The sequence below is a fragment of the Lotus japonicus genome, chromosome 5 (genome assembly GCF_012489685.1).
Source record: "Lotus japonicus ecotype B-129 chromosome 5, LjGifu_v1.2".
In the NCBI taxonomy this organism is placed as follows: Eukaryota; Viridiplantae; Streptophyta; class Magnoliopsida; order Fabales; family Fabaceae; genus Lotus; species Lotus japonicus.
In genome coordinates, this window is record NC_080045.1 from 62,724,532 (window position 1) to 62,991,792 (window position 267,261).

Here is a 267,261-nt window from a genome sequence, read left to right on the forward strand (position 1 = left end):
ATTCAGGCACTGAATCTAATCGCCCTCAAAAGAAAAAGAAAAGGAATGAAACTCCGGAACCAACCAAAGGAAAGGACGCATCTCAACCTTCAATGGAGAAATTTATGATGAAGAATAACCCTCAACATTTGGCGCATCAAAGTGGGTCTTCAAGCGCTCCGCCCCCGACATGGAAAAGCGTGCTGAAGGAATTCGAAGAACTTACTTCTGAAGAGGTAACTTCACTATGGGATTCAAAGATTGACTTCAACGCATTGGTGGAAACCAATTTGGTGTTCAAGGCGGATCAGGAAAAGATCAAAAGGATTGGGCTAAAGGAAGCTTGTCAAGCCATCATGACAAAAGGACTGGAAATTGCGGCTATTTCAAAAATGGTCGACCTGGAGACCGCTGGTTTTGACGGGATTAATTCCGCCAAACAACTTGAAGAAAAAGAAAGAGAGATCCTAAAGATGAAGGCTACGATGAAATTATTGGATTCCTCCAATAAAGTAAGTGAGAAGAAGGCCGCAGATTTGGCCCTGGAAAATGAGCGCTTGAAGAAACATGCTGAAGCTTTGAGCGCCACCCAGAAAGTTAAGGAAGAAGAACTTGTGAAATCCCAAGCAGAAATCACTGAACTCAATTCTGCCAACTCTGAATTGAAGAATGAAAACTCTAAGTTACATTCTGAAATTTCTGAACTAAAAAACTCCATCCTTGATCAGTTGGAAGCTGGATTTTCAAAAGCCAAAGAGCAAATTCTTTTCTTAAATCCTCAAGTTTCTATCAACCTTGCCGGTTCCAATCCTTATGCCAGGATTGTCGATGGCAAGTTGATCAACCCTGACACTGGCGATGAGGAAGAAGAAGAAGAATATGAAGGAGATAAAAATGAAGAAGATGGGAACGCCAACAACAAAGAAGGCGAAGGAGAAAATCATTAGTTCCACCCCTGTTCAAGCATATGTACTACATGAATTATCCTTTAGTCTTCTTTTTTTTATTTTCTAAGTTAGTTAAATCTGCTATGTTTTATCTTTATCTCTGTAAGTGTTGAGCAATTAGCTCCACGGTTTATCCTAAGATAATTATGTAATGTTTATCAAGCACTATTAATATGATGTGTTTTCTATATATCAACTCTCAAATTGCATAATTCTAATGGTTCTGCCTCCCGTCTAAATTACTTCAACACTTAATAACATGTTTCCAACACTTAATATGTTTTTGTTCCTATTCCTATTCTATGAAGACATCACATCTTAACTTAACATAGAAACCATTAAGTTATTCTTTCGATCTCAATAACATAATTCATCCAACAACAACTAGATCAATTAGACAAATTAATATAATTAATAATACCGCGCTTTACTAACCTTTCAATCAGTAATCTCAAAGTATAACTTAACATGAATAATTTTTACTAACCTTTCACCAAATTTGATCCGCCTTCGTCGTTTAGTTGAATACGTTATTCCCACATTTTGCCGTACATAATGAAATATGCTAAAGTTTAAACTTAATCAACTACTTTGGAATCATAAGGCCTTTGTGTACATAACTTAGTCAAATTTTTCATTTTTGACATAGTTACTCATGGAAATCAAAGTCAACATATTTGATTTCATTAGTATGCTCGCGTGGAGACTTGTGCTTAGTTTGGACAAGCTTAAATCCAATTTAAGACTGTGCTTATGAATTCGTGGCCGAATGCTCTTATTTTAAGAGACTTACTTTTTTCTCAATTGTCTGACGTCGCCCAATTGATAGACCTTAGTTGATAAGTTTCCGCTATGGGTAAAAGAAATAAGTAAAATGATAAGCCCTTGATCATTTTAAAAAGGTTATGCCTCGTTAAAAACTCTCCCGCCTGGGGTAGAGAAAAGAGTGCACACCTGTTATTCATTAATAATTGATGCCTCGTTAAAAACTCTCCCGCCTGGGGTAGAGAAAAGAGTGCATCAAATCTAGTCTTACACAACAAACATAGTTTTAAACGATACAACCAACAAACGTAGACTTCAACACACACAAACTGAAACAACGAAACACAGTCTTGGACAAACATACACTGAAACAAACTGTACAACACAAAACAAACCGAACGAACCACCCTGCACTTCAACTGTAATAATAACGGAGATGATGTGCATTCCAAGCCCTTGGGACTCTTCGCCCCGATAACTCCTCCAAATGATACGCCCCTTGACCAAGCTCTCGCAGAATCCTGTAAGGTCCTTCCCAATTAGGTGATAACTTCGAATCATCAGACCCCTTTGCCTTCCTACGCAGAACCAAATCACCAACTCTCATTTGCCTCGGAACCACTCTAGAATTGTATCGCCTTTCCGACCTCTGTTTTACCATTGCCTGCCTCAAACGAACCTCTGCTTGCGTTTCCTCTGCAAAATTGAGATCAACCACTCTATTCATGTCGTTCTGCTCTTCATTATAAGTTGCCACCCTGAAAGTTACATCTTGTAATTCTGCTGGTATCATTGCATCTACCCCGTAAGTCAACTTAAAAGGTGATTCGCCAGTAGTTGATTGAGGAGTAGTATTGTACGCCCAAATGACCGTGATTAACTCTTCAGCCCATAATCCCTTAGCTTCGCCTAGACGCTTTCTAATTCCATTAAGAATGACTTTATTCGCTGACTCCACTTGTCCATTTGTCTGAGGGTGCTCAACTGAGGCGAAACGCATCTCAATTCCCATTCCTGCACAAAAATCCTTCACACTCCTGCTTGTAAACTGTGTTCCATTGTCTGAGACGATAGTTGCTGGAACGCCAAATCTGCAAACCAATTTTCTCCAATAAAACTTTTTGACTTTTTCTGCTGTTATTTTCGCCATTGATTCCGCCTCAATCCACTTAGTAAAATAGTCCACCGCCACCAAAATAAATCTGATTTGAGAACCTGCTGGAGTGAACGGTCCCAGAATATCTACTCCCCACATTGCAAATGGCCACGATGAACTCATTGAGCTAAGAGTCTCAGGCGGCGCCTTATGTAAATCTGCATAAATTTGACATTTACCACACTTCTTCACATATTCCATACAATCCCCTCGTAAAGTTGGCCAATAGAACCTTGCCCTGAGCACTTTCGCCGCCAAAGATCTTCCCCTTACATGACTTGCACACACACCTTCGTGAACTTCAAACATGATTCTTTCCGCCTCATCCTTAGAGACACATCTCAATAAAGGAACTCCAATCCCTCTTCTGTACAATTGATCGCCCAACAATGTGTAACGACTTGCCTCGCGAATTTGATCCTTAGAGAATGTCAACACATTAGAGCCTTCTGCCTCCAAACACTGTTTGATACGCCCCATCCAATCTGAATTCGCTAAAGTTAACACCATCATTGTCTCATCTTCTTCGATACTTGGGCTACTTAAAACTTCCTGGATAACTGACTTATTGTTTCCCGGCTTCTTGGTGCTTGCTAACTTTGATAGAATATCCGCCCTTGTATTCTCCTCCCGCGGAACATAATTGACCTGCACTGTGCCTATCTGCTTTATCAATCCCTGAGCTTTCAATAAATACTTAGCCAGCTGTGCGTCCCTCGCCTGATATTCACCCTGAATTTGCCTGGAAACTATCTGAGAATCTGTTTTAATCATTATGCTCTTGACCCCCATCTCGATCGCCAACTTCAAACCTGCAATTATAGTTTCATACTCTGCCTGATTATTGCTTGCTTTAAAGTCAAACTTGAGTGACTGCTCAACTGTCACGCCACCTGGCCCTTCTAAGATTATTCCAGCTCCACTTCCCTTGACATTAGACGAACCATCTACAGACAAACTCCATTCGCCAACTTCCATATTTTTCTCACTAGAAGACATTTCATTAACAAAATCCACCAATACCTGTGCTTTAACCAGACCTTTCCTGTCAAAAGTGATTTCAAATTCTGACAATTCAACAGCCCAGGAAACCATTCGTCCAGCCAGATCAGGCTTTTGCAAAACTTGGCGAAGTGGCAAATCTGTTTTTACCACAATTGGAAAGCCTTGGAAATAAGGTCTTAATTTCCTGGCGGATATGATTAGAGCTAATGCAGCCTTTTCAATTTTTTGGTATCTAATTTCAGCTCCTTGAAGAGCATGACTCACAAAATATATGATCCTCATATCATCCTTATTTTCTTGCAACAAAACTGAACTAACTGCATTATCAGAGATGGAAATAAACATTGATAATGAAATACCTGGAACTGGTTTGGCTAAAATTGGTGGCTTGGATAAATGATCCTTCAAACTTTGGAATGCCCTCTCACATTCTTCAGTCCACTGAAAAGTTTTGTTCTTCCTTAAGCATTGAAAAAATGGTGCTGATTTTTCCCCAGAACACGGAAGAAACCTGGATAAAGCTGCTATTCTTCCTGTTAACTTCTGCACATCTTTAACTGAGGTTGGACTCTGCATATCGAGTATCGCCTTACACTTATCAGGGTTCGCCTCAATTCCTCTCCTCGTGATCATGAAACCCAAAAACTTTCCGCTTTGAATTCCAAACGAACACTTTTCCGGATTAAGTCTCATGTTATGCTTTCTTAGTTCGCCAAAAGCTTCTTCGAGATCAGAACAATGCGCCACCATTTCCTCTGACTTGACCACCATGTCGTCTACATAAATCTCCATGTTCCGCCCCACCTGCTTGTCAAACACCTTATCCATCAACCTTTGGTATGTTGCTCCCGCATTCTTCAGCCCAAACGGCATAGTCTGATAGCAATAGTTCGCCTGATTTGTCATGAAAGCTGTTTTCTCCTCGTCAGGCTGATACATTCTTATTTGATGATATCCTGAGTATGCATCCATGAGGCTAAGCATTCCGAATCCAGATGCCCTATCCACAAGCTTATCAATATTCGGTAAAGGATAAGAATCCTTAGGACAGTGCTTGTTCAAATCTGTATAATCTGTGCACATTCGCCACTTACCATTAGCCTTCTTCACCATAACAACATTCGCCAACCAAGTTGGATACTTTACTTCCCTAATGATTCCAGCTTCCAGTAACTTATTTGTTTCCACCTTTACAGCCTCTGCCTTTTCTTCGCCCATCTTTCTTTTAAACTGAACAATAGGTTTCACCCCGGGATTTAAAGCCAATTTGTGACATATAAATTCCGGATCGATTCCTGGTAAATCTCTTGCACTCCATGCAAACAAATCCATATTCTCAGATAATAATTTTACCAACCTGTTTTCCTGACTTGTAGTTAAATTGACACCAACTTTCAAGTTTCGCTCACCAATTTGGATCGCCTTAGTTTCCTCTTCTGATTTCATCTTGTACTCACTGAATCCTTCTCGATGATCCAAAATAATTTCTGACTGTTCTAAATCCACCTCATAGACTCGATGCCCCTCTTTCACTGCTTTCTTACCCATGTGCCCATACTGCTTAAAACTTTCTGAATAACACTTTCGAGCAACCATTTGATCAGCCTTTAAAATTCCAACTCCTCCTTTGCTCAATGGATACTTCGCCGTTAAATGTCTTGTAGAAATGATCGCCCCCAATCTGTTTAGTGATGGCCTCCCAATGAGTACATTGTACGGTGAAGTACATTTTACTACCAAAAACTTAATAGCAAATGCCTCCGCATTCTTCCCTTCTCCAAAGACAGTTTTCAATTCCACATATCCTCGAACAAATACTTTTTCTCCAGAAAAACCCACTAAAGAACCATCATAAGGCAACAAATCAGATTCATTTAGCCCCAACTTTTCAAAAGCGTCACCATAAATCAAATCCGTCGAGCTTCCTTGATCCAAAAGTACCCTCTCAATTTCATAATCAGCAATCCTCAGCATTACAACAATTGGATCGTCTTCGTGAGGCTGTACTCCCTCAAAATCTCGCACAGTAAACGTTATATCGGGTTGATTGGTTGCCCAACTTCCCCAATCGTTAGAGTAAACAGCATTAATGGAGTGAACGTACCTCTTACGAGCTGAATTAGTCATTCCTCCGCCACGAAATCCACCAAAAATAGAATGAATTCGCCCCTTTGCTTTTCCATCTGATTGCCTATCTTGACCACCACCCTCAATCTCTTTTCCATCTTCGGTTCGTCTTGTTGAAGTTCCTGCTTCATCTGAATTGCTTCGCCCCTCAAGCTGCTTCATATACCCAGCCTTTATCAATTTATCAATCTCCTTCTTCAAAGTAAAACAGTCATCAGTATTATGCCCTGAAATCCTATGATACTCGCACCACTTCTTCTTGTCCACGTAACCCGTTGACGGCTTTGGCTGCCGTGGAAAACGAATAACATTCGCCTCCAAACACGTGTGCAAAGCTTCAGTCAAATTAACCGCCAAAGGTACTGCACGGTCATTTTGGTTCCGAGTCCACGTCATCGAATGTCCTGGCCCACGCACTCCATACGGTTGAGCACGATTTTTGAAATTAGAACGGTTATCAAATCGGCCGTCATAACGGTTACGATTATTATACCCTGCATTGCCACGTTCGGTCCATCCCTTCGAATATTGATCTGTAACCGCTCCTTTTCTCGCCTCGAACTGCTGTTTCTGCCCAGTTACCACCGCATTCGGGCGGTTATTCTTGATCTGATCACTTTGCTCCTCCCTAATGTATCCTTGAACCCTTTCGCGTAGGTGCACCATTGTTTCCACCGGTTTCCTGCTTAAATTACTGTTTAGACCGCCCGGCCTCAAACCCAATTCAAAGGCTGCAATGCAAATTTCTGGCATCTTATCCTCCAAATGAACAGATAGTTGATTGAAACGTCCCATATAAGATTGCAAAGTCTCATTTACTCCCTGCCGAATGTTGAATAATGTCGCCGGAGTCACTTTTTGTGCACGACTGGTAGAAAACTGAGACAAGAATTTTGTAGATAATTCTGTGAAATTGACGATTGACCTTGACGGTAGAGTTGTAAACCAAATCATCGCCGATTTCTTAAAAGTTGACGGTAACATTTTGCACTTCAACGCATCTGATGCGCCTACAATGACCATTTTCGTGTTGAAATACACTAAATGGTCCTTTGGATCTGAATCGCCATAGTAAGAATCAAGCTTCAACGTCTTCAAATTGTCTGGGACGGCAGTGTTCGCTATTTCCTCTGTGAAAGGTTGAAAGTCCACCACCGTCTCAGCCATTCTTCGATCGCCCTCTCGTAAACCCTGAGTCTGATTAAGATCAGTAAGTTGATTTTGCAACTGCTGATTATGTTGACGAAGTTCATTGAGATCATCCATGATCCGCTGAAGAACATCGGGAGGAACATCATTTTGTTGAACATGATTCCTCTCTCCGTTCGCCCCGGATCGAGTCACCATCGCGATGAGAAACGAAGCCTAGGAAAGTATCCAAGGCCCCACGGTGGGCGCCAATGTTCCGGTATGGAACCGCAGACTAAGGCTAACCAATATCGAGAGCAAGCGAGAGTAAACAAAGTGAGTAAAATGCGTGAAATGATAGGATCCCCACCGCTTGGGCGGTCCTTTTTTATTTATAGCTTGGGTTTTGGCCCGGCTGGACCATGGGTTGCCCGGCCCATTTGTTACACGATAATGATAAGCCCAAAGTAAAATGATTCGGTCCGCCCATATCAATCCAAGATGAAAGAAAGGAAGAGAGTTACCTGAAGAAGAGAAAAATGCAGAATTGTGATGAGTGTGGAAGGGGGAGAGTGGGGAAATGATTCTTACTCAATTGAGAAATTACTTGGAATTGAGTATTTAATCCATTGATTAAGTTATATGTAGAGCATATATAAGAGATTAACTTTAGTAAAGATGATCAACAGGTTCTCTTATCCTAAGAGATAAGTAAGTGAGATATTTAGGCTTAACATCTTCGCTAATCAAAAGTAAATCATGTATGATTGAACTAAGTAGAAATATATGATCTGGTCAATGAATTAGAACTCTAAGTACGATTTTCTCATATTTAACACATAGTTTAATTTTAGGGTCAACAAAGTTCATTTTCAAGTGATTGACTAAAATTAAAGTGTTCCTCTAAACACAGAAGTTTCCTTTCAAATTGACTCTGATTAAAGGATAAAAATCAAATCATGTTAGAACATAGTTTAAATATATTAAAGCTGGGCACAACACTGTAGCAATTATTATCCCAACTACAGGTGCAAGTGGAAAGGTGAGGAGTAGAAACAACAAACCACACACATCATGAATGTAATTACAGGCGTGCATTCACAAACACACGCCCAATGTAATTAAACTAATGACCATTTTCAATTCTACATACAAACTCAGAAGAAAATTATCTTTAATTAATCTTTGAGTAATGATATATACACACTTTATTTTTTAAACACTTCATTTCCACCTCTTTTTGTTTCTATCTCTCTCATCTTATCATCTATCACATCTTATACTTTCTCTCTCTTACCTTTTCTTTTCTTCCTATCTCTCTCTTCATTGTACCTCTTCCACCTCAAATGAGAGGTGTGTAAGTAACATTATTCTGCTTCATCATATGGGGAGGATTTCATTCTATCGATGTTTTATATTCCTTTAACCATATCACTTTCCAACTTCACACTTGTATCTTTTCAATTTGTGCATGCAACCTGAGGCATATATATACTACACATACTATAATGGATTTTCACCCTTCAAAAGCAACCCCATATTATGTGGATAATGATAGTTAATGTCAAAAGGAGACTAATTCCGTTCAAACAATCAGGATAGTTTTTGTTGCATCTGTCCCAACAAATAAATATATAAAATAGACCAATAAGGGTTAGTTACTTTTAATTGTGTGTTGACCCGACCAATCAAATAACCCTTTTTTTTTTTTGGTCAAATAATCAAATAACCCTTAAGCAAGGGCTCCACTCTCATTGGCAGGTCAATATGAACTTCATTCAAACGAGTTGAAAGTGGGCCGGGATCCAACGATTTGGCCCATCTAACCTATATGTAGGATTTAAATTTGCACAAATGAAATCCTTTCATTATTGATAAAAAAATCGTAATCGAAAATAATATCACTCTATAATCGTGAAAAGCAATCCCCCTTTTCAACCTCTAAACCACTCTCTTATAATTATAAAAAGTCGGTAAAAAACTTAAATGTTAATTAGAGGGTTATTTAATTTAGTTTGCGAGATGTATAAAACTCTAAAAGATCTAACAACAATACTACTCATTTCATAATGAAATTCTCTAGAATCAATTAGTATGATTAAAAGTTAGAAGTTTTATGAGTAAATATATATAAATCATGAAACTAAACATGATATATGCCATGGTTGGTGTCTCTTCTTCTTTCTATCATTTGGCACTTAAAAGAAGTGGGGCTCATATTTGCTTTTATTTTTGGGCCATATATCATATTTGGTTTAGACTTTATTCATTGAAAGGACTAGATCACATGCCTTGTCTTAATGCATTTTTTCCAGTTTATCTTTTTCATATGGATATCAATGGCATTATGGAATAAAAGTGTCCATATCTAAATGATGTCTTTTACTTGCTAGTCACCTTTTAGCATAGCAACGTTCACTTGAGGAGTAAATGAGTAGCTGGGAAGTGCTTTGCCAGGAAGAGTAATGTGCTCATAACTTCATGTGCCTTACACATGATGAGAAAAATGGTTAAAAGTTAATAGTTGATCTAGCTAGATTCATTGATTATATGAAAGTTCATACTAGCTTTCTCGGAGAATCAGAGTATTCTAAATTGTAAACTCTCTTGAATTTTCTCAAATTAAAATGTTGATATGTGTATGTGTATATTAGATATATGAACTCTTTAAATATTAATAAAAAAAAGTGAAGACAGTGACAACCATACTAACCATTCTCTAAGAATGAAAAGCAAATAATGGGTAAATGGTTACATTGGTCTCTAAATGTTCCCACGACTTCAAAGTCGTCCCTGGAAGAATTTTATTAGGCTCGCGGTCCCCAGATGTGGCAAATATCAGTCATATTAGTCCCTGACATTAAAAACCTCTAACGGACATTAACCCAATTAATAAAAGTCAACATTATCTTTCTAATTTTCTTTCACTTTGGTCCCTTTCTTCTTTCTTCCACCATCTTCACCCCCTCCTTCCATCACTTTCATAAAAAACTCTTCCCCTTCTTCATCAACCCATGCATCTGGGTTCAAAGTTTATGAGGGAGGAAGAAAACGGGAATAGGGGTTGAGATCCACAAAAAGATTGAAGTTTGAACTTGAAATCGCTTTCCACTGTCCCCAATTCATCAACGGGTCGATATTTTCAATTTTTTACAGAGAACAGGACCAAGGTGCATATTTTCCGCTTTCTTGATCTCTTCCTCTTCATGTTCGCACCGATCTGGTTTGGGATTGTTTGGATTTGTGGTTTTGGGTTTTGCAACTGAGTTGGAAAGATTCAATTTCAGAAGCAATAGTGAAGATCACGCACAAGCAGAAAGCATGCAAAAGTAGGATTTTTGAGTTGTTTGGGATGCTCCATTATCAGATCTGTAATGATCACACACATAGTAGGATTTCTATGTCATGCTCCATTATCACATATGTAATTGGGATATCTGAGATGTTTGGGATTGGATGGCGTTAAATTGAGGCACTTTCAAACACAGGGGTTTATGTGTAAAGCTAAATGGAAAATAAATTAAAGGTATCTAGAACTTTACTTGATTTTCCAAAAAAAAAGGAAGAGGTTTGGGGTTTGAGAGGAAGAAGTAGTTCTGCCCAGAGAGTTAGGGATGAGTTTGGAGTATGGAGATGATAGAAGGTTCTGGATTTTTAATTTTATTTGATTTTTTATTATTTTTGTTTCATAAAACGTTAATTTTTTTTTTGGTTGATCTAGTTGATGAATGGGTTGATGAAGAAGGGAAGGAGTTTTTGGTGAAGATGATGGAAGAAGGGGGATGAAGATGATGAAAGAAAGAAGAAAGGACCAAAATGAAAGAAAATTAGAAAGATAATGTTGATTTTTATTAATTGGGTTAACGTCCGTTAGAGGTTTTTAACGTCAGAGACTAATATGACGGACGTTTGCCACATCTGGGGACCGCGAGCACAATAAAATTTATTTAGGGACGACTTTAAAGTCGGTGGACACATTTAGGAACCAATGTGACCATTTACCCGCAAAATAACCCAACCAACACACAACATTGAAATGAGTGGCATAAGTTGCAATGTAAGAGCATCACGAATGGAGTCGTTATTTTGGGATCTTAAAATAAGATCTGGATCTTATTATATCCTACCATTGGAGCTATCCTATATGGCATGAGATCTTAGCAAAAGCTAAGATCCGTGCCTTAGCTCAGGTACTCTCAAATGTGGGATCTTAAATAAAATAATATTTTTTTCTCTCTCCTTCAATACCATAACCAAAGTAAAAATTAGGGAGAAAAATAAATAATATAAATATATTAGGTACCGTGGGTCCAGTCAAAAGTAAAATAAGATTTCAACCACTAGAGTGAAATGTGCATGAAGACCTTATGAGTGTCTTAAATCCTATGTGGCAATTTGGGCCCACAAAAATTGAGTTAAGTCCCAAAATAAGTTCCTACCATTGGAGATGCTCTAAGCAGTGCAAGTGTGGGACATTGGGATGTGTATGTCTGTGGAAAATAGGACCCACCACAAGCACTTCCCCTTCTTGGGAACTCCCACCCCACCACTACCAAGTATCATCAATCTCAAACATGCCCTTTCCTTGTCCACGAGACCACGACCACATCCCATGTTCTTGGCTTCCACTTTGTGTTGGCTTCGAACTGGTGTTTGAGTATTTTCTTAATCAAAAAATCATGCAGTACTCAAGAAACTGGCCACATTGGATGCTATTTGGATTTTTCTAAGTTACACCATTTATATATTTTCATCTAAAATGAGATTTTTTATTCACACATTTGGAATTGCCACATAACTAAAATTCATCATGTTATTTTATTTTAATTCATAGTGACAAAAACAAATCCCAAAGCCCCAAAAAAGAAACTAGTCTTGCCCATGATATCTTTGTCCTTAATCCACTACACCTTTTATGTGATGAATTGCATTACCAAATGTCTACGTGCCCGAACAAAACAAGCCCATGCCTCCTAACAAAAACAAATCTCAGTGGCTCAATCTCCCTCTTTTTCTTAATGACTTAGTGCATTCAATGTGTCATGGATCCTTGTGTGTATATGCAACAGAACCAAAACCATCTAAAAAGACCCTGGTTATAATATTGGATATTGTATATTGCTACTACTAATGGTCCTCACAAACTACTATACAATATTCTGATCAAATTCTCTCAGTTAGTCTCTGTTTGCTCCAATTTCTCACCCCTCAGGCGGAGTATATATGTGAGTGGTCCCGCACTTTTGTTTTGTGTTGGGTGGCCTCAAGCAACCAACCATGAACCATGTATAGACATGCTCGGGATCAAAGATGCAATCTCTTTGACATTCAAACTTATTTCGACACTTGAATGGGATAAATAAATAGAAATAAAAAAGAGAGGAGTAACTAGTAAGTGAAAATATGAGTTTTATGATAGAGTTTAATATATATGCACAGGATGATTAAGTAGTTCCATTTGTTTTTAATTTTAATTAAAACAAAATAAATTTCATGGTTTGGCGGAAATCAATTAAGTTTTGTATTAAAAATTTATACTGACAATGCACATCTCTTTAATTCTTTATGATAAGAAAAAAAGAATGAAAGATAAATTTTTTTTGATAAGAATGAGATGAAAGAAAAAATAAGTGTAATTAAATATTGTCTTATGCATAGACCTCTGCAATGTAGGACATTTGTTTAGATATACAAATTTAGTAGTGGTTTTAGACCACCGCTAAACAAAAAGAGATAAATTGAAAAATATTGCAGTTTGTTTTTAAAATATAAGCAATATATGCAGAAAATTAGGAGATGGCTATTATTTTTCAAACAAAAAACAAATTTTGATATAATTATTTATTATTACTAGAATTATTCATTAGCTACAGACGGAAATAGAATAAAGTACTTTATTCTACAAAATAAAACAATTCAAATATTTACTAACTTCCCTATTTTGGAAATATTTACTACATTTCCTAGTTTGCTTATTAAAGTATCTCTTGGGATATTGTGGTCAAAAGGTCATGATGTACAGACCAATTTTCCAATGGGCAACCAGCAACCCTCCAAATTACAATCGAGTGGGCTTGGATGAACCTATTTCATTGTCATGAGAGAAATGATGGTTTTTATTTTTTGGTTTACATAGAGAAATGATGATATGGAGATATGATGAAATTCTTGACTCAAAAAATAAAATAAGAGAGATATGATGAAATTATGACAATAAAAAAGAAAGACATGATGAAACCTTCCAAGTTATAATAAGCTCCTCTCCAATTCCACAAAACATCATCAATATCATCATACACATTCACACCTCCTCTCATGTTGACACGTACAACCCAATCCTTTCCATAATCCAATCATTAGCTTTAGCTACAGCCACGTACAGAGTACAACCTCACCTAACAAAGCCAAGTACTATTCCATTCCCACCCACTCTTTGGTCACGAATCTCATGATTAGGAATCCATGAATCAATTCAACAGTGTAGATCCATTGGGTCCATAGTCCACAAAGAAATGTGGTAGAGTGCAATGTAGTGAATCAGATTTTAGTCCCACATACAAAATATGTAACAGCAACAAATTAAAGTGGGCCCGGATATGCCCAAAGCAAAGCAAAGCAAAGCCAAGCCATTGAATGGGACCGTTACAAAGCTTACCAAAGCACCAAGCAGTGACCAGTGAGAGAGTGGCTAGCTTGATTGGAGTGAGTTTTGGGACAACTACATGGGAACCAGAGCAATTTCACAGTAAAATTTGTGAGACAAAGCGTAGGTTTATGTTTCTATTAAGGCTATGTTTGACATGTCATTTCAGCTAGCTTATAGCTTATTTGACTAGATTAAAAGCTCTATAAAAATGTTTGGTAAATGAGCTTATTTCAGTAGCTTAAAGCTTTAAGCTATAAGCTATCTCAGGTAGCTTAAAGCTTATAGCTTATTGAATATATTCTCATTTTTATCCTTATTATTTTATCAAAATTTCACCTTTAGCCTTATATGTTTTTTACTAAACCTATTTACCTACTCATTTTCCAATGTACCAAGAAAAAAACTTATTTATTTATCAGTTATCACACTTGTCTCATATGTACATCGTTCCCGCACAGAAATAATTACTACTTCAGAATAAAATAAATAATTTTATATTACAAATTATTTATTTTATTCTATTTCATTTAATAAAAATATAGAAAATTAAATAAGTAAAAATTAATATTATATTTTTAAGATGATAAATAATTTGAGTGAAATTAAATATTTATAATAATTTTAATATTAATATCATATAGGTATTAATGTGAAAATAAAGTAATGTTAAATATAAAAAAATTATACAAGTATGTCTTTTTATGTCATTTTACAATTTCAGCTTGTTCAACGACTAGTTTTACCAAACACTTTTGTTCAAATTACGTAATTTTTCAGCTATCAGCTATCAGCTTTCAGCTAGCTTATCAGCTTTCAGCTAGCTTTTCAGCTATCAGCTAACATTTCAGCTTTCAGCTAGCTTATCAGCTAAACATGCCAAACATAGCCTAACTCATTGTGGATTTATGTTTTAATTAATGTGTCAAAATCTTATTTATCAATAAATAAATGTGTGTGTTTTGCACACTAAATGTCTGAGTTAATGTGTTAAAAACATTCTTTTCTCGATTAATGTGATGAAATATGTGTTTCTTACAAACCAAAACCAATGAGACACTTACAACAAAAAAGGAAAAGGAAGAAAAAGAAATGACATAGAAATATAGAATAATAATATAATACTACTAAGAAGCCAAAGCCCTGCAAGAGAAGAAAAAGCACTGCAAGTTCAAATTATTCTTCTTCCTAACATGATTGCATTTATATAATCCTCAGTAACTCTTTTGGACTCATTGCTCACCATCATGCCCTCTCTCTCTACCTCTCACTTTATTTTGTTTTTTTAGGTGTTCTATAGCTATAGTTGATAGTTATGAGACTAACTTCTTCGAAAATGATATTAAGTGAGTAGACTTCTTCGAACAAATTATTCTCCATATACACGCAGAAATCGAATTTCAAACTAAATGCTTAAGAAATTCAACTATCTACTGACTATACTAGTAAACATTATCCTTCTCTATCTCTTTCTTTGTGTGCTGTGTGTATATTATTATTATTCAATTTTCATACTTTTTGCTTTTTGGTTTGCATATATCAATTTATGGGCATGGTACATCCCCGAGGCTGCGCAAAGCAGAGAGAGGAGGCAACTTTAAAAGCAAAGAGGCAGGGAAAGCCTTTTACACGTGATAAAGAAAGAACCAAAAGTGCTTTGCATGCGTGTGTAAGATCATCATCATCATCACTCTTTCCTTCACTTTCCTTTCTTCTTCCTTCAACGATTCTGAATCTTCCACCACCCTCTCTACTATTTCTACCCCCTCACTCACTCCTTCAAGCTCCTTCCTTTGTTAAACAAGTCAAACAAGGTGAGTTCAACTTCAGTTTTTTGCTTTGTTTCTTCATTTTCATGGTCATGATCATTGCTTAATGGTTTCTTTTTTTCAGTTTTTGTTTTGGCTTCCTTTAACTTCAAGACAAATAATTTATTAGACAACATTTTGTTCTGCAGTGCTGCATTCTTTCTTATTACTGAAAATCTTTCACATAATGATTTTGCTTCCTTCCTTGGTTTTTGTTTTCTTCTGCTTGTTTTTTTTCATCAATTTCATGGCAGTGCTGTATAATGCAGGCTTCAAATTTGTCTTCACAATCCATTACATTGTTCTATTGTTTTTCCCAAGTGTTCTCTCATGTGTCTGTATCTACTCGTCGTCTTTGTAACTTTCAGTTTTTTGGTTGGGGACAAGCCTACTAGGAAATGGTCTTGTCTTCTGGGTATTTCAATTTTCTGGGGTTCCACAAGTCTCATCATATTTTATTTTCTGGCTTGCTCACTGAACAATCCATTTCTTCTTTTTTGCTTTTTTGTCTCTTGCACTGAGATTTCATTGTCTTGTGGCCTTTTTAAATTTAACCACAGCAATGTTGTTGTACAAATTCACTGTTTCTTGCCTTATTTTGATATATGGTTTTCTATACTTTTTTACTTTCATTACCATTTTTGAATTTTGTTTGCTTGCTGAAACAACTGTGAAAAGTCTGGATTTTCAGTTTTGCACCAGAATGGTAATGCTTGTATTATTAAACAATTGCCAGTTTTCAGTTTCATCCATGCTATTTTTCCCTCAAACTTGATACATCAAATCATTGTGTGTTCTCATCAATGTACAGTAGTTACTAACTCAATTACGTTTTCTGTATTTTGCAGCTGAAGCAATTGGTACTGTTTGGAAGGTGTTTGAAGCAAAAGCTAAAAGAGAAATTGGTGCTTTTTTGCATTTTACATTGATTCCAGTTTAAGTACTCATCAATAAAAGCTAACAACATGCCATTGAGGCAGATGAAAGAAGGGTCTGAGCAACACCTAGTGATCAAACCCCATTTGCAGAACCAGAACCCCATGTGTACTCCAGCTAAGAAGGTACCGAAAGCTACTACCCAAAATGGCCAAGGTCCATCACCACCTCAAGAAAACCATAGCCAAACTTCACCTCACCCAAGGAACAAGGGAAGGAGAAGGGGCAGAGGAGGCAGAAAATGTGATCAAGGTGATGTTTTGATGAGGCCTAGTTGCAGGCCTTGCACTGCAACAAGTTCTTCTGCAAATGGAAATGTTCAAAATGGCTACACCTCTGGGAATGTAGATATGGGTTTTCCTACTTCAAGCAAGTCTTTAAGCTTTGCTCGTAGACCTGGATTTGGACAAGTTGGGACAAAATGCATTGTGAAGGCTAACCACTTCTTTGCAGAGTTACCAGACAAGGACTTGAACCAATATGATGTAAGATCCTTTTCATTGGTATTTAGTATTTACCATTCTACTGAAAGAGCTATTAAGTTAGATTTTTCTAAGTGGCATAACGATTGGGCCCTCTTTGGCAGCATGCATTTAATTCATCCTGTGATTTTTCCTATTATAGGGGTTCTGCTTTTGCAGTCCTTTTCTTCTAGTGTCATTAATTGAGGCCTGAGGCTTTTGTTCCTATTGTTGCTTTTGCTTTAATTTAATTAATGCCTTTCTGTTATGTGTTGGTTTTACTTTGAAGGTTACTATTACCCCGGAAGTGTCTTCAAGAGCAGTAAATAGGTCCATTATAGCTGAACTTGTGAGGCTGTATAAAGAGTCTGACTTAGGGATGAGACTTCCTGCATATGATGGCAGGAAAAGTCTGTACACTGCAGGGCAGCTTCCATTTGCTTGGAGAGAATTTAAGATTAAGCTTGTAGATGAACAAGATAGAGTAAATGTCCCCAAGTAAGGATTTATTGTTCATAATCATTCAAACATTTTCCCTTTTTTCTCAGTACATGTTTGGACAAACTTCTATAGTTGATTCTAAAGCCTAAATCAAGTCTGAGGAGGAGCTTGTGCCAGTAGCTTCTAAGTCTCATAATTGATTCTTATAAAAGAGAAAGGTGATCCAGATCAATTCATGAAGAAATAAATAACACAAGATAAAATCATAATAATTTTGACTTATTTGAATTAGTTCAATTTCAATTGACACTTTGGCCATCTTTCAGAAGGGAAAGAGAGTACAATGTGGTGATAAAGTTTGTTGCTCGGGCAAACTTGCATCACTTAGGTCAGTTTCTAGCTGGTAAGCGTGCTGATGCACCGCAGGAGGCACTTCAAATTCTTGACATTGTTCTGAGAGAGCTGTCGAATAAGAGGTAGTGATAGTGATGAGAATCTGAAATTTTAAAATTAACAAGAAATGATAAATTGAATGAGAATATGAAGCTTAAGTTCTTGTTTATCTTACGAAAACTGCATTTTCTAAAGGTATTGTCCCATTGGGAGGTCCTTCTTTTCACCTGATATTAGAACACCACAACGGCTTGGAGAGGGATTGGAGTCATGGTGTGGATTTTACCAGAGCATAAGGCCTACTCAGATGGGCCTTTCCCTCAATATTGGTATATTAGTTACTACATTAATTATATAGTATAAATAGTCTAATGAAACTACAATTCAACTTTTTCATTTCTCTTCACTTCTTGCATTTTGCAGATATGGCATCTGCTGCATTCATTGAACCTCTTCCAGTAGTAGAGTTTGTTGGCCAACTATTAGCAAAAGATGTGTTGTCAAGGCCGTTGTCAGATGCTGATCGCATTAAGGTACTTAGTTATATGGACATAGCTTACGGATTTCTTCTTCTATGTTGTCAATATTAGTCAATTTATAGCGCTACTTTTTTTTTATGTCTAACAGATTAAGAAAGCCCTTAGAGGAGTTAAAGTTGAAGTAACACACAGAGGAAGTGTGAGAAGAAAATATCGTGTTTCTGGGTTGACTTCTCAACCAACAAGAGAACTTGTGTAAGTTGTTTTTCTAATTGTTCTCTTCCCACTAAAAATCAAAACAGTTATAATGATTTTCATTTAATCACTGTTTTTCTTTAGGTTTCCTGTTGATGAGAACTCAACTATGAAGTCAGTTGTTGAATACTTCCAAGAGATGTATGGTTTCACTATTCAATATGCTCACCTTCCTTGCCTTCAAGTAGGAAACCAAAAGAAGGCTAACTATTTACCTATGGAGGTAGGGAAAGTTCCTGGTAGTTGAAGAACCATTCAATGTCATAATGTTTTTGTCTTATTCCCATGTGCTTTTGGTTTCCAGGCCTGCAAAATTGTTGAGGGGCAACGCTATACAAAGAGATTGAATGAGAAGCAAATTACTTCTCTGTTGAAAGTTACTTGCCAGAGACCTCGTGATCGGGAAAATGACATTTTACAGGTATTCAATTTCACACTTTCACAATAAAGATTGTACTGACCTCTAATAGCAGAAAAATTAGGAAATGAAGGGTCATTAAGCTAGCATTCTTTTCCAGGATTTATTCTGGAAGTACTTAGCAAATTTATCTTCTAGTCATCATGTGTATAACAATGTAGTAATTGGAATGTTTAGATAATGGTTCAAAACTTGTGAAGATCTTGTGGGGCTAATGTAATCTTAAATTACACTACTATGATTTTGTGATACTTGCTTGTGTGGGGGAGGGGTTATTAAGTTAGCTACATGCTGTTAATGTTGTGCATTCATATTGATTATTCATGTATTTATTTATTTTATTTTGTGTGGTGGTCATGGGGGTTATACAAGCAGACCGTTCAACATAATGCTTATGACCAAGATCCTTATGCAAAGGAATTTGGATTGAATATCAGTGAAAAGCTAGCTTCTGTCGAAGCACGGATTCTTCCTGCCCCATGGGTATTGTGCTTTTCCTTATTAAGATCTGGTTTGTCATATATCGAAAATGTTTATCTTTTTCCAACTGTTCACTGATTTAAGAGGCACTTCTAACTGCAGCTTAAATATCATGAAAGTGGGAAAGAGAAGAACTGTTTACCCCAAGTTGGTCAGTGGAATATGATGAACAAGGTATCGTTTGTTGGCATTATATTTTTCTGTTCTATAGTAATTGTCAAATGGAACTGTTAGTGCCCGAGTGTCTAGTTTAATATAACTTTGGCTGTAAAATTTTCTCATATTTCATCTATTCTTTTGCTACTAGTCATATGCTAAACAACAGAAAAAAGAAAGTAAAATGATGTTATTATAAATGAATCCCTTTATAAGGTATCTGCTAGCCTTGTTATTTTCTGTGATAGCTTGTATTACTGATATCTTTTTCTCCTATTTCTTGAATGGCGCAGAAAATGATTAATGGAATGACTGTTAACCGGTGGGCATGCATAAATTTTTCACGGAGCGTGCAAGATAGTGTTGCTCGCACTTTCTGTAATGAGCTTGCTCAAATGTGTCAAGTATCTGGCATGGTAGTTATTACATTTTTTTAGGTGTTTGAAGTGCATAAAGAAATTTCTGGTACTCAATAACATGACTTTTTTCTTGTAGGAATTTAACCCAGAGCCTGTTATTCCCATCTACAATGCCAAGCCTGAGCAGGTGGTGAAAGCTTTGAAGCATGTTTACCATGTTTCGTCAAACAAAACTAAAGGAAAGGAATTGGAGCTGTTGTTAGCAATATTACCAGACAATAATGGGTCTCTCTATGGTAAGCAAACATAGGTTGATAATCAAGTCTGCAAGATTGTGCTATGTTATTAATCATTGATTGCTATTTGCTGGCTTGACAGAACGACGAAGATATATTCCAGCTTAAAATGCAGAATTTTCATTGAAATGACTTGTGTTTTCAGGTGATCTCAAGCGTATATGTGAAACTGACCTGGGTTTAATTTCACAATGCTGTCTGACAAAGCATGTCTTTAAAATCACTAAACAGTACTTGGCTAATGTGTCTCTGAAGATCAACGTTAAGGTTTGTTTGCTCTCAATCACAGGAAATTGCATATTCCTGTGTAAGACATGGTTAAAAGTTTAGTATGAATTTCAGTTACTTGTTAGACAATTCCCCTCCCTTTTTTTCTCTGTTATTGCATGAATAATCTAATTTTTTTTAACAAATTCATGGCCACTATTTACCAAGTTTTGGCAAAATCAAATTCATGATGTACTCATGTAATCTTATTTTTCATTAGTCAACTTTAGGCTTCCCTACTGTTTGAATATTCATGTTAAAATTGCTCACTTGTCATAAATGCTTCCAATAAGTAAATAGTGGTCTCCTTGTTGCAGATGGGAGGTAGAAACACTGTTCTTCTTGATGCTTTGAGCTGCAGGATACCATTGGTTAGTGACATACCAACCATAATTTTTGGAGCAGATGTCACCCACCCTGAAAATGGAGAAGACTCTAGCCCCTCAATTGCAGCTGTACTTATCTAATCTATTTATCTTATTATCATTAATTTTTTAAAGCATTGCGTTAGTTAATTAGAGTTTCAGAAACTGATGTGTTATTCAATCTATAGGTTGTAGCATCCCAGGACTGGCCTGAAGTGACGAAATATGCTGGTTTAGTGTGTGCTCAAGCTCATAGACAAGAACTTATACAAGATTTGTACAAAACTTGGCAGGACCCTGTTCGCGGCACAGTTAGTGGTGGCATGATAAGGTAAAAATACTACGTACTTTAATTTTCTAATTCTGAATGTTGTTCTTGGTTGTGTGATGGGATCTCTTTGCAGTTTGTTTCAGTATTTCATTTTCGCACGTTCTTTTTGTGCAGAGACTTACTGGTTTCCTTTAGAAAGGCGACAGGACAAAAGCCACTACGAATTATATTTTACAGGTCCTTATGTTTAATTTATGATGCTAGATCATCAGTGTATGTTTAATTTGAAGTCACCAGCGTGTTAACCGTAAAATTTTGAACAGGGATGGTGTAAGCGAGGGGCAATTTTACCAAGTATTACTTTATGAGTTGGACGCAATCCGGAAGGTCAGAGTCATTTACTTTCTGTTATGGAGTTATCATAAGTTTGTATTCTTTAAAATATGTTCTGATAAGAAATATCTATGCAGGCATGTGCGTCCTTGGAGCCAAACTATCAGCCTCCGGTAACTTTCATAGTTGTACAAAAAAGACACCATACTCGGTTATTCCCAAACAACCACAAGGACAGGAGCAGTACAGATAAGAGTGGGAACATAATGCCTGGTATGTTGAACATTCCTTAATGCTTATGTACACAAATGTGTTTTTAATAATGATTGTCAAATAAAATTAAAGTCTTGTTATATATTGCCTTTCAGGGACTGTTGTTGATTCTAAAATCTGCCATCCAACGGAATTTGATTTTTATCTCTGCAGTCATGCTGGCATCCAGGTAGAAAATAGTTTTTAGTATGGTTCTGATCTGGGGACCAAAAGTGCAATTAATTCTATTTGATTTTAGCATGGATGTTAAACATGAATCCAAAGTAAAACTTCCGTCTAAACCTTTGATTTTCTTAACTGTGAATACTGTGTTTCCATTACCGTGCAGGGTACTAGTCGACCTGCTCATTATCATGTTCTATGGGACGAAAACAACTTCACAGCAGATGGAATTCAGTCTTTGACCAACAATCTTTGTTATACATATGCGAGGTGTACACGCTCCGTGTCCGTTGGTAAGCCTATGTTTCAACTAGTATGCAGTTTTTCAGTTATTGCTCACAGTAATGAATCTTGAAGCCTTGCCTTACCCTTTATGACTAGTTCAAGAAGCTATGATGTTTCTAGTATTTACATCATGAGTGAGCTTTAACCTGATTATATTTATCTTTGTTGGAGTTTCAACTTGTTTCGGACAATTTAAAACTCAATTGGCTGAAAATCTAATCTTTTTGTGCAGTTCCTCCAGCATATTATGCACATTTAGCAGCTTTTCGAGCCCGTTTCTATATGGAACCAGATATGCAAGAGAATGGCTCTTCAGGTGACGGTAACACTAGTAACAGCTCCAAGGGGACACGAGTAGCTGGAGAGTGTGGTGTTAAGCCATTGCCAGCCTTGAAAGAAAATGTGAAGAGAGTGATGTTTTACTGTTAGACTTGGAATTGGTAGATGATAGAGCATCAAATAGTAGAAAACTGGAACAATCATTGAATGCAGTGCTCACTTCAGATTAGCATGTACATTAGTCGCGGTTCATGCATAGCGGTCAGGTTTCCTGTGATAGATTCACGTAGGTTTGGTTTCATGGTGAAATGTTGAAGAATCACTTATAGTTGGAAATTAAAAATTACAAGACTTAGCTTTTGAAGAACCTTGGAAACCAATCACCAACTTAGTTTAGAGTTCCTAGAAGTATTAGGTTTTATAGATATTGTAAAAGTTGGCATTGTAAAGAATGTTCTATCAGTCTTCATTGTAGAAAATTTTGCCTGAAGATCTTTCTAACATAGAAATTTCCCACTTCATTTTTCAATGAGGGGAAGTTTCATCTCATTAGTTTTGCAATATAATTAGCCAACATTCACGTTTACTCTGATACATAACAACAGCAAAATATTACTAGAAGAAAAAAACATGTTTTTATTTGTTTTGCCAAGAAGGCTTTGTGCACAAATTAATTGGCAAACCATACATGGCTCTAACTTTATTCTGTTCATTGTTTTATATTTATCCTATTTGTTCAAGAGTATACTGCATGATATTGCATTTTAAAGTTTAAACCTACAAATCATGCAATTGTAAGAAAGAAACTCCATAGTAATGGACAGAGTTAAACTAAACTTTTGGTAGAATGTAGATTTACAAGTTGTGGGCACTAGTTTCACTAGACATGTGAATATAAAGGCTCCATTCTATCTGTTTCCTAATCACGCCAACAAATTTTCTTTCATTCATCTTCAGGCTAATCAGAATACCACTCTTTGTAAAATTGATAGAATCCAATTTAATCGTGGTAGCACAAACAAATTCCAACCAAACCACCTATGAAACCAATTAGTTGGGATTTTTTATTTTTTTTACCGATTTGAAAATGTATCAAGTACATTGATCCGAATACATTTATTCCATGGATCATCTGCAGCTATGTTCTCTGTGACTCTGCTGCAAATTCTTGATCTTGATTTTTATAATAATTGGTTCAGCTTATTCATAAACAGTTACATTCGCCAAAAAAATTACGTAGTTATTATTTTGTTGCTCCAGCATGGGCACCAAAAGATATGAATTCTTACCTATTTTACTGGCCTGCCTTGTACTATCCCTTTTTTTATTGTAATTAATAAACTATCCATCTTATATATCTTGAACAATTTTGTTTTTTGCGATATTTGGATGACTTTGAGAAGCTATTAAAAAATTATAATAGCTTTCGATTCAAATTGGGATCTAACTATTTAATTGGAATCAAGTGCCTATGCCTATAAAAAAATAATTAAACTGCAATTCGGACTTCCTATTGCTTTGTAACTCCTGGTTCTTGATGGTTGGTACTTGGTACAAATCAAAGTTTCGAACGCATGTAATGGAAATTTAATATAAACAAAACTTCAAAAAGCAGGGCACCTTTTTTATGGATCTGACCTTCACATATTATCCTTTAGATTGGGCCCATTGGGCCATAGGCATAAGCTTCCTTCTATATTAATAAGTATTAATGGGGTAATAAATTGTCTAATTATTTCATTAAAAATTACTTTAACTTTTCTGTTTACACACACACTCACTCACATATACACCCCTATGATCCATAGCATATAAGTATGGTGGTATGTTACCTAACAACTTTTCAATATCAACACCGCACTACACATATTCCATTTCCATGATCTTTTGAGTTTTTTCATATATGTTTTTCATAACCATGACAATCAATAAAACTTTTAATTTAGGGCATCTTAGAAACTATATAGTCTTCATATCATCACCTAACACTAACAAGTATGTCATGCATTACATGGTTATTTTTTTAAAATGTCAAAGAACTAATTAAACCCCTTTTAAAGAGATAAAATTAATTAATAAAATATGTTTTAGAGATAAAAAAAATGCTGCAGCAGTTTGAACCGTCGCAAATTACTCACAAAAACACCACAAAATAATTTTTTTCTTGTACTGTGTAAATTAACAATTAACGCACTTATCAATTGTGCTCGAATCCAATCTACATAATTATTGTATAAGGTGATTCTCAAACTCATATAATTGCTTTTTGGTCCCTCAAATGTGGTTGATGTGTGATTTTGGGGATTCAGTCCTTTGATTTTTTTTAAATTATTGCAATTAAGTCCCTTCATCACTTTCTATTTAAATCTCTCTAATTCTTTTTTTTCTAAGCAAATTTTTCACAAATTGAATCATGGTGTAGAACTTCTAGCCATCAAAACTTACTAAGAAAAATATTAAATTTCAACAAAAAAAATCATAAATATTTGCCTCTTTAAATCCTAATCCCACACAATCCTTTAAAATTTATCAAAATTTCACTAAATTTATCTTGACCTTTTAAAATTATTCCATATCTCAAATAAACATTTATGTACACAACTAAAAGGAAATGTTTTTGTGTAAAGCCTATAAAAAGTGCATATATGTGTTTAGTCATATATATCAAGCGCTGTATAAAGCCTAATTAGGAGTCAAATTAAATGTTTACAAATACAATAGGAAAGGGGTATATATGCATTCTTAAGTAAAGGAGTATGTAAATACACACACAAGCCTTTTGTTTGCATGTAGGTTTTCATAGTGTGTAGATTTCATAAGGCACTTCAGTTTATCTTTAAATATCCAAATACAATTATAGCATGTTTCAATCAACTTCTTTTTCCTCATAACTGAAGCAATTCATAGAATTTTCTTCTCAAAATTTAGTCTAACATTATAATAAAATGTAAAAGGATTTGCAAAAAGATGCACTTAGACATCCATCCTAGACATTATTGTAAATTCCAATCAATGTGGTAAGTCATCCATCATTCAATTTGGACCTCCGTTTTCCTTTACCTATTTTCTCTGGTAAGGGACATTGTACATATGACTAGCAATGAGAGAAAGAGTTGCATTAGTTAAATAATGATGATATGCTAGGATGGCCGTTCTAGCTCAGTGTGGAGTTCCAGATGAATGCCTAGCTAGCTATGCCAATCAGATCTAGAGCTTCTTATGATCAAGAAAAGCTCTGAAGTGACCAGCATATTTGGGATCTGTGACAAGAACCTTCCTATTAATTATACTTGCAAACAGTTATCTATGTTTTTTATTTGAGAAAGGAAATGTTTTTGTATAAGAACTTTAAGATTAGTCATACATATCAAGCACTTTAGGGGTCACATGATCATGATTTAAATCCAACTTGTCTCAACAGCTATTTTGAAATCAACAGCTGAAAGTTAGTTCACAGCTAAAATATATGCAACTGTTCAACATTAAGATACAAACTACGAAGTATGGACTATATATTTTGTTGAATCAGAAGGTTGTGAATTTCATCATCCAATCTCCTTCTATGTGATAATTAATTAATAGCATATATCTGGGTTAAGAGTAATTAAAATACTCTAAAATCACTCTCTATTGATTAGAACCTGCTTGTCTAATATAGCTTCTTAGTAAACGTGTGTCTCTAATTCTCTGCAAATCATGAAAACAAACACTCATTACTGTGTGATGCAAGTTTCTTCCCTCAAAACCAAAGTAGCCAGATAACTGCATGTCTAAGTTAAGGATAGGTTTCATTTCTGATGTCACACAGAATATGCTTGCCTAACATCATTGCATGATATCATGATTTCTAGCTAGCACCAGTTATTGGGAGAATCAAAACAAACTGACCAATATATATCTTTTAGGTACTCATAGCAGACTGAAAGCTATATGGAATCTTACCCAAATGAATAAAGAAGAGAGGGAAAGAAACAGATACATGCAAACATTTACAACCACAACCACCAGATCAGAAATTATATTGTTGAGATATGGTGGTTCATGTGTTATAGTATTTGTTGTCAGAAACCTGTAGATAATAGTGATATTGATGACACCAATTGATTATCGATGTGAGATTCTTCCAAGGAAGATCAATTTCAATGCAACAGATTATAAACAGTACAACTAATTGCTTTCTTCTTGATGCACTACATTTCAATCTTGTTTTTTTTTTTTCAAGGTACAAGGCACATGATTGTCTCATCATTTAGGAATGATCCAAATTCAAAAACCCAAGCCAAAAAGGCTGTAGTGTTCAGATCCTAGTATAAGATGAGGAAAGTACACTGAGATATTGAGAATCTACCATGACTTCAGCAATATAATGGAATAGTTATTTTGTCTCATTTGAACTAGCATCTTCCTCAGATCAACCAATGTTGGCTCACTTGTCCTGTGTATGAGAGTCCTATATTAATTATGAATTTAATTGCAGAAATCCACATGCACAAAATAGATAGAAAACAAGATTAAGATACTAACAAACAGAGAAAATCATAATCCCAAAATGTCATAGGTATGAAACTAGAGAAGTTCAAGATATGTATCAATATCTTCTAAATCTCATAATCCCAAAATATCAAGTTACTCTCTCAATTGCAGCTTGCTGCTGCAAATTCGTGGTCTTTGATTTTTACATTAAATGATTCAAATTTATTAGAAAAAAGTTGAATTAGTTAAAAGTTTTAAACACTCGTTATTTTGCTGCTCCAGAGGTTAAAGAGGCAGCAGAGAATCTGAATTCTACTCTCTTTATCTCTCTAAACTACTATTTTGAAAAGAAAATAAACAAAATAAAAAGGATAAAAAGAAAACTTAGGTGGTAAAAAGAGTACTCAGAGTATCTTAGAAAATCAAGAAAACACAACCATCATCATGTGGAACCCTAAATACTTAATTTCACAACCACCATCACCACCAAGAAAAGAAAAAGACTGACAATTCCAATGCCATGGGGGCTCAGTCACCAAAGCAAGAATCGGATCTTGAAATCATGAACGCATGTTACACCGAGCCTCACAAAATAATTACTGTCTTCCAAAACCCTAACAACCATACAATTAGGATTTCACCCCTAAATCTTATCCAATTTCATGCAGTATATAGCAGAATAAAAAAACAACCATAAATATCTTATATCTTTGTTTCACCCAAGAAACAAGAAAGAACCAAGAGAAAAGAAGAAAAAAAAACTAAGAGCTAGTAGTAGTTATTCAGGCACAGAGATAAGAATCCATGGCTACATCTTTCTTCTGGTATTTTACAAACAGGCAAAGAAATTGAAATTCTATTATTGGGCAAATACTAATTGAACACAATATAGAGCAGAAATGAAAAGTAGGGTTCATGCAACCAACAACAAGGTGAAACTGCCACATGATCTGATCTTTCCCCACCATGGAGGGAAGTTAAGATCATGCTGGCAGCTTCAACTGGTAGTGGTGCATGATGGATGATGAGAAAGAAGAACAAGTGCCGAAAGGTGGTTGTGATGAGATTGGGAATTGGAGAGAGGTTTAACTGCCATGAGTGGTGCTTGGTTTTTCTAGCTAGGGTTTAGATGAAGAAGAGAGTTGGAAGAGACACAATTATATATAGAGCAGGGCTCAGGGGGAAGAAAGAACTAATCCTCTCTGTGAAAATAAGAGGTTCATTTTCCCCGTAGTGTTTTAACTTTTAATATTTATTATCTATATCTAATGGAATATTATTTAGTAGATTCTTCTTTCTAACTAATATCATTCATAAAAACAATACTGTTTAAGTTCAGAACATCTACATTTTAATGTGAGTAGGAACAAGTTTTATTCATACACTAAACTCAAACTCAACTTTATTTAAGGAGAATTAAACATGTACCAATTAAACTAAACAAAGCTTTTTGGTTGGAATATTAGTAGACTGTAAAGCCATTGGAAATATTATTAAAAATTAAAACAAAATTAAGAGAGGTAAAAAGTGGTCCCTAGTGATGCAAATTGAATATTGTCACGCCAGCACCACCACCATGCAGTTTTTAGCTGACAGGATAGCGAGTGTTTTCTCATATTACAAGAGCATTAATAACTTTTGGGTTTAGCTTAAGAAAGTGGGAACCCCTTACACTTTCTTCCCTTTCTCAGTTGATGTTGTATATATACAATGAAAAATTATGATGAACCAAAATTACGATAAATAAAAGTAACTTATCTTAGCTTTTGAGGTTGCTTACATGACTTTGATTTCATTATGATTAATTATCTACAATGTATCCAAACATACCCTCTTTCTCTCATTGTGAGAAGGAAAGCAGTGAACATAAGCCAAATGAAGAAAACGGTGTGTGTGTGCGTGAGGGGACCATTTGCATGGCTACATAGACATTGCATTACTATACTTCACACATCATGCATCAAGAAGAAGGAAAAGCATCTCACACCAACAAAAATATAAGAGTATCTTTCATTTCTTTTTTGCAAATTTTGCCATTTGTTGAATACCTGTGTTCTGGTGTATCTGGTAGGTGCCAGCTGCACATATACCACATACGGGAAATTTTTGATTCTGGTGATTAGGAAAATGACTCATTAGTTAGAAAATTTTAATGCTATCTGGAACCCCCTTTTCCTTGTTATAGATAGAGCTAGTGACATGATAGATCTAAAGTATAAATGTCATTATCTATTTTATGGCTTATGAGTTTTAAATGTTTTAGTGGGTAAGGGTTGGAGAAGGAAGATGCATGATGCATGTTATTCCGTACTTCAGTCATTTTCCTTCTGTTATGTATGGTTTAAGTGCATTGTAAAAGATACAACTTTGATGCTCACAAATTGGTGTAAATAAATTGAGTGACGCATTGATCTCTTTTCCTGCAGTCTTTCCAAGTTTAATTCTGATATAATATAACATTTTTTTCAAGGTATCCCACGGTACAGCCGACAGATATGAGACTGACCCATCGATACTCAAAAATTACATTAAATGGTTAGATTTCTCCTGACAAATGTTTCCACTATGTTAAATTTGATTATGTAAATACCCATATAAAATGTCAATATATTAAATTATGTAAGTATACACATAGAATGATTTATTTACCTACCCACTTAATATGATCTTAGAGACTCGAGTGAATTAGACTCATAATTATCGGCTATAGTGAACCATAGTACACTCATTAACTATATTTTTACTTGTGATATAAAATAATGTCTAATATATGTCATTAACTATATCATGTTCCTTTTCATTAAAACTCATTTAATTTATGAATCATTTTTTTCTTAGTCTTATGTAGTAGTTAAAGATTCTTGAAATCGGGCTTAGCTCCTCCCTCCAACAAAAAAAAATCTCGGAATCCAGAAGGTTTTACTAAGTTTGAAATGACTATTATTCATTTAATTTATAGGTTGTCTAAATAGTTCATGAGAAAGTTTGGGTTAAATAACATATCGTTAAATCACATTGAAGATAAATGAGTTAGAAATTTCATATTTTATTTATTAATTATTTATAAAAATCATATTGATTCATTAAGTTGTTGGTTAGAAACCCACATGAGTCTTTAAAAAATCCCTTAATTTGCACTAGATTTCCTCAATATGAATGCGAATCAAGATCGATCTTATCAAGTGTAAAAAAAAATTAACCATATCAAGTTCCACCACTAATCCAATTTTCTTTATTTCTTCAATTATTAAACATACAAAATTAATTAATTTTAAAATTGTGAAACTTGATATTTATTTTTTATTTTTTTTACAATTCAGAGGATTCTAGTCTGGCCATTATTATATGCATAGACATCCAAATAAAACATATCACAAAAATGTACTCTATTTTTGTTTTTTATCTCTCACTCCTTATCACGTCCTAACATTATTTTGGTTATATATCATATCCTAACATATATCACATTTTATTATTTTTTTTGAATGAAAGTTCATTATATTATATTAATAAGTAAAAGCAGAGTCTGCTAATAATGTTTCAGCAATACAAGAAGGGGGAGAGTCCCACCAAACCCAATCTGGAGAAACTATAGCATCAGAGGCTAGCATATAAGCAGCCTCATTAGCCTTCCTAAGTACATGAGAGAAAGAAATAACAAGAAAGCTAGTGGCTAATCTCTTGCAATCATCAATGATCACATCTATCTGTGGAGAGCATGTCTTCGTACTTGTCATTGCAGTTATAATGTTTGCTGAATCAGACTCAATGATAAGACATTCCAGCTGCCATTCATGTGCTAACTCCAAGCTCCAGCGCAATGCGAGTCCCTCAGCCACCAGAGGATCCTGACGAGTGTTCACCACACTAGTTGCCGCAGCCATGAAAGCAGAGGTATGCGATCTCACCACCATTCCAAGACCTGTCGAATCACTCCCAGTCCACCCGGCATCAATGTTCACTTTCAGGTATCCCTCTGGCGGTGGCTGCCATCGACCCCGGCGCTCCCTTTCTTCCGTATCATTCACACGGTCCCTCCTCTGCTGAGCCTCCTTCCAATCTGTTAAAGAAGTAAAAGCTGCTTTCATAGCTACCTCTGGCGGCAGTACCACGTTTTGAAATATAGCTTCATTACGTGCTTTCCACATTCCATACATGCCTTGCAGCAATAATCCCACCGTCTCTACGTCATGGCTTCGAATGAACTCAGCAATCCATGAAGAAGAAGCCTCTTGTACCCCATCATCTTGGAGCCCCAACGGGTGAGAAAACCACGCCACCCGAGCCCATTCACACGCGAAGAACAGGTGGTGCATAGTTTCGAGGACTTGCTGATGACAGAGAGGGCAACAGTCATCAACTTCAACCCCCTTTCTAACCAGATTTGCTCTACAAGGAAGGGTGTTGGTAAGAGCCCTGTAGGCAAAATGCTTTACCTTGGTAGCAACGGTAGCTGCCCACAACTTCTTCCAGGGGACTACGATAGCAGTAGAAGAAGTAGCTTCCCTCATAGTTTTGTTCTCTTGAATCTGATTGTAGCAGGACCTGACTGAGAAAACGCCATCATTACTAAATCTCCAGAATAGCTTATCAGCTTTTGGTACCCTTCCCAAAGGAATCCGTTTAATTGCAAGGGCATCAACTGGGTTAAAGAGCTGATCAACTAACCTCTCATTCCATCTCCTACTGTCATTATCAATTAACTCATCAACTCTCTCAATGGCCACATGTGCAGGCCTACTCGAACGTACCAAACCATCTCCACTCCCAGATAACCATGCATCCCTCCAAATATTAATGCTTGAACCACAACCTACCCGCCACTTCAGTCCTTCCCTGACAGTACCAATTGTTTCCCAAACGCTTCTCCATGCATAACTCGGTTGGTGACCCAGGTCCGCATCAAGCAGCTCCTTCCGTGGAAAATACTTTGCTTTCCACACTCGGAATAGTAGAGAATTTCTGAATTGTAACAGTCGCCAAACCTGTTTGGAGAGGAGAGCATGATTAAAATCTTTCAAGTCACGGAATCCAAGACCTCCCTTGCCTTTGGGTGTACAAAGTTTCCTCCAACTCATCCAATGGATCTTCCGTTCGTTGTCCTTTTGCCCCCACCAAAAATTGGCCATTGCACTCTCAATCTTGTCACTCACATTAGCTGGTATTTTAAAGCAACTCATGATGTAATTAGGAATGGCTTGAGCCACAGATTTTAACAATATCTCCTTTCCTGCCTTAGATAAAAACTTCCCCTTCCAATCTTTGAGTTTCCTCCAAACTCTTTCATGAACTATGCTGAAGATTGCTTTCTTTGATCTCCCAATAACCGTAGGCAAACCCAGGTACTTGTCATGGACCTCTACAGCCTTTACACCCATCCTATCTCGGATCATCTCCCTACTGGTATGTGGAACATTTCGGCTGAAAGAAATTTCGGATTTATCCATATTGACTAATAGTCCTGAAGCTTGCTCATACCTTCTGATTACCTGCAATAGACAATCAACTTCCTCCTTTGTTGCCCGTGTAAAAATTAAACTATCATCAGCAAAGAACAAGTGAGATATTTGTGGAGCCCCTCTAGCGACTTGAATTCCATGGAGGGCTTTCCTGTGGACTTGATCTAACAGTAAACCGGAAAAAGCTTCCACACATAAAATAAAAAGATATGGTGAAAGCGGGTCACCTTGGCGCAAGCCTCGCGTGGGTGAAAAGAAGGCCGTAGGCTCACCGTTTACCAAAGGGGCATAAGATACTGTAGAAACGCACCGGAGCACCAAATCAGAAAACTGTTGAGTGAACCCCATGGATGACAGGACATGAGAGAGAAAATCCCACTCAATCTTATCATACGCCTTCGCCATGTCTAATTTAACCGCCATATATCCTTTCTTCCCTCTCGTTTTTTTTTTATGTAGTGGAACACCTCAAAACCTGTAAGTGCATTATCAGTAATGAGACGTCCCGGGACAAAAGCACTTTGGTTTCCCCCCATTATATCTCCCAAAAACACTTTGTTCCTGTTAGCAATACATTTTGTAACCAACTTCATAACTCTTTATTTCTCATTCAGAGTATCACTTATTTCTTATTTACTTAAAATTTTCCTAAACAAAATAAAATGAACAATAAGTCTATGTAAATATTTTTCCCTATTTTTTTATTAATTGTGACATGTATATTTTGAATAGTATAAATAATATTGCCCCAAAACGTAGTGCAAATATTATATATCTAAAGTTTATTAATACTGTAGTTAGGTATGTTTTCCTTTTTTTTTCTCCATCGGAATACTTTTAGGTATGTTTTTCTAATGTAAATATAATAATATAACTAAGTTTTCGAATGCTTAAAAAATAATTATATAAACACATTCCTCTTTTATTAAATGTAATCTTCTATTAGATCTGGCTTGATTGATATCGGCGAAGGAACGGACAGCACGTGGAACTCTATGTGTCGAGAATATATAGCTTAGCTTTGTAACTCTAATGAAGGTTCCTTGTTATATACCGAATAAGTGTTCTTTATTTATCTTTTAACACAATTCCATTGGAGTGTAAAAAAAGTGTTATGTATTTTATATAGGTGCTTTAAATTGTGGGGGTGGCGGCTATAATTTTGTGAAATCAGTGTGTGCAATGTGGACTAAAGTAGGGAAGTATAGTGTTAACAAGAGAATATCTATAAATAAAGAGAGAATCACATTTACACATGGACATAGTAACTCTTTTAGTATTTGTTATTGTTCTGCTAGGGTTTAATTTGATTAAAAATTACAAAGATTTCTAGGGTATGGCGGATTGTTCAAGGCATGATAGAATTTTAACAATGCAGTCGATAAATTATTCAAAACAGAGAAATGAATGCTTAATCAAAGTAATAAATAAAAGCAGCTAAAAATGGAATAAAATGAAATGGAATTTTCATACTCAATGCATTTAAATAACTTTTGCCTATTGTGAGAAATGCGTGTACTAGTATTTATAGAAAAAAATTGTCTATTTTTTATCATGTGATTTATAAAAAGAATATACAAATATAAATCATGTGATATCATTTTGATTTGGTTTTGAAAAAAAAGGGGACCATCAATTTCTCCAAGTAAATTATGAAGGCACATATTAGATTCTTGTGCCAAAAATTGTAATTGTTGCCTATAATAGAAAAATTACGGTTAGCCCTCAACATCAGGGTCCGTCATGAAAATGTCCTACACTTGCCAACAAAACAGGCTGGCTCAGACCGTGGCCCACTTTTGAAGAGAGCATGCTCGGTTTGTTTATTAATGGGGTCTCAATCTCTAGTTATACCGTTGTAGCAAAAACTGCCAAGTGAGTCGGGAGGTAGAAAAATAGAGACAAGTGAAGGAAAAGGAATAGGTACCATCACCACCCCATGTAAAGCAAGCATTGCAGGCATCTAAAGCCAAAAAGATATTTCCATTCTTCTCTTTCAGGATTTTCTTTCACATGTTGCAGGTCTATTTAATACTCATGTCCCAAAAATTCCCATAAAGTTGCATATTTTATAACTTTTCTACAGGCAAAATTACTTCTGATGAGAAGTTTTTACAAGTGTATTTGGTTCCATGCATTGAGAGCTTCATAATCAATTCTTACTGTGCTCAGTACAATGCATGTTTGAAAATTCAATTCATTCAAAAGTTACGGTGAAATTAAAATCATGATAGACAGATGCGGCTACCCTAAACTTTTGCTTTTAGATCATGATTTTGGCTTTTCGCCTCAAACAATTTTTCAAACATGCACATAGATGTTTGACAATCGACTTAGATAATTGATTTTAGTCCCTAAATCATTTTGCGAGAAGCTAGAGTTAGTAGCTTCTACTAGACATAATCAATTCGAGTATTTTATAACTGAATATGTTTCTCATAAACATAGACAACTATAAATCTTTTTACCAAAGTCAATTTTATCCAACGGGATAATTATACCTTCACACCTCAAAAATGAGGTGTGGAGAGGTGGAGGAAGAGAGAGATAGGAAGAAAGGAGAGAGAAAGTAAAGATGTGATAGATAATTTGATTGATAGAGAAAAGAGAAATAGATAGTAATGAATGTGGAAAATGAGTGGAGATGTGTGTATATATCATAACTCCTATCCAACGTCAATTTTAACAGCACAACATTGATCCAAAAACGCAATAAATAACTTTTAGATTTCTTAATCAATTCTGATGAATTAGAAATTTAAGTTTTTCATTATTTGATGTTGTGTCATGAAAACACCCGTGATTGTGGACTAGTATCTTAATTACTACTTTATTGTTAACTAGTTCACAGGCAACTTTCAAAATGGGGTTGGGTGCTCATTGCTGCATGTTGAGGACCTTCCTAGAAAGCACTTCTGCTTGTGTTGCTTTGTCCAAACTCCAGAGTCCAGAGGCAAAAGAAAAAGAAGTGTTCTGGCCTCTGGGATTGCGTTCCCTAAGAACCCTATATACATATAGGTACGTGATTCTTTTGATGAGCAGCAGTAATTATGATCCTTATTAAGGATATGGCAGATATTGGAAAGAGATAGATAAGTAGGAGTGTCCTGTGAGTAGAGTGGTCCAAAGTTGTTGTTGCTACTTGCTACCCTCTGCATGCACTCTTGTCTAAGGATGCATAAGACCACTCACTCAGCTTCTTTGTCCCAATATCAGCTTTTAGGGGATGAAGCATCAGCTCTCAAAACCCCATTAAACAAATTTAGCTAATTAGAATACCAGCTGTCCAAAGGTTGGTCTAATTTTTTTCTTATGTAATCACATATATACTCTACTAAGACAATCATTTTTGGAACTTATATGAGCGGCAATGCTCTCCTTACCAAGTATTTAACGTAATTGTATTTGTAAGACTCGAACTCAAATCATTTAATTTGTTTGAACTAAAACACTTTGTGTGAGTTGATCTACATGTTTTATGTCAAGATTAGTGTAATTCTGCAATGGTGTCCAGGAGGTCAGTGTCCAGTCTCTCTCTCTAATTAATTGCTAATGGTTTGATGAAAAGGACGTTAACTGTTTTCTTTACATATTGAAGAAGCGTTATTATGGGGGCAAATGCTGCATGTGAAACCAGTCAAAAAAACAAGACAGGTTGGAATGCAGGGCTTGAGAGGGAGTAATAATTATTGGTTACCGTGACTTAATAACGACTACTTGGATTAGAACAGATCTGTCAACTGCACATTTGTACTAATTATATAACCTTTTATTCTATAATAGCATCTCTAACTATAGGTGCCCAATTTGTATGAAGACCTTTAAAATGTGACCACTGATGGACCCTTTGAGATTGGTTGTCGAATTTTAACAAAAAGAAAAAGGAAATGTTGAAGTTTGTTATGAGAGTAATACAACATGTGCAATAGGTACTTGTTCATTTCGTGTGCACTCACTAGCTTATCCAAATAATGAAATGATAATTTTAACTCCACCATTAGATATTTAATATTATTCAAGTGTGTTTGAATGATTGTGAATTTGTAAAACAGAGTTTGGATTAAAGTGAGTTGCAATGTAATTTATATTTGGATACTTTTATTTCAAAACCGGGTTTGACTTTGATCCCAAACCAAAATAATTGCAACTCACTTATTATTTTATTCCATTACACTTGTTATTCCATTCTATAATCCTCCACCGATCCAATCATAGATTTATTATGTTACTTTAATTTTTAAAATAATAAGTATTCCTAAAATTAGAACTTTCTTTATAATTCACCATTTTATCTATAGGCTTTTTTTTGTATTTACAACAATAGAGTTACCATATCATATCAATCTAAAATTGCTACATAGCAAAACCAGGATTGATCTAGTTGCTACTTCTCATCCCATCTCATAATATCTTCGACCAAATTCAAGAGCCCAAAATACATCATTAAACATCTTCACAAATCTGGATGGCTTTCAATTACATAAAAACAAAATATGATGTGTTAAAAATTCCAATTTAATACAGGATAAACAGCAGAAACTGTCTATTGAATTCTTGTTTATTTCACAATTGATATGATAAAATCACATATGCAACTTTCTGTTACTCTCTAGTCTCTATTCTAACTTTAATGTAGTCCAAACAAATAAAACTTAAAATTTCTATCCTATTCTAACATATCTACTAAACACTTCATAGTCATTCATAAGACTGAAAAATGACTGATTCTTTTGAATAACAAAATTCATGAGAAAGCAATCATGCATCTATTATTATTAATGAAAATTGTTTCAAGATAGCACCCTTTTAGTAGTAACAAATTCAAACAAAAATTGTATGTATTTCACCTGTTAATCAAAATTATTCCAAAAAAAAAATTTACCACCATCGGCAAGAAACCCACACAACTTACTTGGTAGTTGGTACTGCCGAAAATGAATAAAGATGATATGCTTCTATGCAACATACAACACAAAGCATCGATAAACTAATCAGTCCCGCTTACAGAGAGTTCGAATTACATGAACGCCTCAAATGTTTACAACCCTAAAAGAGAGACGTATAAATAATTAAATAAATATCTCAAACAGATTATATTAGAGCCGCATGGATCTAACCTAGTAAAAAAAAATATTGGATAAGTCCAGCGTTTTTTTAAGAAAAAGAATGAATATAAGTTATTTTGAAAATACATTTTACCAGGAGAGGATCACCTCCATATCCTGCCTAAATCTTCCCAAGGCAGCTAGTGTGTCCAACCAGCATTTCATGGATTTCTTCAGCTGTAGGTCGCTCATTTGGGTTTTCTTTCATACAACTATGAAACAAATCAACAAGGAACTTCAACGTGTCAATCTCAACTTCTGATTTTTCCAGCTCTTCACCAGATTGAATCATTGTGGGTTCATTCATTGAACTCAAAGCCTCCAGCTCATCAGTTAATTGTGGTCGCTTACCCATCTGTATTGATCATGTTAGAAGATCAATGAAAATTTAGTGTTCACATAAACTACAAAAAGTGACATCGAACAAATGACAACCTTACCTGCAAACTATCATGCATGAGTGAATCATGTACTCCATAATATGGAATTTGCAGGGTCAGCATCTCCAGAAGTAAACATCCAAATGACCAAATATCAACTTTCTGTCACAACACAGAGAAAAATTAAAACCCAAGAAAATACTATCTCTGGTGAAGAGTAAATTAAATTATTTTAACTACACCTGTTCTTAATTAAAAACAAGAAACATAAGGCGGGGGGGGCGGGTTTTGCTCTCCCCACCACTGCCCCAGCCAGAATAAAAAAAATGATACCCCATCAAATCTCTAGCGAGGTCAGGAAAAATCACAAGGAGTCTACCTTTGTTTTTTATATTTTCCTTCATCTTATTCACACACACATATATAATAGTATATTTAATTAAACCATGTGAATTTAAAAAAAAAAATTTAAACCATGTGACGAAAACATTGCAATTCAAACAATCTATAAAATAGACATTAAGAATTTCAAAAATATATTAGGTTAACTTTATTATTTAACTACTGTTAAAATTTAAATTAAGTATTACATCAGAGGGGGTTAAGGGTGGCCATTTGCACCATCGAATCCATCCTTTTCCTATCGGATTTGGTTTCCTAAATCCAGTCAAAGCAGGTTTCCCACAACGAAGTTAGGTTGAGTTCGGGCAGGTGCACAAAAGTTTGGGTTTGATTGTCATGCCTAGTCAAGTTGTTTCATAAAAAAAAATCCTGATATTATTCATATTTCAAACCCAAAAATCAAAAGGACATGGTTAATCAGTTGGGGGATCTTACCAATCCATAAGTGCTTTTCTTATACATAGTCCGCACAACCTCAGGAGCCATCCACCGAGGTGTTCCAACACACACTGAAGGAGGAGGTGTTCCCACATGAGCAATACAGCATGCATGTAAAGGTGATCTTAGTGGCACTGCACTATCAAAATCACAAAGCTTCACAGTGGGAGTTCCATCATCTCTCTTCCTATCAATATCAAACAGAATGTTTTCACTTTTTATGTCGCGATGAATTATGTGCTTCGAGTGCAGCTCCGACAAAGCACATGAGACATCTTTGGCAATATATAAAGCCAACTCCACGGGAACATGCTTTTCACCAGCTTTTGCCAGCTTCTCCAGATAGTTCTGTGAGTAAATGGAAGTGTGAATTTAATAAAACAACCAAAAATACGCTAATAGTAAAGAAATGATATAATTATATAAAAAAACCTTACTTTTAAGGAGCCTGCTTCCACATACTCCATAAAAATTGCAGATCTCAATACACGATGTTCAGGATTGCCATCCGCTGGGATAGTCCATTTGCATGTTATTTGGTGTCCATACATCTCCACTATGCAGGGGTGTTTTAAAGAATCAAGAATTCTAATTTCTCCCAAACAATTATATTCAAATTTTTTAACCTTCTCTGCTGAACTCTCCTGCACTTCCAAAGTACGCACCTACAACACCATACAATATAAAATGCATCCAATTATGAAATCTTCAGAACAACAAATTACATATCAAGGGAAGTGAAACCCCTTTTAACCATTCATGGAATATTAAAATACCTTTGCTGCCGCCTCAACTGATCCAAATTTGCACCGAACTAAAGTAGTCAAATGTTTATTCTCAAGTTCATTACAAGTCGGGAGAGATGGAAAGGAATGATCAGGAACAGGACCACCAGATGAAAGAGGGACTTTGCTTCGACTAAGAGGTATATACCTGAAACATCAAGTCAATAAGGCCTTGAGTAACACCATATAAGTTCACAAAAGTCATAGAATTTAAACAAGCTCTTGGACAGATGAAAAAGAGAAGTGAAAGGAAAATATTATTTTCCCTTGTTTTATTGAGAGAAAATAAAGATGGGAGAAGTGGTGAGACCAAGCAAAGCATTAGTGTTAATTAAGAAATTTCACTTAAAACTAAGAATTTTTCATAATTATGTTTGAAACACCTAATCCAAATATGCACTGAAAGTTGGGAGAAAATAATATAATTTTTAAAGTCACAAACATTTGGACTAAAATTTGAGCATAAGCAAAATTCTTTAAATGCTACAAAATGATGAGACCCGAAATTTAAAAAAGAAGCCAAGCTCTAAAGTGCAGCATGATTGATCACTATTTAAAATATGCTGAATTTATAGCAGGAAAAGGACAAACCAATAGCTATATTTCAAGCAGAATAACTAAATTTCAGCAGCATATAAAATTAAATATAACGGATTCAAGTGAAAGCAATGTGCAAATGACAGCATATTAGATATTACACAAAACCAAGCTGCTTTCTTTTTTACAAGAACAAAAAGAGTTGCACATCTATCTTTGAACTTAGAGGATGTATATACCTGCAAAAGTACTCAGGATCTTTCTCTTCTCTTATATCATGAGGTCGGCAAGCATCAACAAGCATTCGAACCCATGTAGCACCCCTCTTTATCAGAATGATATTCCAGGCATGTGGTGAAAAATCAAGGTAACCTCTGACAAGCTCACAAGGTACAGGTGGCTCCATGTGATCACATAAATACTACAAAACAAATAACTTGCATTAGATCATCACAACAAAAGAGGCGGAAACTAAAAATTTACAGCACAATATAAAGTACACATAACAAAAGTACAGTATAAATATATAGCAACAATTATCACCTTAAAAAGCAGAGCTCTATGTCTACATACACCATACTGCACACAGCCAATAGGAACTATGATTGAATTTCGCCTTTTTTTTATATAATCAAGAGATTTTCCAGAGATCTCGGAAAGAGCAATATCTTCCATGGTGTTTACAACTGGTCCAGGGGAAGCACTTATACTGGTGCTGCTTCCAGTTGAGCACGTACAGACAAAAGGCTTATTATAATTTGAACCAGATACAGATTTCCGCATCCTTTCTATAATAGCACGTCTATCACTTCCACCAAAGTGATCAGATACAAATAGGGCAAGCAGTGACGCTGTTTGCAAGTTATCAACCACAGCCAGGCTCCCAGGAAAGTTTATACTACTTAACTGCTTCAAATTATAGACCAAAGTCCGAGCAGAGAGCATAACAGCATCCAACTCTTCATCCCTTCTTCTGAGATACAAAGAACAACCAATCAAATTTTATAGAAAGTGTACCCATGTAACCCACCCACTACCCCCAATATGACAAGCTGACATATATTAACTACAGATATACTCTCCCAAAAAATTACAAAAATACACTAGCAGTAAGAACAAACCTGTCTAAAAGTATGACTTCACGAGATGCAAGGCACGGATTTTGCTCATAACTCTCAAGAGGCATAAATGGCCGATCACGTCCTGCATCATAAAAGCCATCTGACAGATGGTCTTCAATGCCACAAAATGATATCTTGCTGTACTTGCAAGAAACTAATGAGCTATCGCCAATTGGTTTTCTAGACTTGCATGGTTTAGGATTATCAATATCCTGAACTGAATGCCTCTTTGATTTAGAAATACACTTCAAAGAATCTAAACATGCTTCATTCTGTTCACTTTGCCCATTCTCTAAGGAGCATATGGATGCATCTTTTTCATCTCTGCTTTCAGAAGTGCAGAAATCATCTTGTGAAAACTGCTTTTCAATAATTACTTCATCAGTGTTGACATTATCAATCAAATTGTCATTCACTTCTTCAGAGAATGATCTTCTATTACTGCCATCCAAGCTCCCATTGTCTGATACAGTTTCTGCGCAGTTTTCAGAGGCAAGACTATTCATATTTTCTGGTTCAGAAGTTTTGTGAATCTTCTTGCTAGGCAACCGGTCAAGATCTACACCTTTCCACTTCCTGCTGCTATTTAAGCGTTCTAGACGAGCTTTCTGCTGCAAATAGTGTCGCCGCTTCCACCGTTTACCTGACTTACGAGTTGCAAAACATCTACTGCTAGATGAGGAGCTTGTTAATATACTTGATGAGGTGTTATGAGGACCTGCAAAATATTTATAGAAAAGGGTAAGTTCTGCTCTAAGTACATGAACTTAATCATTCACAATTCAAAAGGGAAGAAAATACACAAACAAGAGGGAAAAAACAAAATATTTAAAGCCATTACAAGCCTCACCATGAGAAAGGGTTTCTTTATTTTCCAGTACTTCGCTTTCATAGACATCCATTTCAACAGAACAACTGCTACAATCATCTTTGCATCTACCTCTGTCATTTCCTTCCATATTACAGCATATCCATGAAGGAATGTGAAAAATGCTGGGCAGCTTGTTGTACTTGATCAATTGATACACAAAAAATATGTTAAAGGCTATTTAAACATATGAAAATCAATACCTTGGATGCATATGCACGCATGAATATGCACAGAAGTGATGTTAAACATAGATGTATATGCACGCATGAATGGACCCAGCATGATTACAGTTTTTTTACAAGCAAGCTACGGCTACTAAATCAATACCTTGGATGCACAGAGGCACCTTCAATGCGGTCTCTCCATGTAAAACACTGTCAGATGCCACCAAATTAAATGCATATTAAACATAAATTTAGGCAAAGGAAACAGGACATAGGTTCCATATCAGACACTAGCACACACAAACAGCCATATCGAAAATGTATTCTTAGTAATTTATTACAGATAGGCCAATTTTTAGACCAAAAGGCTGATCACGGGCCATGAAAATTTTCTACAAATCATGGCAAGTTTATACTTGTGGACCTTCAAAATCATTTATAATTATAACCACGGTAATAGCCACTGAAAATTTTCATGCAGTGCATAAATGAGAGCAAAATAATGTTTTTTTTCCATCTATTACTTGACAGGTCAGAACAAATATATAAAGCTATATCTAAGTACATAATTAAAAAAAGCACAGAAATCAGGCTGAGCACATTAAAGAACTACGCAAAGTAAAAAGCACTACACGCGAAGAACGTAAATGCTATGAATAACATTATTGGAAAACCGGCCGGATTTAACAAATCGTATCTAGGTACCTGAAGATTTAAGTTCTGAAGCCTGTGCATTGACGCGAGTTCAAGGGATCCTAGTGAAGTCAATCTATTATTTGACAGGTCCAAACACTCCAACCTTGACAGAGAGGTCATAGCTGATGGTAGCTCCACCAACTTATTGTTTGCAACTTTCATGGATATTAAGCCAATCAAATAAGTAATCTCTGTGGGCAATGTCTTGATTTTATTGAATGAAAGATCAAGATACTCCAGACTCTTTAAGCAACCAATTTCCGGAGGAAGGTATCTAGAGTAATCAAAAAATGGATTGTAACAAGATTTCAGAAATCAATACAGTTGAAACAAGTAAAATAATAACAATAGCATAACAAGAAGATTAACCTTATGGAGAAGTGACAAATGGAAAGCTTGGTCAAGCATTTGAGAGCAGCAATCTCAGTCAAAATAGGAAAAGCTGAAGGTCTTGGAGGCCCTTTAGAAAGCTCAAGCTCCTTCAAACCCTTGAGCTTATGCAAGGGCAACCCACCAATCCCAGGTGAAGAAATCTTCATCTGCAACCGCTCCAGCGCCGTCATGTTCCCAAACTCCGGCGCGAACAAGTTAATCTCGTTCCCGAAGAATTTCAGCGTTCTCAAACGCACAAGAGCGCCGACGGACTTGGGAATCAAGCTGTAAACGTTCCTGTACATGTACAGGCTCTCGACGGAGTCTTCTTTGGCATTCTCCGGCACCGGAAACTCCAAGCTCCTCCCTGATACATCGAGGGAAACGGGTTCATCGATTCCGGAGTCTGAAGAATCGCCGGAGGTCGAGTTCTTCTTGTTGTCTTCGGGATTTTCGGGAAAGTCGCCTCCGGCGGTGGGCGCTTCATCGGAGTAAAGAATTTGCATTGGCTCCGAGTAGCGAATTGGTGGTGGTTGCAACGGTGGGGTTCGGAGGAGATGAGGCAGTGAAGAATGTTGAGGGAGGAGCAAGAAAATTGAGGAGAAAGGGGAAAAGAGAAACCCTAAAATCTAGAGGTAGCAGTGTTGCAGTGAAATTGAATACTTGGATACGTTTGCACTAGTCGCGAATCGAGACGTTGGTTGGGAAACGCATGTGGAAAGACGAGAATAGCCCTGGCTTTGGCAATTAATTACTAGGTTTTGGTGGGCTCCGTCAAGAGAGGATGTAGGGTTTGTATTAGAGGGTGATTTGGGGACTTCACTGACTTGGTGTGCACCGGCCGAATAATATATAAAATTGTTGCCCATAAACTGAAACTTGCGTGTACCGTGTGCACGTGCTCCGTGCCTGAAGGAGCACTTCTTTTTATTACATGAAGTTAATATTGTATGAATTTTTTTTTTAAACTCTAATATTGTATGAAATTGTAGCATGGTATGTAATCTTTTCATCCACAATATATTCAACCTTTAGATTTTAACACTATTGCTTTTAAATTTACTATTGTTTTTTTTTTCACGTGCGTTGCATGAGAATATGTCTATTGTATTTGATATATCAATTAATCATGAATGTGATTATGCGTGTTTGTTTAAATCTTAGATAATTAGGGCAAATCTTTTCAAATTCGGTCTCAAGATCTGTTTTGAAATTATGAAACACGTGTCAACAAAAGATAAGTTATCTAATTCTTTTCTAATATATATATATATATATATATATAGAGGAGAAGATGACTGATGCAGTATCTTAGATAATTAGGAAAAATCTTTTAAATAGATTATAATCTCATTTTTTTTATTGTGGATCATGAGAAAGAATAAAATGAGAAATCACGGGATTCCTGTAAATATGTAGTAAATTAAGCTTGAGACTTTTCATAATTTAAAGAGATAATAAAAACGGTTTCAAGATTTGTTTTGGAAATAAATTTAGTAATGAGTAATCTAGGTAAATCTTAAATAATTAGGGCAAATCTTTTAAAATTCGGTTTCAAGATAAAATAACACAACATAAGAGAATCTATCAAATGAAATGACACGTGTAATTTTTTTTATGAGGATTAACCTGAGAATTACACGTGAGATTTTTTTTAGAGTATTAATTAATTTAAGATAAAAATAAACAACATAAATCCTAATTAATTTATACTCTAAAAATAACTCTAAGATAAAATAAAATATTTCCTAAAATTAACATTAAATAAATAATAAGATAAATTAAGATAAAATCAAGAAATAAACAACCTAAATCCTAATCAAATCTAAAATTTAAAAAGGTAATAAATAAAGATAGATAAAAGCTACAAAAATCTAGCAAATCACAATAAAAACTCATAAAATCCTGAATTAATTAAGAATCCGAAAATTCAATAAAAATACCATAAAAATTAATTAATACTCTAAAAATAAATAATAAGATAAATTAAGATAAAATCATGAAATAAACAACAAAAATCATAATCAAATCTAAAATTTAAAAAGGTACTACATAAATATAGAAAAAAACTATCAAAATCTAGCAAATCACAATAAAAACTCATAAAATCCTGAATTAATTAAAAATCCGAAAATTCAATAAAAATACCATAAAAAGTAATTAAAACTCTAAAAATAAATTATGATAAAATCAAAAAATAAACAACCTAAATCCTAATCAAATCTAAAATTTAAAAATGTATTTTTTTATGATCATTAACCTGAGAATGACACGTTGAATTTTTTTTATGAGAATTAACGTGAGAATGACACGTCACTAAATCAGTCTGATAGAAGTTATTCTTTTCTAATATATATTGATATTGATATTGATATGGATATTGATATTGATTTAGATTTAGATTAAGTGTTAAAAATGTGTCCATTTACAAGACAGGAGGGGCATTGAAGGTTTATATGAGATTCTAACAACTTCATGGCATGATAAGAGAGAGGTGTGGATTTTTTGTATGTTGTATGCCTACCTTTTAAAAGAAAGAACAAAGTGATTTTGTTAAGTTATTTATATTGAGAGAAAAATAAGAGAGTACGATGAACTCTAAATTCCAGAGATTCCAACCTTCATGAAGTTGGAATCTCATAATGAAGGTTGGAATCTCATACTAATTTTTTTTCTTTAATGGCGTCATAAATTAGGGGTCTTCACGTTTTTCTTTACTCTCATGGCCAATAAGAATAACTACAACCTCGAACATTATAATCAATCCAACTCTCTTTGAGGAAGGAGTTTGTAATATCAAGGGTTTGGTTATTTTATTTAGGCCCCATGGATTAAAATATGTAGGAGCAGACTCTGTAAACCTAAGCTGTAAAAGTCTTTGGAGCCGATGTCTAGAAAAAAGGGAAAAGGAAACTGAAAATGTTTACTTTAGGAAATTGTTCAAACATTGCTCTTGTAAATCCAAACAGTTTTCGTTTACAAATCTTCTATTTGAAGAAAATCTATCTCGATTCAAAAATATGACTAGAGAAGCCTCGACTAAATTTTCTATCATCTTCTCCCTACCTCCCAATATGAGCGAATAACAACGAAGATAAGTCTAAGATGTAGGGGAAAGCATACCTAGAGAACCTTATGAACAAAGTGAAGAAAAAACGAGTGCTTGCATCCTCCTAAGTTTGAATTTGTGAAGTAATTCAGATAGTTGGTTGTTCTGAAATTCTATGATGCAATCGTTAGGAGATGGAAGTACGACAAATCTTATGAAATCCTCTTTTTCTCCAAATTTTAAAATGCAAAAAAATATATTCAAAGAATGCGGGCAGTTGCAAAACCTAAAGTGAAGCACAAAATTTAAGAAAGAGTAAAATACACTCACCCCCCTTAAGGTTTGTCAGAATGACACTCCACCCCATTCTTTTTTTAAATCTACACTCCACCCCATTTTTTATAAAGGCAAAATTTAGTGACGAAAACAAATTCGTCACTAATAAAAAATAATTACTAATTAGTTAAAATTTAAATAAGTTTAATGCATATACACTATCATACATTAATTTATGAAAATAATTTTACTGAATTAAATTTAAAAAAAACAATCCACTCTGTCTGTTAAGTCCACGTCCCATCTGTCTCCAAATCATATTTCTCACCACAAACGGTCACCACCAAGCCTTTGCTCCCTTTAACACGACGGCCACTGTCCCAGAATGTGAAACCCCATGGCACCATCATGCATCAAAGTTTTGTTGCGACCTGAACCACAGAACATGAATCGCACATTCCCAAAGCTACCTGTTCAACTACTTCTTGTGAACTTCACCCCCTTTAAGTTGCAAGCGAACGCTCTGTTGGTTTAAGATGTCGTTGGATTTTGTTAAAAACGGTGCTCCACCGCATCGTTGGGTTCTAATAACCTCTGATCCACTTCATATTTCTTAATTTTGTTTCTCTATTTTCTTCACCCATTTGTCTTGCTTTTTGGGTCTACAATCCAATTTTCAAAATTTGAGGTATAAAGAGATTATTTTGATTAAAATTGAATTATTACCAAATATGAAAACACAAGCATGTTTCCCTATGTTCGAGATATGGTTTGTAAACCGGTCGGGTGTGCTATTGCAGAATTTGCATTGTGAATTTATGGAGGAAGACCGCGATTGAGAGAATGAGGAGGACTGTGATGTTTTCATTTTTAAATTTATTGGATTATATTGAAAATATTTTTTGAAATAATTGATTAACAATTTAAATAATAACTAATTATTAATGAATAATATTTTTCGTCACTAAATTTGCATCTATATAAAATGGGGTGGGGTGTAGATTTTAGACAAGAATTGGGTGGAGTGTAATTCTAACAAACCTTGAGAGGGGTGAGTGTACTTTACTCTTTAAGAAAAAGTAGCTAGATTGAAAGGTGTGACTTCATGACACCTTCATGATTGAAGTTGTAACTCCATCGTGTGCATTTTCATTGATCAAGATGTTCTAAATTCAATATAGTCAAGCAAAATAAGAAAAAAAATCTCATAATTGAGGTTTTGAGTGAAAGACTAGTGATGCGTGATCAATTGAAGAGTAAAAGACGTATGAAATTCATCTTTGATTAATATTTCCCGAAGTAATGAAGATTTAGTATAATTTGACGTTGTATTGCATTTCATGCCAAGTTGAGAAGTTCATGTTTTGGCCGACTCAAATTGCCAAAGACCCAATATTCTCTTAGTCGAGTCAAATGTCTTGCAACTATACCATGATGGCGAACAAAATGACTTAACTAAATAACATATCATCTAAGTGTAAGCCGAGCAAATCGGTCTGACTAATTTAATGAAACATTGCATGATTATCCACATCTCAATAGACCTTTGTCAAGTCAAGACTTCCAAAACACTCCTAATTCACTAAGAAGTAACAATAAATGAGTTCAAAAAAAAAAAAGTAACAATAAACATCGAACCTATAAATACAAGTTTTCTTGTTTATTTATGGCTTAATTCCAGTTTGGGTCCCTGATGTTTCACAAATGTGCGGTTTGCATCCCTTGTGTTTAAAATGTGCGGTCAAACTCACTCATGTTTCTAAAACGGTCCAGTGAAGCCCTTCCGTCTATCTCTGTCAGTTGACCAAACGGAAATGCTGACTTGTCACTAGTTTAATTCATAAAATATAGGCTACTACTTAGTAACGGAAATAATTCGTCACAAAACCCTTCAGCCAAAACCCTTCTTCACATTGTTCCTTTTTCTCCTCTTCTTCCTTTCTTCTTCCTCCTTTCTGCGAATAAACAAACATGTGCCACCACACCAAAATTTCTTCCACAAACTTAATCTTCCTCCTCTTTCAAGCTTGCGCCCCTCTAATCCTCAAGCTCGAGAAGGTCGCCAAAACCCTTCTCCATGAACCCTTCTTTATGACACTGAGTGGGACCTGATCATGATCAATGCGCCGAGGGGGTATTTTGAGGAGGCGCCGGGGCGGATGGCGGCGATCTTCTCGGCGGCGGTGATGGGGAGGAATCGGAAGGGATCCGGTGTGACGCACCTGTTTCTGCACGATGTGGATCGGAAGGTGGAGAAGGTTTTTGTGGAGGAGTTTCTGTGTAGGAAGAATCTGGTGAAAGGTGTTGGTAGACTCTGGCATTTCGAGATTGCATCTCAGATTCATGGTGGTGATGATGATGGTGGTCGATTCTGCTAGATGAATTTTCAATTTTAATTTTAATTTTTTTTTATCTTGACGAGTTGTGTTGCGATGATAGAAACTTGAAACACCATTGTTAGTGAATTGATAGTGATGATGATAGTAAAATATGTTACAGCCTTATTTTATTTTCTTGTTCCATTTTATCTGTTTCGTTCTTTGATTCCAATTTTGGTTTTTGATATTTGTGAGTTTTTGGGGTATGTGGAAACTGGAGAATGGCATGTCGGTGCAGTGGGTTCTGCACTACAGGTGGATGGTTGTACTGTACTATGTTGCTTTTCTGACAGCAGCTGGTTGCAGATGGATAATCTTTACTTTCAAATTTGGTTTGTTGTGTTGAGGGAATTAGAAAATTGCAATTCACAAATTCAAAGAGGAGGAAGATGAAGTTTGTGGAAATTTTTTGGTGTGGTGGCACATGTTTGTTAATTCGCAGAAAGGAGGAAGAAGAAAGGAAGAAGAGGAGAAAAAGGAAATGTGAGGGAGAAGGGTTTTGGCTGAATGGTTTTGTTTTGTGACGGATTACTTCTGTCACGAATTAGTAGCCTATATTTTATGAATTAAATTAGTAACACGTCAGCATTTCCGTTTGGTCAACTGACAGAGATGGACGGAAGGGTTTCACTCGACCGTTTTAGAAATATGAGGGAGTTTGACCGCACATTTTAAACACAAGGGATGCAAACCGCACATTTGTGAAACATCAGGGGCCCAAACTGGAATTAAGCCTTTATTTATTTAAACACTATACAATTATTTAAAAGTTTTTTTTTAAATAAACCTGTAAAAAAAAAGGGTCCCCGTTGTTTGAATCGACCTTGGAAAAAACTGGCATCTCGTTCAGCCTGCATAAACCTCCCCCAAGCTACTACTACTCCCCGAAATCTCCAGCGTTTTCCGGCACCGTTAGACCATATCCGCCGCCACTCGCCGTCGTTCTCCAGCATTTCACTAAATTTTTTTCGTTGATCTACAAAAGCTGAAGTTTTCAGTTGCAAAAAAAGAGGTGGAGTTTGTTAATGTTTGAAATTTGAAAATGTCAATGGGAAGCGAGTCTAGTTGGGTTGGGAAGAAACCTGTGAAACGCATTGGGGGAATGTCCGATGCTCTGTCAATTGCTTCAGATCTCGGTTTCTCCGTGTCATCTCTCCCAACCCATCAGGTATCAGACATTCTCTCTTCGATCATCAAACTCGCATCAATTTTCTGACAATTTGGAATTCACTAACTGTCTCTCCCTATAGGAAGCACTTCAGAATCCCTCAACCGCTACTGGTGAGAAGGGTGAGGATTTGATCAAGGTTTTAAGAGAACTTACCACAGTCCAAAGGAAAATTGCAGATTTGCAAGTCGAACTTCAAGGTCGAAAGGTATGCCAGCCCTAATAACCATTTCGGTTTGATAAATATGGATTTGGGTCATTTGATTTTGTTCAACTTTAAACAAATTGTCAACATTTTACTAGTTAGTTAAGAATTTGAATAACCTGTGTTGTGCTGTGTCTTCACTTTTCACTCATTTTGAGACTTGTGAAACTTTTAGGATGATAAAAATGTAGCGCATTTGACGCATGTAAGTGAAATGGAGAAGAAGATTGAGACGTTGGAATGGATTACTACTATCCTCAAAGATGTTATTCAGAATAAGGTAACCGAAACCGACCTCATCTGTTCATTATTCTTCTCATCTGTCGTTGTTATTGATCGGTTCATCAGCTCAAATTGTACTTTTACATTATTTTATTTGCTAAATTTGGTAGGACCGCATAATAGCTCGCCTGCAGCAACCGTATTCCCTGGATTGCATTCCTGTTGAAGCAGAATATCAGGTTGGTGTACACAAATGATGATTGAGTTAAGTTACTTGCTCTAAGAAGTCCTTGATTTGATAACCAGTTGGCCATCAAGTGGCATGTGCACACAATTGTGTGTGTATGTGTGGTTTTGATATAGTGTTAGTAGCATTACTTATTTGTACACATTTTGATGTTTTGTATTTAGTTCCTGATTTTGCTAGGTGTTGTCTATGTGTGACAATTTTGTTACTTTGTTTGTTTGAATAGTGCATGTTAAGTGTTAACTATTAATGCAGCATTACAGATTAAACATGATATAGTGACTTCAATTGGAGCTGTTAGAAATAAGTTCAAAGTTTCTGGTATTCATGAAAAATTATACACAGTGAGACTTGACCTAATGATTCACCATCTGTTATATATTGAAATTAGGAATATAGTTAACCACTTTCTAGGTCAACCAAGTTTTATTTGGCATCTGCAATACAGTGTGTAAAAGGCTTATTTATGCACTGCTGGATCTAAATGAGTTCATTCAATCTTAAACCAAATGAAACCCTAAACCAAATCTCTCATGTCTAACCTTGCTCCACCTCATCCCTACTCCCTCGTCCCTCTTTGCATTCGGAGGTTTGAACTTTGAAGGTTGTCATGAGTGTGCGAGGTTGAAGGTCGTTCTCCCTACCTTCACGCGCTGCTCCGTGTTGGAGTTCTTGGTCTGCGACTCTGTGGTCTGCCTTTGCAATTCTGGTTCTTCCTCCACGAACTCCAATTCTGGCTTCTCATTCTGCCTTTGCGATTCTGACTTGGTTCTGTAGTGCAATTTTATTTGAGACTTTGTGTTCTGGTATGTGTCTTGCTAGTGTGGTGGTTATATTAGACTTAAGTTCTTTTGGGTTTCTAAGCATTAGTTTTTAATTTAAACACCAACTTATATTTCTTATGGCTGTAAAAAAACTTCTTGTGAATGCATTATATTATGACTTAATGTGATTTTGTGCTTATGATTTTTCAATTTAAATTATTTTAATTGTATGAATCAGAGGTTATTTTACTTTTCTATATGATTTTCTATGTATATGTATGTTATAGCGTCTAATTTTGCATTCTTATGATCTTGCACTCCCTTCCCGATTCTGTAGGATCCCTATCTTAACAACATAGTCACACTCAACATTAGTTGAAAATTGATGTAAATGTTGAACTATTATTGATATAAATTTTCAATCAATGTAAGACTGATTTTATAATGCTTGATTAATATATTTTTCTAATTCGTGCAGAAACAATTCTCTGAGTTACTGATGAAGGCAGCTAGTGATTATGGTGCCTTGACAGCATCCGTGGCAGATTTTCAGTGGAGTCAGAACTTCAAGGAACCTCCTTCAGTTTGGGGGGTATGCTTCTAAAATCATTTTTATTATGTTAAGATAGTCTTGATATTAGGACTTTCTGTTTCCATTATGTTATACTATTAAACCATTTTGCATCCCTGGACCCTAGTTTTCACCTACTATCTTGCATTACTTGCCTTTAATGTTACTTCAGTTGCTTGGAAGCTTCAAGAAGATGACTAAGTGATAGTGGATTTAACTTTTACTGTTATTTTATAACTTAAAAAGTTAAGATTAATTTCAAGTCTATTTAAGTTCATTGTGACACACTAAAATTTCTCCCAGTCGATAACCTGCATATACTATAAACGAATTTTAAAATAGTCATGAATCATGATGAAAGCTTTGACAGCTTAAAGTTGATCCTGTAAAGTTTTTAATTCTTAACATGAGTTTTAGAAATTAATCTCGGTGCTTTTAAACACATTCCACTAAGTGTTTTCAAAGGCAACTAAGTGCATATACGGGCACTACTTTGAAGACAGCCTTGTGTGGAATAATGTTCATAACTTTTGTGCTTGCTACTTGCTTCTCAAATGAAATTCTTTTTTTTTTCCAGGAAATGCTTCGACCCATTCCTGTAGCTTTGGCATCTTGCACTCGGTTCTTTGAAGCCATGTCTGCCACAAGAGAGTCATTTGCAACACTTCAAAAACTAAGAGTGGGTCATGTTGATTCCCCTGTGCCTAGGACACCAACCAGTGATCCTTCCCAAAGACTACCAGGAGTTTCTGATTCTCTAACTTTACCTCCATCAGAGTAATTGTACAACCCGAACAATCTTGTCTTACTCTCACTCAGTTAAAAAAGAGTGTTGCATAGTTATCCAACATCCACGTATCTTTTGTGTGATATCATTTCTTCATTTGTCTGTGCAGATTAATTCTTCATCATTGCTTTAAAATTATGTATTTGTGAGTTACAGGAACTTGTGATAATGTGTGAATTACTCTCATAGTTTCAGTGGCCTGGTATGCTATATTATTAGGGGTTACTGACTTACTGTGCAATATAAACTTCGTAGGTTGTTTCTTACAACATTTGTTGTGTTGATAACCTTTTTTTTCTCACTATGGTTAGTTGACTTATTCTTTCTTTTTGAACGTTAGTTGACTTAATTCGTTACTAATATTTTGTAATATACTAATATTGAGTCGCAAAGTTACTACTAACAAATATAGAGATATCAAAAAAAAAAATATAGAGATATCAAAAAAAAAATATAGAGATATCAAAAAGGGTGTGAAGGTATACAAATAGCATGTCTTGATTAGTGGACATCCCCGTCAATTTGCAAAGTTATCATTATTTTTTCTCCTTTTTATATTTTCTCACTCATGCATCTTTTTTGTATTGTCATTTTCATTTCACACCAAGCTAAAGTATGTCTAGTCAAATTATTTTTTTAAAAATATAAATACTTTCATATTAGTTTCCGAATAAGAAAAATATGCTAAAATTCCTGGATGATATTTTATCCATAAAATCATCTTCAAATATGGTTTCAATATGGGTCACTAAAGTGCCTGACTTGAGAGGACAAATTTAACCATATTTAAGAACTTATTTGACCGAAAAACCATAGGTTTATTTTATAGTTTTTAAGTAGTAACTCATGTTTTTTTTTACATGAGGGGACTCACATTAAGCACAAGGCTAAAACAACCAAGAGGATATAACCTCACCCGCATCTATCCTAAGAAGGCGATGGCAATCACTAAACGAAGAAGCAAAAACATAGGTTCCAAAAGGAAACTGTAAAGCGGCACTAGCAAGGCAATCGACCACACACTTAATCTGGTAGCACCCTTTCTGATGGGCTCACTACTCCAGCTCTATCTAGGCCCAAGAGAACGGTAACAAGGCCCAAGTGGTGGAACCATTACATAGTTCCAGAATAATAGATTTAAAAGAGAGCCTAGGATTATGACAAGTGTAAGGCCAGTAGTAGCCATAGTAAACACTCATATATGAGCTGTAATAGAGATTCCAAAAAATCAATGAATATTCTCAAATTTATCTTCTTTCTTGCTTCACATTTATTTCTCTGCTAGGGTTTTAGTAGAATAGAACAGTAAATTGTAGAATTAGCACACCATAATCTTCTTAGACACAAAAGAAAAAGTGATGCCTCCATGAAAGGAGACATGTTCAATAACGTCCGCATATGGGTGAACCTAATCACAAGTTGCAAATGCAAGCTGAATCTCCTCTAAACAATCGGTCTCGACTATCACTTGCGGGAAGTTATGATCCAGAACAATTTGAACTGCTGAACGCTTAATACAAAGCTTGGCGAGGAGGAAATTTGAAGTGCCCAAAGTTACTACAAAAACCCAAAATTAAGCTCCGCTTTGTATGCATGAGAACTCGACTACAACCACCGGTTTATCCACTCTAAACAGTAACTCATATGATAGAAACAGTACCTTTTGGAAATAAATTTGTTTTATTATGTGACCCATAAAGTATAGCTTAAAAATTCAATCATTATATAATTTCATATGTTAAATAATATTTTTTTCTTCTATTCAAGAAATTAAACCAATGTTACCATAAACTTCATTTAAAAAAAAAAGCACAAAGAGGACTTTATTTTTAAAAATTTACAAGTCTATCTGCAACATTATATGGAAGGATAAATAGCGACAAGTATTAAAATAATTTGTGAAGGATAGCCTTTTTTTTAAATCGAACATTTTTACTTTTATGATTTTTATCTTTTCTTTCTTCTACACGTTCTCTTTATTTCATTTCCCCCCCTTTTTCTCTGAGGCCATTTTTCTTTTTCTTTTTTTGCTCTGAATTATGAAAATTTGAATAACTCATGTTCACGCCATAATGGTTGAACTGTTGAAGAGAGTGAAAAACGAGGGAACACGCAACGTTTGCCATAGGGGAGTACTCACAGCTATAACGAACTCTTCTCCCACGCATTTCCCGCCCTATATAAATTCCCTCCTTCGCTTCTTCAACACTCATTCACAATTCAAATTTCCCTCTCTTTCTCTCATCTCTTTCTTCAGTCGAATTCAAATTTTCTCTCCATCGCCACCATGCTTGCGACGCTGAAGTAAGCCACAGCTTCTTCATCCACTCTCTTCTCCGTCTCGCAGTTTCAATTCTACCTCAGTTTCTGATCGGCGATGAATGACTTTTGTGTAACCTTGCTCTCTTTTTCAGATCTGAAGACTCCAGCGGCCAGTTGCAGCTCGTTGAACGTGAAGACATCGACGATGAAGATGACCTCTTCGAAGCCATCGACAAACGTAACTTCTTCTCTCAGCTTCGTTTTCTTCCGTTGCTTTTCTAGATCTATTTACCAGAAACCGATCTCTGTAATTCGATCGTAAATTCTTCGTTCTGAACTGTTTTTGTCTTCATTTTCAATTTCCCTGCTATGCGCTAAGAGATTTCGTCAGATGCACTATTTCACTGAGAAAATCACTTGCAATTACGAAATCTTCATCCTCACCTGTACTTGTTTACATTCTCTCTGGTTTTTGTTGAAATTTTGACTATACACTCTGTTTCATCGAATACCGAGTTAGTTTGCAAAGCACAATTATGTCATCGTTTGATTATTTGAAAACGGAAATTGTATTGTCATTGATTGATTCACGAGAATTTGCTTCTTCACAGTGATTTCTCAAGGCATTAATGCCGGAGATGTGAAGAAGCTTCAGGACGCAGGAATATACACCTGCAATGGCTTGATGATGCACACAAAGAAGGTTTAGTTTTAAACACAGATCTGCTTGACTTAGAATTTCTCTGCAGTTCTATGACTATCTAACTTAATTTTGCTGCATGTTCGTAGAACTTGACTGGAATCAAAGGTCTATCTGAGGCCAAGGTTGATAAGATCTGTGAAGCTGCTGAGAAGATTGTGGTTAGTGATCGTAATATCTGGTTTCTAAGTTGCTTCAGAATACTGTTTCAGTTCCTTGTTTATAATTCGATCTTCGTTTCTATTTTCTCCTTTTGCGATGCAGAGTTTTGGTTATATGACCGGAAGTGATGCATTGCTGAAAGTATGTCGTTTATTTTGCTTGGAAATTTTGAAATATGGACTAGATCTGCATATCTCTAACATTTTGGTGGTTTTGTTAAGCGTAAGAGCATTTGTGATCCGAATTAATTGTAATCTGTTAATGCAGAGAAAATCTGTGATCCGAATTACCACTGGAAGCCAAGCTCTTGATGAATTGCTTGGAGGTTGATTTACGCTGAGATTTTTCTTTTCTTATGTAGACTTGTGTTTTACTGATCGTATGACTCGTTCATTTTGACTGTGTTATGCTCCTCTTTGAATTGCTCTTTCTGATATTTGAAATAGGTGGGATCGAGACAACTTCGATTACTGAAGCGTTTGGAGAATTCCGGTGAGAACATAGCACATATCTGGTTTCAGAATTCAGATAAATTCAATTCATACTCAGTTTCTGAAAAAGTTCATCCTAATGATATGATTTTTTTGTTGCAGATCTGGGAAAACACAGCTTGCTCACACTCTCTGTGTTTCCACTCAGGTTTACTTCTATTAGGTGTTGTTAATTAGTATTTGTTAATTGTCATTGAACCTGTTCTCTCAAGCTATCTACTGTATTAGAGTGGGTGAACAGAATGTTGAACTTAGATGAAATGCTAGTGTTTTTCTGAAGCGCCTTGTATCTCTTGTATTGTATCATTGTATGCATTCATAGCTTCTCAGGCACTGAATTTTGTTTATGCGTTTGTCCTGGCCGCATTTTCTCGCCCATTGATATATTTGGTGCATACTACTAACCTCTGATGACCCCTGCAGCTGCCAATTAATATGCGGGGAGGCCATGGAAAAGTTGCATACATTGACACAGAAGGAACTTTGTATGCCTTTTTCCCTTAGCATTATGTAACTTCTAAGAACTTTTGGTTGTGATTGTGCTTTTACTTACTAGTGTTTTGTCTTCATTCTCAAATACCTGTAGCCGACCTGACCGTATTGTCCCCATAGCTGAGAGATTCGGCATGGATCCTGGGGCTGTTCTGGATAATGTAAGTATTTCCTGGATCATTCAGTTGGGTACTGAAGGGAAATAACTTTGTGCTGAGTTGCTGACTTCTTACCATTGTCTATTTGTGACTGCAAGATTATCTATGCTCGTGCTTACACTTATGAGCATCAGTACAACCTCCTCCTTGGTTTGGCTGCTAAAATGTCTGAAGAACCATTCAGACTTCTGGTGAGATGTTACTAAAAGAGAACAGAGTTATCTTCCATTGCAATACTATGAGATATGGAGAGTTAACAGAATTGATATATGGCAGATTGTAGATTCAGTGATTGCTTTGTTTAGGGTGGACTTCTCAGGAAGAGGAGAGCTCGCTGAGCGCCAGGTATATGAATCTGTCATTTAAATGCACTTTACAACAGCTTTTTTCCTTTTCTATATCAATTTTTGCTGATATGAACAATAACCATTGCAGCAAAAACTGGCACAAATGCTTTCTCGATTGATAAAGATAGCTGAGGAATTCAATGTTGCAGTTTACATGACAAATCAAGGTATAAATTCTGCACTTGTGTATGAAACTTCCCCTGTGAACTCTTCCCTCTCAAGTCCTAGTTGATTTTCTAAATGGTTTTGTTTAGAACAATAAGCAGAGGTATTTGATTTTTAGTTATGGCTTTTATAAGACTAATGCTTATCTACAAATTTTTGTTGTTGTTTTGGTTGCAGTCATCTCTGATCCAGGAGGTGGAGTATTTGTGACTGATCCAAAGAAACCAGCAGGAGGGCATGTGCTAGCCCATGCGGCCACAATAAGGCTGATGTTTAGGAAAGGGAAAGGGGAGCAGCGCATTTGCAAAGTGTTTGATGCCCCAAATCTGCCAGAGGCTGAAGCAATATCCTTTATCAGACTTTGCCCCTTTAAAATAATCTGCTAGTTGATCAAAAAGACTTTAGTTCACTGAAAGTTTGTGGTTTATAATCTGCCTCAGATCAGTAGTTATGAAATTATGGCTGTTAAAACAACTTGAAATTAACTTTTACTTAACACTGTAACAACAACAAAAACTTTTACTTAACACTAAATAACCAGCCACAAGTGATTTTTTATGGCTAAATTACCATGAAGGCCATTGAAACCAATTACACTGTCTTTGAGAATGAGGAAACCATTATCTGTATTATCTGCATGTTTTTTTTCCTTGACAATAGCTACGTGTTCCAGATAACAGCAGGAGGCATTGCAGATGCGAAGGACTGAAAGGTCGTTACCTCCAACTTCTGAGGTCATTCCACGATGGCGACTAATATTCATAGTAACTTTAATCTTCCTTATATTTGCTTATATTTGTATTAAGACTTAAGAGTACTGTTGCTTGAAGGTGTTACTACATTCCAGAGATATTACGTGAATATCTCATATCTTATTATATACATTTCCTTCGTTTTTAGTAGTTCGTATTTTGCAAATACAACGTAGCTAAGCATTTCAAAATCTTTGATGTCACTGATTTTCTGGGGTGATCCCACTTTGAATAACAGTTAAAGTAGGGCACATAATAAACCTAAATAAATAAGATCAAACTAAAGCAGCAAATAGTCTTTATTTAGGATGAATCAGAACGCAAGTCAATATTATTACATGATAGGTGCCAATAGAGTATGAGCCTCACTATTTGCTTGCAAACAACTTTGTCTAGCTTAATGAAATCATATCACGGTTCAGCAAGTAAACTAATATGATAAGCTATCCCTTGCTAGAGCCTCTCAACATTAATCATATGATGGGAATAGATGACTTGAATTTGAAAATACATAATAAAACCCGTACTTCAAATAGAGGAGTTGCAATTAGATATTATTAGACCAGTTAGCAGCACTCCCAACCCTTGGCATGCCAGTTGTTTCCTTCTTAGCATCAGCATCCACCTTGAAAGTGGCACCACACATCTCTCCGGAACTGTCAACCCTAGGTACAGCCTTCATCTCATTTAGTGGATGCTCAAAACTGCTCAAACCTCCAGATGTTGAAAAGAAACATCCTGAAATGTGATAAGATACATATGTTACCTCTCGCATGAAACCATTGTATGTACCAAATATATAAAAGCTAGACAATCTACAGTCAATTACAGGAGAAGAGGAACTTGAAACGAAATCGATGAATTGCTACGTAAACAATAATAAGCCAAACAATGTCAATGTCTACATTTCCCATTTCCAAGCCATTCATTGAACTCCTTATTCCTTTCTTTCTCTCGATTCACTCTTCATATATTTTTAAAAGTGAGGTACACTGGGGATTTATATTGTCAAACTACCTTTTAACAGCAAATCATAGTATTATTACCTTTAGGAAACGGTGCAGAGGATTTCCCACAGCTTTTAGCTACAATCTCAGTCTCATCTGAAAGAACAAGGTTTCCATCCGCATCAGTTCCCCAGAAGAAGGGAACACTCCCATCAGCATCCTATAAAGGACCACAATATGCATAGCAGGTTAGAGAAGCAAACGAGTGGCAAATGTCAGCAGAAAAGACTGAGCAAGGATAACTCACCGAAGAAATGAATGCGGTTTTAGAACCACTGTCAAACAGAACAAATGTAAATTTGCCTTGGAAATCTCTCACAACCTGAGCAGCAGGATAGGGACCGCGATCTCTTAGAGTCCTGTATGCCTCTATGACAATGATCACTTCATTTGCTGTTTTATTCAATCCATACTGTTGCTTAAGATGAGCAACATTCTGAATGTGGCCTTGAAACAAGCAGAAGATGTCATCCACAACCGCAAACAGCCTACAAAGGTAAGAACGAGGGGAAAATTCATATAAGGAATCACATGAATGCTAATAAAGTAAGAAAAGATAAAATCCACTCTCATCATAACATTAGACCATTCCTAAATTTGCCCAAATTAAGCTCTAATAAGATTAAGAATGACTTTGAAGTGAAGATCATATGTTCATGAAAAACAAGTATAGCTTAAAAATCACTATAAGCCATAAGATCTTCCATTACAAGTATGGGGTTTAAATTGATAACACAAACTTATATGAACAGGTTAAATTTATCAGTATAGTAATGTAATAATCAAGAAACCCTCAAGAAAATCAAAGGGGTTTTATCAAACAAGTTTCATCCTTTTCAATCTAATCTCTCTCCTACTCAAAATGTCTAAGAAGATCATCCCTGAGGGAAAAAAAACAAAGTAACCTAGATCAAGACATCAACATAGAGTTAAACATAAGACACATAGAATAGAATCATGGATTATCATTTTCTTTTTCATCTAATCCAAAATGACTCAAAATATTCAAGAAAAATAAAACGGGGTAGTGCACCTTGGAAGGAGAGGGTTCTGTTTGTGAAGAGAATAGGCCAAGGTACCAGAAGTGCCAAGGTTGACGATGACGGAACCAGGGTAAACAGAGGAGAAGTGCTGCGCCAAAAACCCATCTTTCAGCGCTGACACGGAGTTTGACTGAGGGCTTTGCAGTGCCTCAGGACCCTTTGCCACCGATTTGTCGAAAACCGCCAGCATTTTTCGTGGATCGTTGAAATAGAAAGCGAAGATGAAAGGAACGAAATATGGTTTTGCAGTAGTGGAAGAAGATGCTCAAGATTGTACTGTGTAGAGAGAGGGTTACATATAAAACCTGTGCGATGGAAACTGAATTACCCATCATACCCCTGCTTTGTTTGGATAATTTTCACAAATTGCCTTTTTTCTATGGTCAGATGCGGTTCTAACTTCCATTTTCTACTAACGACCATTTTGTTGTCTCCTAGTCTAGGTTTTTTTTCTTCCTTTTTTCGGGTATATATTTGGATTGTTTGGATTTTTATTCTTCAATTTTATGTAGTCACTAATTTTTTATATAAGGTCATATCATAGTTTTTATAAGAAAATCATGTATTTTATTCGTCTAATGGCATGTGTCATGAGTTCCTATATTAAATAAAATGATTTGATATACACATATTGTCATTGATATACGATCGTGACATGTGTCTTGTAGAGATTTCAGGAATTTCGTCATGGTCCAATAATATTGATTGATCACTCCACAATAGGAATGAGACATGACTTTAGGAAGTAATTGAGGACAGCAAAACGGGAATGATTTGATACTTTTTTATGAAATTAAAGCTTAATGCTATTGTATGATTTTTTTAATAAGTAAATTAGTCTTTTCTTATGGTTCGAATCCAGGACGCTATACCTTTTAGTCTTTTACCTTTCATCTCACTCAATATTTATATTTCATAGCTCTTACCATTTGGTTAACCTTTGGGGACAGATGTATTAATTGTATGGTAGGCTGGTAGCAGAATAAACCATGTCCACTTTTTTTATTCTAGAGGTGAATCTGATTTGTTTTGGTTCTAATGTTCTATACATTACGTGATCATTGGATGTCCATTTCATAGGATGAGCTCTGACCCAGTTACAATATTCTTCCAATTACCAACTTTGTTATACGTGGTAATGTTAGAACTTAGAAGTTAGAACACAATTCCACCATGCCCATTTTCCAACGCTTGTAAGAGTAAGCAGGAGACACCACACCACATTAACTAATTAATTAACTAAATACAAACTCATCTTTGACTAGAGATTTGACTTTTGAGGCATTTGTATTGTACAATTTTGTTGTTTTCCGAATAAAATATTTTTTTTTTCTTTGGAGGACGGTTCCCACTTCTCAAGATTAAAATTTAAACGTTTTATTTATTTATTTTACATTGAAAAGATAAATTACACACGTCAATAATCGATCTCTGGACCTCGTCGTACCCAACTCATATGTCCCTAAGCTCTCAACACTTGAGCTATCATACGTTTTAAAAAAAATAAAAAGGGATTTCTTTTGATCATGAAAAAGACGGAACTTAGAATAGAAATCAATTCGTGGTCGAAGCTCCATATGTAAATGAATAAAAACTCATCATGTTCAATGTTGAAACCTTCATTTTCGAAAAAAAAAAAAGTCCAAACCTCATCTACTAAAAGGTGCCCACTAGGGTGGGCAAGTTATAAACTGGTCCACCGATAGACCAGAGGGTAACTTTGTCTTTTCCCCTTCCTTTACCCTTTTCCTCTTCCCTTACATTTCTCTTAGTAAACTCCAGCAGAGGTTGCGCTGTCAGAAACCCTAAACACCAGTTGCAGAATCAGGGCACAAATCGTCAATTGCCACACTCCAACCATGTCTTCATCGAGAGAAGCAGACTCGAGCTCATCTTGCCACAATCGAAAAGCTCCAACCCAGACCCAGTGGAGAAGCAGAATCGGAATCGGATGATTGCGTGGCGCCGCGGCCGGACTGGGCGATCAAGGCGACGATGATGGCGTTGGAGAGGGCGAAGACGAAGAGAGGGCTCTAGAGGCAGCCGACGGAGAATCGGAGAGCGGAAGGGAGGTGAGTGAGGATCCATGAGAGAGCGAGGCAGATCTGGTTGTTCATAGATGCTTCAAGTTCATAGCTTTTTAGTTGTTCATCTCCTTTCCATCCCCTTTAGATCTAGTTATTTTAAGTTTTATGGAATTTATTTTGTGTTTTCTGTTGTTTCTAGAATTGATTTCTGGAATTAGTTTTTGGGTTGATTGCGTAGCGCGGCTGCCACCAGATTGAGCCATGTATGGATTTATTTTGAGGGCGGGAGACCCTTGTGCATGCTGTTATAAGACCACCTCGCTGTGTCACTTGCTTTTCAACAGATTTTTAAAACCATTGGTACTGTAGGTAGATTTTGAGACCTTATTTTTGCTGGAATTGAAGGTAGTGGATTGCTCTTGTTGTTTCGTGAATATTGGTCTTGGATGAACCATGATTTGTGTACTGTGTGGATCTGAATTAGGTGGGTTAGTGAGTATTTAATATTCATTGTAATACTCTTAGGTTGTGTTTGGATGGGGGAATATTTGAGGGGAATGTAATTTTAGAGGGTATTTCAAATCCCTTCAATTAAAATACCTTGTTTGGATATCTAATGTGAAGAATTCTCAAATTACTAGTAATTAAATGAGGTATTTTACTCAATAGGATTTAAGGTAATTGAAATCACCTCAAAATAGGAGGAATTTCAAATTCTTCATCTCTCCCGTAACCCTATCTAAATTCAGTAAAAAAAATTAATCTCGGCTAAAAACCATAAAATCGGCCATAAACTCGAAAGTCAACCAAAAACTCAAAATCGGCCCAAAACCCTAAAAATTGGCCCGACATTCAAAAATCGGCAGAAAACAGAAAGATGGTCCAAAACCCTAAGAATCGATCCGACTCTCAAAAATCGGCTGAAAACTCGAAAGTCAGCACAAAACCCTAAGAATCGGCCGAAAACGTGAGAGTCGGCATGAAACTCAAAAATCGACCCAAAACCCTAAACTCGGCTAAAAACTCAAAAATCGGCCGAAAACTAAAAATTCGGCCGAAAACTCTAAAATCGGCCCAAAACCCTAAAAATCAGCAAAAAACTCAAAAATCAGCACAAAACCCTAAAAATCGGCCTGACACACAAAAATTGACCGAAAACCCAAAATCGGCCCATAACCCTAAAAATTGGCCGATAACCCTAAGAATCGGCCGAAAACGTGAAAGTTTGGCCGAAACTCAAAAATTAACCCAAAACCCTAAAATCGGCCGAAAACTCAAAAATCGAAACAAAACCCTAAATATCGGCTGAAAACCTGAAAGTTGGCCCAAAACCCTAAAAATGGGCTCGATTCTCAAAAATCGGCTGAAAACTCGAAATTCGGCACAAAACCCTAAAAATCAGTCGATTTCGGTCAATTTTTGAGTGTCGGGCTGATTTTTAGGGTTTTGTGGCGACTTTTGAGTTTTCAGACGAGTTTTTAGAGTCGGGCAATTTTTAGGGTTTTCGGCCGATTTTTGAGTTTCCAGCCGATTTTTGGGTTTTGGGGATTTTTGAGTTTCGGGCCGAATTTCACGTTTTCGGCCGATTCTTAGGGTTATCGGCCAATTTTTAGGATTATGGGCCGATTTTGGGTTTTCGGTCAATTTTTTAGGGTCGGGGCGATTTTTAGGGTTTTGTGCCGAATTTTGAGTTTTCGGCCGATTTTTTCGAGTCGGGCCGATTTTTAGGGTTTTCGGCCGATATTTGAGAGTCAGGTCGATTTTTAGGGTTATGGGCCGATTTTTGAGTTTCGAGTCGACTTTCACGTTTTCGCCCTATTTTTAGGGATTTCTTGTCGTTTTATGGTTTTGGGCCGCTTTTTAGGGTTTTGTGTCGACTTTTGAGTTTTCGGCTGATTATTAAGAGTCGGGCCGATTTTTAGGGTTTTCGACTGATTTTTAGGTTTTCGGCCGACTTTCGGTTTTTCAGCCACTTTTTAGGCTTTTATGTCGACTTTTAAGGTTTCGGTCTATTTTTGAGAGTCGGGCTAATTTTTAGGGTTTTCGGCCGATTATATTAAGATAAAAACAATTAAATGAAGGAAATTCATTTATATTACCCAAACGAAGAATTTTACAATTGAGCGAATTTCAACATTTTATCCAAACAATAAAATTTGAAATTCAAGGGAATTCAATTGAATCATTTGAATTCCATAGCATTTAAAATCCCTTGAATTTCTACAATCCCCCATCCAAACACAACCTTAGCGTTTTTGTTGGAAGGGGTGGAGGGATGGACAAGAATTTTGTATCAGGCTGCATTCTGTAGCAGTTTAGTTTGCTCTTTTGCCTGTTCTGTTATGGTTCTCTTTTCACCATTTCTTGTTAATATTTCTCACACTTGTAAATGGTTAAAGTACTTCTCCTTCATTCTTTTGCTTACCTAAAAAAAAAGAATTTATTTTGAGTTTTCTGGAATCAGTTTATGGAGATCGATGGTTGAATCTTGAATGAGGTTTCGCAGGTAAGGAAGTGGGAGGGAGAGAAGGGTTTGTCACTTTACATTTTTACCCTTTTAGGTCTCAGTAAATCCTAACCATTGATCTAAAGAATATTCCAAGATTCTCTAATCCAATGGTGTTTAGGGATGGTCCACCGGTGGACCAGTTTATAACTTGCCCACCCTAGTGGGCACCTCTAATAAATAATAAATAAGTTCAATTACATTTTGGTCCCTATAATTTAAGAATATGTAATTTTATTTTCTATTGTTTTAATTGCTCGCAACAAAGTCTCAATACTTTCAAAATTGAACAATTTGATTAAAATGTTAATTTGTCATTTCACAACTACCAAAAGAATTGGCATATATCATAATTTTTTGTGTAAACTGAAATCGTTTTAACAATGCCATTATGTAAAAGAATATGACCTACGTCGACTTTTCTTATTAATTATTAGATGACAAGTTAAGATCAAGACCAAATTCGTTCAATTTTAAAAGTAGAAGAACTTAATTGAAGTTATTAAAAATACAGAGACCCAAAGTGTGATTATTAGCTGATAAGTTAAGGTCATAACTAAATTCATACAGGTTTGTATAAAATTTAATATTGAGATTGATTCACATTGTTTTATCCTGCATCATGAACTTAAAACCATAAATGAAAATAAAAAAATTGTCTCATGCAAATTATAGGTTAATAAGTCTCGTTATTACATCTTAATATGGGTATTTACTTGTATCAACATTTCGAAAGTCGGCACTTCATCTAATCAATCACATTCCCGCAGTGAAAAACATGCTATAAATATCAATTAAACGAACATCAAATCATGCTACAAGTAGGACTTGTAATAATATCTCAACTTTTATTTTTAGTTGTATGAGCTTTACTTTTCTTTACGGCAGTATACGCATTATTAAATTCATACATGACCCAAAATTAGAGGAGTTCCTCTACATTTAACCCTAACAATATATAACTACTTCACCTGCTGGGTGGATACAATTTACAGGTAAGTGATCACACAACGAAACAAACTTGAGGGCACATTCCTACGAAACCTTCCAATTTTCATTAGATTATATTTTTTCAGAGCATCACACGGAACCATGTCAAAATAACTGCACACTTGAATTTCAGGGAGGAGAGTCAACAAAAATCCCTTTTGTTTCATGAAATGACAGCACCTGGCAAAAGATAATGTTATAGCCTCACAAAATCCTTCCTACTCGTCATCGTCGTCTTCTTCAGGCGCCTCTTTTAGCCACTACAAACAAGAATCAATAAATGGCTTATATAAGAAAGTAATACATCTCATAGGATAGTTGGAAAAAAATGCAAGTATAACCTAATTTTACAAGTGTGTAAAAATAGATAAGAATACTCACTTGAATTAATTTTTGGGCCTGCTTAACAAAAACTTTATCATATTCATCTGCGTCTTTCTTCTCATCTTCCCAACTCAAAATAGCATCTTCGTCTACAATATCTTCTTCATACATGAAGTGCAATATCTGAAAGCAATTAAGAAGTTAGGAGGGGGAAAAGAAAATCAAATTTAGTGTTAGAATGTGAAACTATTCACTCCAATTATGTTACAAGGAATGAAGTAGTATAGGTAGGTATAGCAGCAGGAAAAGGTGACGGTTAAAAATTGTCCAATCTCAATATCACTAAAGAAGTGGTCGCTGCCGACAAAGTTAGATAAAGAAGAATGAAAGCACGAGAACAGAAGGGAAGTTTTATTGTGTGAAAGTCCATTTCATAACTTGAAAACGCACCAGCTTTAGACATAAAAATATCTTCAATAAATAATGGAAGATATAGACAGCTAAGTTTATAGCTCAATGCATCTTTCTGACATACATCCTTACAGAACGAAGACAAATCAACAACTCTAACTTGTTAAAAATAAGCATACCTTTGTGAACAATGGAGCATACTCCTTCGCAGATTCCAGACACATTTCTTCAAGTTTTAGTATTACTTCAATCTGGAGTGAAAAAATTGAAACCACGGAGAGAGGGCAGATGATTAAGTAATAGGAATCAAATAGGGGCATCAAGTAAATGGTTACTATATTCGAAACATTAATATTACTGACAACATTTCAATTAAAAAATACCATGCCAATGTTATGTAACAACTCGAGAGTTCATTAAATGAAAAAAATTGCCTTCATGTTTCACACAATCAAAGATCTTTTGCTTTTCTTTCTCAGATGCGTGAAACCACCGCAATGTCACAATCAGATCAAACATTGACCAAGCTAAAAGAATGCTCGGCACTGCATATGTATACAGCAAAACACAGCACTGCATATGTATGCAGCAAAAACACAGCACTGCGCATTTAATTTTGTGAAATTGTCTTTTCATTAAGCCTTAAAAATGGACATCAGATGATAATTAAACCATTGAAAAAAAAATGTAGGATAGATTCTCCAAAAAACTACAGGAATGAACGTGAATAATTTCAACACGTAAGAAAGAATTGACAGCCGCACCTGCTCATCCATATCACTCAGATAGGGTGCAAGAACATTTTTCCATTGTTTAAGTACATCCTGAACATTCTTCATCAAGCTATCTGAAAAATCATCCCAGACATCATAAAAAGCATTAAGCAAGCATAAGAAATACCAAAAAAGAAAAAGAATAACATATCTACAAACTGATAAAAAATAAAATCAGATGAATCAGAACTACCTAACATTACCCCAGTAGAAGGAGTCAGACACGTGGATCAACCAACACCATTAGAATCAATCAAAAACCAAATTTTCAGTAAAACCATCTAGAGCAAATTCTTTTCAATTATTCTAATGTTTTATTAAGTCTTCCTCTACCCCTTTTAATTGCACTGCCTTCCACTTGACTTGTCACTTTTCTCACTAGAGCCTCCAACTGACTCATTTATCTCATTCTGCATATTTAATTGTTTGGTATCTCTGACAAGTTTTTCGGGACACCAAGTTTTCCAAATAGGTTTCTAGTTCTAAACTAAGTTATGGAAGAATCTTTTATCAAATAATAAGAAAGGAATGGCTAATAAAAAAGGCATGGAAAATAATAATAAGATCAGGTAGCCATAGAGAGAAGGAATAAGCTTACCAGCTGAACTATGGGGCATGTCTATAGCATGTTTCATCATTGCATAAAATACAGCTCCAGCGCAATCAGCAGTTACCTTATTGTATGACAACCTAACACATAAATAAAGGCCATGTTTCTATTAATACAGCCCAGTAAACACATTAAAAAGTGTGATCATATAAAAATAATAAAAACATATGTTGAGAACACCAATGTCGATAAATTGCAGTAAGAATACTTCTAAACACATCCTATGAAGATACCATAGCTTCTAGACATAATGGAATGCAGATTCTTTACATTTTTTATTAAGAGCAGTTGTAAGTTTGGATGATCTAGAAAAAGCAGAATTCCCGATCTCATTTCAAGGATATCCTATAATTTGATTGCTATCCTCAGCTTTTTAGACAACTCAAGAAACTCTGTTACACCAATAATTGTCTGCCTCCTTCATTTCCAATTTGTTAATAAACATCAGCATCAAAACAACTGAATGCATGCTTGAATATGGGAGGGCATGTCAAATTAACGGCTTATAGAGTGGATTTACTAATGGAACACAATATAGGTAGATGTAAGAGAACAGACGAAAAAGGTAAAAAAGGAAGTTGAACATGAAAACTGAAGGTAACTCAAATGCTCTGCTCTATAATTAGTATGAGATGCCACCATTAGAAATGTGAAACAACATCTATGCACACGTTCACCACATCCAAAAGTAGATCTGAGATCCAATATACAGACCGACACCAGAACTCTCTCTCCCTCTCTCTCTCTCTCTGTGTGTGCGCGGTTGTAATTTGATGCTTGAAAATCGCAAGAAACGGAATAGGCCTCCTACAGTCTACATACAACTTCAAACAATCCACATAAATAAATTACATACTTCAAGGAGTTGACTTCTAAGATCAAATGGTTATCTTGTATGTTTTCATCCACACCCCTGAGAAAAGTTGCTTCAACCTGCAAATGATAGGATATTTAAAAATCTGATATCCACAAAGTGTAAGTGACATAAGTTTTACAGGTTAAAATTCACACCTCTTTATCAAAATCATCTCTAGAATCGTCATTATCATCATCATCTGAATCACTAGAATCAGGTTTCAGCTCCCCAGAAGGTGGGAGAATGGTGTCATCATGTGTTAACTCCAAATCATCTTCAATAGCTTTCAGTGCTTCCAAAATTTTATCTGCAGTAATAGGCGCTACTGAATGCCTCCACTCTTCTTCATGGCCTCCTTCACATTTTGGCCAAACATAACCAGCCCCACCCATACCTAGCTGATCAATGAAACAAATTGAAATGAGAAACATTAAATTCATTATAGAATGAAATTTTTATCAACCAAATCTTAGCTTCACAGATTAAGAATCTCAAATTCCTAATTAGGTTAAATGTCTATAATTATTTTGGTACAAGATGAGACTGGAGCCAAAAAAGAAAGCTAGATTAGTGTTAGTGTTCTGTACTAGACGATTAGGATGTACAAGCTTATAGAAGTTTGTAGTGTATGGAGTTCAGACATGTGTTAAAACTGGCATATGTATCCATTCTATTCTAGCTGTAAGCCTGTGACCAATTCTGTTGTAAAATAAATGGACAACTCATTGTTAGATTAGACAATTTATGTTATTGGGCTGGTTTCTGTTAGTTGAGGGAGTTCAAGGGATTGTCAGTAATTAAATCTCTAACAAAATGGGAGGATAGGAAATAGAAAAGAAAGAAGATAAGGCATCATTCTGGATAGTTGGAGATTTGTCTGCGTGGGAGATCTCACGCTTTAGAAATCCTGAGATAAACCATAACCAAATTCGGATAGCTTGTATTCATCCTTTCTAATGTTCAAGGGCTAGGGAAGGTTTCATCAACCAAATTCTATCTTTTCTTTCATTTTCCCCCTAATATCTGAACAACAACCAATCAACTAATTACAAACAATCCCTAGAACTCCCTCAACTTGCATAAACTAGCCCAATAACAAAAATGAGCCCATCGGGCTTACCGAACACCCAACGACAAAGCAGCTAAATCTAACTAATCAATAACTTGCAATATATATACTCTACCACACATGTAATCATTGTAACTTTTCTATCAGAGTTAAGAATGAACAGTATAGCTATTCTCAGAGATTCTCCTATTAACTTTCTCACACCTTGTATCTCCAATGCCCAACCATTCTGCAGTAACAGACCTAACTGACCTTTCTTTTCCGGGTTCCTAACACAATTTCATTAAAAATCACTTGCATCTAAACTTAATCTTCATGATCTGCCTACAAATAAGTTGAGACATACTCAACACAATGGTGAAAATTATAAAGTGAAAAGTTCTGCAAAACAAACCTCTGAAGGAGGGCTAAAATGTGTATCCAATTCCTGGTAAGCAATTTCTACATCTGACTTATCCACTGTACTGGTGATAGCTGCAAACATTAAAATGGTAATTGGAAGGTATAATATATGCATTTGACCTATCAATACATAGCATAAAGAAAAAGGAATTTGCTTATAACTTAATATAGAAGCTCCAGTAAGAATAATTGACCAAATGGAGAATAACCCAATAATTCAGTGAAGTATTCTTTAAGGACCTAAAATTTGTATTATAAATCAATTACAGAATCAAACTTTTACTGTTACCAACTAATGGCTTCAAGATTACTAAAACATATTTTATTGAAAAATGGAAGACAAAAATATCCCACATGACAAACAAAAATAACTTATAATATAGACAGAATACACGGCATAGGCATTTGAGCCTTTCACTAATTATTTATAAATAAATACTTTTCAAAAAGTTTAGTTCTTCTACAGCAAAGAAGACTAAGAAAAACTTAATTAAACCACTCAAAAGGATTTAAATCTTTACAATCCCTCCAAAGAATAAGATTTTGATAAAGTATAATAACATTGATTGATCCATGTAGCTGGCACACAAAAAGTAATTTATATACAAGATTACTGGAATTACATAAATCAAGCCACTCCTAACTAAAACAGCTAATCGAGCTCAAAATACTCATTTTAAGAATTAGACACACTCACTCAAGAAAATTGAATTCTATGGAAATAAATTATCAGTGGCGTCAGTGTTGCTTTTGGGTCGAAACAACTGTCTCACTGGTTTTGTTAGTTATGAGAAATATTTTATACTCTAGCATTAGTAAATTAAATAATAGGAGAATAAAAGATGAGGGTATGTATCTCCAGGGCACAGTTGAAAGTTAAATGAAAATTCAGCAATACCACTAGCACTATCAGCATATTCGAGCTCCTCATCACTATCTTCCTCAATTGGCTGCTGTAATAGAGATACTTTTGAATAAGGAGGAACAACAAACCCCTGCCCAACTACAACCTAGAAGCAAAAAAATTATGATTGCATCAAAAGCTGTATACATCATGAATAATGGGCAAATTCCATCTAGCAATGAATAACTAAAAAAGTCTCTGTATTCCAATCTTTGCAATGGAAAGAGTAACTGAAATAAACAGGAAGTCAACTGAACTTAACCCAGTTCTTTTCTTAGATTCATGCATGGTCATAAAAAGTGTAAATAAAGAAACAGCATAAGAAAAAACATTATAGAAAATAATAGTTAATGTTATAATACTATAATAGAGAATAAAAAAAAAAACTGCTTCAATTATTCTTGAGTATCAACTAAAGCCTTTAGTTTAAAAGATCTTAATACTTAAAGAAGTCCAAACATATGAGAAACCATAAGAATGAAAGTATGGCTCCTGAAATGGAATGGTATAAGGACACGAACCTTGAAAGACAAAACAACACCAGGTTCCAGAACAGCTCCCGACTTCATAGTCGCTCCATCACATACAATTGCATGCCAAAGTTTGCAGCCATCTTCTATGGTGACGTTATCCCATATATAGCATCCCTCTATGAGTACATCTGACCCAATTTTACATCCTTCTCCAATAATAGAATTTGAAATTTTAGTGTTATACCCAATTTTGGTGCCAGATCCTATAGCTGTGGACGGGCCAATAACAGCAGATTGTGACTGAGATATTTCTGAAAGAACAAAAGAATTTATTAAAACAGAATATATTAATAAATGAAAATTAAGAAAATCAGTAAAAAATAGTTTGGACTTTGGACTCGAGAATCTAAAAGCAAGGGTCATAATAGGATAATTACTTATTCAGAAAGTTTAATCTCATAGGAGATGAATAACCAAGTACATTACACGAAGAAACAAACATAGTCATTGCTTGAAACTAAACCAATATATGAGTATTGAGTACACCATATTATCATCCAAGGTTTAAAACTCTTCACCAGCACACCATTCAACACTAAACTTTACATCCATACCTGAAGCACGATACATTCCTTGTCGTTCAAGTTTAGTAGCTGTCTTGCCAAAATTCATAACATCTGGTACAAATGGATATGTCCATCTATGAATTATATCCTTGCTGACAGTGTCGTAACTTCGGAAATTATCAATCCTTGCAGCATAGTCTGAGTGGATTTCATGAACAAAGATTTTGTACCCCATTATCTGAAAGAAATATATGGTAATGTTAAAGAGGTGTATACAGAATGCTAAAATCAAGAGAATCTGACCCATAGAAGAATCTTTTTTTTTTGAAATACCCATAGAAGAATCTATTAGCAACCTAAATGGTGAGGTAGTATCCTAAAATAACTTGAAGGCTTGTGCAAGAAATGCACAATACTTTCTCATAGTTCCAATGCATCATGACAAGAAACTTTTGGAAAAGTGACCCAATACTGAAGTAGTTTACTATTATAGTTTCAACACATGCAAACATGTGATGTGATCAATACAAAATAGCACCTATGGTTATATGTGTAACGTGTTCCTCAAATAAGGCACTACTGAAGGAATGTTGAAGGTCTGTATGAGATTAAAGTTAGCTCTTTTGTTGCAGTAAAGGAACAATTCATGAGGATGAGCTATTTCCTTCCGTTACAAACTTGAGGAATAATTCCCAAAAGAATAGCATACACTAGAGTACTGAAACAACAATGTATGTCAATTTAGCATGTGGAAGAGAAATTACATCATCAACAAGCAATCCCTTGACAAAATGACGCCGTAGATGTTGGTAGTCAAAATTGTCCGTAAATAGGCTAAGGACTTCCGGCGAGCATATGTCAATGTAACAATCCTGCAGAAAGGAAATTATCGACCTAATGAACTCCGAAAGTATAATAAGGTTGCATAGGCCACAAGGATATGACCTAACAAAGTAGTAATGAATAACAAAGAAACAATAAGAACAGTAAATAGTTCACAAAACAACTAATGATAAAATTAGATTGGTAACACATCATTGATTGAGCGTCTCTTGGCACACAGACCAATCATGAGGTAAGCATCACTGACTAGGAAATATATTAAGTTAAAGATTCTACCTGCTTGTCATGGTGCAGAGAGAGGGAAGGATTATCAACAAGCAATGACTTATCAAGATGTAAAGTGCTTTTTGAATAGTCTGCCTTATCCTCATAATACAAAAGCTGCTTGGTATCAGGATCAATGGCCATAAAAATTTCATCAGTACCAAGTCGAGACTGATGGATAGCTTGATTAGGTTTTGACCGTTTGATGACCATGGTCATTACAGCGTTACTATCTTTCTTCTTCCTTTCTTTATGTTCTAGAAGTGCCTGAGTAAGTGACATGTTGCTTACAGTATCTCCACTGATCAGGACAAAGTCTCCATGTATCTTGAAAACAACATTATCATAAAGTGTTACTACTACACATACAAAACCTGGTCCCAATAAATTACTCAAAGTGTGAAAGAAGACTATGTTAACAAAATCACCACTCAGACAGTAATAACAAGATCATCATGTGTGATGTGTGAAGTACTACACATTTTTTAATAATCCACTACAGAGAAATGCTACCAACATATTTTGAACACACTCTTCAACACATTCACTACGATTGGCTCATTTTTTACAAAGTCAACATGTTTCTTTATAAGTTATCAGTTTACCAGACAAATTGTGTAACATTACAAAAAAATAGACAAATCATAGAGACATGTTCAAAAGAGTGCATTGCCGGCAATCTCGGTATCAAATCACAAAACACAATTACAATGGACTGGCAGTGGCAGTGGCAATTCCTAAAAAGAAGCTATAAAAACAGAGCATGCAGAACTTGTCATCATAGATAGAGCCATGTTAGAAGACAAACCACATTGCGCTCATAGATCACGCGGAGCGCGTCTCCAGCGCTCACAGAATTCTGTGACTCGATAGTGGTCACGGTGAAATTCGGTTGCGATAACCACTCGGATTTGTCCAAATATTGAATCACTTGCTTGGCATGAGCACAGCAGAAAACGAAAACCTCTTCAACACCAGCGGATTCGAGCCAGGTCAAGGTGTAATTGATCATCGGAACATTCACGAGTGGCAATAACACCTACAATAGCAGGAAAAACAAAACTGCGTTACATTGCGTGATTCAACAGCAAATGCATTGAATCCAAAGAGGGAGAGGGAGAAAAAGTACCTTGGGGCGTTCAAGCGTGATAGGTCTGAACTTGGTGGTGAAGCTATCAGCCAAGAGAATGGCCTGCCATGGAACCCTAACCAAATCGTCAGGGTCCTCTGAAACCCTAGCGGAGCTTTTCTTTGGTGCACCCATTTTGTTCGTTACACGAAGCACGCACGATTAACTGCTATCCGCAACGATCAGAAGCGATGCTACTCTGACTACTTAGTTTGATTTTCGCCTTCTCTTCCGTCGCAGACAGGTAACTGCGGAGGAGGAAGAAGACGCATGGTGTTTTGTATTAATGATTCCGAACAATAGAAAAATTAGGTAGAGAACGGTGCGTTGTGACGGCACAGGCGAAAAACGGAAGAGAAACGCACCTGTGTGACGGCGGGTGGCGGTGGTTGCGGCGGAGGGGCGAGGGTACCGGCGGTGTGAACTGTGAAGCTGCTTACGCTGAAACAAAGCTAGGGAGCTAGTGCTTGAGCTTGAGACAATGAAGCTTTTTTCCTTTTTCTTTTTTTTCTTTATGAAAATGAAATCTTATAAAACCATATCAATTTTCCAATGTTTAATATTTATAGTAATAAATTAGTCTTATATTAGAATAATTAAGGCTATTTAAATTATCGGTTATATTTTTTGGCCCTCGTATGATAGCTCAAGTGGTAGGAGCTAGGGGGACATATGAGTTGGGATCCAGGGATCGATTCCTGCACGAGTGTAATTTATCTTTCCGATGTACCCACTAGACCTCTCTCACCCAATCCACATGTCTCATATCTTAAGGGTATTGTTTAGTTTTGTTATCTAATAAGAAATTATCATGAGTCTAGTTATTACTATAAATTTGAATAAGTATTTTATCTTTTAATCAATTGATTGTTCGGAATTCTTTCAATTTCAACACAAACAACAAAACTTGAAGAGGTTTTAGGTGACCAGAATGAGGAGCAAGAGAAAAAAGGGGCGTTTCGGTCAAGCTTGTGTTAGCACAGTTTTTTTTTTTCTAAAAAGAAACACTAGTCAACCAACACCATTTTGTTCGGTTTTCGCGTGTGTTCCGTTACAACATTGGTCCACGTGGGACTAATGATTTCCAAGACTGGTTCAATGGATGAAACTCACTTGAAGAATTGGTTGAACATGGGTTTACGTTGGTGCATCAGCTTCAATCAGGCATTAGTGAGTCCTAATGGTGTTGGTGCAACAATTTTAAAGTGACTTAAATAGGTTAAGTCGAAATGAGTTGTAAGGTCATTAATCTCAAGTCATCCTTCCACACATAGCACATTAGCAAAGTTATTTGACAAATTAAAGTTACAGATTTAAAACGTTATTTTTATGCGGAGTGACTAAAATCAAGCTCGCTTACAAAATTAGAGACTAATTTAATCATTAACCAGTTCAAATCTGATTATGACAAATTGATTAATTTTAATTGGATGGTTGTGTAAAATAATTCACACTAATTAATTAACTCAACCCTTTAAAAAAATAATTAACTCAACACTTAGGTATGTAATAACCAAAATAAATATGAATGTGCATATATAATAACTAATACTCACGCATATTTGCACCAATTATTGATTAATTTACTAAATAAAATTTATTAGGGCATAATGATATTTAATTATCCATATGACACATGATATTCAAAATCAAGGGTCTTAATATACGCAACGGAATTCACAATCACAACTTCGTCCTCATCTTGAGCACGTCGTCTCCTTTCTCCCACGCACCAACATTCACGCCTCCATTGAACTCTCTGTCACGATAGGTTCAACCTCTGCAAGTTCGACCAAAACGATAACGAGTCTAGGCTGAGCATGTTGGAGAGATCAACGACAAATCCAATATGAACATACACAGGGCCGCCGTGTAGGGGGCTAGGAAAAGTAGGCAATTGCCTAAGGCCCCCTAGAATATATAAGGCCTCAAAAATATTTTGTATGTATATACTATATAAGATATAGGCTTAAAAGCATTTGTTGCCCCTGATGTTTCATGTTTGTGCAAAAGACACCCCTCATCTATTTTTGTCAATGTTTGTACCCTCGATAGTTCTAAAAAGTGTAACGAGTACCATTCCGTCAGTTTGACGTTAGAAAACTAACAGAGGGGCTGACGTGGATTTTTTTTATTCTCCTAATTGCCACATGTATTATAATAATAATTAAAAAGAAAAAAAAGTCAGCGTTTCCGTAAAAAATCAGCATCTTCTTCTTGTTTAGAAAAAAAATCAGTGTTCCATAAAAAAAATCAGGGTTTTCTTAAAAAATCAGTACATAATCATATAAAGAAGGCTTAATACATAAGAATGCCCCTGAAATTGTAAAGGGAATCAGTTCCAGGGCCTGTAAAATTTTCGCATCAAATTGGGTCCCTAAGAAATTTTTTTTAATTCAATTAAGGCCAAATCTCAATTTTGTCCTAGTCATCAATTACACCTGGCTTTTATAAATTTTTTTTTAATGAAAAAATGATAAAAAAATAATTTTTAATTACAAGTCAACAAAATAATCAGAAAAAAAAAACTTAATAAAAACCTAATCTAATAATCCCTTAACTAAACAATCTAATAATCTAAATAAACTAATCTAATAATATAAAAACTCAGAAACACATAATCAATTTCCAGCACCAACTTGAAGAAACCCAGCAACACTAGATATCATAAACCCAGATCAGAATAATCCCTCCACCACGTTAAAGATCTGAGTTGAGTAGAGAAAGAGAACCTCAATTCTTGGATCTTTAACCAATAATCTCTGCAAATTTTGTGCCTCGCTCACCACCATTTCACCACGTTTCCAGATCTGAGTACCCACTTCCCAGCAACAAAAACCCAGAAACACATAATCCCTCCACCACGTTCCTCGCTCTCCGCCATTTCACCTCCACTGACGAAACCGACGCCGAGTTGGTCTCGAAGATCCTCCTCCAACACCACAACCCCTTCGACGCCATGGAATCCTCCATCCAACTCCACGGCATCACCCTCACGACCTCACACCAAACCTCCTCACCCAAACCCTCCTCCACCTGCAACAAGATCTGTGAGCCCCACCCCCACCTGCAACCAGATCAGTGAACCCCAACCCCACCCCCACCCCCATCTGCAACCAAATCTGAGGACCCACTTCCAAGAACGTGTTGTTGGTTCTGATCTGGCTAAATGTGAAGCTCCTTCTCCGCATCCCTGTGCTTCTCTCTCTCAGGAACCCACGAGGAGAAACCGATAGCATGAAGCTTCTACTCCTCCTTCTTTCTTCTCAGATTCTTCGTTTTCGGTGAAGTTAGCCTGCAACCTCACCCTCAAAAACCCCAAATCTGTGAAACGAAAATCAGAAAAGGATTTGGGTGGGTATGGTGGCGGTGGGGTTGAGGTTGAGGTTGGGGTTAGGGGTCGGGTTGAGGTTGCGGGTGGGGAGGTGAGGTGAGGTTGCAGGTGGGGTGGGGTTGAGGTTGAGGTTGGGTTGCGGGTGAGGATGCAGGGTAAGGATGCAGGGTTGTGGTGGGGAATTGGATGATGATGATGAGTTTTTTTTCCCTGTTAATAGGGTTTTTTTTGAAAGTGTTAATAGGGTTAATTAAAGAGGATGAGGAAATGTATCAGAGATTGGATGATGATGATAAAGATTTTTTATTAAGTTTTTAAATTTTTTTTCTGATTAAATTATTGAGTTGGAATGAAAAATAATTTTTTTTAATTTTTTTAATTAAAAAATAATAATAAAAGCCACGTGGTATTGATGACTGGGACAAAATTGAGGGCTGGCACACTTTGGCCTTAATTGAATTAAAAAAAAATTCTTAGGGACTCAATTTGATGCGAAATTTTTTCAGGCCCTGGATTTGATTCCCTTTACAATTACAGGGGCCTTCTGATGTATTAAGCCTATAAAGAATACATCCCCAAATTTAAAAAAAAAAACCCAAATCCCAAAATTCTTAAATCCCTAAATCAGAAAATACATCCAGATTCATCTTCTTCTTCTTTGAACACATCCAGTTCCACAGCTTCTTCTTCCTTTGGGTCATGTCCCTTTAATGAAATTGGTGCCACAACATGAAAATCTCTTCATCATCCCTTCCAAAACGAAACCCCTCATCTTCGTCTTCTTTCTCTTCACCTCAGGATAAGGATGCGGTGAAAGAAACACTTCATATCAGAGGAGAAGGATTGGAGTAGTAGAGTTTTGGTTGAAACACTTCATATGTGTGTGAAGAAATAAACAGATCTAGGTGAGATCGAGATCGAGAACGGGAAAACGGGAAGAGATCAAGAGAACTGGAAGAGATTGAGACCACAGGGATGAGTTTCAGTCATGGCCTTTGTTCATGGATGAGTTTCAGGCATGGCCTTTGTTTAGGGATGGGTTTCATCTTTCTTCTCCTCTTCTGTCTCAGGAAGAAGAAGAGAGGGTGCTGCAAGAACCAAACCATGTTTATCATCATTCAGTTTCTTCTTCCCATTCTTCTCTCGTCCTCTTCTTCTTATGACCGAAATTTTTCTTGGTCCCTGAGAGAAGGCAAGATCGATGCTTTGCCTTTTGGGTTTTCTGATTCTCTCTTGATGGGTTTTCAGAGGTTGGGTTTGGGGTTGGGAAGCGTGAGGGAGGGAGGTTGGGGTTGGGTTTTCTGTTTCTCTTTCTTGCTGGGTTTGCTCTGTTTCTTTTTCTTGCTGGGTTTTTTCATGTGTTTAAAAGATGAATATGAATGGTTGAGAATGAGTTTTTCTGGGTTAATGTTATGATTTTTGGTTGAATATGAAGATGTTAATTTTTTTGGTCTAACTTATGCTCTTTTCCTTTGTTGTTCCCGTCTGAGAAGAGTTATTGATGATGGCAATTAAGAGTATGAAGATGAAAGATTAGAGTTAACAAATTGATTAAGGGTTTTTTAAAAGATTTAATTAAAAAAATTACTTATTTCATGTTGGGTTGATTATTTTACTGATATTTAAATTCCCCTCTTTTTTCTTTCTTTTTTCTTTTTTAGCTACTATAATACATGTGGCAATTAGGAGAATAAAAAAATCCACGTCAGTCCTTTCGTTAGTTTTCTAACGTCAAACTGACAGAAGGGTACCCGTTACACTTTTTATAATCATCAAGGGTACAAATATAGACAAAAATAAATAGGGGGTGTCTTTTACACAAACATGAAATATCAGGGGCAACAAATGCTTTTAAGCCTAAGATATATTATTGAGACTTGATAGAGTAATGAAACAATAAAAAATTATGCAACATTAATCGTAACATGGATAATGTAATGTAAGAACTTAAAAGTTCAACGTAGAATGTGCAACTTTGGTATTATTAGTAGTATTATTTTGTATTGGCAAATTTATATTTTTCCGAAAAATTAATAAATAAAATAGTTGTTGTTTATACATTTCGAAAACTAAAAATATTAAATTGTGTCACTCATAACATTTAGATTTTTAATCACTTATATATATATAATATAGTATTATATAAGTTTGCTCTAGCTTCACTCGTTATTTCTTCTCTAAAAAATGATTTTTTTTTCATCACTTTAACATTTTCGCCTTAGGCCCCAAAATCTCTCTACACGGCCCTGAACATACATTATGATGCCACTAAGATAAGATTTCACCATTGTTAGATCTCATTGTCATAGCCCACCCTTAGCTGGGGCAGAGCCGGGCAATAATGAAGACAAAGCGGATAGTGTGGCAGTGATCAACAACGATGAGGGTGAGAGGTGAATCTCACTATGAAATTAACACATTAATTAATGATTAATTTGATTGTCATTATTAAAAAAAATCAAAGGTCAATATTGTGTATAGCAAAGCATGGAGTTTCTTAAATCTCAACCCCAAATTTTCAATCAAATGACTATTACTCCTTACCTTTTTTTTTTTTTGATAAGCACTCCTTACCTTACTCTCCAAGGTGAATCTCACTATGGTGACTAGTATGTCATGGCTGTTTACACAAGACATAATGATTTACAAATGAATTCCCCACTGCAGATGCCAAGATAATGATGAAAACAACGAAGCATGTTTAACAACAAATTCTCAAATAACCATCTTCTGTTCCAACCAGAAACAATCGAGAGAATGGTAGTATACTAATGCTTGATAATGCTGACAAGCTTCTCATTCCATTATCAGAAACGTAGAGTTTCTGGGGGATAATGTGATGCTGCCCATCCTGTGTCATGGAACCACATAATCATTATAAAATCATCTATATGAACAAACAAAGGGGGAAAATCACATCAAGCAACAACGATATAACTAAAGCAAGAATGAATGGAGTTATTTTGACAACTAAATTAGGTGCTAGACAAGCTAAATCAACAGACCCTTCCTAATTCCTATCATCATCATGCAAATATGAGCCTTAGAGAAAGAGAAGCGTACTGTTTCACTGGCACATTTAGACAAGGAAAGAAGCCCGATCCTATTTCGAGAAATTGAAATAACATCTTGGCCCCAAATGCAGAAATTGGATATGCCATCAGAATGACCTCTGAAAATAATGGGCTGCAATGGCAAATTCCTGCAAGGATAATAAAAATAATGTTGTTAAACAAAGCTTATCACTTTCATTAGGTTTTTTTTTCAGGAATATACTTTCAAATAAACAAATGCATTACACCAAGCAGACTGTGTATGAAACGTATAACCACAGAAACAAGGCAAGGGAAGTCCAAAACTGACATGAGAATGAATAAAGAACAATTTAATGTTAGTCAAATAAGATCTTTTGCTAATTTTGGTCATCATAAAATTCTTTATTTCCTGGAGTGAAATTATATACACATTTTTATAATGGAGTTTGGTAATAACTAGTAGGTGCATATGCCATAAGGGGTGTCATCCTTCAAACTTCAATTGACCATTTGCTTTACCTACTAACAACTTTCATGTGTCCAAATATACAAATTTTGATCTCTAATAGAAGAAGCTTAAAAGAGACAGCTCACAGCTTAGAATGGTCCAAAACACCTAAGGAATTTAAGATTCATGGGGTCATAGCTCTTACATTCTTAAGTCCCAGACTCTTAAAGTTCTGTCCAGAGAGCTGGAAATGAGCAGATGCTCGTCATGTGATGCCAACTGTAAACAATGACATTGTTGAAACCGTGGGTAAAATCAAATTGGGTAGTCCCAAATATTTTGAATATAACTCACATACCTTTGTTACATATCCATCATGAGCTCGCCAAGAGGCAATGACATTTCCACTCTTAGCATCAAATAATTTACAGTGACCAGAACTTAGTCCAGTTGCAATCAAAGATGACAAAGTGGGAATACCACCTGCTTGGATTTTGTTAGAACCCGAGGAACAAATGGCAGAAATAAGTGAAGGAAAACTAGAATCATTAGATTCCCCCCTCCAAATATGAAGCTTTTGACCTCGAGCAACATCAATAAACCTGCACAGTACAGAAAAAAATCATGAGTTGGAAGGCGTCAACGTATTTCCTAACGTGCATCGAATTGATATAGTAGCTAAAACAGAGAGTCAATTTCACCTGAGAGAACCATTTCCAGTGCCGACTACAAGAGTTTCAGCAGAGTCTAATAGATGCATACAAGTATAAAGGCTTGAGTCAAAAGCACTAGACAATATTCCACTTGATAGTGTATTCAAATTAAGGACATTTGCCTGGTCACTGTTAATTTTTGGCACAGAGGGTTGATGGTTTGTAGGATAGCCAGATTCTGTTTGGGACTCGGCAAAAACTGATATTTGCTTCCCTGTTTGACTATTCCAAATATGAATTGTTCCATCACAAGATGCCACTCTTCCACTAGAAGATAAGATGCAAATATCGTTTACCACCTAAAATTTGCATGAGTAATGAGTGATTTGTAGCAAATGCTGTTACAGTAGAAAAATAATATCTAAAAGCCCAAAGAAGCTAAAAAAATTTCAAACACACCTTAACTCATGAATAACTGTTACAATTTGTATACTAATAAATATGTTGTTGCACTAAACATCCATTCACATCACATCCCCTTTTGTTTTAAATCATCATCCATTATGCATATGGATCACCTAGCAGTGCTAGGTGATGCTTAATGGATGATGACTAGCAGTTTGCTGATTGATGCCATAGTTGAAACTTCATAGTACTTAGTAGTTCTTTACTATAGGAATATATAAATACTACATGGATTTACATCAAGCAAACAATGGTCGAAGAGTGTCATTTTAACTGAATGTAAAAGCAAACCTCCTCATGGCCATAATAGCCTGACAGACAGTTAGTTCGGCTTAATTCCCACTTCTGAACAGTGCCTTTATATCCTTGGCCAATTCCTGCAGTAAAAACTATACATTCATCCTGATCAACAGCCAGAGACCTCACTGCTCCATGATGTGCCCGTATAGAGTGAAGTACAGATGCTCTAATCTTCCATGGAAGGTCTTCTTTCTGAACCCCAACCCGCCCAAGAAATTCAGGCCCATCCCAGATGGTGGATGGACTAGGGAACCAAAACCAGGGTTCAAGGTTCACTTGGCATGACATTCCTTCATGCATTACTACTGGGCTCTGCTGAACTTTGAATGACCGTCTCTGAGGATTCAAATTTTTGGCACTTTTACTACCTTGGGATTGTGGAATTGACCATCCAACACCATTAAGCAACAGCTTTGCTGGATTGTATTCAGATGTGAATCCCCGGGAAATCGCATGTCTTCTGGCAATAAAATTTTCTGAGCCATTTTTTGATGATTCTCCTGCATATTCCCACTGAACCACAACAGGCTTAGAAATGAGCAAACGAGGCCATGTGACAGAAATTATTGCACCAACAAAAACACAATTTTCCACTTACATGAGGGGGGGCAAGAAGGAAACAAAGGTAAACGTAGCATACCTTCCAATTATGATGGCGTAGAAGAAATTGTTCAAGAAGCAACCATGTAGTACAACATTGACGAAGTTTCTCTATCCCAAGAAGAGATGCAAAGGAAGGATAGAGAAGCAACCTGCATATGACCAGAAAATTTTATTTATACTGTGAATAATAAAGGAAGAATGTAAGACAATAAAGCAGACACAATATAAAATACAACAAACTTGAAAGTGAGCCACAACCATTTACAGCACCTAACATAATGTACCCAAAAAAACTAACTCTCACGGTTTCAGGTGAATGTGCATACTTTTTGGGTTAAAAGAAGACCAGACACATGAAATGTCATGGGTTTGGGTTTCCTATTCTGAGCTCAAATCATAATTGGAGAAGATCATTGATCTTTCAAATTTTTCTATCAATAAATCAAGTGTTTCAAATATGCTTCTCAAATTATGAAAGTTGAGCATTCCTAAATCCCTCTATCCCTATATGTCTAACAATTAGAGGTGCAATATTGTCTATGTCTATTTGTTCTAGCATTTTTTGTGGGGCAAATCTACATATCATATGTGTGATTACATGCCTTTCACTATAAAAAGGTATAGTACAACTATTTTCAGATTTAACATCAACCACTCCTAAGAATAAAAAGAAATTCATTTCTGCTTATCCTTGCATGATTTCATTTTTATCCACTTCTCTTACTTACTACTCTCCACTCTCCTTACCTAGAGCTTTTCTAGTCTTGCATTAAATACCCATGAGAGGAGTTTCTCCCTGCATAAACCTAGTCTAGAAAGCAGATTTGTCACTCACACTAGGTCCATACGACTTTCAATTTGCAAGTCCCCTCCAAATTTTAATTTGGTAACCTTCAAGTTTCTGCCAACAGTAGTCGAACCTTTAGAAATTTCCTGGGAGAAAGCAAGTTCATCAAATAATTCTTTAAGCTTTGGAAGAATATGCAATGCTGTCAAATCTGCCCCAATCCGCTGACAAATTCCAAAGAGAGTAGTAGCAGCAACCTGACAAAGAGAAGGCGACTGCCATTATTTAACAATTTAAGTGACTATGGCAAGATGCATTGTGGCAAAGAAATGGATCAGACATCTCCAGAGTATCAGGATACTAGCCAAAAGGAAACTTTGATCTATAAAGTTTGAAATATAACTTCTAACTTTGAAGGATTGCATACAAACAATTTGGAAGAAGTGCCAGAGTGTGTCAATCTGTTTTAGGTACAAATACAATGCTTGGTTTCAAAAACCCACGAGTCAAGGCACAGACCTTGATCTTCATTTCACCATAACTCTTCATTTGACATTCTAATTTAAGAAGGCATAAAAATATTCATGTAAAACTGTATATTCCTTTGCGACTTGTGATTAAAAAGTAAAAAGTCCTCCCTAAAGAGTAAAGCTGAGATGCCAATTAGAGCCAATGAAACCAAGGAATGGACGATGGAGCCAAAACAAACCAATGAATAATTTGAAGAACCTGAAGCACTGCAATTTCCATATGTTTCTGCATGAGAATCCCAATATGTATGCAACTTACGTCCTGTATATTTACAACACATTAAAAAATTAATTGTAATACAATACTTACTGGCAATTAAAGCATTTTGAAGCCAAAAAAGAATAAGAACATACTGCTAGCAGCTCTTTTACAATGACCTCTTCTGTCAAGAAAGCTGCAAGGCCATCCAAAGTGATCATACAATCAATAAGTGCTAAAGCACTCCAACTCTGAACAGGATCAGGCTTATTCATGCATGACACATCAGTGAAGGAACGAACAACATTTTTCAGCAATGGTAGCATCTGTTTAACAATAAAGGATTCCCCAAATATACCACCTGAAAAGTCAAAAGAGGAAAGGGGATTAAAACTGAAGGCCTCAAACGCGAAACATGGAAAAATACAAAAGTCAATAAAACAAGAATACCAATTCTGACTAGCACATCAAGGCCATCTGAACACAGTCCTTTCCCAAAGCAGTGAACAAGGGGCAAGATGGTCTGGTTCAAGAAGAAAAAGGTCAGTAAAACAATAATGGTTGAACCTAAGTGGGAGTGCATGCATGTGGAAAAAGGAAAACATAGTGCTGAGGTTGTTGCAAAACTTGAAAACCTGATGAATGGTAATCGGAACACCAATCTCTTCACTAGAACCGATTAGAAGCACTGAAGCAGAGGCAGCTGAACTTTTATCTGGATAAATATACAAATTTGACAAGACCAACGGGTGAACAGTTGCCAGGTATGCCTGTTTACCAACTCGATTCCATATTTCCCGTACAAATGAATCTTGTAAAAGGGAAACCTTTAAATGCAAACAACCTGCTGTCTGTAAAAAGATGTCTCAATAAGAAGTCAAAGAATTAAAAAATATGTAAAAAGAAAAAGAAAGAAAAGATCTTTACAGACTAAATAAATTCACACAATGAAGTTCACAACTAGCCTGTAAAATTTTCTGTACGGTTGGCAATATTAATGTTTTTACTGCTTGTGCTGTTAAGCATTTCATTAGTTCCTCCAGTAGTATATATGCCCATTCAGCTTCGGTATCATTAACAGCGGTCACTATAAGTGGTAAGCAATAAGTAGCACACATTTCAGTTGCAAATGCACCCATTTCTCTGAGAGCCCCCTGCTTTGCAAGATTTGCAGCATAACGGAGCCGAGTTTCATCTTTAGATACAAGCTGAAGTGGGGCAAGAAACAAGTAGGAGGACTTGACTGTCTTTGGGAAATAAGGGGATTCAAGAAGAATTTTGGCTGATGGCCTCCTATATAGCAAAAATTAATACTTCAACAATATGATAGAAGAAACAACCCACAAATCATAACTAACAAGGACGGTAGACACATGCATTCAGTTGCACATAGGCACGCACACACTGATACCTCGTCCAATCCTTTTGGATGCATGCTTCAACAAGTAATCTAACATGAGGAGGCAGTTCCTGTAGAAATCCTGGTAAGGCTCCATCCTCCAAGTACATTGCCAATGAAATTGAATCGAAGAGGGGCCTGCAAAGATGAAGCTCAGCTAAGAGACAACCAACAGAAAATATGTCCCTAGCAACATCTTCAGAGTCAAGTCTTGAAGAAGATAATTTCTGCCTCCAAAGCAGAAAGTCTGGATATCCTGAGGAGCCTTCATCTTCCTCTTTCATGTGTTGAAGAAAGGAGATCAGATTCATTTTATATGGAACCCAATAATTTCTGTTTACCAAAGATAGTTCACTTATGTTTTTACTAAATGTCTCTGGTGCTGGATCTCCCAAAGATGAGATGTTCTTCCCTTTAATATGATTTAGTGGATAACGATAACAAGCATTCAAATGCCTAGCATGTTCTGAAAATGCAGATGCTTGCTCTAGTTCTTGTAGATAAGCAGTTTCAGATAGAAGAGATGTCTCTCGCTGCATTTCATGTGCTTCACTCCAAACTTTGGCATATTTGTTGGAACCATGACGTGTTATTCTAGAAGTAGCGTGACGAATGGGGTGCGGTTGTGTAAAGAGCTGACGACGTCCAGTAGATCTTGGCATTGTGGGTTCCGATAAAGGAAGCATAACATTCTTAGCAATAACTGCTGCGTGGCCAGACATTTTGTACCCAAAGATTATATCTATCCAATGGTGTAGTTGAAATGACACCCTATCACTTTCTAATGCGTCACGGTGCAATTTAATGAAATCCTCGGGACTCTCTGCCCAAGAAGGTACAGCCAAATCAGCCATACCATCATGTATTGACCTAAAAATTAGGGCATCACAGTAAAACTCCGGAATGCATTCATCAGGGGTCCATTGATAAAGCCTTTGCATTGTGGAAGGATATTCATTAGGTTCATACACTGAACGAACAGCCATTCGAAGAACGCTCAAAGGCAGCCTTCTTGCTTTATAACTGCAGACAGCCAATTCAGACAGACATTCATCTGATACATGATGAGGGATTTCAGATGTTGAATAGGTGAAATCCAACTGTTCATCACCTTTTGCCAGGCGCCATTTGCTCTTGTTTAAGTCCCGCCATCCTGCATCACAATTATCATCAGGCTTGGAGCTAAAATCAATTACCCAAGGCATTACAGGATGAAATGTATGGTCACCCCACCTTCTTCCTGCTAGTCTGTTTAAGATAAGTAAATACTCGAAATTACTTAGTTCCCCTCTCCACCACTGATGAAAGCTACAATTCCAATCTATCGATGGAGAAAGCTTCAGATCAGCATAAAGATCATTAGAATGACAGCCACCATTACAGCAACCGGTTTTTGCAGGTTTAGAATCAACCCTTTCACTCTTTTGCGAAGTTAAACTTGATTCCAACACAGGTTCATTCCACAATCTCAGCCAAGACCACAACGAGTCCGTCAACAAGATATTGGAAGGGCATATATTACCATGCGAAACCCCTAGACCGTGCAAGTACAATAAGGCTGAGAGTAGCTGATATATAAGAAATCTTCTATTCCAATCAGATTTCAACGCACCGGGGTTAAAATGAAGAATACTTTCCAAGTTGTATGGAGTCTTTGGAAGCACCATGTTAATGTAATCAGATGTTTTCAAAATTCCAAGAACAGGAGCTATGTTTGGATGCCTCAAAGAGCCTGGAAAAGTATCTTTCTCAAATGAAGGCAGCCCAAGTAACCTAAGAAAATTTACACAGTCCCGTCCAGACGCTTTCCCTGCAATGAAGAGATCAAGCGACTCTAACACATGATCTTCGCTTAAACCGGACAAGAAATCAGCGGCAACCTCTTGAAACGTAGAATACGAAGACATTCCGACCCGAGCAATGGGGGCAAGTGAGGTGATTGTCCTGGAGCAAGAAAACCTTCCAGAATGATTACACGACGTGTTTCCGGAAGTAGCATTTCCAGTTTCAGAAGCAACAGATATAGCAATTCCACCATTAATCTCATCATTATATTGATTGCCTCCAATATCATGATCATTACTCCTAGTGCTTTCACTACTACTATCCAAAATATATTCATTTCTGCAAACCCACCAATAACTAAATCATCAATCATTTTGTTACAAGAATGCATACAACATCAAAACATTTCATATAACAATCCACAAAAACATCATTAAATTGAATCTTACACATAATTGACAAAACAATTCTTGTCGTGACCGGGCATGTACTGCAAGATGAATTGACTGCCCGATGCTTCAGTACCAGAAACCTGTTTTGGAAGAAACAGAAAAAGCAAGTTAGAAAATGGATTAAGATAACAAAAAATGATCAGAAAATTCAAAGAGAGGATGAGAGATTGACATGAACGATAGCTGAGGAGCCGAAAGGAAAAGCAGAAGTGGAGATGGCATAGTTGAAGACGAGTTGGTCAGAGAAATCCGAGTTGATTCGACGTTGGAGGCAGTCGAAGCAGTGATTCTGTTCCTCCATGGAATCGCTCGCTCTGCTGAGTCGAGTCAACTCAGCGATTCCTCATGCTTTGCTGCCTGTGCTTCTTCTCCAACTGCAACAGTTGCTTAAACGCAGCGTTTTGTTGTTAATCGTGGAACTCTGTTGTTATATTTGTTGATTGAATTTGAGATTAGGAGTATGATTTTAATCACGGATCTAACTGAAAGCTTCTTACTTACCCCTTTCCCCAAGACCCCAACCCAAGACTGGTAGGTGGTGTGCACTGGTGCTTAGATTAGCTAGATGGAAGTGGTTCTATTTGAAACGAAAAATAAACAAAATGTTTTGCTTCGTCTCAGGGTAGAATCTTAATTGTCACTCCAATATTCTCATTTAAATACAACTTATTTCATTTGCTTCGATACACAACGCTACGGTTGGACATCCCACTATTAGACATTTCATTATTGTGGTGGTATTTTACCGCCAATCCATGACGGTAAAAACCTGTCACAAAAGTGGATTCATTGTCACAAAAGTGAATCATCTACAACAATAATCGATATTTTATTGCAGTATATACGACGAAGTGAGATATATTGGACTAGTGTAGTGACATCCATATTATGCGGAGTGATTTTTTATATTCTTGACATGATTAAAATTGTGTGAATAATATACTTTGGTAACGGTTCGTCAAGGTCGATCCAGTCTAAGCCAAATGTATTTTGGTTCGGTGTATACACTTAGGCATTCCAACGACCTAAGTTATTCTTCAACATGCCAATTAGCGAGGTTGAAACTAGGTTGAGCAGAAGTGCATGTTTGGAGTTCATTTTTAGGTTGTTCTTATACTTTGCTGATTAAAATTGAGCTGATCAGGAGTTAGAACATGCTAATAATAGTGTTGCTGCGACATGGTTTAATTTAATTTCTGTCATAGTACACTGAACTTCAAACTAAGGAAATTAAAAATCCTGTTGGGTATAAAAACATGAGTAATGTGTCCGTTGAAAAGAAAAGGAATATATTGTTGCACATCTGTTGCTAAAGAAAGAAAGCATAACGTTAATCATCAGGAGACTCTAAGTCTCAAACACGGTTGTAGGCCACTGACTTGCTGAAAAGGCGCCTAATGTATATGACTTGCAGTGTGCTAACAGCAGCCAACAAAAGGTACTCTCCGACAGTGTAGAATATGACTCGCGAGCGTGTGCTCTCATTTGCTACAAACAAAAAAGGGAGTTTGAGTCAGTACAAGGTGGATAATGAAAGAAGAAGGAATGCAGACGAGGATAATATATCTTTCATTCTTGATTCAGGAAAATACTATCATGAGGATATTAAGAAACAGATCTAAAATGCTGTACATAATGACCAGATATCATGAGACTGACAGTTCCTAGATGCAGAAACTAGGAACATTCTTAGCCAACAACAAGCGGTACAAACAAACTAGTTCTTATATGTCTAAAAAGTTAATGGATGGATGATGGATCTCTGCTACACTAGGCCTGGGAGTGGAAAAGCTTTGGGTGAGATCACGATCACGTGAGAAACTGTCCCTTTCTTTTCACTACTTTCTCTCGAAATCCAAGTTCTTAAAAGAATTGGTGCTGAGCATGAGTAATTCTGTTATCAAAATTCCCACTCCCCACCTGATATCCATGACTCTGTCCGGCATTGCGTTTAGATGCTCAGAAGAGGTTAATTTTAGCCTCCCGGTTCTTAAAAAGTTTGTGACAATAAATTGCATTTTATATAAATGCATATATGATTCAAAGAAAAATATCATGACTACCACAATCAAATTTCCCAAGGTAGAACAGTGGCAGTTCATGGAAAAGGAGACTACTTACTATGGCGATGCCTAGTATCACGAGCTTTCAAGTACTTTTGTTCAGCTGTAACAGACTCTAGTGCCTCCCTGAGCTCAGCAATTTTAACATTAATTGGGTCCAGATGCTCTGCAAGTGCAAACCATCAAAATTAGGGAAACTCCCAAAAACCAAACAATAGAAGGAACAAAAACACTTAGATTGCTCTTCACAAATGTCAAGAATACCTCAGGTAAATGGTAAACGACTATACTATTTAATACTATAAATATGTTAATTGTAGAATCTACTAAGGATGCTTTCCCAGAGAACATACCATCTTTGGCAAGGTTATGCTCATTGGGAATATGACCAACATGGATGTAGAAGGAAACAGTCTCAGGTGTCGAGTATGGGTTATGAAAACAAAATTTGTACATCCCAGAAGCTGGGGCTTTAAATTGAAACTTGTCGCCAGAGGTTCCCTTGATGTCGTGGACAGTATTACCTGCAGGAGATGTCACCTGCATATAACCCAAAAATTAGGATATCTGAAAAGCTAAAGATAGAAAACAATATGCAAATTTGGGCTGCTCAATCAGACAAAGAATTCATACAAACAGTAACCAAAGATGGCTCCTAATGCACTTCCTATTATACTAGTTAGCACACATAAATTTCTTTACACAAAACCACTATGGATTCATACAAACAGTAACCAAAGATGGCTCCCAATGTACTTCCTATGATATTACTAGTTAGCACAATATAATTTTTTACACAACCCTAAGTCCCCAAAATAAAATACATCACCAAGCATCAGCTAATATCCATGCAAAACAAGAAAGAACCAACAACCAAGGACTCACCAATGATCATTCATCACACAAATGATACTGATCACTAAAACATTTAAACACAATATATGCAGAATTTGAGGCATCCAACACATTTTGGTAATCCCCATCCATAATTCAGCTTAAGGAAGATGCAACCAAGTCATGTAAGAGACACATCAATAGCTTCCTACAGCTTAACCAAGTCCATCCCCTTTTGTTAAATGAACAATTTTCATGTTTGATTATAGCTACACATAGATCATATTCAACCCTAGTTATAAAAATAACACCAATCCTCCTCAAAAACCCTAATTTAACCCATCCCAACTAAAAACCCTAAATTCAACACCATACACAAAAATCCAAAACTTGCCAAACACCAAACAAAGCAAAATAAAACAAAATTCAAATTGAATGACAGGGAATTGGGTTTGCGTTGCACTCACCGTGAGATCAATGCCGGGGTGATCGGAGCCCCAGAAAATGTCATGGTCAACAACAACGAAGTTCCCGGAAACGGTGTCACCCTCATAGAGCACATACTCGTAGATGCACTCAACCTCGTGCACAGTGACAGAGAGCGATTCAATGCGAGCAACGAAGCTCAGCATCAAACACATCAAAACCATCCACATCTTGTTCGCAATTCTCTTTCCCTCCATCATTTATTTACCCTGTGGAATCAAAATTGTGGTTCTCAGATCTCAGAAGATTGCAAGTTTGAGAAAATTGTGATCCGTTTTGGTCTGTGCGGTGAAGGTGCGGCGATGAAGCAAAACGGCACCACTGTTGGCGTCGTGGACTTGAGATGATGAAGGTGGTATATGAATGAGGGTGTATGATGGAGGCGTCGTTTTTGGTGACGTGTGACGTGCACTAGCCAATCAGAGAAGACTGTAGGTGACAGGTCACACACACACTGTAACTTAACAAATATGGAATTTATTTTGACAAATTTTTTAATAAAAAATAATGATATTTATAATTTGTAAAGTTCTGTTTTTTGAAAAAGAATTTGTAAAGTTAATTCCTACGGTATTTGACTTTCTAGGAGTTACAATGATTTTGTAAGTAAGACCTTGAGAAGATCAAGTAAACATATCCCGACACACTTCCCACCTAAATCATCATCAACACACTCCTCCAAGCTTAGAAGGCAACCCTGGGAAAAAGTAGAGGCAAAAGGCTTATTCACCATTCATCAACTGACTGAAATGACAACATTTTCAGGTCATCTAAGGGTCGATCTCAACACACGTCGAACCTTTGACTACATAAGGAACCAAAAGAAAAGCGGGTAAGTAAGATTTAACCATTAACCCAAATTCTCTTCACTATTATTAGTTACTTGGTCACTAGAGTATCTTCACATGTACACCTCAAAGGGCTCGAGGCGCTAGCTAGCCCAATGAGAATAATTAAGTTCATGAAGACAAGTGCTGAAGCATTTACGTGTTCCTGATATTATACACTCATTTGAGTAACTGATTATTTGTTCGATCAATTACTTAATTCAAAAGTTAAAGTAATATTAAAATTTGTTCCTAAATGATAGCTCAAGTGTTCAGAGTTAGAGACATATGAGTTGAGGATGAGAAAGTCCAGAATCAATCATGAAGAATGCAACAGTGTTGTTAGTATACAAAGCGGACAATTTCACTTTAACTATTTATTTATCAGTTTTTTTTTAATGAAATGGTGTTAGGATACAAAGTGGACACTTAGGCTTAGTTCTTTTTCTTATTACTATTACAATAGTCACCTTTCTCTTTCAAGTTTTCTTCACCAACATTGGATCGCAAGCAACAGCAAAGGTCAACAGCGTTGAAAAATGGAGAAGATTCAGATACAAGTCCCACGAGTCAAACTGGGTAGCCAAGGCTTGGAGGTAAAATTTCTGGATAATTTCTCCTTCCTATATGGACATTTTTCATTCTCCTCATTAACCACTTTGTTCATCATCCAAAGTTGTTGTTTACAATGGACTGATTCTTAATTCAGCATCAGGAGGGAGAATACATTAAACCATTTTTCCATTTTCATCAAATGCCTGTTATTGTCAATCTCTGCAGTTTAAGAAAAGATCCTTGTTTTCATGATCACCAACTCAGGAATTATTTTACCCAAAAAGTTGGCATGATTCTATTTTAATCACCCATAATAGGACTTTGTTCTCCAAATTTCAACTCCACCCCAAGGAATCTTCAATCTGGTGGAGTCTTAGCCTGCATTTAGTGCATGCTGATACTTGTAGAATAAATGTCTTTTACTTTTACAATTTGGATTTTGTTTTCAAGCAGTAGAGAATGGTAATTTTGACCTGTTTTGTATATCAGACTATTTTAGATTCACAGGTTAGAGCCTGAGTATGATGATAGTGGTAGTGTATACGTCTCTAACTCAAGTATGCTTGGGTAAACAACTTAATTAACCGCTTATTCATAAGCTAATTTGAGAAACTTATTGAAATAAGAAATAAGTTATAGACTTATGGTAAGCATAAACTCTATTTCATTAGTTAATCTGAACAATCAAGTTAGAAAAAAGATTACAAACCATACTGTACTGTATGCAAGTAAGAGTTACATAATTAACATTTCAATTTTCAGCTACTCCTTCTGACATTCTAAATCTCTCTCTATATCCCTGCCTCTCTTGATTTCTCCCTTTTAGCTGGCCTAGTCTTTGATTTAGTATTTGTGATTGTGATAAGATAAGGACACCCCCGCCCCCTCCCGTGTGTATTTTCATTTTTGCAATGCAGGTTTCTAGGTTGGGCTTTGGCTGTGGAGGATTGTCTGGAATTTATAATGCTCCCTTGTCGCATGAAGAAGGATGTTCAATTATTAAGGAAGTGTTCAATAAGGGGGTTACCTTCTTTGATACATCAGATCTTTATGGAGATAATCATGATAATGAAATCATGGTTGGTAAGGTAACATATTATCCAACTAATTCATTGAGTGGTGGAAAACATAATTATCTGTATGAGCTGCAAATTGTGATAATTTGATTAGTCATGTGTTAACAACTGATACACAAAGAAATTATACTTTACATGTAGCAAGTGGCATGTAGTTATGTTTCACCAATATCATTATAACATTGCATAAAAATGAGTTTGTTTACACTATCATCTCGCTGGGAAAGACAGATTTGTGGGAGATTTAAAAGATACTTAGATGAGGCCTTTTCTTGTGTCATCAGGCTTTAAAAGAACTTCCCCCGAGAAAAAGTTCAGTTGGCTACAAAATTTGGTGTTACTAGATCAGAAGGGATAGTTCTGCAATTGGGAGTAAAAGGTACTCCTGAATATGTGAGGGAGTGCTGTGAAGCAAGTCTTAAGCGTCTTGATGTCAAGTATATTGATTTGTACTATCAGCATCGAATAGACACTTCAGTGCCAATTGAAGACACTGTAAGCTTTGAATGTTTTTCCTCTACGATCCTCTAAGTTTTTCAATCTAGATGATTAAGTGCTTTAACATTGATCTTTGTATATATGGAAGATGGAGGAGTTGAAACAACTAGTAAATGAAGGAAAGATAAATTATATTGGGTTGTCAGAGGCTAATGCTGACACTATAAAGAGAGCACATGCTGTTCATCCGATCACTGCTCTGCAAATGGAGTATTCATTATGGAGCCGTGACATTGAAGAAGAAATAATTCCACTTTGCAGGTATTTTACACACAAATACTAACTGTGCTGTTCTTATAGTCACAAATTACAAGTATACTTGAATTTTTCAGTTTGATATGTTTTCTAACTCTGTCATGTATGCTTTAAGGTTGGATTATCTCTAAATTATCTGAAAGAATTTGCTTTTATTTAACTTATAAGCATTTGTGCTTGCAGAGAACTCGGGATTGGAATAGTAGCATATAGCCCTCTTGGTCGTGGTTTTTTTGCAGGAAAGGCGGTGGTAGAAAGTTTGCCTAGTCAAAGCTTGCTGGTATGTAGCTAGTAATAACTAACAAATGATAGTTTTAAGTTTGCATGACTAAGGGAAGGTTTGAACTATTCGTTGGATCACATCTCTCCGGAGGGAAAATGGAATAGATATCAGTGTTAGTTCTAGCATGTTTAAATCATTTCTTTTTCTTCAGGATCAATTCTGAATGCCAGAAGCTACAAGCTACTCATAGTAGCTTCTTATCAGAATTGATTTTGGCTATCAAATGTAGAAGGATTTCCAAACATGCAATTTTATTCCTGCAGCGATTCTCTACTGAAATTTCTTCATGTTTCTGGTAACAGACTATGCATCCCAGGTTCACAGGAGAAAACTTGGAAAAGAACAAGCTTTTCTATAAACGACTTGATGACATGGCTTCTAAGCATGCATGCACTCCTTCTCAATTAGCCTTAGCAATGGCTTCTCCATCAGGGAAATGACATAATCCCTATCCCTGGTAGAGTCTTAACTATATTTAGGAAGACTTATGTGTTCAATATAAGCATGAGTTGCTTACTATCTGTTTCTAAAGTTAATCTTTTTTATCATTTGATATTCTGCCAATTTACTTTCTAGATTTTACTAATTTCTCTTAATAATCACTACTCAATGAAGAAGGAAAAAAACATGGTATTACCATGTTTGGATCGGTTTTTCTTTCGTTAGAATCAATTCTGACACCCAAACATTACTCACAAAAGCTTCTCCCCATGATTGATTTTGACTTTAAAATCAATTGCAGAAGGATTTTCAAACATGCACTCAAATCCTTTTCTATACAACTTCTATAATAAATCGATCATCTGTCTCTTTCAAGCATAATGTGCATTTGTTCATTGACTGTACTATTGTCCATAAAATATGTTGCTAGTTGCTACTATAAGCATGTGATAGATTGATTCTAATGACTATGTGCTAATCATATATTACTCTGATACCACAGGGACTACTAAACTGAGGAACTTTGAGAACAACATTGGGTCTCTGATTGTGAAGCTTACAGAGGAAGATTTGAAAGAAATTTCTGAAGCAGTTCCTGTTGATGAAATTGCTGGGAAACGAGAATATGATAGCTTATCAAAATATACTTGGAAGTTTGCAACTACACCTCCAAAGTAATTGCATAGAGAAGAACCGTTGAAGTGTGTAGTGAGTTACTGTTGAGTTTTTATTTAGTCATTATGCTCATCTCAATAAAATAACCTCTGGGATTCTAGGAGTGATCTGTTGGAAAATGGAAAAGCAGTTATACTACTACCTTCAAATGTATGCATGCCATTGTTAATTCTACAACTTAACTGACACTCCTTTTACTAGCAAAAAATTATCTCTTATGTGCATATTTCACCATCTGCACTATCAGTTCTACTTAACAGCTATAATGGCATTCTGTTTTAGACTATGGATCTTTTTTCATGAACTGATTGATAGTGGTTGAGTGAGCCATAATTTCTGCATACAAATCAGGGCCGGTCCCGACATTTTGGAGGCCCTGGGCAAATAATAACAATGGATCCTTAATAATTTTAAGGTTCGAAATTTCATCAGAACTATTATATTGGTTTGTTTGGCAACTTTCGAACCCGATACATAAAAGTAACATAAACAGTTACTAACCACTAGACCAGCTCAAGTCATTAATAACATCTTGAACATTAATTATTATAACTAAATTTTATTTTAGGGGAAAAGTTTAATGAGATTTTTTTTTGGGCCCCTTCTTTTTAGAAGCCCTGGGCTGTGGGCCTGCTTGCACAGGTCCAGGGCCGGCCTTGATACAAATATCAGGGAACAATGACTGCGGGACAGTAGCTCAATTCGCCTGTATCAATCTTTAAAGCTGGAGAGTATAACACTATTTTATAAATTAGGTTACTCTTATTGGATATTGGGGTTATAATGGTCTCTACTCGAGCTATCTTCAAAGGATAATGTTTGGGGGACATACGACGATCCGCAACCACCAATCAATACACATATTGTGACCGTTTTTTGGGCGGCTTGAGACACATCCACAACGTTAATTAAATTCAAATGGTTTTTCATTGTTAAGGTTTAACTTTGTTTTTAAAATCATATTCAAACAAATTTACACTTTTTATTCTAATTATAATAATTATTTTTAATTTAAATTTAAATTACTTTTATAACTTAATATTGAAATTTATGATTTAAATTAAATGTTCACTAATTTATTTTAATTCCATTTATATTATTTACCCAACTTTTTAGGGTACGATTTAAAAAATTAAAATCACTTCTAATAATAAATTACAAATCATAATTTTTTTTTCCTAACTAAACGTGTGTTGAATTTTGTATAAATTGCAAAACTAAACATAATAAAATATAAGAAATTAGTGTTCCATAATTAGTGATACAGAAGAAAGTGTAGAGAAAGTCATCTTATTCTCTATTAGCAAATAAAAGTATATCAGGTCGATCCTTAGATGCTAGAGCTGATCAGAAAAAAGCAAAAATTGCTATAAGCAAAGCCATGTGACCTTAATTGCAAGAAAAGTTCACTTAGAGCATCTTCAATGATAGGAACTTATTTTGGGACTTAACTCAATTTTTGTGGGTCCAAATTGCTACATAAAATTTAAACACCCATAAGGTCTTCATACACATTTCACTCTAGTGGTTGAGATCTTATTTTACTTTTTGACTGTACCCACAGTACCCAATATATTTATATTATTTATTCCCCTCCTTAATTTTCACTTTGGTTATGGTATTGAAAGAGAGAGGAAAAAATATTATTTTATTTAAGATCTCACATTTGAGAGTACATGAGCTAAGGCATGCCATGTAGGATAGCTCCAATGGTGAGACCTAATAAGATCCGGATCTTATTTTAAGGTCCCAAAATAAGGACTCCATTAGAGATGCTCTTAAACACGAAACACGAATGCTTTTTCCAGCAAATGTAATTTGGACAGAAAGCATTGAATTAGAGCAAATAAATTGATGTTAAAGGCAGAGGTTCAGTTTCTTGGTTAACTAAGAATCACTCCAAGAAACTAGAAAGTGAGTTAGTATAGTGGTTCAATATTTTATTTTTTAAATATACGGTTAAAGCTTATGTAAATGAAAACAACTCTTTTATAAACCTTTATTATTTTTTGCGCTAGTGTGAGAGATTAGTCACACAAATATCTATTATGGGAATATCCCTACGAATCATTCCAAGCCACGAATTATATTCCAAGAAAGCATTAGAACGTTCTAGTAAGTAGTACTTACCGAACTAGGTCTGCAGTTAAAACTAATTGAAGTCCTAAAGGTTCCACGTCAAACACCAACCATTTTAACCCCTGATTCACCCTTATGGCCCTCAAGGGAACCACGTCTCCTCCTTTTACCATGTGTGGACAAGAGAACCCACGTGAACCAATTACCTTTTGGACCTATACACACTAGACGTGGAACCAAACTGTCCACCACAATGCTTGCCTTAATTCTATATAAACCACCTCATTCATTGCTACTATACCTAACAAAGGAGGTGTAGCATTAAAAGCATAGCTTAAAAACTTTACTAAGCTCTTACTAGAAATTCTCTGATACAACTTGTTCTTGAGTTAACTTTGCCAATTTCTCTAATTCATCAATGGCTGCTATGCAATCTATCATCTCTAGCCCTATGATCCGCATGACCACCAGGTCAAGGGTGAACCAGTTCACCACTCCTGCTGTGTACATGCCAAGCCTGAGAAGGAATGCTACCCTGAGAGTTAGGTCCATGGCTGAGGTAAGGGTGCTTAAAATAATTTTCAGACATATAGTACTTGTAACATGCTTCAATTTTTTATGAGCACTAATTTTGTTTGTACACATGACGAGGAACAATCTTGTGTGTAACTATATGAATTTTGGTTAATGTTTGAAGGGAGAGCCAAAAGAGCAACCTATTGAACCTGTTACTAGCGCTAGCCCAGTTACACCATCACCACCACCACCACCACCAAAACCTCGTGCACCAAAGGTGAGTGAGCCAAGTGTTCACTATTTTTTTTTACAATAAGTTATGCTAATTACACCATGGATCTACAGTATGAGACTTTTACTGACATGAGTGATGGTAAATTTGCAGGTGAGCACTAAGTTTTCTGATGTGATGGCATTTGGTGGGCCTGCACCTGAGAGGATCAATGGAAGATTGGCCATGATTGGGTTTGTAGCTGCAATGGCAGTGGAAGTTGCCAGAGGGCAGGGAGTGTTTGAACAAATATCAGATGGTGGAGTTCCATGGTTCTTGGGGACAAGTGTGGTGTTCACTCTTGCTTCTTTGGTTCCACTGTTTCAAGGGGTTAGTGTGGAGTCAAAATCCAAAGGTCTCATGACCTCTGATGCAGAACTCTGGAATGGAAGGCTTGCTATGTTGGGTTTGATTGCCTTGGCCTTTACAGAGTATGTTAAGGGAGGAACCCTGGTGTAAGAGTTCAAAGGCTTAGGAACAATGTCTTATAAGGATTGTTTTATAGTAGGTGATGTATGAAACTTGGTGTGTTTTTTAATGCACATATAGAATTAATGAAATTTCAGACCTTAATCATAATCAGATTTCTTGTTATCACTTCTAAACTAAGAGCAAAAATCGTTGAAGGCTATTATTAACTGTTGTGATCCATACAAATCAAACAATGTATTGTTAACCTGCCTTAATCGAATAACTTAAACTGCACACATGGAGAAAAGTTGGAAATTGGAAAACATGATGAAGTTCTTGCTAATGAGAATCAGGTAATTACTATCCGGCAATTGCAATTATAATAAACAGAAAATTAATGTGGTTAAAACATTCAGACCATTTGTGTGGGGTAACCTGCAGTAAACCTTTAACTATTGTAATAGCTAATATCTATCTAACAATGCATTCAGGATAACATTGAAATGTCATTAAACTAGTTCATACTTCATAATGATAGATTCGATGACAATTGGCCAATTGCAATAGCAGATACTTAAATTACATTTCAGGATACCGAATGGAACTTTCACTCTTAATCATAGAGAAAGCACAACATGTCCTTTCTTTCTTGGTTGCCAAACACTTGAGACAGAAGATTACAGCTGGGAGATAAGTTTACACATATGGACTTGGGAAGCTTGGAGGGGTTGTTCATAAAATTGACTTGAGTATGACTTGAGTTGGCAATGTTAAATCATAAAATACTAATTAACTCAATATTCTGCTTTTGTTTATGCTGTCGACCCACTTTTTTTAACACATAATGATTAACATTTATTTGAATTACTCTCAATATGTCCTTTTTTTCTTGGTTGCCAAACACTTGAGAGAGAAGGTTACACACATGAATTTGGGAAGCTGGGAGGGGTTGTTCATAAAATTGACTTGAGTATGACTTGTGTCGACAATGTTAAATCATAAAATACTAATTAACTCAAGTGGTTGTTCATAAAATTGACTTGAATATGACTTGAGTCAACAATATTATTAAATCATAAAATACTAATTAACTAAATATTCTGCTTCCGTTCATGCTATCGACCATATCTTTTTAACACATATTAATTGAAATTTATTTGGGTTTCACTCAACATGTCCTTTTTTTTCTTGGTTGCCAAACCCTTCAGAGAGAAGGTTACACCTGAGACTGAGATAGAAGTTGACACATATGGACTTGGGAAGCTTGGAGTGGTTGTCCATAAAATTAACTTGAGTCAAAAATGTTAAATAATAAAATATTAATTAACTCAATATTTTGCTTTTGTTTATGCTATCGACCCTCTCTTTTTAGCACAATGATTGAAATTTATTTGGGTTCTCACTCAAAATGTGAGTCTCACCACCAATTTAGTATGTTTCATGTGAATTTCAACCACTAAAAGAAAGAATTGAAAAAAGAGTTAAAATAAGTGCTGTTAGCCACTTCTCATAGTAACACTATTGAATAATATAGTGCTGACTGACAATTGACCAATGTTAACATACATAGTGTCAAACATGGTGCTGACACAAAACGAGCTGGGTAGTAGAAACAACTAAAACTTTAGAGGAACAACAGCCTTTAACTAAGTACAAAAATAGAAGCCGTGATATTGGGTTTTTTACCTAAGTAGTGTAGTTTTGTAGTAAAATTACAGTTTTGAGGTACTTTTTTTTATTTACCATTCTGGTATAAATCGCCATTGTCAGTGGCAATTTTATTTTATTTTTTTAAAGAATCGCTAATGCTATTGGCATTTTAGTTTTTCTTTTTAGTTTTTTTATTAAATTGCCAACATGGTTGGTGTTTTTCTTATTTTTTTAAACAATCGCCAAACATGTTGGCGTTTTATTACTTTTTTTACAGTTTTTTTTAAATGTCATATATATATATATATATAAACAACTAAAATTGTATTTAATCAATTGATACTCACCCGTGTCTTATTCACTTTTATAGTGTCTCCGATGGTTAGTTTAAGTGATAAAAGTTTAAGACATGAGAGTTGAGTGAGATGAATGGTGAAGGATTCATGGTTCGAACCCTAGGAGAGACTAATTTACTAACATTACTAACAACTAACATTTACTTATAAAAAAACTCACTTTTGCAGTACTATGGTCATAAGTATTTGAACCGATATTTAAAGATAAACAATACGCATTACATAATTTAATTTAAGAGAAATGGCACAAAAGTATGTGAGTATCAATGGATTAAATACCATTTTAATTGCTGGTTTTTTAAAAAAATATAAGCCAACAAGTTGGCCATTTAAAAAAAATGTAAAAAAAGTAGTAAAACACCAACATGGTTGGGGATTGTTAAAAAAAATTAAAAATAAGAAAAATGCCAACATGGTTGGCAATTTAATAAAAAAAGGAAAAAATAAAATAAAACACCAATAGCATCGACGATTTTTTAAAAAATAAAAAAAATGTCACTAACAGTGGCGATTTATACTAAAATGGTAAATAAATAAAAAAGTACACAAAGCTGTAATTTTGTTACAAAATTAAACTGGGGTTGTCTAAATGACCCAAGGTAAAAATTGGGTTAAATCACCCTTTGATGAAGTGTGCCAATAATATTATAACATGTATTTTTATAAATTCTAACTTATTTCAGTATTTATTTTATTTATATTTTCATAATATTCATTTTATATAATAATTTATTTGCATACTAATAAACCAATCAATTAGTAATAATAACACATAACTCCTTTTTCAAAAAGAAAAATTGAGAACCCTAATCCCAATTTCTTCCATGCTTTGATCAAAATCATTTGAGTAAAATCTCTCAAATATGAAACTTCTGTGTAATCAATTGATTGTAGTAAACAAGCAAACTCTTCCTCGTCAATTACGTTTTCATTCAAATGATAAAAAGAAATTAATTTCTGCACCATATTTCATTACCATTGCACGAGTTATCTTCAAATGTCATAGGTTTTTTATGTGAAATCAATAAATCCCTAATCACCCCCTTTAAGAAATGTATGCCATAAACTCTATGCTAAGAGTAAAAGCAATTAGGAAGATGCATGAAAGGTGATTGCCGACGACGGTGATGCAACTTTGCTTCTTGGGAGAACAAATTAGAGTAGCAGACCAAGAAAGCAAGGAAGAAATTGGGGATTAGGGTTCTCAATTTTTGTTTGGAAAAAAAAGTTGTGTGATTATATCATAATTAATTTGTTTATTGTGCAAATAGATTATTTTATAGAATGAATATTATGAAAATATAAATGAAAGAAATAGTGAAATGACTTGGAATTTATAAAACACATAATATAATATTATTCACACACCTCATCAAAGGATGATTTAACCCAATTTTTACCTTGGGTCATTTAGACAACCCCAATTAAACTACACTACTCGGGTACAAAACCCGCAATATTCCATCGATACTTATACTAGCGCAAGAGCTTATTCATTACATGGATATCTCATTTTCATATAGAGGGATGGATCTCTACACTCATCCAAGGCTGGTAAGAAGCAAGCACATGCAGTTCATAAGCAGAATGAAATGAAGCACGGCAAACAAATTGTAAGGGTAATGAGACTACACGAATAAGAAGCTCCAGGTGGAACCATACCAACGAGATAATACTAGTTGCCAGACAAATGGGATGAAAAACTCATCTGGATGACTCACTTGTTCATATGTGAAGCGCAGTTGAGTAAACATCTGAAAAACAAGATTCAGCCTAATAGAAACAAACAAGACAAGTACTGCTCCTTATATACCAAGAAACCAAAAGAACGTTCTAGTAGTGACCGAACTAGGTCTGCAGTTAAAACTAACACCAACCATTTTAACCCCTGATTCACCCTTATGGCCCTCAAGGGAACCACGTCTCCTCCTTTTACCATGTGTGGACAAGAGAACCCACGTGAACCAATTACCTTTTGGGCCTATACACACTTGACGTGGAACCTAAATGTCCACCACAATGCTTGCCTTTAATTCTATATAAACTACCTTATTCTATTCAATGTATCATCAAACAAAGGAGGTGTAGCATTAAAAGCATAGCTTGTAAACTTGACTAAGCTCTTCCTTGAAATTCTCTGATATAGCAAGTTCTTGTGTTATCTCAACCAACACTTCCAATTCAGCAATGGCTTCCTCAACTTCTGCTATGCAATCTATCCTGGCTAACCCTATGATCCGCATGACCACCAGGTCAAGGGTGAACCAGTTCACCATTCCTTCTGTCTACATGCCAAGCCTGAGAAGGAACTCTAGCTTGAGAGTTAGGTCCATGGCTGAAGAGCCAAAAGAGCAAAGTGCTAGCCCAGTTACTCCATCACCACCACCACCAAAACCTCGTGCACCAAAGGTGAGTGAGCCAAGTGTTTGAAGAATATAATTTACATAGTTGTGACTCTGTTCACTATTTTCTTTACATTTAATTAGTTATATATGCTAATTAATCCTTGGATATGAGACTTTACTAACATGAGTGATGGTAAAATTGCAGGTGAGCACTAAGTTTTCAGATGTGATGGCATTTGGTGGGCCTGCACCTGAGAGGATCAATGGAAGATTGGCCATGATTGGGTTTGTAGCTGCAATGGCAGTGGAAGTTGCCAGAGGGCAGGGAGTGTTTGAACAAATATCAGATGGTGGAGTTCCATGGTTCTTGGGAACTAGTGTGGTGCTCACTCTAGCTTCATTGGTTCCACTGTTTCAAGGGGTTAGTGTGGAGTCAAAGTCCAAAGGAGTCATGACCTCTGATGCAGAGCTCTGGAATGGAAGGCTTGCTATGTTGGGTTTGATTGCCTTGGCCTTTACAGAGTATGTTAAGGGAGGAACCCTGGTGTAAGAGTTCAAAGGCTTAGGAACAATGTCTTATAAGGATTGTTTTATAGTAGGTGATGTATGAAACTTGGTGTGTTTTTTAATGCACATATAGAATTAATGAAATTTCATACCTTAATCATAATCAGATTTCTTGTTATCACTTCTAAACTAAGAGCAAAAATCGTTGAAGGCTATTATTAACTGTTGTGATCCATACAAATCAAACAATGTATTGTTAACCTGCCTTAATCGAATAACTTAAACTGCACACATGGAGAAAAGTTGGAAATTGGAAAACATGATGAAGTTCTTGCTAATGAGAATCAGGTAATTACTATCCGGCAATTGCAATTATAATAAACAGAAAATTAATGTGGTTAAAACATTCAGACCATTTGTGTGGGGTAACCTGCAGTAAACCTTTAACTATTGTAATAGCTAATATCTATCTAACAATGCATTCAGGATAACATTGAAATGTCATTAAACTAGTTCATACTTCATAATGATAGATTCGATGACAATTGGCCAATTGCAATAGCAGATACTTAAATTACATTTCAGGATACCGAATGGAACTTTCACTCTTAATCATAGAGAAAGCACAACATGTCCTTTCTTTCTTGGTTGCCAAACACTTGAGACAGAAGATTACAGCTGGGAGAGAAGTTTACACATATGGACTTGGGAAGCTTGGAGGGGTTGTTCATAAAATTGACTTGAGTATGACTTGAGTCGACAATGTTAATTGTTCAATCATAAAATACTAATTAACTCAAATGGTTAAAATTGACTTGAGTATGACTTGAGTCGACAATGTTAAATCATAAAATACTAATTAACTTAATATTTAATTGTTCAATCATAAAATACTAATTAACTCAAATGGTTGTTCATAAAATTGACTTGAGTATGACTTGAGTCGACAATGTTAAATCATAAAATACTAATTAACTTAATATGCTGCTTCCGTTTAATTATCGACCCTCTCTTTTTAACACATAATGATTGAAATTTATTTGGTTTCCACTCAACATGTCCTTTTTTTCTTGTTTTCCACAAACACTTGAGAGAGAAGGTTACACATGAGAGAGAAGTTTACACATATGACTTGGGATGCTGAGAGTGGTTGTTCATAAAATTGAGTCAATGTTAAATAATAAAATATTAATTAACTCAATATTCTACTTTTGTTTATGCTATCAACCTTCTCTTTTTAACACATAATGATTGAAATTTATTTGGGTTACACTCAAAATGTGAGTCTCAACTCTCACCACCAATTTAATATGTTCCACGTGAATTTCAACTAATAAAAAAAAGTGTTGAAAAGAGAGTTAAAATGAGTGTTGTTAGCTACTCCCCGTAATAACACTATTATATGTATAGAGTACTTATTAGAAAATTTTACTAAACTAGTGCATAATTTTTTTTAATTACACATCTTATGTAAATCGCCACTTAAAGTGTTTATACCATTTTTTTTCTTACTTTTTTTATTGAAATCGTCACGGTCAGTGGCGACATGTTCTTTTTTTTTTTCACTTTCTTTCTTAGTGACGGAAACGCATCCGTCACAATATACTAGTATAAAAAAGAATTTGTGACGCAATGTGGAGAGAGAATTCCGTCACAAACTAACATTTCCTGACAAAATTCCGTCGCCAATTATTTTGCAATATTCACTTAGATTTTGTGACGGAAAGAACTTCGTCGCAAAGTATATTCCGTCGCTACGACGGACTACTTCTTTCAACACATTCCGTCACTAATTTCTTTTAGAGTATGTATTGGAATTCTGTGACGGATATGTTTCCGTCACTAATGTAATTTTTTTTTTTGAAAAAAAGGCCATGTCGCGACTGACGGTGGCGATTTCAATAAAAGAAAAAAGGGTATCGCCACTTGTAATGGTGATTTACCCCAGTTATGTAATTAAAAAAATATATGCACTAGTTTGATAATTTTTTAAAAAATTGCACTATGTAGGTACCAAAGTCGATTACAACATCCACATACATATACACCGACACAAAATAAAATGTTTGGGTACATACATCTGGATGTAGTTCAACTGGAAACAAGTTTATGGCTTCTGGGTTGAATGTGAATCCACTGAAGGTGACACAATTTTTGCATTAGTGACATGCACAGAATGAAAAACCATATGTAGAAGAGAATTAACAAAAGTTATAATCAATCATGCGACAGACAATAGAAAAATTTCCCTAGACTTAATCATCTCGAGCGTCAATAGTCAAGATCACCCAAGGCGGGTAATAAGCAAGCACATGCAGTTCATAAGCAGAATGAAATGAAGCACGACCAACAAATTGTAAGAGTAAAAAGCCTTCTAGTAGGAATAATGATACTTTCACACCTCTGTTAGAAGTGGAAAGAAGTGAAATGAAGAAAGAGATAAGACGAAAAGAAAAAGTAAGAAAGAGAAAAAGTATGAGATGTGATATATTATAATATAAGAGATAAAAATAAAAATATGTGGAAATAAAGTGTATAAAAAACAAGGTGTATACATACATTATTGTTCTTGTAGTGACCGAACTAGGTTTGCAGTTAAAACTAATTGAAGTCCTAAAGGTTCCACGTCCAACACCAACCATTTTAACCCCTGATTCAGGGTGTGTTTGGATGCACGTTGGATCAGGCCTGATCCACGTTTAAAGACCTCAAACGTGATTTTTCCATCTCCATTGATGTTTGGATGCTAAATGCTGCCCCAGAATTGGATCCATCCTAACACAACAATTTGTTGCTTCAGCATCAATGCTGATCCAATTGTCCCCTCACCCTTTTACAGATCCAATTCAAGTCTATCAGATCCAATTCCTGATAAATGTATCCAAACATAAATCATGTCACTCAAACTCACGTTTACCAGATCCAATTCTTCCAGATTCAATTCTGGCCAGATCCAATTCTGCTAACGCTAATCCAAACACACACTCACCCTTATGGCCCTCAAGGGAAGCACGTCTCCTCCTTTTACCATGTGTGGACAAGAGAACCCACGTGAACCAATTACCTTTTGTGCCTATACACACTTGACGTGGAACCAATATGTCCACCACAATGCTTGCCTTTAATTCTATAAAAACTACCTTATTCTATTCAATGCATTCACCAAACATAGGAGGTGTAGCATTAAAAGCATAGCTTATAAACTTTACTAAGCTCTTCCTAGAAATTCTCTGATATAGCAAGTTCTTGTGTTAACTCAATCAACACTTCCAATTCAGCAATGGCTTCCTCAACTTCTGCTATGCAATCTATCCTGGCTAACCCTATGATCCGCATGACCACCAGGTCAAGGGTGAACCAGTTCACCATTCCTTCTGTCTACATGCCAAGCCAGAGAAGGAACTCTAGCCTGAGAGTTAGGTCCATGGCTGAAGAGCCAAAAAAGCAACCTATTGAACCTGCTACTAGTGCAAGCCCAGTTACTCCATCAGCACCACCACCAAAACCTCGTGCACCAAAGGTGAGTGAGCCAAGTGTTTGAAAATTTTAATTTGTATAATTTACATAGTTGTGACTCTGTTCACTATTTTCTTTACATTTAGTCATGCTAATTACACCATGGTTATGAGACTTTTACTTACATTAGTGACGGTAAAATTGCAGGTGAGCACTAAGTTTTCAGATGTGATGGCATTTGGTGGGCCTGCACCTGAGAGGATCAATGGAAGATTGGCCATGATTGGGTTTGTAGCTGCAATGGCAGTGGAAGTTGCCAGAGGGCAGGGAGTGTTTGAACAAATATCAGATGGTGGAGTTCCATGGTTCTTGGGGACTAGTGTGGTGCTCACTCTAGCTTCATTGGTTCCATTGTTTCAAGGGGTTAGTGTGGAATCAAAGTCCAAAGGAGTCATGACCTCTGATGCAGAGCTCTGGAATGGAAGGCTTGCTATGTTGGGTTTGATTGCCTTGGCCTTTACAGAGTATGTTAAGGGAGGAATCCTGGTGTAAGAGTTCAAAGGCTTAGGAACAATGTATTATAAGGATTGTTTTATTGAAGGCGATGTATGAAACTTGGGTGTGTTTTTTAATACCCATATAGAATTAATGAAGTGTCATACATTATTCATAAGCAAAGTTCTTGTTATCTACATCCATACTAAGAGCAAAAATCGTTGAAGCCTATTATTTACTATTGTAATCCATACAAATCAAACTAAACAATGTATTGTTTACCTGCCTTAATCTAATAACTTAAATTGCAAATATGGAGATAAACACGAAAACATGATGGGGTTCTTGCTAATGAGAATCAGGTAATTACTATCCAACAATTGTAATCATAAAACAAACTACATATCCTCATGGCAAACAGAAAATTAGTGTAGTATAAACATTCAGATTAATTGTGCTAGGTAACCTGCAGTAAACCTTTAAATATTGTAAGAGCAGATATCTATCCAATCTAACAAAAATAGAAGCCGCGATATTGCATGGATACTAAATACTAGGGTAAGAGCTTATTCATTACATGGATATCTCATTTTCATATAGAGGGATGGATCTCTACACTCAATATATGAACAGAAAGAATGAGAACAATACACAACTTTTTTTTTCCCAGTGCGCTATTTCATATGTACAAATATTCACCAACATAACTAGTATTTCCAGCAGCCACGGCTGTCCTGTCCTCAGCTATGGATCAAGCTGATACTCAGGCCTGTCAAAACCACCATTTTCAAGTGTGCTTTCCACCACCCCATTTTCAAGTCTCTGCATCGTCAATGACCAAAACAAGAGAAGAAATCAGGAATAGAAATCACATCATGCAATGCATTAAGTTGGCCTTGACCTAACAATATACATGACAAAGCTACAAGTTGCTCTTTAATTGTTTTAAACGTCAAATGTAATGCAGTGGTTCAATTTTGACAAACAGACAAGAGTTTGGTTTCGTAGAAAATGTGCCTCCAGTATGCTTTATGCAAATGGGACGTGAGAATGATAATGATGGTAGGTATTTAACCACTATAAAAACAATAAGATATGTTGCAGAGAATGATAATGATGTGACAATGATAATGATGGTAGGCAGTTACCACAAGAAATAGGAAATGCAGTTATACGATTTGATTAGATGTTGCATGTGCATCCACATATACACAAACAGAAAATAAAATGTTCGGGTACTTACATCTGGATGTAGATCAACTGGAAACAAGTTTATCGCCCCTGGGTTGAATGTGAATCCACTGAAGGTGACACAATTTTTGCATTAGTGACATGCACAGAATAGTAAAAAACATATGTACAAGAGAATTAACAAAAGTTAAAATCAATCATGCGATAGACAATAGAAATAATTCCCCAGACTTCATCATCTCGAGCGTCAATAGTCAAGATCATCCAAGGCTGGTAATAAGCAAGCATATGCAGTTCATAAGCAAAATGAAATGAAGCACGACCAACAAATTGTAAGAGTAAAATAACAATATGCCTTGAGACTACACGAATAAGAAGCTCCAGGAACCATACCAACGAGATAATACTAGTTGCCAGACATATGGGATGAAAAACTCCTCTGGATGACTCTCTTGTTCATATGTGAAGCGCAGTTGAGTAAACATCTGAAAAACAAGATACAGCCTCATAGAAACAAACAAGACAAGTACTGCTCCTTATGATATTCCCCACTGGTGGGCGGAAGCAAACCACAAATCATGAAATCTATTTCATCTTACCTTCATTCCATCACCCCTCCACGAACGACAATTGATAATTATCACTTGGAGCACTTCATTAACTGACCAGTCACCATCTACTCGATGGGCATCCATACGACTATTGAAAAAGTCTAACACCTGCAAATATTTAATAAACACATTTTTCAGAGAAACATTGTATTGTATATTATACAAAGACAAGGTTCATTGATGTTACTGAAAACAGCACAGAACTTGCCCCTATAAAAGTTGCAAGATTTGAAAGGGTAAGTATACGCTGTAACTTTGACTTAAGTATAAGATATTAAACATACAGTATAAATGTTTTCAAGCAGTTCATTGAAGCGTGGATGATTCTTGTATGGCAGAAAGACTTCCTGCCTGTGCATTACTGCATATACAACCTGCCCCAGACACGTAAGAAAGTGATACAGTAATCTTTGACAATTGTGAACTGGATAAAAATAGATGTGATAAATCATTGATCAATGAAGTAGAAGATCGAATCATACCTCAGGATTCCGAGGCAGCGCATAAGTCAGGATTGCATTTATTATTTCCAGTACAAGTCTTAAGAAGTCAGTATAAATGTGTAACTCAGTTGACTGCATCAAAAGAATACATAATTTAGAAAAAGGACTGGTTTAAAGTTTGTAATCAGTATAACTACTAAAAAACCAAGGTGGTATGTACCACATCATCTACAAGGTTGTTTCCTTCAATTGAGTTTCCTTTTGCACTATGGAGCTTATTATCTCGGCGATCTGTTAATTTGCTATACCTAGAGAGAAGCAAAGATTTAGTCAATTTTTTATACCAGAGATCACAATCAGCTCTAAACACATAATTTTGAAATGGAAATAGCACATTATGAAGATAAAGAAAGAAGAGAAACATACTTGCGTGAAAGCATATCAAAAAGGCTGACTAGTCTCTGAGATGCATATGCGCTCAAACGATGGGCATGAGGTGCCATGTTAGCCAATGTTGCCAGACATGTTGTGTGGAGATAGACATCCTATCATTATTCAATACATAAATGATCTAAGGCAAAATATAAAATAAAAGCAGTTTTAATAGCTCAATGCACATAAACTACTAATGTAAACAGGATATGAAACATTTCTAAGATGGAAATATGTCTACTCTACTCGTGTCCATAGGCATATTATACATGTAGTCATTGTTGTCAGTAGACAGAGGATGACAGTAGCAGATCTCTCAGTAGTGACCATATTAATAGGCTAATATATTAGGGTTTTTTGTACAATATAAGTATCCTCTTAATTACACAATCAGTCAGCAGAAAATGACATTTTAGAATTAAGATACATGTAATTAAATTAATAGTACAACTGTACAAATCAGTTTAAGATTCATACCCGTAGTTTAGACAAATTATACTGCACAGTTCTGATAAGAATTATGACCATGAGGGAACCAAGAGAAGTCTGATGGAGAAGACGTTCTTTGTACCACGGAACACCAGTCAATATCTGTCCATTTATAACCACATTAGCATTCAGGAAAAGTTTTGCAGTTTCAGGACAAATTCTAATGGTAAAATAAAACTCTTACCAGCTTATGAGTGCTCGCATTGAAAGAAGAATCTTGACTGAGTATAAGAAGTATAATCAGCAACATGTAAATTTGATTAGCTGTTCTTCTTTGAGCATTGTATAGAGCTTCCAAAATCGGCATTAACTGTTAATGATAGGAATAAGACTCAGTCTTCAGTCTCTCTAGATGTATCACTAGGGCCCATATGATTTAGAATGACTTAAAACAGGTTGTTATAAGTATCACATGATAATCAAGTGAATACATGTTTCACAAAGTAATAGGCCTCGACAGAACTTCATCTGAAAATTCTTCTTTTGACTCTTGCATATATAGATAATTAATTAATTCCCACGTTCATTCATAAGAGAAACTTAAGTTTACTGCCTCATACCAATGTATCTATATCAGTCCGCACCAAGACATACTCAAGAAAGGCCGCATTTCCTTGTAACAAAGAATAAAGCAGTAGGACAGCTGCCTCATCAGGTAAGCATCTGCAGGCGAATACAAGTTGCCATGTTAAAAAACTAAAAAATGTACAAAATCCAAAACAAAGAATTGGAAATAGTATTTTGTACACATTCTGATCATGGTAAGCATAACATGGATGTAGATGTTAATAGTCAAACATGTATACAGATAGATAGATGCTCACATGCCAAGTGTATCAAACAATGAAGCAAAAGGCAACTTTATGTGTCGACCACTGTGTGCATTGCCCTCAACATCTACCCGATCCACTGCATGTAAAGGGCGAATAAAAATTAGGTAGGCTTCTCAATCAATTAAATTAAATATACATGGATATGAAAAATATATTACATTCACAATCAATTGCATGCTCCAAGGCCTTGCAGTAGGGGTTGTCAGTAAAATAAAGATTTTCTTTGAGTAAAGAATCTGATGTGGAAGACTTTTTATCCTCAATGGCAGAGTAATCCTCACTAATAGCATATTTATGATAATGAATCAGAACAAGAAGCACGTAAAGACTGCTCTCCGCTATAGCACTTCTTGACCCTTCACCGCTTGAACTGACCAAATAACTGAATGGCAATAAAACAATATTTGCTGCAAGGAAAGAAAAAAGAAAGTACCTATCAGTAAGTTCCCAGCCTATCACACAATAATCTTGCAGCAAATAGATAATTATAATAATATTGTCAAAAAAGGATATTTGACATCAAAGAATTCATAAAAGTATATCAAGTCATCATACCAGCTGCAGAACCAACTCTCTGTAGCACACTACTCTGACTTCCGTCATAAAAGACGGAATAAGTTGCCCTGTTGAATGAAACACTAGGGCGGGCAGTAAAATTTAGAAATAACTTCCGAACAACTGAATTAACCAGAGAGCTGTCCTGCAAAAATAACAACACACTAACCTGACATTTACTATCTGCAAATTCAGATAAACTCAACAACCAATGCTAGATGTTGAAATATGAACTTCTAACCTGAGCCATTGCTGCATCGAGAAATGGGTTCACGTCATTGGGTCCAGGAGATGGCCCACAGAGAAGTTGAGTTGACATTGCAATAATCATGAAATTAAGCAGCTCTAAATGTAGGAGACATGTGTGGGAACTATAATTGATAAAATAAAGTCAGGCAATAAAATTCTCACAATAACTCAACAAGAATTAGCAGGTCAAGTTACTCATCACTCACGATATACCTCACTTCTACTGATGCTATAAAGTTCAGCACATTCCGCATAACGAGATTTTCAATAGTTTGATCTGTATAAAAAATTAAAAAATAAAATAAGAGATCTGAAAGACACTGGAAATACAACATAAATTCAAAAAAGACTTGAAAGAGAAAAATGAGAAAACTTATGTGAACCCCATGAAATGTAAGGAAGTTCCAATTCAAACAAAAGTAAAAAATCATGTATATATCTAATCAAACGAAATAAGTTGGCAACTCAACAGCTAAGCCAACAAGTTACCCAAGCAGGTTGCCAGACTTCAGCTCAAGCATTTACATGAATCTCATACTAATAATACACCACCCAAAATAGTGCAATGAAATTTACATGTCTGTATGTTTGCAGAATCTGAAACAATCACAGTTATACGTACCTGCCAAAACATCCTTCGGTAAAGCCTCATCTAAATCAAGAGACAGGCATAACTGGACATCATTTTCAATCAAGTGCTTTAAAAATACTGAACTAATGTAAACTGCATTAGCAGCCTTTTCATAATCCAAGGGTAGCCCACCGGAGGTAGACATCGACTCTTGCAAGCAGCATGCTAGATGGAACAAAATCTTTGCAAGATGCTTGGTGTGCAGATTGTTTTTGGCTGCAAAACATTTGCGAGTAAATTCCCAATGAAAAGGAAAAAAAAAATCACATATTAGAAACAATTTTACTTTCCTTAATAGCATAATCACCATATCATAAACTACTACCAATGCATTCAAAGAGAGTAAAACTGAAAAAGAAACATGTAGAATGAGTTCTTTTAGAAAACAATTTTCCTCAGAGAGCATAAATAGCATTCTGAACTCATGAGAAAGAAAAATCACACTCCAACATTCTACCCCACAAATTAAATTAGAGAACACACATAGCATTCTTGACAACAATATTATCAGTTTTAGAAAGGAAATTCACACTCCAACACTCTAGCCCAAAAATGAAATGAAACTAAGCTCTTAACCAATGCTATTCCCCACGAATTTATCAAATGAAGCCTCCCTTTGAATCCATTATCATTCTAAGCATTAAGAAAACGGTGATCAGGGAAAGTAATCAGAACAAGACTAACCCAATAGCTCGCAAGCTTGCTGAACACGATCAGTAGGCCATTGAACATTGAGAGGAAGCTCCAGCAATTTCTGCCAAAACTCAGACGAAACCGGAAACGACTCGTCACCGACAAAAGTCCCGATAAGATACTCCGCCGTCTCCGGCGAGAATGCGCCACGGTTTCTCGGCGTTGACGGCACCGACCCCATTCGGAAAAGCGGTTTATTACGCGATGCGGTGTGTTGGGTCGTCGATACTCGTCAAAACGGTAGGAGATTCAGAGCAACGACAATGTGCGAAGACTCGCGGAGAGATCAAAAGGGTTTGATCCAAACACGAAAATGGAGATGGGTTTTGAAAATCTCGCGATATCGTGAAGAGAAGAAAGAGAACAGGGAGAGTGTGCGAAGGAAGAGAAGAGAAGACGAAGAAGAAGAAGAACAACAACAGAAGCAGCTTCGAAATGAAGGTTTTGCAGAGAAATAATAAGGACTTGTTTGGATGATGGAGCGTCTTGCTTTATTTATCTCATTGAATTGACCTTCTGAAAATGGTGGAAACCAAACAAGACGCAATCGGAATTTCTTCAAAATCAAACATTTCTAAATCTTTAATGAAAAAACAAAACAACTTGTTTTTTTCTTTTTTTGACGTGAAAACAACTCGTTTTCTTTTTTTCGTTTTGTTGTAAATAATTAGTATATGGCCTTTCAACCAAAAATAAGACTTTGTTTGATGTGAAAATGTGAGAGATCTATCACCTCGCAAATGGATAATTAACTAAACTCGAGACAAAATAAACAAATTAATAAATAAAAGTAATAATTGGAAATTAAATAAAGCATTGCATTTGTTAAGAATGCAATGTGTTTCAATGTGCATTTAGCCTAAAGCTTTGACTTACCCATTATAATTCTCAACATAACCTAATAGTGTACCAAACATGTATAGTTTACTTTTTTATTCTTCAAAAAAATTACGACAAAGAGAAACAATGTTAAGACGTTATTAAAGAGTTTTTTAGAAGAAGAATCTCTAGATTAATTAAGTTGGGAACATCAATGAAACGAGTACTCAAGATAGGTGTGTGACCTCCTAATCTAGCTTAGAAGTTCGCAAAAACATTACAATCACAATGCACAAACTTAAGAGAAACATAGATTCCAATTCTTCTTATGAGACTAATATCCTTAAGCAGAGGCATGAATTAATCTCAGGTTATCCAGAATCCAGATCATCATTAAGGAAAGAAATGAGCTCCGCACAATTCATCTCACAAACAACTACTATACTTACGATTCGAAGCAAAGGAAAGATCTTCACACAACGCATGAGCCTTAATTAGAGAGAAGTGCATGACCGCCAGACCCATAGGGCGCAAGGGCACCCATCCACATCATGGGTCAGTATGCATGGCATGCCAAATAAATAAGTGAAACGTTTTCTGAAATTTCTAATTTTTCAAATGTTTCAGCAACTGAAATTAATATCATTCTTATTTTGATCACGAAGCCAGCATCCTCACAGTATAAATGCCATTGGCATTATTCACCCAGTCCAAACATCCTCAGGTGAATTTTATAAAACATTAAAAAATAATAATAGCAATTCCCATGTATCATTAAAATAGAATTGTAATATGATTATATAATGAATTAATTAATTATTTAACAGTATTTTAATTTTACAAATGAACTAATTCTTATTAAGACCCTTTAATTAAAAATGAAAATAATGAATTTCTACCTTGCCAATATATAGTTAGTACGATTATAAAATTTTAGAATGAACAATTTTTTCAAAGAAAAATAGTTTGTAAAAAAATGGACTTTTTTCAAAAAAACAATTTTAATATCTATTATATAGCACATAACGTAAAGTTGAAAGAGTGATTACGACCAAAGAAAAATCAAAGTGGACAAGTAGTTGGCTCCATTCATGGGTACGTAAGGCTTGTTTCCATTTGCTGATTATTCTACTCTTCATTATTACAATTTACAACTAGCCACGTAGAATTGTTACAAAGAAAATTTGATTATAAGTTATTTAAATTATATATTAATAAACTAATTTAAATATATATTTCAAATAAGATTATTCGAAATCTGCATGGATGAATATTCCTATTTCTTAATAATAAAGTGTGAATTTCTAATTACCTGCCACCTTTCCTAGCGTTCATTGGTTGAGTGATGTTGGAACCGATTAAGACGTGACACCATGTCGGTACCGTTTCCTTGTAAACGACACGTCGTTCCCAGCCATTATCAATGATGTTTTTTTTTAATGAATTTCTTGTATGTGTTTTCTTTATTTTAGAGTATAATTTTTGGGTGCATCGGAAAAGAGAGTCTATCCATTAATAAACAAGTAACGTTTAATTAAAATCTGTCAATATTTGTAAATAAAATTATACTTTGATTTTGACTTGTTTATTTTGATACTAGTGCTAATTTAATATTTTTTGTTGATCATTTCATATCATATTATAAGTTTGTAGTAGTGCTATCTATTTTCTTAAAATCTAAATATTAAAATATTAGATATATATTATATGCAATTTTTAAATTGACAAATTACGAGTATTGAGATGGTCATTCTTAGCTCGCCTCTAATGGGTGGTTAGGATTAAGCTCTAGCATTTGAAAATTGCATACATTAGACCGTGAAACGTCTCGTGGACAAGTGATCAACACATCTTGCTTATTTCAAGCTAATTAACACTCTGATGACGGTTGCTTTGGGTAGTGAGTTTGAGGTCGGTATGTCAGTTACTTTTTTTTTTTTTTTAAATTGGCTCCATTGATTTGATTGTGTTTTCCTTTTATTTGCTTGGTTTCTTTCCTTGCATGCTATCAACCAACCAATTTACTATTGATTCACCCAAACAATGAACCCATCCATATTTTATAATTAATTAGGTGTTTATGTCGTAGTCTCTTTGATACAATAACTAAGACTTATAACTCCTATATTATTTTAGAGATGAAGTATAAATTGTTCTTTGCGCAAGTACTTGAAAAGTGTCAAGACATTTACAAAAGACACACTCTAACACGTAAGTCAATTTAATTATAGGAAAGAGAGGAAATCTCATAGCCTATGAAGAGCAATGTGAGGGTTCTTATGGTGCAAGGAAAGACCTTTATACTTGATCCTCTAATTTTGCTCATAAGCATGGGTAGTTAACTATTTGCCAACATGGAATAACGTATAACTCTAGTTGAATTCGCTTTACTTATGTTCTAACAACGTAACATTTATACATAGCAAAGTCAGTTGATTAGGATGATGAAAACCTTGTTTTCTTTGGTTTGATGGTGACTTGATTATTATATTAAACTTGATCATTTAAGCAGATTAGAGTGAAGTTGTTTGGTAATTTATTTTAATCATAATGACATGGGTCGTAAGGTCATCTAGACCGCCCAGCCAAAATAATATGGGAAAAAACTTGATAGGAATCAAAGTAAAATAAATAATTAACAACTCATATTTGATTTTTAAGAACTAAAATTTAATTTATACTCAAAATACACATTTCCTGCCAGCCACACTGCTCAGTGCTCATGCATAGCATGTGCAATCTTATCGCTTAAGCAGACAATTGAAGAAACCCTGCGTGACCCAACCCAATTTTTGTGACACCATCATCAAAATTTCTGCAACTCATCTGCATTTTTTCCATTAAAGGAAACGAAGCTCTGCCAACGTCTTAAAATAATTCACATGCATGCATTATGATGCCTCCCGTTATGCTCCAATCCATGGTGTTTTTTTTTTCTTTTTAAAAGGTTCCTTTTATTTTGCAGATTAAAAGCCAGAAAACTCAAGAACATAATTAAAATGCAAATATATTTGGCTCTTCAAAATAAAATTTGCAAATATGTGTCATGTTACACTATTCTTTAGTCATTACCAAAAATATTTTGAGCACAAAAGTGAAATATGCATGCTGGCATGATTTCAGATGTGTCCCTCACACAGGGTGCATTTGAAAAAGGTTTCCTTCATTGCTTGGTAGCAAATACAGTGCACTGTTTCGTCTCCTTTTTAATACAAAAAAGATTTTTTTTTATTTACTACAACTTACATTAGTGTCATTCACACTCAAGAACAAGAGAAATATAATTTGTTGAAAAGTGCAAGTCTATATGGTCAAGATAACACTTTTGAGATACCATACTATTAACACTTTTTAAGTTAACTAGAGTTAACTCTACCAAATTCTAATATTACTCATACATAAATCACCCACAAATATTCATTCCTTCAAATCCCAGGCTCCATATGTCTAGTCGTGGACATATTAAAAGGATGTGTTGATAAATCTCACTTTAAATAAAAATAAAGTCAAAACATTCTACATATAATAAAACAATACTCACCTCCAAACTAGTGGTTTAGGAGGTTGCTCAGCTCATGGTTTTTTGGGTTAATTTCTACCCTTCCTTCTACTAATTTTCTTTCTCTTTATTTGAAATATAGCTGTTGTTCTCATTTAATTTTCTCTTGTATTGAGTTGAGGCATCTCTATCTTTCCATTTAATGTCATTTTACTTTTATTTTTTATTCGAATTCTAGCACCCGTGTGCTAGCTTTGAATGCAATTGCTCATAAAAAAAAGTTAAACTAGACTTTCACTAACTGTATGCTATAACTATCCTAAGTTGCTAACCACCTATTTGTTACACGTACTTATAAATAAACTCAAAAAATTACAAACATTGTACAAGTATACCACCAATTTGGTGGTCTGTGGTAGAATGCCCTACCAAGAGACCCTTCTGAAAGATTGTTTGACACCTTCTCAAGTGTTGAAATTGAAAACACAAATGGCATGTAACAATGTAGAACTTTCAGAGAGATCATGGGATATTATATTGAAATTTGGATATGAAGTTAATTTTGAAATTGAATAATGGAGAAAACCATGAGAACAAACCACCAGTGTACTTGCATCTATTCATGCTTTAAAAATGGGCCATGACACTATCACAAGAGTTGGAGTTTAGTATCTAGAGAATCAAGTATATATCAACATGAAACTGGTCACAAAAGTATAACGAAGGAAGGAGATACAAGTACAACCACCACCCAACTAAATATTTGACTGAAATCTTCAATCCCCATTTGATATTCTCTTACCTGTTCCACCAATCAAATTATACCATATCATTTAAAAATTATCCATGTAAGACTATAACACACTTACATGGTACAGGTTAATTGGTGAGATAGGAAATGAGACACCAAATCAAGACCGGAAATTTTCATCCTTCTCAAGGTAGAAAAATTGCAGCCTATGACAGCCTCCTATTTGGACCAGAGGCCAAATAACCAAGTTGCTCAGCCAATACATCTACATCTTCAACATCTAGCACATGTTGATCACCAATACCCTCATCAAGCAAATCTTGCCAAAACACTTCATCAATGTTTTGATCACTACTTCTTCTAAGATGAACATGATCTTGCTCCACGTTCATCATGTTCTGGCTTCCACATTGTCCCTCAATATTCAAAGCATAATCCAAGTCAGATACCTCAAACTCTACTAATTTGTCACTGTATTCATGTGATTGTTCAAGTTTAACAAATTCAGAGCTATCTTCAGCATGTTCTAATTCACATGGCCCTTGATCAATAGGTCGCCTTCTCTTCTTGGAAACTGCCTCCTCCGATTCCTTTCTCCATTCCTTTTGTTGAGCTAATTGCTGCAAGAAATTGGGATTTTGCACTGCTCTTGCCAAGAAACTCATCATCTGTTGCTGTTTCTGCTCTGTCCTTTTAATCCTTCCTTCCATTGCTTGAATGTGAGCTCTAGTACTCTGTTGCTGTTGTCTGAGTTTCACCAACTCCACCATGAGAACTTGCCGGTCACGCCTTAACCGATCAACTTCTCCGTCTAATCCGAACCACCCCACCTCAACACAAGGGTCTAGAGCTTGCTGCATTGCCTGAGATTGATTGGCTTTCCTCCTTCTAATATTCTTCAAAAGATCTTTCTGTCCTCTAAGAAACATCTCATTGGCAAACTCCCACCTATCTGGATCAACCTTCTTAAACCCCTACAATATCAAATTCCTCCTTCATTTCCAAGTCCATAAAATCCCAATGTGGTAATGGTTTGAGAAAGGATAAACCAGAATAAAGGATACACATCTTGTTTACATATACATACAAGTCTTAATGCATGTTTGGAATTAGTTTTACAATTGATTCTAAAGCCAAAATCAACTATAAGAGGAAGTTGTAGCTTCATAGTACATAATTGATTCTGAGGAAAGAGAAACTGATCTCAACACTTAACAACAACAATTTGCATATATAGCATCATTGCAGATGATATAGAAGCGCAAATCAACACTGAACAACAACAAAACAAGTCTTATCCCACTAAGTGAGGTTGACTATATGGATCACCCTACGCTATTAAGCTCGATAAAAAATTAGATCAAATCAACACTGAACCATGTATCAATTTATATTCTAAATTCAATTTATATTCTAAATTTTCTACTATTTCCTACTCAAGACATCAGATTAACAAAATGTCAATAGGGAAACCCATTACTATAGGATAAAATTCGACCAACCAACTATGATAAGTAAAAGAATACTAACACACTCCAGCAGCTTCATGAACTTCAATGAAGATAAGGTTATCATTACTCATGACAACATCAAGATGCAATCCATATATAAAGAAAACAGCACAGATCAGAAGTTACTGACATACATAGGTGTTGAGTTGCCTGACAAAACTGGAGAAATTGTTGTGCTTGAAGAATCTGGGGAGAAGGCTTATGGAAAAGGCCTGTGGGTTCCACACTACGAAGCTGTTATTCCCTGTGCTCCATGAAATTATATGATTTGTGGAAGGGTCATCAACTATGTCGTATGTTTTTGTGAGGAAAGGTGGAGGACCAGTTTCTTGAAGACACTCCATTGGTTGGGGAGGAACGCCACCAGAATAGGAAGAACTTTGTCCTACAAACTCCTCTTTCTTCATTCGTCCCTGAGCCTGAGGATTCATATGGAGCTTTGATCTGGGAGGTGGTGGCTTTGACTTTGAGGTTGTGAGGCTTTCCTGATCTCAACTGTTTTGGTAGAGGATATTTGAATAATGTCAGGTGAAACTGTGTAGGTTGATGAGTTCAAATGAAGATCTGATCCAGTTCCTTCCTCTAAAGAAGTAATAGTTCATGGAAAAGAACTTGAAGAGAGAGGTAGATGAAGGGTGAGCTTAGAGGGTTGTGATTATTATTATTATGGTATGGAGAAGGATGGAGTGTTAGGAATGAAGGATATGGAGGAAGCACAAGCAGGTGCACCATGAGCTTTGTTCAATTTATTATCTGTCTAATGCCTATCTATGTTCTCCTTTTCTTTTTTCACTTACATACAATAACAAACTTAATGTAGACATATTTTTCATTAAGTGTTGATTAGTCTTTTTTTTTTCTTAGGTATTCTCCTTTAGAAGCATAATCTTATTTGAGCAAAAAACATTCATATTATGACAGAGTTAACTCAAAATTTAAACTAAAAACTTTACTTAAGAGAAATCAAGCATATATCACTTGAACCAACATATTTATTCCTCTACTCAAATAGTAACATAACATACCTCACACCTGAATATACATTTACACAAATCCATCATGATATGATATATGACGGGTTTGGATCCTCTCATGTGTAAAAAAATTTGAGAGTGTCAAGTTTCATCATCTTACCATTAACTTTTGTGTAGGTAATAAATAAAAAATAAAATAAAATAAAATTAATAGTGAGATGATGAAACTTGACACTCTAAAGTTTTTTTACACGTGAGAAGATCCAAATATATGACTCATGGGTGTAGGGAAAAGTAAAGTGAATAGAAATCCAACATGTCAACTAGATATTTTTCTCTCTCCGCGTGTTCTTTCTCTTTTGGGAAAGTAGTTGAACATTGCACTGGCCAATAACCAAAGCCAAATGCTTGGTAGAATAGTGTTCATTTATTAGTAATTTTTAATTGATTCTCTCGGATGAATAAAATATTACTAGCAGTAAATTTATAAAAAAATAAATAACATTCATTGACTACTCATGAATTTCTTTATGTAAGTAAAAGCTAAGCTTTTCAAAATTACATTCTATCATGCTAAATATTAGAGTGTTTTGGATAAAAATTATAAAATACTTCATTGGTATTATAAATTAATATTATAAAGTGAATTATCAATTATATTTAGAATTAAAACTTATAAAAAACACTTATCGATAGCAACATATATAAAAAGTAATGTGATAGAAAGAGTGAAAAATAAAATATATGATAGACGTTATTATTATATTTTCAGTATAACATTTACAGTAAATAACTAATAATTAAATAATTGTTTGATTTTTAATGGAGTGATCAACTTTATTTATAGGATTTTTTTTCTTTCGTTTGTTTGATTTTCACCGTGGTGGTGAACAATTTGTTGTAAGCAATTTTTACTCTTAAATGCATAAACCAATGTTTTTATTAATACAAAAATTAGCACAAGTGGTGATCGAAACCAATTTTTCTATTAATACAAAAATTAGCACAAGTTAAGATGGGGCGAGGGACACGTAGCCCAGCTTTTTGGCACCACGAGAGGCAGACACGTGTATGCCACAGGCTATTTTTATATCAGATCAAAACAAAATAGTGAAGTGTTTGGTGTAGAACCGAATCGAATGTACCCGACACCAAGAACATCCAAAAAGTGATCACAGCAAAGTAAGTGATCCCATATTTAATTTTATTGTTAAATTCAAAACTCTTTTGTGTATTTCTTTAACAAGTATCTTACAATTTAAATAGATGTTACACATTCATGAAACTTGTGATAGTTCTAAATAGCCACAATTACATTTTGCACTAGCTTTAAACGCACACGTGTTGTGATGGTTTTTAACTGCAAAAAAACCTGTATGTCACCAGGTCACGCAAGAAGGGTTCAAATATCACCATTTTAACACTATATAACATTTAGCCTTGTCGTTTCACAATAATTGAACATACTATAAGGCAAGATAGGTCTCACTCTATCTCTCACCTGAGATATCCCTCCAGCCACCGTAACATTATTAGGCAGCCATGAAACAACAGCCTTCAAACCCTCCCACCACCCCAGCACTGTCAAACCCTCGCCTCTCTCGTTTTATTTCCCTTTCTATGTGAATGTTGAATTATCTTCTAACTTGGTGATTGTGAACACTTTTAATCCAAACCAAAGAAAGTAAAATATGCTAAGAGTATAGATACAACCACATAGTGATGCTATGTTCTACTCTGTTCACAAATTCCAGAACCGCATACTAATAACAGGGATGAATAAAATGAAGACAAGACTAAGCTAAAGAAGAAAGCAGAAGTATGAGGAGATAATCAATCTTGCTCCTAGCTAAAAATAACCCCAACATAGGTTGACTAGGTTCTTGCCTTCACCCCTGTCCTTTGTCACCATTGACAAATGAGGAAAAATGGTTCAACTTCGGCGCGGCTAGAAAAATCGGCGTTGAGCGGCACCGCTAGAAAAATCGGCTTCGCACGTTGTCTGAGCAGGGGATGAAGGACACAATCTCGAGTGGCCATCATGGAGGATAAAAGTACAACCTTGGTCTCATCTCACTAACAGCAAAATGAGCAATCACAAAGGCGGCTGAGCGAGAAGGAAGAACTGCAACCTTGCATGAGTGCAGGGATGGACCCAAGTGCTCCACAAATGGGGCAGTCGCAAAGAGAATTTTATTTTCATATAATAGTATTTAAATGTTGTATTCTCCCCTTAAGTTTTAGTGTCTATTTCAATTAGTTATTATTAATTTTAGTTTGTCTTAAATTTTCGCCCCCTATAAATCCGACATTCTAATAGTCTAAACTCACAACTAGGCTACAAGTATGATCGATATTTTAGGTGCTACATCAATATGCTATTGAGATTAATTTCTATGCATTGACAGTGTAAATAAGTTTTACACAATCAATCAATCACAACCCTCTATTTTGCTAGCTCATAGTTAATTTTGAATTTAATAAATTTTAAATATGAAATGGAAAGTTGTGATTGAATGATTGTGTAAAACTTTTTACACTGTCAGTACATAGAAATTAATCTCTATACTATTTGCAAAGTATATGTTTATGCTGTACCCAGTTCCAATAATAATACCTCTAAGTCAGATCCTTAAACAGTACCGGACAAAATAGAATACAACATCAGCTATGGGGTTAATTACACACAAACCATAACATATAAAGCCGGTCATTTTATTTGAACAGACCATTATTGTTTTTAAACCTTAGTCCTTTTCAACCCACACTACTATCGATCAGGCAGAACCAGATCTCACTCTCATGCAGCAGCATCAACAGCATTGTTGGCAACATCCTTTTCCAGAAAAGCCTTGATATATTCCTCTCTGCACATTGAAAACACAATATGAACCACAACAAAAAGCCTATCTGATTGTCCCATAGGCTACTGAACTTGTTAAATTATACCTTGCAGGGAGATGATCATGTGGACGGTTGTATGGAGTCCAAACTGGTTCACCAACAAAGAAACGCAAAGCCTGCATATTTACAATCATGTAAGACCGCACTTATGAGTTAGACTAATCTTCTATTTAAGATAAAAAGAAACATTGAAAATGGCAAAATGCACATCCAATTGCTGAAAGATGACAAACACAAGCATAAAATATGTCATATCTCAAGATACACCTTCATCATAACACATATACAAGAATACAACTAACAAAAAAATTTGCAATCAGATGCTTCGGTCACTCAAAAAATACAAAAATATGACTCACAAGAAAGCCTTTCAAAAGGGGCACAGGGAAATGCAGTAAAGTATGACCAAGTTCAAGGCCTAAAGAGTCAAAGTTCCCCAAAAAGGGACAAACTGACAGGAAAATGAGAAGTTCATTGATATAATGCTTTTGTAAAGATGGCATCAATACCTTAATATAATTGGTCTCATCTAGTGTAAAGCGATGATACATTCCAGCAGGTAAAATGATCATTCCTCCTTTCTTCACCCATACACGAATCCAAGCATCATTGCGATCCCTGACATCAAAATAACCTAAAGAAAGACAGGAAGTATTTAGCGTGTGGTTGATTTGGGGTTGTCCTCATAGATGCTTTGGTGTGATTGCATTGGAAGGACGCAAATGAACTTATGTAAAGACTATAAACGCCAAAACAAACACACATTACAAGATAGCAAGAAAATAAAAGTAAGGGGAAAAAATTGCTCATACCACTTCCAGCAACAGCATAGCGGATCTCCTCATCAATGTGAAGATGCTCTTCAAAGAAGCTTTTGATCTTCGCTTCATAGTTTGGCATCTTTTCAGGGCAGATCTCACAAACATCCTGCAGAAAGAGAGCCTCAGGTCAAAATGTTAAACAAACATAAATGCAGACAGAATGACAAGATTCTGATTGTTACACAAAACTGAACACAGTCATACTTTTGCATATTGTTAATTTTTCTGTACACAAATTTATTTACTGAGTAGAGGGGAAGTTAAGTATAAATGCTAAATTGCTAATAATGAAACATTAGTATAACAAACCTTGTAGGTGTAACCACGTTCTTCACAGATCTTTTTCAGATCTGGATCTGTTTCATGGTTATCAGCATCTAATTTCCAACTAAGGACTCCGATTTCTGCAATGTGAAGATAAGCCCAAGATCAGATGCGAGAATAAATGTCACAATTTGTACATATCAGAAACATAACTGACACATGCAACGAGAAAATTACCATCAAGTTTAGCCAATGAGACAAACTCCTTGGGTTCTCTGTGATGGGGAAGTCTTTGATCTTCATTACTGTCATCCATGTACCAGGCTTGAATGACTTCCTCTCGGGGATCCTGTGAAAAATGACATTTGAAAGAATGATTCCTCTTATTTCTGCTCAATTTTGAATGAGAGCTCATACAACCTCCCAACAACCAAAAAGTAACAATAGGAATAGTACAGAACAATTTGAGCACATTACCATGATTAAGAATGTAGTAGTAATTGGGAAACAAATAATCTGTTTCAGATAGATGATTGGCTCTAGAGATATCATCATACAACAGCAATAATAACATAACAGGAACATTCAATTTATACCCACTTGCAATAGGACATTTAGCAAAAAGAAACAAGTTATCTACGAGTAGGAACAATGACAGTTAGCATCCAGTTCTCGCAAAAAACATCACAACCTATTTATCAATGCGAGATGATCAAGAATTCACTATTTCACACATGAGATGCAACAACTTTCAAGTTCTTCAATAGACTCCGAATTCAAAATTTGATAGATGCAACATGTTCTGTCTCTCCTGAGTCCTGAAGAGTAACGAGACAGGTTTTGATCACACAACAATGCAGACTCAGGTAAATTCCTATAAAACCAAAAAATTGAATTGTTTTCCCTAGGGTTTTAAATTGGGGAAGCGGTCGCGGTTATGTTGCAGAAATGCAGGTTGATAGGTTGATGCGGCCGCAATAGCGGTTGCTATACCATTACCACGAATCAAAAACCTGCGACCGGATCAATTCAAAACCCTTGTTTGGTCAATTAGATTCTCAAGCAAGGGGTCAGAACTCAGAAGTCAAATTTCCAACTTACTGATTCATCCTTAAACAAATTCATTAGAAACAAATCATGAAAAGATCAATAACTTCATCCACATCCACATCCACATCCACATGCATACAAATTGGTCACAGTTGAATTCAAATAGCTTAGGCTACGATCATTCAAATTGTTAATTCACAACAAAATCTATGCAATTAACAGAACAAGGAATCATGTTTTTTTGGAACAAAACAAAAATTGCTCCGATGATGAGAATCGAGAAAGTACGAGGAATACCTTGTCGGAAGAAACCATGATGATAGGTTGGTTCGGTGGTGCAGTTGGTGGTTCTTTTGATCGGATATCTGTGACTTGTGCTTATTGTCCACGCGATTTATATAAACCTCTCAACCTCATCATCACCTTTGACCACAAAAAGTCAAAAATATTTCTTGGACCTTCATTTTCCCTATCACTTTTTTTAATTTAAAAATATTTTTTAGATTCTGTTTTTAAGATAAAAAAATTTGTCAAAGATTGTAGAAGAAGTAATATTGTGTTTGATAGAATGATTTTTTTTAAAGATTGATAGAATGGATTTGTGTTTGGGAATGATGTGTAAAATAAATTTAATAAAATAAATGTTGTTTACATGGAATATAGTAAAATTAATTTTAGGGATAAAATTATAGAAATAGATATAGTGAGTATTAGTTAACAATGAGAAAGAAAATGTGAGCAATATCAACGCAGGGAAGCACACCACTGAATAGACTTGGGCAACCTCGAGCCACCATTGCGAGTAGCTACTCACGTTGAAATTTATAAGCATCTAGGTATATATTGTTCACGAGCAATCTCTCAAACAATGTAGAACATATTCGTCCTCTTCATTCCACACAACACATGTAGCTGACATTGTCATCATTCAAACAATATTTTCCTTTTTCTTTTGAAAAATAGATTTTAAAAATTGTTTCTGCAAAATTAATTTTAGATAAAAAAAAAACTAAAACACAAATTAAACAAGCCCTGAGTTATGATTCACTTGTTATTATAACCGAAGGTAGAGACTTTATTTGGGCTTCTAAACCGGGTTCTAAAAGGTTAGCATACTTTTTGAACGGATCCTTATTTTATTGCCCCAGCATCTCCAATGCATAGTTGCTAGTTGGGTTGTTTAAAAACTATTTCGGTGGGTCCAGACTGACACATAGGATTTAAGCAACCCAAGCAGAATTCGCTCCAACCACAGTTGCTTAGTTTACTTTTAGTTGGGTCCCATTATACCTCTTATATTTATATTATTTCAAGGTAATGACACTATACAAGTACATGAATGAAAGAGAAAATATGATTTTTTAGTCAAAAAGTAAGGAGAGAGAAAATAAGCAACCGTTGCTTAAATAAGCAACCGTTGCTTAAATTTAAGCAACCCAACTGCCACGTCATGTTGCTCCAGTGGTGCTTCAAAATAAGCAACGTTGCTTAAGTTGCCAACTAGATTTAAACAACCCCATTGGAGATGCTCTAAGGATGTAGGGTGGTATGGGTATTAGAATACAACTTTGTCAAACATTTCATTCCTTGGCAAGCTTTTCTGCAGTATCTTTCATGAGCAGCACAAGCTTTGGATCAGTGTGTTGTGTAATAATGGTGATGGTTAATACTGGTAGTGAGGTATTCTTAGAGCTCGAAATCAGCTCCAAAATGATTTTTCTTCTACTTTGGCAATGAGTACATCTTTCTGGTTTTAGGATTTGACAGGTTGGGTCCAATAGCATGTCATGTTAATTTTGTGGATATCAATGACTTGGATATTAGTCTCCTCTCCTGCTTGTTCTATGTGTTCTTGTCAACAGGAAGATATTCTTCATTGTTTGAGAGAGTGTCCCCATTCTAAGGAGATTTGGTGCAGGCTTGAAGCTCTGGCTTGGCCTAATTTTATGAATGTTAATTTACGTGATTGTATTCTTTCTCAATTAGAGGGATTGCATGTTATTTTTGCTGCTGCAATTTGGAAGAACCATGGAGTTTAGATGGTAAGTTGAAACCAGGCAACACAAACAAACTATATAGATATGCATTTCAATCATTCTGTAAATTACACATTTGCTTGTACACTTTTTCATCATATACTATATACAGTGACGCAATAAAAGAGTGTCTATACTTATACACGAATTTCACCTCGGATAGAAGTGCCTTATTGGAATGATAATGAAATTTGGATCGCAACCGATTGCCAGCTATACATATTCCAGGGCTCTAGTTTCTAATGCTATTGATGTTTCCTGCCAAAGATGAAGAGCATAGTTATGTTAGAAGAAACAACCAGTTTATATGGTCAACAAGATAAAAGATTAAAACCAGATATCAAACACACCCTATATAGACATTAGACATTCATTTAAAGTTTCAACCATCTCAAAAACTAAACATCTGAGTCAAAACTATTTACTGATATCTTCTGTTTTTTTGATGCTTCAGATATTCCATTTTGTTTTCAGTTTCATACAGTGCCAAGTTCCGTTCTTTTAAGTATTGAGACCCAGCAAACCTCATAAGAAGCCAGGTTTAAATATAAGTATTTTTTGGTGTAGAAAATATAAGGTATAAAGCCAGAGATGAGAAAGAGTCACCATAATCTAATATTAATTCACCATTATCTATGCAACTTCTTTTCTTCATTCCTATTTCCTTACTGCATAGATTCATCCAGGACATGACACTAGGTATTATTGGATCAATCTTGTTGCTTCTCAACTCAAATTTGGAAGGATCCCAGGTAAACTGATTTGAATATTTTATTTTCTATCTCCCTTTCCTTAATGGAATGATGATTTGGATTCTTGTGGATTCTCCATGTCTACCTATGTGTATGATTAGTAAAAATGATGTATATAAATTATAATTTGTATCTTGCCTTCAGTTTTGCAGGGCTTGAGAATAGACAGCTTGCTGTGATTGCCTTCCCATGATCCAAAAGCCATCCCACTTCACTTTGCGTTTCACCATCCTCGTTTTGTTTAAGTGAACACCAGAGTTGCTTAGGAAGTAATATGTCCTTGTCTCCATCTCTGACAGAGTTCTGCACATTTTCACCTACAAGCTCTCGAAAGATCTTCTGGAGTTGAATGGAAAGGACATGTAAATGAAGTCAATGAAACAAGAAGGAAAAAAATACAAACACGAGAAACGGAAGGGAAAGAGATCCTTGTTCACTCACAGTTTTTGTAGTGCCAAAAGTGGCGACAGCCTTTGATCCCTGCCAGATACCAGCAACTTCTGAAGCAGCTATGGGTGAAGTAGAAGCAAAGGCAGAGTCACGGATAGCACAACCTCCAAGTTGTTCGCCATTTCTGAATGGTCCATACCACTGTTCACGAAATACTCTAACACTCTGTAGCACCATCTTTGTATTATCAACTATATGGATATGCTGAATAATCCTAACCCGAGATTCAAACTCTTGAGGATTGATCAAGCAGTACTCCAACTCTAGGAAGTTATCCTTCTTTTGCCAGACAGCAATGTAAGAGCCACTGGATTGGTAAGCAAAGGAAGTAACTCCATTGTTTTCCCCACCCACTTTCCTCTCATCCACACTGTATATTGTAGCAGCATCAGCCTCACATCCAACAGTGGGAAGTAACTGAACGGATTTGTATTTAAGAACATGATCCTCTGGTTCAGCAAGAGTGGGGCACTGAGTCTGCCAATCATAAACTTTAACCTCCCACTCTCGATATGCTTCCGGCACCACCGACTCTGGCAGTTCAATTGTCTTCCCTTGATTACTGAAGTCCGCACCAAATCCATCCCATTCACCAGAGACTCTTTTGGCAAATTGCGACCACCCTTCAACACTTTCGTCATATACCTTGAGAAAAGTTCTACATCTATCATATATGGAATAGCCAAATAGGTATCCAAACCACCTAGTATTCTATAAAATTCTAAACAAGATAAGGAAGCACAAATTTGCATAATCATGGCATGAGTTATATCCATTTTACAGGGCAGGAAAAAAGTAACAGCATCGCAATCTACAAATGAGTTTGATAAAGACAAAGTGCGAACACCACCTATTTGGCCCTTCAAAGATAAAGGCTATATCACATTAGTCATCTAATTATATCAAATATGACACTTTAAATCAACAAAATTATACCATCAAATTTTCATCTTTCAAGGATCAAGTTGGGCGGCAAAGATGTGCCATTAAAGGACATGTATTGTAATGTCATGTGCACATATAGAATACTAACATGTACACTTTTTCAAAAACAAATCACTCAAATGCCCCATTTGGAAGAGCTTATTCGAGCTTATCTTTTAGCATCGGTAACTTAGTTTCAACTTATATCAATAAGTTTCTCATATTAACTCATGAATAATTGTCAATTCGATAAAGGGTTATTGTCATAAGCGTTTATTAGCATAAGCATTCATTAAGCTGTTTAGTCAAAATGAAATGGAAAGGTTTGGAACAAATGGCCAGTGTTCTTACTTGCTGAGGCTCTACTTCTCCCAGCACACTTATCAGGTCATCAATTGCAGCAGTGACTTTTCCATGGCGTCTTGATTGACTGAACAGATGAAAGTTCTCCTTCCTGTTTTGAGATTCAAACAAGCTACCAAATAGTTACAATTGACACAGCTTCAGAAAATGGCCACATACTATATGAGTGAATATTACCTCCTCCTCCAATTGAAAGAAAAGGGTCTGAACCCCTGAAATGGCATCCTGAAATTCCCATTATGCAGCAGTGAAGCCTATATTAGAGAAAAGTTGCACTTTAAGCATAAAGATCGAGCTAAAAAAAGCAAATTAGGGAAGTGATGAGTAGGGAGAGAGAAGAGGAGTACATGTAGGTGGGTTGAAGAAGAAGTGGTGGAGAAACGATGTCGCTGGAGAAGGCATGGAGAAGGTGAAGTGGTGGAGATGACGGCCATGAGCGGAAGGAAGTACGTTAATGGCAGAAACCGCGGCTACTACGACCATTCAACGAGACATTATATGTATGCTTTTGGATAATGTGTGCTGTGCAGCGAGAAAGAGTTTGCGACGGAACAACTCCGTCACAATACTGCGACGGAAGACAATCCGTCACTAAACTGCGACGGAAGACAATCCGTCACCAAAATTGCGACGGATGGAATTCCGTCACTAAATTTGCGACGGATGGAATTCCGTCACTATTTTGCGACGGAAAACAATCCATCACTAAGTTTCGACGGAACACAATCCATCACTAAGTTTCGACGGAACATAATCGTCACAAATTTGCGATAGAAGAAAATCCGTCACTAGAGCGGAAAATAGCCAGTCAATGATTTGCGACGGAATAATCCGACACAAAAAGTCCTTGTCAGACTGTTAGATTATGTATGACGAGAATAGATCTGTCAATCCTTAGCGACGGAATATAGAGAGAGATTTATTCCATCGCAAATTTTATCTTGAAAGTGGTTGTTTAAATATCCCTGACGGAATTCCCCCACTAAATTCGCATTAAACCAAGGGACTTTGTGACAGAGTAGTTTTTCGTCGCTAATATTGGTACTTTGTTTCATACTATATTTTTGTGTAAATTGTTTTATTTTTTACATAATTTTTCTCCACTAGAAATCAATGTTATTATACAGCATGGGTATTTTAATGGCTAAAATTTATTGTGTTGAGTTTCTTTTATTTTTGCAGAATTTTTTACAAGGAATGACTCAAGGTCCCTTAGCAACACACTTACAATAGTCATGACAATCCTAAAATGTTTTTGGTCAATGAGGATGATCAAGCCTATAGAGGTTAAACACTTAAACTCCTAAGAATTAGCCATTTGGTGGGTCACTCTATTATGGCAAATTCTATACACGAATATCCAGTTTTCATCTAACATTCAATCAATGCATATTTTAGCTGCAATTTTTCATCAGACATTCAATCGACACACTTTTTATAGGCGATAAATCGCTGCTAAAGCGTGTATTAATTGAATATCGATGAAAACCAGATATCCGAATAACATTTTCTAACATTGAAGACACTGCAGCACCCAACACGCATACCATCTTGCTAAATGAACTATCCACATAATTAGGATTTTCATTCACTCAACCTCATTTTTTCATAGATTCCATTTTCACTCACTTTTCTTCATATTACATTATTTTTTCTTTTCACACTGATTTCTTTCATTCCAAAAGGTCCTTGTTGGAACTCATAATAAAAATTCCCAAGGAATGCCATCTAGGACAACATGCATCTAACGTTTGCATTCATCCAAGATTTGAATATGGACCAAAAAAATTGAGTTTAAAACTTCTGGGAACTAACATTACCCAAACTACCTTTACAACCTTTACACAAAGGAAAGCTGTAAGAACATGTAAAGGGCTTTCCAGCTATAGTTGGCGGTTCTATCAAAACAAGTTTGCCTTCTCTTTGTATATATGCCATTATTTTTCTGAATGGACAAACTTGATTTAAACAAGTGATTACACAGAACATAACAACAGCTTCACATAGACAAAAATTTGTACTGAGTAAACAGACACTAAGTGTTCTTAAACTTATTTGAGTCTCATCTCATGCTTGGTCTGTTTTAGGTTCATAGACAGACCTTTTACTTGGTAATATGCTTATGTTATAATATCTAAAACAAGATACACTTGTATATTAAAGGACCCTAATGAGCTGCAAGAGGAAATCTATTTTTCTCAATCAAGCCCTTCATGTATTCCTTTCTAGCAGGGTTATCTTCCTGTGGTCGATTATATGCTGTCCATACAGGCTCGCCGATAAACAACCTCATCAACTGCACACATCATGCACAGAAATAAAACAACTAATGATTAATCAAACCATAAAAGCTTTGAATCTTTATCTATTGAAACACACTTCAAACTGAAATTTCTTCCTTCTCATCCTAAGAATGAAGCCATAATCTAGAGTCTTAATGATTGTGGTTAGAATAAGATAGTTCCAAACCTTCACATAATTACTTGTGTCAAGAGTGAACCGATGGTAGATTCCAGCAGGTAAAATGATGAGATCACCGGCCTTGATCCAAATGCGAATCCATCGATCAGCTTTGTCTCGCACATCGAAGTAGCCACTTCCTTCCAAGCAATAACGAATCTCTTCATCCTGATGGATGTGCTCAGTGTAGAAGTTCTTCAACTTCTCTTCATAATTTTCCACTTTCTCTGGGCATAAATCAAGCAGATCCTACAACATATATTCAAATAAACAGAGATATATTGAAAAACGCAAATAAATGCTATCAACAATCAGAACATTCGAAACAAATGGTCAGCACACAATAGCAAATTTGAAGGATGGCCAGTTGGTAAGGGAAAAATCTAAGAAGAACAAAAGTTCAGAAGCTCATAAATTAACCTCAAATTGCTAAATCTCTAAACAGGCAAGTAATATTTTGGTCTAACAACTATGCTACTAAGATGTGTTTGGAATCCAATCTGAAATCCCAAAACTATGATTTGGATTCAAGCTAAGACAAACTTTTGGCCAAACTCTGTTTTGGACTAATAGAAATCCAAACATGCTATGAGTACTGAGAAATGGTGTCAGTCTCAGAGTTTCAGTGTAGCTGCTTAGTTCTGTGCAGCCTATCCTAGGAATCATACACTGTTCATACAAAATTGCATATCATGCTCCTCTATAAAATCAAGTCTAATGAGTGTATTCCATGATTCCCTCCAAACCTTATGATAGAATGAAACAGTAAAACTTTGAAGGCTATCTATAAACAATTTAGATCACAAGCATGGTTCTTTAGTTTAATTAGTTGAATGTAATAAAAATTAAACACAAGATTACCATGTAATTGTATCCCCTGTCTTCCCTAATCTTCTTCAACTCTTGATCGTTTTCATAGTCAGTTGGATTCAGCTTCCAGTATAAGACTCCCAATTCTGCTAATTGGTCCAAGGAAGCAAATTGCTGGGGTTTGCAATGGTGTGGAAGCCTTGGATCTTCATTGCTATCGTCCATGAACCATGCCTGTCACATTTTTTAATCAATAATAATGAAAATGAAGCCTTAGATTGATATTAATTCATTGGTACATAGAGAAGAAGAACTCACCTCAATCGCCATGAGTGACCAACTTCAAGTTTCAATGAACCTTGTCGCTTATTCTATATGCGAAAGTGGTGATGATAATTTATATATATGAAGTACGAGACCAAAAAATAATTAATTAATTAATTAATTAAGAAATTAAATAATATTATTGTGGAGTATATTTTGTATTATTAGTTTATTACCATCTCTTCCCTTCCTGTGGTTGGTGTTTTCTGCTATGGAAAATATCATCATTGTCGTTTTATCTTACACTTTGCTTCTAGAAATTACTTGAGCCGCTTCTTTAATTTCGTGGCAGAGAGAAGTTTAAAATGCCAAATTATCTCCTCTCTTGTCATATGTGACAAAATATATACGACAATAGCATGACAACCTCAAAAATAAATTATGAACCTATTAAACGATTTTAAATTAAGACTCTAGGCGTAATTTTACTGATATTTTTCTTCACAAACAAAGTTCAAGAATTATACATTAATCATGTAAACAAGTTTTTTCATTGTTACTGTCAGAAAAATGTATCATGTTAACAAGTTTTACATGAATGTCCAATTTGGATTCACAATCTTAATGTATGGTTAAATTCAAATGTTGTTGTGTTTACAATTTCATAATTAAGTAAAACGGTTTTACACTGAAAACCAAGTTGATAAGTCTAAGAAAGAGAAGTCACAATCTTTATTAAGCTTGATAATTCTCAAAGAGAGAAAAGTCACAAGAGTACAAGACAGAATTTGGAAAAAGTGCCTAATGCAAGGGCTAGGCTCAACTTAGCCCAAAATGTCACACCATGAATATTACTAATCCAATTGGACCAAGACAACAAGTCCAATTTTCCTATTCTATGTGGGCCAGAACACAAGCCCAAAAAATCCCTAAGGCTCATATAAAAACCCAAGACAAAAAAAGTAGAAAGCTGCATTTAAAAAAATAACCTCTTTAGATAGCCTTACTTGTTTGTGCTAAAATCAAACCAGAAAGCTGCATTTTCTTCTTTTGAAAACTTCTTTAGATAGCTTTTGCTTGTGAACTGTTTTTTATAAAACATAAGAGACTTACTTTTAAAAAACTTCTTTAAAAATAACTTTTCACCAAAAAATCTGTCAAGCGTGAACATAATCAAAATTGGCAAAACAAAAAAAAACAAATTAGAGTAAACAAAAGTAAGAGCAGAGAAAACATTGGCTTGCAAAAAGCTATTAACATTTAACAAGAGGCAGCACAACAAATTTACATATCCAATTATCCATAAATTCCTGGGAAAATAGCTGCTCCTGGCTCTAAATTTTAACTCAAAAAACCTTCAACTACAGAAACAAGAAATTCCCGACGGATGAAAATTAGATGGCTGAATTACAAAATTGATCAGGTAAGCGGGAGACTCAACTATCCTAAACAAAATAAATTTACCAAGCAGTTAAAGCTACTAAAATTAACGAGCAGCCCAATCCTTGCAATAGGCTCCAAGAAGCTATGGTCTCTTCGCTTAAGTTATGCAGTAATCACCTCCCTTCAATCATCTACAGGTCCCAACTCTGCATAATCTATCTGGTCTTGAGTTTTAGGATCCTTGAACATCTGCAAAGACACTCAGATAACATAAATTTATGACAGAAAAAGTGATAGTTCATCAAATCTTGGTTTATAATTAGTATTTCACTATGGTACACCGGTACGGTACCTGTACCGAGTACATATATGGGTGGGCTGAGCACAAGAATTGAAAAAAAAAAACTAAGGCTAGTATGTGTGTGTATCTCGACAAGTTAGAAAAACATCTTCACAATTAATATAACTAAAATATACATTGTTGTCAAAACTAACAAAGCATATCGGAGAAATTGAGATTTATGCACGATGCATGAGAGAATTGTGAGTTTAGTAACTTAGTTTTAGTTAGTGTGTGCCCGCGAAGTACCCACCCAAAAGGTACCAAAACATACCTGTTTTTTTGTTTGCTTGAATAGTTACTTCAGTAAATATCCGATGCTAATTTACAAGTATCAAACGAGTACCAGATACAAACCCAGTACGTGTATGACAGCCAAAATGAAGTACTTATGCTAAAGATCATCACCACCATGAATATAAACCATTGTAACAACTCAAAAAGGTTGACAGCTGCTTATAATCTTATAAGCAGTAACTATTAGTCTTTCCAGAAACTTTTGTGAGGGCGTATATACGCACATATATATACATAGGATATGTATGATACACACATAAAAAAATTCTGAGGCAACTAATTCACATGATACATACAATAAAAAGTAAAATTCTTGTGGGGTAATTCCCTCCGAAAGCCAATGAGTAAATCTGCCCCTGCTTTTGAGCATGGCAGACAAAGATCCCAATCCCTGCTTCATAGATGTTCTACAATTCTAACATCTCCAAATATCAATACAGCAACCAGGACAATCTAATCTATGCATCTATCACAATTCTCTAATTGATATACTTGAAAGATTTATTTTCATATCCTTGTTACGGAACTATAGAGTTATGTTGTTATACAACAGTTGAAAAAAAAGATTATGAGTTTGTGACCGACCTTTGTCATTGAGATCAATGGGAAGGGAAACTTTTAGCTGATTGTCAGCTGAGCCACCGGAAACTACAGGCAATCTAGGCTGTGGAGGAGAGCTAGTGCTACTACGGCTTGAATTCCCATTTGAGGCATGGCCCTTCACTGGAAGGTTCACATACATGTCGAAGTTAGATGAAGTTACGCTGGTCGATTTCTTGCCCTTCAATCTTCCCCTAACACATTAGGCAGCAAAAGAGACTAGTTCACAGGTTCTCACTGATGGAATTGATGTCAATAAACAAATGACATTTGGTACTGCAGATACCTGTCTTTTCGCTTTTCAAGATACCGCTGCACTGACACTTTTCTGCTTGCTTGACCCTCTACATCTTTTATGAAACAAAAAAATATTACCAATACTTAGGTTCTTAGAATTTGATGTATGAAAGTTTGTTACAATGTATTATGTTTAAACAGAAATTATTCTCCCTAGCTCTTAGAGATACTCACAATCTAAGTTGAGTATTATGCTACCATGTGAGTACATGAGCATGTATCATTAAAGTAGTGCATACTTATTTAATTAAAGTAGTGCATACTTCTTTAATATTTCACTAATTTAATATACCATAAGTCTTCCTTTTTCACACGTATAACTATATGTTAGCTTTTTGCCAATTAGATCCTTATTAGGAAAGTATATAAAAGGAGAAATACCAATGATTCAATAGTTAAAAATATTGGAATATAATTATCAGAAATAGAATAATTTCAGTTATCAGAAATAGATATTAACTATAGTAATTAGAAAATAATCATTCTATAATGGAGGTAGGACTATTAAATAGGAAATTAAGTAAAGTTAGTATGTTATAAATAATAGAAGATAAGAGGTTAGAACTATCAATGAATTGGTAAGAGAATTTGAGCCTTGGGGCATGGATGCAGAGTGTTTTAGTCCAGAGAGAATTATTCTTTCTAATAAAATATAAAGTTCCTGTCGACTGGTATCCGAGCTTGCATCTTGGAGTTGTGGCCATTGAATATGAAAGGACCCAGGAGCTGTTCACTGTCCGTAAAATGAAGAATGAAACTCATGACATCCTTAAAGAAATGAAGCTAGAGATTGCAGCTTGGAAAAGGGAACTCAAGGACAAATGCCAAGGGACTTCCGGTCTCTGAAGGAGGGGATGCGTAGGGATGGCTGGTTCACATCAAGCAGCACTTCACAGATTGGCAGTGGAAGCATTGGAGGGACGGGCTCACCATTGGTATCAAAAGTGGGAGAGCCGTAATCCTAAGGCCACATGGGCAGATTTTCATAGGGCAATGCTCAAGCAATTTCAGTCTGATTATGATCCAAAATTTACCAATTTTAATCCAACAAAGGGGCCTACAGTCTGGGGATCAAGAAAATGGAGAAGATGAAGCTTTGAAGAGCAAGAATCGGGCGCGGCGTCAGTAGAGGGTCAGCACTTAAAATGGATGTAAGAAGGAATGAACTACCACCAACCTTGAATGGATGGGTCTCGGGCAAGCCAGTCAACCCACCCCACCATCAAAACCACTAGATAGAGACGGGACACCAAGCAATTAGGTCATGCGATCCCCAATAGAACCGCATGACTGGAATGCATGTTTGGTGGCAGAAGCTACGCCAGTAACAGAGAAGGGGATGGAGAAGGTGGGCGTTCCGCAACTCCGAGGTAGAGGTGCAGCGGATGAGAAGGCAGTTCGGTTGAGCCTAGAGTCACAAAAAGCTGGTCACGATTATGCACTAATGGGCCCGAACCCAGTGTACTTAGCTGTTGGATGGGTTGCCAGTTGGCAGGAAGTGGGAAAGAGCTCACTTAACACAGGAATCGTCACATTTAAGGCAATAGCTAAGGTTGAGATCATAGGCCTTCCAAGCCACTGCCCAAACTATCAGGTTAATAATAGAAGATAAGAAAGAGAAACTATCAATGTATTTGTGAGAATTAGGGCCTTAGGGCAAGGAAGTGAACAACCCTCAAAGATCTCAGTGCTATAATCAGCGGAGACTTTAACTGTTCTTTCTAACAAAAGACCAGGTTCCTAACACTATAGCAGCAATATTTCATTGCTTTAAGAATTACAAAGAACAAGTTTTTCTAGCTGGGCATTAAATGGAATCAGTACTCATTTTGCCTGAGTAATTAAATGGCTGACAATCTCTCATGAACTGACATGGTTATGAGTACTAGTACTCAAACATATCTTGTATAAGAACCTCCAAAAACTTGCCGAATCAAAAGATAGAAAATTGGGAGGGCATATCAGAATAATTTAAAAAACAGAAGCAGCAAAGGTCCAAATTCAGCAGAGGTCAATAACAGCTGTCATTTTCTACTAAAAATTATCCATAAATCTGCCAAAAAAGATAACGTAGAAAGTTCTAGCAGACAGCGAAAATCCACAAACTTAATTATCCTTACCAGCATCGCGAGGTATGCTCACTTTCTCCCTGTATTGCAGAGGATATTCCACCATCTTATCTGTAATATCAAATTTGGAACCCCAATTATGAAGTTGCCAATACCGCAAAAAGTATAAGGATCTTAACATCTTTAGTTCCAAGCTAGAGCAAATTATCATGATCTTGAACAAATCAAAGATGTTTAGCTATTTGTCGATTTTCTGGATACAAGTACTAGGTAGCTTGAATTCAAAAATTGGTGTTAAGAGAGAATTTGACTATAAAGATGTCTACATATCCAATGATTTTTGCACTTGCACAGAAATGAGCAATTGATAGCATGAAAATCCCATAGAACGTGCATAAAAAATAGTACAATAAAAAACAACTATTAGCTTGAACTCATTTTTATGATCCTTTCTCCATTAAAACAAAGCAAGGTAACTTGATGTTATTATATTCTGCTCCAAGTAATTAATTGAATATGGTACGTAAGCCAGTAAAAATGCTATAATGATTATCTGCACATGCATATCAAATGAAATAATGCATTCCTTCAAGAAATTCCAAACATGATGTAATGGGCATTGAAAGAAGTGAGTGATTCCTTTGCACATTACATAACTAATGCTTCAATGCAAAATTAAGCAATCTTTCTACCCAATTGCTACCTGTTTGAGCAACCTGAAGGATTGCTGTATCAACGGGGAAGAGCGCATCCTTATCCATCAGTGAAGGGCAAGTAGAAGCCCAAACTGCTGCATTTTTATTTGAAGGGTCATCCTGAGGACATTGGACTGGGCTTGCTGCAAGCTGCATAATCGATCGTGCCTGCAAATCCAAATGTCGCTGCATTGGAAGGTGAAATTTTATTGGAAATATCACCAGGTATTTAAGCCAGAGGACACATCATTACCTACCTTATCAGGTGAGACTCCATCATAGACATTCACCTTACCACAGTAGAAAATTGTCATTTGCCCAAATGATCCACTAGATGCACAACCTCTATAACCACATCACATATATAAGCAGTGTTAGATGGACAATACATAAAAGGAACACTGGATCAGCTTCTGTCATGTGTATTTAATGCAAATTTTATCAAATTGAAATTATTTGACATCTTAAGTTTCAGAATCATTCTCCTAATGTGAAATGTAGCTGTATAGTGGAACTTTTGTACACTTTACAACTAAGCTGGACTCTTATTTATAAAGAATGGCATAAGTGCAGTTGTTAATTTAATAAATGAAGACACTTAAGTATATCTAGAACACCAAAATACAGTACTTGTGCAGCTTCCTTTTCAGCTGGACATAACTACTACATATTGCAACTGAAAGAAATTATTAGAAATTGGGAGGCCTATACTCAACCACAAAAGCTAGCTCAAGAGTTGAGGTTTGCACTACCCTTATAAAGGCTATCTATGCTCTATCTCTAGCCAATGTGGGACTTCTAACAGAAATCTTAGAGATTTGGCACCAGCAGAACATTTGATTTCCTACCACAACCATGGCTGGAATCATGGGTTATTGACTATCTACCCTTCAATTAAAGGGGTTCGACAGTTTAGATGCTAGGAATAAGGAAACAAGTCTTAAAATAGAGATGAACACAAATTCATGATAGAAATTTCCTCCTATTTGTTCTTGCCCCTTGAATCTAGAAATTTGCGATGTTAAGAATCATTTCCATACTTAAAAAAGTCTTCCTAGTTTCATTTGATGTTTGCCATATACTTAATCTCCATGAATCTTGCCTCCACCTCAATAATGATATCTAGATAGAAAATTTAAACAAAAGCAGCTTAAGATTGTTGGTACTTTTGATGACGCTAAAATCTAGTTTGACATTGTAAGAGTTCAGCCATGAAAAGAAAACAGAAAATGACAAGAAAATTAAGTATACAATAGTAGTAAATAAAAGATGCACATGCAACCCAGCAAATATAGAATAACATTAAACTTGAAGGGATATCTAGATCTCACTCATACATAACAGGGTATTACAGTGTCGATTGGTCCAGATTGTCGACCCAACCTAGTGGGAAAAGGTTTGGTTGTCGTTATTGGGATATCTAGATTTGGTAATAGCAAATATCCACTTCCTAGTTCCTATACATCAAGTGGTTGGTTGGATGGAAATGAATTATCCTTCTACAATCATCTATTCCTCTTCGAAAGATGCATCCTCCAATCCAAAGTATATAGTTCAGGAATGTATCTAACATCAAATGCCTAAATGACCATAAACTCCATGCATATCCAATCTGTTTGTAAAAGTGTGTTTTGAAACCTAACCTAGTAGGTCGCCGTGTTGGGGGGAAATTGATCCTTAGAGAAGCTTCTAGGAGTAGCTTTTGTGGGGGGTTTCTGTGGGATTTAACTGAGGATTCATAACCGGAAAAGTACCCACTTTTATATCCTCTCAAAAACAGCTTTCCCTTCACTTTCCCCACACACATTCATCCATACCAAAAGCCTACCATCTGTATGATCTTCCATCTCACTCAGTAAAGTGATAAAACAACAGTAACAAAATGCAGTTAAAAAAAAGTAAAAAAACTTCATTGTTTCAACCATCCAAATCATCCTATCTATCAGTCCCTCGAATCTCCACCATTCACTCTCACACACAAAAAGCATTGAAAAAGGAAAAAGACAAAAAACAGATCAGACCTGGGGCTAACAACATTGGCATCATTCGTCTCTGGAAGTTTCTCCGCAGACGGAGATTTCTGCGGCTCTTCGGCGGCAGCCTGAAAACCAGCCTCCTCCGCAACCGGTGCCGTCGCCGGAGCTTCATTCAGATTCCTCCCCTGCAATTTTTCTCATCAATTACCAATCCAATCAAAAACCAAACGAAAAATGATAGAGTGAGCGACTGACTCGAGAGGAGGCATGGGGAGGTTGCTGGTGGTGGTGGTAGTGGCGGTGCACGGCGGCGGGAGAATCTTCGTCGGTGGGTTCTAGAAGCGCTTTGAGGGAAATGACCTGCTGGATCGCTTGCGATTTGTTCCAGGAAGGTCTGCGCATCCCTGTACGAACACGTGTCTTGTGAAAATCACTTTATTTCTTAATTAATCGTAATTAATCGTAATAATTAATGATTATAAGTACTATGATTGTTGAAATAATTAAAATAATCCGCATCCCGATTACATAAATATTAATAAAATTAAATAAAACAATGGAGGTTTTTCGGTACCGGAAATAATGGAGGGAAGAAGAAAGAAAGAGAGAGGACCTTTTTCTTTGAGGAATCTGCGACAGTCTTCGCGAGTGAGCTGAGAAATGTCATCCTCGGTGAGGTGTTTGAGGGGTTTGTCGAGGATGGATCGGAAGGTGGCGGTGGTGGTGGTGGTGGTGGTGCCGCCGTTCATCGCCGCCGATTCCCCCACCGGTGGGTTGGTGGGACCATGTAGTTCTAGAGAGAGAGAGAGAGAGAGAGTGAGAGTGAGTAGTGTTGGCAGGCAGTGTCTTTGGGGGGAAGGGGAAATGAAATGAGGGAAGGGTAGGGAGGGGGGGGGCTTTTTATGAGTTGGGATGAACCCTAAGCTGCCACGTATTATCTGTCTTAATTATTAGGGACTAATTATCTCTCAGCTTTTTTTTTTCTTCTTTTTTTAATTTAATAGACTCTATTTTTATTTTTTATTATTACATTGGAGTTTGCATAAGTTTTGTAATTATTTGTGTGTGTAGGGGGTTTTTTCCTGAATGAATGGGTCCTGGAATGAGATGATCATGATATCATACTTTGTCCACTTGTGATAGCTTCTTCCATGCCATTCATTCACATCTACTTTTTATTTTTATTTCTTTGAAAGGCCCATTAAGCTGTACTTGGGGCCCCTGCACTTGATTTACTAAGTAATTAACTGCATTTAGTTTTCATTTAATTAACTTGTACTCCTATTTAATATAAGTACTACTATATGCACTAGTTATTTTGGATTATGATATATTCACACATAATCCCAATATCTCTTGTTTTTCTTCATTATTATATGCTTGTTTTTCTATTGGGTGTTGGTGGAATGAGTTTCAATAAATTTTTACAATTACAATTATTTTTCTTCACTCCACAAACAGAGAAACTAAAATAGAGTTTTCATTTTTCATTTTATCAAGTTTTCTAATTATATAATAACATATGTATACTTTTTGAAAATTCAACAATAAATTCTTATAATAAATGTCATTTATTTTCAAAAATAAAATCCACTTGTCATGATTTAAATTACAAACTTAATGAAAATGATATAAGGAACTTTCATCTATCTTTTTTTCTTTACAAATTTCTTGATCATATGCATTTGTAGTCAAAGTTGATTATGGGGAGAAATTACTATGAGTAGTTCTATCTTTAATTATTTCAAAACATATTAAGTTATTAAAAGCGTAAATATATTTGAATTAAAAATATTCCTTTAATTTTTAGAAATTAAAATTGCAAAAGAAAAGAACCTCATGATGGTGACTCTAGCTACCCCCATTCTTGTCTTAGTTGCCATTAATGTTAGGTTGGCACACCATTTTCACCTACATTCAAAATGTGAAACAAATAAAAGAAAGAGAAGAAAAATAGAAGAGGAAATAAGTGTTTTGGCCCGTTTGGTTACCCGTTCATTTGTTTTGTTTTTCGGCCCATAATTCAACATCTGTTGATGGACAATGAATTTATAAAGCATTAATTGGATTGGATATCCTTGGAGGGAGGAAATAAAGTTATAAAGGTTTTCAGAAACTTCATAATGTTGACTGGGTTGTGTCCAATGTCATGTCCTAATCTCCCTTCCTATAAACTTTATGATGAGACTTTATTAATCTTCAGGTAAACAAAACAAATCCCTATAGATTCTCCTGTGTAAGAGTAATGCATGCAATAAATTTCTGAAAGTGAGTCTTTGAATTACTCCTAATAAGTAATAACTCTATATCTGATCAAACCAAACAAGTCATTAACTTCTTAACAATTAATTTAACCAAAGTTTTTTTGTGGACAAGATCTAGTGAAAGTTCCCGTGGATGAATAATGTGACCTGTGACCTGCCACCTGGTGTATGCCTTCTGGTTTGGGTACAAACCCTGAAAGCTTCATCTATCTAATGACTCCATGTCTCACTCCACAAGGGTGATTCTTCTATTTTTGGCCCCAAACTGCATTATTTCTTACGCCATGGAAAGTGCTTTACTGTTAGTGTTATTGGTTCTCATTGTCTACCAAGAAATAATAAATAATTATATTTTCCTTTTCAGTGCTTATGGATTTAGCTCAAGAACTATATAGCTATGTTTGGACAATATTCGTTAGAAAATGTATTAGAAAACCATTGAGGAGTCCGCTTTGCAACTTCGTTAGGCAAAAATATAACAGAAAAACATGTTTTTCAATAAAAATGGAGTCTAATTTCTGGAAGCAAAAGAAGTGAGTATCATTAAGATAAAAAAAAAATTATAGTGTGAATGAAATCACAACGTCTCTTTATTTTTTGGAAGGTGAAAGTCTCTTATGATTGTCATGAACATTTATTTTTGGGGTCAGGGACAAACACATCTTATATTCTCTGGAAATAATACCGTAAACTTCACTAAAGACAGAGGAGTGCATCAAGTAGAAAGGCATGATTCACTTTCTGGGTAGGTGTACATCATCACCGATCCTAAAATAAGTAACCCAATTACTCCAAGGGCCCATCAGGACCATTCATATAGGGCCTAAGTTTATATGATCAGGAACCCAATCATTTTCTTTCCAAACTCTTTAGAATTTGTTTTGGGCTATATTCCACTCAGGTCTCAGGCATCAATGCCATTGTTAGCCCAAAATAAAAATACTATATAATTCAAATATTCTTTAATTTAAAATTTAAATTCTTATTTGTGTAACTCAAAATCAGAAGCTTAACCTACCCTACTTTTTATATTATAGTCTTAAATTAAATATAAAACCAACTTTTTTATTTTTATAATGTTAACTTGTGTTAGTATAACTAACTACAGTATCAAATAACGTACGATAAACAATGAACTTCTAGTACTATTTAGAGGCTCATGCAGAACATGTAATCCCAAATTAAAGGAGAAGTATGAGCTTATTTAGTCAACAAATGCATCCCGATTAACTTCTCGTAATATGTGGTCAAAACTTAACCTTTATCGCCTATTCTTCAAATTCAAAGTCTAAAAAATGATGTTATAACATAGAGGCGACTCTCCCTACACAAGCTAAACAACAAATTAATAGCATCGGTGGAATCACTCTCAATCACCACACTCTTGATCCCAAGACATTAATTATTATTTTTGGCATTAGTTTGAAAGCTAATTAGAAGAACTAAATAGCACATCCTCACGTGCCATGTTTAAAAAAAAAAAAACATTGTAAGAATATCTATATGATATATATATATTTGTCTTGTTTAAAATAAAAATTGTTATTTGATTTTGAGACAAAGAAAATATATAGTATCTGTAAAATTGGAGTGAATGAGTGTAAAATTTCTTAAAAGAGTAACCTAAAAGTTATTCACACATCATACTATGGGTGATGTTAGTGCTTTTCTACTTTAATTATGATACATAGACATCAAATAGTACATACAACTCACATTGTGTTTTTTTTTCTCTATCTCTTATTATATCTCATTTATTATTTCTCATTTATTTTTCATTGAGAGTATTTAGTATTTACCTTGAGTGTCTTCCAACATTTCTCTTTTTACTTTAGAGTAAAAAACTACCACTACTATCACTTATGAAATAGACACCTCACCCTATATTTTATCTAATTGATTAGAGCTACATGGTTATTTATTTCTGACAAACTCTCAGCTAGCATTGGACTGGAATAATTTTCTTACACTTTCTGAGTGAGTGATCAAACAGATGAGATGAGTAATGAATTTGAAATGCAGAGCCTAGAAAGCCTACCTCGTTGGTTTGCCCTGTACAAGCAAAGCAAAATCCAGAAGATGGGGGAGGCAATCCTGAATCACACAATATTGTGACTTACTTGGCCATATGTGCTTTAAATTCACTGGTAGGTTTAGGATAGGCCTGCTACAAAGATATCATATGCCTTCACTCCATTAAATACAACTTGCTTCCCCTCTTCCTCTTTTCCCTTTCATCTTTACTTTTTCAGTATCATTTTCATCCACACCATTTAATGCTCTCATAAATGACTCTGGTGTTTGTTCTCTGTTCCGTGGGCCGGTTGCCCCATTCAATTTATTGTTTGAACACATTATTTTATTTTTCTTGACCAATTTATCCTATAGCCAGTAACAAGATTAATTATCGCTCTATAGTAATCAATACATTAATCAGTTTTTTTTTTCATTCATAAGAATTTGGATTGAAACGTACAAAATTACTTATTTAAAAGACAAAATGGTGAATTAGTATGCAAACTCAGTTACTTTTGCTCAAATTATTCACTCACGTATTTATACTCATATTGTTTTTCATTTTATCTAAGCTAAATTACCAAATATATGTAGTGCACTAAGTGCTAATAGTGTGTTTAGATTGGTGGTAGACACAATTAAACCATGTCACCTCTGAAAAAAATTACTACATTTTATGAAAAATGTAACCGTATATATTAAAAGATTTTTATGTAAATTGTAAAAAGAAATAGAAGCAGGAGTTTTTGACAGGTTTTGGGTCTGAGTGCAGAGGACTCAGATGTTGGAGCCGTACGAGACAGCACTCTGGATCTATACACTCTCATGATACGTACATTTTCACACGGGTGATGTTGCTGCCGTCCACCTGATCAACACCCTCATTTACTCTCTATGTTTTGGATCTTTATATATATGCTTAATTACTAAACAAATTGATTGATGAAATATTGATCCATTTTCTGATGAGACTTTCTCTTTGATTTGATAGATCATGCAAATATGCAAATAATTTGTTTTGTTTCTGATGTGTTCAAACTCTCAACCAAGTGCTATAACTCCAAAAGGTCTTGTTATTAACCTTGTCCATATTGAATATGATTCATTTTTTATAAAAGGAAATATAAGTGTAAAATCTGGAATGTTGTATATTATTGTAGTATTTATCGAAGAATAACTACTCTTAAATCATTCAACTACGATCGAAAATGAGCTTATTATAAAATGTAAAAAAGAGAAGGAAAAAAAAAGTTATAATTTGCGAACCAAACACTTATTCATGTCAATGTGGGGTGGGGTTAGCCCAATAACAATATTGAATAATAAATTGGGCTAATCCGAGCATTATTCTGGCCCAATATAAGGCGCTCAGTAATGTAGTATAATATTAATGCATTTGTGCCAAATGAAATAAGAACTCTAAAATTGTGTATATGGAGTTTAGGGTTGGAAACTTATTTTATGTTTTTGTCCACCAACATTCACTTTCATCTTATTTCCATTATCTTTTTATTTATTGGCTCGTAATTTTTTTTAGGGAATTTTATTTTTTGCACGGATGAATATTTGCACTGCACCTTTATGTCCCTAATTTTCACCCACTTAAATTTTCTTTCCATTTTTCAATTTCTTTTTATCCCATCATACATAATATGTCTCACTTCTCTTTGTTATATTTCTATCTCTCTAGTCTCTAATAGGTGTGGTTCTTATGAACAATTTTTTACTGAAAAAAATTACTTCATTAAATTAAATTGTGAACTATGGGAATATTATTTTGAACTTTTTCTATCTCCAGGTACTCTTGCACCCCTCTTAGTATTCTCTATCTCTCTTATTGCACTTTTATAATAATGTTCTTTCTCTTTTTATCATTAAAACCTTTTCTAATGTTTTTGTACTTTTTACTCAATTTAAGGGGTCAATGGAACCCACACTTCTAAAATACAATTAAAAATAATTAAAAAGTTCTCAACTTTTTCAAGTGTCACAGGACTGAAAGAAATTGCAATTAAAGTGAAAAATGGATCAGGTGCTGATGCATTCCCTTGCTCACATAAATTCAAATTTCAGTCACCACCTCTAATAGTTGCCTCTTTAATTTGTTTTGTGGTTAAGAAATTTTGTAGGGCTGGGATGGTGTTCGAGTTCAATAAAACTGTTGAATTTAAAATACACTTTCAAAAGACTTGTATTTAATCTTATCCCAAGAGAACAATCAAGAGTTTAAATATCCAATCTATTAGGTATAAAACTTTGTCATACCACTAAACCAACACATTTGACGTTCAATAGTTGTCTCTTTTAATAAAAAGACACATGCATATGAATAAGCCATATATCCTTTGATGCCTAACTAAATTTACTATGGAAACTAAGCCATATATCAATCGATGCATAAATCATAACTAAAGAATAAATATGAATCATCTACTTGTTAAATGAATAATGCATTGAATATTTTTTATATTTTACATGAAATATATTTAGTTTTTCTATTCAATGTTTTTCTTATAATTAATAAAATATTTTATAAATTTATTTATTTTTGCTCCATCAGAAAATTATAAATTTCTAGCTAGTAACTACGATGAACCCAACTCTCAAATACTCCTAAGTCCAATAATTATTTATTCACACCTCAAAATGAGGTGGAATGAGGTGGAGGAAGAGAGAGATAGGAAAAAAAGAAAAAGTAAGAGTGAGAAAGTATAAGATGTGATAGATGATAAGAGGAGAGAGATAGAAATAAAAATAGGTGAAAATGAAATGTATAAAAAAAGATGTGTGTATATTCATTACCCCTCCTAAGTCTAACTCAAAAATGAGCAAGGCCATAGCATTGGATCCAAATTATTTCAATCTTTTGTTATTGGGTCCCAAAAGGAAATGAAAACATGGACCCTTTCTAGTTTCAACATCATATATATCCACACAATGAATATAGAAATTCTTAATGCACCAATTATTTTCATATCAGCATATATGAAACTAATTTTTCAAAAACTCTGAAATTGATAAATAAATTTCTCTTAACAAATTATTCTTCATGCATGTGTGCCGTCCAGAGATTGAATACTTGACTAAATGCTTAAAAAATTCATCTATCTACTAAATGTGTTCTAGTAAGTATGTGATGAATATTTTTTGAGAAAGAAAAAAAAGGCAGCAATAGCATATATAGGTGAAAGTACCCCATACATGTGAGATATGTAACACAAACATTTGACAAATCAGAGGCTTTGTTTGAAACTAGTACAAGTCCTTCACACTGATTATTCACACACTCACTCACTTCATCAAGTTGCAACCCCACCCCTATCACAATCATCCTGAAGCCTTGTAGGGACCCATGCCCCCCACCCTTTGGGCCTTTTTCCCTAATACTCAAACAAAATCTCTCTCACTCCATCTCCTCTTTTGGGTTCCATATTCCCTTTCTCTTCTCTTTTGACTTGGACTTTCTTTCTTTCTCTCACTCTACCATCACACGCAACAACAACAACTGCATACACCTCACTGTTCTGCAACAATAATACCACACCCTCTTCTCTTCCCTTCAACACCCTCACTCTCATCTCACTCTCATTGTCCCTTGCTAACGTGCGCATTCCCACCTCGGCGATGGTCATAATCCGTCACCTCCGCCGCCGCAAACACCACCAACACCATCACTGGTTGCAAGCCTTCACCACCTTCACATTCCTCTTTCTCTCCTCTGCTTCAGCCATGGCTACTCTCTCACCACAACCTAGTAAGTAAAAAACGAAGCAGATTAGTTTCTTAGGTCCAGAACTAAGTTTTCACGTTGCTTTTCCTTCTTTTTCAGGTGGTGGAGCAGTGAAGCATCCTTTCAGGGAGGAAAACGAAAATGGGTCGCAGTTTACTGCGGTGGCGGATCAGAAGAGACTCGGCGGACCAGGGTCATCGCCGCCGTCATGCAGATCCAAGTGCGGGTGGTGCAGCCCTTGCCAACCGGTTCATATTCCGGTTCAGCCTGGTTTGATCATACGCCTTGAGTACTACCCAGAAGCGTGGCGATGCAAGTGTGGGAACAAGCTTTTTATGCCTTAAACAATAGTAATGATAATGATGCAGCATAATCCTAGTACTGAAGAAAAGAAAAAAGAACACAAACATTGCCAGAACCGAACAGGGAAAACGGTAGCAGACAGCTATCTTAAATTTTTCCCCTTTTGGGGGTTCTTCAGTGTTAGTGCCTATCATGCATTGATTATTGAGTACCACTACTACGTTTATAATATTGATTTTTGAGTTAACCTTTTGAGGGAGAAGGGACAAGAAGGGAACTTTGGGAATGTAAGATATTAAGGTGTGATTATCGAGAGGGAACATCTAATCTAAACCCTTCTCTGCTTTTTACACACCCTAGCTTCATATATTAATATGATTACCCTTTCTTTTTGTGTTTTTTTTTTGGTTTTATGTTTGTACCCTTTTTTTATAAGACAGTGAAATTATGTGTATGAAGGTTGTAATTATGATTAGCTTCTCTTTAGAACAATAGAGAATTTTCATTATTATTGTCTTTAAATTCTTCTTCTTCTTCTACTTCTTTGTTCTATGAATCTTTTTAATGTGTTAAGTTGAAAGCTTTAGTATAAGGAAGGTGCATCTTTGAATGGATTAGAAACAACATGGTGAAGAAACTTTTGGGTCTGGTTCAACTTATTGATGTGTTTCCATGTACTTTTACAGGTTGAGGTTATTCTACATCACTGTTTCAAACCATTTAGGTGTCTGAGTAGTATTCTTAGTTTTTCTTTGTTTGGTTCTTTGTACTGTTGGTTGGGGAATTATTGTTACACGCTCACTCACTTGATCTGTGTCATCAGTCATCACTCTCTCCCTCTCTGTTTCTTCTCCTCTCTGCGGTATTTAATTGTTTCCTCTATATTAATTTGTATTTATTTAGCAATCCTGAACCCCCTTTCCTTTTCCATTAAATGTGCACAACTGCACATGCCAATAACAAAAGGAACACAGATAGGGCATTTGTTTACCTCAGGTGACTTGAGATTTAATGTGCATAAATGACTCATTTTCTCTACTTTCAAACATTTGGTCAAAATAATTTGACTCAAATTTAACATAACTTCGTAACTTGCTTGAATGAATGTTTACAAAATTTCAAATTATAGCTAGTTAGAGATTTAGTGATTTTTTGATACATATGGTAATCCACAGTGAAGTTAAAAGCACGATAAACTGTCATCAAAATTAAGGAAAATTGCTTTGTGATTGTAGTTTGCTGCACATGCACTTAATTTGATCAATTGAACATTTCTTTTTATAGCCTGCTATCGTTTTCACATCAGGTACATATACATGACCTCATAGAGGCATAAAGTAGAAACCCCAGATAGTGAACCATGACCCTATGATTCAAGACTGCGTGTCTAGGAAAACGCCATGCACTCAATTAAAGTTCATGTCTCTATTTAATGAAACTAACTAAAGCCTTGATAAAGATGTGTAATGGTTTTCAATTACCTAAAGAAGAAGATGAGGAAGAAGAAAATAATGGTACTATATAGTATTATTGATGTGGATGACATGTGAGTGACGAGTGTTATCACTAAGTATTAATGTGTGCTCGAATTCCAAATTTGCAGTACACACACGAGGGGGTGAAAGCTCTTTTTTCTGCTTCAACAGAGATATACAGTTGGTTTGGCTAGCAACCCTGTTTGTCAGTGTTGTTTGTATCAAATGGAGTAAAAGTAAAAACTGGCAATGGAAAGCCCCCATTCACAAACATCCGCAACAAGTCACCACTAACAGGTCCCCCTTACCTACAAAGTTAGCTCTTTCAAACACCTTTTCAGTAGTCACTCCCAAAACAGTAAGGTGCTAGTGGTATAATTATACTCACAACTCACAAGTACACAGGTACATACATTTATAACTTTTTCTTAACATCACTAGTTTTTTTTTTTCTACTTAGATCATATTTTTTCTTATAAGCTTGTTAGTTATTAGCAAATTAATTATTTTGTCTCTGGATAAAACTATGTAGATTGTAGTGGTCCATGTACTGTCACAATTCACAAATGTCAATTGTATGTATGTCTCCGGTCTCGTATGTCAACATGATTAATTGGTTGTTTATCTTGATCTCTATATATAAGATTTTGCTTAGAAAACAATGTGGCACAGATACACACAATGTATTGTACAGCACAAGAACTGTGCTTTTTCACGAGGCCTGACAGAGTTGTTGTTTTTTATTTGTTTTTTTGTTGAATTCCACAGAAAAACACGTATATAGTAGTGTTTGTTTTCAGGGATTGACAAGACAAGTTGACAACGTGATGGGGAATGCTTTGAAACGGTGGCTCCAAGATGGTATTCAAATACTAGTCATGGTGCCCATTACACCACGCATGACAGCATTTGGTTAGGTTTGTGAAAAAGAGGGAGAAAGATAATAATGCTAACAAGTGATGTCTGATTTGACAGTGTTATTGAGTTTGCTGTGAAAGTAAAAGTTCTTCCTACATCAAAAACTTCACTTCAGAGTATTCTCTTATTCCATTATAGTCATTCATCAGCTTCTGAGTTTTGACCATGAGTTTTGAAATTTCATCAGCTCTTGTTCTTTCAATGCCAATGCCAATGCCAATGCACTAGATTTGGTTTGAAAAAGGTAGGCTAGTGCCTCTTTTTTCTTGCTTTCCTTTCCTTTAATTGAGGTAGTGCTGGTCATTACAGAGATGTTACAGGACAGAATATATACAATCATGGATGAATATATATGGGTCCTTAAAATCTGTTGGACAAACACCAATGAAGAAATTATGAGCAATAATGTAATGCATTGGTCACCAAATAAAATTGTTAAAGATGTATAACATAAAAAAGTTTGCAAAGGGAATACATTTCCTAAATGTTATCACATTCATACACAATAGGCGATTCTTACATGATGTGATTCATACTATTGATTGATTGGTCAATCCATTCAAACTATTTAAAATGAGATTGATTCTAGACAAAGTTGACCAGTTGAAGAATGTAATTGACCAATCACCTAACGTCATTGAGTATTGATTGAAGTGACTTTACATAACTGCCTCAAATTCACTTCCATGTACTCAATATACTATTCATTGATTTAATTTATTGAATGGAAAAAAGAAGTATATTAAATAATCAAATAAAGTTTTGCTGTTCATGAAATCACATTATTGAATCTTGAAGATGTGAATGCTGATATTGTAGCCAAAACATTGCCCGGTATGCTCATTATCCGGTATGCATTCTCATCATTAATTAGATTTTTCAATTAGTTTCTCTGCAGATTCTAAGATTTCATTATATTTGTACTTGGTTGTTGTTCTATGCTCTTGGAAAGAATAATGAATCTATACCCAGATTTTACTACACATATGCACCAGCTGTTGAACTTGATAAATCGTGCCATACCAATTCATTTACTATACAGCGACTAGACAAAGGGATACTAAGAATATGGATAATATCTGTATCTTGAATGGTAAAGTTAGAAACCTCATAATTTATATCAGATCAATTGAAATTGGACCAAACTTGGAACCTGTTAGGCTGTTATTGTAGGAATCCATTTATCATGCCATATATGTTGGAACACTTTCTCCAGTACCAATTCTCCAAAAGCTGCCCTGTTTTGTTAGGAAATAACACAGATGAAGAAGTAAAATATAAAATAAACCAAGAGCGTAAATATTTGAACTACATCTCACAATACTTTAAAATAAGAGCATAAGAGAAAAAGAAAACACAAATATACACTTAAAGTGTTTTCAGGTGTTACATCTTTGGTGTTTTGGTGTGTTGAAACAAGGAGCCTGAGATCCATATATATAGTCTTGAACTCTCCAACCCCTCACTAATCTAAGCGATATGGGACTTCTCCAAAATACATAACTTGATCTTTTTTCTCCTTCATTAGCAATGTGAGACTTACATTGCAATCAACCCCAACAAACTCCACCTTGATTGTAATGGTCTCCAGTCTTCATTGTCTACACCGACAATCATTGTCTTAACCGACAAACATAATTCTCATTGTCTATATACCAACAAATTAAATTATCATACTCCACCATAAAGAGTGCACTACACTTGAAACTAAACCATCCCACAAATTTTCTTCACTTGGAACTAAACCATTCTAAGAATTTCCACATGTCGAAACCTTGCTGAAAATTTATGGTGCAACTTCCATGTTGGCTTTCTCCGGAAGTTCATCAGTCATCGACATAACCACGTACCTTGCATCAACGCCAACCAATGTCCGCACGCTATCACCACACACCTCGCATCTATATCAACTAATGCCCGTGTGCCACCTGGACAATTTCATGCCCAGAACGCCTTGTGTAATCATGATTGCATCAACTCCTCCATCACAGCATCATCGAAGTTGTAAACCATACTTCTTCAGCACCTTCGCAATACCACACAAAGTGATATCCATCGAACCGGAAGCTTTGATACCACTGTTAGGAAATAACACAGCTGAAGAAGTAAAATAAACCAGGAGCGCAATCAACAACACAAGAATATAACGTGGAAACTCCAAAACCGGAGAAAAAACCACGGTCGTTGTCAAAACCGACAACCATAGAATAAACACTATGTAAAAATTGTTACATCACATAGACTTCACTCTCAACCACCCCATAACCCTAGTACACCCACACTCTCCAAAGTTAATATTTGAACTACATCTCACAATACTCTAAAACAAGAGCATAAGAGAAAAAGAAAACACAAATATAAACTTAAAGTGTTTTCAGGTGCTACATCTTTGGTGTTTTGGTGTGTTAAAACAAGGAGCCTAAGATCCCTATATATAGTCTTGGACTCTCCCACCCCTCACTAATCTAAGCGATGTGAGACTTCTTCAAGATACATAACTTGATCTTTTTTCTCCTTCATTAGCAATGTGAGACTTACATTGCAATCAACTCCAACATGTTCAACTGCCCATCTGCTTGAAAAATGCTGGACCAACTGACCAAGTATAGATAGGAATCCATCATCCTTTAGTAGCTTCTGTAAATGATTTGGGGCACATAACAAGCTTTTAAAATCAGCAATAAATAGCTCACTTATTAGTGACACCCCACTTTTATGACGATTTTTAAATACCTCACTTAATGTGAAGACTAAAAGAATTTACTTAAAATTTATCAGTTAAAAAGTTGACACAAAGTGAGATGTCAATAAAGTGAACTAACTAACTCTTTTTCGTTTAAAATTTTGGATAGCAAAGAGTCATAGTTCACCAATAAGCACACTTATTGAAAGTTTTGTAAATATGAAAATCTTGACCTCCATAGTTATTTTTTTTCGGAGCACTAATATAATGCACGACACTTGCTATGCAATGTAGAAATGACACATGTTTGTTGTGCATAAAACCTATATATATCACCGTACAGTCATTTTAGGTTAATCAATAATATTTAAGATAAATGAGTTAGTGATTTAACAATTTATTTCTTTATTTTTCATAAATAGTCTTATAGATCAACAAGGGTAGGGTTAACTTAATCTCAATGATGAGGATTTAGACAACCCAAAATTTCCAACTCATCATGTACGTGTATCTTCCTAATAGCTTTTGGGCATCAGGGCAAACAAATGACCAGCTGAGTCCCTGAGTTCGAATTCTAGAAAAGAAATTTGAAGGGATTTTATAACTTGCTAACAACTAACCACTAATATTTGCTTATAAAAAAAATGACCAGCTGAAATGTGTGGATTGGGCCACTTTGTGAGCCCGTCCTGTGATAACATGTATTTCCACTGGTCAAATCCAGGTTTTATGTTTGACAAAAAAGTCCAGGTTTTATGAAGTTATGAATGAAACATTATCCTTATTTCTCCATGTCCAAAAAAATAGATCAGCAGCCCAATTCTTTTAGACTTCAGTGACTCTCTTATGTCCAGATCCCCAGAAGAAGAACTTCAATCTGTGACCCAAAAGAATAACCCTCTCAATTGGGTAGTTGGTTTTATCCAAAAAACACTTGCGTAATTGGTTTTTTTTTTGTTGGAGCTTGAGTAGTTTTTGTTTATTTCATACTTGGGAAAATTTGGGCTTGCCTGTTGAGGACCACTCATGCAAAGTTAAGAAGTCTGCCCCTTATTGACCAAAAAAAAAAAAAAGAAGTCTGCCCCTTTATAGCTTTGTGGTACAAGGGCCTTAAACGAAGCTTGCTTGACATCTTTGACAAAAACAAGACAGTAAAAGCCCCTTTAAGTTTCTTTTATTCTTTTATCAATTGACAAAAACATCTTTTAAATTGATAACTTTTATCAATTAAAGTTTAAAACACTCAATTTGGTTGTCACATATATATCCTCTAACTAGACAATCATATTCAAGTTATATATGACCATTAAAAGTAATAAAACTATATCCTCCACTCCGGCAGATATTCTAGTTAGATAGGACTACTATGGTTGGTGAAACTCTCTATAGCGAATATTTAGCGCAGGTGCATTAATAAAGCCATCCTCTCTTTCATCATCATATATTTTTTGAAATAATTTTTAAACAATATTTTGCAAAACAAAGCATTCAAATAAAACGATATCATGAGCAGGACCCAAGAAACATATGGACTTGTTAAATTTTATATACTCAGCATTATATTAGTCATCTATTGCTAGTCACTTTTAATACACGAGTGGTAGGACCATAAGTCATCAAAGAAAGTCACCATCCAAATTCTGTATCAATTGCAAGATATACTTATAGACATCAATTGATGTTGAACTGCACTAACAGGAAACTAATGAGTGGCATAGAGGTTTACAAGGAATCATTCCAATCTTTTGAGTGGAAAGGATTGAGGACATGAATCATGCATGCGTGACAAATCAATGAAATTGAAATATACATCTATTGCCACTACGACTAAATCCACATAATGTCACAAATTTTTTTCCTCATCAAGACCATAATTCTTATAGTGCTTGCAGTGGATCGACAAATACATCGAACAATCCAAATGATATTCTTTCATAAGGGTGGTTGACTTCTTTTTTATTTAAAGATATTTTTTCTTACTTAATAATTTTTTCTCATAATTTTTAGGAAGGAGAATTTCTTTTGGGGGCTAGGGTTTAAACAGCAAGGATATGGAAATCACCAACAACTAGTAAAGCTGCAATTATGAGAAAAAGAAAAAGCCTTAAATCATACCATTCATTTTATTGGGTTGTCTAAATAATCCATGGTGATATTTGGGTTAAATAACCCATGATCTAGGTGGACCAATCACATTCAAGATAATTAGTTGAAATTTTTATATATTTTTAATTTATTTATTTAGGGTTAAATATGTTTTTGGTCCTTAATTGATACACATAAATATAAAATGGTATTTGAAATAAATATAATGATTTTAGCCCTTTAAAATTTTATTTTCGATCTAAAATGGTTTCATGTGAAATTTTTTTACATCTATTTCAGTCCCTTAAAAATTTCTTCCATCAAATTAAGTCTTCTTTCCCCTCATAATTATTTTAAAACCTAAAAATTCATATCTTCATCCCAAAACTCAGAAATTCATCTAAAAAATTCTCCATGTTCTTCATCTTCCAAAAGCACAAGAAGTGCCAACGAGTAATAAAGTACAAGTAAGTTCCCCAACCAACAGGAAACAGAGGAACGAAACATAGCTAGGGGGAATGAGATATCAAAGGGAAAAAAGGAGAGGACCACCTAAGCATACCACGAAATTAGAATACTACAGGGACAAGGAGTCGTGTCACAAAACAAAAGCACCCATCTACAAGAAAGCTACAGTGGGGCAAAAAAACCAAAACAGTCCTCCCTGCGCCAGTGTCGTCATGAGTTTTGCATAACCACATAAGTAAAAACGGTCCAGAAAATAAATCCCCTGCCACACCAAAACCGGCCTCTCAAGGTGGTGGTGTTGGGTGAGGGGGGAGGAGGTGTGTTCGGTGGTGGTTGTTCTGGGTGGGGGTTTGGGTGGTGATGGTGGTTTTGGTGGGTGAGGAAGAAGGAGGAAGATGAAGGAAATTCTGGGTTTTGAAGATGAAGAAGATGGAGGGGTTTTGGAGATGAAGATATGAATTTCTAGGTTTTGAAATAATTATGAGGGGAGAAGGATGTAATTTTATGGAAGAGATTTTGAGGGACCGAAATAGATGTAAAAAAATTCACATAGAACCATTTTAGATAAAAATAAAATTTCAAAGGATTGAAATCTTTATATTTTTTTCGGGTACCATTTTATATTTATGTGTATGAGTTAGGGACCAAAAACATATTTAATCATAATAAATAATAAATAAAACATTAAAATATCAATTAATTATCTTGAATGTGATTGGTCCACATAGATCATGAGTTATTTAACCCAAATATTAATATGGGTCATTTAAACAACCCCTTCATTTTATCCTAATAATTTTGAGCGGAAATAAATTTTTTTCCTCATTTTAATAAGCCCTTAGCTTTTATAACTCATTTCATGTGCAGCTTCTAGAGAAGTCAATATTGAAGCTTGAGCACATTGAGAACATGAAGAGGGAGGACAAATGATCCTAAAACAACAAAATAAATCAGAGGCGTGAGAGGGAGATGGAGATGTATGAGTTGGTAGTGGCTGCGATGACATCGGTAGAGTTGATAGCGGTTGAGACTGCAACATAATGGGTGCGGAGACGATGAATGATGGAAGAGGAGAGAAACCCCACACTAAGTGGAAAAAAACAACACTTATTTACGTAGCAAAATCACTTATTGTGGTACATAATCCACCTATTATAAAGAGAAAACACCTATCGTGGAGAAGAAAAACCTCCTAAACGAGGGTGAAACCCCAAAGGTGGATAAGACTCCCAAAAAGAGGTCTTAACTGCTCAATGTTGGAAATCCCTCTCTACTAGAGTTTTATGAAAGGAGCGGCTGTTTTCTGATTTGCGCAATCTAGCATACTATAAAATACTCAAAAGTTAATTTCATTAGTCCCATTTTCTCACTACTGTTGAAAACTTATAAAACATTCTGTTATGCACATATTTAAAGATAAAGAACACAAAGTGGATGTGCAGGACAATGATGACTCTTGACATGCAAGAGAATATAGTTTTCCAGAGATCCAATGGGGAGCCTAACCTCCTAATTGTTTATTCTAAATCACATGAAAATCTACACTTTTGACCACTTTTTTACAAGCTCAAAACCTAAATGTACACACAACACAAATAGAATAACAGGGTTTATTTGTCTTCAAATTTATGCATCCCCTCCAACATGATTCTTTCCAATTCTTTTTTGACTGGCCCCCCAGTCCTAGGTACTCATTTCCTTTCCAAAACAGTGAAAAGAACAAAAGGATCATGGCTCACTTTGGTTCAATCACTTAGCATTCAAAAAATTACATCATTCAAATCCCCATATACATTTTCCCCTAGGTTAAAGTCACCCCCATCTGACATAACTTTGCCTTTAGTTTACCCTTTTTACAATGACCAAAACCCCACCATGTGTCAAAAAGATCCACAGTGTAGAGAGCACCATTGATCCTATATTTTCCCTATTGCCAAAACGTGTTTCTACTTCACAATCTAACAGAAGCTCATATTCTGTTTCTGTTGTTCTTTTCTGCAGCAATGGAAAGAAGCCGAGTCACGCCCTGAGTCCAAACATCATACTCCCTCTGATTTACGCACTCAAACTCAACAACACCGCGCGTCACAGTTTTAAGCCCAAAGTAGCGACGATTCTCACCGCCTTCCAGCAAGTGGCGGCCGGGCCAGGCAGGCATATCTTTGATCACTTCAATCACCACATCTGTAAATTCAAAAAGAAAGTATGGGATTAAAGAAGAACAACCCTTTTGATTAATTTTTTTCCATCTTTAGTAGTGGCTATGACTTTCACAAATCCCTATATGAAACAAGACCCACCTCCAAATCTGTTGTCAAATAATTAGTTAAGAGCAAGACAAAAGTTATCAACACTCACTCTTTTTCTTTTTGGTGAAGGTCCCAGCAACATGCTTGCTCTTCATTTTCACAGTAACCTTCACAAAAAGAAGCTCCAAAGGGTAAAGATTGCAGTTTTCTAAGATAGTAAAATAAGTTGATACCTTCACATCATCATACTAAAAGCCCCACCACATAACCTTTTCATAATCAGATTTAAACCCATCATTATCCTCTAATTGATGCCCAAATAATTAAGTGACTGATTATCATCTACAATCAACATAATGGAATAGAGAGGGGGGAAACACAACACACCTGATTCATTTTGTTTATATACACAGATACAACTTTCCAATGAAGATCACCTGCACAAAATTCTCAGATCAGCTCACATTCAAATAATCATACCCTTAAACAATGGAGGACTAGGGAAAAGTTAGAAATTTCTTTTCCTACACAGACAAACAGAACCTTGCCAAGCAAACAATCACAAGACCATAGAAACACATCCATATCATGTTTGGATGGGTTACTCTATCCTCAGAATCAATTATAAAATTCAGAAGCTCTCACCAGTATTAATTCTAGCTTCACAAATATCTTAGGACATGTAGGAAGGTAAATTGCAGAAACTATACCTTTGCGTGTGCGCTTGAGAAGATCACCACCTCTGGCTAGCAATTCTCTACTACAAATACCCAAGAAATTCTCCTCTAGGGGAAGCTCACCACTGAAACTACTATTAGAACTTCCATTGCTACCACTATTCCCACTACCACCACCCCCTAAATTCTTCTCCACAGGAATAACAGCTGCAATATTCCAAACATCCTTCAAGGCCCTAGCTTTTAATGTTGCAGCCCCACGCAAAGCTGCAATTCAATTTCACACCACAAAAGATATCCACGCAAGTCAAGATACAAAATTTTCAACAAACAATTGGAATATTCCTAAAAACATTCACCATGCATCAACATCAAATATACCTGTAGCTGCTGCTGCAGTTAAAGTCATGATATCACCGGCTGATCTAACATTGACGGCGGAGCTGACCACCGAGGCGAGGTGCTCACGCTCCACCCCTAAGGCCTCTGCTGCCTCCACACACTGGGCCGCCACAAGGGTTGCCGCAGAAGCCACCGCCATATCGGTCTTCGCCATATGCTCATCCTTGGTGGACGCCGACGAGGCAGCCGTGGCAGCAGCGATAGCCGCAACCGCAGCGGCAAGACCGGCAACTGAAACAGCCGCATGGAGCTGAGCATTGTGGGCCCTGGTTTCCTCTTTCTTCTTCTCCTTCCTATCCTTGAGCCACCTCCCTACCGTCTTGCTGCCGCCGACACCACCAGGCCCCGCAGCAGCGGCCACGGCAGCCCTGAAATTACCGCTGCTGCTGTTGTTGACACGGCAAAACTGCAGAGGGGATTGCACAGGAAGCATTTCGGGGTTCAAAACAGAACAACACAGGACACCAAACTCATTAAACCGTGTACAACACACGCTTGTTCTATGATTCTACCACCTATTTTCCTTTTGTGCCAGAAAAAGTAAAACACATCAAAATTGTTTCTACGCTGTAACTACTTCGATAACAACAAAGAGAATGATAACCTTAGCCACATTGCCACGCCTAGGCTAAACCACCATGGACATTTTTCTTCAGCCATTAATGCAGCATCACAAGAAGACCGAATTTTGATGCTGTGTCATGCTAAAATGGGACTTGTAAGGACAGTTATTAGGTGGTACTCTAACAAAATTGACAGGATGAGGGGACCAGGTAACCAATGGAACCAAACGATCCCACGAGTCTCTAAAAATAGAAGGTCTAAATCCAACACCAAAAAAATTTACAAGCTTAACTTCACTTTCACACGGTTTTTATTAAATTAAGGCTTAATTTATGGAATTGTTTAATACTACTAGGTAAGTGTCAGTAAAGAGATTAATAAATTACTAGTTTCTATGTTGTTTGTTTCTGAAATTTAGCATAGGAAGCATCAAAAACTGCAAAGAGAAACATGGTATTATTATTATTGTTGTTGTGTGTGGGTGTGTTGAAATTAAAGAAGGCTTTGGTTATTGAAAAAGGTGATGAAGGGTATGGAAATGCTAGGTTCTGTGTGAGCAGTCATGGTGCTTTGTAGCCGAAAAGTTGAAAAGGGAAAGACCTTGATAGTAGTAACATAAACATGCACATACCTTGATATCATCGATTTCAGAGGGTGAAACAGGGGGGCTATCGGAACCACAGCTTTGATTTCCGTTCAGAGGGCCACTACTGTGAGAGAGCCTCCCTGAGGTTCGTGGAGAAGATACCTCCTGCTGAACAATAAAACAAAGGTGGTGATGTTTGATGAACCAATATAATCCTCTGTTTTTGAAAAACAGAGTAAAGGACAACAGAACAAGCATGGTGACAGTAGAATAAGGCCAAGGAAGAAGACAAAGGAAGCTAAAAACCAAATCAGAAAACAAAAATAGACAACAGAGAGTCCATTTCAGGTGGTTTCCATTTGCAGGAAATGGATTCAATCTGACACAGAAAGCAACAAGAGTGAGTTCTTTTTTTTTTTTTCTATGGATGCTCTGTTTTTGTTTTGGAAATGGACTTACAGATTGTGACAGGATGCGTTCCATGACCATCTGAGAGGTCTCAGAGGAAGCAAAGGAAAAAGGGTGTCCGGAAACAGTGGCAGCTTCTTCAACTTCGCCGGCTACGTCCTCCTGTATCGAAACGCCGCCGGTGACATTTGGTGCCGCTTTGGAAGTTGCTGGAGACAGAGCCTTGGAGACCTCCATAGCTGAGACGCTCCATGAACGAGAGAGGAACTCCATCGACTCACGCGGTGTCTCCGGTGGCCGGAACATGTGAAGTGGGTCGGGTCGCCATGGTTCGGTTTGTGCCTTGTCCATTTGGGTTTGAGAAATGCAGAGAGAAACAGAGAAAGGTGAAGAGTTGAAAGAGTGAGAAAATGGTGTCCAGTGAAAGTGTGGGGTGTGTGCTTTATAGAGAGAGAGAGAGAGAGAGAGAGAGAGAGGGAATGGAAAAAGCAGAGCAGAGGGCAGAGGGTGGAATGAATACAAGAGGGACAAAGCAGCCGATCGTAATGGTATGGTGTGTCAGTCTCAGTCTTGAAAAAAGGTCAAATATTTTGCATAAACTAAGAAACAAACAAAATGTGATGAAGTGATGAACCATAAAACACAAAAAGGAACAGAATTAGATGATTTGATTTTGATGGTAATCATCATAGTAATACTAATCACAATCAACTTGAACCAGGCTGAATAATTCTCTAATTGTGATCTTAAATTCTTAATTTTTTAAAGGAAAATAAAATAGTATTAAATAGAAGTCATTATATTGGCGTTCATCCAAACTAAATCAGGATAGATAGTTGCGTGTTGCGTTTCTGGTCAGAAAATCAATAACATAGTTATTGATCGTCACTGTTATGCGCAAACTATGAAACATCAAATTCAAAACTAGAAACAAAACATCAATAGTCCTCAATAATTGTAGCTGAATGGGATCCCTAGGATCTGGCTTCTTCCACCACTGATAAAATTGGTGGCAATCTGTCTCAAAGTAAATGGAATCAAAACTCAAATCGATCGCCAAAGTCATCACATTACTTCGAGGTTAATGAGTATTTTCAACGAGCAATATTGAGAAAAAATGACTTCCTGATAAATGTGAGAGAAGACAAAGCCAGTTAGGAAAATCTAAATTTTTATTGTGAGTTAGTCATCAGTGTTACAATACATATGGTTTACAAAAAAAATTACATATCTAACTAATTACTAATGATGATGTTTCTTAACTATGAAGGTGATTCATGATCATTCTCTTGTTGATGTTGGTTTATGTCTTGTTTAAGAATTACTATGACACTTGTTAATTCAGGAATCTGGATCCTCTATATCAGATTTTCCCTCAATCTCTGATGCAACATTTTTTAGGGTAAGATTTATTCCATGGTCCAAAAATTTCCAGCCTTAAAAAAAAATAGTCAAGAAAAACACACACATGACACCACTGCCAATGAAGCATTTCGGGAAGGCTCGAAAATGCTTTAACAACTGCCCGAATGAACCTATGAATCCGATGGGCATGCATGTTGTTTGTACAGTCGAAATGAACCTCATTGACTCAGTTAAAAATTCAATATAAAGTACCGCAAATTCTTGCAAATCTACATATGTGGATAATTCTACATATAATTGGCGCAATTTTCTTTCATTTTGCCTTTTTACATAATTTTTCACAGTCTTTCTTTGGGTCTAATCCACATGTATGGAAAATGATTTATTTAGAAAGATTTACCCATTTAATGTGATATAGAAATAATTAGTCTTATAGCTACCGACTGTGAGGATACTTTGGTGCAACAAAAAAATCCACATGTATCATCCAATGAAACAATCATGCTCAAGTCAAACATGTCTACCATAAACGGAAGGTTTGTTTATCAAATATTTAACATAATTGCATTCACAAAAACTCGAACTTAATATTTCTATTCAAGTTATTCAATGTGCTTGGTGCATGGGCGGACCCATGTGTAGGCTGGGTGTTCCAGATTTTGAGTTTTTTTTTTAAATATCGTATATAGCGGCGGTTCGGCATCCGCTGCTAAAAGTTTTGTGTTAATGTATGGCGACGGTCGAAAGCGCCGGCATAGCTTAATAAGTAAAAAACCAAAATTCACGCTTAACATCAAATTAGAACGCGGCTTTTCTTTCTTTCTTCCATTGTTGCTTTTCGGCATTCATCAACTTAAAACCTTTTTCCCCAAAAATATAAAACCTATCAATCTTCACCTTCCTAAATTTCTCATCGCATGGAGAACCCTGATCACCGCACCAATCAACCACAATTCAAGAGGAAATTCAATTGATTCATTGTCTCTCAGGTAAATCAACTTCGTAATTCACCTTACTACGCTACACAGAATTCATGTTGGATGATCTTTTGCTATTTCTATATTTTTAATTTTCAATTTTCAAAGATTTTTTTTGGTTTATGAACTTGTTGCACGCGTTGAGTTGGATCGATTTTTTTGGTGAGAATTTTTGCTTGTGAACTCAGCAGATCTGAGTTCTTTGATGGAACCTTGTTGGGTTTGGAGCTACCCCCGTTTGTTTTTGCTGATGGATTTTCCTGTTTTGATTGTTGATTCGTGTCCGCAAATTTTGGAATGTTAAATTAGCAGCATTGTAATGTTTTCTTCCAAAAAAAGTAAAAATTGTTTTTTTTCTGCACAAATTAGTCTTAACTTTTCATGGTTGAATAAACTTTTGTGCTTTTCATGTGAGATTATAGCTACTTCTTGCTTACTACCTAATATAATTTCTACTTTGTATTTTAGCATAAAATTTCTTTTATGTTTAACCACACCGATATATAATGTCTGGATCCGTCCCTGGCTTGGTGGTAAAAATGAAAGTAATTAATCGGCCACGATCGATGGACAAATATAAATAAACATGAGCCTTCATATATTACAATTTACACATGTGTGTGTGGTCAAGGATACCTTTCAATAAGCAAGAGACTACTCCATGAATCTCTCAATCCGATTATGACAAAACAAACCAATAATTTTTATGAGCAATATATTGATAATTATGAACAGACTTACAGAGGAATTGTTACTATCAAATTGCTGGAAAGAATGCAATGTGACTGCAGTCTGCAGCTTGATATTCATTTCTGCAAGGTATTTGAGGTTGAGCTCTTATGTTGTACAAGTGTAGATAGAAACAAGTCAAGTATACACACATGCTTATGAACAAACAAAATTATATGCACACACATGCACTATAATCAGGGCCCAAACTAAGTAGTAGCAAATTAAAATGATGCGGTTGCTTCCAAGAGACATATTTTCTTTATTAAAATAGTATTTAAATGTTTTTTTTCGTCCCATAATTCTCTATATAATGCTTCTTCCAAAACTATCCGAGGTAAATAATAGTGTTACCCAAATTTAACATATAAGAGTTTTTTTTTTTTTTTGCGGTTACATTAATATATAAGAGTTTGATTAGACACATGTTAAAAAAATATAAAAACTAAAAAATAACGCATTTCGGATAATATAGTTTGGGCTCATAGTCGAAACTTGAAGTGGCGGGTGATCTGTATCCATCTGGAGAATTTAATGAAATGGGCCATTAAGTTTTGTGAGTAAACATTCCAAAAGAGAGAAAAAATTGATAATCAATGATTGGGACACATATATATATATATATATGGTCACGGGGCCACCGTCTATCAAATTTCCCACAAATTGCCAACTTCTCTAGATTGATTTGCCACAAAAATATTGGAGAGGAAATTCATCCTAAAATATAATAAAGTTGAAATGATTTCATGCAATTTCGTCTCTTTAAGATTATTAAGTGTTTTAATACTTGTAGGATGGACACTCTCGCTATCGCAATAAAAGAAAGGTTTAAATATGCTTTGTATCCTTGTATTTATGAGTTTTTGCTTTTAGTCCCTAAAAAATTTATTTATAATCTATACTTCCTCAATGTCTAAGGTTTAATTCCCTCTCCATTAAGTTGTAGGTAGAACAAACATTTTTTCCTTGCTTCCAACCAAGTGATGACTTGGAGATTCAACTAAAAACAAGCAAAGTCATCGATTTAACTTAAACCGATCAAACCATGCTAATTCTTACTAGTTTAATTGAATAACTGATTTGATGAGAGGTTTTGACTGGTTAGTTGATTGAGTCTCGATACAACTGATTGATTCAGAACACTAAAAGTCACTATGTCCATAAAACTCATTAAAAGTCCTTGTAGATCACTTATGCTTACTTCCAGGAAGGCCATGACTAGATGGGAAAATTCAAGGTGGGAAAGGAGAACACATTTTCTAAGAGAAATTAATAAGTTGGTTTATTTAATGGGCCTTTACAAATACATGGACACAGTCACACAGACCGATATTCTAGCGAAGTTCTGAAGCAATTAATCTATGTGATTGGTGGTAATCTAATAGTAGTATAATCGTTTTTTTTTTTTCGGTGAGGTAGTAGTATAATCTAGTAACATGTGCTATAAATTTTTCCAGCAATCGTATTTTAATTTCTTTTTATTGAAATATATCGATTGGTGAAGATACCTACCAATTAATTAACATTTAATTTGTGGCAGTGACAGTGTTAGTTTTGTGTCTGATATATCTCTCACTATTTCTTTCAGATCTTCGTTGTAATCAAAATCAGAAGTTCTCAGCAGCTAGCTCAGCTTGGGAGTGGTGCGCATTGGCGTGCCTGGCTACGTCATCATCTTCCTCGTGTGATTTTAACCTTCTCTTCCTTACACATCTTAAAGCAGCACTGGACACTCTGCACTCACCTTTTTCTTTGTCTCCTTTTTTTTTATAGTATCATTTTCTTTCAGTAAAAATTGAATATTTCAAAAAACTTATAATGCTATTGAATTATGTTTTATTAACATCTCCACCTTATCCAAATGGGAAGAAAAATAAGAGAAATGAATAATATAATTTGTGATTTAACTGGAAATGCTAAAAGAGATGAAAGAAAAATATTTAAAATAAGATGAAAGAGAAAGTGATATGTAAATATATCATTACTCAATGTTATCCTTCTAATAAATTTGAAAGTTATTATAGTGAAAATGAAACAAATGAGGAAAAATATTTTGTGATATCATGTGCATGCATGTAAGTCTCAAAATAGAAATATATTGATAATATTTAGTAGTTTACAAATAGTAAGAATACTCATACGTCTAATACCTTAAAGTTTTGGGTGAAAATATGAAATTTAATCAACATATAATTTACTCCTTAATCTAATATATGAAGATAATATAGTTTTAAACATCTCTTTAACCCAATAGTAACAATATAACTGGTGGAAATGGTGAAATAACTGGAGAATGTTTGCACTACTGTACTCTGTTCCTTTTAGTACTACCAACATTTTTGGGACTTACACCAGATATAAATGTGCTAACTCAAATAAATTTGGCCACTTGTCAACTACTATTAGTAATGTATTGCAATTTCCAACCTTGTCCGGGGGAAAAAACTCCACTTTTTCTATGGCTACGCATTGTAATTCCCTTCACCTTTACATGATGTTGAATCTCATGAAAATTTGATAGATTAGTTTGTGCAACAACTGAAAGCTTAAAAGAAAAACTTTTTTAAAAACATGAAGAAGCTTTGGTAAAATTGTCTATGAAATTGAAAACGCCTTTACAATTATTTTATATATCACTTTCTCATAAACTTGTTCTACCTTAATGAAAGTTCTTAGCTAGAGGCAGAGAGGAACAAACTAATTAAGAAAGAGCATTTGAGAGTGAGCACCTTATGTAGTGTTGTATGTAGAATTTGGGATCAGCTTAACTTTCCCATAAAACTACTTAGATTGAGGATTATTGTACTACTTTTTATAAGACTTATCTTAACGATGTCTCTAGTTCATATGAAATTTAACAGGAACAAAACAGTTTTCTCTCATGAGAAACACAACAGTGATTAATTTGGGGCTGGAATTTTGTTCCTTTTGGGTTCCACCCGGGAATTTTGCATGCATACACGGACTGACACACAAAGACAGAGTTACAGGATTTGAGTCCCTTTGCTGTTCTATGAACACAAAAAAGTACCATGATTGAGTCCAGGACCAATTAAGCGGAATAGGAATAAAGACCAACAAAAATTTGCACCAAAATGGAGTGCCAGTAAATTATCAACACCTACTACAAGCAGTTACACATTTACATGTAACACAACAGTAACTGAGTCAGAGGAGCTTCATGATCATAGCCAGGATATGAAACTCATTGAATGTTGTGGGTGATACCTAGGTTGGCCCCATGAGACAAGGACCTCGTTTTCTTCCCTCAACCGAGTGGATCATGAAGTTTTTAAGGTTCAAACCAGAGAAATCACTTGTGCACCATGATCCTTCTTAACAATTTCATAGGGCTTATTTGAATTTCTGAAGATTGTTTATTATTAATAAGGATTATTTTGATCATACTCTAATCAATAATGTGAGATTTCTAAGACTAACACATTTCACTAAGTCAATTGCTAAAAGAACTAAAACGTGTAATTTGCACGACTAAACATTAACTAAATAACCTATATTTAAGAGGTATTTAACAAACGAACTTAAGATAAGTTATGATATTATATTAGAATTTGAAACTAGTTATTCTATCCAATAGCTATTTTAGCTATATCTTTACTCAATCCGTACAATTTTGAAATTATGAGTTTGAGCCCTGAAGTGACTTTCCGTGCATATTGTTCAATTAGTTAAATGTCATCTGCTCATAAGTCAAAACCGTACGTAGCACATAGCGTTTTTCATTATTGTATCTCCTTGATCACAACTTTGATTATGCAGCAAATTCACGCTACAAGGTTCTTCTCTTTTCCTTCCTGGGGTTGTATATGTTCTTTTTTGGGTGGGTCAGCGAAGCAATTAATTTGAAACTTATTATGGTGCGTAAGTTGAAGGACGAGGACTCAATAGGTGCCATAATGAGATACGACAAGGCTGCATCATGAGAAAGCGAGAGATACAGTATATAGATGGACGGCTCTCCAGCAATTATATTATATATCAATAACAAAGGAAATCAATATAGGCAATGGGGTACACTGTGTTTTTCATTTTCACTCTATGAAAAAACCTCAATTCCAAAAGGTTGCACTTCGTTTATAGCACTTGAAGTCAGTTTTAGTAAAGAGAATTAGAGCTTTATAAGAATTAATCACGATATATGTGATGATTGTGATCTATGAACCCCAAGTATGAGCATAGCAACTAGCTAGCTAGATTACTAAATGCAAAAGCAAGTATTATTAAAGTTTGTTTGCAGTAATTATCAACAAAAAATTTTGTTTGCAGTGATCCTAACAAATACCTAAATATAACAGACTAAATATTAGCATGCCACTTAATAATAATCATTTAAAATCAATTATATGATTTTTACTCAACCGTCCTTACATATAGATCATCAACTAATATAGCTTTTACATCAATAGTAATAATCGAACACAAAATCTTTATCAGACTATTTTTTTTATATTAACTTTATATTGTATTGGACATTTTTTATTATTTTTTAATATACACCGAGTCAAGCAATCGAACCAGTGACCCACTGGTCCGACCAGTGACTCAATACCCTGACCGAGTCAATGACCGAACCGAGTTTTAAAACACTGTATCAGAGAATTGATTTGTCCAACTAAAGAAATGTTTGATGTAGTGCACTCAATTAATTTTTTTATAGGCAAATTTTAATTGTTAGTAAATTATTACAAATAATCTCTTCTTATTAGAATTCAAATTATTGCCTATCACTTGCAATAATCTTTATCTTAATCATGTACCAACCCACCTCACTCACCGAGTCAAACAATCGAACCAGTGACTCAGTACCCTGACCGAGTCAATGACCGAGCCGAGTTTTAAAACACTGTATCAGAGAATTGATTTGTCCAACTAAAGAAATGTTTGATGTAGTGCACTCAATTAATTTTTTTATAGACAAATTTTAATTGTTAGTAAATTATTACAAATTATCTCTTCTAATTAGAATTCAAATTCAAGCCTATCACTTGCAATTATCTTTATCTTAATGATGATGTACCAACCCACCCCACCCGAGTGCACTCAATTGATAACAAATGATTCGATACAAGTTTTCTAAAGTCATTAATTAATTGATGTGAAGTAAAGTATAATAACTGAGGCACGTACTAGGTGTATTATGGTAACCTAGGATTAGTCTTCAATAAAACTTATCTGATTAATGAATACATTGTTTCATCTGTAACGGCGGCGGGCCTGTACTCCACGTGTATGCATTTTCTTTTGATTTATTAGCCCATGTTTGGTTTATCATTTGATCCCACTTCAAATATCCGTTTGTCGGTCTCTTCTCATTTTCTTTTTGGTGCATAGTCTCTTCTCATATCAACATTGATGAGTATATAACTTCACGTAATTATCTTTTTACCCACACTACTTGATGTGTATACGATTATGGAGTGAGGCCTTTTTTGTAAAGTCAATTTTCAAAGAGGTATTGAGTGGGTTTGTTTTGGCAATAGTTGGGTCTTTGTTTTTGTACATGTTTCTTTTAGCTTTTCCTCCACCTTTACATTTTTCTATTTGTATTGAGTTTGAAGTACCCTTTGTCTTTCTCTTTAATATAATTCTTATTGCCTATCAAAAACGATTATGTAGTGAAAGGAAAACAAATTGATGAGACAACTACATCCGAATCACTTAAAAAGTGTTAAGTCTTGAGGTCGAGAATGAAAAATAACAATGATGGTAATTCTTCAAGTTAGAATGGTGCCTCCCCCAGTTGGGGAAATGCTTCTTTGTTATCAAACCACGTTGGGTGGACCCATGAAATGACACTCTTACATGCAAAGAATGTGGGTGTGTACTACGGAGTCCATCTCTTAAATGAATATAGGATTTTAAGACTATGAGACTGGGATTGGAGGTTGGCTTCATCATGGATACGAAGTACAACAACAAAGGAGGGTCGTTGGACCTTTTAACACATCGTTTAATCGAGCAGGGAAGGGCAAGCTTGGATATTATAGCAAGACTTTTGAGCATCGTGCTCGTAGTTTGAGAAGAGAGTCGCAGACTTTAGATGAGACGTGGTAGATGAAAGCATGCCAACTTGTGTCCTAGGTTGAGATGAAGGACTATGGATGTGGAACAGTAATCGGTCATGGATATGTAATCGGTTGTGTGGACGCCATGTAGTCGGTCGTCGTGGTGACGCAATCAGTTGTGGAAATGCAATTGGTTATGGAGACGCCATTTAACTCATCAGATTGAGTGACACAATTCGTTGTGATGAAGCCAGTCTTGGAAAAGCAATCAGTTACCAACCTTATGCCAATTAGTATTTGTAGACGAGGCCTTTTGTGGTGATTTCTTGAGGGGTTACAACGTGAGTGAAAGGTGTTCGTTGATTTACACAAGTATTTCATCTCGTAGGGTTGACCCTAGGGGCTCTCATGGTTGCATTTATGCTCAAGCGGAGCTGCTAAGCGTTCTCGTGGCATGCGATGTGGTGTATGACTTCATGTGCACCCCAAGTTTAAGGATTGTGCAAAGCTTGAGACGGGATGTCAGAATGAGAGGCGTTGGTTTCATTGAGTAACGATAATGACGCTCGACCAAGGCTCGTTTTCGGGTATTTGAACAGCAGTCAGATTGCCCATGGCAAGTTTGAGGGCATATGGTGAGAGGTAGTGGTGCAAAGCACTTCCGAGTGCATGAGATTCAGGAGTACGGAATGTTGGCTATTTACCGAGATTCGAAACGCGAATGTAACAAGTAATTCGATAGAAAAAAGTGTTTGTTCACACTTGATGTACACTTCCACCAAGATAGAAAATGAAGAAATGAGAGATAAATGTGATATATGATATGTGGTAAGATAAATAAAGAAGAGAAAGATAAAGAAAACATGAATATGTGATGGAAGAAAAAATAAAAATGTAAATGAATTGCAATCTAATTTAATAAGTGCACACATATTTGATATTTGTTTCCTAATCCATAAATAAAAATCAGAGTACTAACATTCATATTATACTTTCTTTTCGTCCCTCCCATATCTTTTTCACTTACTTTCTTTCTCTTCTTACACTACCGTTTTTTCTTTCTATGGTGATTATATACTTTCAATCCTTCCAGGCGAACATATTAGTAATAACTATGGCTGACCCTGGTCCTGTGCAGGCAGACCCACGGCCCAGAGCCTCTAAAAAGAAGGGGACCCCTGGAAAAAAATTCTCATTAAACTTTCAAAAAAAAAATTAGTAGTTGCATTTAAGATCAGTTCTGTACTTCTGTATTTAAGAGCTTAATTAGCATTGGAATGTGGAAGATTTCCTTGGGTTTTTCTACCTAATTCACTAGATAAGTGGATATTAATTAGTGAACAAATTAACTCTGAAACGGTCCTGGACCTCTAAAATTTCGGGACCGGCCTTGGTAATAATATCTCATTTTCTTTCTTTTCATTTTTCATATATCAAACAAATGTGGCACGAGGGGACAGTGAGTTTGGCTCAACCAAAATTATTAGAGTTTCACCCTGCTAAGGGGTCTAATTCTTGTCATTTGATATTAATGTTGGGACGTATTTTCCGCCGGAAAGCGCCGTATAGTGGCTGTTGGCGGTTGGCGGTTGGCGGTGGAGGGCGTTGACAGTGACACTTAGCTCAGAAAGATCATTTTATTTTTTCATTTATGGGATTGGATTGTACAGAACAGGCTTTGTTATTTTATCTTAGGTTAGCTTTAGCACCTTTTTTTCTGGGTCAATTTTCACAGTGGTGGAAAAAAAAATTCTGAGAAACTTTTCTACCAGTTTCATGATAGATTGATTGGGGGACTGAATAATTGAAATCAGTGTGTTGGAAAAGGACAGTAATTCAATTTTCACACTTCCGAGAGTGACTGGTACTTGAAAGAAAATAAAAGCCATAGAGATATGGGGATTGGAATTTGGAAACCTTTGGAGAGACATAGGTCATCATGCATAGCAATTGATTTTGATAGGATTTTGAGTAGGGTGTTTTTACATTATGGCAGAGTCTTGAAGAGGTTATTGAAGTTTTCCTTATAGCATGAATATCAACAGTGTTCTTACTTAATACAAAGCAATAAAAATGGATGACAAAAAAGTGAGAGATTTAATATCTAATATGATAAAAAAATTAGAAAAAAGTATTTATGTCCATGTTTAGATAAACTTATGAAAATATCTTATAATTTACCTATAAATTCACGTGGTCCTTTAGACACTAACAAATTAAAGCGCTACAAGATGGGTGGGGAGGGAGAAAGAGGACGGCGATAATGAGCGAGATTGTCAAGTGTAAACTATGGTAGTTCGTACTGCACATGCAACCTCTCACATTGGTCTCGAAGGTGGTGAAACTGGCAAAATCATTGTCGCTTTTCATGAACTGCAATGTCAAGACCTATGCGTCACATAATGGAGAGGAGAAGGAGATTAAGGAACCGAAAGAGGTTGATATGTTGCTCATTGTCGTTCTTTTTCATTTTACTAGAAAGCTTGGCATGACTATTTATTTCTATTCTCCTTGTATCTCACTATAGTAGTAGTTTAGATATTCACCAACCAATATTTCCACCTCATAGATTATCGTAGAAATAAGAGAGCAATGAAAAATATAATAGATAATTTGATATAAATAATTAAAAAAATAAAAATAAAAAGAAAATTGCGGAAATAAAATAGAAGAGAAACAAAGATGTAAGTGAATGAGAATCCATAATTTTTCCCTTTTTCTTTCTTCTGGTATAAGTAAAAACATGTGTAATGAAGTGTTAATTGGAAATTTGGATTAGTTTTATATTCAGATTAAACTCGAAAAAACTCAAAATAAAATCACCTAGATTTTACTGACACTGCTTACATAAGAATACAAAAAATGAGATAACATTACTGGACAGAAAGTAAGAAAAGACTGAAAGAAGCTGAAAAGGATAGAGGAAGATTACAGAGTCTCAGGGGCGGAGATGGGACAGTGACAGACAATTTCTGGATTTTGTGATCTGAATTTCAATTTCAAGATCTCTTCAATTTCCCAATGCTGGCCACCACACACATTGTTAATTAATACTACCTCTAATAATTATTTCAATCCACCAAGCTGAAACTGCCACGACCTATTCGAAGTTGAACTAGGGATGGGACATTTTTTGTATTTTACTTCTTCATCTTCATAATTGTTTTGTTTTCTTCTAGTCATGGCCCAATATCATGCAATGGGTCTTGTCTAAAACCCAATGTATAGCTGTACCATGAGTAGGGTTAGTTCAAACGTATTACATTCATTAAGGTAGGTGGGCCTTTAAGAAGGCCCTAAGAATTTAAAGGGTTTGTCCATCTAGTACACAAGAAAAACGAATTGTCGTTGACATAGAATATTTTTGAAGGGTAAGCTTATATTTGAACAAAAAATAAAATAAAATTACATGTCTATATACATATATATAATATCTCATGGGAGATGATGTATCTAGTGAGAGGGGGGGTTTCTTATGTGAGAATAAGAGGCATGATTCTTAACCATTAGATCAAATTTAATAATGGAGATTAGAAGTGGTTCAAAATAAGTCACCTACTTCTTTTCACTCAATTTTAGATCTCGTAAAAAAAATCATATTTTTCTTTGCAAAGCGACATTTATGAATCGTCCAACACCCATAAAATTAAAGATTGCAAATTCTCCATGTCACTTTCCATTATGGATTGCGAATTATGTTTCTTCTTCCTATTGAATAAAGAATTCATCCAAAAAGTGAAAAGAAAATATTAAACAACTCGCCAAATCCTTCTTAATAATCTATTTCAGTGGCTGCCATTTTTTCTCTTGAAACACAAGTTAGGAGACATGGTCCGCTTGACATGTCCTCTACTCGCAGATCCAATGGAAGTTTGATATGCGTCATGACAAAACATGGTTGATTAAGATTAGAATGTTGGAAAAGGTTGAACAAATGGAAATAGGGACCGATTTGTAAATACCCGTGAAAATTGAGAGAAAAGAGGCAAGTGAGTTATTTTGAACCCTTCTAATCTCAACCATTAATTTTTTTATTAAAATATTTTAATGACACAAGATTAATGGTAAAAGAAAAAACTTCCAATAATTTAAGAATGTATTGTTCAGTGATATTTATAAAAAGAATTCATAAGAAAAAAAAATTAAATCATTTTGGCGGCAGTTGCCTTGCTATGTCTCACATTGCTTCTTTTGTTTGACTACTTTGACTTACATATTTTTTCTTCCCCATTGGGTGGTTGCCACCATCTCCTTAGGATAGATCTAGGTGAGAATTTGCCCTCTTCACCGTTGGAGTTTGACTCTTAGTATTTGATTTTGGGCTTAGCCCGTTATGTTAAAAAAAATCATTTTTATCCATATATAACACAAAACGTTGAAATAGATCCATGTCGGGTTTATGTATTTAGAAACCCTTTGGATTTTGAAAAAAAAAAACCCTTTGATTTTATGTAATCTTTCTCCTTACTCTTTCACCTGTTAGATATGTGCAGATTTTTTTTTACCAAAAAACAATACAAAAGTTACTTCTATCACCAATGAGAAACCAAAATTACCACTTAATGACATAACGATTCGAGGGGTGGGGATTGCAACCGTTGAGGGCAGAGGCAATAGGGTGGTGAGGGCGACAACACAAATGTGAGGGTGATGATTTGAGAGTGTGAGGAGGGAGAGCTTGGAGCGCGAGAAGAAATGGGGTTGGCGGCTATTAAGGGTAGGAATGGCAGGGCGACAACGAAAATGTGAGGGTTTGAAAGTGTGACAGTTTGAGGGGTGAGAAGCTTGGGGCGGGGGGTGAGAAGTTGGGGGCAGCGAGGCATTGAGAGCAAGAGTGACGAGGTGGCAGTGGAAATGTGGGGTGAAAGTTCGAAAGTATGAAGATTTTAGGGGGGACGCTTGGGGCGGCCGGGCGACGGGGTTGGAGTCAGGGTGTGAGAGACTTAAAATGACAATCAAGCGATGTAACCATTGAAGGTTAGTATTGACATCGTCAGCCTATATCACGTTTGTGTCTGCTCAAGCTGACGCTAAGTTGACCGATAATATTATCGTTAGCTCGAAATCGCCTCTTGTGAATACCAAATGGACGGTAAATTGGCAAGTAATATTGGTGTAAGTTGTGAGCGACATTAGTTGACGATAAGCCAACGTTTATTAGTGTTGGCCTAATCGACTCAATAGTTGAGTGGTTCAAAATTTGAATTCCACACTTCGTGTTTTGAACGCTAACAACAACAATTTCATGTAGTGATGAAATTACCAATGTGCTAAACATTAGAAGAAAATAAATAAACTTTTGCAAACAACTGATTTTGCAATCAACATGCGTTGAATTTGAATCGCAACAGAACAAGAACATATATATCAGGGCTTTACTGAACTGAGGTTCTACAGCAGGGACAATGGGGGTGAGCTTCAAGCCAGGGAAGAAGACATGCTGAATGGTACTTGTGGGAGCAAGAAAGGTTCATAACCTGCTGCTTTTGCTGGAAATCTTCTAAGCAAACTGCACAAACTTTTCTCTCTTTCTTAAACTTGGTGCCACGCAACAACCATGAGCTTTCTAATAACTTCCGACCTAACCCTGCATCCTTCTTCTGTAAACTAACTTCTTTGTTAGGATTATCATCTGACCTGTAAATGTAATAACAAAGTGGCACAATTCTTCATTAGTTAGTAAATCAATACTCAAATAAGCATAGTTGTATATACATTGGAGCAAGAACAAAAGAAGACACGGAAAATTAATTAATCAATTAGACTGAAAAGGATTCGAATTGGGTGTATAACAACAATATTTCTTGACAGTTGACACCATATATAGAAATAGATAGTCAAATGAGATTCTATTTTTTGGTAAAATTGGTCAAGCCTCATGTTCATATGTCATAGAATTATCACGTGCATATATATAGACTAGTAGTTTATTTGGACAGCTAGCGGGCATATGAGATATATGTCTATATATATATATATATATATATATTTTTTTTTATATATTAATATCGATAAAAACCAGATGTAATCAATATAATAAGAGTTGGAGAAGTACCAAACTGAATCAAACAAATATATTCATGTGAATCTTCACTCTGGAGCAGGGGGGAAAAGAATTAAGAAAGTAATTAAATTCCTCAATTGAGAGCTTGTGCATATATATAAGAAGCTAGAGGAAAATGATAACAAAGCATTGACAGGAAAATATAGCTACAACTAATTCCATGTTTCTCTAATTTCCAACATTAATTCTTTAATTAATTAAGTTGTTTGGGATATTGATGTATATAAATCCATGTACAAAAGTGGATATAGCTTAATTTGAATGGAAGTGGGGAAAAACATAAATATATATACCTGAAAGAGGAAAAGAAGTGTCCAAGCTTCTTCTGCAACCGTTGCCTCGCCTGAATAGCAGTTTCATCCAAAGCAGTGACTGATGAATCGGCGAGGTAATTAGAGTTACGGTGGTGTTCATGATGATATCTAGGATGATGCTCTGATCTCCTCCTTGGTGGAACACCAACACCAGGGAGTCTACCACTACCAGCCATTAGTCACAACTCTTCATCAGCAGTACAATTATTATTATTGTCATGATTTCAATCTATGTATATCTGAGACCCACCCAATCATGATGATTACGTGATGTGTTGGGTGATCAATTATTGTCATTTGTTTGTTCACCTCTTGGTAAATATCAAAAGTAAGTTAGAAGGGGGAATTTTCATGAGTGAAGCTAGCAAGCGGTTTCTAATGATAATAATTATGTGGGATGTTCATCATGTGCATATGTGACAGCTAGCTATGTGTCTTTTTTGGTGGACATGGAACTATGTGTCGTGGTTCTAAGACGTGGCAAATTAGATATTTTTGTGAATGAAGGAATTTTACTGGTTATATATAGATTCCATTGGGTTGGGTCAGGTGGATGATTTTTTCGTGTCCACTGAAGAAACTCGTGGTTCACGAAGAGGGTAGTCGAAAACAGACAAACAATCTTTGTGTGAACGACACTATAGCATTCATAACTGATCTTTGGGAGAGTGATAAATAGTGTGACATGTCTTCATTTTTTACTTGAACTGTGATGATGGATGGAATCTCAGCTAAAGTGGCATCGGTGGAGTATAAAGCCTTAAAAATCATGAAAATTGCACCCTTCTCTGTCTGCGAATAACAATTTGACACATTACTTAAGTTTCACATTTGGGCACGACGTTAACTGATCCGTAAGGCAGAAATAATTTCTATACAGAAACCCACCGCCGCAAGCAGTTTTGCGACGACCGAAGAGGCCAAAGATACGTTCCCATCATCACCAGTGAAATCATCGGCGCTTCCTACTCCGACATCCCCTCCACCGTCGTGACTCCATTGAAATTGTTAAGGAAATTATTAGAATTAAGAAGACCTAACTTAATCCAAAAGTTAGCTCAAGAGTTGAGGGTTGCTTTACGCTTTATAAACACTTGTTTTACCAAATCTTTAGTCAATGTAGGACTTCTAACACATGCACCCCCAAGTCCAAGGCTAAACATCTGGAGCGTGAAATGAACAACAACGGGTGACCCAAATATGAGATGTCTCCACAACAAACAAACGGATCTAGGATAGATTATGATACCATAATTATATTATCTTGATGAGAGCAACCCCGCCCACTTTTGCAGTTTTTTTTTGTCAAAGATGTATGGAATAAAACCCAAAGAATTGTCTCACAACACTTACAACATACGAGAAATAATATCTCTAAAAGTGCTACAACAATGCACAAAACCAAAGAAAATGAAGAACAAGTTTGCACACTCAGCTGATACACCCAGCCAAAAAACATGAAGTAAAATCCATAGGAATGTGCAAAAGAACCTAAAACCCCAAATTAACAGAGATCTAATTGACTTTTGAGCAGAGAAGATTACGATTTAATTTTTAACCAACGCTTCCTTTATACAACACATCGGCTCTGCCAGAATTATAGTGCGACGATAAGGGAAACCAGTGGCATGGTAGCGAGTGGAGCAAGATGGTGAAGGCCAAGGAAAGGGGAGAAAACCTAGACAACACCCACTTATGTGGCTCTACCCGTGTTTCATACTTATGTTGCTCAATTTTTACACAATCACAGTTTTCAAGTGGATTTTTTTATTTTTATTCCAAGTGTGTTAATAAATTATAATTAACAAATTTATTTATTTTAATTAACAAAGATCAGATTGTGGATAAGAGGGTAAGGGGAAGAGGATTGTCGAAGAAGGAGAAGAAGAAGCAGAGGTGAGGTGAAGGAAAAAGAAGGTTCGCTGGTGACAGATGCGAAGGTTGAACGGAGAAAAGGCGACAACGAAGACAGAAGTTGATGAAGGAAGCATGGTTTTGGGTGGAATCTGAAGCAAAAACCTTTCTCTCTCTAAAATTCGCCGAAGACGACAATGGTGGAAGAAGCTCATGCATCTGAAACCTCCGTTTCAATGCCTCCATCAGAGGAAGTTGTGGCGGTTGACAGAACCCTAAACCCGAAATTTCCTAAACCCCAACCCAACAACAAGCCCAACCCCCACCACCTCCCTTCCTCCCACCATCTTCTTCTTCTTCTTCATCTTGTTCTCAACCCAGACATATATTAGCAACTGAACCTAACCCTAATCAAAAAACCCCAAACCCAGTGAGAGAAAGAGAGATTCGAGAGATATAAAAGGGACGAGATCGGGAAAGAGGGAAATCCAAGGGCTCTGCTAGTCATAAAGGAAGACAGGGATGATTGGAATCTCACAGAGGAGACTTCAAATGCCCTCCATGGTTCTCCCTAGAAGCTCGAAGGCTCATCACCAAGCTTCTCGACCCGAACCCGAGTACATGAATCACGATCTCCAAGATCATGGAATCGTCCTGGTTCAAAAAATCGGGAAGAGCGTTGCTGAGATGAAGAAGCATGAGAGTTGCTCTTCTTCTTCCCTTTGATGGTTCTCTCTCTTGTCTTCTTCGTTCTTTCTCCCTTTTCTAATTTTAGGGTTCGTTATGATGCTGATAGAGTTTGAGATTAATTAGATATGGATTACTTAGTTAGGGATTGATTTGAGATTTAGTTGTTAATTATAATTCATTAACACAATTGGAATAAAATAAAATAAAAATACACGTGGAATTGATGAATGTGTAAAAAATGAGCCAGATAAGCATGAAACACGTGTAAGGATCCTTTTAGATTAAAAAAAACATTTCAGGGATCCCATGTCAAAAAAAAAACTTAGGGACTTATTTTGATACTTCATACAGTTTATGGGACCTCTAGAGTATTTAAGCCTTTTTTAATCGCCGTCGGTTTTTAACTGCCACACTATTTATTTTTTATTTTAGTGGCGATTAAAAATGCTAAAAAAAATTGAGTGACTAATTTAATCTATTTCATTAATGGTGAGAACTATAAGCTATAATTTCTTTTAGAGGGATCAAATCCATTTCACCCCTTTTATCAGGGGCTAAAAACGTATTTAACCATTTTTATAATTATCATGTGTATATTTATTAATTGGGCCAGGCCCAACATGTAAGTTTATTAAGTTCTTGTGCAGGACCTAACCTAATGAGCCCAATACTAATTATGGAGAGTTGTTGAGTTTTAGGTTATATTTAAGGAGAGCACTATCACCCTTTGTCTCATGCGCAGCTTATTTTTTCATCGAATAGTTTGTTTGTAAAAGAGAGATCACATAAAAGCTCTTGTTGCTCTCATATCATGCTTCTATGAGATCTTCATTGCTTGTGAAGGTGTCTTTGAAATGTGTGGTATTTGCTATATTTTCTTTTATTTGTATTTGGTTATAATGTCTAGTATAAATCAGAGAAATTTCTCTCTACATGTGGTATTAAAATGGGTTATACTGGGATTAGAATCTTGAAATTTTAATGCATAATTATTTTCGAATTTAATGTTTTAGAGTTTATGGTATATATGATGAGTTTAATGGATATGCACTGACAGTGTAAAATAGTTTTACACAGACATACAATTGAATTCCACCAAATCAGAAAATATATTATTCTTTTAATTAAAATTAAAGTCAAATGTAATTATCTCTCCTATGTGGCATGTTTTGATTGGATGACTGTGTAAAACTATTTTACACTGTCAGTGCATATCCATTAAACTCATATATGATACTGAAATCCCGATTATTGCATGTGTTGATTTGCGACTAATCTACGATTTGTTTGTTTATCTGAATAATTAGATTGTTACATTTAAGAAAGGCGACAAATTTTGATTTTCATGACAACGTGATATGCATTGATTTTTTAGGGTTTGTTTGCATAATTATATGTATTTTTAATTGAATGAAAAAGGAAAAAAATTACAGATGACGTTACTCACATCATCATTGTAGAGTTTTTATGGTTTTCAAAATGTTTGGAGGACAATAAATTTTTGAATCAAGATTCTCTCTCTCTCTCTCGTAGTCTTATGATCTAGCTGATGTAAAAAAATGAATTTCATTATAAAGAAAAATTAGTTTCTATCTATTAATCAATCAGACCCTTTAAATATAATGATTAATGGTTAAGATTTTGCTGGATGAGGCATGGTGGATGATCATTCACAGAGAACCCAAACTCTCAATTGTATTGTATGATATCTTTGCATACTTTTTTCTCGACCCTTTTTATAAGTCTTTTTGTTATATTTATGTATGGAATTACCATAGTTGTTTTTTTATTGGAAGAAACAAATTCCCTATAAGGTGTGATGAGTTTTATCTTCTAAGAAAATTTGAGCTAATTAAGATTTTTTGGAAAATATATTGTACACGTTGAAGCTTTATCAATTAAGTAAATGTCTTCAGCCACAATGGATTGTTTTTAAAATTAGGGATAAGGTTACCTGTTAAATTTTAAAATTATTTGAATATTGTGTCTTGTGAATTAAAATTTGCTTTAACTCACCCAAACGAGGGTTTACACATTGTGATGAGCATGACAGTAAAATCCATTTTGCACAAGTGTTTGAATTCTCATTTTCATGATATTATATAGGTTAATGGTGATGAGCTTGAAGCATGACCCCCGAGAAAAAACTATGTTAGGAACACTTGACGAGGTGGTGGAGGTGGGTGGTTGAAAGGAATCATGGCATTGGCAAGACCACCAACAACATCAAAAAATTGATGAGTTGGTAGTAGCAGTAGAAGAACTGTAGTGAAGGGCATGCTTCTTGAGCTCATTGAGCATGCCCTTAACTTCTCATGTTGATGCTTGTCCATCTCCTTAACGTGACAAGCCCACTAGAACTGGGAATGGGCACCTTGTGGAGGTGGTTCAGCTCCTCGTCATGCTTCCTGTTGGTGTCTAGCTAGTTGTTGATTTGGGAGAGATGCATGTTGAGCTCAGCACGTTGTCGGTTTGCTAAGCCACAATGTATTGTGTGTTGCTGGAGGTTCGGTGCGGGGTCTGGAAAAGGTAGCGTTGGATGACAGCCTCCACGTTGGAATGGCCAAAAGAGAAGATCTTCTCACTTGGAGAGAAATGATTAGAACGAGCTATGCACCATAAAGGGTACAAAGATCGTATGATTTCTTGAAAAGGCCGCTACAACACTTGAGAAAGTGACTTGAAGATTGCTTTCATTGGTAATTTTATTCATCTTATCTTTTGTCTTCCCTTGATTTTCTTTCTAGAGGTTTCAGCAGTTGGCGTGGCTACAAGATAAATGAAATGAAGGGAAATTATGAAATTAGAGAATGAGTTTCCGAAACATTTTGGAATGGTGTAAATGATTCCTTTTGTATACATTTTTATGCACAACTTTTCATTACAACACTGCAAGTTTTAAATGCAATGAAAAGTTTTATATAAAAAATGCTTATAAAAGGAACCATTTACAACATTCTAAAATGTTTCTGCAACTCATCCTCTAATCTCATAATTTCCCTTCATTTCATTCATCTTGTAGCCATATCAACTGCTGAAACATCTAGAAAGAAAAGCAAGAGAAAACAAAAAAATACAGATGAAAAAAATTACCAATTAGAGCAATTTTCAAGTCACTTTCTCGAAGCGTCGTACCGGCCTTTTCAAGAGATCATGCGATCTTTGGACCCTTTATTGTGCAAAACTTGCTCTCATCGTCTTCTCTGCTAGTGAGAAGATCTTCTCTTTCGGTCAATCCAACGTGGAGGCTGTCATCCAACACTACCTCTTCCAGACCCCGCATTGAACCTCCAGCAACACACACTACATTGTGGCTTAGCAAAGTGACAATATGCTGAGCTCAACATGCGTCTCTCCCAAATCAACAACCAGCTAGACACCAACAGGAAGCATGACGAGGAGCTGAGCTGCCTCCACAAGGAGCCCATGCCCAGTTCTAGTGGGCTTGTCACATTGAGGAGATAAACAAGCCTCAACTTGAGAAGTTAAGGGCACGCTGGATGAGCTCAAGAAGCACGCCCTTTGCAGCTAAGGCTTTTTTTTTTTTGGTCAATCAGCTAAGGCTTCTAAAATTGCAATTATGATAGTATTTTTGTTTTGGTCCAATGCAATTATGATAGTTCTGTGTTCACTTTGTTTCTGTTCTTTCTTTCTTTAGCAGCCCAAAAAAAAACAAAGAGGCCTAATACTCAAATTGGATAAATACATGGGCTTCAAGGGTGTTACGATCCCTTCTTCTACTTCACAACTGTTTTGTTCTCACTACTAAATGATTCTCATATTTTCTTGTTTGGAAGTGCTGTTGGGCTTAGCCTACTTTGGCCTTTTAGTATATACACACTTGGATTGCACCCCTTGTGCTTATCAATATATTGCTTTGCTTATCAAAAAAAAAAAATATACACACTTGGATTGCACAATTCACAAACACACTTTACAGTTTACACACACCAAGCCCCAGATTGATCACTAAAATGCAAATTTTTTGATAAAGTTTTTCTTAATGTAACTGGCCTAAACTACAAACAATTATTCAGTGTTTTTCTTCTTTATGATTATCCCTCTTCCTTTTGGACAACCAGTTTCTCTGCTAGTTTCACATGGGGAAAGCAATTTGATGATAACAAGCATGTGCCGGCAACCAGCACTAGTACAAGAGGGACATAAATATAAACAGAGGCTGATAGGTATCAAAGCATCCGTCTCCAGTAAAACCCATTTCTCACATGCCTTTGATAGAATCTTTGAAGCCCATGTGAATAGCACTAGGAGTAGTCTAGAGATTTGAAGAGATTCTCTAATGTTTTTGTATTCTAAGCCATGTAGTGTAATAAACAAGTGTTTAATTTGTGTTTTCTTCCATTTTGTTTTAAATCAAGTATTAAGAGATGATGAATAACAGAATGTCTTTGAAGGGATGTGGACTGTGTTGCACATGTGAAACTGAAACAGTCAAAGGAGAAGAAATTAAAACTCAGCCCCACCTATAGCCAGAGGATCTTCTACACCAGATATCATATTAATTAATTAAATCTCTGGGTATTATGTTCTAAACATGTCTTTACATGATTTATGTCATCCCAGAAACTTATACATTATCTGAAGGCTTAAATATGTTGGGGGCCCCTATAAAATAGGGGTCCTTTGGTTTAAGCCCCTACAAAATTTTTTCTTGGGAATAAGCCCCTAATGAGAAAATAATATATAGTGATAAGCCCCTGCCGTCAACTTCCGTTAAAAAATATATGAGTCAGCAAACGGAGCTGACGTGGACCTTTGCCACCTCATCAAGTGGGCCCACAAGCTGCTGACGTGGAAATGAGAAGAGAAATATGAAAATGCCAAATGTGGGATTTGAACCCAAGACCTAGAACATAATGGGCAACATCCTTCCCACTAGGCTACAAGCTGCATCATTAGTATAAGTGCAAAATTTAATATATATCTTATTTAAACTGAAGCTGCTAATATTTCAACCAAAAATTTAAAAATGTCCTAAGCATGATTTGAACCCAAAACATAGAGGTTCATGGAGGAGGCTCTAACCACTAAGTCAATGCCTAATTTATGCATGTATTTTTAGCGCAAAACTAAATATATATTTAAAAACAAACTGATAATGCTAAATAAATTTGATGTGGTAGATCTAAAAATTACATTTTTAGGCTCTTAGACGCTCTTATATAATGTATCAATTTGAAACAAAATAAAATATTAAATGTAAATAGAAAAACATATTTACAAAACTTTAAAACGTAAAAAAGTTAAATCTTACAAATTTATTAGAGTTCATATATTGACTTTTTTTAAGTACTAATGAGTATATATACTGAAAGAACAAAATAATAGTTTTTTATGATTTAAGTGGGGTTGAATTCTTGTTCTTTTTTTTACATAATATATATATATATATATATATATATATATTGTTGTGCGCATGAATAACAAAATGAGCCAGTGGCTCAATTGTAAGGACATTGAGTATGATCCTCCATTTATGGTGTTCGAATCCTGATTATGGTGTTTTTAAAAAAAATTGTTAGTTTAAATGAGATATATATCAAATTTTGCACTTGTATTAAAGATGCAGCTTGTAGCCTAGTGGGAAGGATGTTGCCCATTATGCTCTAGGTCTTGGGTTCAAATCCCACATTTGACATTTTCATATTTCTCTTCTCATTTCCACGTCAACAGCTTGTGGGCCCACTTGATGAGGTGGCAAAGGTCCACGTCAGCTCCGTTTGCTGACTCATATATTTTTTAACGGAAGTTGACGGCAGGGGCTTATCACTATATATTATTTTCTCATTAGGGGCTTATTCCCAAGAAAAAATTTTGTAGGGGCTTAAACCAAAGGAACCCTATTTTATAGGGGCCTCCAACATATTTAAGCCTTATCTGAAAGTATAATTAGTAACTTTCTAAGAAAGTGCATCACTGCAATATACAATAATCAATTACCTCATTTCATGATTTTGTGTTGGTTTCGTTTAATCATTTATTGATTATTGTTTTAACAATAAGAGGATTGTTTTTGGTAAAAAAAAAAATGATCACAAATCAAAGTATAGCTTTTGTTTGTCTCCTCTATCTTTTTAGAATTTGTTCATGTATTTGATTAATTACTGTTGTTATGCTATACTATACTACCTTGTTTCAACTACAGTCATGTGTAAATTACAAATATTTACTTTGTTAAAACAAGGTAGGGGTGGGTTTGGATTCGAAATTCACTATTCTGATTTCATTTATAGCTTTTGATTTCCTTAATGAAATTGGTTGCAATAGATCATAGGTGTTCTTGCATGTTCAACAAGCTATCAAACTCAATATCGTTCTGGACGATCTAAAGAGTTTAGAAATAAGTGAATATCGTGATGATGACAACCAAAAGAAGATTGACCGTTAAATATCCACTTGAAGTGAAATAGAGCCGACACTATCATTAAACAAATAAAAGACTGCTCAAGTGTGATCATTATTTAAGACTAGCTCTTTAATTACAGGTCATGCAATGCTTTATAAATACAAGTTTGATTATTTAATTACAAAAACATTAGTTTTTAAAAAAATTACAAAAAAACATTACTTAATGTGTTCTCTTAATATTCTTTAAAATTTTGAGTTGCTATCTCTGATTTAGAAGTTAACTTGAACTACTGAAGTGTTTTTTATCAGCATATCCCTGTCTTGCTTCGTTGTGGACATTGCACTCACCGTCGTGCTTTCAACTAGCATCCGGCACGCAAAGATAAAAAATGTGTTATTGGTTCTATTTATAGAATAACAATAGGCTATTTTGTTTGGTGATATTATCAACTAAGGAGTGATTAAGGAATTATGCTGAGAATTAGAGAAGGAAATAAGGCAAATCCCAAGGTGGTGTTTCCCCCAACAGAACAACTATTCAAGTAAGGGAGCATGTAAACATGCCATGTGACTGCCAACTAGTAGTTATTTGTTTATTAAAAGATATCCTTCATAGTTCATAATAATACAAATAACTAAGTCTATCATATGGTAAGATGGGGCCTGGCCCAATTAATTTGAGATTCATGTATATATTTAACAACCATTGGTTTTAACAGATTTGGTCCATTTTGTTTGTTTGCCTTTTTTTGGAGTACATTATTTGCATGCAATTTATTGAGCATTGATTATACATTATAGCTTAATTTATCAATCCACTACACATAGGCTATTACCCTTTTTTATCTTCAGGAAAGCCATGAAATTTTTTGGCGGTATAAAGCTCTCGTTATACACGAGGATTAAAGAGATATCAGTTAAACTTTTTAGAACCAATATAAATAGTCTTACCTTACATTTTTAGAAAAAGTTATTAATTCTTTAAACCTATAACCCTAAAGTCATATAACAACAACTTTACCGTTGAGTCGAAATTCGCCTTTCGAAAAGCCTATGTAAAAAATATTACCCCATTTTTGTGCAAATATAAAGGGGCAATTTATGTTTTGCAATTTCTTCTATCGATTTTAAAACCTTAAAAACGCAACCCTTACAACCTGTAACTGAATAAAGTTTTTATACATGGATCAAGCACTTCTAGTATTAGAGCATCTCAAATGCAAGATTCTTAGTTCTTATTTTTGAGCTAAGAACTAAGAACTGAGTTCTTAACCATTGGAGAGGATGACGTGAAGTTCTTAGTTATTAAAAATAAGAACTAGGTTCTTATGTAAGAAGTTTTACTTTTTGAGTTCTTAGCATAAAAAATTATTTTTTCTCTCTCATCCAATTATTTTATTACTTTATGAGTTTTGTTTTATTACTTTATAAAAATAAAAATAATGTGGTTGGTGTGACCAAATGAATAGTGCTAAGAACTAAGAACTCATGGTTGAAGCAAAATTGTTTAAGAGTTACTTAAACACATGTGGCAGTACGGGTCACATGAATAGTGTTAAGAATTAAGAATTAAGAACCAGCACGGGAGATGATGTTACTGCATTCAATCATTAAATAAGCAAACCAATCTAGTTAGCTACTTAATTAACATGGTGTCGGTGGCCCTCTCATTCATGAGTCTGAAATTATTACACAGATTAATTGAACTATGCAAAATCTCTTATAGTGCTTGTGGATATTTGTGACGCAACGCCATCAATATATTTAAGTTCATTTATGCATGCAATTCAAAGTTCTGAGCAATTCTTGCACAAGCAGAGTGCCCATACACATAACCAACCAGAAACTCAAAGTGAATTGTAAAAAATATCAAATTTTTTGTTAAAATTACTTTTATGTCAAATGAAACTCTTGATTGGTTATGCCTATAAACACTATGCACAAGCAAAAATTACTTTTCTAAGCATTCTTAGAGGGAACTGCTACCACATTCTGCTCAACATGTAACATAAAAGCTCTTGAATTGAACACATGCATCTTTTGGTTATAGGAAATGTAAAGGTAAGATGACTTCTTGCAAGGTCTTGGTATCAGGACAAAAACATGGGTAGGGTCAAATGGAAGAAAGCTGCTAGTATTAAGGGAGAAATAAACACTTAAATTTAAACACTTGAAAGCTTACTCTAAAAGTGTTAACTACACCGATAAGATAGGCACGTGTACTTCCTCATGACCCCTACGCAATCACCTAATAGTGGATCCCACAGTGTCTTTATAATTTTCTATAGTTCATGACCCCTACAATACAATGGACCCTCAACTCAATTGGACAGCTCTTCTACATAAATACTTAAATAGGAGTATTTTACAAGGATGCTGCATGTTCATCACCTATTGTCACATGGTTTCTGATCTACCCCATCCCATATTAACTCACAGCTGAAATCACCATAACACCCTTAACAACCACTAAGGTCCTTTACTTTCCTTCGAGGACAGCATGGGAAATGAAAATTATTTTTCACTTTAGAGTGCAAGGAATCACTTTCAGTGTGTTTGCTTCCCCGTTTGGGAGAATCAATTCTCATTGATCATAATAACCTTTAGGTAGTTATATAAATGACCGTCAATATTAGAGAATTGATTAGCCTACGAGAGTAACTTTTGCGATAGACATAATCAAGTGTGAGATTTTATAATTGAATTTCATAACATTACCTTATAAAAATTACTTTTCCAATAAATCTATCCAAACATAAATTTTTAAGTCACTTTTATTCAATTTTATCAAAATCAATTCTGATATATAACACTAGTGCAAACACACTAGCCCTATTGAATTACAAGGTGAGCTTCCTCTTTGCTTCTTTTAATACATGAGACATTGATCCAAAGATCCTCTGAAAATGGTGGTTAGTGTTTGTACAGGAAAGATGTGATGGGACAGTGGGCTTAGGCTGTCAAATAGCGTTATCTATTTATAATAAGGGGACCATGTATTCTAGTACTATGTGCAACTTATCAAATATAGACATGAAGAGATCTACAAATCACTTGGTTACTTTCTTCTAAGTTGTTGCATTGCAACTGTCCATGTTAGATTACAAGGTCTTTTGATTAGGATGGGGAAGACAGGCAAATGGCTTAAAAACTTTTTATCTGGCAAGAAAGACAAGGAGAAGGAGAAGGAAAAATCTGCAAACAACCTGAATTTTTCCAATGGAACAGAAAATCCAACTACTCCAATTTCGACAACCCCGAAAGAGAAGAAGAGATGGAGCTTTAGAAGATCATCAGCAACGACAGCAGCCACAGCCACATCCACACCAACAACAACACCTTGTAAGGAATTGAATTTGGTTGAAACAAATGTCACTGCTTCACAGACAGTGCAAACGGCTGTGGATGTTCAGAATGAGCAGAGAAAGCATGCTGCGGCTGTGGCTGCTGCTACAGCAGCTGCAGCTGATGCAGCTGTGGCGGCTGCACAGGCTGCAGCTGCAGTGATCCGCATGGCTTCTGGTTCCAATGGAGCATCTAAAAGTGTTGAAGAGGCAGCAGCCATTAAAATCCAATCTGTCTTTCGGTCTCACCTGGTATGTTACTTCACAATTAATGTTGGACTAAATTGATTATAAGTTGAATGTGAAATGATTCACGTTTTAATACATTTACGAAAAAAATTGATTTGTGTAAGGAAATGTTGTGAAATTTAGTGGTAAAATCTTTCAATTAGTTATGTTCAACGTAGAAGCTGCTTTTTCTTGCTTAAAGCAGAATTGAGTTTGGAATAACTTCTCCAAAATGACTTTCAAACATCTTTAATATATTCAAAATCGATTTTAATCCGACAGAATTGATTCTGAGGTTCTTCAGGGAACCAAACATACACTAATTTTCTCTTTTATGTTCATGGTATGTGAGTAAGTGGTGCATGTCAATATATGCTTTTTTGTGACAGGCAAGAAAAGCATTGTGTGCTCTGAGAGGACTAGTGAAGTTGCAGGCACTAGTAAGGGGTCATCTGGTGAGAAAACAGGCTAAGGAAACACTGAGATGCATGCAGGCTTTGTTGACAGCACAAGCCAGAGCTCGTGCTCAGAGGATCCGAATGGTGTCAGAAGGAAAGCCTAATCAAAACCAATCAGCACAAAGAATCACTACAGAGAATGATTTATTCAGGCACATATATAATGTCAGTTACATACTTACATAACTTCTTACAATTATGCTTTGATGGTAATAAGATGGTTGAAATTTTCAGCATTGATGTCATATACATGATGGACTGATGGTTTTTTTTATAGGCATATATTATATATACATGATAGGTAATTATATAATATGAATCATATGATGAATGAAAATAATTGTTTATTTGCAAAGTCTTTCCAATTTGACAAATAAATTTTGCAGGAGAAGAAAGTTATAAATTTTGTTTTGAAGTAACATAAAAAAACTGGTGCTGAATACAATTCATGCAAAGAAAACTATTTCTTTTGGGTGAATTTCTTGCAAAAGCCAAAGAATTCTAAGGTGAAAGTTGAGGGGAAAATGATGTTCTTCTATATAGTGATGATGTGAAATGTTTTGTGCATATAGGAAATTGATAGAAACTTTGAAGATAACATCAAGATTGTGGAGATGGATGTTTGTGAATCAAAATACAACTCTAGAAGCAGAAACAGTGTATATCATCATGATCATGGACATCAAGAGCATTCTGAAAACCATAGATTTTCCACTCATTATACACCAAATGGCTCATACTCAAAGGATGAAAACAACAAGGTATCACCAGCTCCATCAAGTTTGACAGAGTTGAGTCCAAAAGCCTGCAGTGGCCATTTTGAGGAATGCTTCAGCACAGCCCAGAGCAGCCCTCAGTACTACTCCGCTATGTCCAGAGTCGATGATTCGAAGCATCCTTTTGCTTTCCCTAAGCCGCCTTATCCAGAATCCATGATGTCCTATGACTACCCTTTGTTCCCAAATTACATGGCTAACACAGAATCATCAAGGGCCAAAGTCAGATCACACAGCGCACCGAGACAAAGGCCGGATTCATTTGAGAGGCAACCGAGCCGTCGAAGGCCTTCAATTGAAGGAAGGAATGTGCCAAGACCAGTTAGGATGATGCAGAGGTCATCTTCACATGTGGGTGCCACTGCTCAGAACTACCAATATCCATGGTCAATCAAGCTTGACAGATCTGCAGTTTCACTCAAAGATAGTGAGTGTGGCTCCACAAGTACAGTGCTCACAAACACTAATTACTGCAGATCTCTTGTTGCATATGATGTGAGTTCTTACTTACCATTCTCTTACCACGTTTTTATCATAAATAAGAACAATAATTTAGAGAAAACAAGTTTAAGAATAAAAAAAATTGATATAGGATAAGCTGGTTTGTTACATTGCTAGCTCTGTCCATGTTTCATCATTTACTGCTTTCGCTGCAGGCACATGAAGATAGGTACTGAGTGTGCCACTTTGCAGGAACACCAAAAATCTGGAGTTGAGGGTTCTTCTTCAAGACTTCAAAACAAAGTAATAAACTCTGCATTTACAGTATAGAGTCGATCGTTTCAAGGGATTTAAGTCCAACTTATGTAGAGTTTTTTTCTTCTATTCAGTGTCTGCTATGTTTGTGGATTACTTTGTGAGAAGACATTGCAAGATTGATAGTCTGAGATATTTCCTAACAGCACTATTTTACTAAGGACTAAGGAGGATTTTCTTTTAGTTGGTTTCTATCTTTCATACATTCATTTTCTTGCAGAAAATAGAGTGGATGCAACAAAAATTGACGTTTTACTTATTCATGGAGAGTTTATATTAGATGTAAAAGAGAGGGAATAGAAGCATAATTGCTACCAAATTCATGAGTCATGACAGAAAAGAAAACTAAAATAATTAGAATATAGAAGTCTATTGGACCATAAAGGATATTAGAATTTATGATTCTTTCATGTGTCTATAATGGCAAAATGGGAATAGAGAAGTCTATTGCGACCAAATTTATGATTCTTTCATGTAATCAAAGGAAGGAAAATAAAAATGTGGAGAGATGAAGGTGGTGCCACCATTTAAGGTAAAATGCTAAGCATAAGAGAAGTCACAAGAGAAACATCTCTTAATAACTCTCAAGGTTGAGATTCCTAAAGAGAAAATCCTAGAGAGACTAATCTCAAAATTTTACAAAATGAATTCAAAGTTTCAAAATACAAAGAGATCAACCCTTATATAGTGAGGATGACACCTAAGACTCATTATGGATCTAAATACACACTTGGCCTGATAACTAATGAGGCTACAAACCTTATAAGGCCCAAAGCATAAGCTCAATAACCTAGCCTATATGGGTTGTTAACTACAAGCCCAACAAATACCAAAAAGGTCCGATCCTAAATCCTACAAGCCCAAAGAAAATACAATATAAAAATAATACAATACTAGCAATGCTACATATATTGAAATCATGTCTTGAACAATGACTTCAATAACTCTTCAAACATCATGCTATCCTTTCCATGCACGTTTCATTCCCTTACAAGGGAGAATATAAGCAATAGGAACCTTACAAGGGAGAATATAAGCAATAGGAAAAATAAAATGTTCTTCTAGAAATAGAACTTTAAGTACTTCTGATTTTTGTACGGTGGATGTAGGCTGAATACTCTAATTGCGATAATAATGTCTTCAACAAAGCTTGGCGGCTTATAAAAAAAAGCGAAGCTTTGTGGAGTATAATAAAAGGTGTACATATAGAAGACATTGTATCACTCAAATCAGCTTATATAGCAATATAGTCCTCAAATTGCCAAACAGCATGGGATGGGAGGGATGAAGAGTTTGGGAAAAACAAACAGATAAAGATAAAAACATACATAGCTTAGATCTACCAACTAATAATATGTAAAAGACAAGTCAAAGGGAAAAAAACTGATAATGTGTGAAAATAAAAAACTTTACACACCCATATGCTTTATTCACTTCATATCTTAGTTTTCATTTTTCTCTTCAATTTTCACCTACTCAGACAACAAGGACAAAGTTTACCAAACATATATATTATCAAACTGTTTATACATTAAATTCTATACTTTATTTAAAAAATAAAATGAATGACAGCGTGCTAGTTTGTGTTTTACTCAGTCAAGTCATTTGGTTATGGTACATTGACTTCAGGGAAGCGACATTCTAGAAATCCAACAACACTATACCCCCTTCTCTAGTGCAAAACGATACATTGTCCTTTAGTTTTGTTCTCGTACATTTCAAAATATATGTGTTAGCACATTTTTAATCTAATAATAGCACTGCAATCCAATGATGCTATTTTTTAATATAAAAAACAGCATTTGTTATATATATAATTGGCTGGATAGTGTTTATCTTTTTCTTCTAAGCTTCAAACACACAATCCTCAATAAATAAAATAAGAGGATGAGTAAAGTGAAATCTTCCTCGGCTATCTTATATTGGTTTGACTTTGATCAGCACTCTATCCTTTATAATAAGTTTCTTATTAATTATTACATGTGGGATAAAATTAAACAGGTTTCATGTTACAAGAAAATGATTTTCTTTAAAGAATGTTTTTTTCTTTAATTTCTAGCATGCTTGAATAGACCATGTAAGCTAAGATTTTCTTCTCTTAGAATTACATTACCCACTCCACCGTCTTCAGTCTAACTGATTATTATGAAGACTTGGCCTTTCTTTTCACAGTGATTTTGAAAGAAACTTAATTATACTAAATTAATTTTAGTTAACGACACCTCTTGATGAACTAGTGATCATATATTGAATATAAATAAGCAACAAATTCAGCAAGTGCCACTCTAATTTGCTATAGGAAGAAAATGATAAAAGACTGAAAGCTACTTGACCAAATTAAAAGGGACATGGATTATGGAGTGGAATAGGTGCTAATTGGACGTACAAAACGATGTAAGTTCTCACCTTTCAATTTCATAGCATTGCTTCCAGGCACAGCATTAACATTTGTGTTGACTTTAGGTACATATATCATCATAGGGATTCTTTCAGATTTCATTATAATCAAGTTTCATACCATTTACATAGGATCGGAGTATAACTTTTGGATAGCAAGTCGTTTTTGGACTTTATTTAGAACCTAAATTCAAATTTTTACCCTTTTAAATCTAATTTATTTGGAAAACGCAACAAAAAATTTATTGTAGTGTAATTTAACCCACATTTTTCTTGATTAGAAATTCAGTCTAGAGCAACTTAGTTTGTTTCTCTCACCCCCAAAGTGAAATTATGTCCATTAACTTGCTAGGTCAATAATATGCAAATTAAGGAATATAAAACCAAAGTCAATTAATTTGCTAACAACTGATTATATATAGTCAAAGAGAACAACATTTGCACATATAAATAAGCAAAATATGGTAAAACCGTGTTTTTGGTAAGATGAGGCACCAATTTTCTTCAGGCCATCTACAAGTAACAAAACTCCAGCAAATTGTTATTGTTTAATGTTTACAATGCATACCAGTTCGTTGCCATGATGTACTGCATGTAATTAAAAAAAGAAATGTATGCAGAATAATAAGAACGAGTAATACTTTGGCTCCATTTTGGCTCGTAGCACTAGCATTCACCATGCAATCAATTTCTATCCATACGTGATACATCCATAGGTACAAAAGAGTTTTTTTCCATGAATACACAATATACTTGAACATGATATCTTAGCGAAATCAATCATGTAATATTTGAAATAACTTGAAATATATATAATTATCAAAAGTTTAAATGAAAAGATGTTTAGATAGAAAAATGAAGCACTCATGTCTCATAAATAAATGTCTAAATACCTTCAACACTTCGTCTCTTAAGTAAGTGATGGCAATTTGATTTTCAACTCTTGTGGATGGAAAGAACGCATTAGTCAAGTCTTTACCTATACCGCTTAGTACCCTAACCGTGAAGCGATGAATTAGTCTCACATATGTGGATTAAGACAACAAAAGATATTAGTCCAATCCAATTAAAATGTCTAAAAAAAGCATAATCATGCATGATTTTATTTGAAAAATGTCAACTTGCAATCCACCAAACTTCCAAAACTTCTTCAACAACATGCACCATTTATATAAATCCAAGTTCCCATATGACACAAAATCAAACTCACAACCTCTAATGGCCTCTATCTATTCCCTCAAAACAGAAGTCCCTTACAGAATTACACCATTCTTGATCATCCTCATTGTCCTTCTTATCTCCATCAACCCCTCACACCAAACTAAAAACCACTCTTCCCCACTCACCCAACTAAACCCAAGGCTCTCAAAAGCTTACATAGCTCTCCAAGCATGGAAGCACTTCATCACCTCTGACCCAAAAAACTTCACCTCCAACTGGCATGGCCCCTATGTCTGCAACTACACTGGAATCTTCTGTGCACCAGCACCAGACAACCCTCACATCTACACCGTCGCCGGAATAGACCTCAACCACGCCGGAATCGCCGGTTCATTAACGGAAGAACTAGGCCTCTTAACTGACTTAGCTCTCTTACACATAAACTCAAACTCCTTCTATGGCTCCCTCCCTCACACCTTCTCCAACCTCCACCTCCTCTTCGAACTCGACATCAGCAACAACAAATTCGCAGGAAAATTCCCAGCAACTCTCCTCTGCCTCCCTTCACTGAAATTCCTCGACATCAGATTCAACAGCTTCCATGGTAACATCCCTTCACGACTCTTCGATCTCAAACTCGATGCTCTGTTCATCAACAACAACAAATTCCAATTCTCGTTACCGGAGAATTTTGCCAACACACCTGCTTCTGTTCTTGTGTTCGCGAACAATGACATCAAGGGTTGTTTGCCGGCGAACTTGGGGAAGATGAAGGGTACGTTGAACGAGATTATCATCACGAACGGTGGTTTAACCGGTTGTTTGCCGGAGGAGATTGGGGAGCTGGTGAATGTGACGGTGTTTGATGTGAGTTTCAATAGGTTGGTTGGGGAGTTGCCGGAGAGTGTTGGAGAGATGAAGGGGTTGGAGCAGTTGAATGTGGCGGGGAATAAATTTTCCGGTGAGGTTCCGGCGAGTGTGTGTGGGTTGCCGCGGTTGGAGAATTTTACGTATTCGTTTAACTACTTTTGCAGTGAATCGGAAGCGTGTTTGAAGCTGCGTGAGAAGGATGATCGGAAGAATTGTATTCCGTTTAGGCCGTTGCAGAGGTCGGAGATGGAGTGTAAAGCTTTTTATGCACATCCTGTTGATTGTAGTGCCTTTGGTTGTTCCGTTACAACTGCATCGCCACCACCACCACCGCCTCCGCCCCCTCCACCGCCGCCTCCCCCTCCGCCTCCTCCTCCACCACCGCCTCCTCCCCCAGCTTACTATGGTCACTATCTATAATTAGAGCTTGTGATATTTTAGTTTCTTATTTTACCAAAAATTGTCATTTGAATTTTTTTTTGGAGGTATGATTCATCCTCAGGCTTAGTGACTGACATTGTAAAAAAAAACATTTGGAAATGGATTGCTATTTAATTTGTTGAATAGAAGATTAATTGCTTAAGGAAGATTATCTTTTTCATCAATAACCCTTTGTTCAAATGAGGGTATTTTAATAGATAGTTGAGTTTCTTAAGTATCTAGTTCAGAAATCGATTCATAAGCTGTGCGTATATAAAAAATATTTGTTGAAAAAAAGACTACCAACTTAATATGATCTCAGAGTTTCGAGAACTCAGAATTTCTAGAAATTACTTTAAAAAACCAAGAAAAAAATTTGTAGAACTAAACATGTTATTGGTGTTAATTGCATATAATCACCTATCCTATTTAGGTTATGAAATCCTACATGGGAATGACATAAATGAAGATTTGCTAGGTTAGTAATTATGGAACAAATGTGTTAAGAATGAGATTACATAACCGTGTCAGTTATCTCTTAATAATGTAGGTGATTCGGTGTGGTAGTTTTAATGCAAGTTGCAAAATCGCGATTGAAATGGTATAAAAGCATGATTTTGTGATTTTGCTCTTATGTTTGGATTTGAATCGTCTACATTGTGTTTGCTTGCATGATTGGTTTTATAATAGGATTAAACTTATGTTAAAAAAAATAGGATAAAACTTATGTACTACTTTTTAAGTGTTTATTAACCAAAACAAGCTAATCTGATTTAAAAAAAAAAACCTAAGGTAATCTAAGTTAGTTATAAAATTAAATTCAAAATAAGTTATAACTATGTCATAAAATATTCTCATAAGCTTATTCAAACAATTGCATTAAGGATTTATGATATAGGATAAGACTAATGCTCTTTCAAATGTGAATTGAATCTATGACTTGAAAATGGTGACAAGCTATCTAAAAAGAATATGAATGAAACTTTGCTCAGGCCACAATATGTACTCCCTATGTGCAAGGTGAAGACTAAATTGTATCCACAATTATTTGGATATCTTTGATCAATTATCTAGATTTTATAGTTGGGTCAGTTCTTGACAGTTGGGGCCGCAAGCGTTATGGGGATATTCCAAAGAAGGTGGCTGACAAAAAACAGAGATTACAGGTTTTACAAAGTCAGGTTCAGAATGAACAAGTGGTGGTAGAGTCCAGGGAAGTAGAAAAAGATCTGGATATGCTCCTTGAACAAGAAGAAATTCTATGGGCCCAACGGTCGAGGGCACACTGGTTGAGGCATGGGGATCAGAACACAAGATTTTTTCATCAAAAGGCTTCGCAGCGAAGAAAACGCAACAGTATTGATGAGATTGCTGATGACAGAGGTACCAGGTGGATTGATGATCCAAACATTTCGAGGGTTCTCACAGAGTATTTTGTGAATTTGTTTACCACTTCTGTTCCGTCCAGGATAGATGAGGCCACGAGCTTGGTGGCGGGGCGTGTGACGCCGGTGATGTCTGCTTCTTTACTGGTACCCTTCACAAAGGAGGAGGTGGAGGAAGCTTTATTTCAGATGCATCCGAACAGAGCCCCTGGATTGGATGGTCTTCCAGCTTTTTTCTTCCAAAAATTCTGGCATATTGTGGGGGATGATGTAGTCCATTTTTGTCTTCAGGTCCTTAGTGGACATGTGTCCCCAGGTATGATTAATCAAACCCTCATTGTTTTAATTCCGAAAGTCAAGAAGCCTATGCATGCTAACCAGTTTAGGCCTATTAGTTTGTGCAATGTCTTATTTAAATTGATAACAAAGACTATTGCCAATCGATTGAAACTTATTTTGCCTGATGTTATTAGTGGCCCCCAGAGTGCCTTTGTCCCTGGGCGTCTTATCACAGATAACGCCTTAATAGCATATGAATGTTTTCACTTTATGAAGAAAAAATGTTCGGGCCGCAATGGCCATATGGCTTTGAAACTTGATATGTCAAAAGCCTATGATCGGGTCGAATGGCCGTTTCTTCGGAGTGTGATGACCCATATGGGATTCCCTCTGCCGTGGGTGAATTTGATTATGAGTTGTGTTACAACTGTTCGTTTTCAAGTGATGTTAAACGGCAACCCTCAGATGCCTTTTGATCCGGGTAGAGGACTCCGTCAGGGTGACCCTCTATCCCCGTATTTATTTATTTTGTGTGGTGAGGTGTTCTCTGCTATGATTCAGAGGGAAATAACACGCTCTACCCTTTCTGGCATTAAAATTTCCCGTTCAGCTCCGATTATCTCACATCTCCTTTTTGCAGATGACAGTGTTATTTTTGCGAAAGCGACCCTGGAGGAAGCAATTTGTGTGCAACACATCCTTACTTCCTATGAAAGGGTTTCTGGGCAGGTCATTAATCTTGACAAATCGATGCTTTCCTGTAGCCGAAATGTGCCTAGTCCCCGCTTCGATGAGCTCAAAAGGCTTTTGAACGTAAAGGCGGTGGAAAGCTATGATAAATATTTGGGGCTTCCAACCATCATTGGTAAGTCGAAAACCCAAATATTTACTTTTGTTAAGGAGAGGGTATGGAAGAAACTTAAGGGGTGGAAGGAGAGATCTCTTTCCCGAATGGGTAGGGAGGTTATGGTGAAGGCGGTTGCCCAAGCCATTCCTTCCTATGTTATGTCATGTTTTATGCTGCCTGATGGTTTATGTGCAGATATAGAGCGGATGATTAGCAAGTTTTATTGGAGTGGAGATGCCTCGCGCCGGAGCATCCACTGGTTAAACTGGGACACTTTGTGTCGGTCAAAATTTGATGGAGGTGTGGGCTTTCGTGATTTTAAGGCTTTTAACACAGCTCTTGTTGGTAAGAATTGGTGGCGTCTTCAGAGGCACCCTGATTCTCTTCTTGGTAGGTTGTTCAAAGCAGTTTATTATCCCCGCTCCTCTATTTGTGCAGCAAAGAAAGGAAGCCGTCCTAGCTATGCTTGGACTAGCATCTTTCGCTCAAAATGGGTCTTTGAGGATGGAGCTCGCTGGAAAGTGGGTGACGGGTCTTCTATTGATATTTGGCATGACAAATGGCTGCCTGACGGTTGCCCACTCATTTATAGGGAAGATCTTGCACATAGTGCGAATTTGAAGTTGGTTTCGCAACTGTTTCTTCCTGGTGCACAGGTTTGGGATAGAGACTTGGTGGAGATGATCTTTTGGCCTCCAACAGCGAAAATGATTCTTCAGATCCCTTTAGCTCTGACAGTTAGAGCTGACGAAATGTTCTGGCCTCATAATGTGGATGGCTTGTATTCCACAAAGTCGGGTTACAATTTTATTAGACAGCAGAAGCTTTCACGGTTGGCATCCTCTTCTGCTGCTCATATAGCTCCAATCAAGTTTTGGAAGACACTTTGGCAGGTCCAAGCCTTACCTCGTTGTAAGGAGGTTGCTTGGAGGGCTGTCAGGGGCATTCTCCCAGTAAGGAAGCTGCTTCAGATTCGTGGCATAGATGTTGATGAGGCATGTCCTTTTTGCCAGGTTCATCAGGAGACAATTGAGCATGTGTTACTTTCATGTCCGACTGTGTCTCGTTGGTGGTTCGCGGTGACGGGAGGACTGCGGGTACAACCAGATAGCACGGTGCAGAGCTTCATGCAGCAGGTTTTTGAGCACCAGGATAGTAGCTTTGCAACCCTTTGTGTTACGTTCCTTTGGGTCATCTGGGAGGCTCGCAACCGGTGTATCTTCCAAGGAGCGGAGGCGCGAGTGGAGGATTTGATATCTCGGCTCAAGACGGTGGCGGCTCCATCTCGCATTACGGTACCAGGCCAGGTCCGTTCTTTCCCGGCGGTGTGGCACCGACCCCCTCATGACGTTATCAAGCTAAACTTTGACGGCACTTGGAAGCAAGACCAGCCGGCGGGTTTCGGTGTGGTTGCTCGGAATGAGCTTGGACTCGTTATGGCAGCAGCTACAGCGTTTCCCATAGATGCGGTATCACCCTTGATTACTGAAGCTTTAGCTTTTCGATGGTCCCTTTCTCTTGCAGCAGATCTATTTTTCAGGGAGGTCATTTTGGAGACTGATTGTCTGCAGCTTTTTGAAGCTTGGAATAAGCCTTTGCTAGGCGCTTCTTATTTTATTTCTATTCTTAAAGATTGTAAGGATTTGATTACGCACTTTAATAGCTTTAGTTTATCTTTTGTTCGCCGATCCGGAAACTCTGTAGCTGATCACTTGGCTAAGAACTCCTCAAGCTATCCCAACCATGTTTGGGTTGAGGAGGTTCCTCCGGATTGTGTTCGTTTGATTGATTCCGATGTAACGGCCTCTATGGCCATTTGATTTGGTTTAATGATATTTTCCACTTTTCAAAAAAAAAAAAAAAATGAATGAAGAAAATTAATTGGCTACATTGGAGGAATAAAAGAAAGATTTCTTTACCCAAATATAGTTCAATTACCCTATGTAAGAACATTCGTGGAGCTCCGTCTTTCATCTTGTCCGGAGGATGTCATTGAGATAACACTTAGACGCTCAAGTTAGAACGTACGTATGTTTAAAGAACTTGAGATATAAGATAGATAATATGTACTTTATGTTCTCTAAAACTTGACTTTTATAAAGCTTAAGATTGCATGGTTCGAGGTAGTCTTGATTACTAGTTCATAGTTACTTAATGTGATGTGGTCCGGTGATCAGAAGTAGAGTCTGGTCAGAAGTGATGCTCGATCAATAAAAGTGCGTTCGTCGAAGGATTGGTCAAAGTCAATAACCTTTTAGTTCAAACATTTAGTTATGAATATCAAGAAGATTAGTTGATCATGTTCGACCCCATAACATATATTAACTTATATAACAATATTGTATTGGGTTTAATTGCTTTCCTTCAGGCGAATGTATTGGGTACTTCTTTGACTAAATATATGATTTGTTTCTTCAAAAAAAAACTTATATAGCAATACTGTTTTTTTGAAAATCAGATCTAAGGAGCCTTCTTTTGAACATTTGCATTTGCTAAATGCTAATTAAGAGTCATGAGTCATGATGATGACATGCATGCATAACCCTCTACTATATGGAAAATATATAAATCCTTGGCTAAAAGATTAGAGAGAAAACAGAGAAGAATCGGACAGTCATGACTGTCCAAAACCTTAATTTTAGAGGAACACTGTTATGTGCTACATAAAAAAATAAACTAATTATTTGCCCAGTCAATATTGACAGTGATTTTTTTTTTTTGAAATTGACAGTGATTTATTTAGTTATTATGAATGTTGGATACTTGCATGTGAAGTCACTATCATTGTAAATTGCTAAAATATGTTCATGCGTACTAATTCAAATTGATCAAATATCGCTTTTAAGTTGGGTGGAGAAAATTGTAATAAGTAGTATCTTATCCCCTGCAATGCAATAAGTATTTTTTCTCTTAAAACTATTTAAAAGTAAATAAAAAATAATAGTTTTTGTATTTTGTTTTTAATTTTAAATGAAATACTGTATATATTTACAAATGACAATTTAAAAATAAATAAATTCTTAAATTTAATATAAGTATGAAATATTATTAGTTTCATACTCATATAACTCAACCCAATTCAATCCAATCCAAAAAAAAAAAAAAAAAACGGTGGGCTGATGACCATTGAACCTATCCCATTATGTGTCATCTCTGTGTCCTTCACATCCATAATGTTGTATGCCTAACCATGAGGGAGTGATCATATAATTAGGGGTACCCGTTTCATTAAATCGTTTTGACACAAGTCGATTAAAAAAAAACTTAGTCAGTAACTAGGATCGAGCGAAAGAAAAATTACTACTAGTCTAACGAACACCTCTAGTTACCCAATAGTTTCAAGATATGGTTTCGCATATCCTTATAATTGTGCCTAGAGGATTTGATTTTGCTGAATTAAAATTACATAGAGATTTTCAATTTCATGTCACGGTAGCTCCAAAACGATAATGTAATGCGTATCTATATTCTATAGTGAAGCTTCATAGGAAAAATACATCTCACTATATAGTTTACTTAAAATTTCGTGTCATGCAAAATTCAGTGCAAATGATATAGTAATTGTTTAATTTCTTGTATAAGATAGGAAATTAGTTTGTTTTTTTTCGTAACTGATAAATATTCATATAATAATTTGATGTAAATGAAATTTACATTTAATTTGTCTTTCGGATTAACCCGACTTCCCCTTTTGTGATTCGGTCTTTGATGAACTTGCACTTCATCGAATTACTTCGGTGTAGGACGAGTAATAATTTAAAAATTATCTCAATTAATATTTAGAGTTAGGTGAAAGATAATCACAATCCGTCCTTACTCACCTCACAAACACTACAAGAGTTTGAAGATGTTTTCATCAGTAGCATAAAGTCTTTTTGTCCAGTGGCATGTTTGGTTTAGAAAAGAAGATGAGAAAATTGTGAAAAAATAGTAGACTTTAAGTGGTTTTTGCGAGAAAAATGAAAAGAGAGAAAGTGGTGGATACTCACTCTTCTCGGTTGGTTGAATAAAATGTTAGTAAAGATAATTTTTTTTTAAACAAAACAACATATTTATCATCACAAACCTCACAAGCATTACTTAAAAATGTCGATTCAACAAATACGTGAGCTGCTCCAAAGGCGATGGGAAATCTCAGTAAGTCATACACCATGTGAGAGGAACATGGTGGCAGATGTTTTGGTGAAATATGCTACTCAGGTAGGTTGTAGAATGCAGATTTGGAAGTTCCCTCCTTCCAATATTGTGCCCCTGCTAGTGTAGTTGTTTGTTGTTGTTAGTTTTCCTTTATAACAAAAAAAAATTGAATTTGGGAGGTGGGGAGAGCTTTTTTTTGAACTTAACAAACATCTTATAAATTAAGTAGAATCCGACATAGATGCCAATACATCGGAACGCAAAAAACTAGAAAGCCCTGGCGGGCCCTCCTCTATCCAAACAACATCCTGAAAGGTAGAGGCCTGCCGGGCAAGATAGAGGAGAGCTTTTACAAGTTTATTTTTGGTCAAATTGGTCAATAGTTTTGACAAGTTAACTCCAATAAATCATAGGCCATAACTAACCACTAATGCATATAGGCCCAAGCCCATGTAACATTGGTCTCAGAGAAACCAAAAAAGGTGACAAACAAACAGAGTCGAAGATAACAATAGAGAAAAACGAGGTATATATAAGCGTATCAGCTTTAGGGTTTTGTGTACCATTGTATCTGCTTCTCTCAGCCGTTTTCTGCAGCCGGTGCTCTTCGCAGACAGTGAGCCATGGCCGTCGGCAAGAACAAGCGTATCTCCAAGGGGAAGAAGGGAAGCAAGAAGAAAGCGTAAGCACCCCATTTTCATTACCCTTTCCAACCTTCACTCTTTGCATTTTCATGTTCAAATCTGAGTTCTGTTTGGTTTGTTCTTGATGAATCTGCAGTTCTGATCCCTTTGCCAAGAAGGATTGGTATGATATCAAGGCTCCTTCTGTGTTCCAGGTCAAAAATGTTGGCAAAACCCTCGTCTCTCGTACTCAGGGTACCAAGGTATTGCTACACCTCTATGCCATGCTTTCTAGAATGTAGAATGGGGGAGTAGGAATTGGATTTTTGATTACAATTTGCTGGATTTACTTTGTGGGGGGTCTTCAATCTAAGAATGTTGTTTTGATCTGTATACATTTAGGTATGAGCAAATGCATGTTTCATCTTATGGCTGAAAATGTTAATTTGCTGAACTGGTGTGTACTGAGAGAAGTTAAACAGAATGGTTGCTACCTATTGCATTTTTGAATTACATTTTGTTGGCTTTACTTTGTGGGTCACTCAGGGTCTTCAATTGATGAATTTGGTTTTGATTTGTGTATGGTTAGGTATGTGCATATATATGTCTCCATTTTGGCTTGAGGACATTGTACTCTTTTTCTTGCTTTGATACATTTTATCTCATGGCTGAAATTTTTAATTTGCTGAACTGGTGTCTACTGAGTGAAGTTAAAGTAAAACAGTTTAGTAGGTCCCTTTTGTTTTTTTTTCCCTAGTTCTCTGTAGGATATGGGTAACATACCTATATGATGGTTGAAAGTGTGTAGATTGTATTTCGGTTCTACTGAAAAAAAGAATTTCTGAGATTTCCAAGGATTGCGGGTAGTTGATCGATTTCTGAGATTTCCAAGGATTGTGGGTAGTTGATTGATTTCATGTATGTGTGATTGGTTGTTGTGTCTTTTGTATGCTTATATAGATTGTGGTTTTGAATTACAGATTGCTTCAGAAGGACTCAAACATAGAGTGTTTGAGGTCTCATTGGCCGATCTTCAGGGCGATGAGGAACAAGCTTTCAGGAAGATCAGACTGAGAGCTGAAGATGTTCAAGGAAAGAATGTTCTGACCAATTTCTGGGTATGAGTTGCTCTGGCTTATTTTGATCATTGTATTTGTCTTGCATTGTTCTTATCAAATTTCGTTTTTTTTCTTCAATCTTTAGGGAATGAACTTCACTACTGACAAGCTGAGGTCACTGGTGCGAAAGTGGCAAACTCTGATTGAAGCCCATGTGGATGTGAAGACTACTGATAACTACACATTGAGGATGTTCTGCATTGGATTTACCAAGAGAAGAGCTAACCAGGTGAAGAGAACCTGTTATGCACAATCCAGCCAGATTAGACAGGTATGTACATAATGTTTGTTAGTTGCATACATTGGTTTGCTATCTATCTATTTAATTTTATTATAGTAGCATACGGTCAAAGGAATATGTTGTCTAGCTTGAGTTCCTTTTGCACTCTTCTATTTTAAGAAGAAATAAAAGGGTTTGTACTAAGGATTATTCTGCATTGCTTCTGTAATACTCGATAGTAGTAGTAATTAAATTATACCTGTATCTTTTCAGATACGCAGGAAGATGAGGGAAATCATGACCAACCAGGCAACATCTTGTGATTTGAAGGAGTTGGTCCGCAAGTTCATTCCTGAGGTGATTGGGAAAGAGGTTGAGAAGGCAACAACTGGCATTTACCCTCTGCAGAATGTGTTTGTTCGTAAAGTCAAGATCCTGAAAGCTCCTAAGTTCGATCTTGGAAAATTGATGGAGGTACTTTTTGATATAGAATTTTTTTTTCCCATTTTCTCTGCATTATTACCTCATGAAAAATATTTTATAATTTGGTTAGTCACTGATGCTGAGTTTTTGTATTCTTCGCCCAATTGGATGGATTTACCTAGCTAATTTCAGCAAATTTGTTTGTTTGTTTTGGTTTTATCTGCATTTGATGAGTTGTTCTGTTTAAGATGAACATAATTTTAGCATATTTGGTTCCTTTTTATTGTCTTCCCTTTGTGCTGTTTCCACATGTATGTTGACGATCAATGGATTGATTTAATTCCTATGCTACTTGGTTCCTTGTAGGTTCACGGGGATTACTCAGAAGATGTTGGTACTAAGGTAGACAGACCTGCTGATGAAACCGTGGCTGAGGAACCCACTGAAATTGTTGGAGCTTGATTATGTGGTTTTAGTTATGCTTTAGGTCTGCTGTTACTTCTGCTTTTTTACTGAGAGTTAAGATTGAACTTCAGTCCTTTTCGACATTCCGGAAACCTTATTTGCTATCAATATATATCTGGATTTTCTTTTGAATTGATATGCTTATATCGATTTTGGAGACTAGCTCTGATCCTGTTGGAAATTAAAATTTGGTATTTAATCCTTGATTATTTCGGTCTATTTCTAATTACCCTATGTATTCTTAATACTTGTATGAAATATATCACTACTTTTAACTAAAAATTAAATATTTAAAGAAGAAATTTTATGTAGAATTTTAACTTCTAGTTGAGGTGGTAAACATGATTATGAATGCCAAAAATGAGGCCGAGGGTCCTCATTTTTACACGCACGATTGCGTAAGCAAATAGCTTTTAACCATAGAGCCTCCCGTATCCTCTTCTGTCACAAGCTTCCCTCCATGTTACATTATCAAAGTCATTGTGTGATCCATCTACATTTTAAGAAATACAAGCACTAGGATCAGACGATCAGTTAATCCAGCTAAAGGGGTTGCAATTCAAAATTAAGGGTTTTCCTCTTTATAACACAATCATCAATCATAACCCACCCATGTCGCCCAAAAAAATCCTGATATATAGTAACATAAAAAATGCTCTCATTTTGAAATATGTTAACTACCCAAAACCATAAATCTTGTCTCCAAACTAAACATACTTTACTTCCATTTCTCCCTAAACCCGAAGCACATTCAAAGTATCTGCTTCACCAAACCCCAAACTACGCAAACAATACTTAAACGAGCAACATCGTTTGCAAGTACATACCCCCACGTCGAAGAGGAAATGCATAGTACAACCTTCTTCGTTCCCTCTTCAACCATAGGGGTGGAAATAGGCCAGGCGGCTCGTCAGGGGCCTATGGCTTGGCTCGTTAGAGGCTCGGCTCAGCTCGGCTCGTTTATTAAAAAGGCCAGGCTTAGGCTTTTTTAAAAGCTTGTTTAACTAAAAAGGGCAGACCCAAACTATTAAAAAAGCCTATTTGGCCTAACAGGCCGGCCTATTTATATATTATTTTTATTAATAATATAAATAAATATAATATAATAATATATTATTTGATTTTTTAAAACTGATGTATAGTTTAGTATAAAAGAAAACCCCAAGTGCCTACCCTAACCTAGATTATAAACGTTCCAGACATATTCAATGATACAGATTTAGTTTTTGAAATGCAATGATACAGGTTTTTTTATTTGAAAAGAAAGTGCAATGATATATAAAAGGCTTATTAGCCTGCCAGCCTTTTCTTTTGATAAAATTGTCTGTTAAATAGGCTTTTAAGCAGGCTTGTAGGCCATGCCAGGCCTTAGAAAAGGCCAGGCCAAGCCACAAAATTTGGCCTATTGATAGGCCACAGGCCAGGCTTGGGCCACGAAAAGATAATGCAGGCAAGGCCTAGGCCACGCAAAGCTTGGCTCGGCTCGACCTATTTCCACCCCTATTCAACCACAACGAACCCTCGACAAGCACAATGGCGATGGTAACTTCAACAACGAGCTTCACTTCACTTCCAATCACTACCTTTGCCCTTTCTTCTCCGAGAATAGGACAGCTGCTTCTGGAACGGGTAAGAAAAATGAGGGCAAGAACTTCCTTTTGAAGATGGTGTCAGAGACAAATTTGACCGGTTATATATTCAATCAAAATGCAACATGTGTTCAAGGACTATATTGAGGGACTAGTTTTTTTGGAGGGCAAGTTTTTATGCCACATGGATAATCCAACATGGATATCAAGGACCACAAGACTTTCTTGCAAAAGGACTAACGTAATTAACGTTTCCAATGCAAATCTTAAAAGCTGATTTTGACCTAAAAGCTTTACACAACTAGCAGTCTAACTCATGCACTTGAGTCAGAACACCTCATAATCATCCAAGAGGAAATTGTTGAATGCTTATGTTTCCAAATGACCTAACATATGCATATATAATGCAACGGCTATAACCTAACGGTCAGAAATAGTCGTATTCTAACGATCATATTGCAACGGTCATATTCCAACGGATATATTATTACTTGTCATTATCTAACATATATTTCTTCTTGTGAAATTTAGGAACACCACGTGTAATACATTCGAAAGCCAGTATAAGATAGTTTCCGACATGATTGGCTTCCAAATATTTGAGCCAACAAAACGGGGTGTTAGATTTGCCACCCCAGGCAATAGATCTAACACCCATGCTTTTTAAAAAAATGGCAGGAGTACCCTTCGGAAGATAACATTCCGAAATATATTGGAAACATGATGTTCCGAAACATCACAGAAACATGATATTGACTGTTCTCCCAACTTACCTATGGAAGTTTATGTTCCGAAAATAAATACGGAGGGACATTTTGGTATTTCCCCACTTTTAAGTGGGGTGTTAGATCTATTGCCTGGGTGGCAAATCTAACACCCAACAAAACGAAGTTCGTGTAGCAGAAAGCTTTTTCCATATTTCAGTAAACACCTGCCCCCATTGGGAAATATTTGAGCGTAGGTAACCACACCTCGAATCTGAGTTAGAATATTGCCTCAATTTTTTTACCAATACAATTGTCTACTCGCACACAAATCATCACATTACTGCATAATTGCATGCATGACTTAACTAAAAAAAATACCCTTAGGTAGGGCCACTGAATCTCGAATAGTATAAGTGATTTTTTTTTTTGGTTTCAGTATAAGTGATATTTGACAAACTTCAATCTGCCAGCATAATAATTCTGCAAAAACATGAATTTGGATGGCCTTAAGTGAGACAAGTTTCCATCTCATGAGACATTAAATGTTGAAAAGTGATAAACTTGATAACTCGTGGTCCATGCTTTCATAGCTTTAACAGGGTCAAAAATATGACAGCACAACTCCTTAGCTAAAATGTCATAAACTCAGCTAATACATATAGATCTGAAATAAGTACTATGAACTCATAAAGCCTAACCTCCCATTCTTAACAGCTAAAATTAAGAATTCATAAATGCTAGATTAGAAACATCCCAACAAAGTACTTACAACATAATGACTCTAGATTTCCTTACTCTTCATTAGTTGAAGGCCTTGAGCATCCACAAAAACACCCTTTATTGTGTTTTTTGCTACTTTTCCTGCCATGTTGAATGAAGTCCCTCAGCAACACCACTGTTTTTCCAGAGAATCTGCCTTTCCCCTTACTCTTCTTTTCATCAGCCAATTTCAGCAGAACATATTGGATGTTCTGCACTTCAAACTGCAATCTTCCTATATGCTCAGAACCTTTTCGAGCCTCCTCTGTCACTCTCTTTCTCTGGATGTGTCTGCTCTTTTCCATCTCAGCTGAAGTCTGCCTGCTCAAACTCGGGGCGCTCTCGTTGATATCCTTTGTCAGCTGAGCATTAGTATCAACTAATTTCACAAGAGCTCCTTCGACTTCTTCTACTCGTCTTTTGACTGTTTCATATTCAGTGTCATCTCCCTTCTTGCCTCTCTTCTTTGTCTCCATTTTATTTTTCAAATCTTGCATAGTCATCTTAAGAGCGGACAATTTCTGCGAATCCGAGGTGAGCCTCTCCAATATCTTTCTCCTCTTGCTTCCATCTTGAGTTCTGTCTTTTATACTTCTTGACAACTGAAGCTTGTCAACACCCAATTCCTTTTCTGCATCCAATTCTGAAGAAGTATTTAGGATTTTACCTGAATTATCTGACTGATGTGCCATGATAACATCCTCTGTTGGAACAGAACTCTTTCTCATTGCGTCACTAACCATTAAACCATCAGGGCAATCCTGCTCAGCAGTTTCCCATAATTCGAGCATCTGATCATCAGTTCCACTATTCTCTCTCCTTCGATTCTTAGAGGCTGGATTGTCTGAGATGTGATCAAGAGGAATATCTTTCATCATTGAGCCATTTTCAGATTTAGCTCTCCACGTGCTCTCCTCCTTGAGTTGCTTCTCTACTTTCCTCTTGTCATTTGCATCTTCAGTCACTTTTGTCAGAGCTCCTGGATTAGCTTTAGTGGTTTGATTCTCTTCCTTGACCTGTCTTTCAATTTCTTCCACCATGCACTTCTCAACTTCTCTAATCCTTGCCTTCATACTCAGCAAATCTGAAACGCCATCTGGTATCAAAGTACTGTTACTTTCAGTTAGACTTTGATAGCTATTTTCTTGGAGACAAGTTGCAATTACCGACTCCTGGACAAATATTCATGATAAACAAGTATTAGCAGAATACAAGTCACCTGCATATGCTCATTTAACACAAGAATAGGAAGAGAATAGAAGTACAGAGTAACAAAACAAGTTAAAATAGAATACTACCTTTTGTTCCCAATCACATACAACAGTCCTTCTCTTTGTTCGAAGGACAGTGTGCTCTAAAGAAGCAAAATCTTCTTTCAAAGAACAAATGACTGGAGCATATGCAGATAATTGTCCCTTAAGTCCTCCAACTTCACTTTCCAGTACACTGACTCTTTCCGTCATTTGTTCAATCTTCAAGCTTTTTGTAGCACTTTCACCTTCAAGTTTCAGGCAAACTCCAGTAAGCTCATTGACCTTATTTTCCAACAGTGTTTCACTGATGGATGAAATCTGAAGATCAAAATAGAATGTAGCAGCCTCAGCCTCCCAAAGTTGAAATTCATTTGTTTTATCCAGCAGCTCTGAACTCAATGTTTCTTCTCTAGCCTTCTGTTGTTCAACCTCCTGGTGTAATAATCTCATCTTTGACAGGAAACTTGTATTTGCTTCATTAAGGAGTTCAATTTCTTTTTTGTGATTCATGCAACCTTCTGATAGTTCAAGAATCTGCTTCTCAAGGTTTTCATTGATCAGACTTGATTCTTCTTGATCCATTTTCAATTTTTCCACATTTCTGCAAAACTCTGCATTCAACATTTCCGCAGCCTTTAGCCTTTCCTCCATTTCTAACAGTTCCATTTCTTTCTTGTTAAGAAGATGCTCTGAACCTTCAATTTGACTACTTAAATGGTCATTTGAATTTTTAACTTCCTGCAGATCTTTGTCCATCCTCTCAATTGACTCTGTCAGGTAAACATTCTCTGATTCTTTCACCTCAAACTTTTTCCTTAACAGACCAAGCTCCTGTTTGAGGTCATTGTTCACACAGCGAAGATCACTTAGATGTTCAGCAAGTACTTTTTGTTCCAACAACTTCTCAGAGAAAAAGCTCTCATAAACCAAACAAAGGTTTTTTAGAGTCAGTGCCTCATGGAACATCTCACTGTTCTCATCTTCAACAGCAAACTTGGCATCTTTGAGGTCCAAAACACTCTTAAGTAGTGATTTTTTCTCTTCAAGTACCTTGAAATTTTCTTCCTGAAACACAAGATTAGTTCTTTGCAAATCTCCCAACTCCATATGAAGGGCGTCCAATTTGGACTTCAACATATTCTCCCTTTCTTCTCCCTTGATCACTTCAGAGCTTAGTTGCTTGTTCATCTCCAGAAGTTCAAGCTTGACTTTCTGTAACATTGCATGCTGCTCTCTTGTGCTTTCAAACTCTTGCTCTAGGACTCTTTTCTTGGACTCCAGTTCTTCTCCTTCTGATTCTTGTTGTGAAAGAACAGTAAGAAGGACTGAATTCTCTATAATTAGCTGCTGCTTCTCCTCTTGGGTTTTCACAAGAGAACCTTTCAAACCCTCAATATTATACAAAATATGTGATATAGGAATTTCCTCATGCTTGTTCCTCTTGCCATGCACCTTATCTGGATCAAACTGAAGAGCTCCAAACACTTGATGAATCCCCATTTTGAACTTTCTAATTTCATCAACCAAGAACTCTAGCTCCATCTGTTGCATAAGATTTTCACTCTCCAACTCAGAAATAAGTTTATCAGAAATTTTTGATGCTTCAATGTGTTTTTGGCACTCGAACTTTAAGCCTGCGTTCTTCTGCTCCAAGTCTTCCATACATTTTTGCAAAATAAACATCTCAACATGAGCATTTACAGCTTTATCTACTTCTTCTTCAAATTCTGCCTTCCCCAATCGGTGATCTTCTTGAAGCCGAAGAACAAGATTTTCCAAATTCGCCAATCGGGATTCACTTGAATGTTTATGATTAGCATGCTTTTCTTTTTGTGCCAAAAGCAAATCATGAAGTTTATCTACTTGATTGACTCTGCTTTCTTTGTCTTTCTCCATATCAGAGTATTTTTCTTCTAGTTTTGTAAACTTTTTCTCCAGGTTACTTAGTTTTGCTTCAACGCTCTCCAATTGAGATACCAGGATGCTTCTTTCATTTATAAGGCTACACTTCTCATTTTTCAACGAATTGCAGAATTCTTCCAAGCTACTTGATTTAGCCCTTAAACCTTCAAGCTCAATCTTTGCATCAGTGAGGGCCTTCTCCAGCGAGGTATTCTTCTCCAATAGCTTCTGCATACTTTCAGTGATAATTTGCAACTGTGAAAGCAAGGATGATTTCTCAGCAACAAGAATGGATTTTTCTTCCTTCAGAACATGACAGGACTCTTGAAATTTCTTCACTGTATCTCTTAATCCCTCTACCTCATCATTCAAACTTGACAGGGAACTTTGCATAAAGGCCTTTTCACTCAAAAGATTATCCATGTCCTTTGACTTTTCACGAAGGGATTCTTTTTCACCCCGTTCCATCTCACATACCTCCTTTAGCTTTGAGTTCTCATTCTTTAAATCCTTGACAGATGCAGCAAAACATTTAGGATTCAGACCTACAGACCACAGTTCTTCCAGTATAGCCTGATACCTGCTGTTCAAGCCCTGGATTTCATCCTTTATTTGATGAGATTCCTGCTGCAAGGAATCACTTTCTTTAACTTTCATGGCAAACTCTCGTTCAAGCTTCTCTTTGATCTCCTTCAACTTGGAAATTTCTGTCTGCTGATTTTTTAACATCCCCGTCGAAGTGAAGTTAATTTCATGCAAAGCCCTGCTTTCCTCCACAATATGTTGCATTTCTTCTTTAAAACCTTGTTTGGATACCTCTAAGTCTTCCAATAGCTGAAAGCCATGTTTAAGCTCCAAAGCAAGAGATCTTTGCTCCTCTTGTGAGTGAGAATACAACTTCTGCAGAGAATGCAGAGTAGATTCAATTTCAAGAAAATGAGAATGCTCTTCATTCATGAGAGTCTGCAGCCTTTCTAACTCCGTGTGCTTCTCTAGAAGTTTTTGATCTTTCATAGAAATCTGGTGCACTAGATTTTCAGCTTCTTGCTGAAGAGATTGATTAGATTTCAGCAACATATCACAATGTTTTTCAGCAGCGTTTAGTTTACCAGTGCCTATCTCTATTTCCCTATTTAGTCGATCACAAGTTTCTTGGGCTTGCAAAATCTCACTCTCCATTGCAGATATTTTCTCCAAGCACTGCTTGTACTTGAAAGCTACAGCTTCTTTCTCTTTATTCATTTCACCAAGACTTTGCCTCAGTGCTTTAATCTCTAGCTCTGCTCTTCCAATTTGCTCATTTAGCATCCTGGAATTCTCCTCAACAAGGGTAATCTTAACCTCCAAAACGGAAATCTTTTCAAGAGATCTTCTATATTGAAGAAGACCTGCATCCTTCTCGGCCTCCAGTTTAGCAAGTTCTTGCTTAAGATTTTTAGCTTCAGTTTCTGCTTTAGCAGCCCTTTCATCATGTCCCTCTGCATCCAGCTGGGCCAAAGATAACATACTCTCCAGGCTAGCTATCCTTTCCAGACACTGGATGTATTGAACTAGACCAGCCTCCTTGTCAAATTTTAGCTCAGCCAGGGCTTCCTTCAATATTTTGACTTCGATTTCAGCTTTGCTTGCGCGCTCATCAAGGCCTTCAGCATCATTTTTTGCCTTATTAAGCTCTCTATCCATCTCAGATAACTTCTCCAAGCTCTTCTGATACTGAAGAAAAACAGAGTCCTTCTCTGACTGTATATCTGCGAGGGTTTTCCTTAAGGTTTCAACCTCTTTTTCTGCTCTCCCGGCATGCTCAGACTCATAATGGTTATGGGTCTTCACAATATGTTTTTCCGCCGATAGCCCGAAAAGCTCATTCAGCTGCTTCAGACCCTTTCTGCTCAGACCATCATCAGATTCTTCTAAACCCCCTCCATTCTTTTTTGAAGCATTGTGGATTGAAGAAAACCCAAATGCATCTTTCTGCAGGTCAACTGATTCCAAGAATGCCCGAATTTGATTTGACATTTCTGGAGTATGCGGCTCAGCCTCAGGGCCTGAAGAACCACATGGTGAATCATCAGCTAGCAAATAAGGTGCTTGGTTGGGAAATGCTTCTGCCATGGTTTTATGGGCCTGGCGTAGCTCCCCCGTCGCATGATCATACCTCTCTGCCAATGCACGATATGCTCGATAGAACTCCTCAACTAATTTCATGAGTTCTGGACGCTTCTTATAGTACATCTCGGCCCTCCTCGCAAATGAGTCTCCATCCTCTTCAATAAGCTTGACCATTGCTTTGACTTTGGCATCCATGTCTGTATAAAGTACAAACACTTAGTAAAATCGCTAAAGGTTACTGGAATATGGATTTATACTTATATCATTTTATGCATTGTGTGGCTATATATATTTTGATGAAATTTGGGTTATAAATCTGAGCTACAAGATAGCACATGGCAAAATGAAATGTGAGAACTAACATTGGGATCTCCAAATTCTCAATTCCAGCACTGCTTCATAACCCAATATATTCAGATTCCTCTAGGAAAATGGTAGACATTCAAGATATAAAGAAAAAAGCCAAACCTGTAAGATTATCCTGAAGCCATTTTGAATTCTTTGGGCTAATGTGGCTATCCCACCACCAAGAATATAAGCGCCTTGACTCAGACTGTAACAGGGTTGCCATAGCTCCAGCTAAGAACAACAGCACAGCTGGTTTTGTTTTTGCAAAACTGCAAAAGTCTGATACACGATCCAGGCCCGGCTATTCTTATTTATACACGCTCCCACCACTAATTTCGATCTAATTCAAGACTCTTAAATCAGTTCTCCTCTTTTGCCTAACATCAAATAAACGAGTACGTGGGGTAATTAATAAGAATAGCACTGATTCAAGAAGCCCAACTTTGCTCCAATTGTTCAATCTACAAGAAAGTTAGAAACAACTCAATTAGATGTTGTGTTACCTGCTCAATTGGATTCACACAGCTCCAGTATCTTCTAATTGTATATATAACTTCTTGTTCCAGCAGCTCCAACAATCCAACTGTCAGAGAAAAGATAAAACAAGAAAGAATTAGAAAATGTGAAGGGCAAAACCAGATATAACCAACCCCACAAAACAATGCAAAACAGGATTCCCAAAATCCAAGAACATAAGGAACATAGAATAAAAAATCAACATTTTTACTATATTTTTTTGTTGTCAAAATTAGCAGAAACCAAGAGATCCTGAGGTGAACAGCAAAAATCAGACGCACCAAATGGCCACAAATAGAAAAGTTAATCAGCAGAGGAAATTTAGCACTAGCATTGGTAGAATCAATTGCACACAGTAGCAAGTAGTTATTGATCCATTCATTTCAAGTAAACAATGACATCCAGAGCGTGAAGGTGAAAAGAAGATAGAAGTGTGAAAAAGGCTACAGGCACGGAAAAAGCAAGAAAACAATGACGTCAAAAGAAGGAAAAACACATTGCTCATGACTCATGAGTCATGGCCAAAACCAGATCAAGAACTTACCAAGTGAAACAAACTTCAGGGTGAATAAACACTAATCAGTTTGAGATCCAAAATCATTGAACTAAGCAAATGGGCATGAAGAAAACTACAAAAACCACCGAAGTTGAATCTGTTTTGGATCAGGCACACCCCAAAAACATGGAATCTGGCAATGGGAGCTTCACAACAAGCAGCTGTGGTACAAAAACAGTGAAACACCGTACCCCATTGACACACTCTCTCTCTCTCTCTCTAAGTGGGTACTTCTTGGCATTATATTCCACCCATGATGTTTCTTTCTGACACTCTGACTGACTCGTCAACTTTAAACAGGACCAGTTTTTCACAGTGAGAATCCAAAAACAAGAACTGGGTTTGATGAAATGCTGGTGTGTGTGTGTGAATGAAATCTGAATCCCCTAAACAACGGTAATAATAGAATAAGATGAAGAAGCACTTAATGGTATGATTATGTTTCAGTTTTAAACAAAATTGAATTTAAGGAGTAAAAACGTAGTATTCTTCAGGTTTTTTGCTGTCTTTCATCGTTATTTACGAAAATTTGAGTGTAATTAGGTAATCCAAATGACTAATCTACCCTTTTTGCTTTTCATTTTTCAATTTGTTTTACTCGATTCAATCCCTTTTTTTTCGTCCTTCCACCGACCGGAGTTACTCCTTGCATTGATGGTGATTTTTGGACTATTTTGGTTACATCATTTTTTGACTTTAGATTCATGTTAAATCTTTTGCATTTTTGACACATTCACATTCATTTTCATTAATTTTTTTTTTCATTTTGTATGACACATCATGCCATTTATTTTCTCTCCTTCATTTTTTTCATTTTTAGTTTTTGTTTTAATTAACAAGTGTCTTCTTCACAGAAAAATGATGAGTATTCCCTCTAAGTTTCTAACAAATTAACTTTTCAAGTTGTTATATTTACAAGAGTCTATCTTATTATTTATCACTAGACCAATGTTTGATGAAATTTAGGTGTGAAAAGTATTACTTCATCATTCATATTCATATTTACAACTCGCTTTTATATAATTTTCTTAAATTAAGAAAAATATTTACTATTAATAAATTTATAAAATATTTATTAACTTACAAATTTGACAATTTTTTTCACCATTTTAGTTATCTATTTAATTATCTATTAATTTCTCTCAATAAATTAGCAACTTTACTAAATCTCACTATTTCATATTAAATATGATGGTAAATTTAGAAAATAATATTTAATGCTAATTTCTAAATATTACAAATGATTAAAATCAATATTAATCATTCTAAAAGTGGATATTAATGTCTCAGATGTTAAATTTCAATAAAAAAATTATGAAATTAATATCTATACACTGACAATATAAATAAGTTTTACACAATAATTTAATCTTAACCTTCTATTTTGTTAATTCATAATTAATTTTAAATTTAGTTTCAAAAAAATAATTAATTTTAAATTTAATAATATTTAAAATAGAAAATGGAAGGATGCAATTAAATAACTGTGTAAAACTTTTTACACTGTCAGTACATAGTAATTAATCTCTTTTTTTATTTCCTTACAATCATGATTTTCGGCTGTTGGAATATTTTAAAAAATAAACAAATTGAGAAACTATTTAATTTATAATTAGCTTATTAATAGCAATAATATTTTATTCATAGCAAAAACTATACAATTAAAACATCGAAATGTTGGTTACTTGGTTTTCAAATAAGGTTTAAAACTAGTTTAATTAGCAAAATATTTTTTTTGTTACTCACTAATATCTTATTATATAATATTATGCTACTTATTTATTTTCATAAATGAATTTATGTGATAAAAGTTAATTATTGAACTATAAACGGGCACTGTTTTTAGTCAATTCAATGGGATATAGTCATATAACTTTATGGCCCATACTTTTTACTTAAGAAAAAAGCATATCAAATCAAATATCATTTTTGTAATTTGATTAAAAAGTTGTCTTGTTTTATATGTCCATTCCTTTCATCATCCAAAGGTAAACGTCCCTTTCATATTGAAAATGATTACGACATAATACGAAGAATAGTATAATATTACATATTTGATTATACATTGCACATAATATTCAAGGTTTAGTACTTTAGGTTATGTGACTAATTATATTTCTGGTTATATGTCGTCAATGTTTAGATTCTTCCCTATTTTAGTAATCTTACACATGATCATGCAAGACGATACGCAAGGTGTTTTGTTTAGAAAGATATAAGAGTGTGTCTTGAAGCCAACTTTGGTGGTGTGTCACTAATGGGTGATGCCAACCTTGCCGTCAATTACAATTGATATTCCACAAGGTCATAAATAAAATTAGAAAGATGCACCTATCCCTCCCCCATCCATACATAAGATAAAATATCAGCATTTGCATGTGATAATTGTGTTTTGTGAATAATATTGCATGTGACACGCTGAATAACACTTATTAGAGTTACTCTCGAGCTCATTTTGATGCGGACCAAATATCATTTGTTAAAATTTAATCTAACTTATTTTTTAGTAGAGAAGTATACTACAAGTGCTTTTCTAAGAAGATAAATTTCAATAAACTCAATAAGTTAGTATCCAAACAGTCCTATATATCTTAAAATATTAAGACCTTGGGCTATGGTTACTCTCATTTTGAGTACAATTGTAATCAGGCTTCAAAGTTCACACTTGATAGTTGATAGCAGGGGAGCAAAGACTAATTTAATTGATTCCGACACTATAATCTCCATTTCTTTCTTTCATTTGATGTTACTCCCAAACAAAGCTACCATTCTTTTAAGACAGCAATCTCATCCCCACATGATGTGATCTTCCTCCACTCTCTGCCACTCCCTCTCTCTAACATTATTGGTTTGTGAAAAGGATGAATGGGACGTGTATATATATATTTGTACACACACATATATAATAACATTGATTCTCTAGTGGGAAACTTCATCTACCTCTATTCATTCACACTTACTAACTGTTGCAGCACAACCCTCACCATTCACCAACCAAGGAGGGCAACTTGTCTTTGAAACCCAATAAGGCCCCTCATGGAAAAGTCATGATAGGGTCCCATTCTCATTTCATCAAAGTAATGAATTATCATATTGTTTTTTCGTTTCTTAGGGTAGCTATGCAAGGTGTGTGTGTCACACACATCTCTTGCTCAAAGATTCTGAAAAGTTGCCATTATGATAAATCTATTCTATTTCATCTAGAGGTACCGTGCTAAAAGTGAATCTAGATGTTTGGGAGAAAGATGCTAACATTTTCGACCATGTATTATAAACAGAAAACAGGTATAAAATGTAAAGGGTGGAATAAACAACAAAAAGACACTCACATGTTTAGCTTTCTTCTCATCACCACAAAGAAACATACAACCTTTCATTTTCATACTGTTTTTCTCAATAAAATTTTACAAATTTTGGAAGTATAATAAACAACGGGCTTTATTTCTATAATAGTTGCTCATTTTTGCTGTATCCCAACCAACAAACCACTAGGAAACCGGCATAAAGGAGCGACTGTAGGAATAAGAAAGACTTCAAATTTAAGGACACTTAATTTGATTTCACTGCCACACTCATAGAGCATCATTCAACTCCAGAACACTCCATGAGACAAATCAAACATCTTCAAAATAGAAGAATCCAACATGACAGAGAGGAACTTGATCATAAATTACTCTCCAAGTAATTAACAGAAAAGTAAAAAGGATCATCCCGGTAATGATGAAAACCATTAATCAAAATATCATAAAACTGAAATGGAATCAATGCAACACATTATTAAGAATGTAAAAAGAAAAACTCAATCCTATACATGCATGCACCTAAGCATTGCTTGCAGTTAATGAAAAACATGTTTAAAGGGAGGGTGGGAGAAAGGTGAGTCAGCTGAGTGTGTTTGGTTTCGAGTTGAAACAACATTCAACATTCAACTGACATATTTGGCTTTCCAAGAATTTTTTCTAACCGACCAAAGTTGTTGGATTGCAAAAAAGCACATTCACATCCAATCCAACGAGAAAGGTCTTCATTCTACTGAAAAAAGGTTTTCATTCTAATGGGGAGGGGCGAGAGAAGGAAATGAAGGGATGGATTGTAATATTAACTTCCTGCCACCTCTCCGAGTATGAGGAGATCCATTTTCACATCTAGGAGATGAGATCCTCTTGCCCTTAGGAGAAGAAATTTTGATGCAATGGCCTGAAGAGTCATCATCATCTGGAACAGTTTGAAAAGGCTTTTCCAACGTAACTTGAGACTGCAGAGCATTTGATTCCCCAAGTTTCTGGCTGGCAATCAATCCAGAAGCAGAGATTGTAGCAATAAAAGATCTTGATGGGTTTCTATCCGATGAAAAGGGTAAAGGAAGTAACCGCCTGACACATTAAAATGAATCAAGATCAATAATGTGCATCAATTTTATGATCTGATCTGACGAAAAGTCAGCATCTCAAACCTGGATGGTGTTGTGGGAAGAGCACACTCCGACTGGTCTTCAGTATTCTGAATATTGGTTTTCTGGGAGGCTTTTCCTACCTCACTCTTTTCACGCGCTTTTGTTTCTTCTTCAGGCTCAGCTTCTATTTCAGAAGGACCAGAACCTGAACATAAAAAGAAGAAATTGACAAGGAAAAAAAGGACTATTACCTCCAACAGCAAACAAATTTCAGAACAGAAATAAAGAGGCAAAAATTTAATAGTCTTGATTGGCAATGCATTCTTACCATCTTTTCTACCATAGGCATTTTTGCACGCTTCACATCTACAGCTTATAGAGCAACCAACACCACCCTGATAGCATTCACAGTATTTTTTTAGGCAGCTTGATTTCTTGCAATTACATCCTCTTTTATGTCGTGCTGAAGCTGGAGTTTTGTTAGGATCATCCTGCAAGAAGAAAATAATTAATATACAATAAAATGTGGTTAATTTTCGAAAAGTTAAAAGTGAAGTTAACTTATACAGACCCTGGTTTCAGGTGTGGAAACAGAACTTCTTATGACTTTAGGAGCAAACGCAAGTGGATTGCGAGACTCAATCTGCTTGCGAGCTTGAAGAACAGTTTCTGCATGAATAGGTTGGTTGAGGCAGTTCCTGCACATGCAAGGTTCTGTGCAGTATACTCCAGAAGCAAAACACTCACAATAACTGAAAAAATAAAACAAAATAAAAATTTAAAAAGAAGGCAAAGCAAAAAAGAAGGGTAATCTGAAAGTCATATTAAGCCCCAATTCATATAACTCACAAGTTTCATGCCACAAAAACTGTAACTGCAAGAGAACAAATTACACACAAAGCTCAAGGAAATTAACAAGACTCATGTACCCCATAAGAAGGATCAATAAAATATAGATAATCATCAATTTACTTGATGGAAGTAATTTTGCATTTAGGGGATACAAAACTAGCTGGCGTGTGGTTATTAATGTTTTAGTCAAAAAGAGACTGATTGAAGAATGTTTCCAAATAAACATACCATGTTGGAAATGGCAAAGGAATATCATACCAGACAAGTGTAAGTTCAGAAAAAAGTTAGGTATGAAATTATTTTTCCATGATGCCCAAACTTAGCAACTAAAATCTAGTCCACTGTAAACACAAGATACCATCATACCATATCTTTTAGTACTCTTATTCAACTCTCTTATCTTATTTATCCTTATCTCATTGTGGTCACCAAAACAGTCTTGCTAATCCTATCTGGACAGGATTGATAGGGGAAAACTTTTCATAACCTAAGTTCTCAAGTTAACTACAAGCTAGCAGCTAACATTCACAAGCAAGCAATTGCAATACCAGATCAATATTCTTTACTCAATAAATTGGATCGTTGATCAGGATCATAACACTATTATATATCATCACCAGAAACAATCATCATGGTATGCATGCACATCAACTGATCCTTTTGATGAATTACAATCCCTCCATAATAAGTTAGATGAGTGATTTTAGATAAGGTTTAAAAAGGGGGGAATAAAGGAGTGACAACATTAAGCAAAAAATGTCTTGTGTGGACTACAGTGTTGCATACTAAATTTCCTGGCTGCAAATACAACTACTCTGTATCTGGCTGACTTAATTGATTCAGAAAAAAAGGCTCCAAAGAAAATATACATTTACATTTTCAACAACCAGAATGAGAGTAAATCATTTAAATTTCCAATGACATCGACATATAAAACTACTTATTCTCCAAAATAAGCCCACAAGACAGAACAAAAAGTTTAATAAAAAAACTAAATAAATAGCATACAGTAGCCTAAATAAAGGTCATTAAAAAAAACAAAGAAGTTTATTTTTGAACCTACAGCTTCAAACACTTTGATTTCTTACAATTACACCGCTTGCAAGACGACTCCCCTCCACCAGAAAGTTCCAACTTGCGCCTGCAAATCGAACATTGGTATCAGGCTAAAGAAGAAAAAATAAAATATCACGGAATGAAGATTGTCAAGAAAAATAACGGATAATTAACTACTGAACTTTCCTTTTCTTTTTGGGGACATTCGGATGGAAATCTTCATCAGCCATGTAACCTGGTGACTGGGTATAATCTTCAGCAGGCTGCACTTCACCCTCAGATGGCTCCAAATCATTTTCCATCGATTGAGGACCCTCTTGTCTTGAAGAGAGAAGCATGGAAGAAGTGGAGCTGGGCAAATTAGGTTGCATTTGAGAAGACATCGGTTCACCTTTTGAACTTTTGTAATCTTTTAAAGTTGCAAGTGGATTCAAGTGTGAATCACAAGTGTGTTTTGTAGGAAGCAGCGGATTTTCATTACCAATACCCCTCTCATCAGACTTTGCTGTACTGGAACTAATGTGTGAACTACCACCAGAGTTCTTCCTTTGCACACTGGCCATCTCATAGTCTAGACTACGCCTCATACCACGGTAGGTCGCTTGAAGAAGCTAAATACAAAGGCAAAAGTACTGTTACATTGGTTTATTCGTTCAACATCAACATAAGTAGAAAGAAGAAAATTTGAGTCCAAAATATGTATAATGCACAACAGAATATAAAATTTGTATAACATTATGCTCTACATCTACCATAAAAACATATGTTTGGGAATCCAAAATGCAGCATAAATTTATAATAAGGATTCATTTTTATATGCTGTCCTTTCAAGGTAATGATTAAACCATAAAGATATAATGTTTTGCTAGAGTTATAAATGAAATTTAAATACAAACAAAACTAGACTAGCAACAATATTGAATATAGTTGTCACCATAAACATGCAAAAGGATAAAAATTTCAAAATATGACATAAACAAATCAGAAAACAGCATTTTAAACAGGAAGAAGACTAGTGAATGAATTAAGCAATCGTAATGGACATGAACAACCCAGGAAGAAGGTAGAAACACAATTATGCATTAGATAGTATGTATGAACACTAATCTAGAAGTCAAGCCTTTGACATAAACTCATGGTACCACTGAACTACATACATGACAAATTTATCCAATATTTTAATTCAGCGCAACTCAAACAGATTTCATTTTACCTACCTCATCATTCATTTTCTCACTTGGATTGCTAGTCATCAAAGCAACACTGGGAAGATTATTCTGTGTCTGACCTGTAATTGGTCCATTTGGATGATACTGAATTCCATGTTCTGAACCCGAAGCAGCTAGATTAACAGGTTGCATTCTACCATATTTATAAGTAAAATAATTGCTAAGGTCTATTGAAGGATCCAATTGTTGATTCATGAGGCCCCTAAAAGCTTCTGTCACATTTGGAGAGCCTAAAATTAACCGATTGGAAGCATCAGTAATTAAATTTTCCCTTCCCCCGATATGGCATACTCTCTGAAGATGCATGTTACCCACAGCTGAATCTCTTTTAGGGCCTTCCTGAACACAGGCAGCATATGTTGCTGGCTTGCCAGGCAATTCGAAACAAGTGTTAGCCATGTTATCGCAGAGTAGAGGACTATATCCATGGCCACCAGAATTATATTTTAAGGCTCCAGGAAGCTCGGATGAGAACCTTGTGTATTCACTAGATGGCTCAATTGAGGAATCTCCTACGGAAATTCGTTGATCAGTGTTTTCCTGTTGCTCATTTGAGTCATGACATGCATGAGTAGAATGTTTAGGAGCCTCTTCACATGAATATATTTTATTGACATCTTCAGACAAAACTTTAGGTGTTGATGTGTCCAAAAGGTTATGCCTACAAACGAACAATAGAGGGCTATCAGTAAAATGTCACTAAAACATCTATAACTCTGTATACACAAATGTAATTCACAATTTCAATGAACAATAAACAAGAAAAAAGATTTTAAGATTCTACTAGTACCTCCTGAGGAATCTGGATTCCTTGTGACAGCTGGCATGGGGGGATGTGAAAACTGATGGAGGGGATGGAAAGCTAAGCGAGCTGAATGTCTGTGTGGCATATGCAGGCTTTACAGGCTTTAGAGGAGATAGACTGTTGATGAAGTTGAAAACAGGTGAGCCCTGCATATAGCCAAGCGTAATAAATTAAAAACTATGATTAAACTGGATGAAGTAAAATTTCATGCACACACCACAAAAATTCATATAATTTTCCAATAAGAAAACCATGGAGATTAATCATATATAAGGCCTGAAGTAAAAACAATGGAAAATCACAAAATAATTGGCTAAGGTACCAGAACACACATGGATTGCTTTCAACATTATAATTTATAAATTTGCAGGTTATAGATGCATGATGACAGAATATAATTATGAAAGCATAAAATAATTCAAGGGCAAAACCTATAGGACAAATAACCATTGACCCCAAACCTAAAAATTTGACTGAAACAAGGGATGGATGAACATCAATTGAGACAAAAAAGTAAAATAAAATCAACAAGACAAATAAATTGAACTTGAGAGACACACATCACAGACGAAATAGATTGTAACTAGTCACTACTACCACTACAACATGGCTAAAAACCCTTTTTACCAACAAAAAAAAAAACAAGAAGACTTTCCAAAAAAAAAATCAAGAAGAACATGAAAAGAAAACGAGAAACGAAGAGAACAAACAACTAGGCGGTTGAAGAAACAATGATGAAAAGGGGAAAGGGTGTTGGTAAACAGAAACAGAAACCTCGGTGGAAAGAGGAGTGTTGTTCCTCTCGGGAGTTTGGTCGTCCATTTGCAGAGAGTGAGAGTGAAAGGGAAATCGTTGGCATGAAGATTTAACGTTGTTGTAGTGTAGGTTGTTTCTTGTAACACACTATCTCTATCTCTATATCTATATCTCTATCGATGATAAGGGATTTTCTGTTTCACTATTTTTCCGCTGTTGAAGATAGATTATTAGATTCAATTCAACAACTTCTCTTCTCTTCTCTTCTCTTCTCAGGGCGGGAGAACAAGCATTCGCAACCTTTCGGTTATGCACTTTCCCTATTCTTATTCTAACAATTTCTCTAAACATTCTTTTTTTTTTGTAAAATATTATTTTTTTATTTTTAAAAAAATAAATAATTTTTTTATGTGGAATATATACAGACTGACTTTATTTTTAATTATTATGAAAATTAAAATTAAATTGGAAGTATACATATTTTCTTATTCGTGAGGTGACTGAAGTCGAACTCATCGATACAATACTGACAAAAAAATATGTAATTCAAACTCTAATGAGATTATAGGCTTCATGATAGTTCTCTTTCCTGAAAATACAACCCTTTTTTTCAATTTTCATGATAAGTTTCTAGTTTGTTTTATTTTTCCTTATATTCAGAAAAAAAAAGTTCATTGTGATAAGTTAATTATTTAGGTTAAGTTTGTTTTGTGTGATGACTAATTTGAAAATAAAGTGATGACTGAGGTAGACTTTTCAGGCTAAGTTTGTTATGTGTGATAAAAACGTCAATTTCCGTTTATTGCGTAACAGCTTTAGCTGCATTAAATTAAATTAAAAGATAATGAACTCTTACGTTTTAGAAATTTAATTCAATAATTGCTTCCACAATTTTACATGCGCCGAAAACCTTTTTATATCAAGATATCAAGGAATGAGAATCAACACTAATAAGTCAACGTTGACTTAGCAAATGGTGGATTTGGTGCACTCAAGCACCACTGAATATCAAGCTTAAATATATGTGTCGTTCGAGTTCTATCTACATCATTGTTGATGTTCTAGAACAAAATTAGATTCAGGGCTCTTATGGTAAAAATCCTAGTTTTCCCTTTGATGATAAACATAATTATTTGAGATTAATTTCTATGCACTGACGGTGTAAATAAATTTACGCATTTATTCATGTCCCTCTATTTTTCTAGTCCACATAACTAACTTAAAATTTCATCAATTTAAAAAACCCGCCTCCGGGCCCAAGCTTACATAAGCTATTACATGGGTATATGATTGTTTGTAAAACAAAGGTGTCACATTGTCGGACAGTGGAGTCAATCGATTATTAAATGTTATCGTTTGCCAGATAGAAGAATCACTCGCTAACTAGTGGCTCGCATGAATGAATGAGTCACTAGTAAGTGGTTACTCGCTAAATAAAGATGTGATTTGTTAAGTGGAGGAGTTGTCGTCACTCGCTGGTCACTTGTCAGATTGCCCTCAGATTCTCAACATCCATTAGGGTTAAAGACAATTAGAAGATATGATCGACCTAACTTAATTATAAGTATATAATACAGGCGACCCTTAGCTAGGTTGAGACACCTTTTACTATCCCAATCTTTTTTTTATTTTGAACATTCCCAATCTTTATTTTAACAAAAAATCTGCATAGAGCTTCAAGGTTTTTTTCATCTACAATATGAATCAAACATGTATCACTTTATAACTCTTAAATAATTCATAAACATGATAATATGTTTACTTTTCAAAAGACTGATATCAAAGAGACTCCAACTATTTAACAATTCGTACATCTTATATATGATCATGTTCACATGATCAATTGATCATATGATAAAATCTGCATTTATGCAAGGTAGGGGTGGGAAATTAAAATGTCCGTGACTCGTGTCTGTGTCTCCCTCTACCCTTCAGTACTTCAATTTCAATCTTCATGCAAGGATCTATTTCTTTCTTCCCCTTCCAATTCCATGCATATTTTCCAAACAAATTAAAGGGGACCCCTTCCTTCAGTGGTCCCTAAGCATTTGTGTCATTACAGGGATGTGTCAGGTCACGTGATTCATCTCACCCCATTAATACAGTAAAACAGAAAATTAGGAGGAAAATTAAATAAAAAGGTGAAATATATAATGATGATGAAAGTGTGGAGAGGCCGAGAGGGTCATGGCTCGGTTGTTTTCTGATTTCTTTTACGATCTCCTCCCCACATTCCCTGAGAGATGAAATCATAATGTCTACTACTTCAGTAACATGAAATGTCAGTCACTTGCTATATCGCTGGCACTCTTTAATTTACATTCACTCCTATATACTCTATACTAATATGATACTTGTTCTTTAGCAGGCTATGGTGAATAATTAATATAAGTATTTGAACTTATATAACCTCGTAGTTTCTATTTTGTATGCGTGTGTGACACAAGGCCATTTGGGGTGTATAACTAATATAATTAATCAGCAATAAAAAATAGAACTAAGATTCGGACTTAATTTGGAAAAGTTTTTAGGCCACAGAATCTGCATTACCAGAACATAATGCAGTTGACTGAATATTGATTAGCTGGGTGACCATATATATGATATATTAATTATTGGATGCTACCTGTTTGCTACGTGGGTGTGGCCGAAAGAAAGGACAAAACCTTCATAAATTCATATGGAAAATGAAAAACAAAAATTATGAACAGATGCGTGTCTTAGTCTGTGAGGTTAGCAAACTATCGCTAGTAATTTTATTTTTGTTTTACATTTGGAACATATCACAAGACTACACAAGCCAGCCTCACACGAACACAAAATAATAAAGGGATGGGAAACTTCCAAACACACAAAGGAAATTCTTCCGGAAGCTTACCAAGCCAAAACATCAGCAACAATATTTTGTTCACAAGGAATATGTGTTGGGCTAAAGAAAGACTCAAACAAATGAGATGATTTAAAATTGGGGGATAAAACTACACATTAGACTTTAAAGAGCAAACCAAACAAAACTACACATTAGATCAGACACCACATCTTTCACTCAAAACCTTAAGGCAATGGGTGTATGAGTCCTCGCACTTATAAACCACTCAAACTTATCATTATCTTCCAATGAGACTTTCTCACACTTGAATTCCCAACAATATGAATGAAATTGACAATTCAATCACACACAACATTCATGATCTGATTTTAAAAATAACATTTTCCAACCAATTAATAGGTACTAATATTATTGTTACTGCTTAGCATATGCCACAACATTCTTACAATCAGAAACGCACACAACTTTTTATAGTCAAATCCCAAATAAGGAGAGGAACCGTACCATATCCACAGCGAGTAGCTCCGCGTGAAGAGGGCCGGTCTCCTTCACCAAAGTATCGTGAAAACCCTAACAATCAATACACAACAGGATCACGAATGGTCATAAGTACCTATACTGTTTTTGACTTTGTATCCGGCTTTCGTCAACACATAGTTCCACTTTATCATTATTGGTGTTGTTGGTTGGTGGTGCCAAGACCACTAGATTCGCATAACGTCTTCATTCCTGCGTAGTGATCAGAATCGGCAACACAAAGTTTAGGGTAGCTTGCGAACATCAAATTAAAGACATCATTGTTTCTTCATTTTCATAACTACCATATATAGTATTGCGACAAACCAGAGTATGACTTCACTGTTGCACTAATGAAAGGACACTACAAAAAATTCGCTATTTAGCGGGGTTTTTTTTCACATTTAGCGGCGGTTTTTGACCCCCGCAACTCATTTAGCAGGGGTTTTGAAAACCCCTCCTAATAGACTCGCCACGCGCATTCCGCGGCGGTTTTTAACAACCCCTCGGACATGGAATTACTTAGCGGCGTTTGTTTAGCGGGGGTCTCAAACCGCCACGGATTGTTTTTTTTTTTTAATTGATCAAACAACTTTCTTACCATGACCTCAAACAGATCAAAATTTTTGATCAAACAACTTATGAAATCATTAATTCATACAATATCTAAAATAACACTAACAAAGTGCACAACGACTTAAGATCTAAAATAACAAACACTTCATGATCCGCTTGCTTCCAAATCTGTCGCAGATTCCCTTTCAGTATCAATTACCTGAAATAATAAAAATTAAACATTAATTTGACATCAAAAACTAACTCTTGGAAAGTAGGATGGTTGAGGAAATCATATGGGATAAATGACTATATGGGATAAATGACTGTTTCACTTGTAATGTGTAACTTTCAAAAAAAGAAATTCAGTGAGGATTAGATGTTTAAAATGCCAACCATTTCAATCTTACATTGGAGCTATGTTGGTTGAAAAGAGCATGGTGTGGATCCCTGAAATAACAGATTTCATCATTGTTTGATTTAATTTAAAACTCTCATTTGTAAGAGTTAATTGCTAACACAAGGTGTGTTTCTATTTATTTGAAAATTGATCATTATTTACATATGTCAAGTACAGATTTGCTAATTAATTTAACTTAGTCAGAGAAATTAATATCATGCTTCAAATAATTTGTTGACAATCATAAGAATTGAAAATCACATACATGTGATTCAGGAGCAAAGAAGCGAGCCATTTCTTCAGGTATCCTTCCTTCCTTCATTATAAGGTAGGCCTTAAATGCATTCTCTAAATTGTTGTGCTTCTCTTGCCACTGGCTAGAAGATGAACAACTCAAACTTGAAAGTCGAAGTCTAGTGTTCCTGAATGTATTACTAGGAGTTGCTCCCATCCCCATACACCGCACTCTCCCTGAATGCTCTTCCCCTAGCGTTATACCAAGAGTATCGGAAGGAGAAATCTGAGTCTCATCAACAGTGCTTTGAGTCAAACCCACTTCAAGTTTTTCCTATAGGCATGGAAAATGTAAATATGTAAATTTTTGTCACTAATCATGTAAAAATCTAGCCTCAAACCAGAACTTGAAAAACAATAATGCATTAGAAAGAAAGAAAGATTATTCCTCAGTTTATAAACACATGACCTGAGGAAATAAGTAGACTAAGTAGTGAATACTAAACATATACTTTTCAGCAACATGAATGTACAGCCAAAGAATCATGTTAAACTAACAACTATCAGGGAAATCAGCAACATGAATGAATATGACATCTCAAAGCCATAATCACATCCAACAACTAGTTTTCCCACATATATAACATCTCAAAGCCATGCATGCAACATTACTCAGTTTCATAATAAACGTCGACACACGCTACGCCTACACATGAGAAACCAGCAGCCTAGAAACACCATTTTAGATTCAAAAGCTTACACAGGAGCTATTTCTACCCTATAACAGAGGTTCTACGAAATTCAGTATTATCATCATCAACAACAACAACAACAATTATACAACATACCGTTGAATTGAGTCCTGGGCGATGAAGATAGAGCAGCAAGCAGACAGAGAACCCAAACCCTAAGTATCAAGATCGGAACTGGCCAATCCAAGCGTGAAAAAAAATCAAAAAAAAAGGAATGAGGTTCTCAGACACATATAGCAAGTGTCTTCAATTCACAAACACATACAAATGCACAAGCAAGTAATAGAGGTGTTAATCATGGAATGAGGTTCTCAAAAAGCAAGTAATTGTACCTGTTTGTGAAAACCCCAATCTCTTCGTTGCCAATCCTGAAGCGTTTGCAGAAACCAGAAGATCGAACCGATCTGAACCTGAAGCGTTTACAGAAACGAGATGAAACCAAAGTGGAGATCGAACCTGAAACGTTTGCAATCGAGAAGAAGAAACGTGAAGAGGAACGCGAGAAGAGGGAAAAAGCTAGGGTTCCCAAGGAAGAAGAAACCTCAGTGAAAGAGTTTTCGCCATTGGAGCATAGAAGAGAGGAACGAGAGCTAAGGGTTTTCGAACGAGACCTGGGTTTCTATTTTTCAGAAATTAAAAACAAAAAGGGTTTAGAATATTTTGCGAGTTTTAGCGAGGGAATAAGGGGATTAGCGAGGGTTTGTGGAAACCCCCACTAAATCACCGTTTTTTTGTCGTGGGAGAACAACATAGGGAATGATGTGTCATCTGGGAAGAACTATAAGGAAGTTTGAAAGTGTTGTCGAACCTTATTCGAGGAAGCACATTTGCGGAACAAATGATTCTTCTAAATTATACATTTAATTTTTGAGGGAAAATAAGGGTTATGCTATTAAAACTTCAAATACAAATAATACAATTACATGTTGTTCTTTTAAATGGTACACATGTCTCGGCAGTGGCGGGAAGTAGCATTTTCTACCACTGTGGCACTCATATCATATTTCATTGTTTTTGACAATAAATGTCTTTTCTAATATTTGAACTTATGCTCAAGGATCTTACCACCAAACCAACATATTTGAAATTCCAAGTGTTGTTCTTGATGTTGTTTTTTTATTTATTTTGAAATTCCACGGGCCTTATATGTTGTTGTTTTACAGTAGGTAGATAGTTTTTCTTTTTTTGGGAGCGAGGCTTAGAGGATACGGAAGTAGGAAGAACAGCTCACAATAATAAGGCCCGTGGAAGTTATAAAATTAGAATATTAGAAAAATAAAATGAAAAATATGGGATTTTTTAGATTAAATTAGAATTATTGTCTGCTTTAAATTAAATTCAGATTATAGGTAATTGTGTATTCATCATTGTTATATGTTTTTTAAAATCATCATTATTAAATGTTAAATGTAACATATTTGATTTTTTAACGAATCACATTTGATTGTAGAGATCCATCCTTTACAAAACACATTTTAATTATTCTTTAAAATAATTAAATTTACCCTCTAATTAGCCCTCAAAACAAATTTGATGGTAAAATATTAAATTACCCTTCTGTTTCCTTCTCATAATCATGCACATATCCAACTATATACAGGGTGATAAAATGCCTTGTTCCCTTATAATAATTTCAAAGTCAAAACGTAAGATTTGTAAATATTTCAGCTTTTGAATTTTTAAAAAGGTATTCTAATTGATAGAAAATTAATAACATTGATTTTTAAATATCTCATTTGATTGAAGAAAATCAGAAATTAATATTATCTTTAATAATTCAATTTGCTAGAAAAGATAATTAACTAACTTTGACTAGTGAAGTGGTAAGAGTTTGAGACACAAAGGTTGGGTGAGATGAATGATAAAGGGTACAACATTACTAACAAATAACATTTGCCTATGAAAAAAAAAACTAACTTTGACTTGACCCTGATTTAAAATAGAAGATTACAACATGTGTCACAATATGAACACATAATTACATAAGAAGGGAGACAATTACTTCATTTCATGATATTGGAATTTAATATATTAGTATATTAAATTTAGCATTTAATATTTTTTCAAAGTCAAATTTACCAATATAATATTTATTTATTTACAATATTTATATATTATTATATTAAATATAAAATTTAATAATTTTCCAGTTGGTACATTAAATATAATATTTAATAATTGTCTGAGTCAAATTTACATATCAATTTATTATATTTATTTACAATATTTTAAATTGACTAGACCCCGAGTAAAGTTCAATTTTTCTAATTTTAAATTTGAAAAAAAAAATTAAAATAACATTACCTATTACTTTAATTCGAGTAAAAAAGTGAACAAAACTTGTCATATAAATCGGATCTGGATAAATGTGTTTTATCCATATTGACTACCCAAACACAGAATAAACCGTAACTTCTCATCCACCACCTTATTTTAAGGGATACCGCGCTTCTCTCTGTTCTCTACGTCGCTCTTTACCATTGCAGCTTTCATTTCTTCCTTGTTTTGGTTCATAAGACGATCATCACATTGCTCGCATTCACTCTTGTTTCTAAACCCAGAGCCTTCGATTCCTAGTTAAGGTACTTGTCATTCATGCACTTACTCTATTTTTTTCTAAGTTAAAATTTCGGTTCATAATCTTTTCATCTGTTTGAGGTGATTATCAATCTCATTTGCAATGTATGTACCTGATTTTCTTATGGCTCTGTTTCGTGGCTTTTCATCGTGCTTTGAACGTTTTTGCTATTTTTTTTGGGTTAGCTTGTCACTTTAAAACTTGATTTTTGCATGTCGCGGGTTTTTACTTTTTATCATGTTATTGTATGAATTGGGTTCAGCTGTTATTTTGTAAAATGTGGTTCATAAGGAGAAAATTCTGGGGTTGCCTTATGCGGGGTTGGTTTGTTATTTTCATATAACAATTTCCCTGATGAAAAATGTTTCTTTTTATTGTTTTGTTACTGCCCCAGTTGCCCCAGTTGATTTTGGATTTTGAGGTTGCCCAATTCGGGTGTTTGAGATGCATTCTTCGAAAAGCGAGGATTTCAGTGCCCTAAAGGTGGGATCTGAAGGTGGAGCATTGGATTTAAAGCTGAAGAAGAGTAGTGGAAATCTAAGCACTAATGATATGCTTAGAGCTGATAAAATTGATATGAAGAGTTTAGATGCCGCGCTAGAAAGGCACTTGAGCAGGGTTTTCTCCCGAGTCACCGAGGCGAAAAGGCCTAAAGAAGAATGGGAGATTGATCTGAGCAAATTGGAGTTACGACATGTGGTTGCTAGAGGGGCCTATGGCACTGTTTACAGGGGCACATATGACAACCAAGATGTTGCTGGTAAAATTTATGTGTTGCGTTCATATAAATCAAAAGAGAAATTAAAATGTGATATTCAATGTCTGAAAATGTTTATTGTTTAAAGTGTTATGTATTCTATTCTCACAGGATTTATTGTTTGTGTCTTTAAATGTTTTATTGGCTTATTCAGTTGCATAGTTCTCATATAGACCACGTTGTTGCTCTTGAATATATCTGGTATGTAGAAATTCTCACTTGTCATGTTGAATTTTTTCTAGTGAAAGTATTGGACTGGGGTGAGGAGGGTGTTACAACTGCTGCTGAAATTGCTGGTTTACGAGCATCATTTCGGCAGGAGGTTGGGGTTTGGCAAAAACTTGATCATCCAAATGTCACAAAAGTACAAACTTATACGCCTTCTCAAGCGTTTATTTAAATTCATAATTACTTGTGTACTTCGTTTTGTCCTTCTTTCCTTTATAGATTGGAGCAATAGGATTTTTTTCCCGATAATAGTTTTATAATTGTTAATATCATTCCTCCAACAGTTTATTGGAGCTTCAATGGGTACTTCAGATCTTCAGATTCCTATAGATGCTGGTGGTCAAGATTCCCTTCCTTCCAAGGCATGTTGCGTCATTGTTGAGTTTCTCCCTGGTGGGACTTTGAGACAATTCTTGTTTAAAAATAGGCGAAAGAAACTTGCATACAAGGTTGTGATTCAACTTGCTTTGAATCTCGCTCGAGGGTGAGTACGATTGTATTTATATTGATGACTGTTGGTATCTAATTTTATTTCCCCTCTCAAATGCAATTATTTCTCCCTTTGCAGTCTTAGTTATCTACATTCAAAGAAAATTGTTCATCGCGATGTGAAAAGTGACAATATGTTGTTTGATGCTAATGAAAATTTGAAAATAACCGATTTTGGAGTTGCTCGGATTGAAGCTGCAAATCCGTGTGAAATGACGGGCGAAACTGGAACCATTGGGTATATGGCGCCGGAGGTATTAAGCTTGTCTGAAAAATTAAACTTCTTTAGATATTATACGGTTCCATTCCATGCGAAAACTGAGTGTGATTGTTATTTTGTATGACCTCAAATAAATCAGTAGAAGTGACTATGAGATGGGGTCTCTCATTGTAATAGTTTACTTTATTAATCTTCGTTATATACGATTGTGTAGGTTCTAAATGGTAAGCCTTATGACAGAAGGTGTGATGTCTACAGCTTTGGCATGTGCTTGTGGGAAATCTATTGTTGTGACTTGCCTTATCCAAATTTAAGTCTTGTTGAACTTTCAGCTGCGGTCGCTAATAAGGTCAGTTCATACAGTGAGCTAATTATATCTACCCCTATAAGCATTTGGAAATTTCCCACGTCTTATGTCAATATGGTCCGATTCATTCGTTTACTCATATGTTGTTATAATGACAATAAAAATTGAAAGCCTTATAAACTACATTATTCCTCTGATAATATTTTTACCTATGATAACTTTTGTTACATTTTTTAACAGAATTTGCGACCAGATATTCCTAGATGTTGTCCCAGCGCCTTGGCAAGTGTTATGCGGAAGTGTTGGGATCCAAAACCAAGTAAGCGAACAGAAATGCATGAAGTGGTGAGAATGTTAGAAGCAATTGATACAAGCAAAGGAGGTGGAATGATACCTGATGATCATGTTCAATTTTGTTTTTGTCTTGCACCTGTTCGCGGTCCTTAACTCTTTTATATTCAATTTAGTGTAAATAAGTAGGTATTGTCTTTGGAAATCTAGATAGGAGGCAAGTTGCAGTAAGATTGTGTAGTAAGATTGTGTACAACCCCCTTATGCAGGATCTTGACCATTGGTTTTTATTTTTATAGGTCAAGATTGTTGCATGAAAAATAATTTAATTAGAATAGAAATGTTTAACCTTTAATGATGATAGGTTGTTTTATTTGCCAGAGAGCATCTTACAGCTTACCAATTTACTGATTAACCTTTTCATTATCATGTTAGATCGATAAAGATCATAAATGTGAAAAAAAAACCAAAAAAAGTTAGATTGCATTATGCAAACAAAAGATTGGATTGATGAACATGTTACACATTTGATTCATTTGTACCATGTTCAACAAATAAGTTCGATAGAAAAAACTTAATTTAACAAATTATTTGTTCAAAATAGCAAAAGCATATGTATATAACTAGCGATTGTGTGACTCAATTGGTAAATGATTTGTTTTGTCATCCAAATTTTATTTTATTATAATTTGCTATAGTGTAAATTTTGTCATATTTTTTTTTTCCTCTTATAGACGCATTATAATTGGTTATTCAACATCTATGTTATGGATTTGTTTACTAGAGATTAAAAAAATTTAGCTTGTAAACTAATTCAAACATATAAGAAACATATTTTTTTTTTGATTCATATAAGGAACATATTATGAAAACATATAAAAAACATTGTACATTGCCTTAAAAAAAATTATTCATTGGTGGATCAAGTTTGAACATGATACACAGTAGAACTAATTCTACTTTATACCTATTTATATTTTATTGTCATTCTATTTGTGTACTCATGATATGTTGGTGGTTAAAACAAATGCAATTGTTATATTATTTTCATCGTGAGAGTATCACGTGACATGTATGTTAAAGTATTGAATGTCTTTTTAAAGAAGTATTATAGTGAAATTCAAATGTGTTAACATAAGATGTGAAAAGTTAAAAATGAAACAACTCTAAATTAATTAGAATATGAAGTATAAAATGAATAGGATGTAAAATGGTAGTTATTGTATTTTCATTTTTTATTATTATTTTGTACTGTGTTATATGATTAATGAAATAAGTTTTAATTTTTTTTAATACTTATATTATTAATTGTTGTTAGGGACATCAATGAGTACAGATGAACATGATCATACATATCTGTCACTTGCTCCATTGATAAAAAACCACATACCTGTGCTGATAAAAAACACACATACTCTTTCCATACCCACATGGATATCCACAAAATAATTTTTTAACCGGTCTAAAATATCCACGGTTGTGATTTATTTCTTATAAAATTATCATTCTTATAAGAGATGTATATATATGAGATGTATATTATGAAAATGATGTTTTTATGTGAGAAAATGAGAATAAATAATCATAAATGATTAAGATTAAAACATGAAGTTACTTTTTAAGTAATATTGTTAAGGCTTAATAAATCAGAAGGCCCCTGAATTGGTAAAGAGAATCAGTTTCAAGGCCTGGAAAATTTTCGCATCAAATTGGATCCCTAAGATTTTTTTTTTAATTCAATTAAGGACAAAGTGTGTCTGATGCTAAAGTGACTTCAATTTTAGCCTACTCAGCTTTTCCACGTGACATTTTAATTTTTTTTTAATTGAAAAAATTCATAAAACTTAATTTTTTAAATCCAACTCATATATTAAAGCATAAATAAAAAATAAAAACTTAATAAAATCTTTAATGTAAATAGAAACCTAAATCTAAGAATAAAACAGAACGCTCCCTGCAACCTTCCTCACATCTTCCCTCTCCACCATTGAAAATCCATCACCACACCAAAAATTCAGAATCTAGAAACAAGACCCCAACCCACCTCAACACCTCCAAACCCACGCAGCACCACCATCTACCCTCCCAAAATTTCATCTTCTTCAGCCAGCAACCAGCAAAACCGAAACCCACCCCAACCACCACACCCAACCCTTTCTTGCTGCCATTGCCAAACCCAAGCTCTCTTTGCTGCACCTTAGCTGTCTCCTTGCATCAATTTGTCTGGATATGCTTCGATTTGGGCCGGATCTAGGTTGGTGAAGTGAGGCTGAGTTCGGATTTGCATGTGGATTGGGGCGATGGGGTTCTGGTTGTCTGGGTTTGTTGGGTAAGATATAAGGTGGGGGTGGGGAAGAAGAAGAAGAACAGGTTGGGTTGTTCTCTCCTCAGTTAGGGTTCAATTTGGGGGAAGATTGAGATTGAGTTTAATTTAGAGGTGAAAATGTTTTAATTAGGGATTGGTTATAAGGATTATTAGATTAGATTATAGATTAGTTTATTAGTTAGATTATTAGATTGTTTAGTTAAGGATTATTAGATTAGGTTTTTTATTAAATTTTTAAATTTTTTTTTCTGATTAAATAATTGAGTTGGAATTAAAAATATATTTTTTAATTTTTTTAATTAAAAAAATTATAAAAACCACGTGGAATTGATGACTGAGATAAAATTGAAGGCTGACACACTTTGATCTTAATTGAATTAAAAAAAAATTTTTAGGGATTCAATTTGATGCAAAATTTTTCTAGGCCCTGAATTTGATTCCCTTTACAATTACAAGGGCCTTCTGATGTATTAAGCCCATTATTAATTTATTTTAATATGGACAATTCATGATTAAATCTAATTGTCATGATTTATTCTCAATTTCTCACATAAAATTATCTTATGTGAGGGATAAGTAAAAATAAATGAATCTTGGAAGACAAAGCAGGGCAGGTACAAATGCAAACACATTAGTGAATCTTAACATACAAGCAGGGCCAGTACACAATAGCAAACATATGAATGGATCTTTTGCTAATAAGCAGGGCATGTACATCATGCCCTAAAGAGAGAAAACTCAAACAAATTCGCAAACACATTCATGCATGTTCTAATTTGTACTATTCATCAAACTTTTTATGAAAGTGGTGACGCCACTAGCTATACATAGCCTAGTAAGAAAGAAATGCATCATGCCATTCTCCAATTAATGTTGGTTTCATCCTATCCCCTAACACCATCATCATCATTCTTTAGTTTTAAAATATATAATTAATCGAAAGGATCTTATCCGAGCAGGTTTAGTGGAGATCGACTTTGATGGAGAAAAGTTTCAAAAGCAACGTCCTAAGACAACACTTGCGTGTTGTTTTCTCTCAAAGACTTCACATCGACGTTGGTCCAGCCAGATACATGATTACTTAGTACTTACTTGGTTTGATGTCTTTATCTCAAAGACTTCATGCGGAACAAGAAACATGTTGTAATAATTACTCAATGAGTAATAATTACATAGTGTTTCAAAATGACAAATGTGTTGCATTGAATGGATTTGAATGAAGTACCACATAGAAAGTGGAGTAACTATTCAAAGCATTTATATATCATTAAATGTCAACCATTCAACAAAGAGACAAAGAGAGGATATAGTGTCACATGTGCATTGTTTGGTGGTCCCAAGCTTTTATGTCACTTGTTCCATTCACACCACCCCTCGCCGGTACCGGCTTGGGCGTGGGCGTAGAGGCGTTAGTGGCGGCTTGTAGACGGCACTTGAGGCACTTTAGCACGACGGCGACGGCAACGCGGTTGCCGTAACGTCTGTTTGTTTTGCTCGTTTTAGAATTTGAATTTTGCACCTGTTCATGAAGGGTCGCAACCATTCACATATGAAGGGTTGCATTTGTTGGTAACAGACATAATTTATGAAGGGTTGCAACCTTACAAATTATTCTTTTTTTGCCTATAAATAGTGTGCATGTTCAGAATTCAGAACACACAATCATATCCTCTGTTTTTCCAGAAAACACTTCGCTGCATTTCGAGTTTTCATTAGTCTTGTGCAAACTCGAAGTAAGGCTGATTATCCTGGGTATTCTAGCATCCAAACTCTAAGACGAATTCAGAGAGTGCTTGAAATACTTTAAGGAAAGTGATTTCATCACGATCAAGCTTATTCAATTTCGAAACAAAACATGCTATAAAGTATATAAACTAATAGGGTGTTTTTGAGTGCGCGTCAAATTTGAAACAGAATTCCCTATCATGCATATATCTCTCCAAGAAATGTGCATTAACTTGTGTGCTTATCTACTAATACCCAAACATGCTAATAGTATATTTGGCCAGGAGAAAACTTGGTACAATTTCATACAATATGGCTCGCGGCCTAAAAAAATAGAAATTGGGGGAAGTTGTCATATTAATAAATTAATAAAATATTTTTTTAAAAAAGTACCTTGTTGGTTTTTTATTTCCGGCAACACCATAAACCCTAGATTAAATTACTGAATTTATGTTTTAATTTGTTTACTATATGAAAATTTTCTATATATAAATATAAATTCTAAATCAAAGCCAATTTTAGGAAGAAGTTTTTATGAATGGATGATGTTAAAACTAATTGTGAGGAAAAAAATAGTTGATCCAAACATATTAGTTTATTTGTTTAGCTAGTTAACTTTCATCTTCATTAGACCATGCACAATGGTTTGTTGAATTTACTCACTCTCAACACCACTTTTTCTCTTCCTAACACTCCACATCATCTTCTCTCACCAATTCAACTTTTACTCACTCCAATGGTTTTTCATTCAACACCAACACCCTACCCCACCACTTTTTTATTTCATATTTTTATTTAATTTTATATTTTTATTTTTATTATTTATATAAAATTACGATTATCGATTTAAATTAAATTAAAACAATAAACACTTAACAATTTAATTTTTTTTCATATATGTTTTGAGGACGTGGGTTAGAAAATTGATTTGGATCTTGATAATTGTTGGGATTTTGAGGACGTGGGTTGGAAAATTGATTTGAATCTTGATAATTGTTGAGATTTTGGTAGTTATATGGGTAGTTAGAAGAATTCTGGGTGTTGAAATGGTAATTGTTGGGATCCATTTCAAAGCAAAGGCTAATAGAAACATAATAAGATGGTGAAAAACTTGATTTTTTTTTCTGTGTCCAAATCAAACAAAATAATTGAGTTTAAAACATTTAAAAACAAAAAATCCGGCCAACGAATCACCTTCTGCCACGCGTCCCCCCTATCCATTCCAGCCGTTTCTCTCTCCTCCCCACTGGCGCTGACGCGCCCTGTCTGCGCGTGGCTCCCACGCGCCTGGCTACCACCAATCCGAAGCCGCCACGTGGCACCGAGCAGCTCTCTCAACTTTGTTGAACACTCTCAACACTTCTCTCCTCCACCTCATCTTCAACAAAACCTCGACAACCACTACAAACCCTCAACAAAATTCAACATCTTTCTCAACATACCATTGCACTTGGTCTTAGTGCTATGGCAAGGGCGTGTCCCCACCGCTGGCGGTCGTCCTAATAAAAATTGTTACATTTATTTATAACTTTGTAGATTAGTTGCCATAAAAATTTGTCACATATTTGTATGTCCAAAATATGTGAGAGGAGACCTTTAACATTAAAATGATGTTAAATAATCATCAAGACTAACTTAAACAACCCTCATTCTTAGCTATTCTCGTGAATGGTGGGAATTAATTTTTTTTTCGATACATCGGAAAACTATGGTGGGAATCAATTAATTGCATATTACGGTCATAAGTGTTTTTGAAAACTGAAGCAAATTCATTGAATGAAATAAATTCCAAGAGAAAAACCAACTCAAGGGACAAAAGAGGTGTTAGGGTCATAATAGTAATTTTAATATTCTTTTGGACTTTATAAGAAAACGGCACGTATATATCTTGGTGTAGTAACAGAGCAAAACGCACACACACAAGTCTGTTTTTGTTGAAAAGCACATATGGAGACAGCGTTGTTTATGAGGGATTTCCTGGACAAGTGTGGTGGCTACGCCGTTATAGACGGTGGCTTTGCGACGGAGCTTGAACGTCATGGGGCAGACCTCCACGACCCGCTTTGGAGTGCCAAATGCCTTATTAGTTCTCCACATCTTGTGCGACGGGTATTTTCTTCTCTGCGTTTTCTTCTTGTTTAAATTCATTTCATGAATATATAAAGCTAAACTAGTACTATTGAGATATGTGTTTAGAGTACTGATTATGGGTATACATTTTCAATCCATGAGATATTAGTAGATTATTTTAAATTCTTCATGATTTGAGCCAATTTTTTTTAGTGTATCGAAAAGGTAAACTGCATCTGTAAGAATTGATTCCTATCTAACTCATATATCTCTAGCTCTCACCACTTGAACTATCTATCCTAACCTAAGAAGAGCAAAATTGTGTCCACATAATATCCAAATAATTTAAATTAATACTACGTTTTGAAGGCATATGTAAGTCTTAATTTGAACCTTTTATTAATTTCATGGTCAAACAGTAGTAAAGTATTTGAATTTGAATTTGAGAAGAAAGTATAGATTAGGGTCCACCTAATATGCACCACTTTTTAGTGGTGTAACTTTACACCACTATATTAATTGACCATTTTACCTCTGTTCAAAAAATTAATCCCATTAAAATTCACCCGGTAATACCAATATTTTTTTCTTTTTATAAAATAATTTTTTTAACAGAGGTAAAATGGACAATTGGTATAGTGGTGCAAGGTTGCACCACTAAAAAGTGGTGCAGATTAGGTGACACCATAGATTAGAAGGCAAGAACTTGTGTAGAATGCACACGTGACAATATATCTTGTCCAGGTGTCATTGTCAGGTGTTCAAAGAGGACAAAATGACAAATGTTTTTGTTGATTAGGTGGCTGACCTGAAAAAGAGACGAGAAAACAAACTCTAATGCAATTTGGTGCATAAAAATAAAATATTAGTCTCTCATGTAAATGAGAAAATACTCTGAAAAATTAAAAATAAATAAACATTTTAAATATAATTTTTTGATTAAGTGTTCCTTAAAGTTTGATTATTATTATGAGAGGTGTACCGTTTGGAGCGTCTGAAATTTCTTCAGAGAGAGTTATCTATTAGTTGAAATTATACAAAATGCAGAGAAATTTAAATCCTCAATCTATAGAGAGATGAGAGTTAAATTCAGAATTTGTGATCAGTTGTGTCAATCCAAATTAATGAACATAAATTTTTCTAGAAAAAGAAAGACACAAACGCATTTGTTGTAACAATATTGTAAGTAGTTCATTTGGATTGTTCTTTGATAAGATAAACATAGGATACATTAGACTTTCTCAGAAAAGGGGAAGCGTTGCGTTAATTAGAAGAACTCTATCTTTGATGAGGTTGACACGTTTGGATACGTATGACATCAATGGTGCAGCTATTGATTCTAAAAGTTTAACTAACAGTATGATATCAATACTGTTTTAGGGAAGAAAGTAATTAACCCATTTTACTAGTTTCATTCAATTGATTTTGCTAAATGTGTAACAGGTTCACCTAGATTACCTTGATGCAGGGGCAAACATAATATTAACAGCATCTTATCAGGTAACTATATCATCTTAATTTCTTTTCCTCCTTACAATAGTTTCATTTTCTTTGTTATCTAAATTTGGGCTCTGTTTGGGGTTGGATTATACAGGCTACACTTCAGGGTTTTGAAGCTAAAGGGTTCTCTAGGGAAGAAGGTGAAACTCTGCTTAGAAGAAGTGTGGAGCTTGCACTTGAGGCTCGAGAAATTTACAATGCTAGGTGTACTAAAGATTCTTCTGACTTCATAAGAGATGAAAGATATAGGAGAAGGCCCATTTTAGTTGCAGCATCTGTGGGAAGCTATGGTGCTTATTTAGCTGATGGAGCTGAATATACGTGAGTGAATTCAACTTATTATGTTAAATTAGTGAACACATTTTGGGACTTTTCTTGGTTTTGACTTTTGATTGTTTATTTTCTCAGAGGGGATTATGGTGATGCAGTCACTGTTCAGACACTGAAAGATTTTCATAGGGAAAGGGTAAAGATTCTTGTGGATGCAGGTGCTGACTTAATTGCCTTTGAAACAATTCCAAATAAGATGGAGGCAAAGGTATTAACTAAATTTCTGAAGTTGCTGTTAACTATCAAAGATACTTATAGCATATTTTGATCGGTTTCTCTATTATCAGAATCAATTCTGAAATCTAGAAGTTGTTTCTCACAAAATTTTCTCATCAGAATTGATTTCGACTTCAGAATCAATCGTAAAAAGGTTCCAAAAAATGCACTTACCTGTTTGCTCCTTGCATTTTATGTTAAAGCAAGTGTTGAAATATGTAATATGTGTGTGTTTGCATCAAAGTTGCCCTTCATTTGCTAATGCCAGAGAAAATTGGGTACCCTATTTATTCATTGCAAATTTGTCCTAGTTTGACCTTGATTTTGTGCAATCTTGTTGAATTTGCTTACAATTAACTACAGGCTTTTGCTGAACTTCTTGAGGAAGAAGGCATAGAAATTCCTGCGTGGTTATCTTTTAGTTGTAAGGATGAAAGCAATGTGGTTAGTGGTGATTCTATCTTTGAGTGTGCTCAAATAGCTGATTCATGCAGACAAGTGGTTGCAGTTGGAGTAAACTGCACTGTTCCTAGATTTATTCATGGATTGATTTCATCCATTACAAAGGTGCACTTGTACTATCAAATTCAAGAATTGCTCTATGTTATCTCTTGTACTATCAAATTCTCTTCTTCAATACAAAAAATTGTCAATTGATGGTTATAAAGTTGATACACTTGCATAATTAAATTTTGAAATAGCAGGCAACAAGTAAACCAGTACTTGTTTATCCCAACAGTGGAGAGACTTATATTGCTCAGAGCAACCAATGGGTGGTAAGTTCCTGCTTTTCATGAATTCATACATATAATTCTTGTTTAGTTTGTCATAAGATTGATGATGTGAAACTATGATCGATGCAGAAATCAAGTGGGGTAGCAGAGAGGGATTTTGTTCCTTATATAGACAAGTGGTGTGATGCTGGAGCTTCACTTTTTGGTGGCTGCTGCAGGACTACTCCCAATACTATTAGAGGCATAGCTGAGGCAATATATGGAAAACCTCAAGGAAAATAAATTGTTGAAGTGTGTTGTGTAAAATGGAAGAAATGACTTAATATATGGATTAACTTTCTGCCTTTACTATTCCTATCCATTTTCTTATGATATGAACTCACTTTTGCACAAGGATATTAGCCATATAAAACATTTGAGGGAAAAGGGTGTGTAAAGAACATTCACCAACACTGGCATAGAGCCTATGTGCAACAAAGAGCAAAGATTTTTGGGGTAATCATGCAAGGAGAGAACTTTCTCTTCAATAGGCTAAGCCAAGCCCATAGTGAGTTGTGTTCACTGTCCAGTTTCAACCTTTGCATAGTGGACCAAAAACAAAAAAGCGGCCCAAAATGAATGGAATTTTATATCGTTTGCAATGAGGGGCCAACTTTGGCCTTAACAAAACTTCTCTCACTGTTTGACCAAGGCAGTGTAAACAAAAATTTTGACCAAAAAAAAGTTGGAACAAAATCAAAAGGTATTTTTTGAAAAAAAAAGTATGAACACATAAGGGATGATAATAGATCTGTGTCAATGAGTGTCCACATAAAATACTCACCATAAATTTTACCAAAAAAGAAAAAAATGCCCATCATAGATAAGTAAAAACTAACAACCAACATATTTAACACATGATACTATATCATCAAAGTACTTTTTATATTTGAAAAACTTAAGCAAACCCCTTTAAATGACTTGATTAGTGCTTTCTAAAATTGAACTCTGATTGATAATGACGTAAATATTTTATACCGCAGCTGGATGAAGATGAATGGTTGGTGGAAAGTTGATAGAGGACATCATCTTGAAATATTCAGATTCCCCATGATTTGATGATGAGGCAATATTAATGGGATGGAAAGAAATGGATATATCGTCACCACAAATGTCAATTAGAGTAGCCATGTCGTTCTTGAAGTCACTACTAGTTGTAACATGAATTAATTGTTGTTCTCATCATCCATTGCTAATCAAAATTTTGTTCATTTTTTCCTCGCGCTCCTTAATTGTTGACAAAGAAATGAAAAATATTATTATGTGGTTTTGTTCTCTTCCAAAGTTGAATATTATTAAGCATGTTTAGAAATACCTTAGAATCAATTATAGATTGGTCTCCAAACATGCACCAAATTGAATTCTTGTGCAGCTCTGTTTAACTTGTAGATGAATCGAAACAAGATCTACTAGTACTTTACTCATGAGTCATGAGGGAACAAGAAACTAATTATGCAGCTTCATTCAATGATGATGCAGTATGACTTTAGAAATTAATTTGGCAGGATGGGAAGAATGCACAAGTTGGATCACACACACTAAAAATTATTCCTTTCGATCCAACTATGTTTCTCTAATTATGACAACTTTTCAACCTTATATTTCTAATCATGGAAGGAAATTTCTATAGAAGCTAGGATCTATATATCTTTATCACACAAGCACTTGTATTTTTTAGATTATATAAATTAGCTATGTATTTTTACAGTTTGCCATCTACAACTTTAGTTTATTATTTTACTTAATTTGCCTAACAATGTAGAAAATGCATGAAAGGGGGATTAAGAAAAACAGAGATGTGTCAAATGTGTTTCTATGGCAGAGAGAGTGGGTCTACATCAGAGACATGGTCATATTTTGTACATTTGCTTGGTTCCTCTTTAATGCAAAAGATAGTGACCGGAGAGGAATGCTTTGTCACATTTTGAAAACCAAAGTGCCCCAAACCAAAATACATTACCATGAACGAAACAGGGTTAAAACTTGAGACTAGTAATTAAAGAAGTAAAAGGAGACAAACACAGAATGGGGTCTCTCTCAAAGCAGAAAAGCAAGAAAGAATCAAACTGAAAGGCACAAGGAAAAATAAAAAAATAAAAAAATGCTTATCTCTTTGACTGCCTCGTAAAACATAATTTTGGCACAGATCTTATAAGGTGGGTAGTTTAGGAAACAAAAAGCAAAAGCCAAGAAGCAGATCTTCTTGGTGTTCTTTTTTGTTTTTCGACCTTTTGTTTGACAATATGTATCAAATAATTGTTATGGGGAATATATCTAGTTTAAGATTTGTATGACAAACAATCATTATATGGGTTATGCAGAGAACATTGTATTACTTGTAGTTGATTCTCTTAGGGTGTCTTTGCTTAAACTTCGATTATCGACTCGGTTAAGATATTAGGTTAATAAGTTGCGAGATTAATAAGTGAGTTAATGTTTGAATCGGTTAAACCAGTTAAATTGAATATAATTAAAAAAAAATTATGTAGTATAAATAGAAAGGTTTGACATCCTTTTCCGATGAAGAAAAAAAAAAACAAAAAGATTTAGCATACCTCTTACACAATGGAGTATTACTTAGCTTACTAATGTGCTAAGCCAATCATATTTTTCAAGGATTAATTTGAAAATTCACTTACATTTCTAAACACAAAACTCAATCTTAAAGAATCAATGTTTTCCATTTCAAAAAAAAAAAGAATCAATGTTTTCAATTATATAATGTAAATTTATCACATCACTAATCAATTTAACTAAGATCATTCAATTTAAGTGTACTTGATTTACTATATTCATTTCTAAAAACATTTTCTAAATTTGATTGATGAGATAGTGATGTCTATTCAAAACACTATTTAAGATATGTTTTGTTTAGTAGTAAAAGTTTTGTGAGTTTAGACTCTTGGCATCGTTCTCACATTAATGAATTAGGTAGACTTACACGTCTATGTCATAGAAATCTTACCCATTGTGGCTACAATTAGACACTATATGGTCTATGTGTTTGGCTGTTATAAATAATACCTACCTGAGAGTACATCATATTGAATGTGTATGGTTCTAAGGTCCCATTTTATTTTGGACGATAAGTTCCCATATTGAATGTTATCTAATTGTTTCTTAGATGGTGGAGAATGTTTTCTCCAACCTCCAAGACTCAAACAAAATGCATTCGCTATCAAATTAAACTACCTGCCATTGATCTAGATGTTTAGTGAATCCGGATTTATTTTAGTTACTTTCTAAAGCAGCTACTATAGTCAAACAACATAAACCATACGATTCAAGTTGGATGATACATATTGGATCTCAGTAGTTTATTTAAATATAAATAAGTGCTAGTTGCAATGCAAGTGACCACACCAAATCCAAATCCAACCCGTAGCAATGAATGACAAAGAATCACATTTACTGAATTTTAAACTAATGAACAAAATCAGAAGTAGCATAAATTAGATGGACTTAGAGCATAATTAAAAAAAGACAAAAGTCATAATATTAATGTGCATTTCCCCCATAGAATAACACATCAAATAAGATGCGCATCCAAATATTCCTTTTCATCATATCCTCCTTGAATCCAAAAACCTTGGCTCCCTTAGATGGTAGATACCACTGATGAAAGATGCTGTTGTGTCTTCTAGGTTGATCGATAGTCAATTCTCAAGCTATGGAAGAGAATTAGATGAAGACTTCGCAATATTCTAAATCTAATTTGAGGGACCACTTCTTTTACACTTTAAATATGTGACCTTATATGGCCCTAGCATATTTCATCTCTCAACGATTCTTCCCTTTACTAGTTTATTTGGACAATTCAAAGACCCCACATTTTCCCCTTATTGTCTCACAAATCATTGCCAAAGACCCACATTAAACGACGCATAAACTTATGACACTACAAAATTCCAACAAAAAGCAAAAGCAAAACATTTCATCACGTATATTATGCTGTCAAAGTAAGAACAGAATTATGTTAATCAAAATTCTATGATAGTTTATACTAGTGGTTTTGTTTCGGATTTATACATATGAAATGATATTAATAAGTTTCCACTCAAGTTTATTGCAAAACTAAATAATTTAGCTTAAAAGATATTTTTACCGATATAACTTTTGTCCTGTAAGAAAAATAAGATTGAGTTTTGTTGATTAGATAACCTTTGATTCCATCACTATGGAAGTCTACTCATTACTTGTGTTTTTGAGGAATTCACAAGGCAAAAGAGTTCTAATAATGGACTAGAGTATGTTTCAATTTCTATTAGTCAAAGCTTAAAAACATTTTCAAAGAAAATTTATCTCTTAAAATAGACTAAAACCAAAGTATTTTTAAATAAATGTAACGTAAATTCATTATTCAAACGGACACTTCTGCTTTCTCGACCATATAGGTGTTATGTATGTCACGTTCTTTATAATTACTTCCTTAGGATTTGATTAGACCCAACTTGTTTGGTTTGTTCCCACCATACTATCACTTTTCAATTAGTTGCTAAAATTCTGAAATTCAATCTCAGTGGTTGAGAGCCTTGTTGAACGTTTGAACCTCATTACTTATGGCTTATTCAAGCCTTGTTTTGTTTAACTTCTAATAGGGGTTGCTCATGGGTCCAATAAGATTTCAAATCAGCTAAATCATATCCTACATGGCTTTACATATCAAGTATTCAACGCAATTACATTCATAAAAACTTAAATCTTAGCTTAATTAAGTTAGAACAATTACGTTTTAATTGATCTAAGGATTTAGTGATAAGAGTAAATTCAATTTAAAAGAAGTTTATCTCTTGTTCTAATTAGTGGACTTAGCTTATGAAATGCTTTTTCTCCTCATGGCAAAATAATATGCCTCTAATTGCAGTATTGCGCCGTCAGGTGTCAGCTCATTACATTTTTTCATTCAACTATATCAATAATAGTTTTGACTAATAAGATTCTTATGGCCCAAGAATTAGTGAAAGAAGGAAAGAGGCTGGTGGGACTATATACTATATAGCCTCAATCCTTAAAGAGCTTTGTTTTTTATTTTTTTAATGGAGATACTAATCTGAACTTATAATCTGTTAGTCTTGATTATATTCCAAAATAAAATTCCTCATACAACCAATGAGGATTAGATGATATTCAAGTATAATAGGAAAAGAGCAAGAAAAAGTTCCTAATCTATTTTGTTTTGAATATTGGTATAGGTTTTTTGAGAGGCATGGAACCTTGAACGCCCTAGGAATTCAAAGGAAGCATTGGAACGGCGCGGCGCATGGGCTCTAAAAAAGAGAAAAACACATTTTAAAACAAATTTATCCTCCAAAAGCCTACAATTTTCATATCAAATCAAAGTCTCTAACAATAGTTGCATAAATTAATCGGTATTTACTAAAATGTAGCACGAGGAGAGAATCTTCACCCATGTCCTCATGGGCGGATCTACTTGTAAGTGAGGGGGTTGGGGTTCAATTGAACCCCCTGAACAAATTTTTTTTTGCACTTATGCCCTTATATAATATATTTTTTGAACCCCTGAAATTTTTAAATTATACTAGTAGACTAAGTTTTGCACCTATTTGCACTAAAGACTTACTCCTCTCACTCTCTCACACACACGCGCACTCAGCCACTCATCCTCTTTCTCTCGCTACCATAAGTCCCACCCAACTGAGATGTGAGAACTGCAATGAGAATCATCGTATGCAAAATAGTTCAATCTCAAATTATGCTTCATTTGTTCAATTTTTCTGTTTCGAGTTAGTTACCTAATTCTTGAAGACAATCGAATTATTCATTTATCTGATCTTTACTGAATTGGAAACGTTCAATGAAAATAATATATTTTTCTGGTATTTTCAGTTTAGATTTCTCACCTCAGTTGGTCAATTTAAACTAAGATATTTTGCATGTGCATATATACATAAATGTTAATGAATCATACATACATATACATGTGCATATATACATAAATATTTGCAGATACAAAATTTCAAGTGACAGGTACTTTTTCCTCTGTTTTTACTTATTTGGGCTGCTATTTTCGTTAGTAAGTAAAATAATAAGAGAAAGTCGCTTTTATATATTTCTGCAAGTTTTATGTAAGATTTAACTTTATTTAGTTTTCCTTCGATTGAGGGGAGAAAAGAATCGCTACTGTTAGTGTAAATTGTTCAATGATTTCATAATATGAAATCACGTAGAGGACAACTATGACTTGTATAATTTCTGATGTATAAACATATTAAAGTTGTTTTTAATTATATTTTTACCGATGTGTTCATGTGAAAAATTTGAACCCCTGGCCAGGGGTCCTGGATCCGCCACTGCATGTCCTTCATCTCAAAGTTGGATGAGAACTACTGATTAGTTCATCGGTATTAGACTCCTTAAGTATCTAATACTCCCTCCGTTCCCTATTATAAGTCACATTTTTTGAAAAAAATTTGTTACAAAATATAAGTCACTTTCTAATATCTAGGAAGCATTAAATAATTTTTTCCAAGTTCACCCTCATATTTAATATGATTGAGATGATAAACTTTAGAAGTATTAACTTGGAGAGAGAAAATTATAGGAAAGTAAATAAGGGTAATATAGGAAAGTAAATCATTTTTTTTACAAATTTATTACTAGTAACTACTTTTCTTAATCTAAGAGAATTAGTTATTTATGACTTATAATAGGGAACAGAGGGAGTATATGATTTGACCAGTGGACCATGTTTGTTAGAAAAAATATCTACTCTTTTAATGTGATCTTTAAACATCATAGGGAGTAGTCTCACATTTGTCGGATCGGATTGTGGAGAGATACTTACTGCATAAAAGAAAAATAATCAGCATTTAGCAACAGAAACCACAAGTTGGCGGTGGCGGTAGCTCCTAAGAGTAAAAACTGGGAGAGGAAGGGGGAGCCCAGCAGCACAAATTTGGGTAAGCTGCCATTGTTTCCAAAGACATTCAAGACTAGGTCAGACCCAAACACGCCCCTACACTCATTCATTCATGTCCACCACACCTATCACTATTCTATGTAATCAAACGTCACATTGCTCCATTTAATAATATATGTACTAGTTACAAGACTGCAAATCTAATCTAAGAAAGACAAAAATGAGTTTCTGAAAGGATTCATTGGGCAGAATGTTTGCACATTCTTCAACAATTGATTCCAGAGCATGGATCAATTCTTTGAAAATGTTTTTATGAGTAGTTTTTGAGTAAAAAATCGATTCAAACATTAGAAACATTTGTTTAAAATTGATTTTGACTTTAAAATTAATCGTAGAAGTATTTTTCAGCATGCCCTCTTAACATAACATAAAGAATGAGATGCTGCATTTATTGTTTCCTGTTATCTGTTGTTTTCATTATTAAAATAGGCTATACCAATAGTCACAAGTAATGAGACTCACTAGAAATCTTCTCTTCCAAACATTCTTTGATCTTTATCTTTTCTCCCCTTCTTTAACTGCTTTTGCTTTATCTGTGAGACCAAAAATAATGAAGAATGCAGCTATAGGAGGATACTACTAGATCTCACTTCACAGCTCTCTCTTCACTTTGCTGACCAGGGGCAGGTTTTGTTCACCTGACCTGGTTTATTTTAAAGCTAATTTCCCTCATGTCGTTACCGGTTCACAAAACAGTTACATATCTCTCCCAATAGATATTTTTCTCGGAACTTAAACTTATGCTCTCATATTTACAATGTCTAACTTACTTATCAGTGGACCAACACCTTATTAGTCGTTGCCCCCTTGTCTAGAGCTAAGGTTATCACTAAAAAATAGTTATTTAATACTAATAAAGCTCGTGTATGTTTTCTTTACTGCGCTTTATTCTGTTCAAGTCCATACTTTGTTTTTGGTTGCAGAGTACGAGGACTTTACTTTCCTCCTAATCTCTCTCCTATAAGCTTTGCTGCATTGTCTTGTTCTACTACACTTCAGAATCTCTTCTCACTTCCACGCATTAAAGTGTTTCTATCTCTCTCTCTCTCTCTCTTGTGATTTGGTGGCGCTTGCTTTCATATTTATGGGAGTTTGTTTCTTTGTTCTTACACTTTTTATTGGCAAGAGCAAATAGCATCAGAAGAGGAAACCAAGGAGAACATATAAGGCATTTTGCAGTTTGCTGTCTTTTGTTGAGCTTCTTGTGTTGGTTTGTGTTCCTTCCTCCCTCTGTGGTGGAGAGCTCTGGAATTTGGAAACTGCAAAGCATATCGACTTGGTCTTGTTTCTTAGCTTTGAAAGATAGTTAGTGAAGGTGGAGAGATTGGACAAGGGGTTTGCAAAGCAATGCTATTTTGCTTTTGAATTTCTGAGAATTTTTGAAAAGCAACATCAGAGAGAGTGTTTGTGGTGTTGTATGAAGTAGAAGTGCAAAAATGAGGGATGAGAATTCCAAGAAAAGCAAGGTTTTTGCCAATGAATTTTGCTCTTTGTTTTTTGTTTTTTTTTTTGGTGTTTTCATTATTTCCTGGGAAATGAATTTCAACATTTTGATTGTGCTAGTGTTTACATCTTGCAAGTTGTTAACTGTTTTGTCTCTATCTGTTGCTTAATGAAGCTCTCATGGTCAAAGAAAATGGTCAGGAAGTTCTTTAATATCAAAAGCAAAAGTGAAGATTCCCAAGCAGATGGTGTTCCTTGTGGAGGTTGGTATCTTCCTTTTCTTCAAAACTCACTTTATAGTTTATACCAGTAATCAGTCTCAACAAATTAAAGGAGTAATTAGCATAGGATTGAATCTCATAAGAGATAGTGATGGTATCACTGTCTAGTTGGGGGTGCCTGAGAAACCAAGGGAAGTAGACAAATAACATCATTTGGAAAGAAAGTTGAAGCCTAGGATCATTCATCAGTTCAATTTTACCTTTATCTAATGCAAAAAATAAGTTGTGCCAAATATTGAATTAGCTTTCCCTAAGACTTAAATTTTATTTTGTATGGACATTTATAGTTTTATAATCCCACCGATTCTGTTTCTTGTCACTACTTCTTGGCATCAAAACAAATGCAAGCATACTTCAAACTCTGAAAATTTGTTCCCCAAATCTGGTTCTGCTTATTTTGATTTGTTTTCTTATATAAACTCAATTACTGTGGTTTCTTTTTGTGAATTAGATGTATTAACACTGCTTTGCTTCTTCAGGAAGTGATGTGGATTACAGAAGCAGGAGTAGCTGCTCTGAGAGAGAGCCACGCACGATCAAGAAGAGCAAAACAGGTAGAGAATCACTCAGTTCCATTTCTTGAACCATGCTCATTTGAAGATCTTGGTATTATTTAAGACACTGAGTGACCAATCATTGAAATGAACAGAGAAATTTAGCAGGAGTGCTGATCAGGTCAGGCGAGGAAGAATGAATCTTGACCATCCTCGAATTATAGATGTGCAGAACTATAGGTATGTTGCTTCTCAGATTTTACCTTATTTATGCAGAAATCTAGAAATAAGGCTTTGTTCAATTCTCACAAGTGTCTCTTTCCTCTGGGAGCAGCATTTTTGTAGGTTCATGGAATGTAGCTGGAAGATCCCCACCAAGTAATTTGAGTTTAGATGATTGGCTTCATTCGTCACCACCGGCTGATATTTACGTTCTTGGGTAGGGATTTGTACCTGTCAACGTGTATTCTCTTCAATCAAAGGTAGCATTAACTTTATCAATGATGCATTTTTTCTTTTTCTCTTCAGATTTCAAGAGATAGTTCCCTTGAATGCTGGTAATATCTTAGGGGCAGAGGACAATGGTCCAGCCAAAAAATGGTTGTCTCTCATCAGAAAGACTTTAAACAATCTTCCCGGCACCAGTGGAAGCAGTGCATGTTATACACCCTCTCCCATTCCTCAGCCAGTTGCAGAGCTAAATGCAGATTTTGAGGGATCAGCAAGGCAGAAGAATTCTTCTTTCTTCCACCGACGGTCATTCCAGACAACTTCTAGTGGATGGGGAATGGACAATGATCCTTCAGTTATGCAACCACGACTAGATCGAAGATACAGTGTCTGTGATCGTGTAATTTCCGGTCACAGGCCAAGTGACTTCGATCCCAGTCTTAGATGGGGTTATAGGTCAAGTGACTATTCCAGGGCAAGTGACTACTCAAGGCCAAGTGACTACTCAAGGCCAAGTGACTATTCAAGATGGGGTTCATCTGATGATGATAACGGCCTTGGAGATTCACCGAGTACTGTCTTATATTCACCAATGTCTTATGGTGGACCTGCTGCCTCTAATGAAGATGGATATGGCATGCCAGGAAATTCAAGGTACTGCCTTGTTGCAAGTAAGCAAATGGTGGGAATATATCTTACCATATGGGTGAGAAGTGAGTTGAAAGATCATGTTCAAAACATGAAAGTATCATGTGTTGGTAGAGGATTGATGGGCTATCTTGGAAACAAGGTGAAATTTAAATCAGTCATGATAATGCTCATTTATATTTCTCTTTTTCTTAGATAAATTTTCAGCTAAAATGACTATTGATTGAAATTAGCTTAAATAAGCGATTTTGCTTGTACTTGCAGGGATCCATCTCAATTAGTATGTCTGTCCACGAAACAAGCTTTTGCTTTATCTGTAGTCATTTAACCTCAGGACAGAAGGAGGGAGATGAACTAAGAAGAAACTCTGATGTGATGGAGATTCTTAAGAAGACAAGGTTTCCTCGTGTTCATGGTGTGGACAACGAGAAGTCTCCTCAGACAATCCTTGAGCATGAGTAAGAATCTGCTCACACTCATATATTATTTAATAAAATTATCTTTGTAATTTAAGGAATTAAGGTCCCTTGCCATTATAATATACGACCACCTTGTCCAGGTTTCTAGTGTATAATGCATACACTAACCCTTCAGTTTCCCCTATGATTGTATTCCCTTCTCATTAAACAATTGTTTTGCACTTTCTCATATTTTTATTCATCAATGTAGTCGAATTATATGGCTTGGAGATTTGAATTATCGGATTGCTCTTTCCTACCGTTCTGCTAAGGCACTTGTTGAGATGCAAAACTGGAGAGCATTGTTAGAGAATGATCAAGTATGTCTGTTTAATCCATGTTTATTGTTTGCCTTGAAATGTATAATTGTATGACAAGCTTATGGAGTCTTAATTATTGACATTCCTGGCAGTTGAGAATAGAGCAGAAAAGAGGTCGTGCGTTTGTGGGATGGAAGGAAGGGAAGATATATTTTCCTCCAACATACAAGTACTCAACTAATTCAGATAGATATGCAGGAGATGATATGCACCCCAAGGAGAAAAGGAGAACACCTGCTTGGTAAGATCATAACATCATCACCTAATAGGAATAGAGAATGAAGCATAAAGTATTTTTGATAGCTTATGATATAATTTTTAAAACTGTCTCAACATATATTGCTGATATAAGTATTATTCTTTTTTTTTAGGTGTGACCGTATTTTGTGGTACGGAGAAGGTCTCCATCAGTTATCTTATGTCCGTGGGGAGTCAAGGTTTTCAGATCACAGACCAGTTTATGGCAGATTTGGGGCTGAGGTTGTGTCAACTCATGGCAAAATGAAGAAAAGCATGAGTTGTTCTCGTTCCAGAATTGAGGTGGAGGAACTTCTGCCATATTCTGGTGGATACACTGAGCTAACCTTTTTCTAAAGGAAGGATGGCAAGATGTGAGACACTTCCATCCAAATCCAAGTACTCTATCTATCCCTTATACACTCTCACAATCATGCTTGTAACATAATGGAACCTATTAACTTAGTACGTGTTTGGAAATTCTTCTACAATTGATTCTAAAGCCAAAATCAATTATGGGAAGAAGTTTCTGTGAGTAGCTTCTGAGTGTCAGAATTAATTCTGAGGAAAGAGGAGCCGGTTCAAACATGTGCTCACTCTAAGCGAACCTAGCCGTTCCCCAAAGGAGGCCCTGAGCTTTTTCTTATATAATTGATGGCTAGACCAAAAGTACAAAATTCTGAAGCCCTAACTGATTTATGTGGGGTTGAACACAATAGAGTGGATCCTGCAATCAAAACATAGTTAGAGCCTAAAGAATATACTCATAAGATCTTGGCCCCTAGTGTATCTTGCTTTACTAGTTGTTCAAATTGATTTCATGAATTGGGTAATATAAACAGAATATGCTCATAGCACAGTCTGAAAAGTCTATATATCTCAATATTTTCTGCTTTGAGGGGTCCTTTTGTTCTTTTCCTTTTGTTATTACAATTATTCTTTTCCCCTGAATTAGAAATCTTACATGCACCTCTATTACTGTTCAGTAATTGGTCCCCCATTATCAAGAGGGAGTTACTTTGAAGAAATTCATTCATGGAGGGAGGGAGATAGAGACAACCCATTTCCCACATACCGAAAAAGGTTAGTTTTATTCTCTTTCATGCATGCTTTTCTTGGTTCTGCTTTTCTCCAATTTCTTTGTCTAAGTTTACCTCCACTTTACCTTTGTCAGTGTATAATTCTGTAGTTTTGGTCTACAGTCCTGCTTTGCCTAACACATGATCAATACAGTACATTACCATCATCACATTGTTAGCTACTCACACACCAGCTTCAGAACTATGCATAAATTGATACCCAATAAACAAAAATATAACTTTTTTATGTGTGTTCTGATACACGATGGAAAACCATGATTAAGTCAAAATTCACGGCGAACAACCACAAAATCTAAGGAAGTTACTTTTGTCTACCGTGATTTTGGCTAACAATGGTTTTTCATCGCATATCCAAACTTGCACATGTCTCACCATACCTGCATTTATAGTGCTTCCTAGTAAGTAGATGTTAAAATTGTGATTATTAATGCTAGTTGATGATGCTTATTTCAATTAAGAGCAACATTCCTTACTAATGATCAAAGGTTTTTTGCTTGTGCAGGAAGTTGAAGAAAACGATTCTTTTATTCAAGATTTTTTTATAGTTTTAGGAGAACATCTGATGGCTGATTACATGAAGGTTGAAGATCGTCAGAAAAATCATTTAGAGGACTAACTTTTTTTAATGCAAAGTGAATGAGAGTTTTGATGTATAGTGATTTGATTGCAACAGTATATGAGAAAAAATAGGAACAAGAAAAAACAAAAGAAATTGAAGTTGATGATAGAATTTCAGAACCTCTCTTGCTCAATTCTCTGTCTCTGTCTCTGTCTCTTTCTGCTTGATTAAAATTTTACTGATAAAGGTAGCTTTGACATCAAAAGCAAATAGTAGATCACTTCTTCTGAGGCTCTTATTTTCACTAATGAGAGACACTATTTTTTAACAAACTAAAGAGGTTTGGAAGGAATAATATTGGAGGCCCCTCCCCTCTTCTTCCAAGATACTACTTATATTCCTGTCAATTGCTGTTTACTTTTGACTAGGTGGACCTTACTCACTTTACCTTTGAACTTGTTTTTTGTGTGTATATCTATTTAGGATCCCCAAGAAAAGTTGAAATAATAACAATCACGATCAGGACGTAACAGAAAAAGACAAATGCTAATATATGAAAGGAAATATGAATTTTGTGCATGATTATTTTTGGCTCTGCAGACAATGAAAAATTGTGTCAGACCTTAATGAGATCTCAACAGTTCAACAACCCCTTTGTATGTGTGGTTGCTAGAGAACCACTTCATATCACTCATGTCATGTGCTAATATACTTAGATGGAAAACTTAGGAATAGTAAATGGAACTATGCAAGTCACAATGCCTAACCAAATGGAGTTGCAAATGAGGAGAGTAAAATAATACTTCACTATAATTATTTATTTGAGTAGCCACAAAGAAAACATAGTTTCATAAGAAATATAAGATACTTGTGCAAAAATGTGATTAGATTGTGCAGACTTGAACTATGGAGCGTGGAGAAGATCAGATTTACTGTGTTTTCCAACTTACATGCAAAAACATAGTATGTTTGGATACATGTTTGAACCTCTTAAAATCATTTTCCCCACCATAACAGCTTCTTTCAGAATCACTTCTATCTATAACATGAAAAACTGACGAGTTTCCAAACATACATTCAATTGTTGCACTGAAAGGTTGGAAATAAGACATTGTTTCTGCAAAGACAGTCAAACATTTATCAGTTTAAAGAAAAAAAGGTTAACATGAGGCCCACTAAAGACTAAAGTAATTGATCAAAGTTTATGCTAATGGACTCAATCCAGCTACGGAGTTGCATTTGGTCCTATTTTCAAGAGAAAAATTGGGAGAATTGTGTAAAATTAGTTTGTCCTTGCATCATTACATTGTGACAGTGAAACATGATATTTGCACAAATTCCAAATTTCATTTTTATGGTTCCAGTTCCACAATTCATCAAACATTTTTTTGAAGAAGCAAAGCAGCAAAATGACAAGGGCTTGTCTCTATTGAGGTATTACCTGTTCTTTGTTTCGTTGTAACTGGCAACTGGTCCCTGATTTTGACCTTGCTAGTGGGGAACCATTTCAAAGGATTTCATCTTTGGTGTTCTGATAGAGATTTAGCATGCCATAAGGACTGAAAAAGATCATTTGTGTCCTGTGACTTTTCTTGGTGCTCCTGCAGTGTCTCAGCCCATGTCTATTTTTTTCCTGCAGCTTATGGTATAATTGACCAAGCTGGTGTGCTGACCCTGCTGACACCAGCACTTGCAATTCTTCATAATGGCTGGGAATCATTCCTCTTTGAATTGTGATGCAACTACTTCTAGAAATGATTGTTTATAACTCAGTTCAGAGAAATGTTTGCATGATGCCAAGCAGAATCACTAAGTATGCAGAGGGTTGACAAATAACTTATGTATAAAAGTTAAAAAGATTCTTCATGCTGTTTAACACTCATGAAAAATCATGGCAACTCTATCAGCAGGCTGTTAATGTTCACTTTCTTCAAAATAAATTGGAACTTAATTGGTTTCAAGTTTTTTGTCATGAGTAGCATGGACAAAAGAGTTGGACACAGTATAATAATAATAGCCTTTAGCCTCTTCTGCTTCCATTTGTGAAAAATTAGATTAGTTAACTTCAATGGATGAGGTTTATTGAATAACTCAAGAAGATAGTTCATGGATATGAAAAATTGACCCTTTTAAATACAACAATGAAATTCTGACCAGAACCAGAAAAACTATATATATGAAATTAAATTGTGATGATATCACTTTGTTAGTGTACAAATTTTAAATAATATTTTTATTGGTGCCAGAAAGTTACTCTTGAATCTTCTATAACTTCAATAACTTATCCATGTGCAAGTTAGTTATGTGAGTTAATTAACTAGTTGTATCAGCTTAGTTAGAGGAAGTCAGTAGATTCTGTTATAGTTTTATTCTTCAGCTAGATAATAACAACATGTATAAATAGAGCTAATATTCTATTGTAGATACCTCAATGATGACTAATCAGTTTTTCAGATCCTTCATCTACAACATCTTCCATTTTTTTTTTCTTGTACAAGATGTTTTACTATATGGAACGTCGATCTTTGTTCGTGAGGCTCCAATGTGCATCGAAGTTCTTCTATCTTCAAAATGGCCCATCCTAGCCTTAGCCCCATATGGGTCAGGGCCAATTACCCCAGGACTAAAGAGCTCCACACCAAAAAAGTATACAGGGCCAAAAGCCCCGTGGGCCAGTGCTAGCCCATAAGCCCTCTAATTTTCAAAAATCTCTCCCTCCCTCCCTCCTTTAATTTCCTTGGTTTAATGCATTATGCACACCAAGTTTTCTTTTCCCTCTGTACAGTAGCTGCTATATGTCTGCTATCTTTCCTCTTTTCTCTTGTTGGCTAGTTTTAGTGTTTCTTTCTTTATCATTTTATTTCTTTCTCTTATATATTAAGTTGAAGTACCCTTTATACTTCATATTCAATGCATTATTATTATTATTTGGCCTTAAAAAAAGGTTCTCTGAGAACCTTTTTACACACTGGTGAATTAACAATTGAGCCTTGCCATCTTTCTTTTTAGCTGTTAAATAAAATACAGTAATGAAGTAGCCCTTTAAAAGTTGCACCAGATTTATAGCTGCATGTCTTCCGAGTATACATGTGATTGTTTTGCAGAGGAGTGTAGGACCTCTCTGTATTCTTGCTCCCTAGCTTGTATGTATGGTTTTATATTTGGGCTTTAATTTAATTAATTTGCTTCAAATAAAAGCCTAGCTAGACTATGCTGCAGTTATTATGGAAGATTTCCTTCAAATTCAAGGGCGAGTAAAATTGGGGCTTTGCTCATGTTAAAGGAGACATCATGTCCTTCCTATGTATAGCTAGCTAGCCTTATTATATTACTCATTTAATATATAGTAGTACATTAGTACATGCATGTGTAACTCAAAATATATGGAAAGTTAATTGGATTTGAGGGAAAATCAGGCTACATCATAGATGAAATCATTTGCATATTTAACTGAGCCTAATCCAACCTTAGCTAACTTATCCAATTGCATGAATCATTTTGATTTAATTTCTCCACTATGAATGAGTTAACTATATACGCTTTACAACAGATATAAATGATGATAATCATTGTGGTTTAAAGTAGTTTTGGCTTTCCAAGAACCAATCTCAGAAGGGTCAAAACAATGCTTAAAGTTCCGATATGCTTATAAGAGCAACTCCAACGCTGGTTTCTTAACCAGGTTGGAGTTGCTAAGAAACCAAGGGCCAGTTTCTTACCCATTGGAGCAGGGTTCCTTAAGGTTCCTTAGCTAAGGAAAAGTGGGCAGAGTTGCTTCTGCAAGCAACTCTGCTTTATCAGTTTCTTAATTAAAATAACATACTTTCTCTCACATTCACTTCCAACAGATTTCAGAGGGAAGAAATAGTAGAAACAGATTGCATGAACTACCTACAATTTTATTCAAACAATAAAAATAGAAAATAATTACAAAGCTTCAGAAGATTAAATTTTTACAAAGAAAAATGAAAAAAAAAAATTACAGAAGCTGAAGGGTGTAAAGGAAAGCTTGATCCGGTTGTTTTTCTCCGATCTGGTGGCGGTGGCGGAGGGTGGAAGGCCTGCATGTCTCCGATCCAGTGCTTGAGGGGCGATTTGGGTCCGGATTGAAGCTTTGATGGCGGCTGGGGTAAGTTTTGGTTGCGGTGGTGGGTGTTTGGTGGCGATGAGGAGACGGTGAGGCGGGTTTGGTGGCGGTGAAGGTTGTTTGGTGGCGGGTGAGTGGCGGTGAGGTGGTTTTGGTTGTGGTTGTGGGTGTTTGGTGGCGGAGAGGTGGGTTTTGTTTGAGGTTGTGGGTGTTTGGTGGCGGTGAGGAGGCGGTGAGGTGGCGGGTCGAAGGAGGTGAGGAGTTGGCTGTGAGGAAGAAGAGAAGAGGAAGAAGAAAAGAAGAGCAGAGGAAGAGCAGAGGAAGAAGAAAAGAAGAGCAGAGGAAGAAGAAAGGGGAAACGGCTAGGGTTAATGAGGGAGGGAGTGATAAGGGAGTATTTATAGTGGATGACCGGGTTAGCCGGTCATCCAACCGTTTGGGACCGGTCCAGACCGGTTTTGACCGGCTGGACCCGGTTTTCTGCCCGTTTGGGCTTTTTTTTTTTTAAATTTTTTTGAATTTACCGGTTTGACCGGTTTTATTAAGTAAATTTAAATTAAATTTGTATAAATATTAATTAAATTATTTTTTAATTGATTTAGTATTAAATTTTAAATCTAAATTGTGTGAAAATAAATATTATTAATTTATGTTGTATGGTGGGACACGGGTGGGACCCTTCAAATAGTAATTTAAGAAACCATGGGTTGGAGCAAAATCTGGTTCAGTTCCTTAGGAGTTTCTTAAGTCTGATGTGGCAGTACGGGCCCACAGGAATAGTGCAGAATAGTGCTGAATAGTGTGTTAAGAAACCAGATAAGGAACCAAGGGTTGGAGTTGCTCTAAAACAATTCAGGTAGCTGGATTTACGTGTAGTAATGCTCAAACAAACAATGATGGCTAATCTAGAACACATGTTGCATCGGATGGTTTTGATGGGAATGGGATCTATGTAAGACTTCTGCATATATAATATGAAATTCATTGGGTCCGTTTTCATTGAAACTGAAAGATAACTAATTTTAAGCGAAGCAATGGGGATGAATTGAAGCTAGAATGAATGTAGTAGCTTTTGTATTTGCAAAATTATTTAAAGATGAATTATTTGCCCTGTTTTCCTAATTCCTACTTGAGTGGGGTGTTATCATGGCTCTGTTTTGATGAATATAAATTCTCATAATTTTTTTTTAAAAAAATGATATGAACCTTGGCGGAACATTAAAGATAGTTTCAAGTGATTTTACGGTCACATGTTTGACTTATGAAATTAAATCTCTGTAAAAATGTAAGGTATGAACCGTCTACAATAGATTCATAGTGAATTCGCGCATCCTTGGACCTTGCACATGACCTTGCGCATAACCGTAACTTTATAGGACCAAATTTTTTTAAGAGGGGCGTGTCCTAACGCAACGATAAAGTTACTACCATACAATATTGTGGTCATAAGTTCAATACATTGAATCATCTTTATTTAGTGAAAGAGAGATGACCTAAATGACCAAAGACCCAATAACATTTCTATCCACCCAAAGATCTTGTGATTACGAGAGCACCATAGAAACAGAAGAGATGATTTAATAAAGAACATCTCATCCCAATAAGTCAACAACGGCCGAGCGGCGAAACCCTGACCTACTTATTAACTGTGATTGTCAAGGGGTAGACATGTCTATAGATTAATCCATCCACATAATCTTTTTAAGTATAAACATTTTTTTTCTCAGTATAGACAAGTTTAGAAATCTTCAACATAAATAATGACGCAATCAGTTGAATTTTCCCTGAGAAGCTAGAGAAGTAGCTTACGCACTTTTCTGTAGATAACAAACCAAACATGCAGAATCGTACACTTGAAGTTCAACAACTACTCGTTATCTGCTACAAACTCTGATTCTTACTCTGTAGAGGTTATAATGACTGTGCTATTTTAAAGCAATCATTCTCTCTACATCCCTACTTCTCTGTCTCTCACTGATATGAAATCTCAAGGTTATACTATCAGTGCCTTTTCTGCAGTGTTCTTTCAACCAGTTTCTTGGGAAATTAATTAATGTTTTTGGCTAACTTTAATCACTTTGCTTCTGCTTTGCATTTTGGTCAAATTTAGCTTCTTCTCTGTTATTACATGTACAAGTCTTATTTGGTACATGTATGACACGCGTTTCTTAATCATTTGTATCTCTCCTGGTATGTTATCTCTGTCCTTGGCCATTTGTCAAGTTTAGATTAGATTGCAAAATTGCACTGTTTCATTTGTCTCTTGCATGGTATATATATTTTTTTCCCATGCCACCATTTTTCAAATTGCATGAATCAAGCTTTGTTTTTTCTGTTGTTAAAATTTGGTTCTCTGCTTTCACGAGTCACTATCTTCATCTCCAGAGGATCAACATCAAAGACTTGAAGAAAAACCATAGAGAAAAGAAGAACCCTTTGTGGATCCGTTTTGCCACTAAGCAAACTTTGAACCAAAGAGTTATTACTCTGTCTCTCTTTTTTCTGGGTTAATTTTTCAAATACTTTGTTGTAAGCTTAGTTTTATTTTCTCATCTCCTGATCATATGACATTCATGTGTTCTCTTATCAGAATGGTAAAATAATGGCCTACAATGCTGGCAAGTTTGCTACTGAAGAATGTTGCATCCATCTTCTTGGTAAGGCACTAAGGCCCATCTCAGATCTTCCATATTGTGATGTCTATAAGTTTCTATGTTTTTGCAATGCCTCGTTCAGTTAGTTAGCTTAACAATTTAAGTCCTTGAACACCAAAAAAAAATTGGAGAAATGATTTTCATACTATTCTTTACGGTAAAAAAACATGAATAATGCTCTCGGCTTATACTTATGTTTTTTTTGAAATGTAGTCACATTAGTTTTCAATCTAATTGTTTGATATGACAACTTCTCTTTCATCAAAATTAATTCTAGCTCCACATGCTATAGAATTTTTTTTCTATGATTAATTTTGGCTTTCAAGCAAATCATAAAATTAAATGAGACTAATAGAAAAATAAATAGGAATTTCATTCATATTTAGTTATTTACAGAGTGCAAAAGATTAATACTTTTTCTTTTGAAACTAGAGAGCAAAGATTAATATACAAAATAAAATGATGATGAGAATGAAAATGGGGTTGATTAAAAAATATCATGATGTTTTTTTTCTTTGGTCAAGGGTTACTCGATTACGGGGCTCAGCCCAAAGAGAGAGGGGCCAGGGCCCCGTGTACATGTATGATTTTTGTTAACACCCGAACCACAAAAATAAACTAATGCTTCCGTGGTAATGTTTTGGACTGGAACTTGGGCTCAGGCCCAATAACCCATTATAAAATCCAGGTTAATATCACTTGTTATTTCAGCCATACATATATTTCTATGCTAAAAATTGACTAATGATTTTGTCCAAAAAAAAAATTGATTAATGATGAAACCTGATATTTTGACCAAAAAAAAAAAACCTGATATAGTCACTTAAAAAATATAAATTATAAAGCTATATATAGAGGACAACACTAGTTTATAGTCATATATGATCCTTGAGGTTGTTATTATTTGGCTTCATTTAAACATCATAGTGACTTTGCAGGTATGCTACCCTGATCACTTTGCCGTCAGCTCCTGTGCAACAAGACATGTTCCAAATTACCATATCAAAAAATTGGACCAAATCAGGTAATTTACCCTGCTTAAAAACTGGTATGATCATTTCACCTTATAATCTGTCTTTTATACTTAATTAAGCCCAATACATTCACTCAGGAGTAATTCTATCTAATCTGGGATTGTTTGCTTAAGACATTTTGGATCAGATTTTATTCCAACAAAGCTCAATTTATCCACACATACTTACAAGTATATTTGGCGCTCGCGCTTACAAGTCCAACTAAGCTATGAAAAAAAATTCTGAGTTGATTTTGTTTTTAAATGTCATTACACTAAACATGATAGTAGCCCTTCCAACTAATCATTAGGCTGACATGAAATTACCATATACTTTCAGTTCAAGGATTACATACATCA

General features: G+C 35.5%; 28 protein-coding genes, 2 long non-coding RNA genes and 1 pseudogene across 38 annotated transcripts; 14 read left to right on the top strand and 17 right to left on the bottom strand.

The window, feature by feature from the left end:
• The first annotated feature begins 15,296 nt into the window (after positions 1 to 15,296).
• LOC130718315 (protein argonaute 10-like) lies at positions 15,297 to 23,069 on the top strand. The gene is made up of 22 exons (XM_057568888.1): positions 15,297 to 15,564; positions 16,407 to 16,979; positions 17,245 to 17,453; positions 17,723 to 17,872; positions 17,985 to 18,118; positions 18,213 to 18,322; positions 18,417 to 18,523; positions 18,608 to 18,746; positions 18,828 to 18,944; positions 19,317 to 19,424; positions 19,524 to 19,595; positions 19,871 to 19,993; positions 20,073 to 20,232; positions 20,378 to 20,499; positions 20,817 to 20,954; positions 21,053 to 21,195; positions 21,310 to 21,372; positions 21,459 to 21,522; positions 21,606 to 21,741; positions 21,837 to 21,910; positions 22,070 to 22,196; positions 22,421 to 23,069. The coding sequence occupies exons 2-22, from the start codon at positions 16,524 to 16,526 to the stop codon at positions 22,615 to 22,617; spliced, it is 2,949 nt and encodes a 982-aa protein (XP_057424871.1). The 5' UTR covers positions 15,297 to 15,564; positions 16,407 to 16,523; the 3' UTR covers positions 22,618 to 23,069.
• Positions 23,070 to 37,352: 14,283 nt separating this feature from the next.
• Positions 37,353 to 43,930, bottom strand: LOC130717341 (uncharacterized). Its single transcript, XM_057567540.1, has 11 exons — positions 43,268 to 43,930; positions 42,908 to 43,172; positions 42,018 to 42,177; positions 41,168 to 41,885; positions 40,590 to 41,019; positions 40,286 to 40,467; positions 39,501 to 39,657; positions 39,162 to 39,389; positions 38,722 to 39,072; positions 37,945 to 38,046; positions 37,353 to 37,859 (listed from the first exon to the last, which is right to left on the bottom strand). The coding sequence occupies exons 1-11, from the start codon at positions 43,774 to 43,776 to the stop codon at positions 37,626 to 37,628; spliced, it is 3,336 nt and encodes a 1,111-aa protein (XP_057423523.1). The 5' UTR covers positions 43,777 to 43,930; the 3' UTR covers positions 37,353 to 37,625.
• A 5,842-nt stretch (positions 43,931 to 49,772) lies between these two features.
• On the top strand, positions 49,773 to 53,224 carry LOC130721200 (AUGMIN subunit 2). The gene is made up of 6 exons (XM_057571954.1): positions 49,773 to 50,141; positions 50,224 to 50,349; positions 50,522 to 50,626; positions 50,739 to 50,807; positions 52,058 to 52,171; positions 52,728 to 53,224. The coding sequence occupies exons 1-6, from the start codon at positions 50,016 to 50,018 to the stop codon at positions 52,929 to 52,931; spliced, it is 744 nt and encodes a 247-aa protein (XP_057427937.1). The 5' UTR covers positions 49,773 to 50,015; the 3' UTR covers positions 52,932 to 53,224.
• A 1,732-nt stretch (positions 53,225 to 54,956) lies between these two features.
• Positions 54,957 to 58,616, top strand: LOC130718304 (meiotic recombination protein DMC1 homolog). Its single transcript, XM_057568861.1, has 15 exons — positions 54,957 to 55,241; positions 55,352 to 55,437; positions 55,811 to 55,902; positions 55,989 to 56,060; positions 56,164 to 56,202; positions 56,329 to 56,386; positions 56,508 to 56,553; positions 56,655 to 56,700; positions 56,976 to 57,037; positions 57,139 to 57,205; positions 57,301 to 57,393; positions 57,479 to 57,547; positions 57,638 to 57,716; positions 57,892 to 58,058; positions 58,379 to 58,616. Exons 1-15 carry the CDS (start codon positions 55,225 to 55,227, stop codon positions 58,421 to 58,423), a joined length of 1,038 nt encoding a protein of 345 aa, XP_057424844.1. The 5' UTR covers positions 54,957 to 55,224; the 3' UTR covers positions 58,424 to 58,616.
• A 131-nt stretch (positions 58,617 to 58,747) lies between these two features.
• LOC130718306 (stem-specific protein TSJT1-like) lies at positions 58,748 to 60,799 on the bottom strand. Its single transcript, XM_057568862.1, has 4 exons — positions 60,507 to 60,799; positions 59,721 to 59,961; positions 59,513 to 59,633; positions 58,748 to 59,204 (listed from the first exon to the last, which is right to left on the bottom strand). Exons 1-4 carry the CDS (start codon positions 60,704 to 60,706, stop codon positions 59,014 to 59,016), a joined length of 753 nt encoding a protein of 250 aa, XP_057424845.1. The 5' UTR covers positions 60,707 to 60,799; the 3' UTR covers positions 58,748 to 59,013.
• A 5,078-nt stretch (positions 60,800 to 65,877) lies between these two features.
• On the bottom strand, positions 65,878 to 75,184 carry LOC130717780 (uncharacterized). The gene is made up of 16 exons (XM_057568143.1): positions 75,029 to 75,184; positions 74,664 to 74,911; positions 74,343 to 74,573; positions 73,547 to 73,861; positions 73,192 to 73,299; positions 72,476 to 72,665; positions 71,910 to 72,172; positions 71,383 to 71,494; positions 70,477 to 70,556; positions 69,169 to 69,411; positions 69,014 to 69,090; positions 68,146 to 68,237; positions 67,539 to 67,621; positions 66,954 to 67,025; positions 66,421 to 66,546; positions 65,878 to 66,299 (listed from the first exon to the last, which is right to left on the bottom strand). Exons 2-16 carry the CDS (start codon positions 74,796 to 74,798, stop codon positions 66,258 to 66,260), a joined length of 2,169 nt encoding a protein of 722 aa, XP_057424126.1. The 5' UTR covers positions 74,799 to 74,911; positions 75,029 to 75,184; the 3' UTR covers positions 65,878 to 66,257.
• A 5,236-nt stretch (positions 75,185 to 80,420) lies between these two features.
• LOC130717690 (protein GFS12) lies at positions 80,421 to 89,266 on the bottom strand. Of its 3 annotated transcripts, XM_057568028.1 has the most exons (16): positions 88,826 to 89,263; positions 88,651 to 88,733; positions 86,429 to 88,540; positions 85,983 to 86,310; positions 85,653 to 85,868; positions 85,468 to 85,540; positions 85,173 to 85,378; positions 85,018 to 85,080; positions 84,337 to 84,545; positions 83,539 to 83,650; positions 82,890 to 83,411; positions 82,182 to 82,492; positions 81,839 to 82,082; positions 81,686 to 81,759; positions 81,061 to 81,199; positions 80,421 to 80,848 (listed from the first exon to the last, which is right to left on the bottom strand). In XM_057568028.1, exons 1-16 carry the CDS (start codon positions 88,952 to 88,954, stop codon positions 80,699 to 80,701), a joined length of 4,971 nt encoding a protein of 1,656 aa, XP_057424011.1. In that variant the 5' UTR covers positions 88,955 to 89,263; the 3' UTR covers positions 80,421 to 80,698. The 3 variants fall into 3 exon arrangements, 2 of the variants coding, with proteins under 2 accessions (XP_057424011.1, XP_057424012.1); XM_057568029.1 differs by lacking the exons at positions 88,651 to 88,733; positions 88,826 to 89,263 and having other exon boundaries at positions 86,429 to 87,569; positions 87,650 to 87,789; XR_009012379.1 differs by lacking the exon at positions 81,686 to 81,759 and having other exon boundaries at positions 80,708 to 80,848; positions 88,826 to 89,266.
• Positions 89,267 to 89,808: 542 nt separating this feature from the next.
• Positions 89,809 to 92,396, bottom strand: LOC130717692 (transmembrane emp24 domain-containing protein p24beta3). Its single transcript, XM_057568030.1, has 4 exons — positions 92,018 to 92,396; positions 91,070 to 91,256; positions 90,775 to 90,882; positions 89,809 to 90,141 (listed from the first exon to the last, which is right to left on the bottom strand). The coding sequence occupies exons 1-4, from the start codon at positions 92,234 to 92,236 to the stop codon at positions 90,008 to 90,010; spliced, it is 648 nt and encodes a 215-aa protein (XP_057424013.1). The 5' UTR covers positions 92,237 to 92,396; the 3' UTR covers positions 89,809 to 90,007.
• Positions 92,397 to 92,942: 546 nt separating this feature from the next.
• Positions 92,943 to 96,787, top strand: LOC130717693 (perakine reductase-like; annotated as a pseudogene).
• A 2,226-nt stretch (positions 96,788 to 99,013) lies between these two features.
• Positions 99,014 to 100,091, top strand: LOC130720705 (early light-induced protein, chloroplastic-like). Its single transcript, XM_057571390.1, has 3 exons — positions 99,014 to 99,284; positions 99,423 to 99,518; positions 99,627 to 100,091. Exons 1-3 carry the CDS (start codon positions 99,144 to 99,146, stop codon positions 99,969 to 99,971), a joined length of 582 nt encoding a protein of 193 aa, XP_057427373.1. The 5' UTR covers positions 99,014 to 99,143; the 3' UTR covers positions 99,972 to 100,091.
• A 3,896-nt stretch (positions 100,092 to 103,987) lies between these two features.
• Positions 103,988 to 104,944, top strand: LOC130720610 (early light-induced protein, chloroplastic-like). The gene is made up of 2 exons (XM_057571276.1): positions 103,988 to 104,338; positions 104,480 to 104,944. Exons 1-2 carry the CDS (start codon positions 104,117 to 104,119, stop codon positions 104,822 to 104,824), a joined length of 567 nt encoding a protein of 188 aa, XP_057427259.1. The 5' UTR covers positions 103,988 to 104,116; the 3' UTR covers positions 104,825 to 104,944.
• A 2,998-nt stretch (positions 104,945 to 107,942) lies between these two features.
• Positions 107,943 to 108,931, top strand: LOC130717236 (early light-induced protein, chloroplastic-like). Its single transcript, XM_057567389.1, has 2 exons — positions 107,943 to 108,301; positions 108,445 to 108,931. The coding sequence occupies exons 1-2, from the start codon at positions 108,062 to 108,064 to the stop codon at positions 108,787 to 108,789; spliced, it is 585 nt and encodes a 194-aa protein (XP_057423372.1). The 5' UTR covers positions 107,943 to 108,061; the 3' UTR covers positions 108,790 to 108,931.
• Positions 108,932 to 109,244: 313 nt separating this feature from the next.
• Positions 109,245 to 115,351, bottom strand: LOC130717235 (uncharacterized). Of its 2 annotated transcripts, XM_057567387.1 has the most exons (18): positions 114,851 to 115,346; positions 114,158 to 114,382; positions 113,749 to 113,812; positions 113,528 to 113,657; positions 113,287 to 113,431; positions 112,890 to 113,138; positions 112,723 to 112,807; positions 112,459 to 112,561; positions 112,083 to 112,208; positions 111,887 to 112,000; positions 111,404 to 111,522; positions 111,198 to 111,285; positions 111,017 to 111,109; positions 110,819 to 110,908; positions 110,523 to 110,642; positions 110,317 to 110,408; positions 109,976 to 110,033; positions 109,245 to 109,554 (listed from the first exon to the last, which is right to left on the bottom strand). In XM_057567387.1, exons 1-18 carry the CDS (start codon positions 115,038 to 115,040, stop codon positions 109,477 to 109,479), a joined length of 2,169 nt encoding a protein of 722 aa, XP_057423370.1. In that variant the 5' UTR covers positions 115,041 to 115,346; the 3' UTR covers positions 109,245 to 109,476. The 2 variants fall into 2 exon arrangements, with proteins under 2 accessions (XP_057423370.1, XP_057423371.1); XM_057567388.1 differs by lacking the exons at positions 109,245 to 109,554; positions 109,976 to 110,033 and adding an exon at positions 110,042 to 110,193 and having other exon boundaries at positions 114,851 to 115,351.
• Positions 115,352 to 119,765: 4,414 nt separating this feature from the next.
• LOC130717949 (heat stress transcription factor A-6b-like) lies at positions 119,766 to 122,219 on the bottom strand. The gene is made up of 2 exons (XM_057568362.1): positions 121,574 to 122,219; positions 119,766 to 120,902 (listed from the first exon to the last, which is right to left on the bottom strand). The coding sequence occupies exons 1-2, from the start codon at positions 121,868 to 121,870 to the stop codon at positions 120,135 to 120,137; spliced, it is 1,065 nt and encodes a 354-aa protein (XP_057424345.1). The 5' UTR covers positions 121,871 to 122,219; the 3' UTR covers positions 119,766 to 120,134.
• A 2,778-nt stretch (positions 122,220 to 124,997) lies between these two features.
• LOC130717950 (acireductone dioxygenase 2-like) lies at positions 124,998 to 127,907 on the bottom strand. The gene is made up of 7 exons (XM_057568363.1): positions 127,750 to 127,907; positions 126,640 to 126,751; positions 126,448 to 126,542; positions 126,130 to 126,244; positions 125,827 to 125,951; positions 125,363 to 125,433; positions 124,998 to 125,280 (listed from the first exon to the last, which is right to left on the bottom strand). Exons 1-7 carry the CDS (start codon positions 127,765 to 127,767, stop codon positions 125,214 to 125,216), a joined length of 603 nt encoding a protein of 200 aa, XP_057424346.1. The 5' UTR covers positions 127,768 to 127,907; the 3' UTR covers positions 124,998 to 125,213.
• A 1,592-nt stretch (positions 127,908 to 129,499) lies between these two features.
• Positions 129,500 to 132,455, bottom strand: LOC130717946 (uncharacterized). Of its 2 annotated transcripts, none has more exons than XM_057568361.1 (6): positions 132,325 to 132,455; positions 132,155 to 132,231; positions 131,966 to 132,068; positions 130,682 to 131,335; positions 130,379 to 130,576; positions 129,500 to 129,746 (listed from the first exon to the last, which is right to left on the bottom strand). In XM_057568361.1, the coding sequence occupies exons 1-6, from the start codon at positions 132,409 to 132,411 to the stop codon at positions 129,702 to 129,704; spliced, it is 1,164 nt and encodes a 387-aa protein (XP_057424344.1). In that variant the 5' UTR covers positions 132,412 to 132,455; the 3' UTR covers positions 129,500 to 129,701. The 2 variants fall into 2 exon arrangements, with proteins under 2 accessions (XP_057424344.1, XP_057424343.1); XM_057568360.1 differs by having other exon boundaries at positions 130,379 to 130,579.
• Positions 132,456 to 133,873: 1,418 nt separating this feature from the next.
• LOC130717951 (acireductone dioxygenase 1) lies at positions 133,874 to 135,717 on the bottom strand. Its single transcript, XM_057568364.1, has 4 exons — positions 135,566 to 135,717; positions 135,299 to 135,481; positions 134,447 to 134,686; positions 133,874 to 134,273 (listed from the first exon to the last, which is right to left on the bottom strand). Exons 1-4 carry the CDS (start codon positions 135,575 to 135,577, stop codon positions 134,145 to 134,147), a joined length of 564 nt encoding a protein of 187 aa, XP_057424347.1. The 5' UTR covers positions 135,578 to 135,717; the 3' UTR covers positions 133,874 to 134,144.
• A 1,029-nt stretch (positions 135,718 to 136,746) lies between these two features.
• On the bottom strand, positions 136,747 to 144,042 carry LOC130717215 (protein TIFY 4B). 4 transcript variants are annotated; one of them, XM_057567360.1, is made up of 9 exons: positions 143,782 to 144,042; positions 143,424 to 143,572; positions 143,214 to 143,353; positions 141,450 to 141,537; positions 141,201 to 141,360; positions 140,549 to 140,608; positions 138,418 to 138,475; positions 138,117 to 138,325; positions 136,747 to 137,143 (listed from the first exon to the last, which is right to left on the bottom strand). In XM_057567360.1, the coding sequence occupies exons 1-9, from the start codon at positions 143,915 to 143,917 to the stop codon at positions 137,127 to 137,129; spliced, it is 1,017 nt and encodes a 338-aa protein (XP_057423343.1). In that variant the 5' UTR covers positions 143,918 to 144,042; the 3' UTR covers positions 136,747 to 137,126. The 4 variants fall into 4 exon arrangements, with proteins under 4 accessions (XP_057423343.1, XP_057423342.1, XP_057423341.1 ...); XM_057567359.1 differs by having other exon boundaries at positions 138,418 to 138,481; XM_057567358.1 differs by having other exon boundaries at positions 141,201 to 141,378.
• Positions 144,043 to 150,692: 6,650 nt separating this feature from the next.
• LOC130718406 (EPIDERMAL PATTERNING FACTOR-like protein 5) lies at positions 150,693 to 151,989 on the top strand. The gene is made up of 2 exons (XM_057568989.1): positions 150,693 to 151,202; positions 151,278 to 151,989. The coding sequence occupies exons 1-2, from the start codon at positions 151,073 to 151,075 to the stop codon at positions 151,520 to 151,522; spliced, it is 375 nt and encodes a 124-aa protein (XP_057424972.1). The 5' UTR covers positions 150,693 to 151,072; the 3' UTR covers positions 151,523 to 151,989.
• Positions 151,990 to 160,596: 8,607 nt separating this feature from the next.
• LOC130717936 (VAN3-binding protein-like) lies at positions 160,597 to 164,589 on the bottom strand. Of its 2 annotated transcripts, none has more exons than XM_057568350.1 (7): positions 164,048 to 164,589; positions 163,634 to 163,753; positions 162,418 to 162,844; positions 162,070 to 162,303; positions 161,747 to 161,796; positions 161,469 to 161,526; positions 160,597 to 161,294 (listed from the first exon to the last, which is right to left on the bottom strand). In XM_057568350.1, the coding sequence occupies exons 1-7, from the start codon at positions 164,345 to 164,347 to the stop codon at positions 161,080 to 161,082; spliced, it is 1,404 nt and encodes a 467-aa protein (XP_057424333.1). In that variant the 5' UTR covers positions 164,348 to 164,589; the 3' UTR covers positions 160,597 to 161,079. The 2 variants fall into 2 exon arrangements, with proteins under 2 accessions (XP_057424333.1, XP_057424332.1); XM_057568349.1 differs by having other exon boundaries at positions 163,634 to 163,756; positions 164,048 to 164,584.
• Positions 164,590 to 178,312: 13,723 nt separating this feature from the next.
• On the bottom strand, positions 178,313 to 179,845 carry LOC130718161 (RING-H2 finger protein ATL34-like). The gene is made up of 2 exons (XM_057568659.1): positions 179,451 to 179,845; positions 178,313 to 178,730 (listed from the first exon to the last, which is right to left on the bottom strand). The coding sequence occupies exons 1-2, from the start codon at positions 179,645 to 179,647 to the stop codon at positions 178,469 to 178,471; spliced, it is 459 nt and encodes a 152-aa protein (XP_057424642.1). The 5' UTR covers positions 179,648 to 179,845; the 3' UTR covers positions 178,313 to 178,468.
• Positions 179,846 to 191,225: 11,380 nt separating this feature from the next.
• On the top strand, positions 191,226 to 194,129 carry LOC130720279 (protein IQ-DOMAIN 19). The gene is made up of 4 exons (XM_057570908.1): positions 191,226 to 191,980; positions 192,346 to 192,579; positions 192,987 to 193,685; positions 193,847 to 194,129. Exons 1-4 carry the CDS (start codon positions 191,507 to 191,509, stop codon positions 193,865 to 193,867), a joined length of 1,428 nt encoding a protein of 475 aa, XP_057426891.1. The 5' UTR covers positions 191,226 to 191,506; the 3' UTR covers positions 193,868 to 194,129.
• Positions 194,130 to 197,527: 3,398 nt separating this feature from the next.
• Positions 197,528 to 198,961, top strand: LOC130721165 (leucine-rich repeat extensin-like protein 6). Its single transcript, XM_057571908.1, has one exon. The coding sequence runs from the start codon at positions 197,562 to 197,564 to the stop codon at positions 198,792 to 198,794; it is 1,233 nt and encodes a 410-aa protein (XP_057427891.1). The 5' UTR covers positions 197,528 to 197,561; the 3' UTR covers positions 198,795 to 198,961.
• A 7,005-nt stretch (positions 198,962 to 205,966) lies between these two features.
• On the top strand, positions 205,967 to 208,423 carry LOC130720326 (40S ribosomal protein S3a-like). The gene is made up of 6 exons (XM_057570956.1): positions 205,967 to 206,124; positions 206,223 to 206,328; positions 207,046 to 207,183; positions 207,269 to 207,454; positions 207,677 to 207,877; positions 208,193 to 208,423. The coding sequence occupies exons 1-6, from the start codon at positions 206,066 to 206,068 to the stop codon at positions 208,286 to 208,288; spliced, it is 786 nt and encodes a 261-aa protein (XP_057426939.1). The 5' UTR covers positions 205,967 to 206,065; the 3' UTR covers positions 208,289 to 208,423.
• Positions 208,424 to 211,130: 2,707 nt separating this feature from the next.
• LOC130720736 (protein NETWORKED 1A-like) lies at positions 211,131 to 218,448 on the bottom strand. The gene is made up of 5 exons (XM_057571427.1): positions 218,019 to 218,448; positions 217,462 to 217,541; positions 217,079 to 217,335; positions 212,645 to 216,807; positions 211,131 to 212,518 (listed from the first exon to the last, which is right to left on the bottom strand). Exons 3-5 carry the CDS (start codon positions 217,179 to 217,181, stop codon positions 211,379 to 211,381), a joined length of 5,406 nt encoding a protein of 1,801 aa, XP_057427410.1. The 5' UTR covers positions 217,182 to 217,335; positions 217,462 to 217,541; positions 218,019 to 218,448; the 3' UTR covers positions 211,131 to 211,378.
• A 3,300-nt stretch (positions 218,449 to 221,748) lies between these two features.
• Positions 221,749 to 227,406, bottom strand: LOC130720142 (protein tesmin/TSO1-like CXC 3). The gene is made up of 9 exons (XM_057570758.1): positions 227,140 to 227,406; positions 226,351 to 226,511; positions 225,549 to 226,221; positions 224,517 to 224,942; positions 224,339 to 224,415; positions 222,995 to 223,175; positions 222,752 to 222,914; positions 222,484 to 222,628; positions 221,749 to 222,403 (listed from the first exon to the last, which is right to left on the bottom strand). Exons 1-9 carry the CDS (start codon positions 227,185 to 227,187, stop codon positions 222,082 to 222,084), a joined length of 2,196 nt encoding a protein of 731 aa, XP_057426741.1. The 5' UTR covers positions 227,188 to 227,406; the 3' UTR covers positions 221,749 to 222,081.
• A 3,664-nt stretch (positions 227,407 to 231,070) lies between these two features.
• On the bottom strand, positions 231,071 to 233,142 carry LOC130718583 (uncharacterized). The gene is made up of 4 exons (XR_009012717.1): positions 232,741 to 233,142; positions 232,505 to 232,582; positions 231,688 to 231,990; positions 231,071 to 231,242 (listed from the first exon to the last, which is right to left on the bottom strand). It is a non-coding gene; the product is annotated as an uncharacterized LOC130718583 (long non-coding RNA).
• Positions 233,143 to 234,872: 1,730 nt separating this feature from the next.
• On the top strand, positions 234,873 to 237,634 carry LOC130718923 (serine/threonine-protein kinase STY13-like). Its single transcript, XM_057569575.1, has 7 exons — positions 234,873 to 234,990; positions 235,381 to 235,746; positions 235,986 to 236,107; positions 236,256 to 236,455; positions 236,540 to 236,714; positions 236,895 to 237,029; positions 237,228 to 237,634. The coding sequence occupies exons 2-7, from the start codon at positions 235,431 to 235,433 to the stop codon at positions 237,432 to 237,434; spliced, it is 1,155 nt and encodes a 384-aa protein (XP_057425558.1). The 5' UTR covers positions 234,873 to 234,990; positions 235,381 to 235,430; the 3' UTR covers positions 237,435 to 237,634.
• Positions 237,635 to 243,238: 5,604 nt separating this feature from the next.
• On the top strand, positions 243,239 to 246,530 carry LOC130718383 (homocysteine S-methyltransferase 3-like). Its single transcript, XM_057568968.1, has 7 exons — positions 243,239 to 243,438; positions 244,843 to 244,899; positions 244,994 to 245,220; positions 245,308 to 245,437; positions 245,809 to 246,012; positions 246,150 to 246,221; positions 246,309 to 246,530. The coding sequence occupies exons 1-7, from the start codon at positions 243,277 to 243,279 to the stop codon at positions 246,459 to 246,461; spliced, it is 1,005 nt and encodes a 334-aa protein (XP_057424951.1). The 5' UTR covers positions 243,239 to 243,276; the 3' UTR covers positions 246,462 to 246,530.
• Positions 246,531 to 254,057: 7,527 nt separating this feature from the next.
• LOC130720400 (type IV inositol polyphosphate 5-phosphatase 7-like) lies at positions 254,058 to 259,341 on the top strand. Its single transcript, XM_057571038.1, has 12 exons — positions 254,058 to 254,624; positions 254,777 to 254,864; positions 255,362 to 255,436; positions 255,532 to 255,616; positions 255,711 to 255,815; positions 255,905 to 256,616; positions 256,739 to 256,932; positions 257,144 to 257,252; positions 257,345 to 257,493; positions 257,624 to 257,888; positions 258,476 to 258,572; positions 259,092 to 259,341. The coding sequence occupies exons 1-10, from the start codon at positions 254,595 to 254,597 to the stop codon at positions 257,844 to 257,846; spliced, it is 1,770 nt and encodes a 589-aa protein (XP_057427021.1). The 5' UTR covers positions 254,058 to 254,594; the 3' UTR covers positions 257,847 to 257,888; positions 258,476 to 258,572; positions 259,092 to 259,341.
• Positions 259,342 to 259,931: 590 nt separating this feature from the next.
• On the bottom strand, positions 259,932 to 260,901 carry LOC130716974 (uncharacterized). Its single transcript, XR_009012225.1, has 2 exons — positions 260,590 to 260,901; positions 259,932 to 260,265 (listed from the first exon to the last, which is right to left on the bottom strand). It is a non-coding gene; the product is annotated as an uncharacterized LOC130716974 (long non-coding RNA).
• Between the last annotated feature and the right edge of the window lie 6,360 nt (positions 260,902 to 267,261).

Excerpts from the sequence above, each read along its gene's own strand:
- LOC130717946 (XM_057568360.1), bottom strand. The coding sequence starts at position 132,411 with ATGGCCGTCATCTCCACCACTTCACCTTCTCCATGCCTTCTCCAGCGA. Across the intron at positions 132,232-132,324 it reads CTTCTTCAACCCACCTACAT|GCTTCACTGCTGCATAATGG; the intron begins GTACTCCTCTTC and ends TCTCTAATATAG. Across the intron at positions 130,580-130,681 it reads CTTTTGGCACTACAAAAACT|AAGATCTTTCGAGAGCTTGT; the intron begins GTGAGTGAACAA and ends ATTCAACTCCAG.
- LOC130718161 (XM_057568659.1), bottom strand. The coding sequence starts at position 179,647 with ATGGCTGGTAGTGGTAGACTCCCTGGTGTTGGTGTTCCACCAAGGAGG. Across the intron at positions 178,731-179,450 it reads CACTTCTTTTCCTCTTTCAG|GTCAGATGATAATCCTAACA; the intron begins GTATATATATTT and ends TTACATTTACAG.
- LOC130721165 (XM_057571908.1), top strand. The coding sequence starts at position 197,562 with ATGGCCTCTATCTATTCCCTCAAAACAGAAGTCCCTTACAGAATTACA.
- LOC130717950 (XM_057568363.1), bottom strand. Across the intron at positions 126,245-126,447 it reads AACGTGGTTACACCTACAAG|GATGTTTGTGAGATCTGCCC; the intron begins GTTTGTTATACT and ends CTCTTTCTGCAG. Across the intron at positions 125,281-125,362 it reads CATGATCATCTCCCTGCAAG|AGAGGAATATATCAAGGCTT; the intron begins GTATAATTTAAC and ends TTCAATGTGCAG.
- LOC130717236 (XM_057567389.1), top strand. The coding sequence starts at position 108,062 with ATGGCTTCCTCAACTTCTGCTATGCAATCTATCCTGGCTAACCCTATG. Across the intron at positions 108,302-108,444 it reads CAAAACCTCGTGCACCAAAG|GTGAGCACTAAGTTTTCAGA; the intron begins GTGAGTGAGCCA and ends GTAAAATTGCAG.
- LOC130720705 (XM_057571390.1), top strand. The coding sequence starts at position 99,144 with ATGGCTGCTATGCAATCTATCATCTCTAGCCCTATGATCCGCATGACC. Across the intron at positions 99,285-99,422 it reads GAGTTAGGTCCATGGCTGAG|GGAGAGCCAAAAGAGCAACC; the intron begins GTAAGGGTGCTT and ends TAATGTTTGAAG. Across the intron at positions 99,519-99,626 it reads CAAAACCTCGTGCACCAAAG|GTGAGCACTAAGTTTTCTGA; the intron begins GTGAGTGAGCCA and ends GTAAATTTGCAG.
- LOC130720400 (XM_057571038.1), top strand. The coding sequence starts at position 254,595 with ATGAGGGATGAGAATTCCAAGAAAAGCAAG. Across the intron at positions 254,625-254,776 it reads AGAATTCCAAGAAAAGCAAG|CTCTCATGGTCAAAGAAAAT; the intron begins GTTTTTGCCAAT and ends TGCTTAATGAAG. Across the intron at positions 256,933-257,143 it reads CAGACAATCCTTGAGCATGA|TCGAATTATATGGCTTGGAG; the intron begins GTAAGAATCTGC and ends TCATCAATGTAG.
- LOC130720736 (XM_057571427.1), bottom strand. The coding sequence starts at position 217,181 with ATGGCAACCCTGTTACAGTCTGAGTCAAGGCGCTTATATTCTTGGTGG. Across the intron at positions 216,808-217,078 it reads GCTTCAGGATAATCTTACAG|ACATGGATGCCAAAGTCAAA; the intron begins GTTTGGCTTTTT and ends TACTTTATACAG. Across the intron at positions 212,519-212,644 it reads TATGTGATTGGGAACAAAAG|GAGTCGGTAATTGCAACTTG; the intron begins GTAGTATTCTAT and ends ATATTTGTCCAG.
- LOC130718383 (XM_057568968.1), top strand. The coding sequence starts at position 243,277 with ATGGAGACAGCGTTGTTTATGAGGGATTTCCTGGACAAGTGTGGTGGC. Across the intron at positions 244,900-244,993 it reads TATTAACAGCATCTTATCAG|GCTACACTTCAGGGTTTTGA; the intron begins GTAACTATATCA and ends TGGATTATACAG. Across the intron at positions 245,438-245,808 it reads CAAATAAGATGGAGGCAAAG|GCTTTTGCTGAACTTCTTGA; the intron begins GTATTAACTAAA and ends AATTAACTACAG.
- LOC130721200 (XM_057571954.1), top strand. The coding sequence starts at position 50,016 with ATGTCAATGGGAAGCGAGTCTAGTTGGGTTGGGAAGAAACCTGTGAAA. Across the intron at positions 50,350-50,521 it reads TCGAACTTCAAGGTCGAAAG|GATGATAAAAATGTAGCGCA; the intron begins GTATGCCAGCCC and ends TGAAACTTTTAG. Across the intron at positions 52,172-52,727 it reads AACCTCCTTCAGTTTGGGGG|GAAATGCTTCGACCCATTCC; the intron begins GTATGCTTCTAA and ends TTTTTTTTCCAG.
- LOC130720610 (XM_057571276.1), top strand. The coding sequence starts at position 104,117 with ATGGCTTCCTCAACTTCTGCTATGCAATCTATCCTGGCTAACCCTATG. Across the intron at positions 104,339-104,479 it reads CAAAACCTCGTGCACCAAAG|GTGAGCACTAAGTTTTCAGA; the intron begins GTGAGTGAGCCA and ends GTAAAATTGCAG.
- LOC130718406 (XM_057568989.1), top strand. The coding sequence starts at position 151,073 with ATGGTCATAATCCGTCACCTCCGCCGCCGCAAACACCACCAACACCAT. Across the intron at positions 151,203-151,277 it reads TACTCTCTCACCACAACCTA|GTGGTGGAGCAGTGAAGCAT; the intron begins GTAAGTAAAAAA and ends CTTCTTTTTCAG.
- LOC130718306 (XM_057568862.1), bottom strand. The coding sequence starts at position 60,706 with ATGCTGGCGGTTTTCGACAAATCGGTGGCAAAGGGTCCTGAGGCACTG. Across the intron at positions 59,962-60,506 it reads CAGAACCCTCTCCTTCCAAG|GCTGTTTGCGGTTGTGGATG; the intron begins GTGCACTACCCC and ends TTACCTTTGTAG. Across the intron at positions 59,634-59,720 it reads AAACCGCATTCATTTCTTCG|GATGCTGATGGGAGTGTTCC; the intron begins GTGAGTTATCCT and ends GGTCCTTTATAG.
- LOC130720142 (XM_057570758.1), bottom strand. The coding sequence starts at position 227,187 with ATGGACGACCAAACTCCCGAGAGGAACAACACTCCTCTTTCCACCGAG. Across the intron at positions 224,416-224,516 it reads ATGTCCCCAAAAAGAAAAGG|CGCAAGTTGGAACTTTCTGG; the intron begins AAAGTTCAGTAG and ends TCGATTTGCAGG. Across the intron at positions 222,915-222,994 it reads TTTCCACACCTGAAACCAGG|GATGATCCTAACAAAACTCC; the intron begins GTCTGTATAAGT and ends TTCTTCTTGCAG.
- LOC130718304 (XM_057568861.1), top strand. Across the intron at positions 57,394-57,478 it reads AAGAACCATTCAGACTTCTG|ATTGTAGATTCAGTGATTGC; the intron begins GTGAGATGTTAC and ends GATATATGGCAG. Across the intron at positions 58,059-58,378 it reads ATCTGCCAGAGGCTGAAGCA|GTGTTCCAGATAACAGCAGG; the intron begins ATATCCTTTATC and ends GACAATAGCTAC.
- LOC130718315 (XM_057568888.1), top strand. The coding sequence starts at position 16,524 with ATGCCATTGAGGCAGATGAAAGAAGGGTCTGAGCAACACCTAGTGATC. Across the intron at positions 18,323-18,416 it reads CAGATGCTGATCGCATTAAG|ATTAAGAAAGCCCTTAGAGG; the intron begins GTACTTAGTTAT and ends TATGTCTAACAG. Across the intron at positions 19,596-19,870 it reads AGTGGAATATGATGAACAAG|AAAATGATTAATGGAATGAC; the intron begins GTATCGTTTGTT and ends TGAATGGCGCAG.
- LOC130717235 (XM_057567387.1), bottom strand. The coding sequence starts at position 115,040 with ATGGGGTCGGTGCCGTCAACGCCGAGAAACCGTGGCGCATTCTCGCCG. Across the intron at positions 113,813-114,157 it reads ACCGAAGGATGTTTTGGCAG|ATCAAACTATTGAAAATCTC; the intron begins GTACGTATAACT and ends TTTTTTATACAG. Across the intron at positions 111,286-111,403 it reads TTTGATATGCTTTCACGCAA|GTATAGCAAATTAACAGATC; the intron begins GTATGTTTCTCT and ends GCTTCTCTCTAG.
- LOC130717692 (XM_057568030.1), bottom strand. The coding sequence starts at position 92,236 with ATGATGGAGGGAAAGAGAATTGCGAACAAGATGTGGATGGTTTTGATG. Across the intron at positions 91,257-92,017 it reads ACCCCGGCATTGATCTCACG|GTGACATCTCCTGCAGGTAA; the intron begins GTGAGTGCAACG and ends GGTTATATGCAG. Across the intron at positions 90,142-90,774 it reads TGATACTAGGCATCGCCATA|CAAATGAGAGCACACGCTCG; the intron begins GTAAGTAGTCTC and ends TTTTGTTTGTAG.
- LOC130717215 (XM_057567357.1), bottom strand. The coding sequence starts at position 143,917 with ATGAACGGCGGCACCACCACCACCACCACCACCGCCACCTTCCGATCC. Across the intron at positions 141,379-141,449 it reads ATGGAGTCTCACCTGATAAG|CGACATTTGGATTTGCAGGC; the intron begins GTAGGTAATGAT and ends CTTCCAATGCAG. Across the intron at positions 138,482-140,548 it reads GAGCATACCTCGCGATGCTG|ATGTAGAGGGTCAAGCAAGC; the intron begins GTAAGGATAATT and ends GTTTCATAAAAG.
- LOC130717949 (XM_057568362.1), bottom strand. The coding sequence starts at position 121,870 with ATGAATCCTCAGGCTCAGGGACGAATGAAGAAAGAGGAGTTTGTAGGA. Across the intron at positions 120,903-121,573 it reads TCAGGCAACTCAACACCTAT|GGGTTTAAGAAGGTTGATCC; the intron begins GTATGTCAGTAA and ends TTGATATTGTAG.
- LOC130717780 (XM_057568143.1), bottom strand. The coding sequence starts at position 74,798 with ATGGGTGCACCAAAGAAAAGCTCCGCTAGGGTTTCAGAGGACCCTGAC. Across the intron at positions 71,495-71,909 it reads GTGTTGTTTTGTCTTTCAAG|GTTGTAGTTGGGCAGGGGTT; the intron begins GTTCGTGTCCTT and ends TTTTGCTTCTAG. Across the intron at positions 67,622-68,145 it reads CATGCCCCATAGTTCAGCTG|ATAGCTTGATGAAGAATGTT; the intron begins GTAAGCTTATTC and ends ATGATTTTTCAG.
- LOC130718923 (XM_057569575.1), top strand. The coding sequence starts at position 235,431 with ATGCATTCTTCGAAAAGCGAGGATTTCAGTGCCCTAAAGGTGGGATCT. Across the intron at positions 236,108-236,255 it reads ATCATCCAAATGTCACAAAA|TTTATTGGAGCTTCAATGGG; the intron begins GTACAAACTTAT and ends TTCCTCCAACAG. Across the intron at positions 237,030-237,227 it reads CAGCTGCGGTCGCTAATAAG|AATTTGCGACCAGATATTCC; the intron begins GTCAGTTCATAC and ends ATTTTTTAACAG.
- LOC130717690 (XM_057568028.1), bottom strand. The coding sequence starts at position 88,954 with ATGGAGGAACAGAATCACTGCTTCGACTGCCTCCAACGTCGAATCAAC. Across the intron at positions 84,546-85,017 it reads TGGAAATTGCAGTGCTTCAG|GTTGCTGCTACTACTCTCTT; the intron begins GTTCTTCAAATT and ends TCTCTTTGTCAG. Across the intron at positions 82,493-82,889 it reads GCTATTATGGCCATGAGGAG|GTGGTAAACGATATTTGCAT; the intron begins GTTTGCTTTTAC and ends TGCAAATTTTAG.
- LOC130717936 (XM_057568349.1), bottom strand. The coding sequence starts at position 164,347 with ATGGACAAGGCACAAACCGAACCATGGCGACCCGACCCACTTCACATG. Across the intron at positions 162,845-163,633 it reads CTGAAATCGATGATATCAAG|TTTTGCCGTGTCAACAACAG; the intron begins GTATGTGCATGT and ends TCCCCTCTGCAG. Across the intron at positions 161,527-161,746 it reads ATATAAACAAAATGAATCAG|GTTACTGTGAAAATGAAGAG; the intron begins GTGTGTTGTGTT and ends CTTTTTGTGAAG.
- LOC130717951 (XM_057568364.1), bottom strand. Across the intron at positions 134,687-135,298 it reads ACAGGGGATACAATTACATG|GATCTGCTTGATTTATGCCC; the intron begins GTAATCTTGTGT and ends TATATGTTGTAG. Across the intron at positions 134,274-134,446 it reads ACACAAGTAATTATGTGAAG|TTGATGAGGTTGTTTATCGG; the intron begins GTTTGGAACTAT and ends TGATGTGTGCAG.
- LOC130720279 (XM_057570908.1), top strand. The coding sequence starts at position 191,507 with ATGGGGAAGACAGGCAAATGGCTTAAAAACTTTTTATCTGGCAAGAAA. Across the intron at positions 191,981-192,345 it reads CTGTCTTTCGGTCTCACCTG|GCAAGAAAAGCATTGTGTGC; the intron begins GTATGTTACTTC and ends TTTTTGTGACAG. Across the intron at positions 193,686-193,846 it reads GATCTCTTGTTGCATATGAT|GCACATGAAGATAGGTACTG; the intron begins GTGAGTTCTTAC and ends CTTTCGCTGCAG.
- LOC130720326 (XM_057570956.1), top strand. The coding sequence starts at position 206,066 with ATGGCCGTCGGCAAGAACAAGCGTATCTCCAAGGGGAAGAAGGGAAGC. Across the intron at positions 206,125-206,222 it reads AAGGGAAGCAAGAAGAAAGC|TTCTGATCCCTTTGCCAAGA; the intron begins GTAAGCACCCCA and ends ATGAATCTGCAG. Across the intron at positions 207,878-208,192 it reads ATCTTGGAAAATTGATGGAG|GTTCACGGGGATTACTCAGA; the intron begins GTACTTTTTGAT and ends GGTTCCTTGTAG.
- LOC130717341 (XM_057567540.1), bottom strand. The coding sequence starts at position 43,776 with ATGCAAATTCTTTACTCCGATGAAGCGCCCACCGCCGGAGGCGACTTT. Across the intron at positions 41,886-42,017 it reads TAAAGAAACCCTTTCTCATG|GTCCTCATAACACCTCATCA; the intron begins GTGAGGCTTGTA and ends AATATTTTGCAG. Across the intron at positions 39,073-39,161 it reads TGGAAGCAGGCTCCTTAAAA|AACTATCTGGAGAAGCTGGC; the intron begins GTAAGGTTTTTT and ends ATTTACTCACAG.